The sequence below is a fragment of the Eschrichtius robustus genome, chromosome 2 (genome assembly GCF_028021215.1).
Source record: "Eschrichtius robustus isolate mEscRob2 chromosome 2, mEscRob2.pri, whole genome shotgun sequence".
NCBI classification, from domain to species: Eukaryota; Metazoa; Chordata; class Mammalia; order Artiodactyla; family Eschrichtiidae; genus Eschrichtius; species Eschrichtius robustus.
Window position 1 is genome coordinate 169,868,361 of NC_090825.1, and position 288,358 is coordinate 170,156,718.

Genomic DNA, 288,358 nt, shown 5'->3' on the forward strand with positions numbered 1-288,358 from the left:
TGTTTTTACAACCCCATCTCCAGCCCCGACTCCCCATTCCTCCCTGGAGGCTGGGAGTGGGCCTGAAAGTTCCCATCCTTTAATCACTTGGTTTCTCCAGTGATCAGCCCCCATCCTGAAGCCACCTACCATCCTAAGTCACCTTGTAGCATAAACTCAGGTGTGACCCAAAGGGGCTCCTTGTGAATAACAAAAGCCATGAGCCCTCGGGCCGGGCATTGTCACCCATCCAAACCCCCCCACCCCAGTCCCTTGACGCCAGATGAAGGGGATCAGGATATGTCACCCTAAATACGCTGCTTTGGCATAAGGGTTATTCTGAGCTGAAGGCAATTGAGAAACAACAGGTGCAGGAAGAGTTCTCTGCCCTCCTCTTTTCTGCCTAAAAGCAGGGCATGAATTTCCCCTGGAGAAGGTGACATAAATTTCTCTTTGTGAAGGTGTCCCCCCTTCCCCTGTACCAGGAAGAGGAGAGTGACTCTTTTTTTAATTAATTAATTAATTAATTATTAATTAATTAATTAATTAGAGAGTGACTCTTATCGCTGGAGACAGAGAGTCAGCACTGAGATGAGTCTGAATAAATGAATCTTACTAAAAATAACCCTGAGTTTCCCTCATATATTTCCTAGTTACTCCCCCACAATTTATTGTCCCTTGAAGCTCAAACCCTTTTTCCTTTGTTAAAATGATAGATAAGTCCCTGAGTCTAATCGCTCTTTGAGTTTCACTACTTTTCTGTGAACTTCCATGCATGTAAATATTAATAAAAATTGTGTACTTTTTCTTCCATTAATCTGTCATTTGTTGGTTTAATTCACAGACCCTAGTCACTGAATCTAAGGAGGCAGAGGAAAAGTTTTGCCTCCTTGACACAGTAGTGGGTCCCCATTTTACAGACAGGACTTGAGGCTCAGGTAGCAATTGGAGGCTGTGGATTGTAGGGAAGGGGCAGTGATTCCTTGAAGCCCCAAGGACACATCTGAAATGGAGCCTGGATTTTTTGGATCTCTATGCCCCATGAAGGGAGCTGCCCAGGGCATTTGTACGGCATACCTTGCTCTCAGAGTTTCTGTTTCCTTGCCCCTTCTTCAGCCTTCCATAGGATGCAGCTCAGATCAGGGACGAAAAGGATGTGAGACCACAGCCTAAGCCCCACTCTGCCTCTTCATCCTCTAATTCCCCCACTTTGTGTCTCCTGGGCAACTTACACTCGCTCCAGCCTAAATGTGTGGGCTGTGGACGCCTGAGGTTCAGCCTCCCAGCACTCAGCCAGAGTCTTGCCCTTTGGGTCCAGAGCTGTGGGGGGCTCGGGCAGTGGGTCTTATTCCCTGGTGTTCAGGTGGCTGCAGCTTCCCTGGCTCCTGAGGGAATTGCATGCATCTACATGTTCCTGAATTGCCCCAGCACCACAGGAGGGGGACCTTTGCCAGAGGCCAGCCTGGCCTTGGGCAGGCAGCTGGTCTAGAAGTCTGTGGGAGTTGTGACTGGGCAAGCTGCCTGGTTAGGAAGCTAAAACCCTCTTTAGTTTCTTATTCCACTGGTCTCTTCTTAGGTGCCATTATCATAGGGGGAGCTCTGCCTGTCCTGCCATTTGGAGTCCCTCAGCCTCCTCTACCCGAGTTCAGCTCAAGGCTTGGGGTCTGGAGCAAGTCCTTTTGGAACTTTCTGCTTTGATGCTATGGTAATAATGGCCATAGCAAAAAATCACTTACTATGGGCCAGATATCATTTGTTCTGAGAACAGCAGTTCTCAAAGGGGTCCAGAAACTTGGGGGTTACTGAGACCCTTCCAGGGGGGCCCATCAGGCTGAATTATTATTATTTTTGGCTGTGCCCCACAGCATGCGGGATCTTAGTTCCCCGACCAGGGATCAAACCCATGCCCCCTGCAGTGGAAGTGTGGAGTCGTAATCAGTGGACTGCCAGGGAATTCCCATGAACTGTTTTTATAATATTAAGATGTCCTTTGCCTCTATCACTTTCATTCTCTCACATGTGTATGGTGGAGTTTTCAGGGGAGACTGGCTATTGCAACAGGTGGAATGCAGAATCAGATATGAGAATCCAGCTGCTTTCTGTTCAGCCGACATTAATGCGAGGCAAACATGTAAAACAATGCCTCTCTTTTTATGGAATGTTTTTGTTTTGAATGTGATTATTTTTCATTAAAAATGTTATTCGTTATCATTAGTAGGTTTATTGTTGATTGTAATTTAAAAGCTAATAAATAAGATGAATGGATAAAGAAGATGTGGCACATATATACAATGGAATATTACTCAGCCATAAAAAGGAATGAAATTGATTTATTTGTAATGAGGTGGATGGACCTAGAGTCTGTCATACAGAGTGAAGTAAGTCAGAAAGAGAAAAACAAATATCATATGTTAACGCATACATATGGAATCTAAAAAAAACGGTACTGATGAACACAGTGGCAGGGCAGGAATAAAGACGCAGGCGTAGAGAACGGACTTGAGGACACTGGGGGGAAGGGGAAGCTGGGATGAAGTGAGAGAGTTGCATTGACATATATACACTACCAAATGTAAAATGGATTGCTAGTGGGAAGCAGCAGCATAGCACAGGGAGATCAGCTCGATGCTTTGTGACGACCTAAGGGGGTGAGATAGGGAGGGTGGGAGAGAGGCTCAGGAGGGAGGGGATATGGGGATATATGTATACATATAGCTGATTCACTTTGTTGTACAGCAGAAACTAACACAACATTGTAAAGCAATTATACTCTAATAAAGATGTAAAAAAAAAAAAGCTAATAAATAGTTTAAAAAGTCTCAGTTTTAATTTCTAAATGGCAAATATCAGTAGCTATAACCCATATAAACAGATGCGCTTTGGGATCCTCAATATAGTTTTTAAAGAATGGAAAGGGGTGCTGGACTTTCCTGGTGGCACAGTGCTTAAGGATCTGCCTGCCAATGCAGGGGACCTGGGTTCGATCCCTGGTCTGGGAAGATCCCACATGCCGCGGAGCAACTAGGCCCGTTCACCGCAACTACTGAAACCCGCGCTCTAGGGCCCCGTGCTCCACAACAAGAGAAGCCACCGCAATGAGAAGCCCGTGCACGCCAACAAAGAGTAGCCCCCGCTTGCAGCAACTAGAGAAAGCCCACACGCAGCAACGAAGAACGCAGCCAAAAAAGAAAAAAAAAAAAAAAGGAAGAAGAAAAGAAAGGGGTGCTGAGACCGAAACATTTGAGAACTGCTGATGCAGAAGAGTGGTCCAATCCAGCCCTATGCCTGTTTTTATAAATAAAGTTTTATTGGAACACAGCCACACCCACTCATTAACATAAGGCTGCTTTCCTGGTGCAACGTCAGAGTTGAAGAGTTGAGACAGAGGCCATTTGGGCAACAAAGTTGAAAATATTTACTCTCTGTTCCTTCAAAATAAAAAGTTTGCTGATGACTGATGTAGAATAATGCAGTTAATCGTCACAAACTGTTCTATTACTAGTTCCCGCTTACAGATGGGAAAAACAGAGGCACAGAGAGGTTAAGTCATATTCTTAAGGTCACACAGCCAGCGGCTTTGTACCCCTTCTTCTGGTACCCCAATGTTCCTTGAGAACGATCCCTCTCTCCTTATCTGCAGGTTTTCCGGGATTCTCTGAAGCCCTTTCTTGGGAGAAGCGGGAGCTGCCTTTTCAGACCAAAGAAAGGCCTTTCACCTCAACTTGAACACGGGGTATAACTGGCCTTTTGCTCACCTGAATCAGCACAGCTCTCTGACCTCCTAGTTTTACTAACTACAGTTCTGTGGCTATCGACTATATTCACAGAAGCATTCACAGAACAGGCAGGGATGTGAGGCCCTGGGGGTGGGGGCAGCGGGGTGGGGTGGGGGTCCTCTACCACCTTCATCTTTGGGGCCAGCTTCTGGAAGCCTGGAGTGGGACTGTCCCAGCAGGTGCATTGTGGCCCGATGGAAAGACATGTTGGGTGGGGCTGAAGGTGGAGGGAGGGCAGACTGTCAATCCCCTCGTAAGAAGCCCATCCCCACCTGTACCTCTGATATGCTGCCTTCACTTTGAACTGGCCATGACCATCTTCTGCCACCTATGGGCTGCTCTGAACTCTGATCTCTAGGATTCCCCAATGACTGCAGGTAACTTAGGGGCATCTCAAGAAAGTCTGTGAAATGGGATACAGCTTGGGGTGGAGCCCATCAGAAGCAGCTTCTTGGGTGCAGGTAGGTGGGGTGGGAGTGCCAGAGGCCTCAGGAAGGGCTCACCTCCCACTGGGGGAAAACTCTCTGGGCACAGGGTGTCTGAGCTGGGTTTCCAGGTACCTCCTCCAGGGTGCTTCCAATAGGAGTTTTGCTAATATGTTGGGTCTCACACATACTCCCTGGGGCCTCACTTGCCAGATCGTGTAGGATGGTCATCCAGGAAGGTTTATCATTCAGGATGGTTGCTTTAGGTACAACCTGGCCTGCAGAAGCAGCAGCAGGCAGACTGTGGAACCCCCGGAGGGCTGCGGGTAGAGGCATGGGCTGGTCAGTGTCTTTGGCTTTAACTTTCTTGCAAAGAGTGCTGGCTGGAGAGTTACAGCTTTCTCATCCTTAGCCATTTTCAAAGCGCCTCCTTCCATAGTTTCCCCAAAGAGACCTGGGGAGTACTTTGCAGAGGATATAAAGACCATTCCAATCCAAAAGCCCTTTGATTCAACTTTTTTTTATTATTTTTTTTTCTTTTTGAATGTCATGCAATAATTCACAGTCCCAAGCCCACAGTTTTCAAACAAGGTAGGAAAAAGGAAAAAAGAAGCAAAGGAAATCGGTGGTGTTTTTTTTTTTTTTTCTTTTTTCTTTTGTTATTTCAAGCAGGACCAAATGTCAGAAAAAAATGCTTCTTTTCTCAATCATTAATTTTTTTGTCCTTTTAAAATTATTTTTTTAAATTGATTTCTGCAGGCAGTTATAGTAGGGTTTGGTATAACCAGCAAGCACTCCTGTGTGTGTCTGAGAACGTGTGTGGGGTATGAGTGTGTCTGGTGGAGGTCTGTGTGGGACGCTGGGTTTCCTCTTCGCTTCCGGCTTCTCGCCACACACGGGCCACCAGCTCGCGTTCACCAGGGAAAGGAAAGATTCAGTTGAGATGATAAAACTCATCAATAGAAGCAATTTTTTTCTCCCCGTTTTTCTTTTAAAAATGTTTTTTTTTTTTTTTTTTTGAAATTTCCATTTTCCCCAAGGTTCTCCAAAAATGGCTGAGTTAATTCGAATCCCTTGGCTGTGTGGTTTGTCTGCCCCCGAGGGACCCCCTCGTGGGGGGTCGGGGCTGGGTGGGGGGCGCAGTAGCTGCCCAGGAGCGGCTTGTCCGGCTGAGGGTCTTTGCGGGACACCCTGGTGTGTCCCGGCCCTGGGGACTCCCTCCAGAGGCCGGGGCCGTCCAGCTGGTCCTCTCCTGGGCCCTCCCGGGCCTCCCCCGTGTGCTGGGCAGGTGGCAGCGAGGTGGCCCCGCGGCCGGTGCGGCTCCTCCCCGGGGGGGCGTGTGCGTGGGGTGCGTGGGAGGGGGCCGGGCGGGCGCGGGTGCCACCTCGCCCGGGCTTAGCACCAGTCGTCGTCGTCGGTCTCGCTGTAGGTTTCGTGCAGGCCTTTCCGGGAGCCCGGCCCGCGGGGCCTGGCCAGTCCGTGGGCCGGGTAGTAGCCGTTGGGAAGTCGCCGGCCGTGCCTGGAAGGCGAGGCGCAGGCCGGGCCAGCGGCCCGGGGAGTCCTGGGCGAGCACGCGTGGCGCGCGGGGTGCGGCGCGTCGTAGGCGGCGGCCCGGGGCTCCTCCCCGCCGCCGCCGCCGCCGCCGCCGCCGCCGGCGCCCAGGCCGTCGGGCTCGTCGTAGTCGGAGCCCCGGTAGTAACCGTGGTGCCGGGGGACCGGGGGCCCCTCGGCCGCGTGCGCGCCGGACGCCGGCCACCGCACCCCGCCGTGGCGACACGCCCTGGGGGACTCGCTCCTGGCCATGCCCGGGACCCGCCGCTCCATCGTGGGCGAGCGGCTGCTGCCGTGGCCCCCCGTGGGCGGCCGCTCCCCGGCCAGGGGCTCGGCCGTGGGGCCCGGGTACCTCCGCGGGCCGCTGGGGGCCGCCCGGCCTGGCCGCACCGCCGGCTGCTGCTGCTGCTGCTGCTGCTGCGGGGGACCCGAGCCGCCGGCCTTACGGATCACGGGGGAATAGGACACGTGTGGCCGGGGGGTGGAGGGGGTCTGGGGGAGCTGGCGGCGTCCCCGCCGCGGAGTGCTGGTACCAGATGTTGAGGGGGCTGGGCTTCCACTTACGGAACTACTGCCCTACACGAAAATTGAAACAAAGGAAATCAAAAAAAAAGATACACCAAAATCAACCAGGAGATGGGAGGAGACACAGAGGACGGGAGGGTGAGGACCGAAGGAAAACCAAAGGACAGGAGAGGGACCGGGAGGAGGAGGAGGAGAGGGGGACACAGGACATTCGAATGGAAAAAAAAGGAGAAAAGCAACAGCCACAGGGAGGATGAGGGCAGGAAGAGGAGGAGGAGGAGGAGGAGGAGGAGGAGGGGGAGTGGGAGAGACAAGGAGGGAGGGGGAAGTCGAAAACCAACACAACAAAGTGAAAAGAGAAATGAGAAATGGAGTTTTGTAAGTTTGGGGGTTAAAATAGCAGAAGTTTAAAAAATTACTCACAGGCGTCCAGAGGACAGAAATCATAATCGAAACCAAAAAAAAAAAAAAAAACGGAAGCCGGGTTAAAGGAAAGCAAAAAGGCAGCGGGGCAGCCAGCCTGGCCATGAGTTGTAAAGACTACGCTGGCCAGAAACTCAAAACGTGATCCACAACCAAAGAGGAAGCAGCTGCGGGCAGGGAGCGGGTGGCAGGCGGGCAGGGAGGCTGGGGTGCAGAGTCGGGAGCCAGAGTGGCAGGGGGCAGTGTTCACCCCTGCCCGAGCCCAACCCCCTGGCTTGGGGAGCCCACTCCATGGTGGACAGGGTCAGAGGTCACAGCAGCAGTGGGGGACCCTGCCCAGAGTGGCTGTGGGGTGTAGGCCCCCTCCTCTCCCGGGCCCCAGGGGCTCGGCTCAGGGGTACCTCCTGCCACACCCACCTGCCGGTGTGTCATGTGCTCTCGGCCCTCACTGGGTGAGCGGGACCAGCGCTGGTCCCGGGCCCGGGTCCGGCCGTGGTCAGGCCGCTCCTGGGCGTAGCGCTCCTTGTCTGGGGGCGGAGGGTGGTGGTGGTGGTGGTGGTGATGGTGCTGCCGGTGCTTCCGGTCCTTGGGCCGACCCCGCTCCTGGTCTCGGTCCTTTGATGGCAGGTCCCCAGACTGGGTGGTCATGCTCAGGTCTGTCCCCAAGCCTGGGCCAGACGGGGTCAGACAGATAGACAGATGGCTGTGAGGGAGGGGTGGCATGGTCTGTGCACATGGGAGGCCACCAAGGGGGTCTGTGGGCCCTAGAGAGGGGCACCTTCCCCTGGACCACCCTGGACCAAGGATGGCCTGGTGGGTGTTGGGAGGGGGGTCGGGCCCCAGGTTCTGAGCAGCAGCTGTCACAGCTTGGTCCCTTTGGTCTTGTCCAGGCCTTTCTGTCTTTTCTCCTTCAGTGTCTACCCCACTCTGCCTTCTGTCCTACCTCCCCTCCTCTGTCCCCTCATACAGCCTCCGGTCCCTGGGCCGTGCAGGGCGACCCACCTGTGTCCACGTCCGTGTAGCGGCCCAGGGAGCGCTCGGAGGCGCGATGGCTGCGCTCTCTGCGCCGCGGGTGGTGCCGCTGGTTCTCTTCGGGTGGCACCCTCTCCAGGGAGTAGTCGTCCAGGCGCCGGGCCTTGGGGCCCAGCACGGAGGCCGAGCGCTTCATGGGGCTGGTGTCTGAGATGGTCTGGGGGGGACAGGCCGGCAGACCGGGGTCAGCGGCTGGCACCAAGCAGTCCCGGTCTGTCCTGCCCCATCGGCCATCAGTGACTGCGGTGTGACCGTCCAGGGGCGGGGTCCCGGGGGTGGGGGGGGGCCATGGGCCTCGGGTCCTGATCAACCAGAGCTCCAGGACTCCTCTGTCACCCCCCCAGGCTCATCCTGGGTTCCGGCCAGGAGGCCCCATTCTATCCACCTCCTGCTGGGACAGGCAGGCCGACCGAAGGGCAGAGCTTCCCCCATTCCAAGGGCACACCTGGGAGCCCCGGGGCCCTGGGCAGCACGGGCCGGCACTCGCCCTGCCTGCTCGCCAGGGCGGGTGAGCAGCCTCTGCCTCTCCTCGCTGTTGGGCCTCCAGGCCCAGGGCCAGGCACCCAGCTCACTGTCCTCCTTGGCCAACTGGGCCTGGACTTCTCTGACCACCTGAGTCTGGCTTCCGTAAGGAGCCCTTGAGGGGCTGCCCTGGCATTTGAGGCCCCGAGGGACCTGCTCTCCTCATCCTTGGCCTGCAGCCTGGGGGCCTGCATGTGCTGCACCCACTGGGTCCAGCTGGGTTCTCTGTGGCTGGGAGAGGAGAGGAGGAAGACGGGGCAGACATTGCCCAGGGCCCGGCCCAGCTAAGGGGGCAGTGGTACTGCCCGAGGAAGGAGTTTTAAGGAACACAGGGCTGCGGGACCAGAGGTTCAGGGGTGGTGTTAGGGGAAAGAACCCCTGAGAAAGAGTGGGCCAGGCAGGGCTGCAGGTCAGACTTCTTGGAACGATGGACCCCCTGGCTTGGGGGCTCTGAAGAGAAGGGGGTGGTGGGGGGGGAGGGAGGAGGGGGGCGGGGCAGGGTCACTCCTCCAGGGCACACGTGGGGCACACAGAGAACACAACACATGAGGATGGGGCTCCACAGGGGGGGAAGGGGGAGGGGGTGCAGTCTGCAAAGAAAGGGTGGGGTCCGAGGACAGGGAGAGATGACAGGACTCCCACGAGGGGGGGTGGGCGGGAAGAGGGGGCCGGAGCCCAGCTGGGCGGCGGGCGGGCGCGGTACATACACTGAGGTTATTCCCACGTGGCCGGCCCCTTCTCCTCTGTCACAGCCCCACGGGATGGTGCACACAGAAAAAACAGAAAGAAGGAAATAAATATAAAAGCTGAGAGGGAGAGTGGAGAGGTGGTAGATGGAAGAGATGCCAGGGTTGGGGAGAGGAACCTGAGGGGGAGGAGAAGGGGGAGGGAGTGAGAGGTTAAAGTCCCCGGTGGTGTGTGGGCGACCCCAGGCCCAGCCGGCAGTCCTCCCATGAGCACAGAGGAGACAGACAGGAGACACCACAGACAGATGGCAAAGGCACGAGACCGACAGATGGGACGGCGTGGCTGCAGGCCCCTGGCCCTGAGCTTTGCCTCATGCGATGCGCCCCAGCCTTGGTTCTGCTGACACTCAAAGCTTTGGGGAGGGGTGGCCGTCGGCTGGCTTGTCCCACCCGTCTCCTGGGGCCCAGCAGCTCAGTCCTGGTGGGTGGGGGGGTGGGGGCCCGTCAGGATGGGGCTGGGTAGCCACATGCAGGCTGAGTGTCTCCCGCCCAAGTTCCCAGCAGCCAGAGGCCAGGCCCCTGGGTGACCCTGGCCCAGCCAGGCACAGCACAGCCCACCCCGTGCAGATGTCACGGCACAGCACACGGGCAGCCCGCCACAGTCAGACATGCCGCCCCACCTCTCAGGCTGGGTGGGCAGCCAGCCATGCTTCTGGCTCTGGCCCCTCTGTCCCCGTGGGCCTGGGGTAGTGGGACCCCCCCTCCCTCCAACCACCCGCCCACCCGAGCCCTGCAGCTGGGTAAAGCAGCCACACACAGGCACACGTCAGGCACACACACCTGTTCCTCCCCAGCGGCCCCCACAGAGACCAGACAGAGAGACGAACCCCAGCTGCCCCCAGGCCCACCCCAGACTCCGCTACCAGGTCCTAGGACCTGCCAAGTTCCCCAGAGCGTGCATGTATATGAGCACACGCATCCGTGTATGTGCGAGCACGTGTGCGCATGTGTGCGTGTGCATGAGTGTATATTCTTGATTGCAGCTCTCACCTGGGCCAGACACATCACCTCCCATACCCCCTCTGCAACCTCCACCTCCTCCTGCCTCAAGTACCCCCAAACGGGGCAGAGACAAACCACTTGGCGGTGGCCACGGTACCCTGCCCCAGGGCAACCTCGCCCCCTCTCAGCCCTCTGTCAAGGAGGAGCTAAGAGGACCAGGGCCTCCAGGGGCTCCAGGTGTGGCCTGTAGGGGCAGTGGGGCCTGCACACTGCTGCCGAGGGTGCAGGAGGCCCGCCCAGCCCTGGGTCCCTGGGCTCCGTGGGGAAGCAGAGACTCCAGAGGCCAAGTCCAGCCCCCAGGGCGGTGGGTGAAAGCCCTCACCTGGTTCTCGGCGGGGAGGCGGGGCATGGAGGCGGCCCGGGCCTGGCCCTCCATGGGGAGGTAGTGCTCACTGTCCGAGTAGCCGTCTCTGCCCATCTCTCGCATCTCCACAGACTGTGGGGCAGATGGCGAGGCCGGGTGAGCCCCAGGGCCTGACACGTGGACCCCGGGGGTGGCCCGGTGTGTGCGGAGCTGCAGGTGGGGGGGCCCAGACCCCTCCTTCTTGTCCTGCCCGGGCCTGGGAGCCATGGGGGGCGTGGGGGGTTATGGAGGCACCTGAGAGTTGGGCTGGCTATTGGGCATGTCCGTGGGGGGTCCTCGCTCCGGGCTCCACGTGCCCGTCTTCTGGAACATCTCCTGGGCCCGCTGGGTCACCCAGGATGGGCTTTCCTTCATGCCGCTTTCGTGAGCCATCCTGTGTGGGGCACAGAGACCAGGGTGGTGGTGGGCACTCCGGGGGCTTTCACACCCGACCGGCACCCCCGTTCCCCCGCCTCCTGGCCAGAGGGACACTCACAGGCCTCCTCCTGGGTCCAGCTGGGTGGAGGGGAGGGCATTCTGGCCGGGCCCCCCCTCCTGCGTTGGAGACGGGGGCTCCATGCGCTGGAACATGAGAGGTGTCCGGTTCTGGGGAAGCAGAGAGCAGTGTGTGTGCACAGGGTAAGGGGGGACAGGGGACAGGTGGAGGAGGGCGCCCCAGGCTCAGGCTCTGGTCAAGGCTGCAGCGGGGAGGCTATGGATGGTATGCTTAGCCCACCCCTGGGGTGAAATCCCAGGAGTCATTCTTGACATGCCCCCCCACCCCAAAACGCACACACACTCAAGTCTGATCCATCAGCTAGTCCTCAAGACTCTTCCTTCCAAATCCATCCATAACTGGATCACTTCTTACCACTCCACAGCCCACATCCTGGTCCGGCCTCATCAGTTCCGGCCTGGACCAGTGCAGTTGCCTCACCTCAGGTCTCCCAGCTCCAGCCCTTACCCCCCATGGCCACTAGAGGGCACCTGTTAACACCTGCATGAAGTCACTTCCCTCCTCTACTGAGGAGCCCCCATGGCTCCCACATCACTCTGAGCAAAAGTCAAAGGCCCACTAGGCCCTGCATAATCTGTCCTGTTACCTCCCCACCCTTGTCTCCTCCCACTGCCCCTCTTGCACACTCTGTTCCACCATATCGACTTCCTTGCTGTTCCCCGAAATCAGACTCATGGTCCTGCCTCAGGGCCTTTGCACTGGCTGTTCCCTCTGCCTGAAACACTCTCCCCCTAGGTATCTGCTTGGCTCCCTCTCCTCTTCCTTCAAGTCTTTCCTCAGATGTCACTTCCTCAGAGAGGCCTCCCCTGACTACCCCTTTCAAATCACATTCCCTCCCCTGCCCCCGATTTTTCCCATGGCACTTAGCATTTTCTGCAATGCTATGTAATTTAATCATCTGTCATTGTTGGCATTCCCCCAACTGGAAAGTCTGCTCCACAGGGATTCTGGTCTGCTTTGCTCACAGACGCACCCCCGGAGCTGAGAACCATGCCTGGCACACAGTAGGTGCCTGATAAATGTTGACGGAGCAGATGAGTTAATCCAGGCTATGTCTCCTTGGCACTGTCCTACTTTTCAGTGACCTGCCTTGGAGCCTGGCCTCATCCCACTGTTCTGGTTGGTCCTCATGGTGACAAGGAAGCCACTGTCTCCCAGCCTGGATGTCCCTGGAGCGATGGACATAGCAGGGCAGGGCCCTCAGGGCTGGGGCCGTACCTGCTCCTCGCGCATGGCCTGCAGCTTCTTGGCCTTGCTCTGTCGGTAGTACTCCATGATCATCATGGCTGCATAGATCTTCCCCACCGTCAGGTCCGTGGCTGGGGGCACAGGGTGAGCTCACTGTGGGTGGGGGCCCCTGTGTGCACCAGCCCTGCCATCCCTGGACCTCCTCTTTCCCTCCCCCTCCGTCCTGGTGGGACAGAGCCCGAGGCCAGGCCGGGCCTGGCTCTTACACTTGTGAGGGGTGACCAGCAGGTCCAGCGTCTTCTGGGACAGATTGGGCCAGATGGCCATCATCTCCTTCCGCAGCTCAGCGTCCATCTGTTGTTTGTCGGCTCCGCCTGTGGGTGGGCACAGAGAGGCATCAGCCGGCCTCTGGGGCAGCCGCAAAGCCAGAGGCTCCTGTTGACCCAGGCTCTGGGGTCCTGGTTCCCAGCAGGTCACCAGTGCCCTATGGGCCTGACCCAGAGGAGTCTAGTCCTCAGCAGGGCCAGGGCCTTCGAAAGACATGTGGGGGACAGTCCAGCTTCCTGAGGGGCCAACCTGGTTCCCACTTACCAGCTGCGTGACCTGGGTGTTAGTCTACTGTGCGGTGCCTCTGTTTCCCCATCTTCAAAATGGAGATGATGGCAATACTACCTGCCTCACTGCATTGTCTGAAGATCAAAGTAGTTAATGTACAGCCTTAGGACGGTGTCTGCTGTAGGGTGCCTGGGTTAAGCCTCAGGGAGCACTCCTGACAGAGGACGTTCTCCCTCAACCAAGTATCCCCTCCTGTGAATGTTGACCTTGGACAGAGCCAAGCCCTGGTCCCTCACTCCAGCCATGGTGGTCATTTAGGTTCTTTGGCAGCAATTCCTGGTCCCTCCTGCCCGAGTGCACGGGAGTGTGGCCCTTCCTGGCCCCTGGGGTTGACCAGGGCCATGGGACGAGTTCTTGCCAATGAGGTGTGAGCAGAGTGAGGTCCCACTTTGGGCATTAAATGGCCAGTGCAGGACCCTCCTGAGTTCTCATTCCCTCTGTCACAGTGGCTGGTAATGTTGGGGACAGTGGTTGCCCCCCTCAGGCCTGGTCCCTAAGTGACTGATGAACAGAAGCCCCTGCTGACCCCAGAAGTTCCCACATAATGGAAGTGGGAAGCAAATCTTTGTTAGTTCAGGACCTTGGGGCTGTTTGTTACAGTAGTACATTCTCATCCATCCTAACTGATACACCAGCTTGGTCCCTGCTTCTACTCCTGTTTCACAGCCCCAAACAGGGGCTATTCTAAACATTTACCAGCTGGTAGGGAAGGGACACTGATGACAGAGCTAGAGCAAGGGCCTGAAGGCTCCCTGCTGGACCAAATATTAACCCTGTGGTTGCTGGATTATGGGAGGAGATCTAGGGGAAAGGCAGGAGCCGGCTGCCAGCCAGTAGAGAACTATTGCAGTGTTTAACAACCATCCACGGGGGCCTGTGGCTGAATAGCTGGACCGCCCAGACAGCCTCAACATCCCCCTTTGCCTCCATTCCCTGCCCACCTGTCATTGCCCAGCATCGGCCCTCTTTGTCCCTCCTTCTCCCACTCCTCCATTTCCCGGGCCCAGCCCGGAGCTCCCTCTGGAACCCCTGCCCAGCTTCTCCTTCTCAGCAGATGTGGGTCAAAGCACAGACATCTGCCAGGCACTCCGTGGAGCTTTCACTCGTCTTCCCCCGTGTGACTCTGGAGATGGATGCCTTTATTCTGAGAAAAATCCTTCAGAAGGGCTTTTTTGCAAGTCAAGCTCAGATCCTGTTCCAGAGTGAGGATATGGAGGCGGTGGGGAGCTGAACTGCCTGGACCAGTGTAATCGCTTCTGCCCAGGTCGCCTTGCTCCTCCCACAGCCACCAGAGGGCGCCCGTGAACACCTGAGTGCAGTTGCCTCTGCCCGGGTCCGCCTCGTCCTCCCATAGCCACCAGAGGGCGCCCACGAACACCTGCATCAGTCACCTGCCTCCTCTGCTCAGAGCCCTTCAAGGCTCTCACCTCACCCAGGGTGATCCCCCAAGTCCACAAGGCCCTGCACGATCCGCCCTCATCTCCTCTACTTTCCCCCTTGCTCACTCTGTTCCAGCCACACCAACCTCCTCGTTGCTCAGCAAACACGCCAAGCACCATCCTGCCTCAGGGTCTTTGCATGGTTTGTTTCCTCTGCCAGGATGGTTCTTTCTACAAATATCTATGTGGTTCCCTCCCTCACCTCCTTCAGGTCCCTGCCCAAACCCTTTATCAAAGAGGTCTTCTAGCTGCCTCCCAACCTAAAACAGCCGCCCCCCCTTCTATGCTTTTTTCCTGCTTTATTTCTCTGCTCTTTATCATCTCCTGCTATTGTTCACCACCTCACCACTAGGGGGCACGGTCCACGGTCTGGTCTCTCTTTTCGCTGCTGGTGGTTGCAGGGTCTAATGACACAAGGGACTGTGGTCACTGGGGCCGAACTGCATGGGTGTAGGGATGATTGGCGGGCCTGGACACAGGTTGGGAGGTTGTGGGAGATCCTTGGGAAAATCATCTGTGTAGCTGGGTTCTCAACATACTTGACACCAACCTATGACAGTTTTTTTTTTTTTTTTTCCTCTAGGGAAGCAGTTGGAATTAATAGCTAAGTCTCTTGCCCACTGTAGCTAAGTGAGGTGCCTGGGTTCTCTGTGGCTCCTTCTCAGAGACATGGGAAGGGAAAGAAGAGAACATGACATTCTTGTGAAAAGTCACTTTCTCCTGACAGCTTACATATTTCCTGTTTCTAGTGGAGAAAAGGAAGATACCTATTGTTATGGACTGAATTGTGTCCCCCCCCTTCCAAATTCATGTTGAAGCCCCAACCCCCAGTGGAACGGCATTTGGAGATGGGGCCTTTAAGGAAGAAATTAAAGTTACATGAGGTCATAACGGTGGTCCCTAATTCAATAGGACTGGTGTCCTTATAAGAAGAGACAGATAGACACCAGGGGTGCACATGCACAAAGGGAAGGCCATGTGAGGACACAGCAAGAAGGCGGCCATCTGCAAGCCGAGGAGAGAGGCCTCAGGAGAAACCAAACCTGCTGGCACCTGGATCTTGGATATCCAGTCTCCAGAACTGTGAGGAAATAAATTTCTGTTGTTTATGCACTCAGTCTCTGATATTTTGTTACGGTGGCCAGAGCTGATTAAGATACCTGCTCTTGGCGTCTGAATTGGGTAAGGTCAAGGTTTCTCCCCCTGTCAGCACTGTCGACACTTGAGGCTCGATCCTTCTTGGTTGTGGGGCCGTCCTGTGCATTGCAGGATGTTGAGCAGCGCCCTTGGCCTCCACCCACTAGTTACCAGTAGCACTCCCTTACCCCAGTCCTGACAACGAAGCCTGTCCCCGGACATTCCCAGGTGTCCCCTGGTGGATAAAACTGCCTCCAGTTGAGAACCACCTTAGACTCTTCCTGCTTTACTTCACTGGGAAATCTTGCATTCAGGATTGTCCTTCACATTTAAATAAAGGCAAAATCCTTAGGGGATTTCAAGGTGGCCCTCCCCTGGGGTCACGAGATCTGCTCAAGGCCGCATCTCAGGTTTACTCCTCCTCCAGGTACGGAATTGTTAACACCGGGGTTCCCAGGGACAGAGGGCTCCCTGCTATTCAGGCATCAGTCCCTCACAAACCAGTTGTGTCCCAGAGTTTGTCGCCCGAAGGGTCCTCCCCTCTCCCACATCACTGTGCACACCTCTGGTGAACCTCCTCTGTTGCAGGGTCTGTCCCGTGCATTCTGAGACATTCAAGCAGCATCCCTGGCCCCTACACACCAGATACCGTGAGCACCAGCCCTCTCCCAGTTGCGACGACCCAAGCTGTCTCCAGACGTTGCCAATGTCCTCTGGGGGCAGAATTACGCCTGGCTGAGAACCCCCGACTTAGGGTTTAACCCCTGACCTGGGTCCACAACCTCTGACCCTGCTCTTTCTTTTCCATAACATTTCTCGCTTTTGAACACGTGACATATCTACTTATTTATCGCTGCCTGTTTGTTTGTTGCCTCTTTCCCCGCAGCCCCACAAGGGCCGGAGGTTCGTCTGTCTTTCACTGCCACATCCCACGTGCCGAGGACAGGGCCAGGCACGCAGCAGGTGCCCCATGGATGTTCTCATTCAATGAGCTGATAATGCAGGCAGGTCAAAGCCCTTCAGCTCCCACCAGGCCACCCCAGAACCTTCCAGGCCATTGCAGAACCCACCTCCAGACAGAGCCTGGTCTTTGAGGGTATTAAAGGATGAGACAGTGGCCTTTTGGCTGGTCAGCCACGTGGAGTCCTGAAGGAGAATCCAGGCTGGCCCGGACTCAGGGAATGCTGGACAGCTGTGGAGATTCTGTTACTGGCTGGCTGAGGCCTCGTCTCTTCTGCACACAACCCTCCACTGCTGTCCACAGCTGTTAGCGTGCAGGCGGCACAGTGTTTATAAAGCTCTCCCTGCAGGCTCTCAGCAGAAGCCAGAACGTTAGCTTGAGGCTGGGGATTTTTAAAAAAACTTTTATTTTATATTGCAGTATGTTTTTTTTTGGGCCGTGCCAAGTGGCTTGTGGGATCTTAGTTCCCCAACCAGGGATCAAACCCCGGGGCCCTGGCAGTGAGAGCGCCAAGTCCTAACCACTGGACCAACAGAGAATTCCCCGGAGTAGTTGATTAACAATGTTGTGTTAGTTTCAGATGTACAGCAAAGTGATTCAGTTATACATATACATGTATCTATTCTTTTTCAAGTTCTTTTCCCATTTAGGTTATTACAGAATATTGAGCAGAGTTCCCTGTGCTATATTGTTGGTTATCAATTTTTAATATAGCAGTGTGTGTATGTCAATGAGGCTGGGGATTTTGGATTTTGATGTGTTAACTGGGTTTACATTCATTCAGGCAGGTGGCTGGCTCTGCCCTCATCACCTTCTGGTTGAGGTGGGGAACAGGAGGGCAGTGGGGGATGAAGGGACATGGCCCAAGCCCCTTGGCGGAGGTTTCAGGGATCCAGACACAACGTCTAGAAGAAAGAGAAACATGAAGACAGAGGATTTTTCCCCAGACAAGAATGAGATTCTTCTGGGAGGAGAGAACAGAGGGGTGGGTGGGAAGGAGAGACAGACAGAGAAGAGGAAGGACAGACACAGAAGAGACACAGACAGATAAGCAGAGGGACCTGCCCTCTTTCTCTCCCAGCTAAGATGGGCCTCACAATTTTTGAAGAATCTGAAGAATCACTGAGGTTAATCCACTCCCCCATGTTACCCCCTGCCTGCTGGAAAGGAACTCAGTGTGTTTAGAAGCAAATTCAGTGTCGAAAAAAAGTGTGTTGTACTCTCAGCTGGACTGAGACGCAATTCTGTTGAAATGGCTGTGACTGCCATCACTGTTAGAAATGTTGTCTCCTTGGGGCTTCCCTGGTGGCGCAGCGGTTGAGAATCTGCCTGCCAATGCAGGGGACATGGGTTCAAGCCGTGGTCTGGGAAGATCCCATATGCCGCGGAGCAACTGGGCCCGTGAGCCACAATTACTGAGCCTGCGCGCCTGGAGCCTGTGCTCCGCAACAAGAGAGGCCGCGATAGTGAGAGGCCCGCGCACTGCGATGAAGAGTGGCCCCCGCTTGCCGCAACTAGAGAAAGCCCTCGCACAGAAACGAAGACCCAACACAGCCATAAATAAATAAATAAAAATTAAAAAAAAATGAATATAAAATTTATGAAAAAAAAAAAAAAGAAATGTTGTCCCCAAGCTCTCGGTTGAACTTCCTTGACTCCAGAGCTGTGCCCCATGGAACTTTGGGAGGAGACAGGACGGGGAGGGGTCCCTGGCTCAGAGATGCCGGGGGCATGACCCTCTGGGAGCTGAGTAGGGTCCGGGGTATGAGTGACAATGACAGCCAAATGGCAGGCACATCCCCGGAGTCCTTGAAATCCTCATGTGGGGAATCTGGTGAGTGTCCTAAAGGCTGGACTTGCTAGAGTCCCACAGAAGGGGTTCTTTTTTTAAATATATATATTTATTTTATTTTTGGCTGTGTTGGGTCTTCGTTGCTGCGCGCAGGCTTTCTCTAGTTGTGGTGAGCGGGGGCTATTCTTTGTTGTGGTGCACGTGCTTCTCATTGTGGTGGCTTCTCTTGTTGCGGAGCACGGGCTCTAGAGCACAGGCTCAGTAGTTGTGGCGCACGGGCTTAGTTGCTCCACGGCATGTGGGATCTTCCCGGACCAGGGCTCGAACCCCTGTCCCCTGCATTGGCAGGCGGATTCTTAACCACTGCGCCACCAGGGAAGTCCCACAGAAGAGGTTCTGTGCCGTAAAAGACAACTCAGCAGGCCTGGGTTGTCCAAACCCTGCATATTCCAAAGGAATGACTGGTTCTTGACCAGCTCCTGGAAGATAATGTCTAAGTCCTTAGAGTGTCCTGCCTGATAAGAGTGTTTTTGTTTACCTGGGGGCCTTGGGCCAGGCCAGATAGTTTGTCCTAGCAATGTGATTTATGCTGGGGGCCTTGAGCCACGTGGTATCAGTGTGACCTATAGAGGGGCTGGAGGCTGAGCAGCTAAGGTCAGCCAGGCTTACACGACCAACTCCCAATAAACACGCTAGACACCAAAGTTCAGGTGGGCTTGGGTGGCTGGCAATACTGCATACATGTTGTCACACATCATTGCTGGGAGAAGTAAGCAGTGTGCATGTGACTCCACTGGAAGGGAGTGGAAGCTCCCTCTTGGTCTCTCCCAGACCCTGCTTCATGTGCCTGTTACCTTTGCAGATTTTAATCTGTATCCTTTTGCTGTAATAAACCATAACTGTTAGTAAAACAGTTCTGAGTCCCTCTAGCGAATCACTGAACTCAAGTCTTGGGTTATCTTCAGACCCCTGAACACAGGTCCCCAGAGGGAAACAGCAGCTGGGATACAAAGGCATTAGGTACCAAGAGTAGGTGCACTGTTAGACCCATTTTACGGAACTGTGGCAGGCAGAAATCTAAAGTTGCCCCTTCTTTCCCAGCAAAATTCTGGTTATTCAGTCAAATGCTTGGGACTTCCCTGGTGGTGCAGTGGTTAAGAATCTGCCTGCCAATGCAGGGGACACTGGTTCAGTCCCTGGTCCGGGAAGATCCCACATGCCACGGAGCAACTAAGCTACAACTACTGAGCCTGCGCTCTAGAGCCTGCAAACCACAATTACTGAGCCTGCGTGCTACGACTACTGAAGCTTGCATGCCCTAGAACCTGCATGCCGAAACTACTGAGCCCACATGCTGCAACTACTGAGCCTCCGTGCTGCAACTACTGAAGCCCGTGTGCCTACAGCCCATGCTCCGCAACAAGAGAAGCCGCCACAATGAGAAGCCCACGCACTGCAATGAAGAGTAGCCCCCACTCGCCGCAACTAGAGAAAGCCCACAGGCAGCAACGAAGACCCAATGCAGCCAAAAAAAAAAAAAAATTAAATCAAATGCTAGTCTAGGGACTGCTATGAAAGGACTCTGCAAATGTAATTAAAGTCCCAAGTCAGCTGACTGTAATCAGGTGCTCCCTCTAAAAGCAGACCATTTTCTTGGCAGCAGAAGAAGTTAGAGCGATTTGGAGCACATAAAGAATTAGATGCATCCCTGGGAGCTAAGTGCAACCTCTGGCTAAAAGCCAGAAATGAAACAGGGACCTCAGTCCTACAGCCACAAGGAACTGAATTCTGCTAACGTCTAAATGAGCTTCGGAGTAAATTTTTCCTCGGAGCTTCTACAGAAGCTCTAGAGAAGGTGGCCTTGCCACCTTGATTTTGGCCTTGTGAGACCCTGAACGGAGAGCCCAGTTGAGTCTACCTGGACTTCTGACCTACATAACTGTGAGCTAATAAGCAGGTGTGTTTTAAGCTGTTAAATCTGTGGTCATTTGTTACATGGCATAGCTAGCTAATACATGTGCTGAGGCTCAGAGAGGGTGAAGTCTTCTGCCAAGGTTTACAGTTGAGGACAGGGAAGGTAGGTGGGCAAGGTGAGTCCACTTTCCCGCGTGATTACAAGAAAGCTGCTGCCCACGCTTCTGCTTCCTCACCTCCCTGGGTTGGAACCTCCACCAGCTTCAACCATGCTGATGAGCAAACAGTCTGGGGCAGGCAGTGCCACAACACAGACAGAACCTGGGCCCCCACTGGTCATGTGCACCGAGATGCTTGGCAAGTCTGGACCACTTGCCTCTGACTTGTTGCACGAGAAAGAAACTTACACTTGTGTGCCAGACAAGTGACACTTATGCTGTCCCCTGAGTCTCGGCCTCACTCCTGATTTTTTCTCACTCTATTTGGGGGCACCTCCTGCTCTCTCTACCTTCATCTGCATGTTTCCTGCCTCTAATAATGTCTGTCCTCAATGTGCCCCGCCCCTTCACTGGGCACTGTCCCACTGGAAGCTGCTGGTCTCCTTCCCTGAAATGTCCCCACTCCGAGCAACTTCCAGTTTTGGCTCCTCCTCCCCCTCTTCTCCCCAGGACCCTGGAAAGAACATGTGTCCCTAAAGTGCAGTCTTCCTTCCTCATAACCTCCCAGGGGCTTCAGCTGGGTGGAGTCATGGCCTCTCTCTTCAGCCCCTGATTCCCAACCCTCTGCTGGACGATGGACACAGCCCTCCACCAGCTACTCTCCCAACTTCCTTCTCTCTGGTGATCCATGTGTTGCTCTCTCTGCCCTGCTGTCCCATCAGCTGCCAAGTCACATCCAGTCTACCGCCAGGCCTCAGAAACCCACTCCAGGCAGGAGGGCCATGACCCCTCCACCAGAGCTGCCCTGGTCAAAGTGACCAGTGGTGACCTGGCACAAGATCCGCCGGTCACTCTTGGTCCTCATCTTCCTTGGCTGCTGGGCAGCACCTGACACACTGGAGATGCCTTTTAGGAGCCTGAGTTGCCTTGGTCTCCACCCACCTCCCTGGCCGCCTTTAATGCTGGGGTGGCCCCAAGCTCAGTCTTCCGGGGTCTCTCGATCCACTCATCCCCTTGGAGAGCTCGTCCAGCCTCCTGGCTTAAAATCTGCCAGCGTCTGACGCCTCCTGACTCTACATCTTCAACCCAGCCAGGAAGACTCATCCCCTCACTTCCTTCAGAACCTTCTGGGGGGGCCTCCACCAGAAGTGTAAGTTGGAGAGCCCCCTGCCTAACCATCTTCATGTGCCACCTCCGACACCAACCTCCCGCCCTCCCTTTGCCCCAAACCTGCCCCTGCCATCTCTTCTGTCTCAGGGCACGGCAGCTCCATCCTTCAGGCACTGGGGCCCCAACCCCTGGGGGTGGCCTTGTTGCCTCTTTCCCTCACACCCCACATTCCATGCATCAGCATCTGGTCCTCTTGACTCCCAGGAAATATCCAGAATCTGAATATTCCATATATCCCCTCCTTCCGAGCCGCCATCCTGTGTTCACATGAGTTATGTCAGGCCTCCTCCTAGCTTCTCCCCACTTCTCCCCACTGTGCTTAGAGGGAGTAGGTGCCTCCTCTGCTCTCGAGGCTGCTTGGTGCCCCCACGCGCAGAGCGCAAGTCAGTTCAACACAGCCCCAGGTGTGGGGAGGGGCTCTGCACCCCCTGGTCCCTCTGTCTGGAGCGCTTTCTCCCCAGGTATCCACGTGACTCCTTCACAACCTCGCTGGGGAGGCCTCCCCCCGCTGGAAGTGTAACCTGCCTGCATCCTTCAGGCTTAGAGCGGTGTCCGGCACACGGGAGGGAAGCCAGCTCTCAATATTTGCTGAGCAGGTGGATGGGTGAGTCCTCCGAAGCCCTGGCTCCATCCACCCTGCCCCACCTCTCTGCTCCTGTTCCTGCCCTTACCCTTGGCGATCTTGATATCCAGGGCTGTGCGGATCAGAGCCATGAGGGTAGAATTGAAGTGGACGGTGTTGTCATCGGCAACAGGCAGATCCATCCGCAGGAGCCTCTACAGAAAACCAAAGGCAAGGGCAGTCATTCCCAGGCACCCCTCCCCGATCCCGTGAGCCACACACACCCTACCCAGGGAGCCCCAGGAAGAACTCTGAAGGCAGCGGCTAGGGTGCCCCCCCACCCTCAGGTTACCTGTCCCGGTGTTCCATTTCCTGATTGCCCTCGGTGGCTCATAGGGAGGGCACCGGGGGCTCTCCTATGCTGCGGAGCCCCTGCCCGTTCCTCGCCCGCCTGCTGGACCCTAGGGCTGGCATTTCCAGGGTTGGCCCACATCCTTGCCCTGCCCCAGAGTTCTTCTGGACAGCTCCGTTCCATTCTGACCCCAAAGAAGAAGAGCACAAGCCAGATCGCAGCAGACATGCAGCAGCCAGGCAGAGGGGTCCATTGCCACAGCCGCTGGGGGCGCCGCTGGCTCTCCACCCCCAACCCCTGGCTCGGCCCAGACCAGACCAGATGGGCACAGACCACATCATTCCTCCGAGAAGCGGCAGGCAGGCGACTCCCCCTGCTGATGGGGCGGGCCCCTCGCGCAGCACATGCAGCGAGGCCATGACACACAGAACAGCGGACAGGGGCGCATGCAGACGGAATCTCGAGACTCATTCATAGCTCCGTGGAAAGTGTATCTCAGGGGCATTTCCGGATCTTGGCTCTTTGTGCAATGGCAGGGGGAAGGGGTGAGGGAGGTGTTCCCGTGGCCCAGGGAAGAAAAGATTCCCTGTGTCCCAGGCAGGGGCTCTGTCCCCCATGCTTGGTGGCGTGGGAGGGGATGCTGGGCTGGTGTGCACCAGCCCAGGCTGAGGTGGCATGGAGATGGAGATTGATGTTCACCAGAGGATTCAGACACAGGTCAGCAGGAAACACAGAGTTGGAGATGGCGAAGGGGATGGCAAACTCAGAGCTGAACACAAGAGATGAGTTGAGGCAGGGTGGGGAGGGAGATGGTAGACAGAGAAACACATACACACTGGGCCACTGTGCACAGCTGTTCAGGTTGTGCACTGCACAAAGGGCTCCCCATCTTAGAAATCATGGATTTGTGTATTTAAATGACAACTTCCCAGCTGATAGTGGAAAAGTGTCTTGCTCTCCCCACATTGGTGGATTCCAATTGTTTTCCCACAGACAAAGTGTTCTGTGCAAAGGATGTTCATTTCAAATATGCACAAAGGTGCCTTATGGACCTGTGGCGGCCCTGCACAGAGACCAGGAAGGGAAGGGCACTCTCTCCCTCTCTCTCGCACACGCTCACACACACACCCACACTCAGCCAAGGAGAGACCAAGAGAAGGACAAAAGAAAATTAGAGAAGCGACAGGTACATGGTAAGCCTGGTGGGGCCATCTCCTGGTCTTGCCTGGGAAGGAGGAGTTCATGGAGGGAGGAGGAGGAGGAGGAGGAATGAGGTTGTGGGGAGGCGGTTACACGAGGCAGGAAGAAATGGGATGGACAGAGGGGAGGGAGGACTCTCGTAGACAGAGTAGGCCAAGGTGGGTGGGTGAATGGAATGATGGGACCATTTTTTTTTTTGGAGGGGCTGACTGTAAAGGTCATCTCTGAACTTCTAGTGGATGAATTAGGGGGAACAGAGCATCTGTCCTTGGGTGCCAAGGGAGATTCCGGGACGTGGTCTAGAGGGGTGGCCCGGCCCAGCCGCCTGGCGGCTACTTCAGCCAGCATGCACCACCCCCCCGGTCGGCCATGGTGCCTGCCCGCCCCAGGCCCCCGCCAAGGCAGCGTGCATGGCCTGCGTCAGGGTGCCACGGTCCAGGGGTCCAGCTGCGGCCCGCCTGCCCACTCTGGAACAATGGAGAGGCATGTTGGGGTGTCTTGGAGGGAGATGGGTGGCTTAGGGACAGGAAGATTGGAGAAGCAACTCCAGGGGGGAGGGTGGGGAGGAGGGGCTCTGGGTGCTCCCCGGGAAGTCTTGGATCCCCCAAGGCCCTAGGTCAGAGATCAGCTTCAGGTGTGTGCGGGGGACCATGAGACCTGGGGGCTCAAGATACAAAAGATGGGGTCCAAGCCCCTCCCTGCAAGGCACCTGCCCAGGTCTGGGCATGGGGGCCGCTCTGGGCTCATTGGCGACCCCCACCTCCCAAAGGGTGTTTGTGTCCAATTTGGCTCCTGGGGGACCAGGTGCGAGGGGACCTGGGGGCTCCCCTCACCCTCCCTCCGGCGTGTCGGCCATAAGAGAGTCTCAAAACACCAAGACACACTGATCAGAAAGGACGGACACAGTAATACTGCTTAGAATCAAGGGATGGTCATGATCCATTTACTCAAGGAGGAAAGGGGAAAAAAAGGAAAAAAGAAAAAGAAAAAAAAGAACAGTAACGCTGGAAAAAGAGACTCGGCTGGTTGTTCCTGGTCAGCACTGAAAAATCCCCAGTGCCCGGACATTGGTGGTCGGCAAGGGTTAGACTACCTTGTAAGCCACTCTGGCCGGACACTTCTTCCCCAGACCCAGGGGCGGAGACATGTGTCTCAGCATCTGATACATGTCCGGGTAAGGCATGCGGCCCCTGGCAGCACCGAAAACAAAAAACGGGGGTGGGAACGGAGAACCAAAGGAAGGGTGGGTGGAGGGAGGGGAAGAAAAGGAAGGAAAAAAAAAAAAACCAAACCAAAAAAAACACCAAAAAACCAAAACAAAAAAATCACACGAGCCGAAAAAATAGAGAGAGAAAGATGCAGAGAACGATAAAATAGGTATTTCAAACAAATGGAAAAGAGGAGGAAAAAAATGGAAGAGGTAATTAAAAAAAGATTATTTCACTGCTTACAAGCAGGGAGAGGGAGAGAGAAAAGAGAAAAGTCAGATTCACTTTTGACTCTGAGCTATGGTTCTGGTGGAACGTGGACGGAAGTGGGGGCTTCTCACTTGGAAGCAATGCTTGGGTTCCGTGTCATTTAAAAAACTGGGTCAAGTTCTCTGGTTTGGCTGAGGCTGGTCTCTGAGGGGGCCTAGATGGGGAAGAGGGGCCAGGGCAGTGGAAGAAGGGCTGGGGACTTTGGGAGGCGAAGGGTGGAGGAGGGGAGAGTGGAGGAGGTGGTGGGGGGGGTCAATGCAAAGTTACAATCCCCCCGGATGTGTCTGATTTGGGGTGCCGTTGAGACCCCGGGATGGGCAGCTTCAGCTAAGAGCAAGCAGAAATGGCTGAAGGGAACGGAGAGATATATGTTCCATGCTTCATCAAGTCTATGTGACTGCATTCTGTTGGCTAAGTTTTCTAGTTTAGTGCAAAAGAGAGAGATGGCTCTGTTTTTTAGATTATATATATATATATATATATATATGAAATATATATATTGAAGAACCCCAAGCCACACTCATTCCATGGATGCTAGCAGGTTTTAGTGGAAATCAAACCTTGCAAGCAACCCTATGAGGACATTTCTTGCCTAAGCCGAGAGGGGGAGATATTACACGCAATAAACTGTACATATCCTTATAATGAATCCGACCGCTGAAAGGAGAAGAGAGGGGATTAGTGCAGGCACGGGGTTAAGCTGCGTTCACACTGGCTCCCCGTGCACACAGTGAGGTCATGATGCCAGGGGCTGGGGACCCCCTGGCTTGGAGTAGGGGAGATGTGGGATGAGTGAAGGTCCCTGAGATGTTCCCAGACACTCACAGACCCTGGGGCAGAGGGTTTCATTTGGAGTGGGTTGGGAGCTCTGGGCTGGGGGAACCTCCCCCAGGGCTCTCTGTGTCTCCCGCCTCCACAATCTACATGGGCTACACTGGGGGCTGGGGGGGGTGCTCGTGGAATAGAGGACAGGGGGACAGCATCCAACTGCTGTGACCTAAAATCAAAAGAGGAAGAGTTAGGAACCAGCTGAAAGTCAAGCCCCAGCCCCGCAGCTCACCCCAGCCTCTTGGTCTCATGGAGCGTTTGTCCGGGGCTGAAAGAATGGCAATGATCGACTCCATCCAGCCTTCTTCATGAGGCTCCCCTCTAGTGTCCAGGCTGCTGAGGGCCCCCATTTAATGCTTTCTCAGGCCCCAAGCTCAGCCTGAACTGGAAGCCTCAGTTTGTGGTTGGTGGGCTCTAAGCATCCTGCAAGGGCTTGGTGTTGAGCAGGCACTCAATACACTTGAGCAGGGTGGAGACCACCCTTGGAAACCATCACCTGTCAACCAGGAGGGGGCACTCTTGTGCCTACGGAGATGGGAGAGCTCACTTCCTTCATGACCATGAAGATGCAAGGACCACCAAGGCTCTGTGTCCTCTCCCCTGGCCTTGTGTGACCACCTGCTCCAGGGTCCTGGGATCCCAGTGGGAGCTGGGTTCCACCACTCTGATCTTGCAGCCAATTCTGTCTGCCAAGGGTACTAAACCAGCCCTTCTCCCCATACCCTCAGGAGAAATGAGGCTGAGAGGCCTCTGGCTTCCTTCCCGGGGCCTGGATAACTTGTCCTCACCATCTGGAAGCCTCACCGTGGTGGGGGCAGGAGAGACTCATAGGAGGTGAACTCATGGTGGATTCCCTCCCTCGTCTCCCAGAAAACCTGGGGTTTGAGCAGCAGTGGTACCCAAATCATTTAATCCAGGATGTGTGAGGGTGCTGATTCTCATCTCTTTTTTCTAGACTGATCTTCCTGAAATCCCTGCTAGCTCCCCAGGGAGCCAACACCCCAAGGTCTGGATCCTGACCTAGACTGTGCTCCAGTGCCAGAGAAAGGTGGGTGATGTGGCTGGAGGATTCGGGGTGACTGCTTACCACGCTGCGGGGTCGTACTCGGCCCAGACACGCACGTACTCATCCAGGTGGTGGGGACCCAGGATGGAGGAATCTCGGGTGAGGTACTCAAAGTTGTCCATGATGACAGCAACAAAAAGGTTCAGCATCTGTGGGGACCCCAGGGGCCAAGACGGGGTGGGGGAGAGCGAGACACATCCAAACACATATACACAGAGGCCCAGAGGGAGACAGGGAGGGAGATAAAAATGGGAAAAGGTAGTCAGAGAAAGAGATGGGGGAGATAGAGGAAAGACACATGCTCACAGGAGGAGCCCAGAGACAGAGAGATGGAGAAATGGAGATGGGGGAGAGAGACAGAGACAGAGATAAAGATGGAGACAGAGAAAGATACAAAGAGATAAAGACCAACATTGATGGACAGAGACAATCGGAGAGAGAGGTAGAGAGGCTATGTTAAATAGAGGCCAACACCAAGGGGACCGCCATGACCCCAAGTCCTCCCACAACTGACCCCCAACAAGACCAAAGTGAATACTCCATGGGCCAGAACTCTGTCATGTTTCCATCCCCAGCATAAAGTAAGCACTCAGCAAATATTTCTTTGATGGATGGATGGATGGATGAATTTTCCTGCATTTGTCTACATCTTGTAGCACCTTGTCATGTGCTCGTCTAGCCTTTAGCACATGGGGTGCTTGCATCAGTCTTGCCTCCAGGCCTTAGTAAATGTTGCTCCCTCAGTGGACATCATTTTTCTCCCTTTGGATAATGGCATCTGGGGAAACCCCCGCCCTTATACTTAGATGCTGTTGTTGGGTGTGGCTGGCTTCACAGGTGGTGGTCACATGACCTTGTGATTGGTTAGGGAGGGGCACATTACCCAAGGTGGCCAATGAGAGCCTTCCTTGGGATTTTTGCTGGCACTCTGGCAGCCATCTTCCCTTTATAGGGAGAAAGTTTGAGAATAAAGCCAGTGTGAAGGAGAACAGCAAAGAGGACAGGGTCTGCTATTGCCTGGATCCAGCCTCATTTGGACTTTTCAGTTATGTAAGTTAGTGAACTGCATATTTCACTTGTCAGTTTCAGTTGAATTTCTGTTACTTGCAACCAATTTGATCAATACATGGTCTAAGCCCTGTCCACAATCCCTGAGGGCCACTCTTTGAAATCTTCCTTCCCTGTCTGAGTCTCCCCTATCAAAGCACATATCAGATTGTATTGCTACTGTCTCCTGACTTGTCTGCCCAACACCCCTGCAAACTGAGAGAAATATGTTCTCTCCTTATCTCCCCAGTGCCTAGTATAAGGCCTGGCACATCGTAGGTATTAAGCAAATGTGTAGATGTAAACATAGTAGGTGCTTAATAAATGACCTGTCATTCTAGGTGTCCCTAACTTTAGTGACTCTATTTTTTTTTTTTTTTAAACACTATTTTATTTATTTATGGCTGTGTTGGGTCTTCGTTTCTGTGCGAGGGCTTTCTCTAGTTGTGGCAAGTGGGGGCCACTCTTCATCGCGGTGCGCGGGGCCTCTCACTATCGCGGCCTCTCTTGTTGCGGAGCACAGGCTCCAGACGCGCAGGCTCAGTAATTGTGGCTCACGGGCCTAGTTGCTCCGCGGCATGTGGGATCTTCCCAGACCAGGGTTCGAACCCGTGTCCCCTGCATTGGCAGGCAGATTCTCAACCACTGCGCCACCAGGGAAGCCCTCTATTTTTTTTTATATACATCGTTACTGGAGTATAATTGCTTCACAGTGCTGTGCTAGTTTCTGTTGTACAACAAAGTGAATCAGCCATATGCATACATATATCCCCATATCCCCTCCCTCTTGAGCTTCTCTCCCACCCTCCCTATCCCACCCTTCTAGGTGGTCACAAAGCACCGAGCTGATCTCCTGTGCTATGCGGCTGCTTCCCACTAGCTATCTATTTTACATTTGGTAGTGTATATATGTCAATGCTACTCTCACTTCGCCCCAGCTTCCCCTCCCTGCCGTGTCCTCAAGCCCATTCTCTATGTCTGCTAGTGACTCTATTTTTAATTCATCATTTCATGATATTGATTGAGCACCTACTGTGGGCCAGTCACTGTGCTAGGTGTTGGGGATGCAGCAGTGAACTAAACAAAAATTCCTGCCTATGAAGGGCTGATGATCAAGTGTTGTAGATGTCTTCTAGGGTGCCTGCCCTTCCCAGATGGGATGTAATATAAGACTGTGTCTCCATATGCACCCAAAGCTACTAAGACAAGGGTGGTCATTTGACCAGGAGCTAGGATGGCCCATTCAGACTCTCTTCTGGGAATTTGGAACTGGGCAAGGGACCGTCTAGGTCAATGGCTGTTGACATTGGACTTGGAGGGTGTGTTGCTGTGAGACTTAGGCTGCAAGTCTCTCAGTGTGAGACCGACCGCTGGTCTGAAGAGGGTGGATGTGTTGGGCTTTTGCTGACAGACACTGGTCCTTGGGTTGAGTTCTGAAAATAGCATCTTCCACACTCCCTGGGCAGCTTACATCCTGCCCGTAGGAGCCATGGTTAGGGGGCCAGCCTGGGGAGGAGAGAGAAGGAGGAGAGGAGCTTCCTTCGGCTTCCCACGTGGGTCTGTGTCGTGGGTTGAACTGTGTCCCCCAAAAAGATATGTTCAAATCCTGGCCCCCTGTGCCTGTGAATGTGACCTTATTTGAAAAAAGGGTCTTTGTGCACGTCATCAAGTTAAGATGAGATCATACTGGGTTAAGGTCCGCTAAATTCAATATGACTGCTGTCCTCGTAAGAGGGAAATCTGGACACAGACACACACGGAGAAGACCATGTGATGACAGAGGCAGTGGTTGGAGTGATGCTGTCACAAACCAAGGAACACCACCTGTGGCCACCAGAAGCTGGAAGAGGCCGGGAAGGATCCTATCCTAGAGGCTCTGGAGGGAGCATGGCCCTGCCAACACTGTGGTCAGACTTCCAGCCTCCAGAACTGGGAGAGGATACATTTTTGTTGTTTTAAGCCACCAAGTTTGTGGTTCTTTGTGACAGCAGCCACAGGAAACTGTCTTCAGTTGTCCAGGGGCAGCAGACAACTAGGGTGCCAGCACTCCCTCAGGGGTGCCAGGGGCAGCTGGGTTGGTTGGTAACACCTTCTTTTCCTTTTAATACCCCAGCCCTGGCCTTCCTGCAGTTGTTAATCCCTGGTGACTTCAGTGTTCTCTGTTTGCTCTTTCAAGCCTGTGTAGCCAGTCCCTATATTAAATCCCCTCTGCTTGAAATACCCAGATAGTTTCAGTTCTTCCGACTGTGCTCAAACTGCTCCAGGAAGAGTGGAGAACAAAAAAAGATTTGCCGAGATGAGGCCCCAGAGAGAGTGAGAGAAAGAGAGAGCAGGATGGAGGTTCCTGATATATATTTTCATTCCTCCTGGTTTCAATCTTGCAGTGCTTTATATTCTCTGGTCCTAGGAGAGTCCTCCTCTTGGCAAACATATCTTTTACTAGTAAAAACCCATTCAATATTTTGCAAAGCCCCACAGCTCCCAGAGAATGTTCACGTGGCTGACTTTTTCCTGCCTCCTGATCGTACAGAGGAAGGCACCCACCTTTCAGAGGGCAGACGGGAGTCTCCCACAGCTCAACTAGATGGGTCCTGGGGCCAGCTCTGAGCTCCATTAGTTTTTCCCTCAGCACACCCAGTGGGTCTCAAATGGGGGAGATTCTGCTCCCTCCCCCAGGGGACACTTGATAATGGCTGGAGACATTTTTGGTTGTCACAACTGGGAGGGTGGTGGGGCATGTGCTACTGGCATCTAGTGGATCAAGGCCAGGGATGCTGTCAAACATCCTAGCACGCACAGAACAACCTCCATCAGAGAATGACGCAGCTCCCGATGTCAACAGTGCCGAGGGTGAGGAACCCTGGTTAACCTAATCCTGGGCTGGCCCAGAGAAGGCTTGGAGGGAGAAAGTGTGCAACACAGCCACGTTCTATAGTATCCACACCCCTAGAGGGAGCCAGGTCTAGGGAGCCCACCCACACATGTCCACAGACTCACCAGAAATGAGCAGAGGAAGATGAAGGAAACGAAGTAAAAATAGGCAAATTCATTGCCGCACTCATGAGTCAGGATGCCAGAGTTCTTATCACAGGGTTTACCGCTGAGGCAGGAAAGCATGATGTTGTGCCAAGCCTCCCCAGTGGCACTCCTGAGGACAGAGAGGGGGCATCAGGGACCTGGGTACCCAGCTCTGGACACCAGCACCCCCCCCCCCACCCCCGCCAGGGAGGCAGAGCATTGAGGTTAAACACTTAAGCTCTGGAGCTGGACAGGTGTTAGTTCAAGTTCCAGGTAAATCACTTTTTTCCTCTTGGAGATCAGAGAGGGGGATTCTCATCCTTGGCTGTGCATTAAAGCCCAAGGAGAATGTTTTTTGAAAATGCTGATGCCAATGTCCCACTCCCACAGACTTGGATTGAACTGGTCTGGGATGTGGCCCGGAGACATAGGTATGTTTCAAAAGCTTCCCTCTCTCTAGGTGATTGTCATTTCTTATTTCTTTCTCCTTAGGTTACTCTGCTCCAGGCACACTGGTCTCCCTGCTGTCCTCCCACATGAGAGCTATGCTCCTGCCTCAGGGCCTTTGCACTTGCTGTACCCTCTACCTGGACTGCCCTTCCCCAGATATCCACATGGCTCCCTCTCTCAACTATTTCTCTCAAATATCACCCTCCTCAAGGAAGGAGTGACCTATCAGACTTCCTTTTTTTTCTTTCCAGTTGTTACTTGAGAAAAAAATTTAGTGTGACAAAAATATACATAAATTTTATAATTTGAAGCATTTAAGTGTATAATTCAATGGCAATAAGCACATTTACAGTGCCATGCAACCATCACCACTATCTACCTCCAAAACCTTTTTATCATCCCAAACTGAAAAATTGTACCCCATTAAACAATAACTCCCTCTATTCCCCTCTCCCAGCCCCTGACAATATTGATTCTAGTTTTTTCCCCCAAGAATTTGCCCATTTTGGGTACCTCATGTAAGTGGAATCACACATTATTTGTTCTTTTGTGCCTCCATGTCCCTCTTAATCTTGAATTTTATCTCCTTCTAGTATCCGCTATAATTTGAGGATTGATTGTCCGCCTCCCCCATGGGAATATAAGCACCCAGAGGGCAGAGAATGTTGTCTCTGCTTTGTTCCCAGTATTTACAGCAGTGCCTGGCACACAATAGGTGCTCAATAAAACTCTGATGAATGAATGAAGGAACCCTAAGTGCAGCCAGGATTAAGGATCAAGCCTCAGAGTCTATTCAGAGTCTATAAGCCTTTTTCCTCATCTGTCAGGTGTGGTTGCCAAGAATCCCTCGACAGGACGCTCAGGAGGATTCAGTGAGATAATGCCTGAAAATGCCTTCACGTTTACGTCCCAGGGCCTTCAGCTCCTGCCCTGCCAGGGTCCCTTGGCCCCCCCCACGCCCACTCCAAACCTCAGTGGAACAGAAGGTTGAGGACACGCCCCCCCCACCAGAAGAGAAGGATGAAAGTGTGCCCCCCTCTCACCGGAAGAGCAGCATGAGGGCCTGGAAGAAGGTCCGGAAGTTATTGTGCTCAGTGATTTGGAATTCATCCTCATCACTATCCTCGTCCTCTACGTCGATGCCAATGTTGCCAAACACCTGGGGAATTAGATGGTGATGACTAGGGGTGGCCACGCCCCCTAGTGGCTCCAGGAAATCTCCACTCAACCTTCAGGGGCTGCCTCTCTGAACTGGGCTCCCTTAACCCACCCCCACCTAAGGGCGGTGGCCCTCCTTGGGAGCGCTCTGGGAACATTAGGGGGGCTGGCACTCACCTGCATCCCAATGATGGCGTAGATGAAGAAAAGCATGGCAATCAGCAGACAGACATAGGGCAGGGCCTGGTGGGAAGGAAGGCAATTAAGAATAGTGCTGGGACGCGATGAAGAGTGGCCCCCACTTGCCGCAACTAGAGAAAGCCCTCGCACAGAAACGAAGACTCAACACAGCCATCAATAAATTAAAAAAAAAAAACTGCCTTTAGACAGACCTATGATTCCTGTTTTTTAAGGTTCTTCATAGTAAAAAAAAAAAAAAAAAAAAAAAAAATAGGATAGTGCTGGGGGCCCCTTATCCACACTGTTTCCTTCATTTGTCCCACTGCTCCACCCCCATGGGGTGGCCGCATGCTGTGCCAGAGTGGTGCCAGGGTTGGTGGGTCTCTTTGGTGGCTCTGGGAGATTCCCCTTGGAGCTCTCAAGACACACCAGGGCAGGAAGTTAGACAAGAGCCCTGCATATAACACGTTCTCAGCAAGGTGTATCATAGAGGCATTTCCCCCTGATTTCTAGATTCAGCCAGAGCAGGTCGGGGTGGGGGGGATCCTGATTTTTCTTCTCAGCCCTGGGCTGGGGCCAGGGGCAGGGGCTCACCTTGAAGGACTGCACAAAGGTCCAGAGAAGAATTCGGATGGTGTAACCCTGACGGAGGAGTTTGATGAGCCGGGCCGCTCGGAAAAGGCGCAGGAAGCTCAGGTTGATGAAGTTATTCTGGGGAGACGGAGAAAGAGGGGTGACCATCCACCCACCCCCACGGGCTCAGAGCTGTCACCACTCACAGAGGCCCCTACATGAAGCCAACCAACAGGAAAAAGCAAGCCAGACCCCAAATAAGGAGGGAGAGGAGAGAAAGCACTATTAATGCAATGGTGCGGAGGAAAAAACTCGAAAAAACGAAGTGGGGTGTGGGGAGGAGAAAGGGTGAGAGGGAGGAAAAGGCATCAACTCAAAGGCATAAACCCTCCCTGCCAGCCCCACCCTCAATGGGGAAAGGAAAGAAAAAGGAAGGAAGAGAAAGGAATGTGGGTGGGTCGGGTCGTGGAAGAAATAACAAAAGAACAAGGAAAAGAAAACATATCCGAATCATCCAATCAGGAAAAAAATCGAGATGGTTTTTGTTTCTCCCAACAACCAAATGCACTGAGACAATAGGACACAAGCGGGTCAAGTTGCCGAATCCATCACACGTGTACGATGCACAAACACCAGGGCGGGGTGGGGGCAGCCAGCACACTCAGGCCTGGTGGACGTGTGCGGGTTCCGAGGGCATGTTACGCTCCGGGCCAGAAATGCATCTGTCATGGGACTCACCGGGCACCCTGCCCTGCCCTGCTGAGCTGCCCACCCTCTCCTGCCCGCCCTGACCTCACCCCCACGGCCAAGAGGAGCAGTGGCTGAAGCCAATTGGAGAAGCGGAAGAGCATCTTTTCTTACCCCCTTGGCGAGCGGGAATGGGGAGGACGGGAGGGAGCTGGGGCTGTTCGGCTGCAGGGTGAGTCCTCGCTGCCCGCTGAGTCGGAGAAGATGCATTTGGGGCCCTTTCCCCCCTCTCAGGGATGGCTTCTCAGCTTCTGGGATTGGGTGGAGTGGCACGGGACCAGGCCTGCAGGAAGCAGGAAGTACGCAGCGCCCGTGGGTGGGTGAGCTCGCCGTCAGCCCAGGCCCACCGAGGGGCCGGTGCTGGGGGCCGGGAGGTGGGGCTGTCCCTGCCCCCAGGACCTCCCTGGGTGGACCCTGCCTCTGCTCAAAGGCCCCCTGTCTAGTCACTGCCTCTACCTCCTCCCTCCCAAGCCAGAAGAACCCCAGGTCGGGGTAGGGGTGGGGAGACAGCTGTGGAGATGGTGAGTCTTACGTGACTGTCCAGGGGCTTGTCTGCTGGGGCCTCTGGTGGGGTACTGGAGGCCAGAAGTCACGAATGGACCAAATCTGGCCAACAAAACTATTTTGTTGGGCCTGAGCAGTTTTCCTTTAGAAATTAAAAATAGCTGCTAGTGTTTCAGATTTTGCCCCCAAATCTGGCTTTCAGGCAACCATGAGGCTGCTTCCACGGGTAGCAGTTACTTGAGGCTCAGATGTGACCGCCCGCCGTGAAGCAGGCCATATTTCCTCCAGTTTGCCAAGGTTCCCACGTACTAGAAATGGAACCGGTTTCCTGGCTTACGGCATCTGCTTGGTCCCCAGAGGCATTTGAGTTTGAGACCCCTGCTTCAGGTAGGCATGGAAACCACCACTGATCAGTGGGTTGGAGGCAAAGGGGCCTTAAGGGGACTTGGAGGAGCGCTAGATACAGGCCACGTAGCAACGTTTAAACTGGCCTAGCTCTCACCCTGCAAATGGCACAGGGGTGATCATACAGGTTCCCCCAACAGTCATAGCATGCCTTTCGGTCTCAAAAGTTTGGACAGTGAATTATATGGGCATCCTATTTGGTGGTTCCTGAGGGCTTCCCAGCCACTGGATCTAGCTAGCTCTGCTGGCCTGGGAGCTGAGAGGCAGGGAGAGGGGTTTCAAGGAATTTCTGAGGTTGGCAAGAGGCCTCTGGGTTTTCTGGAAAAGTCTAGGATGCTCTCTGGGACACATCAGTTGACCCTTAGGCCTCTAGGATGGGGGAGGGGTGTGGGGATCCTACCCTGACCACATTTGGGGCCTAACCACTGTGAGAATCTCTCAAGTGCCTCGAATAAACCCCCAACCTCAGCTTGGCTGACGGTCACCCTCCGTGCCCTGTTGACCTGACTCCCAGCCCTGCCTGGCCACCCAGCTCCATCTGGGGACAGGGCCGATGGCCCAGGTGTCCCCAGTCCCCTCCCGTCCATCCCCAGAGTACAAGCCATCCCTTCACGGGGCGGGGCATAACATGTGGACCCATGCAAAGTCAGGCGGGCCCTGGAAGCAGCCTCTGGGGGTCTCGGGGCAGAGCGGGGCCGTAGGGACTGCCACCATGCAGGAGAAAGAAGGGGGGTTTGCAGGGAGACGCGTGCAGAGAGCATGCTGCGCTTCTTGGGGCCAGGGACACAGGAGACACACGGGGGAAGTAGGGGTGGAAATGAAAGAGGTCCAGGTGACAGGGCAGGGGAAGGTTCTAGTCTGCCCTCATCCACCCCTCCATCTCCTCCTGGGTTTGCATAGAGTCCTTCAAGTGCTCCCAGAACTTCTGACTTTCTTCTTCCTAGCTTCCATCCTTTTGTCCGCAGCCAGGAAGGAACAGCTGTCCTCTCCTCCAACCCTGCCCAGTGCTTCCTGGTTCTAGGCTGAAGGGGAGTGATGTGGGCCCTGGAAGGCTTGCTGTGTTCAGGGGTGCGAGCACTCAGAAGGACATGGAGACCACCTTCCTGAGGGTTCCAGAGAAGTCCTGCACTCGCAGACCCCACCTCCAGCCCAGATCTTGCCTCTGCACTCCAGACCCACTAACCCACTGCCTACCTGACTTCTTCTGGGGTGCCCTTCAGGGCACTTCAAGCCCACTGTGCCCACCCTTGTGCTATTCCCCTAACCTGGCCCTCTCCTGGCATTCCCTAACTTCCATCTCCCAGTTCAAGCCAGACTCAAGTCCTCCAGGCACCTCTCTCCCCCAAGCCCAGACCCAGCCCATCTCCAGGTCCTGGAGAGATCCCTGCTCAGACGGCCAGTCCTCCCACGGCTCCTGCTTCCCCTGCTGTCATCTCTCCTTGGGATTCCTGGTGCTCACTTCCAGCCCAGCCCGCTGCCTACCCACTCCCTGCTCTGCAGCTGCAGGGTCTGGTCTAACCGCACTTCCGATCATGCCTCCCCTGCTCCAAATCCTCCCAGGCTCCCACAACAAGGCCCCAAGGTCCTGTCCCCTTCTGCCCTCTTTACTTTCTCTGGGTCAGCCTTCCTCTGCTCTTTGCTCCAGCCACACCCTCTCACTCGCAGACCCTGACCCCTGTGTGCTCCGACCTGCCACAGGACTTTTGCACATGCTATCCTGGGCCTCAAATGCCCTTTTCTCCCCCTCTCCACGTTGTTAACGCTGCTCATCCTTCAGCTTGCAGCACAGTTACAATTTCAAGTGGGTTTCAGGGGTTATTTGACCAATGCCTGCCTCCTCCCACCTGACTGTAGGTGACACAGGGGGTGGGGGCAGCGATGGTGTCCCCTTCTGCCCAACCCTCCATCTGTGGCACCGAATTGGGGCTCATTAAATGTTTGGTGGATGAGTGCCTGTGTATGGCTAGCAGGGGAGGGATCCCGGTGCAAAGATGCCATTGCGGGTCCTTCAAAGGGGCTCAGAGGATGGTGGGGGAGGGGCAGAGGCAGGTGGGATTTAACAGAGTAAGGAGTGTGCAAGTGTGCAGAGAGCCGAATAAGTGAGGCGAGGGAGAGATGGACACGGTGCATCCAGGGTGTGGGTGTGGGTTTGCAGGGTGGATGGATATAACAGAAGGGAGGGATAGTGTGTGCATGTGTGTGTGTGTGTCAGGGGGTGGGGGAGGATCAAGAGAGGGAGATTGCAAGAGCAAAAAACGAGAAAGGGAGAGAGAGAGACAGAGACAGAGAGAAAGAGGGAACGAGAGTCAGAGACTGAACAGGAGAGAGGAGAGAGCACATGTGTTTAGTGACCGTGTCTGGGTGGGGGGAGGGGAACAGAAGTACATGCAGATCAGGGCTCCAGGAGAGGGCGTCAGCTGGCCGTTCCATCTGGAAGCAGCCAGACCTGAGTCCTGGCCGTTTAGCCAGAACTGGTTCTGGCCATTCTGAGTCTCCCTCATTTGAGCGTCTTTGCCTGCACATTGCAAGGCCCTCAGACCTCCTCCATCATACTTGGAGATTTACATCGCTGCTGGTCAAGCCCGAAGAGATCGTGGGCTTGGAATGGGGTGAGGACTGTTGGAGCTTTCCTGGGAGCCCGGGATCCATGGAGTTAACCAGGGACAGGAGTGGTGTGAGAGAGTGCCTGATGGCTCTGCGTACAGGGCTGTGTGTAAGGAATGGGGTGGGAGACTCAGCCAGCCAACCCGCCCTGTTGGAGGTGTTGCATGGGGCAAACCCATCCTTTTCTCTGCAGAAGACACAAGCCAACCCAAACAGAAAACCCTAATTCAGAACCCAATACCAACCAGAGGAAGAGAGGCTGCAGGAACAAGGCGGGAGGGGCGGGTCGGGAGGGTTTGGAGAGATGGACAGACATATGGGGGTGGGGATAGGGGGGGTGCATCAGGCAATCCAAGTTTAGAAAGCCCAGGGCGTGACGTGCAATGCTGATGCGAGAAGATGCGTTCACAGTTAATGTAAGGCATTTAGACTTCAGAAAGAAGTAAGACCAACCGGATTCTAGATGCAGATGTTGAAGATGGAGGGGAAGCAGGCGGGCGGGGGCAGTTGGGGAGGCGTGTTCAGCGTTTTTTTAGGTTGATTTGTAACCAGTGCCAAAAAAACCAATGGGTTTCGGTTCCCGGGCGGGGAGTGGGGGTGGTGGTGGTGGGTTGGGAGATAGTCATTGGTGTATGAACACACAGACCACGTCATGGATGAACAAATGAATTTCATAGTGCATTTTGATTGGATGAGTTTTTCAGACGGCGTTGTGCCAATATACAGTTTAAGGAGCAGGCATGAAAAGAGACAAGACAAGAAACACAGTCATTATGCATCGCACGCAGGGCAAACCCACGTCACCCCAGCCACTTGTGGGTGGCAGCTGAGGCCCGGTGGGCCTCACACCCTCTCCCCCTCCCCCCAAACCCTGGGGGCCTTGCCCTCCCAATGGTCTGGCTCCCCTTGCCTCAGCCTGGCTGAGCTCTGTCTGGCCTCAGACTTAAGTGGGCTTACCTGGGAGGCACAAAGGGGCTGCTGAGGGCTCCTTGCCTAGCAGGGCAAACCTTCCCCACCTCCAGGTCGGGCGTTTATCCTCCTAAAGGGGTCCAAATGCCCACCCTCTAGCTTTCCCGCCAAATGATTATAATTCAGGGCTAAGGGGCTGCCTAACAAACCGCAATCCAAGTATGTTCACAGGAATAACGGCAATAGCAATAATAATAACCACCATTCGTGAACTAATTCCTGGCAGGTTCTGTGCCAAGCGCTTTACGTCAATCGCTCTGATTTGTTCAAAGTTGCCATCTCTTGCCCTAGAATGTCAGCCCTCTGGGGGCAGGCATTCTTGTCTGTTTTGCTCTGTTTCTGGCACCTGTAACAATGCCTGGCATACAGCAGGTGCTTAATGCATGCTTCTATGAATGCATGAATGAATGTGAGGCTTGCAAGGGTCTGATGAGGTTGGTTATGAAGGTTAGTCCCAAATACAGGACGAGAAGAGGTAGTACAAGTTACCCAGGGTCAAACAGCTCATAGGGGAGGGCTGTTTGACTACCGCAATAGTCCTGATATCCCTGAATTGGATTCCGTGCCCCATTCTCCTGCCCCATCCTCCTGCCCTCCCATATCTTGCAGCCAGGAGAACAAGCCGTTGGGGTCCAGTCCTACAGATCTCTTACTGGCAACTAGAGCTTCAATCAACTTCCTCTACCTGCCCTACTGGGGTGGTGGGTCACCCCTTCTAACCTCTTGACCCAGAGGGATATTGGTTCAAGGCTGTCTTGTCTTCAGCTGGATGGCAAGATATTTTGCCAGGAGAAGCTCCAGATCTCTTAGAAACTTAGGACAGAAGATGAGGTCTAAGCTCTGGCCCTCTGCCAGGGGACAGTGGCCAGGTGGGGGCACCCCAATGGGGATAGCCCACAGCTGGGCATGACCTCTCTAGAGGAAGGTGTCAGGGGTGAGACGGGGGAAGGGGGAACTTCTGGTTCACTGAAGCTGAAGGCAAAGAATTGTGACCAGGATACCACTTGGGTGGGGGTATGGGGGATGCGTCAGAGAATGGCCCCTCTTCTGTGTAGCTTCCCAATCCTATCAGGCTTCCAGGATAGAAGAGTGGGCCAATTGATCCCTTTGTTGCTGGTGGCTCAGTTAGGGACGCCCCAGGGAACACCAGTGTGCCCTCAGGAGTCAGCAGGTCTGGCTGCATGACTTTAAGTAGGTCCCTCATTCTCCTCAGCATTGAGCATCAGTTTCCTCATCTGTGAAATGGGACAACACCCTCTTCCTCGGGCCCCACCCCACCCAGATCTATTCTCTGCTCTCCTCTGCCTGTTCTCAGCATCACCCTGGCTCTCTGGCCTTCTGGCTCCTTTCTGGCTGGGCTTGGCCAATGCAAGTGGCTGGCAGGAGATAGAGGGTGGCAGGAGAGAAAGGTAGGGGTATTTCTTCCCCGATGCTCTGTGCCTGCTTTGGCCCTGTCTCTGGCAGGAGCTCTGTCCCTGCACGTTCACAGCTCCCACCAGGCGGCCCCCTCTCTGACTTCAGCACCTGCGCAGGTAACAGCTCCCCACGGTGGTTGGGTGCTGGGCCCCTTCCCCTCCGCTCTGTGAGCAGTCTCTGCTTTTGGATCCCTTCAGTTGAACCCTCTAAAGGAATTCTTTTATATGCTGAGCCCCCGACCTGTACCACGAGCTAATCCATGTAAAACGCTTGGCACAGTGCCTGGCCGTCCCTGTCAGCTTTTATTATTGTTATTATGACAAGGTTGTTACCACCCCCGGCCCTCGGCTCTGCCACTCTTTGCCCTTTTGCTTCACCTGTGGGGAACTCCTATCCTCCCACAGCCTCCCCAGGGCCCTCAAGCCTAGGCTCACTGGCAAATGGCCAGGGAGGGGGTGTGGGGCAGGAGCTCTGGGACCTGCGTCTTCCAGACGATGTGGTCCTGTGAGGGACCACCACAGCGAGGTCCAGAGACCCCCCCCCCATGTTGGGAACCTCCCAGGCCTGGGGATAGAGGAAGACACATGTCCCAGGGACCCTCCTAAGGTCCTGGGAATGGTGTCCCCCCGTTAACCCAAGGGCCATGGCACCCTCCTCCCCGTGAGCCAGAAGATGCTTAGTTCAAGCAGAATGAACTTGAAGCTGGTTCCCTCTGGGCCCCCAACACTGTGTGGTGTTTGGGGGAGTGGGGCTCAGCCTTGGGATCCTTTAAGTGTCTCAGTTTTCTCAATGAGCTCATCCACATGATTTAATCATAAGTCGGTAGCCAAGAGGCAGGGAAGTTCACGTTGCAGCGCTAGCCCCACGGCCATGGCTTCGGACACCCCCGTCTCCCCGCATCACCCTCTTAAGGGGCTGCCCTTGCTCCCAGGGACCCCACCTCTCCCTCTTTGGTCATGGTCCAGCGCTGGCTTGAGCCAGCTGTGGCTGCCGGGACCCACTGCTTCTTGATGACCTCTTCCTCGCCCCTCCCAGCCCAGCCAGGAACTGCCCAGAGAGAAGCCGGCGGGAAACTTACCCCAAACTCGGTCACCAGGATGTCGGTGATGCTGCCCAGAACAGTCACGAAGTCGAAGATGTTCCAGGCATCGCGGAAATAATTCTAGAACGGGGACCCACACGATAGAGATGCCGACATAGGGCTCCACGGCCGGCCCCCACATCCAGCCCAGGGGGCCCGTTCGGGGCACAGCTGCAGAGCAGTCAAGTGCCCGGGACAGTTACAGTCATTCAATCAGCAAAATGTTGCTGGGTGGGCTGCTCAGTGTCATCTGTTCCGAGTCCCCCCTCCCTGGGACCCCCCCCAGCCCTCCCACAGCTTGCTTGGCCCCAGAGGGGGGTCTCCGGGTGCCACTGCAGCTCCGTTGTGGGGGAGCGCTGCCTTTCTGGGCTGTGCCCTGTTTCTCCAACAGTTCCAAGGGCTCTCTGAGACCTCAGATGCTTCATAAATGACGTCACTGGGATCCTCATGAAGGCCCTCGGAAGGAAGGTTTATCACCCATTTTATATAAGGCGACTGGGGCTCAGAGAGCAAAGATGGTCACCTCAGGCAGCATAGAGGTGAAGAGTCAGGATTTGAACCCAGGTCTGGGCCAGCCCAGAGTCTATGGACAGGACCCTGCTGAATCAAGACCGTGCTTATAGTACACTTGCTAAGACAGCAGCCTCTGGGTTCACATGCCAGCTCTGCTACCATCCAGCTGTGTGGCTGTGGGTCAGTGACTTAACCTCTCTGTGCCTCCATTTCCTAATCTGGAGAAGGGGGATAGGAACAAGGGTGCAGAGGCCTTCTGGGCATACACGAGGCTACACTTCCTGGCCCCCTTGTGGTTAGATAAGGTTGTGTGTCTAGTTACAGCCGATGGGTCGTGAACAGAGGCAGCGTGAGTCACTTTCTGGCCAGTGCAGGACTCGCCGGAACTCTCTTAACCCTGGACCTGGTGACCAGTAATGTTCCAGATGACGGCTGCTCAGTGAGCCTGGGTCTCTGAGTAAACGCTTTGTTGATTGGAGAAACTGAGATGTGGGGGAGAGCAAACCCTTTGTTGATTGGAGCAACAAAGCTGTGTTTGTTACCACAGCTTAACTTGAGCTATCCTGACTGGTATATCCCTGGGCTGGGTTCTGGCTCAAGTGGGACACACAGGTATAGTATGCTGTTGTTAAAATACTGAAATATTGGGACTTCCTGGTGGCACAGTGGTTAAGACTCCACACTCCCAATGCAGGGGGCCTGGGTTCAATTCCTGGTCAGGGAATTAGATCCCACATGCATGCTGCAACTAAGAGTTTGCATGCCACAACTAAGGAGCCCGCCTGCCACAACTAAGACCCGGTGCAACCAAATAAATAAATAAATACTAAAAAAAAAATACTGAAATATTTCACACTGTTTGAGCCCACAACGAGTAGCACCTCTGCCTGGATGTAAGGGTCTGGCTCAAATAGACGGCCCTTCCCTCAAGGCTTGGTGGGACCCATGCTAAACACAGGCTTTCCCAGCAACCTCACAAAAGCAGAGGCCAGGTTGGGGCTTGGGCCCCATTCTGAGCAGTCATCTTCTCCCCTGAGCATCCGACCCAGCGGCAGCCCCTCTGCCTCACAGAGAAGGACACAGGCTTTGGATCTGTGCTTCCCAGGATCAAATTCTTTTAGCATGTACGAATCAAATGTCCTCGGAGTTGGACTGCTTGGGCCTCAGGGCCCTCTTCTGGAAGATAAAGGTATAACAACAATCTGATAATGAATGTGAGTCACTGAGTGTGGGGTTTGGTATATAGTAGGTGCTCAATAGATGGATGTTGTTTTATGATTGTCTAAAAGGAGTGCAGGTTCCACTGGCACTTTTTGGTATTTTCGCAGGTGCTGCTGGGGCCTTACCCATATCCCCTCATATTTTGACTGTGTACCCTTGTTACTCTGCCCAGGGGCTTTCTCTAGCTGCACAGGGGAGTTAACAGCTCCTGTGGGAGCAGCCCTTGACTATGACTGATGGGCACTGGAGAATAAATACTCCAGCTCCCCCGCCATGGGTGACATGACCTGAGTATGTGCTCTCTGCTGCACCCCAGAGGTCCTCCATGGAACTGCATCCCAGTTACACCCATAGGGAACCTGCTCACCTACACACCCTGTACCGGCTGCCTTCCTTTCCCTGTCTCACTCCCTCTTTCCCCTACGGGGCTTCCCGGAGTCACCTCCCAGATAAATTGCTTGCATTCAAGTTTGTCTCAGGCTCTACCTCTAGGGGAGCACAAACGAGGACAACTTTATAGGTGTTTGGCTACAGGCCTCAAGCCCCTGGATAGCCCCTCTATCATTTAAACTCCACACTCCCACCCAACCAAATGAATAAGGATCTCTTGAGGTGGGTCTGGGGCATCATTCAACTTTAAGTGCTTCTGATGGGTTGCAGGCTTGGTAGCCACTGCTTTGGTGGAGAAAGGTCAGGTGATGAGCTTTATTGTAACACTTTCTGGTATTTATTGAGCGCTCGCAACATGTCAGGCTTGGACCCTCAGTCTCCAGACACACATTATTTGCATTTGGGGTTTGCAAGAGCTCTTTCGAAGGAGAGGCAGAGGACGGGCCTTTCTTGCAATGGAGGAGAGAGAGGTGAGGTGACACAGCCTGGATACGACTGGACTCGAGGTCTCTCTGGTGCCAAAGCCGACAGCTTTTACCACCTTGGGAAGCCGAGGTATGACCCCAGCCTGGGTCTGCTGACACCACGGGCTGTAGGTCATTCTCTTCAGAGAGGTGGGCTAAGCATATCCTCAAGTCCTTTACAGTCAGGCCTCTGTATCCGCGGGTCCCACATCTGTGGATTCAACCAATTGCCAATCGAATTGGTTGACTCCGTGGATGCAGAACCTGTGGATATGGAGGGCTGACTTACCTGCAACCTCTGGGATGCGATATGAGAACATCTGATTTTTATCAGTGACACAGATCATATTGGTAATCCTGCGGGGGTTTGCTGTCTACTTTCAGGATGGAAGGAAAAGCAAAAGTCCAGTTAGCAGCTGGTGAAAAATAAAGATGTAATTTTTTTCACCTCTTATTTCCTGGGCTCCCTCATCCCACCCTACATCCATAGATCCCTTAGGGGGTCAATGGGCCTCAGGTTAAGACCACTTGCATTAGTGGGAGATGAAATCAAGTTAGTAGGTCAGGAACTGCATTAAAAAAGGAGGGGCATGGGCTTCCCTGGTGGCGCGGTGGTTGAGAGTCTGCCTGCCAATGCAGGGGACACGGGTTCGAGCCCTGGTCTGGGAGGATCCCACATGCCGCGGAGCAACTGGGCCCGTGAGCCACAATTACTGAGCCTGCGCGTCTGGAGCCTGTGCTCCGCAACAAGAGAGGCCGCGATAGTGAGAGGCCCGCGCACCGCGATGAAGAGTGGCCCCCGCTTGCCGCAACTAGAGAAAGCCCTCGCACAGAAATGAAGACCCAACACAGCCATAAATAAATAAATAAGTAAATAAATAAATTAAAAAAAAAAAAAAAAGGAGGGGCGTGACTTCCCTGGCGGTCCAGTGGTTAAGACTGCGTTTCCACTGCAGGGGGCGTGGGTTTGATCCCTGGTCGGGGGAACTAAGATCCCAAGTGCCATGCCGTGCGGCCGGGGGGAAAAAAAAGTGGGAGCGGGGTGGGGGGGACACGGAATCAAGGAGATAGACAACTTCAGAGTATAGGGCACGTGCTAAGGGGAGATACAGATTCTGTGAATATTTCATTTTGGTTGTCTGTTTGTACGTCTGAGTACTGGGCTCCATTGCAAAGTGTATTTCTTACTGCGATTGTGGCTAGAACAGTTTGAACGCTGTGGACTTGGCCTGTCTGGATCTCAGTTTCCTTATCTCCAGAATGAATCATTACCCCTCTCATCGCATCATTTAATAATAGATATGTGCCTGACACAGAGTTTGGTGTTACTTGGTAAGTACAAGAACGCCTAAGTAGAATCTGTGCACATTGGAGAGATGCTCAAGTCACCATTGGGGCTGGGGGCAGAGGGGCCAGGTGGGGAGACCACCACCCAACACCCAGTGCCCCTCTGGGCTTTCCCTTAACCCACAGCTCTAGCTCCGAGGCTGGACTTACCAGAATCCCAAAAGCCATGACTTTGAGAAGACATTCCAGAGAGAAGAGGGAAGTGAAGACAATGTTGAATACCCTCAGGGCATTTTCATAAGCGACAGAGGCCCCGTAGAACTAGAGAAGGAAGGAGGGAGAGCAGTGGGGTCAGTGGGCACAGTGTCGAGGACCGGGGCTGAGGTGGCTTCGTGGCTGCCCTTTCCCCGGGGGCAGGCAGGACTCGGACACTTGGTTTCCCTACTGATGTCCTGTGGAGCCAGCCCGGGCCCCAGGCAAGCTCTTCGCTGGCTGGGCTACTCTTTTCAGGTCAAAACAAAAATTCCTTTCTTGAGTCCTATCTTAGCAGCCGAGATCCCGGGAGAGCCTGGCCCTATCGATGGGTCTCCTGATGGGATGCAGGATGTCTACAGCATCCTCTTTGCAGTCATTTCTTCTTTTTTTTTTCCTTCCGATGTCTTTTTTAATTCTTACCTGTACACTCCTATGGGACCACTTCCCAGACCAAGATTTAGAACATTTCCAGCACCCCTCCCCAAAGTTTTCTTGCACCCCTTCCCAGTTGATAACCCACCCACCCCAGAGGTAACCGCTATTCTGACCGCTTATGACTCTTGCCCAAACGAATCAGATTTGAACCGATAACCTTTAAATCTAACTACCAGGTTACAGGAAATCCAGCAGATGGAGTAAACCAATGCACCCAGAGGTGGGACAGTTTTCATTCAACTCATCTGGTTTCCTCAAAAAGTTAACAGCGCGGGGTGGTGGGGGGTCGGGGGGTGGGGCAGAGGACGGAGATTTAAAAACAAAAAACTGGAGACCATGTGTAGCCATTTAGATCTTGGCTCAAAAAACAACTTACTGTAAAAGACGTTTTGGGGACACTTCAATATGGATCTTATGGTGTTATCACTAATCTTGTCAAGCATAAGAACATGTAGGAAAATGTTCTGATTACTTCGGAAAGCACGCTGAAGAATTTAAGCGTGAAACAGTGTGGTGTCTATCATTTAAAACACTTTAAAAAATAGATGAAATGTCCAGAGTAGGTACATGCATAGCACACAGATTAGTGGTTGCCAGGGGCTGGGGGAAGGGGGATAGGGAGTCACTGGTAACGGGGATGGGTTTCCTTTTGGGGTGATGGAAATAGATAGGGGTGGTGGTTGCACAACATCGTGAATGGACCAAATGCCACTGAATTGTACACTTTAAAATGGTTAACTGTAGGTTATGTGAATTTCACCTCAATTTTTAAAAAAATGAGAAAAAAATAGATGAAGCAAACACAGCAGAATGTTCCCAATGGGTAACTCTGGGTGATGGAGACTGGGTATTCACAAGCGCCTGGATGCTCAGGATGTGGTCCAGGGACCTACAGCATCTGCACCACCGGGATGCTGGTTAGAATTGTGGAGTCCCAGACCCACCCGGACCTGCTGAACCAGAATCTGCAGATTCACAAGATGCCCAGCTGATCTGTGAGCAGTTTGAGAAGGGCTGTGCTGTTCTATCTCTCTCTCTTCTGTTTGTTTGAAACTGTTATGTTCCTAACAATGAAAAGACAAAGCACTCGCTTATGGAGATGAATTTTCAGGTGAATACAGGCACTGCTTTTTTACCAGTTCAAAAAAATCAACAGCTAAATTTGTTGAGTGTTTTTAAGAATTGAGAAATGTGCTAACGTCTTTGCAGGAAATTTCTTATTCAATCCTAATCCCCACTGGGGGGCAAGGAACGTGCTATTATTATCCTTCCCATTTTATTGACAGGGAAACTGAGGCCCTGAGATGCCACTGGTCACTAGTGCAAGGTTAAATGGTGAATCAAATGGTAGAGCTGGGCTCAAATTCAGGCTTTTGGTCTCCAAAGCACAGGGTGAAAGGTTTTGACTTTTCACCCTGAAGAGGCTCCAGGGCCCCGAGGCTCGCAGGGTCTTTACCTGCCCTTCCCTCCTCATTTCTTTCATCAAACATTTATCAAGGGGCTCTTGTCCCCTCCGAGTTAGGCCCTCTCTGAACCCCTGAAATTCAGGGGTGATCAGTACTTGTCTGGCCCCTCGGAGCTCACAGGCAGGTGGCAGACTATCAGGCAACCCAACACTGGTATCGTGGCATGTGAGATAACAGACAGGATGCTTGCAAACACCTCATGCGGTCCTGGGAGGTCAGGGAAGGCTTCCTAGAGGAAGGGCTCTGCAGGGGCAGCTGGAAGAGGCTGGCCAGACAAAGCGGTGGGAACCGTGTGTCAGGCAGAGGGAAGAGCAGGAGCAGGGGCCTGGCGGTGACACAGAGTGTGGTCTGCCTGGGAAACTCGTAGCCGGTTCTGTTTTGCGTGGGGCAGGGGTGCGGTGGGGATTAAGCAGTGCCTGGGGGGAGGGGGGACTCACCTTCATCATGAGCACGATGGTGTTGAGGGCGATCATGGCCATGATGGTGTACTCGAAAGGCGGGGACACCACGAACTGCCACATGCGGTACTGGAAACTCTGCTTGTTCTGGGGCATGTGTCGGGTCAGGGGTTTAGCGCTGATGGCGAAGTCAATGCAGGCCCTCTGCAGGAGAGAGCGCAGCAGTGTGAGGGCCTGAGGTAGGAGAGAGGCGGCTGGACACCCAGCAACCCCCCATCTCATTCGATGCAGCTCTTCTGCACGTCTGCCTGGATGTCTGCCTCTCTTGCCCACCCCACACCCCCCATAAGCTCCTCGCCATGAATGTTTTCTTCTCCCGACAGCTACAGCTCCTTGAGAAATTACCATCGGCCAAACCTTGTGCTGACACTCTCCCGTTACCTCATTGAATCCCCTTAGCAAACATGATCGATGGGTACTATCAGTAGCCCCCACTTTGCAGATGAGGAAAATAAAGGCTCAGAGAGGTTAAGCCTGACGTGGCACGGCTGCCTAGTGGGCGAACCTTGAATTTCAACCAGAGTCTGACACTGAAGCCTAACCATTCTTTTTTTAAATTTTATTGAAGTATAGTTGATTTAAAATGCTGTGTTAATTTCTGCTGTACAGCAAAGCAATTCAGTTGCTTTTTTCATATTTTTTTCTATTATGGTTTATCACAGGATATTCAATATAGTTCTCTGTGCTCTACAGGAGGACCTTGTTGTTTATCCATCCTATATATAATAGTTTTCCTCTGCTAATCCCAAACTCCCAATCCTTCCCTCCCCCGCCCCCGCCCTTGGCAACTACGAGTCTGTTCTCTATGTCAATGAGTCTGTTTCTGTTTCATAGGTACGTTCATTTGTGTCATATTTTAGATTCCACATAAAGTGATACCACATGGTATTTGTCTTTCTCTTTCTGACTTGCTTCGCTTAGTATGATAATCTCTAGGTCCATCCATGTTGTGAAGCCTAACCATTCTTTCTTACCGACTATTTTGCTTCTCCTTCTCTTTGAGGGAAGGAGACAGGGAGGAATAATAGTTATTTAGTCTTAGAGGCCAACAAAGCAGAGGAAGAATGCATTCTAGGTCCTCCACCTAGCTTGGATGATTCTAGAGAAGCAAAGGGTCATGCCTATACTCTCTGGTGGACTGGATTTTCATTCGTAAATATTCACCACCCCTCCCTGGGGGAGATTATACTTCCCTGCCCCACTGACATCAGACATGTGACTAGCTCTGGCTAATGAAATGTGAGAAGTGACACATGTCACTTCTGGGCACAAGCCACAAGAGGTGGACCATGGTTTGCCATTCTCTCTTTTTTATCTGAAGCATCTTAGAGGGGAACCAGAATAAAGATGACACGGAGCAGAGCCATCTGGACATGCAGTCCAATTCCTTTGTGGATATCTGGCATTGAGATGTGAGGGCTGCTTGTTACCGCATCATAACCTAGTCCAAACTGACTGATACATACACAACTTCTCTCTGATGTGTTTTCTTCTGGAAACCCCGTGAAGGGCTGCCCTTCATGCAGACTTGATTCTGCTTGGAGAATGCTGCTGTTCCCTCCCCAGATGCCCCCAGAAGCTGGTTCCTTTGTGTGTGTGTGTGTGTGTGTGTGTGTGCATGTGTGATGGGGGGGTGTCAGTTTTTAAGCGGGGATATAAGTGGGAAGTGGTACCTCATTTTTCTCCAGGCTGTATTCCTCCATCATTTTGTCCCCCTGCTCCTGGAAGGTGATGATGATCAAGGCCACAAAGATATTGACAAAGAAGAAGGGGAACACCACAAAGTAGACGACGTAGAAGATGGACATCTCCATGCGGTACCCAGGGCTGGGACCCTGGTTCTCAAAGGTGGCATCCACGGAGTGCTTGAGGACCCTGTGAGGACCCGGGTGGGGAGAGGGGGAAAGTGAGACAGGGGAACAGGAATGGAGGAAAATATTAAGAGGAAACAGAAAAGAAATGAAGAGTCATCCCTGTTTTCTGACTGCAGTCACTGTGGTTACTTTATGAAGCCGTAACCTTCCCACCTCTTTTGCCTGTGGGGAGTGTTGACAGCAATGTCAGTTACTTCTACTGCCCTGTATTGAGGGCCTATTACGTGCCAGAAATGATGTTCAACATTTTATTCATTTTCCCAGCAACCCTCTCAGGGAGGTTATTACTGGCTCCGTTTTGCACACAAGGAAACTGAGGTTCGGCTGTAGATCACCCACTCAGGTGCGGCCAAGGTGGGATTTGAAACTAGGTTTGTGGTGATGAATGGGAGTGAGTAGGGGGTCACGGAGGCAGGCGTATGTGTGTGCGTGTGTGTGTGTGAATATTTAAGCACAGGTGGTCGTGGGAGCCAAGGAGGGGTAATGAGGATGCACATGGAAGTGAGTGTATGCGCGGCTGCCCTGTACATCTGCACAGATCACGCACTGCTCAAGTGCTCTGCATCTAAGGGGCACCATTCATACTGTAGACCTGATAGATCTGTGTATTAATGGTGACAACTTTTTGGCAGGTGGCCATAAAGTGCCTTTTTTTGAGCAAGATCATTAAGTATATTGCAACGCTTTTCTGACAGATGGAAGTAAAGTCTGTTGAGGAATGGGTGTCTTTAAAAATTCGCTCAAAGGTGCCTGAAGGGCTAGCACTGGCCCTGTGTGTGTGGATCCTGGGTGTGCGCATGGGTGATCAGACAGGCATGTGTGGGTTGGGGGTGTTTGCTGAGCGAGGGAGGGAGGTGAGCATGTTGAAGGCACACGCTGGAATCTACCAAACCTTCAGCCTGCATTCAGCCGACACCTCTGGGAGCAGGACCGGGACTAAGGGGAGGCGAGAGAGGCACTTGCCATGGGCACAAATTCAGGGGGTGTCAAACCCCTCAGTAATCGAGATAAATAACATTTCATTGTAATATTTAGTATTTCCTGCAATATTTTAAAAACTCAGAAGAAATGCCCCAAAGCCCCTGATGAACAAAATCTCAAAAATTTATATCGTGAGGACTTCCCTAGCAATCCAGTGGTTGAGACTCGTGCTTCCAATTCAGGGGGCGCAGGTTTGATTCCTGGTTGGGGAACTAAGATCCCACATGCCACGCACCGTGGCCAAACCACCCCCCCCCAAAAAAAACACCCCCAAAACAAAAAAAAACTTAAAAAAGAATTAAAGTTTGGACTTGCACAAGTCAGTCTCACCCATGTCACCGCAGCCTTAGCCCTGTCTGGGACAGATGGGTCCTGTGGTCAAACCGACTTGGAAAATGCCAGGTTCACACCCCCCTGGCTTGGAGGTTTTTGTTCACCAGCACCGGAAGGGTTAAGAGGATGTGACCGCATGTGTACGTACACGCGGCCTTTCTGTAAATTAGAAACGGTGCCTGTTCTGGGAGCACACAGCCCCGTACACTCAAGGGGTTGGCAAGCCAAGCGACCGCTGGATTTCTGCCCCGAGAAGCCCAACCACACATGGGGGATGCTGTTCTGCTGACGTCTTGCATCTTGCGTTGTCCCCACTTGCATCTGACATCTGGTGCCTCTTGCATTGTCCCCACTTCTGGAAGCCAGGAGCAAACCCCTCCCTCCCTCAGACCTTTCTCAGCACTGGGCTCTTGGACCCTTTCCTCTCCTGCTCCCTGGAGGCCCCCGAGCTCCTCCTGTGGGGCTTTCTGACTGGACCACTTACTGTGGCCAGCCTTCTCCCGTGGACACGGTGAAGAGGGTCAGCAGAGCCCATAGCACGTTGTCATAATGGAACTCATACTTCTTCCACTCTCGGTCCCGCGCCTTCACCTCGTTCTTCTCATAGAGGAGGTACTTGCCGCTGCCACAGAAAGTGGGGACCATTAGTAAATGGAGGGACACCCGTATTTGGCCACCAGAGAGACGGAGGAGGAGGAAGAGGGGCTCACCAGCCCACGCTGCTTCCCACAGCCCAAGAAGCCCGTTTCTCCCTGGAGCTTATGTGCATCCATTTGGAGATAAATCCACAGATGATGCCACAGCCCTGTGTCCAGTGGGAGAGCCAACTCAGAATCTTGTATCCTTTTCCAACTTGAACACTTCTAGACCCAAGGGTGGGAGCCTCAGGCTTGGGGGGCAGTTGAGAGCAGGGAGGGAGACAGGCACATTTCTGGGTTCATCAGGCCAAGGGGGGCAGCCGCTCGCTGCCCCTTCTCAGGGTAGGAGACAAAGGTTAGCCCCCAGACTCCTAGCCCAATGCCTGGGATCCTTCCAAATCCAGGAACCCGCCACCAAAATAACCACCGGCTGCCCTTTGGTGCATAGTAACCGTTTATACTAGTGACAAAAGCAATATTGACTGAGCGCTTGGTTAGTGAGAGGCGCAGCACTTTCCTGGACTGAGTCCAGAACTTTCCGTCATGAGGATGACCCAAAGATGGGGGGATTTCAGGTCCACAGTCCCTTAGCCACAATTCCAAAATCCAGAAAGCTCTGAAAACCAAACATTTTTTCCTAATCCGGCAGTTGGCAAGTTCCAGCCTGCAGACCAAATCTGGATCTGCCTCTGGGTGGCCCGCAAGCTAAGCAATGGTTGTTTACAGTTTTAAATGGCTGAAACTAAAAGAATTCATTCATGACAGATAAAAATGATAAGAAATTCAAGTTTTAGTTTCCAGAAAGAAAGTCTGATTGGAACACAGCCATGCCTATTCTTTTACCTATTGTCTGCGGCTGCTTTGGAGTTGCACTAGGTGCAATGGAAAGTGTTTGCAAAGTCAAAGATAGTTACTATCTGGCCCCTGACAGACAAAGTCTGCCCATCTCTGATCTAACGCGTTTGGCAACAAAACCTGACCCAATTGGATGTGAGGCTCTTTCGACTTGTTATTTATCCCATTTGGTGCAAATAGTTGTATGTTCCCAGGCAGAAACATTGCATTTGATCACAGGGCTGCCTTAATTTAACTGTGTTATGTGCTACGTGGGACATGCACCCCACAGTTTTTCTAAAAATCTCAAAGTATTCTGAATTTTGAAACACATCTGCCTATAAAGGTTTCATACAAGGGAACCGAGATGTGTATTAATATCCCCTACTTGACAAAGGTGGCAACTCAAAAGTTAAGCAACCAGCTTATGGCTCATCCAGAAGCCATGGGTCAGAGACTCCTATTCCAAACCTGTCTCTCTTTCTACTTACAGATCCAAGCTGGTTGTAATCGGGTCACCCCCAACGCCCAACACCTCAGTTTCCAAGCCCAGGATGAAATGGAGAAGGACCCTATGGTCCTTCCCCCGCCATGTCCTCAGCCTGCCTTTTGTCTGTGCAAGCACTTTAGCCAAAGAATGAGTTTAATCAGAAAAGTGAGAAAATGCAGAAGCAAAGGAAAACAGTCAAAGGAGATCAAATAATAATAGTTTAGTCATTAAGCATAGTCAAGGACCTTTAGTTCCTTCTCAAGGGTTACAGATAATATTCTGAGCCATATCCTTTGATCTGTCTCATAGATACTGAAACCCCAGCAGGTGGAAGAAGTCAACTACATGATGACCAGACTGTAGCCATTACATAAGCTGCCACAATTCTGAGAATTGGCCTCAAGGAAACGGGAAAAAACTGACCCTGGAACTGAAGATTGACTGTACTTAAAACAATCAAGATGACGCTGATCAGACCACCACATGATCAATATCAAGATGACTGTCAGGGCTTCCCTGGTGGCACAGTGGTTAAGGATCCGCCTGCCAATGCAGGGGATACAGGTTCGAGCCCTGGTCCGGGAAGATCCCACAGGCCGCGGAGCAACTAAGCCTGTGCACCACAACTACTGAGCCTGCACTCTAGAGCTCACGTGCCACAACAACTGAAGCCCGCGTGCCTAGAGCCCGTGCTCTGCAACAAGAGAAGTCACGGCAATGAGAAGCCCGTGCACCGCAACGAAGAGTAGCCCCTGCTCGCCGCAACTAGGGAAAGCCACGCACAGCAACGAAGACCCAACGCAGCCAAAGATAAATGAATAAAATAAATAAATAAATTAAAAAAAAAAGTTGACTGTCACAGCTGACCGTGCTGTTTCTACATGTAGCTCCCTCTCTCCATCTATAAAAACTTTTGTCCACTGGTTGTCAGTGCCGGGGGAGGAGTTGGCCTTTGGACAAGAGTCTACCCTCCTTGCACCAACCCCTCCCCGCCCGCAGTTGCCAGCATCCAAAATAAAGCAAACGTTCCTTTCTACCAACTTTGCCTCTTTATTGGCTTTTGAGTGGCGAGCAGCCGGACCCCACTTTCGGTTACAAAGAGACTGGCGCATCTGGCCGCCCCCCACCTGCCAGCCCCGATGGGGAGGCCTAGGAGGGTCAAGACTCACCGGCAATCTTTCTCAAACTCCTTGGACTCGTCGGTGCAGTGGAAGAACTTGCCCTTGAAGAGCTGCACGGCCACCACGGCAAAGATGAACATGAAGAGCATGTAGACGATGAGGATGTTGAAGACATTCTTGAGTGAGTTCACAACGCAGTCAAACACGGCCTGGTGGGTGGGGTGGAAGGGACAGCGTGAGGGGCTGGGAAGCAGCCCGGCCTCCACCTCCAGCAGCTCATAATACCCAAGTATTGTCATTATTCCTATTTTCCAGGCAAGGACATGATCCAAGTCACTCGGTTAAGGCCACGCAGTTCTGAGAAATGTTGGGGCTCGACCCAATTCTGAGTTTTTATGCATCGAAAACCCCCAATTTTAACCCCTGGGAAATGGGGCCGCTTCTTCTCCAAGGTAAGCTCATGGCTCTTCAGGGCAAGAGGAAAGGTCCTCGATGGAGACGTCATTTCCTGTTCATTCTGCATCCCTGCTTCACGTCACTCCCTTCCCCATAATCTGGAGTTGTGGTCCCCTCCCTTTTGCCCACTGATCACTCGGGGGCACTCTGGATTTGCGAGCTGACTTCACGTGCCCTGGAGATTCTGCCCTGCGTAAGATGGAATCCTTCCATCCTCCTCCAGAGAAGGCGGGGGGTCCCAGCCTGGAATGTCCCCCACTGCATTCTGCTATTAATCACAGCGGGTCCTAACTACAAGTAAGCATCGAGGATCGTCAACCTACTGGAATCACACGTTAGCTCCGCCGGCTTCCCCTGGGGGAGAGAGTGCACAGCTTTCATGGGGCTTTCAAAGGGGGCTGTGACCCAGAAAATGGGAAAGAGCCACTGAACCGACTACTCCTGGATTCCACGAGTCTCAGTGCAAGCAAGCTTTCCCGTTCAGAAGGCAGCCACATTTCCTCTTTGAATATTCATCAACAAAAAGGGGGCATTCGAATCATGATTTCCCAAATCATGGGGGAGGGGCACACCACCGGTGATATCAGACGTACTTTTCGGTCCTATAGGAGCCCAAGACCAAGTAACACTGAATCACATGGTAGCAAAGTTATTCTCTCTCTAATTCTTTCAATCCTTTTGAGTGAAGGAGAAAGTCTTCCTTAGTTGTTACTGTGTTAACACCTAACATTTATACTTTTCCTTCTTTTTTTGGCCGCGCCATGCGGCATGCAGGATCTTAGGTGCCTGACCAGGGATCGACCCTGTGCCCCCTGCATTGGGAACACAGAGTCTTAACCACTGGACCGCCAGGGAAGTCCCTGTACTTTTCCTTTTTAACCAAGAAAGAGCAAGTATCCACGCTCTAAGTCTTTGTCAGGCAATTATTTTGGGCTAGGTTTTAGTAACAGTTATCTTATATTTTGAACAGATATTTAGTTTTACCTTCTATTAACAGTGGGTTTTGGTTTTCCAACTTAAGAAACTTGACAAGCATTTCCTTTTAAAATAAATCCACTGAAGTAAAAACTAAAGTGACTTGACTTAAAGAAACATATTAAGAAAGAGATAATACAGGTGAGCCTCAGGTGCTTCATAAATTGAAAAGGGGTGTTTGAATGACTAGGTTTCATTTCCTTCCTTCCTTCTTTTTTTTTTTTTTTTTAAACAACAAGCTTTTGGGAAATGCTGGTTCATGCTATTTTTTTCAAGTTTCATTTATTTATTTTTTTTATTGAAGTATAGTTGCTTTACACTGTTGTGTTAGTTCCTGCTGTACAGCAAAGTGAATCAGCCATACGTATACATATATCCCCTCTTTTTTGGATTTCCTTCCCATTTAGGTCATCACAGAGCACCGAGTAGAGTTCCCTGTGCTCTACAGTAGGTTCTTATTAGTTATCTATTTTATACATAGTAGTGTATATATGTCAATCCCAATCTCCCAATTCATCCCACCCCCCCTTTTCCCCTTGGTATCCATATGTTTGTTCTCTATATGTCTGTGTCTCTATTTCTGCTTTGCAAATAGTTCATCTATACTATTTTTTCTAGATACCACATATATGTGTTAATATACAATATTTGTTTTTCTCTTTCTGACTTACTTCACTTTGTTGGTTCATGCTATTTTGGAACAGGAGATATTGGACCCTAGAATAGGCAGGTGAAAAGTTAAAGCTTATGTGGGACCAGAAACCTAGTTTCCTGCTTCCCAGATTAGGGTTATGCCCTGTTTTATCCACATGATGCCTTCGTGGGAATTAAGAAAAGGGATCTCAACTTTGCAAGAGACATTTCATCTATTGGAAAATTACCATGATATACAGATTTTGTTCCATTAACTCACTTTACTGCCATCTACTGGAGAGTTGTAGTAATAAGTATATCCATATATAATGGCTGTGATGTTAGCAGCACCCCTTTCAACGTAGTGTCCTTGAGCAGTGTGCAACCTGCTCAACTGTACGTGGCAACCCTGATAGATCTTCCACATACCCCAATCTCACCTTGAGCTTTGGCAACCGCTTGATGGTTTTAAGAGGTCGTAGCACCCGAAGGACTCGGAGGGATTTAATCGTGTTGATGTCCTTTCCTTTGCTATTGCCACTGTGGAGGGATGTTAGAATGGGGAGAAGGGAAGAGAGGGAGCCAAGGTCAGGCTGGGTGGTGGGTGGTCCACAGCCCCAAGTGGCCCCACCCTCCCAGGCTTAGGAGTCTGGGGTGGGCCTGGCATAGCCATGTCCTTCCCGGAGAAGAGTAGTCAGCTCCCCTGCTACATCTGGGCTCAAGAGCTAGCGAGTAGATGGCCTTTTGTGGTTTTGGTCTCAGCGTTTGTTGAGGGCCCTGGCTGAGCCTGAGCAGCTGCATGGGGTGGCTCTTAGATCCAGCACGAGGAAGTTGGCTGCCCTCTGTGTGTTCTCTTTGGCGGTGGTCTTAGTGAGCTTTTAGAAATGGGATTCCTCCCTCTTCCAACAGGATCCAGGAAATGCTTAAAGTGGCCTTTAAACCAGAACTCCCTTCCCCCACCCCCTGCCCCAATATTCCCTGAGCCCACAGGAGTGGAAGGAACCAGAACATCAGATGTTGAATCACTGCCTCATTCTTTCAGGGTATCTGATCTCATCTTTGTCAGATTGCTGCATAGAGGTTCAGTCCAGGGTCTACTGGGCCTGAGTCTTAGCATTGCAGATGTCATGACACCCTTAGCCAACCATGATTCAAGCGCCCCCAAAAGGAGGGCATTGGGTGTGGCCATCAAAGGCTTGTGATTAATGGAACTCACCACCCACCCAGCTGCCCAAGCCAGAAACCCAGCACTTGTGTTCAGCTCCTGCCCTCCATCCTCATCCCCAAAGGGTCACCCTCCTACACATGGCACCATCCTAGGTCAGACCCCCATTATCCACATCCCAACTTTCCCCCCACTCCCTGTCTCTCTCTTCTTGCATCTTTTCTGCACACAGTGGCCAAAACCAATGACCATGTCACTCTCCTGCTCCGACTCCTTCTGGAGCAACTGAATTCCTAGAAGTGCAAACTCCTAGCTTGGCATTCAAGGCTTTTCGGAATCTAGTCCAACTTACCTTTCTGTTTGCATTCCCATTGATTACTACACACCCCAAGCCCCAGCCACACTCTTTTGCTTCTCTTCCCTCTGCTAGAAATGCCCTTCCTCCACTTCTCCATTCACAGAACTATGCAGCCCTCAAAGCCCAAGGTAAATGTCCCATCATCTGACAGCCTCCACTGGCTGCCTCTGGGCTCTGCCAGACCCCAGTGCTGTTTCAGAATCACCTTTGCTCCTGTCATTGGCTTCTGGCTTTAGACAGAAAACTCTTCAAAGGTGAAACTGTGATTTCTTCTTCTATGTGTTCACTTTCCCTTTAATCTTGGTTCTTGTCTCTGCCCCCAGCACGTGCCTGGTGTGTAGTTTCAGGACACATGTGAATGGATCCAGATCAGAGTTCTTTGGGGGACAGTTAGCAAACATCTCCCTACAGCTACCTCTTGGGTCATGAGTAGAGCTGCCCCAGAAACACCCACCGTGGTGTGCCCGGGTATCCAGGTGCAAAAACATTCTTCGTGACATTTGCTTTTTTTAGGGTCCCTTTTTCTCATCTTTCAGAGAAAAAAGAGAATTGGACTTTAACCTGCCAGGCACAGCCGTGCTCCAGGATTCAGCAGTCTGAACATGGTTTTTTCTTTTTTAAACCAAAGTCATCATTATTATCTCAAGGCTGTGCCCCCAAAGTATGAGACACACATCAGGAGAGTCACTGAGATATTTTCAGGCAGATCACAAACACAATTAAGTAACGGGATCACACAGGGAAACAGCTATGTTTTCTTCAAGTTATCTTTCAGGCCTCCTGTTTTGGTCAGAGATGAAGTCTCTGCTATGTGTTCATAGGTCTTTAATGCCTCCCTAACGCTCACTAATTTCCCTTTTAACAAAGAACCCAGCTTGAATGTAACAACTTGCTACACAACTGTTTCATTCTTGTTGGGTTCACTTTTGCGGTTGCCTGTTCTATCTGAGGTTAACAATACTGGTTGTAAGGGGATGGCATAAAGTGTTCTAGCAAAACTAAAATGAAGTTTAGACTATGTGTTGGTGGAAAAAAACGTCAAGCAAGTGGACATCTAGATTGTATGTGGAACTGCCTAAAATCTTGATGGGCCAAACTGCTGACATTTGGGAACACACCTCCTGGGGCACATCTACTCATGTAAAAATGACTCCATGGGCATTCTGGGGGTCTCTCTCCTAGGAGGCACTTCTCCGTTGGGAGAGGCTGAGAACAATCCTGTTTGTTGAGACACCGAGGAGAGTGTTCCTGGCAGTTTGGCTCCTGAGCATGCAGGAATGGCTTGATCAAGGTGTTCTTACAGAAAACAAGCAGATTTTCAAATCACTTTGCTGAGAGTGTAGATGCTCCTGTTGGGGGGGTTACTTACTCCTCTTAAAGCCCAAGCCCTGGTTGTTTGGACTGTCCACCCTTCTCCCATCTGGGAAGCTGGACATTCACGCCCCTGATAACCACCCATCTGGCTTGTCTGCACTATTGAAATAAGGCCATGGGGAGACCCCCTTCCACGCCCTTTATGTTCTCTTCCAAGAACTGGGCTAAATGGTGGGTCCTGATGAGAGGCAGTGGCCAAGACCCCTCCAGGCTCCTGCTCCTTGGGGAGCAGGCTGAGGGGGCTCTGGTCACTGCAAGCGACAGGACGGTGGCAATGACACAAGGCTACAGAAACAGGCCCAGAACCAGTATGGCTGCATCAGGGCACAGAGAACGAGACAGAACGAGAGAGAGAGAGAGAGAGAGAGAGAGAGAGAGAGAGAGAGAGGCACTTTACCGTGTACTGCTCCTGGTGACGTGGCGTCGGAGGGAGAGACAGATCGTAAGCGGCCTCAGAAGAAAGAACACAGAACACACACATACATGCACGCACACCTGAGCACTCCCCTGCCCTGCCTGGGCACCAGGAGGGGCCGCCTCAGGCTCGTGGCTCTGGATGGTGTCCATTCTTCCATCTGGAAGACGCTTGTTCCGTCCCCTGCCTTTGGCTGGCCCCCGGCACTGCCCAACAGCACCAAGAAAGCCGAATTTCCAAGTAGCAGGACAGCCCGAAAGTTATCAACTACCAAAGGCGAATTCGCCACTGAAGGTCCCTGCCAAGAGCTGGAGGAAAACCCCTTTTCTCCAGAGGTTCTGGGACTGGAAATTTTTAGAATGTCTTTTTTTTTTTTTTTTTTTTTTTGGCCACGCCTCGCAGTATGCGGGATCTTAGTTCCCCGACCAGGGATCAAACCCGCGGCCCCTGCATCAGAAGCATGGAGTCTTAACCACTGGACTGCCAGGGAAGTCCTTTAGAATGTCTTGAAGGGGGTGAGCTTTGGAGTTAGGGGGACCTGGGTTTGACTCCCAGCACTGACCTTAATTATTGTCCTCATCTGTAAAATAGACCTTTGGGGTGCTGATGCGTGATACACAGTAACTATGGCCTTGGCTTTACCCCCTAAGTTATGAAGGAGAAGGGGGGCAGCTAAGAGTTCCAATTTGGGATGAAATTAAGGGGCAACTCTCAAGAGCCTTCTGGGAAAATGTGGGCCTGGGGGAAGCTCTCTGCATCTGGCAGTGGCCCCTTGCACAACTCATCTTTGGAATCAAGGCTCAGTCTCATTATGACCCTCCAACCATGACTGGAGATCAAGGTGCAAGAAAGTTGATTGCCATTAGAACAGTGGAAGCCCTACTGCCAAGCAGGTACTCTACAGAATATCCCACCTGCCACCCCCTTTTGAAGTTAGTGACATTTCTAAAAACATAATGGGTTAAAAGCTTACAAATATTCCCACTGGATTTTTCTTCTCCCTGCTACCTTTCACTTTACCTCAGTGGCTTTCAAAGCTTAACATATCTAGGAATTATTGCACAGATAGAATTGTATAGATTCTCCTTTTTGGATTATTGAGGAATTTTTCAGTGACAGTGATTTCTGCCCAACCTGATGGATGATGTTAGGTGTAATATGTGAGTCTTCTGAATATCACTGCATCTGTCTGTGGCAAGGTGGTACCATTATACCCATTTTCCAGATGAGGAAGCTGAGGCTCAGAGAGGGAAAGTGACTTGTCCAAGGTCACACAGCCGGGAAGTGGCAGACTGAGATTCAAACCCAGGTTTGTGTGTCTTGCATGCTAATCTCCTTTCCATTTCATTACACACACACAAAAGAATGCCTTCAAGGGTAGGGGCTGTTTTCAGGATGGGGATAAAAAAAAAAGGCAGCCCGGGGGCTCCTTCTTTGGCTTCCTGGCAGTTGGGTTCCTGAGCACGCAGGAGTGGCTTGATCAAGGTGCTCTGCCAGCTGTGCTGGCCTGCTTTGAGGGAGGAGTGGCAGCCCCAGATGGACTCTTGGCAGTGAGGGCAGGACCATGATTTGCCAGCTGCTGAGAAATGTCAGTTGGCTACCCCGTTGCATGGGCACAGAGCGTGACGTTAAGTGTGGTGACTCATGAAATGGTGTGTTAATGGTGGTCGCATGGATACAGCACACAGTCAGTAGATGGAGCAGGACACACACACACAGATATTTGGGGGAGGTGCAGGAGGGGTGGAAACCGTCGGGAGAGCTTCGACACATCCCTTGGAGGACCACAGGGATCATTTTCCCATATCCGAGATGGGGCCACAATCACAGCACTGCAGAATCCTTGCCTCCACCCCAACAGGTGAGAACAGCAAGATTCCTTTCGACAAAGAAGGGAACAGTCTCATGCCCTCTTCCCCTGGACTTCTAGGCCCTGCTGGGGCCTTGAGGAAGCCAGGCTGGCTGGGCTGTCAAGTCTCATTCTGCTGACTTGTGAAAGTCTCCATGTTCAGTGCTGGGAGATGGGCAGCAACCCTCAATCTGACAGCTGACTTCCCTCCACAATCTCTCTGGTCGTCAGTTTCCTCATGTACAAAAAAGGAATAATAAGAGAACTTCCTCCGTGGGGTTGTAAAGATTAAGTAAATGGAGGCTGTTACTATCATTATTACCCAGTCAAGTTTGTCAAAGTTATGGGGAAACTGAGGCACAGAGAGGTTCAGGGACTTGCACATCTAGAGAGAAACCGGACAGACTTGCTGGAACCTTTTTCTAAAACCATCAGGTTGATTTAACACTTGTCGGGGTTCTCAACCTTGTCTGCGAGGAGACAGGCACACAGGACAGATAATGTGAGTTAAAAGAACAGAAAGAAAAGAAGCAAAGGACTCTGGGATTGGACACTCAAGTGGAGACTCTCAGAGCAACCCCTACTCCTGCCAATGTGACATCCATCTGGTAACAAGGAAAGACAATAAGCAAAGTCCTTGTAGGGCGAGAGACCTTCTCAGGTAAGAGAGGCCAGAAACCTGAAGGCAGAGGGAGGATTCTGAAACTTTTCTGGGGAAAAAAGTAGCAGCCTGGGTGGGGGGTCCCTTCTCTGGTTTTCCGGCAGATTGGCCTAAGGCATGCAGGAGCAGCTTGATCAAGGTGCTTGCCAGCTGTGCCTGGCCTGTGGCCCTGCCCTGGAGGAGGAGTGGCAGTGACAGATGGATTCTTGGCAGTGAGGTGGGGAGGGTGTGGCAGGGGTGGGGTCTCAGGGTCTACCTCTTCCATCCCTATGACCATCACATAACGGTGCTCCCCGGGTTGTCAGCTCTTCTAAAATCCCAAGAGAGTCCCTAACACTTGTCAGGACCCCACTGGCAAAATCTTACACACCCCAGTTCCTGCAAGATCCACGAGCGCACTGAGACTCATAGGGATGACCTTAAATCCCTGTCCAGACCCTTTCCTCACATAGGAATTAAAAAAACAATTGGAAACAGGGATTTTCAATGGCATTAACTGGCTGGCTTCATGCCTGTAGCAACTTCATAAAACCAGTTTCAAAGGTTGACTCTACAAATATGCTGCTAAATTTCTCTGAGCTGTAGGCTCATTTTGAATGCCCTTGTATAACTTTATATTTAAAACGAAAACTCAAAAATTAAAAAACAAAATCAGCTCCCTGTGGCATATTCTTCTGCAGACACAAAGAATCATTTTGCTTGATTCTGGGTGGAAAAATAATTTTGTTTTCGCAGATTAGGTTTGCTTAAAGTTGAGCTTAATTGTAGCTCCAGGGAAACTATGGCCCATCATGGCAAAAGCTCTACGGTTTGAAAGGCTTGTTCCCAGGTCTTTCGAAGGCCACACTTTCCCCAAATTGAGAGGCCAAATGAGGGATGGAGATGGGACAGGGCAATAGTGGGGGCCCCCTCTTCAGCACTGAAGCTTGTTGGCTCTCACAGAGGTCTGGAAGGCAAGTGTCAAGGATGAACTGATGGGCAGCAGACACTACCTCTATTGTACTACACCCAGTGGTGGCCACGGAGGGCAAAACCCACCACCCAGGGCACAGCTGGCAAAGGGGGTTGGTGTGTGTGGACAGATGGATGTGATCTCTTTCTGAGCTCTGGGGGACCTGGGGGCTGCTGGGCAGACGTCATCCTGGAGGGCTGGAGGAAGTGTGGGAGGGGTGCTTGCCTGCACTTGCCTTCCCTGGACGTGAAGACCACCCCAGGTCAGAACATGGTGGGGACTGGGTTTCTGATGCCAGAGCAAATGGCAGAGTGTCTGCCTTCTCCAGGCCATGGGGCCCAGGTTAGGCAGAAGGTCAAGGCGAAGGACAGGATGGAAGGGAGAGAGAGAGAAAGAGTCTGGAGGAGAGGGAGAGGGAGAAGGAGAGGGGAAGGGGGAGGGGAGAGGGGAGGAGGGAGGGGAAGGGGAGGTGAAGAGAGAGAGAGAGAGACAGAGAGAGTAGGAGAGGGAGTCAGAGAGAGGGAAGGAGAGAGAAAAGGGGAAGGATAAAGAAGGAGAAAGACAGAAACTAGAGCAAGGGAGGGAAGGGGATTTGAGATGGATTCACTCCAGGATGAGGGCAGTCAAATGTTCTGGCTTTTCAGAATCGAAACTTTCTCAGGACCTAGCATGGTGCCTGACTGACACCTTGTAGAAGTCGCTCAAATAACTGATGGACAGAGGGAGAAGCATATTTCATTACATTCTCATATACACCTTTTAGAATCTTTTTTGGGGGAAGAAATCTGTGCTAGCTTGATAAGAAACAAATTGTATCTTGTTTGTATTTTATACACCTCCTAATTCCAATGAGGTAGGTTTTTTATTTCCTTTCATTTTTTTAGTCAGCATTCTGTGAAATTTCTGTGTTAAATCCTGTGCTCACTTACCTATTGAGGTTCAGTGTTTCTTATTGATTTGTAATTGCTTTTTATATATGAAGGCCATGGATACCTTGTCTTATTTGTGGTAATCTTTCTCCTCTAATTTGCTGTGCACTTTGCTTTGATTATTATTATTATTAAACCTACAGGACATCTTAATGAAAATGTAGCCAAACTTCTTTAATTTTTAAGATAATCTCTTCCATTGTTCTAATGATCAAATACTCAATTACTTAAAAAAGTGGGAGAGAGAGAAGGAGGAGTGGAAGAGGGACAGAGGAAGAAAGAGAGAAAAGGAGAGGGGGTGGAAAAGAGCAGACACAGAAAGAGGAGGAGAAAGTAGAAGACAAAGAGAAAGGGGGTGAGAAGTCTGGCCAGAGTCAGAAATACATTCAGCTTCCTGACCTTCATGGTACATCTCCACCAGCTCAGAGGCGTCCAGAAACTCTGGAGATTTCTTGCTCTTCTGACACAACTTGATCTCATTGTGTTCCCAGGGAAGGATCTGAGAATGGCCCAGTTTAGCCCTTAAATTGGAAATGGGCCACCACACTGGCCTCCTGAAAAACCAAGTCCTCATTGTTTGGTCAGGTGGGTGGGCCATTCAAGGGCTCTTCCAGGTCTGCTGAGAAGAGGCCCAGGAGGCAGAGGCAAAGGGGAAGCCCCTGATTTCTCCTTATGTAGGTGAGGTGGATCCGAATCCCTTTGAGACTTTCCTTTCTGGGAATGATCCACTGTGATGGGCACAGACAGGGTCCCTAAGAAGATTTGTTTCTGGATTAGGGGCTGATTAGGTTTTTCCATCCTGCCCCAAGCATCTACAACTTGAGGAATGTGCTGCTAAGTTTGCTACCAGGGCCCTAAGAGCTAATGGCTACTCAGCCCTTGGATGCCGTCTTGGAATCGCATCTTGGAATGGCTACTAAGCCTTTGGGTGCCATCTTGGAATGACTACTGAGCCCTCAGGTGCCATCTTAAAATGGCTGCCCAGAATTCGGGTGCCATCTTGGAATGGCTGTCCAGAACTCATCTGCCATCATGGAATGGCTGCCCAGAATTTGGGCACCATCTTGGAATGGTTACTAAGCTTTTGGGTGCCATCTTGGAATGGCTGCCCAGAATGTGGGCACCATCTTGGAGCTGCATGATGAGGCATGACCTTTCAGAGTGTCCTAGGACTGCCAGGAGAAGTTCAAGACACACAAAGGGAGTCATCAGGTCTATAACTACAGGGCCTTCGGGCACAGGGTGGGGATCCAAATTCTCATGCACATTCGTTTCCTGATTGTCTTTTTAGGGGCTCCCCAAAGAGACAGTGGCTTGGGCAGAGCTTGTAGAGAAGAAGGAAGATGAGATGTCCCGGTGGGGCTAGTCTACGGAAAGCAGCACAGCAAGGGGTCAGTGGCATGGCTGTGTAAGGAGGTAGAAGGTGGGAGGCCTTCTCCTTCCTCCGTGGTGGGCATCATGCAAAAGCCAATCGAAGCTCTTCCTGGTGGCATGCGGATGCCTCCCACCACCCTGGAGCCCAGTCTCCCCTTCTCTGCACCCCGAGAGCATGTCCCCCGATTCAATGGGCTGGGGACGGAGGGACGAAGGGGCAGGTGGAGTCCTCGAGAGGACACTTACGTGAAGGCAAAGGCCACCAGGGCCCCACTGACCACTATGAAGTCGAGAATGTTCCAGAGGTCACGGAAGTAGGCACCCTGGTGCAGGACGAGCCCCAGGTCGATCATCTATGGGAGGAGAAGAGACAGCGCTCTGATCCCTCATCCCCGCCCTGGGGAGCAGCAACCACCCTTTAGCCTCAGGAGGAGGGACAACAGGAGGGGGCATGGTAGCCAATGGGACCACCCACCTCATCCTGAAGGGCTGGGACAGTGGCCAGAGGACCTGGGGGAGGAGTGAGAGCCCCTGACCAAGGCACCTTCCCACCTTGTGAAAGGTAGTTCTGACTTGCTGGTTCTTAGGTCAAAACCTTGGGATCCCCCTGGGCTCCTCACCTCCCATCAGATCCATTAGCAAACCTCGTTGGTTCTGCCTTCCAAACCTTCCAAGAATCTGCCCACTTTTCACCACCTTCTCTGCCACCACCCTGGGCCTGGTCCCCATCATCTCCTGCCTGGACCAGTGCAATCGCCTGCTCCCAGTTCTCTTGGGTCCCACCCACCCTGCTCCCCCTCCCAAGCCTGTCCCCCCAGAGAGGCTAGAGGGTGACTGTGAACACCTGAGTCCAATCATGTCCCTCTGCTCAGAACCTTCCATGGCTCCCACCTCACTTGGGATAAAAGCCTAAGTCCTCCCTGCGGCCCCCAAGTTCCTGCATGATTCGTCCCTCCCTGCTCATCTCCCTGCCCTGGTTTCCCCACCCTCCTCTCTCACTCCTTCGGCTGCACCAGCTCCCTTGATGTTCCTCAAACACACCAAGCATTTCTAATCTCTGGGGTGAGCCTCCCACACCAGGGTGGTATTCTGGAGGGTGCAGAATCCTGTGGAGCCCTGGCACTCACCTTGATCACCATCTCAAAGGTAAAGACGCCTGTAAAAACGTAGTCAAAATATCGCAGCACCTGCAGGGGATAAAAGCAAGGGGGCAGCGGATCATTGGCTTGCTCCAGCAGAGCCCCCGTGCACCTAGCCTTGGTCCACTGGGGTGTGTGGCCTCCAACAAAGTCCCCAGGGAGCAGAATCTCCATCCACATGAGGAAATGCTGCATCCATGTACAGTTGGGCAGGTCGTGCACTACCCAAGGGCCTCCTCCCACTGTCTCAGGGCAGATTTGTATGTTGTGAATGAAACTGTCCAGCAGATGGCAGCAAAGTCCTAGCAAAAAAATCACTCTACCAGGCTGGTCTGCTTACCAACGGAAAGGGTGCATTTTTTTATTTGCCCAAAGCACTATATAGACTAGAGGTGGCCCCAGGGAAGTTCAGGGAGGACTGCATCTCTGTGGGCGACAGGTCTGATCCCCCAGTGCCTCTGACCTGCTGGGTCTCCTGGGTGAGTAACTGTTCCCACACAGGGTTTCCTAAACATGATTAGCCGTCCAGGACAGACACTGGGGACAAACCTCACTGTGGCGCCCATCTCCCTCCCCACTCCGGGGCCACACACTCAGCAGGGTGGGTTGATTCTCCCTCTCTCCACCACTTTACACAACACCAGGCATTAGTGGTTTCTCTCTGGACGGGCAACATCCTGCACTCTGGCCCCTTTCCTGGCCATGCCATAGCACATCCCTGGTGTGACCCTGGCGTGAGGATGTTGAGTGTGCTGGCACAGTGCCCAGCACATGGTAAGCGCAGGGGGCTGACTTAATCAGATTTGCCTTGGAGAAGTAAGGGCTGGTAATTACTAAGGATGGCCACCAGAGGGCACCTGTGAGCACTCAAGTCAGGTCACCCGCCACCCTCTTCTCTGCTCAAGAACCCTCCGTGGCTCACACCTCACTCGGGTAAAAGCCAAAGTCCTCCTCGTGGCCTCCAAGGCCCTGCACAATCTGCCTGGCCACCTCCTTGCCCTCATCTTGTCCTACCCTCCCCCTTGCTCACTCTTGATTCTGCCACCCTGGATGTTCTCACCTCAGGGCCTTTGCACAGGCTGTTCCCTCTGCCTGGAATGCTCTTCCCCATGTTCCAACTGATTCCCTCTCTCTCCTCCTTTATGACTTGGCTCAAATATCACTTTCTCAGTGAGGCCTTCCCTGACTGCCTGTTTAAAATTCCACCAAGTCTGCCCCTTCCCCCATATCCCTCATCCCTAGCACGTATCACATCCTGACACACTATTTCTTATAGTTATTAATAATCTCACTGTCCACCTCCCCAACCTGAAAGTCAACCTCACAAGGGCAGGGATGTTTGTCTGTCCCTGTGGCATCTCCAGCTTATAGTACAGGGCCAGGCATACTCAAGAAATGTTTGCTGAATGAATGCATGACTAGCTGTGGCTGCACTGGGTCCTGCAGGAGCTGGGATCTGTGATCTGTGTGGTCACGACTCACATTCTCATTATGTGTGGTGCTTGAAGGGCCATTGGAGACCAGAGCGGCCAGGATGGCCAACTTCCTGGGATGTGCAGCAGGTGCAAGGGGCTGGAAGGTTGTGGGAAGGCTGAGGGGATGGTGGTGGGAGAGCATTTCAGGTGTACTGGGCAGAGAGCACAGCATGGATAAAGGCCTGGTGCTCTGTGAGCTCTGAGATGGCAGGGACTGTCTCATACCCTGTCAATCCTTGATGTTTAGCTCAGCACGTGGCACACAGTAGCTGCTCATTAAATAATTACTAAATAAAGCAATGAATGGAAGGAAAGGAGGAAAGAAGGAAGGAAAGGAGGTGGGGGGAAAGGCAGGCCAGGTGGTAAGCTGAATCAAATCCTGGAGAGCTTAATAAGTGGAGCAAGAGGAAATCAAAAGACCAATAAATTAGGTTCAACCATATCTAATATGTAGATCTTTTGGACCTCTACAAAAGGAAATTTTCTGTAGCTCACTGGAATCCAAAAAGGTTTTCAGTCTCATTTATCACAGGGAAATGCAAATCAAATTCCCAATGAGATTCCACACCCACCAGGTTGGCTCAATGAAAGAGCTGACAGCACCAAGTGTGGGCAAGACTGTGGAGCAGTGGGAGCCTTGTACGTTGCTGGTGCGAGTAAACATTCTGGCTGCATCTTTGGGGCCAACCACATGTAAATTCTATGTATGATCCAGAAACTCCATTACTGGTTTTAGACCCTGGAGAAAGTCAAGCCCAGGGGCCCCATGTTGGGGGTAGGGGATGTCGTGACAGCATTCTAAACTGCAGACAATCCAAATGTGTGTCAAATGGAAGATGCATAAACAAATCATGGCATGGAGTGAAATATTAAACAGCAACGGAAAAGAATGACTGTCACTACCAGCATCAATACATGCTCATGTCATGGTGGACACGATTTTGGGTGACAGAGAGATGCACAGAATTTATCCCATCTGTTTAGTGTTAGAAACAGGCAAAAAACTTCTAGTGTTTAAGGATGCATGTACAGGTGGGAAAATCAGAGCAGCTAAGAAGCGCTCCTTCCAGAAGTGGGGATTTTGATACCTCTAAGGTAAGGGTTTTTCAAGCACTGTTGACAACAGGGGTCAGGTCATTCTCTGTGGTGAGGCTGCCCTCTGCGCTGCAGGGTGATGAACAGTGTCCCTGGTCCCCACCCTCTTGATGCCAGTAGCAACCCTCCACCTGTCCCAACTCACAACACCCAAACATGTCTGAAGACCTTGTTCCCACTTGTGAACCCAGCTCCAGAGGGAAGGGATGGGGGCGATCAAAGAGGTGCCTGTGGTCACGCTCAGTTTTGTTTTACTTCTTGGCTTGGGTGGTGCTTACATGGGGGAGTGCACTCGATAAATGAATGGATCATACGTGTTCTGGGCACTTTTCTGAGGCCGGTTCTAGATCAGCTAATAAAAAGAACTCGGGAGGGGGCCCAGGGTATCAGCTGCCTTACCATGCTCTTGAAGAGAGACGGCTTTTAAAAAAAAATTTATTATTATTTTTTTGGCCGTGCGGCATGTGGGATCTCAGTTCCCCCAACCAGGGATCAAACCCGTGCCCCCTGCAGTGGAAGTGTGGAGTCTTAACCACTGGACAGCCAGGGAAGTCCAGAAGAGGGAGGGCTTTGAGGAGAGATGTTTCAACTGTGAGATGGAGCAGTGGGGATGGGGCAGGGGAACCAGAGCTCTGCAAACGCTCCATGGGGGCTGGTCTGAGCCCTGCCAGGGTTCTCTACAGCCCCAGGAGCTGCAGCGGTCCCCCTGGAGCCCCCATGCCCATCCCCTCCCTGCCAGAGACAAAGCCTGCTCCAGTCTCCTAGAGTCAGCAGGGGGTTTGCTGACCCCTCTTGGGACGCCCCTTCCCCAAGCCTGGCTCCCTGGGTCCCTAGTTGAAACCAGGCAGCAGGAGATAACAGATTGCAGCCTCAGCCCTGCCCTGGTACCAGTTTCCTCCAGGAGGCTTGTTCTAATTATTTCCTTCCATCTCCCCCATCGGGTCCCCAGGGGGCCTGCCAGGCCTGTGAAGGAAGGGAAAGTGCAACGTAAGCTGAGGACGGGCTTGATTTATGGGACTTGCCAGCCTCGCCAAGGCTCCTAACCTACTTAGCGAGGGCGGCAGGGCCCCACTCCCAGAGGAAGGTGGCTCGTGTAGGGGGTGATGGGGGTCGAGGAAGGAGCTGGGGAAGAAGGCGCTGCCACCAGTCCAGCCTCTGTCATGCCCTGGCCTGCTGGTGCCTTGGTTTCCCCTCTCAACCACGGCACACACTCATTCCTGCATGGCAGGACTTAATCGGGGACATGCGCACAGTAGGTGTTTGATAAATGGAGACAGTTGAGGGAAGCAGCGGGAGATCTAGTGGGGGCAGAATTGGAATTCTGCTGTGTGACCCTGGACAGGTCACTAAACCTCCCTGAGCCTCAGTTTCCTCATCTGTCCAATGGGGATACCCCAAGCACCTGGGGTTGTGCCTGGGACACAGCAAGTGCTCAACTGACAGGGGCTGTTAGCAGACCTTGGGCCCCCAAACGGAGAGCTTTTAAGCTCTCCCAAAAGCTCAAAGTTTAGGAGGTGCCTCTGAGTCAAAATAATCCTTTCTTTCAAAGCTTCGCATCAAAACCAAAAATTCCATTTGGTGAGACCTGACTGCAGAGGAGATGCCTCTGGAACACCCCCTGTCTCAGTAACCCCCCCACACTCCACGCAGAGCTTGTGCACCTCCACATCCTGCCAGACTCACTCCCCCCACCAGGGATTCCGGCAATTTTCAGCCCCCTCTTGGCCACCTCTTCCCCACCAGGCACACGGAACCACAGTCGCAAGGAACATCCTTCCTCAAGAAGAGAATCAGAGCTTCCCCTCCCAACCAGTGGCCACAAGGGCTGCGCCCAGGGGTGCCCCCAACAGTTATTCCACCCTAGCTATCAGCTTTCACGATGCAGGAGAAAGCGGCTGGTGACAGAGTAGCTGGGCTGGAGGGAACCTGCTGGGTGGGACTCACATTGTTCCGCGGTGCGTTGGGCTGCACGGGGTCCTCAGCCGCCAGGGCGATGCTGCTCATGGCGATGACCATGAGGATGCACATCTCAAAGTAGCGCAGGTTCAGGATGTAATGGCACAGGCGGCGAAGGCTGGGGACAGGTAGGCGTGCAGAGGTCCACTCAGACCGCAGGCTATCGAGCCCCTTCCTCTGTAATCTCCTTCTGTCACCTACCACTATCTGAGATGATCTCTAACTCCCAAGGTCCCACACCCAACAGAGTAACAAGCTCCTTCATCTGGGGACCCTCTTGGGGCAGGGGAGCCCTCAGTGAGGGAAGAGATCCACGTCTCTGTTTATAAGTTCCCATCACTTCCAAACCACCCTCTTGGAACATCTTAACTCACAGGCTGAGTTGAAGACATATTGTCCTTGATGCTGTAGGAGATGAAAAGCTTTTTATGCATAAAATGTCACATGGTCAAACAAAATTGGGAAATTCTGGGTTAGGTAGATTTCCTTTTTGTGTTTTCAATTAGTTGGGTGACCTGAGGCAAGCTATTGTACCTCAGTGCCCTCATCGGTGAAATGACCATAACAATAGTGTCTAACGCACAAGAACGTGAGGATCAAAGGAGTTAATATATGCCTGGTACATGGTAGGGGCTCCAAAAAGTTAGTTACTTAAATTATGAATTGCAGGCCTTATCAGAGCCTTCAATATGCTAATGAGATAATAATGAAATAATTAGCCTCAAGTGGAGCTAATAATGATAAATATGTCATGAGATTGTATGAATGGCTGCAGGGCTGAGTGGCTAAGAGCAAGGATGCTGGAGTCAGTCTGTCTGGGCTCTCCCACTTGCTTGCTGTTTGACTTTGGGCAGGTGACTTCATCTCTCTGGACCTCAGTTTCTTCATCTGTCCAATGGGGATAAGCAAAGTACCAACCCCTATAGGGTTATTATGAGAAAATTTTTTTATTTGTAAAGTATTCAGAATAGTGCCTGGTGCTAAGTGCCACATAAGAATTTCTTTATTAAAATAGATAATGTCAACCACATAAAAAAGTAAATGCACAGGGTGAGTCTCCAAGAAGCAGGTTAGAGAAAGCAGTTTCCCCTGAAGCTTATTTGACATGATTCTTCTTTGCCAAGGAGCATTTTGAGGGACCAGGGTTTCAAAAAACACCCTTTGGAAAAATGCAATTCTAAAACAACCTCTGAGCCACCAAGACATACATGCGATAAATTTCTCCCCTAAATAATCCAGCCTCCTCAAGGATGCCCAAGACAGAGGGCCATGAACTCAGAGACCATCTACCCAGAATCCAAATCCTTGTAGAGCAGAGCTCAGGGACCTGGGCTGCCATGTACAATTGTACAGGTTGTGCACTGCACAAGGCAGCCATTTCTAAGGGACACCTCTCACATCACAGACAGTGTAGATGTGGATATTTATGACAGTGGTTTTTAGTTGGTGGCAGGAGGGGGTCTTTTCCAACAAAATCAGTACTTTATGATAAGTTTCTATCTTCTATGACTTAAGAAAGGGACATCATTTTTTAATTTGCTCAAAGGTCTCCTATGGACTAATGGTCTTAGAGGCAACTCTCCCCCACTACCCTTTGTCTGGCTCTGCCCTCTGTCCTGACTTCCACTGCCCCAGTGGGAGCCCTGGGCCCCCTGCCCTGGCCATGGGCCATACTCACGGGTTGGTTGTAGAGAGGATAAACATGGAGCTGTAGGGGGGCATGGGCTTGGGGCCGTCTTCCCCGGGGTCGTCTTCCTCCTCCTCTTTCTTCTCTTCCTCCTTTTTTGGCAGTGGGTCTGGGTTGGCGTTTTTGTTCACTGTTGGGAAAAGAAGCAACACAGGGCTCCCTCCACGATTTCCCGCAAACCTCTGGTCTCCTGCCTACTCTCCAGAGCAGGCAATAAGCAGCTGACACAAAGTGCCTACTATGAGCCAAGCACCCTATTATGCCATTTAATCCTCACCTGACCCTATGAGGTTGGTACTTTATGATGCCCACTTTACAGATGAGGAAACTGAGGCACAGAGAGGTGAAGTGGCTTGCCTAAGGTCACATGGCTGGGATGTGGCAAAGCTGGGATTTGAACCCGGGTAGCCTGGCCCCAGAGTGCTTGCTCTCAACCACTCTACAGCCTTGAGTCTGCTGGGACCCTCATGGGAAACTAACATAGACCTACCCCCCAGCCTATGATGACCTTTATATTGTCACTTGGAGACAGGCAGGGTGGCCAAGAGCCCCACTTTACAGATGAGAATACTGAGCCCCTCCCATAGTCAAACTGCAGGGTTTTCCCCCATTAACACCCCTCTCCTGAGTGGGGTGAGGCACCATCCTCCTGAGCATTGATCCTGCAGCCTAGCCACTCTATGGGTCCGTGGACAGGCTGAGCCTTGCTGAGCCTCAGTTTTTTCATCTGTGAAATGGGCACAATGACAAGATCCGCCTTGTAGGACTGTGGCAAGCATTTATAGAGCAAACTCATGGACAGCTTTTGCATAGAACTGGGCTACCATTATCATCTTAAAAATAATAAGCTCGGGGTAATTTCCAAATTCCTGGTGCTTCTCAGATCGTAATCTTACAAGGGGGAGTTTGGGGGGGTGGGGGGCAAAAACAGCCAATCCCTCAAGGTCCTAGACCTGCACCGTCCAGCATTTGAAACGTGGCTAGTCCAAACTGCGGCATGCAGTGTAAAAACACGCCAGATTTCCAAGACTGAGTACGAGAAAAAGAATGTAAGGTAGCTCATTAATAATTTAAAAGGTATTGATGACACATTGACATGTTAACATTTTGGATACAGATCAATAGTATTTTGGGTTAAATACGATTTAACTATTAAAGTTCAATTCACCTATTTCTTCCTTATTTTTAAAATCACTCCTTCCTTCCTTCCTTCCTCCCTCTTCCCTCCCTCCTTTTCTCCTTTCGTCCCTTCTTTCTTTCTTTTAACATGGCTACTAGAAAGTTTAATAAATAAATAGATAAATTAATTAATTATTTTGGCTGCACCACTCGGCTTGCAGGATCTTAGTTCCCCAACCAGGGATCGAATCCGTGCCCCCTGCAGTGGAAGCATGTAGTCCTAACCGCTGGACCACCAGCGGATTCCCCTAGAAAGTTTAAAATTACATAGGTGGCCTGTGTCACATTTCTTTTGGACAGCGCTGTCCTAAAGAATCATCTGACTCCCCCAGATTTCCATCAGAGGAATCCGTTGACTCCTCAAATATGGTGGCTCCCTGGCTCTCCTGTGGGAATTTGGGATGCAGGAAATGTTGCTAACCTATTGTGTACTTGCCAGGCATCGTATGCATATTATCTCATTTAATTCTCCCAGCAGCCCTGTGGGGGCAGGAACTATGTCTCTATCCATTTTCCAGATGAAGCAACTGAGGCCAGAGAGGTGGAGCCACTGTCCAGAGTCACCCAACTGAGCCTCTGGGGATTGAGCCCAGGAGGCCGGCTCATGTGTGAGATTGGAGCTCATACCTTGGACGACGGTGTGGTTGAGGGGGCGCGGGCAGGCTGGGGGGATGTCCACCGTGGTGTGGTCGGGTTTCCTGGCAGTCTTAGCTGAGGTGGTCTGGGTGCTGCTGGGGTTGGTGACGATAAGGCTGTTCTCGGGGGTCTTGGGGGGGCCGGGGTTGGACGGGTTCCCCGGGTTGTTGGGTGTCCGGCGGCTGGAAGCATGCTGGGGGTTGGTGGCCATGGCAGGTGGGGCAGGCGTGGGGCTGGGGTCGGTGCTGTTCACCATCTTGGCCGGGCTCTGGGGCAGGCCGGCATGGCCGAGGCTGTCGTGGGGACTTGCTGACTCCGCGGTGGCCAGCTTGTTGTTCTTCATGTTGTCAATATCCTCGGCCAGGGGTGGGTCTTGGCGGCCCAGGTCCTGCTGGATCGGCCGGGTGGTTGACAGGTTGGGGCCCGACACGGGGACCCCGGAGCCCTGGTTCTCTCTGTGGCAGGCAGGCCAATGAAAAAGAACCCATAAGTGAGTTAGAACATAGAGGGAATGTCTCCAGATCCTGCCTAAGATTCCACCATTCGAGGTACAAGTTGGCGGTCGAGGGGCCGTGTCCTGAAACTGTCCGGTGCCTGGTCCATTCTTGTTAGGGATCAAGACCCCGTGGGAGTGTAAGTGCCCACCCTCCCAGGTTTCAGTGTGGTGCTTCTCCTGCCAGGAGGGCTGCTCCCTAAGAGATGAGGCTACTCCTTCATGGAGAAATCAGAAGGGAAAAGAACTTTCTGCCAGAGTCCGCATGTCTCCAACCCAAACCTTCCTGACCCTGCCTATGTGTCTCCCATTAGCTCTGAGGCAGGACGGGGACACACAGTGTTTCCAGAAGTGGCTAAAGCAGACACAGGGACACCATCTCTTTAGGGGTGGAATTGCCTCATGGATTTATCTTTTTGTTTTGTTTTTTGGCCACGCCATGTGGCTTGTGGGATCTTAGTTCCCTGACCAGGGATTGAACCCCGGCCCTCGGCAGTGAAAGCGTGGAGTCCTAACCACTGGAATGCCACGCAATTCCCTGCCTCATGGCTTTAAATGCTTGTAGTAAGAATGCCCCTTCCCAATATTCCAGTTAGGGAAAGCAGGTAATATATGTACATTAACATAATAAAAAATAACAATAGAAATAATAACAGCAAACATTTCAGTAACACACTTGCCTTGTAATAACCCCTTCGTCCTTAGCCCTAAGAGGGATAATTACTAGCACCATTTTACAGATGAGAAAACTGAAGCTCAGAGAGGTTAAGTCTCTTGCCAAGGCTACACAACCAGTAAATGAACAAGGTAATTTCTCACAGGGATACAAGTGTGGTGGGCAAAGCATTCCAGGCGGGGGGAACAGCCAGTGCAAAGGCCATGAGGTGGGGATAAGCTTGTTGAGTTTCAGGAGGCTGGTATGGCTGAAGGTGGAGAGTGGGAGAGATGAGGTGGGTAGGGGTTTGGTGCCTCAGTGACTCAAATAATTAACACCACGCAGATGGACATGAGAAGAAAAGAGTCTGAGTGCTCAGTGCATTTGGAGAAGGAGAGGAAAAAGTTAAGGGTCCTTGCTTAGCTTTTCCGACCTCAATGCCCACTGAGACATCAGCTCCGCAAGGCAAGGGGTTTATTTTTGTCTGTCTTGTTCACAGCTGTGGTTTCAGTGCCCAGAACAGGGCCTGGCACATGGCAAATGCCTGGTCACTTCTTGTCAAATGATAAATGAGTGTCCCCATTTTTCAGATAAGGACACTGAGGCCCAGGAGAAGTCCCACAGGCCTAGACTTGCCATCAACCCCTGCCTTCTCCCATCTGCACACTCACCGCCAGCTTGTCAGAGACCCCCAGGAGCCCTGGCTTTGGTGAGGGTGGCTACAGGCCCTGCTCACTCTATGTCTTCGGCTGGTCCCAGCTCTGCCTGCCTGTGCATGGATCTGTGTGGACCTGACGCCCAGTTTGTTCTGTTTGCCTTCAGACACCTCTTCTGGACCCTCGATCCTCAGATAAGAGGCCCCATCATTCTTCCCCCATCCCTGGGCACTGGCCCTGGCAAAGTCTGTTTCCCGGAAACCCCAGGACACCTGTAGTATATAATCTCAACGACTCCTCTCTCCAGAGGGCTCTGCAGTCCAAGACTTATCCCTCTGGCTCTTCTTAAAGGCACCTCCCAATTCTGTATCCCGTGCCCTCCACACCTCCTCATAAGAGCTCACACATATTGAGTACTTGCTGTGTGCCAGCCTTGACATGTCAGCTCATCTAATCCTTAGAATAACCACAGGGAGTGGGTAGTACTGTTATCCCCTTTTTACAGAAGAGGAAACCAAGGCCCAGAAACACGAAGGGCCTTGCCCAAGGCCACACAGTCAGTTGCTGGCAGAGGCAGTTTGGACCCAGACCACATGGCTCCAGCACCCATACTAACCCCCACCTGACACTGCAGCTCTCTTACTAAGCAGTTTGAGATCTCCCAGGAGGCTCAGCCCACAGCTGCTGGGTGCAGGGAATCCTTGGCACTCACTGCAACCTCCAATAGTGTGAGCGAGCCTCTCTTCTATTTTGACTCATTAACTTCTGGGACAATCTTATGATGCCTGAATTGTTAATGCTCCCATTACACAGTTGAGGAAACTGAGGCCCGGAGAGGGTGAGTTAGGCATACTAGAAAATGGTTTTGTGGGACTTTCCTGGTGGCGCAGTGGATAAGACTCCGTACTCCCAATGCAGGGGGCCTGGGTTCAATCCCTGGTCAGGGAACTAGATCCCACACGCATGCTGCAACTAAGAGTTCGCATGCCATAAATAAGGAACCCGCGAGCCGCAACTAAGGAGCCCACCTGCCACAACTAAGGAGCCCATGTGCCACAACTAAGGAGCCTCCCTGCTGCAACCAAATAAATAAATAAATATATAAAAATTAAAAAAAGAAAATGGCTTTGTCAGGCTGTCGCCATCACACACTCACTCAAGAGACCAGATGTGAGCAAAAGACAGCCCTCAGATTGTATCCATTCATCGAACACCCAGGAGATTAGGTACAATCGCAGGAACCAAAGCCCCTGGACAGCATAGGCCTGCTTCCTGAGGCCCAATCTGTAACCCTAAATCTACCTAACACTTAAAAATTTAAAATAAGCTGGGCTCTGTAAATCAACTATACTTCAAATAAAAAATAATAATAATTAAAAAAAAAAGAAAAAGCTGGCCTCCCCTGGAGGCCCTTCCACTGGCTAAGCCACCAGTACCCTCTTTCTTGTTTTATTTTTGCATTTTAACTTGCAAAAAGTCCATGGTGTTTTTAGCAAGCAGAAGAGAGATGAGGTAATTTATTTTCAGGCTTGTGTCCCTGAGGCCGCAGAGGGAGAAGGGCAGGTCCAGGCAAATTCCTCACTTCTCAGTCATGTGAGCAGGTCCTAGATTGACAGACTGACCTGGGTTTGAGTCTCACCAATGCCACTTACTAGCTGTGGGATCCTCTGTAGCTTGATTAGCCTCCCTGAGCCTCAGTTTCCTCATCTTTATTTATTTTTTAAATCTTAGCAGAGTTTGTTCAATTTTTAAAAAAATATTTATTTATTTATTTGGTTGCACCTGGTCTTAGTTGCAGCAGACAGGCTCCTTAGTTGTGGCATGCGAACTCTTAGTTGCAGCATGCATGTGGGCATCTAGCTCTTTGAACAGGGATTGAACCCAGGCCCCCTGCATTGGGAATGTGGAGTCTTATCCACTGCGCCACCAGGGAAGTCCCGGTTTCCTCATCTTTAAATTGGGGATAATAGTAGTAGAACCTTCTCTATAACATGGAGACTAAAGTGAAGATCCTGGAACTTATTTGCTATGTGACCACCGGTGATTTACTCAGCCTGTTTCTCACCCATAACATGGGGATGATAATCTCGCTGAGTTCCTGTGAAGAATAAATGTGTGAATGAGCTGAGAGCTACAGCATTGCTCGCAGGCCTGGAAACCTAATGGAATTTGCTCTGTTGGATTTAGAACTTGCTGGGGACCAGAGACGTTTTATTCCTTCCAATTTCCCCCTTTTGGAATAGGAATGTCTATTTTTGTGCTTGTCCCACCTTTGTGTTTTGGAAGCAGATAATTGGTTTTCTAGTTTTCAGGTCCACAGATGGAAGAAAATTTTGCCCCCAAATGGATCATACCTAGAGTCTTACCAATACTGGAGTTAGATGATGAGATTTGGAATTTTTGAGCTGATGATGGGGTAAGACTTTTGGGGATGTTGAGATGGGGTGAACGTATTTTGCACATGTACATCAGATGAAAAGCTGGCTGGGAATATTTTCTCATCATTCTGTATATTCTTTTAAGTAGAGCTCTACCAAAAAGCAGGCTCCGTGAAGTTATCATTTCAAAGAGAATCTGAATCTTTTGGTCACCATCTAGAGAGACTGTACTAAATAACACAGCAGTTGAGATCACGGCGTACGTTTTGTTAGAGGGACAGCCTCACACATGGACCAAGAGCCCCTTGTTCGGATGGAAAGGGGATCTGAGGGTCTTTGTTTTGTCTTGCTTTTGTTTCTTCTGCTGGCTCTGTTTGCAGTGGAGTTTTAACAAGCTCAGCCTGCAGAGGCCTAGTGTCAATCTCCAGGAAGTTTTATTTCCAAGTGTCTCCAAGGAGAACTCAAAAGCGGCAGAAAACTTTGAAGTCAGGCCCCTTCCCCCTTCCCTCTTGGGGATCTGCCATCATCTGCCCGGAATAGGCAGCTGATTGCGTAATGCCTGTCCTGCACTGCATCCCTTCGCCAGCTAATCACTTCAGCATCCCTCTGCCAAGGGCAATGGACATCTTGCCTGGGGCATGCTCAGGTCCCTAAATTCAGAGGATGGTGCTTGTGTCCCCACTATCCTTAGGACCTGCACATATTAACTCATTTAGTCCCCACAACAATCACCATCTGAGGTGCTACTAGGATCAGGCCCATTTTACAGATGAGGAAGATGATGCCCAGAGAGGCAAAGGCACTTGCCCGCTGTTATCCAGCTGGGAAAGGGCTGAGGTGGACTCTGGCCCTAGAGATCTTAAGCTACAGCACCACTCAGTGAAGAAAATGGGGCAGTGGATGACTTGGTGTGCGTGGAATGGAGGTGCTGAGACTGGCTAAGGCAAATTGGGGGTGCTGTTAAGAATCAGGGTATTAAGGGATGAAGTCTCTCCTCTCCACCCCATGCTGGATAAACTGTGAGGCTCGGAAGTCCAGTATCTCTCTTATTGCTCCTTTTGGGGAGTAGGTTGTCTTGGTGATGAGAGCAGGTGGAACTAGTATGCAAATAGCCGAGATATTAATTCTAGGGTGGTGCAGGTCTTGCAAAAGGTCCCGTTGCTCAGTCAAATCTAGCAGGAGGCACTGCCCAGCTATCAGGGAGTGGTGGATACCCTGCAATCCACAGATTTTTTTACTGGGAGTCAGAGAAAGCTCCATCCTCACTTTGGTGCCCCTGGGGTGACACTGGGTTCAGCCACCTGGTGTGGGAGGTCAGGGGTTAGCGACTGTTTAATGATACAAAACGGAGCGTGCTCTACCCCCTTTTTACTGGGGTGAGCCAGTGAAAGCTTCGGGGATGGGGGTCATGTAAACCTGGGAAAACTGAAGTGGAAGAGATTAAGGGAGAAATGGTGGGGGAAGACAGGGGAAATAGAAAGAAAACAATTCTATTTATTATCAATGCTCTGGAGAATCAAAACACAGAGTGTGTCTGGGGAGAGGCTTAAGGAAGGACAAGAAGAGAAATGTGTGAGGCAGGCCTGTTAAGGGCCACTGGCTTTGTCATAATACAGAACTGAAATGTCTTTTTAGTATGTTACGTTCTTGAATAAAATTTTATCTTCGCCATTCTTATTTTATTTTTTTGGCTGCGCCACACGGCGCACGTTTGTCTTGGATTTTTTTCTCTAAAAGTGCCCGAATCTTCATGAAGTTTTATTTCCAATGAGAACCTTTTTATCAGACAAATGAATAATGCCTCTCCTGGCCAGGGCGTTCGACACATCTATTAATAAAGGAGTGGGCAGTACCCTCCTGGTGCAGATTTGGGGGTGAAAGTGGGGGAGGTACTTTGTTCCTCTGGAGAGGAGGGGGAGCAGGGGCCACCTGTGGAATTCAGGAAAGCTGGGCTCTTATCACACTACTGCTATCAGCTGGCTGGCTGCCCTTGGGGAAATCCCTTTCCCTCTCTGGGCCTCAGTTTCCCCATCTGTAGAAAGAAGGAGTTTGAGTGGACAAACAAAAGGCTACGCATCTAAAGTTTTGTTTTTTAGTCTATGATGCAAGTGTCTTAATAGTAATAATGATAATAATAACAGTAATAGCTAAAACTTATCGAATGCTTATTACTACTGCTACTGTGAAAAATAGTTAACATTTACTGAGTACTGAATAATAATAATATTCATACTAATAATAGCTAATACTTACTGCATACTTATTATAAGGCAGGCACCATTTAAAGCATTTTGCATGTATTAACTCATTTGAACCTTACACCTACCCTAGGAGGTAGGTAGCATTCTTATTCCCACTTTACAGGTGGGGAAACGGAGGCCCAGAGAGAGGAAGTGACAGGCGGCAAGTCACACAGCTGGGAAGTAATGGGGCAGCAGTGTGACCTCTGGCTCCAGAAGCCTTGCCCTTCACAACCAGGCTGTGCTGCCCTTCTGTCCCTGTCATCCTTCCTCCTTCAACGATAGGAGTAGATATAATACAAGGATGATAACAGTAATATTAGTAGTATTAAAATAATAGCACCAGGAGACTTGCCTGGTGGTCCAGTGGTTAGGATTCCTCACTTCCACTGAGAGGGGTTGGATCCCTGGTCGGGGAACTAAGATCCAGCATGCCACGTGGCATGGCCAAAAAAAAAAAAAAATAGCACCATTGATCCACTGGTTCTTAATTATGGAGTCCTGTGCTAAACACTCTATTCCACGTAAAATCCCTTCAGTGGCCTCCCATTTCCCTGGGAGGACTCAAGGCTCTGCTGACCTATTACACTCCCTGCAACTTCTTTGTCTGCCACTCTCTCCTCACCCTCCAAATGGCAAACTGGCCTCCTGCTGTTCTACCTTAGGGCCTTTACACATGCTGTTCTTAGCCTAGAACACTATTCCCTTCTCAGAAACAGTGGTTTTCAGGGGGCTGTTGCGGAGCTATGTGGAGACCTAATGCCATAGTAATGGGGGGCATTGTGGGCATTTAGGAAATGGGAGGCAGGTATATAAGTATCTTAACCACGTGCAGGGCAGTCCCACCGAGGAAGAATTATCCTTTCTCCTTCATGACTCTCTAATGTCCCTCACACAGGTGAAAACTCTGCTTGTAATGATCTGAGTCTTTTGTTTCAACCTAACTCTGCTTTATGTATCAGCATAAAGTATTTTTTGCATGTTTTAAATATACATCACATCTTCCCAGAATGCAAGTACTGGACAAATTAAAGGAAGAGTAGACTCTATTTCGTGCGGAACTTCACCATTTTGGAACATCTCAACACTGACGGTAACTCCCTCATGTTATTCGAGTAGCCTGCATCCTGAGTCAGCTGGCATTTGTACCTGTCTCATTCATGGTGATTTTGTGTACAGGTGTCTGCATCAGAATTGCTTCACTCTGTCTTCTAGGGTCTCATTACTCAAAGTGTGGTCCCTGGACCAGCACTGGCTCCTTAGAAATGCAGAACCTCAGGCTGCACCTGAGACCTACTGAATTAGAATCTGTATTTTCACAAGATCCCTGGGGATTCGTGCACCCCCCCATTCAATTTTGAGAAGTGCTAGCTTAGTGCATATGGCATGTAACAGAAGCATTTAAACACATCATTAAAAATTAATATGGTGCTGATGTATGTAAATGAAATCATTATGTTGTACACCTTACACTTATACTGTGCTGCCCGTCAATTATACCTCAATAAAAGTGGAAGAAAAAAAAAGAATACCCAATGCCGAAAAAAAAAAACACAAAGAACTTACAAGAGGGTTTTTTTAAAAAAAGAAAAAAAAATCAAAAGGACGCCCTAGTGGCGGGTGATATATAATAAAAGAAGAATAAGAGATCAACTATACTCCAATAAAAATTAAAAAAAAAAAAAGAAGACTAAGAGGACGTTAATTAATGAAAGAACACATGTAAGTTGTTTGGGCTCCTAAATGTACAATCACCGTAGGATTTTCTAAGGAGTGTTACAAAATATTGTTATGAAAAACAGGGTGTCGTTTCTGACTGGGTGAGGTGTTGGCCTGGAGATGCCGCCAAAAGCCTTGAACCCTGCTCTTCATTCAATTCTGAGGGCCCAGAGTGGTTTTTCCAACCCCCCAGGAATAGCATCAGGTGAAAAATGATTGACTCAATAACAGCTAAAAAGGGTCTAAATTTCCCAAGCACTTATTATGTGTCAGCTGCTCTTTCAGGCCCTTTGCATATATTACATCATTTAATTCGAGCAATGACCAAATTAGACCCCACTATCTCCATTTTACAGATTGTGAAAACTGAGGCCCAGAGACATGAAGTCCCTGCCGAAGGCCACACAGCAAGCACATGGAAGAGCTGTATAATTCTGGGGGAAAGTTCTCGTAGAGTTTCCCTGAGACGTCCAAGGGCTTGATAGTTTGCAGCTTCTGGCACCAGATGACCTGGGTTCAAGGCCACTTATTAGATGTGTTACCTTGGGCAAGTCAGCTCTCAGTTTCCCCATCTGTGAAACGGGGCCATGACGAGGGGGCTGTCAAGAAGCTGAAATGAGTGGCTCAGGAGAGTACCAGGTATCCAGCAGGTGCCACTTTGCCTCATCTTATCATTTCTACTATGGTCATCGCTTCCACTTACTTCCTCCTCCGGTGCCTGCGCTCCTTGTCCTCCCTGCGTGCGTCCCCGTCGTAGGCGGGCGGAGGGCCAAGCCGGTGCCGCCTCCTCCGCTCGCCGCCGTCTGGGCCCTCGCCTTCGCCGCCCCGCGCCGGCCGGCTGCCCTCGCGGTGCCGGGACCTCCGATCGGCCTTGTCCTCTGGGCCCTCGTCGCCCGGCCTGCGGTGCGCCCGGTGCCTGCGGGGCTCCCCGTCGGCCCCCGTGCGCGGGGACCCGCTGCGGCTTTCCCGGCTGCACCCCTGCCGGTGGGCGTGCCTCCGGTGCGGGTCGCAGACTTTGCCCCGCTCCGCCTCGCCCTCCCAGAACCCCGGCTGCTCCAGGCCGCCCTCCCGGGCGTGGTGGTCCGACTCGCGGCCGTAAGGCCCCTCCCGGCTCAGCTCGGCCTCCTGGCTGCCCGCCCAGGGCCTCCGGGTGTCCGGGCCCACGGAGCCGCAGGGGTCCCGGGCCCGGTCGTGGTAGCGGGCCTGTTTTCTCAGGAAGTCCTCGGCTCGCTGCTGCCCGAGGCGCTGGTCCACCGTGGGCTCGGCCGCCCGGCTCTTATTGGTGTTGTTGTTGCGGTTCTCCTGGGGATCGACCACCAGCGGCCGGTCCAGGTGGGTCTTCATGTCGGGCCGCAGGTGCCGGGCGTAGGAGGCCTTCCAGCGCTCGTCCGGGTCCATCTCGTTGTACAGCGCCTCCCGGCTGGCCAGCAGGTTCTGCTTCCGCATCTCGCTTGTCCGCTGCTCCCACACGGACTTGGCGGGCTTCTGGTTCTTCTGTTGTTCCTTCCTGCAACGGAAGGGCGCAGGGGTTAGGGCACTGCTGGGCATTGTGGCCTGCATGGACCTCTCGGGCTAACAGGCGTCTCAGCCCAGGTGGGCATCTCCACCCTGGTGGGTGTCTTGCCCCAGGTGGGCATTTCCGCCCAGGTGGGTACCTTGGCCCAGATGGGCATCTTGACCAAAGTGGGCATCTCTGTCAAGGTGGGTATCATGGCCTGGCTGGGTATCCCTGCCTAACTAGGTGTTTCAACCTGTGTGGAAAACTCAACCTGGCCAGATGTCTCGTCCTTACAGGCGTCTTGGCCCAGATGGGCATCTTGTTCCAGTAAGGTATCCTGGCCTGGTTGGGCATTTCGGTCTAATGGGGGTCTCAGCCCAGGCGTATGTCCCCACTGACCTCTCTATTCCTCTTCAAATTTTAGCACATGGCCTCTGGGGGCTGTCCTGATGTTCAAAATATTTTAACCTCTGAGACAGCCAATCATAATGGACACTGACCTGGGGCAGGTTCTGGAAGCCCTGACATGGGCGCTTGGGAGTCTTGGGACAGTACCTATCTATCCACTGGTGCAAAACACCAGTGGGGTCATGGCTGGGAGTGCTGGCTGGGCTGAAGCCCTGCCTGGAGCACACAGATTTTTCCAGGGGTTCTATGTGTATTGATAGTTTTATACAGACCATCAACTTCTATAGGCTTGCCTGCCTGAGCATGTACTTTCCTGGGCTCCCCTTCCACAGCCATCTCCTTGCACTTTGAGAAAGAAAGCCCCCTCCCCATTGTCCCATTATGCACCGCCCCACAGTACGCAAAATCCCAGGACTACCCAACAAAGGTGCAATTCAGAATATCTGTGTTAATGAATCTTTAATCAAGACACCTTAACTCTTACCACCTTAACACCTCTGATCCACCAGCAAATTCTGTCCACTCTGCCTTCATGATCTGTCTAGAATTCAGCTACATCCATGACCTGTTCAGTCACCACCCTGATCCAGCCCCCACTATCTCTTTTGCAGGGAACAATGCAGTCTTCTCCAACCTGGTCTCCTGGCTCCTGCCCTTGCTCCCCTGATAGCATCCAAAGGGTACCTGTGAGCACCTGAGTCCCTCCCTATCCCTCCTCAGCTCAAGAACCCTCCATGTCTCCCACCTGGCTCAGAGCAAAATTCTAAGTCCTCCCTACAGCCCACAAGGCCCTGCCTGATCTGCTCATCACCTCTCTGCCCTCACCTCCCCCCACTCGCCCCCCTCACTCACTCTACTTCAGTCACACTGGCCTCCTTCGTGTTCCCTAAACACACCAGGCATGTTCCTGCCTTAGGGCCTTCGTACATGCTGTTCCCATTGCCTGCGATGCTCTTCACTCAGACCCCCACAGAGCTCCTCCCTCACCTTCTTCAGGCTTTGTCACCTTCTCAGTGAGACCTTCCCTGACAACTTTACTTAAAATCATAACTCTCACCACCCCTAGCCCTCCCTATAAACCTCAACCTCTTGTTAACGCTGTATTCCCAGCAGCTAGAACAGTGCCTGGCACATAGTACCTGCTTATTAATTATTTCTTGAGTGAAAGTGGGTGGGAGGGCAGAAGCACCTCTTCCTAAAGCTCAACCCAGTCAGGGACTGCTCCCTGCCCCCCAAATCCTTGACTGGGAGGGTGCAGAGCGTGAGGAGCCCGGAGAGCATACCAGAGTTGGGGGCACTTACACAGCTATGGACATGTTGGCTGCAGACAGAGGGCTCACTTCTGCCACCTCCTTGGCTTTCTGGAGGGCGAGTTTCTGGTTGGCTGCCTCTTCTTCTTCTTGTTCATCCTAAAAGTCACATGTGATCCCTGTTCACAAAACATGAACTGGGCCTTGGGGCCTCACCTCTGACCCTACTGTTAACCAGGGGCAACATTTCAGATATTTACAAACAGGTGTGGCCTGGGTGTCAGCCAAACAGAGCCGAGGCCCAGTGACTGGAAAGGACGCCCGTCAGTTGAGTATACTGCTATCCCCTTTATGTACAGGCTCAATATCTAGCTCATTATTAACCCTATTTTAACACACAGTCAGAAGAAAAGGAGAAAGACTCCCTTCCCTTCCCACAATGGAAATTTTTCTGTACCCTGTCTCAATGAGCTGGAAATTAATGCAAAGATTTTCCTCTCACTCTACTTCCTGGGCCATTTAAGCTCTCTGAACCAAGACTTTTAAAGAACACTGACAAGCCCCCACGTGCAGAAAAATCTGGCATCCCACAGCCCATCCCATGCACTGCCAACAGCCTCCAGAAGGGGAATCAGGAGAGGAACTTATATTCTCAGCCAGTTAGGTTCAGAGAGGAGGAGGATGGGGGAAGATGTTTTAAAAATACACACAGAAAAAGACGTTTTGGGGCTTTAAGTCCTTCTTCAGCCTTCATGCAGGGCCTCATTCGTAAAACAGAAAAGCCAACAAAGAAAAAGCAAAGAAAAAGCAACAAGAAAGAAATGGCCAGAGATGAACCCGCCAATAAAAAAGGTCATGCGGTGGCAGGGCACCTCTCCCACTGTGCTGAGCTGTCTGGGGCAAGAAGCAACCTTACCACCTCAGAAATGGTCAGATCAGGACACTCTCTGTCAGTGACAACACAGGGGTGGGACCCGGCTGGCCACCCTGCTCTCCCAAGGCCTCCCCTCCTCCTGGCATCACACCCAGTATTTCTCAGAGCTGAGTCCCTGGACCACCTGCCTAAGAAACACTGCAAATGCAGATTCCCAGGTCTCCTGAAGAACCTGGGCTGGGCCCTGGAATCTGCATTTTCAATACGCTCCCAGTTGAGTCTGAAACACGCTCAAGTTTAACCAATGTTGCATGTGGTTAGAAGCACAAGTTCTGGACCCATCTGGATTCAAATCTCAGCTCCTTTACTTTCTGCTTACCTTGGATGAGTCTCTTAACTTCTCTGTGCCTCACAATCTTCATCTAAAATTTCAACTCTCCTCGATTTTCCCCACTTCGTTTTTCTCTTTAGCACTTATCACCATCTGACAAGTTTCCTTCTCATCTATCTCTCCCCCTAGAATATCAACGAGGGCAGGGATTTGTCTGTTTTGTTCCCTGCCATGTCCCTGGCTCCTAGACCCCGTTCACAGTAGATGCTCAATAAAGGCTTTTCCTTTTTAATTTCAATTTTAATTGATTAATTTATTTTTGGCCACGCTGTGGCTTGTGGGATCTTAGTTCCGTGACCAGGGACCGAACCCAGGGCCCTGGCAGCGGGAGTGCCGAGTCCTAACCACTGGACCACCAGGGAATTCCCAAATGCTTTTCAATGAATGCCAAAATCTGTAAAATGGGGTTCAGAGAATTTGCCTCCTAGGTTTTCTGTGAGGGTTAACTGAGATGAAAACCTATTACTACTATATATAAAATAGATAAACAATAAGGTCCCACTGTATAGCACAGGGAACTATAGTCAATATCTAGTAATAAATTATAATGGAAAAAATATGAAAAAGAATTATATATATGTATAACTGAATCACTTTGCTGTACACCAGAAACGAATACAACATTATAAATCAACTATACTTCAATAAAAAAATTTAAAAAAAACCCAACCACATAAGGGGCTTAGTGGGGTCCCTGCCACATATTAAATGCCTGAGAAATGCTTGTGGCATAAATGAAGGAAAGAATGAGGGTCTGGAAGACACATCACAGGAGATGAGCTTTCTCCTTCCCCTTCTCCCACCCTCCTGAGGTATCTCCTCCCCCATGATGGCCCTTGAGGATGAGGTCTTGGAACCTGGATGAGATCATGGCTGGAACAGCCCCTGAAGCACTGACGCCAGCCAGCTCCATGGTGGCCAGGACTGTGGCTGTGTGCTTGGGGTGGTGGAGACTTCCGTTTCCCCCAGTCAGAGCTGGGCCCAGGAAAGTCTCTCTCCCTCCTGCCAAGGCTGGCAGATGGAGGGTTGGCAAAGTCTGCTCAGTTCAGTTCAGTTCCCTGAACATGGCCTGAACACCTCGAGGCACTGGGGATGGGGCTGTGAAGCTGAGGCAGGTCCCAGGCCTGAACATCCTAGGCTGAATGATTCTGCACACGTTTTTTTAATGTGATGAGGCTGCTGGCGAGAGGCTTAGGTCAGACGACCGCTAGCTCCTAAGATGCCTTTGTTCCTGACACCCTCCCCTCAAATTGCAAAAAGGTGCCCAGCTTCCTTCGTGCAGTGCACAACCTGTACAACCGTTCCCAGCCGCTCTGCTTGTGGGCTATCCCAGGGGTGTGAGCTGTGTTGCTGAAAGCAATATTGCCTCCTCTATGACTAGCTGCGGTGGACCTGAGTCCCAGGGACTCCAAGGCTGCCCTACGGGGCATCTGGAACCAGGTTTTGTCCAGATAATCCAATATCACTGACCATGAATGAAAACTGGACTTCTCCTCACATGGATGGTTCTCACCACCCATCCCCCCAATTCCCTTCTGATCTCATTTCCTGTACTCTTCTCTCTTTTCTGTTCTTTGGGGGGTCACACCTCTGCTCTTTCAGTTCTTAGATATGTGGTGAGGTCACAACCTCTCCAGGCCCCAGTTTTCCCATCTGTGAAATGAGCATAACAGTAACTCCCTACCTCTTATGCTTTCTGGTGTCTGGCATACAAGAGGGGCAATCACATTTTCCTTGGTTGTTGTTATTTTTATTTTTATCATTACCTGCTCAGCTGGGGCTCAAATGAAAGCTGGCAGGGTGTGTGGGTAGACAACTTAGGTTCTGGAACTTGCCAAGTCTGGGTTCGAATCCTAGCCTTCCCTTTACCAGCTCTGTAAAATGTGAGCTCTAGGTCCAGGTGACTGCTCATGCCAAGTGACTTACAAAGGCTCCCTTTATTGAGCACTTCCTGTGTGTCAAGAACAGTGCTGTGCACCTGACATGTATAGCATGATGCTCTAAATAGTAGTGGATATTATCATCCCATCTGGGGCCAGTGATTTTGCCTTTCTGAGCCTCAGTTCCCCCTTCTGCAAAAGGGAGAAAACAGCAATGCCTGGAACCATGAGCGCATATAATTCTTTACTGCTACCACTCAGTGATGAAATCCAGCCAGCTCCCAAGCTCACAGGGACACACACACTGAGCCTCAGGACCTTGTCTGGGTTATTCTCCATCTGTCCCGTCCTTTCGGGTTTAGGGTGGTGACAGTGCCTGCTATCCTAGAGGCTGCCGCATTCCTTGGAAGTCCCTTGACACTGCCCACTCCTTATAAATGGGCACTCTGGTGGAGTTTGCCATCTGTTTCCTGTAGAAACCCTGCTGCCTTAGCCCCCCTCTATTGCTGTAGAATCCACTTGATTATGGACAGTCTATTTTGGGGGTGGGGGAGGAGGCACTTTCTCCCTGGTACAGTGCATCCAGGGCAAAAGCTCTGACCCTAGCCCCTACCCCCACCTGGCACGGTCCTGATCTGCCATGAGCAGGTGGTAACTTTGCCACAGCAACATTCTCCCACCAACTCCACCTTGGTGAGCTCCTGGGCGTTGGCCAAATTATCCACTGCGATGGCCAAGAACACGTTCAGGAGGGTGTCTGCAAACGTGGGAGTCAGGGAAAGCATCGCCACTTGGACGTTGATATCTGGGACTCCTGAATCCCCCACCTTGTGCCCCCCAATCTGCTCTCCCTGAGGCCCGGGCACGTCCCCATTTCCCCACACAGAGGATACAGTTCCCAAAGAGCGTCAGCACGATGAAGTAGATGGAGAACACCATGCCGCCCTGCACACCCCCCTGAGACTTGATGCCGTCGTACATGACCTCATTCCAGTCTTCGCCCGTCAGGATCTGAAAGGGGAGGGAGAAACACACAGCCAACCCCCCTCTCAACCTTGGGCCCCTCGGAGATGCAGCTGTGGAGCCGGAACCTGCCGTGTGGGCCCCTCCTCGGCCCTTGTCTCTGGGTGGGGAGGGTCTCATCTGTTTGCAAGAGGAAAGGGCTGTCCCTGCATTGAGGGGCTCTCAGCCTGTTCTAGGAAAAAGTGACCCTGCAGGAGTCACAATCTTTCTGTAACTCCATCTTCCCTGATGTGATAAGGGGATTTTGCTATAGGCTGAGTTGTACTCCCTAAATTCGTATGTTGAAGCTCTAAACCCTTGTGTGATGGTATTTGGAGATGGGAGGGAATTAGGATTAGATGAAGACATGACAGCGGGGCCCTCATGAGGGGATTAGTGCCTTTATAAGAAAAGACACCAGAGAACTTGGTCTCTCTCTCTCTCTCTCCCTGCCACGTGAGAGAGAAGTGAGAAGGCTGCCGTCTGCAAGCCAGGAAGAGAGTCCTCACCAGGAACCAACCCTGCATGCACCCTGATTGTGGACCTCCACAGCCTCCAGAACTGTGAGAAATAAATTTCTCTTGCCGTATATTCACTGGTACTTCTGGACTGCTGTGTCTGGGGGTGGTGATGGTGGTGGTACTGGTGACCAGAGGAAGCCTCAGGTAAAGGGACACAGGTGCTGGCAAATAGAAGTTGTGCAGATGCGTATGGGAAGGGCTAAAGGGATATGTACGTAGCATCCACACAGTTGTTAAAAAATATCCAACTTCCCTCCTTTGTTTTATTTCCATGAGGCTAAAGTAAATGTGAAAGAACTCCCAAAACATTAATCTGTTAATGCAGGGTTTTTTAGCCTTGGTACTACTGACATTTGGGACTTCCTCCCGTCCTGTGCAATGTAGGGTGTTGACCGGCATCCTTGGCCTCTACCCATTAGATGCCAGTAACATCCCCCCACACCCCCAGTTGTGACAACCCAAAATGTTTTCAGATACTTCTAGGTGACCTTGGGGGACAGACTCCCTCTTGGGCAAGAACCCTTGTGCTGAAGATATATGGATGGCGATTACTAATATTAATAATCATTTATGTGAGGGCTCAGAACTTCATGGATGGTTTCCCTTTCCAAGCCCCTGTCTAGGGGTCTCATTTAGAAATTACCTCTCCCCCAGGAGAAGAGAGGAGTGAAGTCACATTTTCCATAAACTCTCTGTCCCCTAAAGAGACAGAACCCACAGGGAAAGGCTCTGGAAGTCCCAGCTAGGCCAGTTCCAAACCTCAGGGCATGTGCCTACCTGGGTACAGAGGTTGGTTTGGGGAGACCACCCAGGGTCAATCTGTTTGCCTTGGAATATGGGACTGGGGTGTCTTCCAATCTGGGGGAGGATGGTGTATTATCCATGTTTATTATTTTCTATATTCTGATGCTTTGACACATGTGGGAGGCCTTGTTGACCCTGGAGGGAGTCAAGACTAGCTAATTCTTAGAGATAGTAACCAACTTGCCTGTGAATGTGCTTTTCAAATGCAAACCAACCAATCCAGAGCCCACACTCCCAACCATCTCCACTATTGGGCTCTTACAATCAGGGCCAACCTTCTCCTGCCAGAATCAGCCCAGGGTCAGGTACCAGACAACTCAGGACAGCTCCAGGGCCTGCTGAAATTATTTAAACTAGCCAATCCTAAGCCTGCTTAATGTGCCTTGCCCATTTCTTCCTGTGGAAACCACAATAAAGGCTCCTGCCCACGTTCCCCGCTCCCTCTGCCTCCTGACGAACTCTGGTGCTTCCCTGTATGGCCCTGCATTCATGGGGCTGGGTGAAGGTTGTACCTGAAATACCGTCATTATTGCTGCTGGAAAGGTGTCGAAGTTGGTAGGAGGAGTCCCTTCATCGAAATTAAACCTGCAGAGAGGACACAGACATTTCACGTGGGTCCCACCTCAGGTGTTCTGAGGGCTTGGCTCAGTATCTTGTTTCCAGGGCAGTATCTCCGTCCCCTAAAAGGACACCCTGCGTGGTACCCCGGGCCCCACCCATCTGGGTGAGTGCACTGGGCATCCAGGCCACGAGGAGGGCAGACTGTGTGATGCAGGTGGGCCTGGGTCTCTGGAGGCACTGAGCGAGGTGCCTGGGGGTGGGAGGCCCCGGGCTGGGCCCCAGGGAAGCAGAAGTCAGAGGATCTGCCGAGCACTTACTGGCCACCAAAGAGCTGCATTCCCAGAAGGGCAAAGACGACGATGAACAGGAAAAGGAGGAACAACAGGCTGATGATGGATTTCATGGAGTTGAGAAGAGACACGACCAGGTTCCTGAGAGATGCCCAGTACCTGCCAACAGAGGCCAGGGGTGGGGGGTGGGGGTCAGGCTGGGCCAGGGTGGCAGCAGCTAAGCCCACCTTCCCAACATGGTGGAGGTGGCCCCACCCTGGCCCCCGTCCCCATTCCCATCGGGATGCCAGGCAACCCCAAAGACTTACTTTGTGACTTTGAAAATACGCAATAACCTGAGGGCTCGTAACACACTGATTCCAAAGGATGTGCCGGGTTTTATGACGGCCCAGATGACCTCAAAGATGCTCCCGATGATGACCTAGAACAGAGGACCCGGTCTTATGTCCAGGCTCCTTGCAAACGTGCCCTGGGTCTGAACCTTGCAGGAACCCAATCCACGTCCCACCCTCAAATAGAATCAGCGTGAGGGTCTCAGACCCCTCTCATCCCTTCTCTTTTTTAACTTATTAAGAGCTGATGAGCACAAAGAATTCATGAAACACATGATTACAAAGCAAATGCCCACGAAACCACCACCTATGTCGAGAAATAAGACACGTCAGCAGCCTGAAAGCCTCCAGGGACCCCTAGACATAGCCATCACCTTGAATTTTATGCTAACCATTTCCTTTAACCATTTGCATTGAACAAATTGAGGTGGAATTCACATAACATAAAATTAACCAGAATGGTTAACTTAAAATACTGCACAATTCAGTGGCCTTTAGTACATTCACCATGTTGTATAACCATCACCCCCCTCTAGTTCCGAAACATTTCCATCACCCCCCCAAGAAGACCCCGGACCCATTAGCAGCCACGCTCCATCCCCTTCTTCCCGGCCGCTGGCAACCACTAATCTACTTTCTGTCACTGGAGATTTGCCTGTTCTGGATATTTCATATAAATGGAAATATGTAATATGTGACCTTTTATTTTATGTCTGGCTTCTTTCGCTTATCATAATGTTTTCGAGGTCTTTGCCTTTTTAAAGCATTCAAGGATCCTCCGTAATCCATATAGCTTAGTTTTACCCGTCTGAACGTTCATCAGCAGAATCATGCTGTATAGACTGGTTTTGTCAGTGTCTTGCTTCCTTTTGTGCAGTATTATGTGGCTGATGGGTGTGGCTGTTTTTGGTTGCCTCTCGTTGGTGCAGAGAATTCCATTATGTGGCTAGGCCACAACTTTATCCACTCTATTGCAAAGGAATATTTGGGTCGTTTGGTCTGGGACTAGCAAGGCTGCTCAGGACATTCTTGTATGTGTCTCCTGGGCATCTGTGTGAGCTTCTCTAGGGTGAATCCCTAGCAGTGGAATCGCCAGGTCAATCCTACTTTCCAAAAAAGGGTCCACAAATTTCCCCTCCCACTAGCAGTGGTTGAGGAGGGTTCTAGGGGCTCTGTATCCTTGCTGAAGTTGGGATTGTCCTTTCGTTCCTTTTGCATTCAGCAGAGTCTCTCATATCCAGGGGTGATCCTACTCTTCTCTTTTGGATGTCCCCAGGTGTCAGCCATTCTAAGCTAGAGCTGGAGAACTGAAATCCTTAGAAACCAGACCACTTACCCCACAATCAAAACAGTTGAAGGAAGAGTGGAAGTAAGGCCGCGTCCCAAGCCCGTACATTTTTATAAACATTTCGGACATAAAGAGTCCTAAGAAAATGAATTCTGCATAGTCTAGAAGGGAGAGGGGGGGAAAACAGAGGAGGTTAGATCTGTGGGGGGAGGTTCCAGGTGGCTCTGACATTCCTGTTAATTGCAACCCTGGCTGGTGGGTTCCTGGGTGCTTACTATATTTTTTTAAAAAAAAGTTAATTAATTAATCTAAAAAAATTTAAATTGAAGTACAGTTGATTTATAATGTTTCAGGTATACAGCAAAGTGATTTAGTTTTATATATATTCTTTTTCAGATCCTTTTCCCTTATGGGTTATTACAAGATATTGAATATAGTTCCCTATGTTATACAGTAGGTCCTTGTTGTTTATTTTATACATCTTACTATGTTTTTAAAACGAACAAATGAATGAATTAACTAACTGACTAACAGCTAACTGGCTAATTGGATAACTAACAAAATAAAGTGGTTCCATAATGCCAGCATGTCATAATCTAAGAATTATGACTAAACCACTTTTATATGTCTGAGTTCCAAAGGAATAATAGAAATAGAAATCATGACAGTGTTCTATTTGTAATCCTTGTGTTGGGGACTTAGTTGGAGCACCACAGGCAACTAATCTAAGGCACGGCTTTTCTCCGAACTTCACGTCCCTTGGAAATCCTGTCTTGCTGATGTCTGAAAGTCGTGATGCAAGATAAAGCCTTTTGTTTTTTGGTGAGAAAGCATAATGGCGCAAATACCTTGGGGAGAGGTAACTCATGGTTATTTGTTTGCTCCAGCAAAGAAATGTTTAATAGCAGTCCCTTTTCTGAGATGGCTTTCTTGGTGGGGTAGGAAGTTGAGGGGTCAGGAAGGGCATGAGTAGTCACCTACTGGAGGGGAAGGAGAGGTAAGGAGGAATTCTGAGGGGAAGAAAGCATACAGAAAGGGAAGACAGAGGACCCAAACCTCCAAGAATTCCATTTTGCTCACATAGCTAACTCTGTTTGAAGGTCAAGGGTATTTGTTATATCATTCTTTTTTTTAATGGTGTAAGATTTTTTTCTAGTTCTTTGTGATTTTACTTTCTTTTTCTTTTTTTTGGCTGTACCACGCAGCTTGTGGGATCTTAGTTCCCCAATCAGGGGTTGAACCCGGGCCCTCGGCAGTGAAAGCGCAGAGTCCTAACCACTGGACCACCAGGGAATTCCCTGTTATATCATTCTTTTAAGAGGTGGTTTGAACTGACTCTTAAGGTCTTTCCCACTCATTCCTGATTGAAACTTTCCCTTAGTTTTAGGACTCCAGGGAGCTCCTAGTGTCTGAGGGAAACTCTGGGGTCTCCAGGGCCCCTGGGACCAAAATGTCAGCAAGGGAAATCTGTCCATAACATCTGGTGTATTCCAAGAACCACCAGAAGAAACTCTGGGGGAACTTAAGAGTTTCCAAGATACTTGTTCCCCGGTTACCATGGAAATATGATAGCTGGTGATGCACAAGACCTGAGAGAATTACTTATCTGTAGCACTAGTGGGTCTGGAAGAACTTTCAGGATCATCAAATCCAATTTCCACCAAGTACAGAAGAGGAATTTGAGACCCAGAGAAACGACTACACTTCATTGATTCCAAGACACATATTATTGTTCACATTTTGACATCTCCGAACCTGGGGTGATCTTAAAACTGGCATGTCCTAGTTTAGATGGCAGCATTGTTTTATTTCTTAGTGGCACATAAAATAAAAATAAAAGAGTGCCTTATAATTGAAGATGTGTTTGATTGATGGACAATGGTAAGAGCTTGTCCAAGGTCACACGGAGAGTTAGGGACAGGGCAGGCATCAAGACCCCAGGTTACCTGGTAATCAGGGCAGGGATGTACCATCAGATACAGCTTGGACTCTGGGTTCAAATCCTGGCTACATCACTAACTAGTTGTGTGACTCTGGGCAAGTTGCTTAACCTCTCTGTGTTGCAGTTTTCTCAACTGGAAATTGATAATTAAAGGACGTTTACAGACACAGAGGCCCCAGGCAGGAAGTCCCAACCCCCTGTTCCTGAACCAGGACAGATAGAGCAAGGTGATTAGTGGGGAGAATATGGGAGATTAAAAATAGGCTATGAGAGGAGGTTAAGACAAAAAGTAAATAGTCCTCATTTATAAGTGACTCCAGGGGGACTAAATGCAATTACTAAGGTTGGAACTAGGTCAGGGCTCTCGGAAGGAGAACTGGCCCCTGGGGAGTGTCCTGGCGGGGGGGGGGTCAGCCAACGTGACTGGGAACAATGAGGGTTACAAGGAGACAATGACCTGGACCAGGCTCCCAGGCCTCTCTAGGCTGAAGACTCAACTTCTCCAATGGTTGTCTGGGTTAATTCTGAACCAGGTCAGAAGGGCAGAGAATCTACAGAGCTAAGTCAGACAAGCCAGTAGATGTAGGAGGGGGGCAGCCAGCAGGAAAAAAGGTTTTGGGGAGCCCTCACTTGGGGCCCATAAGCCAGAGCCAAGGTATCCACTTGCCTTCCTCACTGTCCAGCCATTACTCTTGTTGATTCCTCAGAGCTCTTTACTTTTTAAATCCTGCTCAGAGGTCTCCCCACCTTTCACTGCTTCTTTTCCCCCAACCTGGTCATCAGTTTTGATACTATCTCATATTAATTCCTGAAATCTGGGAATAGGCCCAGAAGGGCAAAGCCTTGGAAATCCTGGTACCCACTGAGGGAGCAAGATGTTTTCACACTTGTTAGAGGGTATCTTCTAGGAATGAATCCCAGACATAAGGAAGACAAAAAGGACAGGAGAGGAAAGGGGAAAGAAGCAGAAGGTTTGAAAGAAAAGGGAAGAAGCAGAGAGTCAGAAATGAGGATAGAAAATGGGTACAACATACGGGTCACTTTTTTATCTCTAATGTGCCCCCATCTCTCAACCATAAATTATTTGATTCCCAGAGATGCACCTAGAAATCACATGTATGTTTCTGTCTCTATCTGGCTGTCTTGCAGTCTCTGACTCTCTCTGTCTCTCTTCCAATGCACCCCTATGTGCCTTTCTTAGAAAGTGATCATGGAAGTCTCTGGTGGCCTAAATTCCAGCTTCCAGCTCAGGCCCAAAGAAATTGGGTTCTGTCACTGTGGCAGCAGCAACATCAGCCCCAAGTTGAGTTGTAGACATGGCCAAATGAAAGGGCAAAGTCAATGAGGACCAAAGAAGGAACACATACCATCAGAGAAAGAGAACTGGAAAAAGGGTGTGAGGAAGGGATCAGGGAACTGGTGGGGGCGGGGCCAGGAGGTACTCACAGAGGAAGTCGGAGAGCCACTCGGGCTGGTTGTAATGAACGATAGCGACACACAGCGTGTTGAGGGCTACCAGACTGAGCACAGTCCAGTAGAAGGCCTGAGTTTTGACCATGCGGCGGATGTAGAAACGCATCCTCCTCTCCTTTTTGTGAAAAAAAGTTGAGTTCTCCAGCTTGGCACTTTTAATGCTGGCTCGGGCGAAGGGAGACCCTGCCAGGGAAAGGATGGAGAATGTCAAGGTGTACCTGCAGAGGAAATTAACCGATGCATGGCCCAGGCATGGATTGTGGCCAGGGAATTCATTAGCCTCCCAAGCAAGGCAGCCCCTGGGAACCATCATGACCTATGGGCTTAGCTTTCCAGAGATGGAGCTTATGAGAAGGTGATGTCCCTGAAAATAATAGTATTGGAAATAACCAATGAGCGCTCAGGATGTCAACGGGGAGGCTGATGGCTCTTCATTGGTGGAGCCAACTTTCTGTATCTTCCTCTCCTGGCCATGTCTGATGACTCTGGGGGGTCATGCTACAGGGTGGGATAATGCAGGAGCCTCTGCTCAGGACTCCCAGTGCAGAGGCAGGCAGCAGAACTGCATGGACCATACCTGGAAAGCCTCCAGGAGGAGGTGTGGATAGGATCCTAGTTTTCCATGGACATTTCACTTTAGAAATAATCACCAAAGAATGAGCCAGCTGTGCCCTCTGCCTACGTATATGTTTGCTCCTAAGCATTTACAAGGTACCTACTGTGCCAGGCTCTGTCCCAGGTGTTCCAGATACACGTTAACAGAGTCCTGCACTCCTGGGACTGATACTCCAGCGGGGGAGACAGAGAGCAAACATAATATAATAAATAGTAAGTTAAGAGTGTGATGGGGGACTTCCCTGGTGGTCCAGTGGCTAAGGCTCCACACTCCCAATGCAGGGGACCCGGCTTTGATCCCTGATCAGGGAACCAGATCCCACATGCTGCAACTAAGAGTTCACATGCCACAACTAAAGATCCTGCGTGCCGCAACTAAGCCCTGGCACAGCCAAATAAATAAATAAATAAGTAAATATTAAAAAAAAAATAGTGTGATGGAAGGTGAAAAGTGCTTTGGAAAAAAGAGAAAGTAGAGCAAAATAAGGGGACTGGGACCCCCCAGGAGGGACTACTGGGCAGGCTGCAGTATTAAATCAAGTGGTTAAGGTGAAGGGGTTGGCCTGAGTTACCTTAGTATCTTAGGTACCTTATGCAGAGGAAATAGCAAGTGCAAAGGCCCTGAGGCAGGAATGTGCCTGCCTGACATATTTGTGGGAACAGCATAAAGGGAACAGTGTGGCTGGAGTGGAGTGGTTCAGGTGGGAAAAGGGAAGAGGTGAGGACAGGGAGGAGACTGGGCAGGTTGTGAAGGGCCTTGGGGGCTGTGGGGAGAACTTGGGCTTTTGTTTTGAGTGAGGTGGGAGCCATGGAGGGTTTGAGCAGAGGAGGAACGTGACCTGACTGGGGTTCACAGGTGCCCCCTGGCTGCTGTGGGGGGAACAGACTGTGGAAGGCAAGGGCAGGAGCAGGGAGGAGGTGACTGCTCTAGTCCAGGCAAATGATAATGGGGCCACCACTCCATAGTGGCTGAGAAGGAAGAAGAGTGGGCAGATTTGGGATGCATTGTTTAAGGTAGATTTCGACATTTGCTGATGGACCAAGTGTGGGTGGAAGAGAGAGGGAGAAGTCAAGGTTTTTGGCCTGAGCCCCGGGAGGGATGGGGGGGAGGTTCAGAGCTCAGTTTTGGATAGACTGATTTTACCTTCTAAAATACCTCCTCTTGAAAAATCTTCCATTGCATTCATTTGTTTATTGTTCCTCATTGGTTCATTCATTCTTTCATTTATTCATTAGTGTGCTCATTCGTTCATTTATTTGTGCATTCATTCATTTGTTCGCTCACTGGTATGTCATTCATTCATTCTTTCTTTCTTTCATCATTTGTTCATTCATTAGTGCATTCATTAATTCACCAATTTGTTTCTTCATTCATCATTTATTCAAACATTCATTCATCCATCCACCCATCCATTATTCATTTGTTCATCCATCCATCCATCCATTCATTCATTTGTTCATTTATACGTTCATCCATCAAGCACTTCATCAACCTCATCACACCAGCCAGGCACGGGACACGGAAAACATCTCTCAGGATGCCACTTCCTATTAGCAAAATTCTAAACAGAGGTTGTGAGTTGGCACCCCAGGGGCCATACTGGTTCATCCTGGGTTTGTGAAAGTTAAAATTATTGGTCTACATTTAAAAACTGGGAGATTTTCCATAAAAATATGGATTTCAGCTTCTCATGAATGAAAATAACAGCTGACATTTTTTGAACATTTAGAAGGCACTGCGGGGGATGCATTTTACACAGTAAGCTCCTCATCACAACCTTAGGAAGTAGGGACCGTCATTAACACCATTTTACACCCTGAGCAAACAGAGACTGAGGGGATTCCAGTAACTGGCTAAGAAGTGTCGAGTTAGTTCAGAGCCTGTGCTCTCGGCCACCATGCCGCACTCACTCCTGGAACATGTGGCCGTGAGGAAGGGACCACATTCCTGCCCAGCAGCAGTTGGCCAGGTCCAGTGGCTGGATCCTCCGCTCATGTCCATCACTTGCCTGACCCCACGGGCATTGGGAACCCTAGGGTGGATCTTCACACCCCTTCCCCCTTGGGACATTTCTTGTCCTTATGGCTCCCAAAGATGTGCCCAGACCCACAGGCATCCACAAGGCTTGGCAATCACACCAGGCAGAAGGCCCCTTACCCCAGCTCCTGCTGGAGCCACATGGAAACCGGGCTCCATCACCAACCGGTGAGTGACCTTGGGCAGATGACCTCGGACAAGTCACCTTGCATCCTGGGACTCCAGCGCCTTCCACCTCACAGGGCCGTTGGGAGAAATCAATGAGTTAATACCCCCTAGCATGATGCTGGCACATCATGCTTATTGGTAAGATTAAAATCTCTTACTACAACCTTAAGAGCTGAAATCAAGACCTGTTCACATACCAACGGCTGGAGGAAGTCTCTCCTGATCACAGGGCCTGGAGACACATCCCATAATAGGCATCTCACTCATCAGGAATGGAGAGGAAAGTGAATATTAACTAAACACCGCATGCCAGGCCGTGTGCCAGCTCTGTACTGTCTCCTCTATTTATTGCATTTCGTACTCACTCTGACCCATGCTCCCTTTTTCTGTACACTCTTGTCTATACTTTTCCTCTGTGGTCTGGAACTGTAATTGCTGGCAATCCTTAGATTTTAAAAATAATTTTAATAAGCTATTTTATGAAACCCCATATATCTAAGATATCAATTTCAATGTGGAATCGATATAGAAATACATTAAAGAGATATTTTACACTCTTTCTTTTTTTTGGTACTATGTATTCCAAATCTAACGTGTTAGTATGAAGCACATTTCAGTTCAGATCAGCTACATTCAAGGAGTCAAGAGCCAGAGGCGACCAGTCCTAGTCAGGAATGTTCCACAGTGAGGACAGCAGTATGGCACCACCAAGGCTGAATCTTGGGATTTGGGGCAATTTATATGCTCTTCAAATTCACTGTAAATTGAAATAGGTGCTTCCCAAATTGTGGGTTGAACTGCCCTTCAAAGAGATGTCCCTAACCCCTGGTACCCGTGAATATGACTTTATTTGGAAATAGGGTCTTTGGAGATGACATCAAGTTAAGATGAGGTCAGACTCCATTAGACTGAGCCCTAAATCCAATGACTAGTATCCTTATAAGAGGAGAAGAGACATGGAGACACACAGGAAAAGACCATGTGATGACAGAGGCAGAAATTGGAGTGAGGCAAGTAAAAGCCAAAGAGAGGGCTTCCCTGGTGGCGCAGTGGTTGAGAATCTGCCTGCCAATGCAGGGGACACAGGTTCGAGCCCTGGTCTGGGAAGATCCCACATGCCGCGGAGCAACTGGGCCCGTGAGCCACAATTACTGAGCCTGCGCGTCTGGAGCCCGTGCTCCGCAACAAGAGAGGCCGGGATAGTGAGAGGCCCGCGCACCGCGATGAAGAGTGGTCCCCACTTGCCACAACTAGAGAAAGCCCTCGCGCAGAAACGAAGACCCAACACAGCCATAAATTAAAAAAAAAAAAAAAAAAAAGATGTTAAAAAAAACCAAAAAAACAAAGCCAAAGAGAGCCCAGGATTGCCGACAACACCAGAAGCTAAGAGAAAAGCGTGGGGGCAGATCCTCCCCTAAAGTCTTCAGAGGCAGCAAGGCCCTGCCAACATCTTGATCTCCGTTTGGACTTCTGGCCTCCAGAGCTGTGAGAGAATACACTTCTGTTGTTTTAAGCCACCCAGGTCGTGGTACTTTGTGACAGCAGCCCTGGCAAACGAATACAGCCCACACTGAGCTTATACCCTTAAAACCATCTAAATGGAATCTGATTTTCCTAAAGAACCTGTGTTGTGATGGCAGATTCCATTCATGGCTCAAGTTTTCCTAACAATGACTCAAGGTCCATATTTCAGCAGTCAGTTGATCAACTCTACATGAGACTGTTTTGTAATGTGTTTATCAAATGAGCTGACAGCACAGTAGATCATCAGTTACATAAAGCTGCACTTACTAGGGTACAACATGAGGGCAAATGCCACACAGTTCCTGCCTGACTTTGAAACACATTATTATTATTATTATTTTACATAAATAAATAAAGGTAAAGGCATTTCCTTGTCAGAACCCTGGAATTTCAGAGGTCTCTTTCAGGATTGTTTAGGAAGCCCCTGTTAGCATAGGGGCCCCTTCCTGTGGGTTTTTGATCTATCAGGCAAGGGAACTGGCTTTAGGTGGGTTTGCCTGTAGCAAACCTGTCCTGGGAGAACAAGCCACTGGTCTGTGTTTTGGACCCATCTACAAAGTTGAAAGTCACTTGCTTTCTTAACAGAGGTGCTGTGGGACAGCGCTGGCACTTATTCAGTGTGACAGCTTTCAACTTCGGTTTCTCATCTTCCTTTTATCACACATTTATCAAATGCCAGCCTTGAATCTGGGTTCTCCAAGTAGCAAGTTTTCTTATGTCAGCCACAAATTCGAGCCCCGGGGTCTCCCACAGACAAACCCTCTGTGAATCTATCATGGCTTCCTTGATCATCCCCACTCCCCCCTCATTAGGAGCTGAACCATAACCTCCCACAAATTCATATGTTGAAGTTCTAACCAACCCCCACCCTGCCCCCCGGGATCTCAGAATGTGACTGTATTTGGAGAGAGGGCCTTTCAAGAGGTAATTAAATTAAAATGAGATCATTAGGGTGGGCCTTAATCCTCTATGACTGGCGTCCTTATAAGAAGAGGAGATTAGGACACAGACACACATGGAGGAAAGACCACGTGAAGACACAGAGGAAGACAACCATCTATGAACCAAGGAGGAAGGCCACACCAGAAACCAACCCTGCCAACACCTTGACCTTGGACTTCCAGCCTCCAGGACTGTGAGAAAGTAAGTTTCTGTTTTAAAAAAATAAGTCACCCAGTCTGTGCTATTTTATTATGGTGACCCCAGTGAACTTATAACACTCTCCCTATTGCACGTGAAGCCCAGTTAAAAAACGCCTCCTTCACGAAGCTTTCTTTGCTTTTCCACCAGACAAATTCCTTCCTGCCTTGTATAGCTCTTAGACTCCTTATAATTAGTCTCTGTTGCTTTTAAGTAGCTTTAAACTTGCCTAATTACTTTTCTGATTTCAAAAGTAATGCCTGTCACTAATCCATCCATTGCAGGAACATGTCATGGGGAAAGTGAAAATCCTTTGCAATCCCTCCAATTTCCACATCTTTAAGTACCTCTCACACTTCTTAATATTGTTTTAAAAATAGGACCACATATTTTACATTTTGTTGTACAACTAGCTTTTTTTCACCAAAAAATATATTTCAGACATCTTTCCATGCCATAGCAACTCCATTCTTTTTCCTGGCAGCAGAGTATTCAATTGTATATAAATACTATAATTTCTTTAATCATCTCCCTATTTGGGGGCACATGGGTGGTTTCTGGTTTTTACTCTTTTGAATACCAGAAACAGTGCTGCTGAGAAGAGGCTGGTACATAGATCTTTTGCATACGTGAAGAAATGTTTTGAAGCAGAAATTCTAGGTCAAAGAATATAAACATCAATAATTAACTAATGCCAAACCATACATCAGAAACACTGCAACCTACATTCCTGACAAAGGCATATGGCTATGCCCATTTCTCCTCATCGTTGCCAACACTGGGTGGTATCACTTTTTCATCTTTTTTAGAAGGACTGATGAAAAATAATATCTCCCTGTTAATTAAGAACAGGTACCCAATCTTATCCATAGAGGAGATCTTGGGTACCCTGTTTTTTTCAGTGCCTGACATTTAATAAATGTGGTATAGACAAAAAATATTTGCCTATCAAAATATAACAAAACAGATTAGAAAAATGGAAGCAACCTAAATGGGAAAAGATGTGGGACAGATGTAATGGATCAAATTCACAGAGCATTGATGGAGCATTCCAATTCCTGAATTTGCTGGAAGGAGAGAAACAGATGTATCCACAAGTGGAAACAGGACTTGTTCATCATTACGAGGAAAAGAGTGTTTTGGCTAGAAATTAAAAATGCAAATGAAAACAAGCTTTAAGGTATCATTACAAACCGACTTATCTGGGAAAGGAAATTAAACGGGTAATAGGCAATGGCCGGTGTGGGAGAATCCCTGAGTGTCTGCATACTTGGCAGGTTTATAAATGGGGTCAATGTTTTTGAAACTCAGAATGGCTCTGTGAATAATGAGTTAAAAACCTGTTAATATCTTTGATCCTATAATTATCCCCAAGGAAATCCGCCCAAAGGGTGGGGGGAGTCATTGTACGTAAATGTTCCCAGCAGTGCTCCTCCTAAGGGCAAAAATTGGAAACAACTCAAACACCATATAATAAAGCCACGCTGAGCAAATCATAGTGTAGCCACCCTCTGGAGTGTGGGACAGTGACGGAAATCATTTTGAAACTCAGCAGTAAGCTTATAAACTAGGGGTGAATGAAAAAAGCAGAGTATGAAGTAGTTGGTTCCTGGGGATTAGAAACACGTATATATTTTTATTTTTTATTTTTTTGGCCGCGCCTCAAGGCTTGTGGGATCTTAGTTCCCTGACCGGAGATCGAACCCGTGCACCCTGCAGTGGAAGCGCCGAGTCCTAACCACTGCACTGCCAGGGAAGTCCCAGAAACACGTATATATTTTGAATTCCCTCCATCTCTCATCCTTGCCTCTATGCTCCATACACCCCATCAGCCTTAATGCCTTCTCCCCTCAGAGTCTTGTCTTATTTCCTCTGCCTGGAAGCTCCCCCACCCACTCTTCATAACTGGAATTTTTATTTTTATTTATTTTTATTTTAATTTTGCTGTACTCGTGCAGCTTTCGGGATCTTCGTTCCTGCACCAAGGATTGAACCCACACCCTGGGCAGTGAAAGCACAGAGTCCTAATCACTGGACTGCCAGGGAATTCCCTTCATAATCGGAATTTTAAAAAACCCATTTCAAAAGATAGTAGAGTCTCCTTGGAAAAGATCGAAAGCAACACAGTCTCAATCAAGAGGGGTGAGAAGGAAAGAAGTCAATGTCCTCTCCCACCTCAAACACTGCCCTTGGAGATAACCAACAGCAACAGCCTGAGCACAGCCTTCTCTCTGCTCTTACTGCCTTGGTGAACTCCTACCCACCCGTCAGTTCTCAGTGTCAATGTCACCTCCTCTGAGAAGCCCTCCCTGACCACACTCCACTCTTCCAGAGCAGGCTGAGCGCGGGGCGTCTCCTCTGCAGTGCTGTTATCATTACAGGTTTATTTGTGTAATGACCTGTTTAATATCTATTTTCTGCACTGGACGGCAAGCTCCACATGGGTGGGGATTTGGTCTCTGTCTTGTTCACAATTGGGCACCTAATAAATGTAGCCCCTCAATGAGAACTAATGAACAATAATAATCTTATTCATAAATAATTAATGAATAATAATATTAGCCAATATCATGGGGACCTTATTCTCTGCCACATGTTGTTCTAAATGCTCAATGTGGATTATTATTCTTATTCTTTTGGCCGCGCCATGCGGCACGTGGGATCTTAGTTCCCCAACCAGGGATGGAACCTGTGCTCCCTGCAGTGGAAGCGCGGAGTCTTACCCACTGGACTGCCAGGGGAGTCCCTATATGTAGACTATTTAGTTTTATTTCTCCTCCCAATAATATGAAGAGACACGCTCTGTTGTTATTCTCATAATCATGTCATCTGCCCCAGGACACACAGGTGGGAAGGAGCAGAATCAAGACCCAAATCTAGGCAGCCTGGTCCCCCAAGCTCTCACACTCTCATCTCGAGGGCGATCAGTAATACACGACTGCCAGGCGGCGGCGGGGACTTACCCACGGAGGCAATATCGGCCAGCTGATCTTCAGCCTCCTCGGGGTTGAGCAGGTCTGTCTTGCTTTTCTTTATGGTGGCTCTCCGCAGAGCTCCAACAATGGAAACATGGCAAGAGAAAAAGACGTTACCCTTTTTGCTACAAACACGACATCGACGGAGTGTGTCCTGGGGTGCTGGGCGCTCTACCAGGGACTTTCTATGTGTTGTTGGATTTTACCCACGTGGTGGTCTGGTTTGATGGAAAGTAAGAGCATGCGCATTTCACAGATGTGGAGACAGAGGCTTAGGGAGGTTACATGACTTTGCCCAAGGGGTAAAGATGAGAACCAAGTCCCGTTCAGTCTGACTCTAAGTCTGGGCTCTCAGCCGTCATTTTCCCTCTAGGAGCCCTAGGATTGGATATGTAGTGACTCCTATGAAAACAGCCCACCCCTTAACCTTTAGCACACTTGCTAGGCGGGCTGGGACTGTGGAAGCCCTTCCTCAGTATTTAGGTTCTCCACCCCCAAGAGCTCGCCGGGGGACAGTGAGTGCAGGCATATACTTCCAATAAAGTGATTTAGACACCCCCAAGGGTAATCTCTTTCCCTCCCCCCAAAATCCATTTTGTAACCTACTGGGATAGGGCCCCAGCTCCTTTCCTTCCTTCTCACTCCTGGTCTCTTCAATCCAAAGTCATTGCTCTGTCTAGACAACTTTCTAACATGTGAGACAACTGTCCTTAATAGTAAGCTGGATTCTTGGTGAAATTATTTTTTTAAAATTTAATTCATTCTATTTTTGGCTGTGCTGTGTGGCTTGTGGGATCCTAGTTCCCCGACCACGGATTGAACCCGGGCCACTGCAGTGAAAGCGCCAAGTCCTAACCACTGGACTGCCAGGGAATTCCCATTGGTGAAATTATTATTATTTATTTTACTTAGTGAACACAAATGGGGCTGACCCCGAGCCAGACACTGTTCTATGCATTCTATTTGCAATAATTAATATAATCCTCATAAACAATCAACTAAGGCAGGTATGATTATTATCGTGCCCATTTGACAGATGGGGAAAATGGAGGCACAAAGCAGAAGAAGCTGGGCACGTGGTCAAAGCAGAAAGGGCAGGCAAGAAACGGAAACCCTGTGTCAAGGTCCTGAAATTCCTCAAGGAAGCAGATTCCCACCATTCCCTTTATCTTCCTGAGCCTGACCTGATCTTGTGCTTGTTCTTGGCATCACCTGGGCCCTGAACATCCATTCCCTGGAAGCCCCCTCAGAATGGAGTAGCCTGTCCCCCCAGCCCCGGCTCCTCCTGTGTCCCCTGGGACCCACCCCCACCCCTGGAGCCAGGTTCAGAGCAGTTACCATCAAAGGGATGTCTCTGCTCCCCGTCGGTTTCATCCTCGGCGAGGATCACCTCTTCTGAAGAGGAAGAGCACATAGTTAAGCTCCAGTGTCTGGAGGACTCTCCTGGGGATGGGTTCCCTTGGACCAAGAAGGAGAAGGGTCCTCCTGGCCACTCTACTCTCCCCTTGCTGAGTGACAACGCAATCAGCCAGAAATGTGCTGCTCACTTGCTTCTGACTCCCAGCCCCACTTCAACAATGGTCCTAAAGCCAACATCATCCCTACCTCCTTCAAAATAAAAACAGACCTCCTTACCATAGCCTATAAGATCTTGCCTGATTTGGCCCCCGTCACCTCCCTGTCCTCCTTTTCTCCCACTCTCCCCCTCACGCTGCTCCAGCCACACACAGCTTCCTTTCTATGACTCAACTCTACTCCTACCCCTGGGCCTTTGCACTTGCTGTTCCCTCTGCCTGGAAAGCCCTTCCCCTAGACATCCACATGGCTTCCTTTTTCACTTCCTTCAGGTCTCGGCTCAGAGGTCACCTCCTCAGAGAGACCCTCTCTGATCACCCTGCCTTCTCCGACTGTTTTCTGCCTCCTACTCTGTTTTATTTTTCCTCTCAGCATTTGGCAACATCCAACATTATATGTATTTGGTTATTTTCTGCTCTCTCACTAGACTATCAGAATCCTGCCGGCAGAGACCAAATCTCAGTGCCTAGAACAGTGCCTGGCACACAGCAGGTGTCCCATAAGTGTTTAAATAGCTGAACAAATAAACATGTACCTACTGTATGTGAGGCACTGCTCTTCTTAGGTGACTTAGCTTGGATTACCTTAGAGACTCCTCAAACAGCCTTATGAGGTAGGTACTATCATTATCTCTGTTTAACAGGCAGGGAAACTGAGGCACAGGGAGGTGAGGTGCATTGCTAGGAGGTGGCAGAGTTGGGATCTAAACCAATGTCTGATTTTGAAGCTCTTAAGTGTTATGTATATCATATCCTGGCTTCATCCCGCTGGATTCTTGTTGCTAAAAACTGGAACTACCAGTGCAGATCCTCTTTCTCCTCCCATCATGACCCTTCCCTCATCCATCTCCAAACTGCATGCATGACCCTCTGTGTGCTCCATGGCCTGGGATTTCAATTCCTGAGCCCCAGGATGAAAGGGCCTCACCTGCTTTCGAGATCCACTCCATGTACCCATTGAGTTCTCGTTCAATCTGTTGCTGCCGCCTCAGCTTCAAAAAAGCCCGCCGGTTCTCTACCCGCTCCCTTTCTTTGGCAAACTCCCTGAAGAAGCACAGAAGAGTCAGGTCTGGCTGTTTTAGAAATTTTAGGGAGTCTGTGTGTGTGTATGTTTGGGGATTCAGAATCCCTGGAAGGTAGTGCATTTCAACAAGAGGAATCAGGTCTTCTGAGAGAAGATCAGAATATTACAGGAGTGGGTATTTCTGCCAGCTTCCCACATTTCCCAACAACTGCACCCAGTTAGAGGAAAAGAAACAAAACCATAAACCATGCCATGCCAACCACTGCTGGCTGCATACCCCATTCTCATTCTCTGTACTCCTGGGTAAAGAATAGTTTCACCCCTCTTTTAAGTTAAGTTAATGACACATGAGCTGAAGATTTCTGCAGCAGCCTCTCTTCTGTGATATAGGACTTTTCTAGTTTCCCTTCTTCCTCTTCCTGTTTGGAATGTGAGATGGCTATCTTGTGAGCATGAAGCATCCATGAGACTGAAAGCCTCCAATAAGGATGTCAGAGTGGAAAGCTAGAAGACGCTGGGGTCCATCATGGCACCATGGAGCCACCAAATGAGAACGACTGACACTGGTGGCCCCAGACTTCTTGTAGTGAGAAAAATGAAACTCACTTATGATTAAGCCAGAAAAACAATCTTGGGGGTAGGGGACAATGTGTGTCATGAAAATGCATGGTTGATTGTATGCTACGATTTTATATTTGGAAAATAGGGGAGGGGGGAAACCCAACCAATTGTTTCTTTAAAAAAATGTAAATTATAGAAATTAAAGCTCTATAGACTTTTCTTGTGTTTTGGGTAGTGGGCCTGAAAATTTTGAGAAAACCTTCCAAGTGAGAGGTCTAAATTACAAAGAGGCTTCCCGCCCTCTGGGTGGAGGTAGCTCAGTGCCAGCGGCACAGCTTGGTGAGTGAAGGCTGGGCTGGATTTCACCTCCCATGAGTCCCTTCACTGGGTGCCTCCAGCAGTGCACAACTTATGCACCTGTGCATGGCTTGCTGATAACTGTCTAATAACCCAAAGCAAGAGAAGAGGCCTATTCTCTGCCTGGAGAATGATGGCCTCTTCCTGGGAAAAAGATGGTGAGGGGGAGTGGGATGGGGGGAGTAGCAGAGACTTACCCAGACAGCACACCCAGCACGAGGTTCAGCATAAAAAAGGAGCCGATGATGATGAGGGGGATGAAGTACAACCAGTTCCAAGTGTTCCCTGAGGCATCGTTGCTCTATGGGGGGGTGAGGAAGGAAAGCAGGTGAGCACTGAGTGGGACTCAGGTATGACCTGACAGGTGAAGGAAGGGGGAGCTCTTGTTCTTCTGGGACTCTGTCCTCGAATGTCCTTGGCCTGTGGAGTCCTAGAGCTCTGGTAGCCCAGAGAGGGAAAGAGAGCACAGGATCAACCAGTGGGGGAGACTCCAGAGGTACCACTAGAAGGACAAAGCCCCTTCCTAATCATGTAGTCCTCACAAGACCAGAAACCAGCATGAAACTCAGGAGGACTCCACAGATCAAACTCCAGGAGGAGAAGGAAAAAAAGCTCATTGAAATGTAGAAATGAACCCCCAGTTCCCTCCCTTCTCCCCCAAACAGTCATGATGGCAGGGTCTGATAATCAGGTTAAATCACCAAGCCAGATGGCAGGGCCGTGAACCTTTTCCTTAAGTGTCTCCCTCCTCTATTGCCTGCAGCCTCAATGTCAACCACAGAAAAATCCCCAGAAATGCCCAGATCAATTTTCAAGGGGAGGAAGTCCACAAATAGAACATTCTTCTCTGGGAGAACAGAACACTGTGCCAATAAGTGAGAGGAGGGGAAGAAAATCAAGAATAGAGAAAGAAAGAAAGAAAAAAACCCCCCAGCACTTAAAGAGTACTTATTTGTGCCAGACATTCCTCTAAGCATATTACCTACATTGGCTTATTTACTCGTTTAATTCCCATGATGTCCCTATGTTATTGTCATGCACTGAGGAAACTAAGGCCCAGAAAGACAAAATTGCCAGCATGAGGTCACAGAGCTAGACAGTGGTGGACATGGGATTTGAACCAGGTGGCCAGGACCCAGAGCCTGTGGACTTAATCTCTGTGCTGGGGAAGCCTTCTGGTGGTTCATCAGCTCTATGGCATCTGAGAATGTGGGGCCCCCAAATGTGGCTTTAAAAGCTCACCTTTAAAAGCACTTTCCGTGCTACTGCTGCCCTGCAGAAAGGCTAAAATGAGAACGACTGACACTGGTGCTGTGAATCTGTGGAGGAACTGGAACTGTCGCATGCTGCCAATGGGAGGGTAACATGGTGTATGAGTTTCTTTTGGCTGCTGTAATAAGGAACCACCAAGTGGGTGGTTTAAAACAACAGAAATTTATTGGTTCACAGTTCTGGAGGCTAGAACTCCAAGATCAGGGTAGCAGCAGTGTTGGTTCCTTCCGGAGGCTCTGAGGGAGAATACGCCTCTCCCCTGGTATCTGGGGGTTTGCTGACAATCTTTGGTGGTTCTTTGGCTTGTGGATGCATCACCCTGATTTCTGCCTTCATCAACACATGACTTTCTTCCTGAGTGCATGTCTGTCTCTGTGTCCAAATTTCCCCTTTCTATAGGGACACCAGTCATATTGGATTAGGGCCCATCCTAATGACCTTATCTTAACTAATTACTCCTGCAATGACCCCATTTCCAAATAAAGTCACATTCTGAGGTACTAGGAGTTAGGGCTTCAACATGTGCATTTTGGAAGGGACACAATTCAATCCATAATACATGGTACAACCACTTTGAAAAATGGGTTGGGAATTTCTACTAAAATTAAATCATGCACCTTCACTATGTCATGAACATTCCATTCCTGGGATGTTATCCAACAGAAATGTGAACCTGTGTATGCCAAAGACACATGCAAGAATGTTCATAGTGGTGATCTTCGTAACAGCTCCAAACTGGAACAAACTGAATCCTTCTCAACAGGAGGGAAGATAAATAAATGGAATATTGTGCAATGAATGACTGCTATCCACCACATGAAACTTTACAGACTTGGCATCAAGCAAAAGAAGCCAGACAGAAAAGACCATATATGTAAGATTCCATTCATGCAAAATACAAAAACAGGTAAATGAGTTGATGATGTTTGAGGTCCAGATGGAGTATCCTTTGGGGAGGGTAGTGACTCTGGAGGGAACACGAGGGGGACCTTCTGGGGCTGAGAAGGTTCTGTTTCCTCATCTGGGTGCTGGTTACACATGTATGTTCAGTTTGTAAAAATTCATCAAATGTGATCTGTGAAGTGTCCTGTATGTGTATTTTACTTGAACCAAAAAAAAGTTGTTTTTTTTTTTTTTTTAAAGAAAGTCAACTTTACCTTAAAAAGCAAGGAAATTCTTTTTTTTTTAATGTATATATATTTCCTGCATTTGCTTTATTTGTTTATTTATTATCGTATGTGTTGGGTCTTCGTTGCTGCGCGGGCTTTCTCTAGTTGCAGAGAGCGGGCTTCTCTTGTTGCGGGCTCTAGGCATGCGGGCTTAGTTGCTCTGTGGCATGTGGGATCTTCCCAGACCAGGGCTCAAACCTGCGTCCCCTTCATTGGCAGGCGGATTCTTAACCACTGCGCCACCAGGGAAGCCCAGCAAGGAAATTCTGACACATACTACAACATGGATGAACCTTGAGGACATTATGCTAAATGAAATAAGCCAAACACAAAAGGACGAAAACTGTATGATTCCACTTATATGAGGTTCCCAGAGTTGTCAAGTTCACAGAGACAGAAAGTAGAATGGTGGGCAGGGGCTGGGGGAGGGGGATGGAGGGTTAGTGTTTAACAGGGACAGAGTTACAGTTTTGCAAGATGAAAAAGTTCTGGAGACGGATGGTGGTGACAGCTGCACATCAAAGTGAATGCACTTAATGCCAATGAACTGGACAGCTAAAAATGGTTTAGATGGTAAGTGTTAGGTTATGTTTATTTTACCACAATAATTAAAAAAAAAAGAAAAGAAAACAAACAAACCAAAAAAGCCAACTTCCATGATGGACACAGACAGGTTCAGGGGACAAAGAATATGCCAGTCCCCTGCTCACACCCTTGTTCTAACAGAGTTCCAATGCTTTGCTTCTTTTTTTTTTTTTTTCCAATGCTTTGCTTCTTGAAGGTTCTGGAAGAAAGAAAAGGGTCAGCAGAACAGGGGTGGAGAGAAGGCAGGACTGGCTTTGTGCTTCCCCCTCTGCTGCTGCTGCCGTGGCTGAGGTCTTTTCGTCACCATTTCTTAGGGGTTAACTATAGCCCAGGGAGAGACAGCCTGCACCGGCCAACAGAAGAAAAAAGTCTGGCTATCTCAGGAAGCAGGTTTGGGATGGAGACAGAGCAGTGGGTGGGTGGGGGGAGAGGGGCAGGACTGAACGGGGAGAAATGGCTGAGGCCCTTGGTACCAAGGCAGCCCCTCCACCCCAGGATCTGCCCACACCCCAGCTCCCTGATATGCTTAGAACCACCTGGCCCCATGATGCTGCCCGGCATAAAAGACACTCACAGTGCCAGGTCCTCAGCCTACTTGAGCTCATTTAATCCTCTCACAAAAGGTGGTATGTAATCCTCCCCATCTTCCCGGGTGAGGAAACTAAGGCACATAGAGGTAAAGTCCCGTGCCCAAGGTCCCTGTCGTGGGCTGCATTGTATCCCCCTAAAAGATATGTTGAGGGACTTCGCTGGAGGTCCAGTGGTTAAGACTCCGTGCTCTCAATGCAGGGGGCACAGGTTCAATCCCTGGTCAGGGAACTATGATCCCACATGCCGCATGGCACACCGGCTCCCCCCCCCCCCCAAAAAAAGATATGTTGAAATCCTAACCTCCAGTACCTTTCAATGTGACCCTATTTGGAAACAGGGTCTTTGCAGCTGCCATCAAGTTAAGAAGAGGTCATGATCGTGGGCCCTAGTCCACTATGACTGGTGTCCTTTTAAGAAGAAGAAATAACAGGTGAAGACAGGGACACACAGGGGAGAGGACAGCCATGTGACAACGGAGGCAGAGACTGGAGGGACACAGCTGCAAGTCAAGGAATGCTGAGGGCTGACAGTCACCACCAGAAGTCAGGAAGAGGCAAGAAAGAATTCCACCCAGAGTCTCAGAGGGAGTAGAGCCCTGCTGACACCTTGATTTTGGATTCTGGCCTCCAGAACTGTGAGAGAATACATTTTTGTTGTTTTAAGCCATCAGCTGTGGTACTTGGTGATGTCAGCCACAGACAAAGAACACAGTAACTGAGCTACTAAATGGCAGAGGTGCCACCTCCCGACCCCATCACTTCCAGGCCCTGCTCTCCTGTCATTCTCCCCCTGGATCACTCCAGCCACATGGCCTTCCTGTAGCTCCTCAAATGCACCAACTACAGTCCCACCTCAGGGCCTTTGCACCTATTGCTTCCTCTGCCTGGAATGCTCTTCCCCCAATTTCCTACATGGCTCCCCTCACCTCCTTCAGATCTCTGCTCAAAGGCCACTTTCTCGGGCAGGGTTTCCCTGATGGCCTTTTACAGTTGCACCTTCATTTCTAATCTCATTTCCTGCTCTATTTTTCCCTTAGTGCATCTCCTCCTCTATACTTATTTCTCCTGCTCATTGTCTGTCTCCCCACTGTCAATTCCATATGGGGCAGGAACATTGTGCTTTTTTCCCACTGCTGTATTCCCTATCACAATGCCAGGCATGCATGCAGTGTCCAATAAATGTTTGTTGAATGACTGAATGAGAGGTGCCTCCCCACACAGCCCACATCCTCCACCCCAAGCTGTGCTCCCTTCTCCCTCCTCTCTCCTTCTTCCTCCCTTGTCTTGCTTTTCCCTCCCTGGGGACTGGGGTTCTGCTGCCTGATTTTAGAGATGCTTGTTCTCTTTCCAATCTAGCCCAGATGACTCAATTCCATGCTGTGGATCCAACAACTCACAGAGAAGAAGCTGGCAGAGGGTTGGGTGTAGTTTTTGATTAGTAGGTGGGCTTTCCTGGGGTTTGCTCAGGAGAAAAATGGGAAATATATTTCCCAAGCCGAAAGACTGGAGCTTCCTTGGCCGTTCTGTGATAGCACAGAATGTGGGGGACACAAACCTCCTATCCCGGGTCTTACCTCCTTTGGCAGTTCAGGTTAAGCGTGAGTGTGCTCATGAGTCTGGGTATGGGGAGGAGGGAAATTGCTTGCTTCTCAAAGTCATTAACACCAGAAAGATACACTCGCAAGATCGCCTTGTCTTTCTTCCCAAGGCTCAAAGAGTTCCACTGCCTGAAACGCTATTCTTCATTAGTGCTGTCACTAAATATGTCCTGAGATACGGCAAGATGGCCCGTCCCTGTCTCCCTGTGGTTGGCTGAGGGCCATATGATGAGTGCTGGCCAATGAGGAGTGAGTGGAAATACCTAAGTCACTTTTGGACCAGAGCATTGAACTGCCAGTGTGGGACCCTCCAGGGCTCTCTTTCCTTTTGGAATACCAACTGGTAATGCTCTAGGTGCTGGTTGCTCCATTAGCTAGGTCCCAAGTGACTCTGCTGAGTATAGCTCCCTTCTTCCTCACTGCCAACCTGCACTGGACATGTACCAGAAAAGACATTTGTTCTTAAAATCACAGTGATGTTGGAGAATGTCTGTTACTGCAGCATAACCTAGATTTCCTGACTGATACACCCTGATATTTCCTTGGTTCACTCCTTTATCTCCTTTAGACTTCTCTCAAATATCACTTTCTCATTGACTTTTATATGGCTCTCAGGAGGCAGATGGGGGAAAAGAATGTTTCCTGTATGTCTGACAGAGAAATTAATGTTCAAGATTACAATGAGCTGGTTGTCCTCTGAGCCTCTGCCTGGAGACAGTTTCTCCTAGATCTTGACTTGGTTGATTCCCTCTCATCACTCAGCCTTTCATTCTACTGTGCCCCCTCTCAGAGAAGCCTTCCAGCCAAAAGGGCTTGCCCCTCGTCACAGCACAGACAGAACTCTCATTCACTTCCAAGCATGTTTTGCTTTCTGAATCATTTTGTCAATATATGCATTTGCATTTGAAGTCCCTGTGGGCGGATTGTTTAAATAATAACAATGACAGGGAAATGTATTTATCCCAAGTCCCAATGATCAGGCTGTTTCCCTGGGAAAGGAAGAGGCAGGTGGGACAACAACGGTCACTTTAGTAGAGCCTGTTTGAGCTGACAAAACACCCCTTGATTCCTAGAATCTCCAGTGGATGGGGAAACTGAGGCTGAGGGAGATGATTTGCCTGGCTCACACAGGGTGCAGATGGCACAGCTGGGGCTAGACCCACCATTCTGGCTTGTATCCGACAGATTTTTTTTTTCTACCTCACTTCTTCACTGCACTTACATAGTATTTTCTGTTTATAACAATTGGCCCATGAAAGCCTTAAAGGAGAGGGAAAATACTGATTCACCCCCTCACTGTTGGTACCTAGCATGATGCCTGGCGCTTAGCAAGCGCTTAATACTCATCAAACAAATGAATGGCTGAGTCCCAGTAAAATCCTTAAGTGCCTTCTGTTTTATGGCTTATTTTCCTCTAATTTTTCGAGCATGGTTCAGTCAGAAAAAGTATAGATGATGTAAAAAAAACAACAAACCTCAGCTCCAGAGAACACCCAACTCCCCAGCATAAGGTATAAAAATGGGGTGGATTTGACTGTGAAAGAGCCAAAGCCCCACAGTGGCCATGAGGGAGGTCGTATGTCTGTCCCAGTTTGTACCTGTTATTAAATTATGCGACGCCTGTTAATTCTTTTTTGAGTTCTCCTTTCCCCATTCACTCTCAAAATTGTCCTGGTTTGGGCAGCGAATTATATGGTCTTTCTGCCTCTGAGGTCTCCTGTCACCTCCCCTGGCCTCTTCAGCTCCCTTGCTCACCCTCACTTCCAGCCACATGGGCTGCCTGGCTGCTCCTCACAAATGCCAGAACCACTCCTGCCTCAGGGCCTTTGCACTGGCTGTCCTGTCCACCTGGGTCTCTCTTCCCTGACATACCTACATGGCTCTCCCTCACCTCTTTCAGGTCTTATTAGAAGAACTTCAACCTCTCACCTTGAGGATCCACAACCCCTCTAACTGCTTTATTTTTCACCTGAGCTTTCATCACCCTCTTACACAGGAGTTGACAAACCACCACCCATGCGTGCCACCTGTTTTTGTAAATTAATGTTTATCGGCACACAGCCATGCCCATTCATTATGTATCTCCCCTGTGGCTGCTTTTGTGCTACGAAAGCAGATTGAGTAGTTGTGACAGAGACTGCATGGCCCACAAAGCCTAAAATATTTAAGATTCTGCCAGATATATAAAATTTTCTTAATTATCCTGTTGGCTGCCTGCTTCTCCCACCAAAATGTCAACTCCCCCCAAACAGGGATTTTTTTGTCTCTTCCATTTGCTGCATATACTTGGTGCCTAGAACGTTGCCTGCGTGCAGTACACATTCAATGAATGTTTGTTGAATGAATGCGTGATCTAAAGTCCCCCAGATCTGATGCTTTGATGTTGGCCAAAATAAACATCTATGAATTATACAAGAGCTTAGGTCAAAGATCAGTTTCAACCAATAGTGACCATTTGTCAAGGGACTTGCATTTATAATCATCAACTAAGCACAGTTTTACCACTTTCTTAATTGACATTAAGTGAGGAATAGAAATAGAGAGTAAGAGAAACACACAGAGAAAAGCACAGAGAGGTGGGGGAGAGAGAGGAATAAAGAGGCGAAGAAAGGAAAGGAGGAGAGAGAAAGACAGAGAGACAGGAAGAAACAGAGAGAGACAGAGAGACCAAGAATTAAGACAGACAAAGACAGAGAGGGGGAAAAAAAAGAGAAGGTGAGAGTCATAGAGAGAGGGAGGGAGTGTAACAGTTAGTGCCCAGTGCTGGGTTCAAATCCTGACTTCACTACCCTTGACTAGGGGATCTTGGCAGGTCACTGGATCCCTGTGAGCCTCAGTTTCCTCATCTGGAAGATGGACCTAAAAATATTTCCCCTCATGAGGTTGTTTTATGGATCAGTTGATGATACAAGGGAGATGTAGGGATGCAGCAGGCTCTCAGCGAATGGTGAAAAGTTAACTCAAGATGTACAGGTCCTGCCAGGGCCCCAGACTCTTCCTCTCCCCACCCTGGTAGCAACTAAGAGAGGGCAAGTCCCATCGCCCACACTGCACCCCCAGGCTGCTTTGGCTCATTCGGTGAGAAGCATGTTGGGTATGTCCTCTGTGCGGGGTGGAGGTGATTTCTGATTTTTTTTTTGTTTTTGAGTCACGCATGCACATATGGTGAGGGGGTCCCTGTGAAATAAGGCTGCCTGTTGCTCAAGCAATACACAGAGCCACCAACTTTTGTCTCCAGCAAATGGCTCCAGTGCAGCCCTCCTGGGCTTCCCCATGACGCCCCCTTGAGCTCAGAGAGCCAGTCCTCCATCCTGTTTGCCATGGGAGGTAGCAAATAGCAGATTCTGAGGGAACCGGTGTTGAGTCAGAGCTGGATTCCAACCTTAACTCCTTGTGTGTGGCCTTGGCCCTCAGTTTCCTCATCTGTAAAATGGGACTATTTAAGGCTCTACCTTAGAGGGTTACCATCAAGGAGTCAACGGGCTGGTGCACAGAGAAACACCCAGAATAGTGCGGTACAGAGGAAATAGCCGATAGCCCATTAGGATTCCAGAAGGCTGCCCAGATCCAACGTGGGCCCCAGGAAGGTCCAGGGATGGGCACAGGAGCCCTCTGGGTCCTTCAGAGGTCCAGGACAAGGGCAGAGCTCGGCTATGTTGACTGAGGTTCATTTTATAGCAGTTAGACGTGACTCGGACCACATTTTTGGCACAGAATTTCAATATACTTGCCTTTGTGGCCTTTGGGCTTGGATAAGCACTCACCCCACTACAAAATCCTAATGTGGGCAGGTCCACCATGCCCAGGGATGCCTCAATGCCCCATCTTCAAGGATCCCTGGTCTTCTAGAGCAGGGTTTCTCCACAGTGGCACTCTTGACATTTTGGATGGGGTAACTTGTGGTGGGGGCTGAGCCAGCACGGACAGCAAGAATTTCAGTTACTTGCTAAGCTATCACCTCCTCGGAGGGTTTTCCTAGCCAAGCAACCACAGAAGTCACTGCGAGATTCCCTCAGGCTCAACTGGGGTGGGAATCCTTGGGGAGTCTGTGAATTTGCATGGAAAAAAGTTAATCCTTCACTTCCCCTAATTTCCACCAGAAAGTGGGGCATTTTCTTCCATTATGAGGGGAGGCAGCAAACTGCAACAGTGTGGGCAGAACCGGTGATGCCCCTCACCCACAGAAATCACACGTAGTTCACAGATACCCCACAAAATCTTTTAGCTTCAACACTCCCATGAAATTATGGGGGTTATCTGACTCATTGCCAGGTCCTGTTGGCAATGTGTTATAAACACTAAAACGACGTTACCAATCTGTTTTTAAACAGTATTTTATAACAATTTCAGTACGTTTGGCTTCCTTCATCATCTCCAGTCTTTTAATTTATTAGACTTTAAAAATCATTACACTGACAAAGGGATCTGTGGCTCAACAAGGTTTAAAATTCTTTCAGGTGGATTCTCTTTGCTCCCAATCTTCCATCTTTCTGCCCCAGACTTAGTGAGAGTTTTAAGAAATTCCTCCTTTGAAAGTTAACTGCCCTCCTTCCCTCCCACCCTTCCTCTCTCCCTCCCTCCTTTGCCCTCTCTCAACCCCCCACCTCTCTCCCCTTCCCCCCCAATATCTATTTCTCTGGGTTCAGCTCAGAGCACAGGGAAGAGGAATGCAGAGCTCGCAGGCTGGTACTGCCATTTCCTGTCTGGCAACCTCCGGCAACTTTCTCAACCAGAGTCTTATTTGTAAAATGGGTGACAGTAATCTCTCCTTCACCAGTTATTTATAGACTTTATTTGGGTTTGCCCCCTTTTCAGGATCCCATCCAGGATCCACCATTTCATTTAGTCCTCACGCCTCTTTAGGTTCCTCTGGTCTGGGTCAGTTTCTCAGTCTTTCCTTGTTTGTCACAACCTTGACAGTCTTGAAGAGAACTGCTCAGATATCCTGCAGAACGCCCTCCAATCTGGGTTTGTCTCATGTTTTGCCTACGATTATGGGGTTATGAGTCTTTGAGAAGAAAACCCCGGAGGTGAGGTTCCCTCCTCATCATATCAAATCAAAGATCCTATGATCACACATCCACTGGGATGTCAAAATTTGTCACTTGGTTAAGGTGGTGTCTTCTAGGTTTCTCCACTGTGAAATGATATATGTCCTTTCCTTACGCTATTCTTTAGAAGCGAGTCACTAAGTCCAGCCCATCCTCAAATTGGGGGTGGGGGAAAGATTAAACTCCATTCCTGGAGGGGGACTGTCTATATATATTAAATGGAATTCTTTTGTAAGGAAGATTTGTCTCTTCTTCACTTATTTTGTTTATTTAATAATAAAGCAATAAAATGACCATTTATTATTGTTATGTCAATCAATAAGTCATTTATTTATTTTGACGTGGACTCTCTCTGGACAGGTAATATAAGATAAAAACACCCGGCATACAATGGGCACCCAGAAAATGCTCTTTTCCCTGTCCTTCCTCCCCATCTCCTGGTCTACGAGTAACCAAAAATCTTTTTCCTCCTAAACTCTTAGCAAGACAAGTTTAAATGCACTCCCTGATCATAAAAGTAAATTATGAAACTACTATACATAAAATAGATAAGCAACAAGGATTTACTGTATAGCACAGGGAATTGTATTCAATAGTTTGTAATAACCTAAAATGGAATATAATCTGCAAAAAAATAACTGAATTACTATGCTATACATCTGAAACTAATGCAATATTGTAAATCAACTATCCTTCAATTTCAAAAAAGAGGATAGAAGTAAACTGCTCATTGTAGAAAATTTTGACAATATAGAGAAGTATCAAGAAAATAAAGATTCCCAAATCCCACTACCTAAAGGCCATCTTGGTATAGCAGACTCCAGTCTTTTTTCCTTATATTTTCAAAATTACACACTTGAGATTATAAGGTTCTATGGACTGAATTGTGTCCCTTCTCCAACCCAATTCATATGTTGAAGCCCTAATCCCCAGTGTAATGGCATTTGGAGATGGGGCCTTTGGGAGGTGATTAGGGTTACAGGAGGTCATGAGAGTGGGGCCCGCATGATGAGATTACTGTCCTTGTAAAAGTCACTAATCCCAGAGAGCTTGCTCTCTCTCTCTCTGCCCTCACCATGTGAGGACACAGTGAGAAGGCAGCCATCTGCAAGCCAGGAAGAGAGCCCTCACCAGAACCGGACCATGCTGGCACCCTGATCTCAGACTTCCAGCCTCCAGAACTGTGAGAAAGTACATTTCTGCTGTCTAAGCTGCCCAGTCTATGGTGTTTTGTACTGTCAGCCTGAGCTGACTAAGACATAAGGCTTATCTCACCTTGATTCTTTTTTTAAAATCAGTTCCCCCCCCCCCCAACTTGTCATTATATGGTGAGCATTTCCCCGCATCCTTAAATATTCTCCCAACAGATGATTTTTAATGACATGATACTCCATCATATGGAGGGACCATACGGTATTTAACCAGTTGCTTCCAGTTTTGTTCTATTTTTACAAATAACGCTGGGGTGCACATCCCGATATAAATCTTCGACAGGGGTGCTGATTAGTTAAGGTTAGGCTTTTTCTAAAAGGCACTTTAACCAGGAAGCCAAGTGGGAAAGAAAAGAGACAAATTGAAAAGGGAAAAACCTGGACGGGGCCCCAGCACACCGTGTAGGCGAGCTGCTGTTCCCTTTGCCAAGAACATTCTTCCCCCAAACATCTGCCTGGCTCTCTCAGTCTCTGTGGGAATGTCACCTCCTCTGAGGAGCATTCCCTCATTGCCTGACCTAAACTAGCCCCCACACCCCAACACCTGTCCTTTTATGCTGCTGTTGTCCTCATAGGATGACACAGGTCATGTCACCACGTCCAACATTATGTATTTGCTTAATGTCTATCTTCCACCTTCTGAGTAGTTTATTATTTATAATGTTTATTGGTCACATCTGTCTCCCCTACAAGGATGGGGATTTTTGTCTGTCGTCTTCATTGTGTTGTCCCTGATCACCTGATCATTTCCTGGCACACAGCAGGCACTCAATAAGTAATTATGGAATAAACAAATGGATTTCAATGATACTGAGAAAAGAAATGAGATGTTGGGATCATAAAGCACTGCCCACCCAGGTGGACGACATCCATCTGGCATCTGTGCCTGTGGATTCTAAGATGCTTGGAGCAGGTGCTTCTGGACTCTTCCCATGGATCTCACCTGATAGCGGATGGTGAGGTCATGCCCACGGGCTTGGCTCTAGCACAAGCATAAAGGACAGATAGTCCAGACACTGTGCCTGCCTGTGGCTGGATGGAGCTAAGGGAGTCCTAGGGCAGGCCTGGCAAATGGCAGAGCACAAGGGCAGGACCCAAATGAGTCTGGAAAAGCAATAGCTCTGTCCTCGTCAGCAGAAACTCAAAGATGCCACTTAGCCCCTGCCCTTAGCAATGAGTTGTCCTAGTGGTTGCGTTTCAGGGTGGGGGGAGGTTGTCTTAATTTAGGAAGCCCCAGACAAGGGTTCAGGTGCAAGCACTTCATTTGGGAGATGTTATGAATTGAATTATGTCCCCACCACCTCTGCCCCACCACGATCTGTTGAAGTCCTAACTTCCAGGACCTCAGAATGTGACCTTATTTAGAAATGGGGTTGTTGCAGATGTAATTAGTTAAGATGACTTTGTACTGGAGTAAGGTGGGCCCTAAGCCAATACGACCAGTGTCCTTATAAGAAGATTGCCATGTGAAGATGGGGTATTCGAGTGGACAACAGAGAATCTATAAGCCAAAGAATGCCCAGGATTGCTGGCGGCCACCAGAAGCTGGAAGAGGCAAGGAAGTATCCTCCCCGAGAGCCTTTGGAGGGAGCCTGGCCCTGCTGACACCTTCTGGCCTCCATACTGTGAGGTAATAAATGTCTGTTGTTTTAAGCCACCCGGTTTGTGGTACTTTATCACTGCTCTAGGCTCACATCAGGCTCAAATCCCTGCTCCCTGGGTTTCCACCCAAAGCATGACTGTGGGATGTAAGTGCATGGAAAGTTCTAGAAGGCTACTCTGAGTTAGTGGCAGTTACCAGTGGGGTGAGAGTGGCAAATAAAGTGGGACCCAATGGCTCACTCCACTTCTTCAGGTGCTGCTGGAGTTTTCACAATGAAAAATTCATTTACATTTTTAAAAGGAGTGCCCTTTGGGGTGGAAAATTTGGCCTACAAATTTGGACCATGCACTGTTCTAAATGCTTCACATATATTCACCTCCCTCAGTCCTTGTGCCCTATGAGGTAGGACTGTGCTTCTCCTCATTTTGCACACATGGAAATGGAGGCACAGAGAGCCCAAGTGACTTGTCCAAGGTTGCACAGCAAGGAAGTGGTGGAGTCGGGAGGGCAACCCAAGCAGCCTGATGCCTGACTCTGTTCTCTCAACTGTTTCCCCCGAGTTTGCTTCCCCCAAGGTGATTCAGCTCTAGGCTTCCAGGGCAAATATCCCCTAAGATGATGGTGCTTACAACTATAGAACCCTCTGGAAATTCATGTCCCTGCTCACACTTCCTCATCCACCACTGAGCTCATCTCCATTGTCTTCCTATGAACCTCGGACCCTTTTTCTGGATGTCCAACCCCATGATATAACCTGTTTCCATGTTCACACTTTTCTTAGCTCCTGTTCTCCACCCCCACTCTCTGCCTAAATTCCCTTACCTTCCTATCTCCCAGCTCTGTTTCACTCCCAGGAGGGTTCATTTCCCTCTGAAGCCTCCTCTTGCAACAGCCTGGTAAAGAAAAAAAACCTAGGGACTTCCCGGGTGGCGCAGTGCTTAAGAATCTGCCTGCCAATGCAGGGGACGTGGGTTCGAGCCCTGGTCTGGGAAGATCCCACATGCCGTGGAGCAACTAAGCCCGTGCGCCACAACTACTGAGCCTGCGCTCTAGAGCCCGCTAGCCACAACTACTGAAGCCCGCATGCCTAGAGCCCATGCTCCGCAACGAGGGAAGCCACCGCAATGAGAAGCCCGCGCGCAGCAACGAAGACCCAACGCAGCCAAAAATAAACAAGCAAACAAACAAACAAACAGAATTAAAAAAAAAAGAAACGAAACAAACCTAGAGCCCAAGCAAGCTTTGGCCAATTGGGTGTAACCTTTAGCCCAAGCTCTTTGCAGTTCAGGGCCAAGAAAGAGCCTGAGCACCTCAAACCTGCTGTCTGTTCCTAGATATGCTATGCAGAACGGAAGCGGGGGGGGGGGGCAGGTAGGCGTGCACATCTCTTCTGACCTGAACTTAACATTTTCAAGACCTAGGACAAGAGTACCAACCGAGGCCCACGTATATATGTAAATATTTAAAAGCCACTGAATAAAACATGCTGTATGCGTCTCCTTTACAAACACACCTTCATAAGCACTTGGAAGGTCAGTCTGGAATTTAGAATCTGGATGTCTGCACTGGATTATGGGGCGGGGACAGCCTTCCCTGCCCCTTGACCATGGCCTGCCACCTGGAGGCAGGGGAGGGGGTGCTCCACACACACACATGCATGGACACACCAACTTGCACGTCCAAACTCCAGCCACATCTGTGCCAAGAGCCACCCCAAGGACACCCTTGGCCCTCAGGGGATACAAATGGGTGGTGTAGTCAGAGAACAGACCCATGGAAGAATCTCATGCAAGTCCATGGGATCTGGGCTTGGGGAGGGAATTCTAGGATCTAAGATGACCCAAAATGTGATCTAGAAAGCGGAGTAGTGGCGGCACTAGCTCCTGGTAGACATTTCCTGTCAGCCCCATAGGGAGGGGCATGGCTGGAGGAGGGCCAGTGAGGGCTCCAGCGCAGAGCCCCTTTGCATAGGTGCTCAAGGACATTTCTCTATCTCTCATCTATGTTGGTTTTTAACTTACACAACCTTTACATATTCAAAAATCTAAAATTATATTTAAAAACTTGTGCAATTAAAAATTATTCAGCATCTGTGTGTCCTCTAGATCTCCATCTCCCGAGGGCCCTTCTCTACTTAGAGTTCTGAGGACAACACTCCCATATCCTCAAAGGACTGAGCCTCAGGCCAGCTCTCCTGGGGCCGTGTTGAGTTGTCCTTCGGCGGCCTCCCCGGCTCAGGGTCCCTCCACTGCAGCCTCAGGAGTTGGCTGGTCCTGGCTCTCCATGACCCCTTATCACTTACGTTGTAGAGGAGGTCAGTCCACCCTTCCATGGTGATGCACTGGAAAACAGTCAGCACTGCAAATAGGATGTTGTCGAACTGAGTGATCCCATTGTTGGGCCCTTCCCAGTAGGGCTGACATTTGGTCCCATTGGGGCAGGTGCGGGCAGGTTCCTCTGTCCCACACGGAGCTGGAGACTCACCCTGAATGTCATCTATGAAAGGGAAGGGGAGAAAAATCAGGGGCAAGGGCCAGCAAAACCAGCTCTGAGAAACAGGAGCCAGCGAAGATTCAATGCTGTTGAAGAAAAATGGCTATTGAGATGAATTTATCAGTCTTTTTCCAAAAAGCCCAATGTTTGGCTTTGTTGACCTATTCATGGTTTTCCATTTCATTAATTTCTTCTCTAAGCATTGTTCCTTTTTTGTTCTTTTGCTAAACTTTTGGGATGAATTAACGTTCCTTAAGGCTATAAACTACTCTTTAGGTGCAGCTTTAACTGCATCTCACAAATTCTGTCATGCATTAGTATCATTATTGTTCAAGTAAAATATTTAGCAATTTCCATTATTATTTCTCCTTTGACTCATGGATAGCCAGGAAGCATTAAAAATTTGTCACTTATCTACAAAAATAGGATAATATAATGAATTCCCCTGTACCTATCATCAATTTCAACATTTATCAACTCAGGGCTAATCTTGTTTCATCCACATCCCCTCCCCATACTAAAATATTTTGCCTTGCCACTAAAATATTCTTAAAGCAAATCTCAGACATCCTACCATTTCATCCACAAATAAGAAGCATGTCTCCTAATTTCCAAAAACTTTGATTTCCAGCTTAATTGCACTGTGGTCAGAGGATATGTTTTGTATTACTCTGTCCTTTGAAATCTGTCGACATGCACTTTAAGGTCCCAAATACAGTCAGTTTTGGTAACTGTGCTGTGTGCCTTTTGAGGTGGTTGGGGGCAGTGTTCTCTAGACTTCCATCAGCACAAATTTGTCAATTGGGTTGTGTTATTCTTCTGTAGCCTGACTGATTTTTTTTTTGAGATGTACTGGGCTCAGGGAGCTGTTCTGGGGGTGAGGGAGGCCAGTACACACAGTACTCACCCTTAGGCACAGTAGCTAAGCTTTCTCCCCAGACAGCAAGAGGCAGATTGTGAAAATGCCACAAGGAAAGAGACACATGTCAATGGATGTCCCTTTTGCTGGAAACCCAAAACAGCTTCCTGGCAAAGTTGGGCTGGGCCATAAAGGTCGGGTCCGAATTCTAAGGTGTTGATGGGGAGACCGAGGAGAGATGCCTTCATGAGAACACGGAGTTAGGGGAGCACAGAATATCCCAGGCTTTTCCCCATTGGACCAGAGCCGCGGATATGAGGGGATTCTATTCAGTGAACGATACTTTTGAAGGTTTTCAGAGAGTGAGTGACACTGTCCGACAAGAAATCAAACAGCTGAGTGTGTAAACTCAAGCTCCCACTAAACAAAAATATATCTCAATGTGATATATTTATATATAGGTTATATATAGCCTACATACAGGCTTTGAAGCCCATTCTTAACCTCCACTTAGTAAGCAACAGAGTGAAATAAACCAACATAGAATGCATGAATCTTATTGGCCTTTGAAACTCTGGTTAAGTAGAAACTCTAGGTCATGCAAAATGACATTTACCGTCACAGAAGGGACACCCACTACTCAAGAAGCAATGACACATCGGCCACTATTTTAAGTTGTGGGAAACCCCGTCCCCACTCACGCCAGATTTGGTACAGGGGCTATTATCTAATGAATACAGATGGGAAGGCAAAATCTTTTAAACATAAGGCTCAGGGCAAGGGGGAAAATTCCATGGGCTCCTGTAATGAATGAGAACCATTGTCTGTCGGGAAGGTCACCTCTGTCCAAAACCTTCTCCATTTCCACCTTGTGTCCAAGTCTGGCTCAATACCTATCCACCAATGTGCGCCACCCACCCCCCCCCCGCCCCGCCCACCCAGCCCCCGGGTTAGCCCAGTGAACACAGGTCCCTTTCTTTCCTCGGGGCTACAATAGCTCCCGAATATTCACATTTGGTGAGGAGACAAAAGCAGCATCAACCTGCATTGCTATGGACTAGTTGCAGACAAGGGGGTCTTGTTTCCTCAGACTGTTTTGGAAGCTCTTAGAAAGCAGGGCGCTTCCACTTTTCCTTGGCATTTCTCTGGGTGTTTAGCGCGGTGCTGGGCACACAGGAACCGTGTTCCTGATGATAAGGAGAACCTGTCTGCAAGAGAAAACCTGTCTGTCTTTAGCAGCTTTGCCTAGTGGTGTTCTTGATTGCGACCCGCTCCCCCCAACCCCCCACCTGCCCCCTCATCACAAAACACTCTGAGGGCTGCTTCTAGAAAAGCAACCATCCAGAGAGTCTGAGGAATTTGATTATAAATATATTTTAAAATTAACCTGCTGCCTGGGTGTCTGTTTATATCTGTCTCTTACTCACATGCCTTATATTTTTAATTGCGAGCTTTTCAGTCATCCTTCCTAAATCAAGGCCTCCTACCCTCCGGTTGCCTCACCCACATCTGTCCCCTTAAAACCTCAATTCAGACTCAAGCCAGTCCTCTGTCCCCTTTGCTGGAGAGAGAGAGAGAGAGAGAGAGAGAGAGAAAACAACAACAACAACAAAAAACCCTAGGATCCAGGAATCCTGGTTTCTCTACCTTCGGCTGATTTTTCCGAGGGGCCCTGCCCTGTGTCTCTCCCTCCAGCATTTCCGCCTGGGTGACGAGGCCAGGAGCAGAAATAGCTCTGCCTCAATTAACACCTTCTTCATCGGGGAAAGAAATAATTAGGACATCCCATATTGAGCAAACTTCACAAGCCCAGGAGAGAAGGAGACGGGGGTGGGGGGAGCAAGAAAAAGGAGGCAATAAAAGCATCTCGAATAAACCTTCCTTACTGGGTTTTGCTGCCCTCTGGGAGGTCTGGGGAGAGGGCTCTGCCACCCGGGGGTCATTGGGAAGAGAAGGTGGATGGGAAACCACTCCAGGACAGAATCTTCTTCCTAATAAGACAGGCCTGAAATCTCTTTCCCTTCCCAACGGGCTCCCCTTTGGGCTTTACTGTCTCAATTCACAGTTTCTTTGACGCATGACTAGCGCTGTCATTCAGCCGGCCCACACTGAGGCGGCCCGTGGTCCAAATATTGAAACACAGACTTCCCTCCGATTTGATTTGATTTGGTTCTTGGTCAGAGAGCAAGCAGCTAGGTTTGGATAGCAGGGGATTTAATCAAAGATGTATCTGGAAGCTATTGGGTCCTTGAGTGTGTGGATAGCGTGGGACACTATCCCCAGCAGTTGCCCCGCTGCTGATTCAGAGATGAGCACCAGGGCTGTGCCTGGCCCTCCTGGATTTTCTCCTGCGCCCACCCTGCTTTCTCGATCCAGCAGCTAAGGGGTTGACACTGGCATAGTGCCGGGAGCTCATGAGCCAAGATCCTTCTTGCGCTCTGGTTCTGACTGGCTGGTGCCAGGACTCCCAGCGGGATGGCTTTAAGGCACATTCTGGGGGAGACCAGGAGGAGCCATCCTCGACTCTCCCTTTCCTCCAGGGTAAGGAGGCTTTAGAACTCAGCATGCGCTAGGGTCTGGGGTCACTGCAAGGTAACTAGGCAGAGGCTGTGGGCACTGCGCCTATATTCTGCAGTCATTTGCCCCTACATGCTCCCACCGAAAACACCTTTGATACGTGCTCCAGCCCAGTGTCAGGGCAGCCAGCTGTGCCAGGGCCTTAATGCCCTCCCAGGGGGCAGTCCTTGCCAATGTCAGACAGAATTTGGTGGATAAGTAGCCAGCTCCCTCGCCCCATGTGTGGGATGGCTCTGAGTGTGACCTACACTGTTTCCCCGAGGTGCCCAATGGAACTGAGGTCTGGTTGCCCAAGATGGTAACCTACTTGATAACACCCCCCTTTACTAGATGTTTTCCCTTCCCTGTCTCACTTCTCCACTCCTCTGATGGTGCTTCCTGGGATCACTTCCCAAATAAACCACTCACCCCGGGACAGCTTCTCGGGGACCCCAATGCAATGCCCCGGCAACAACCAAGATCTCGGGGACTGTTTCACCCCCCTGCCTTGCCTGCAGTGCTTTCGGGAGGAGGTTCTCCCAGCTTCCAGGAGAAAGAAGCAAACCCCTGTAGATCCCTTCCAGGAGCTTATCCCTAAGGGAGAAAAGAAAGGGGAGGAAGGTTGGGAAAAAAATACGCTGCTGCTCGGACCTACCTGTGCCCTCTTCAAAGCAGGTGGTATGAAATTTTCCCATATAAAATTCTAACCCTATGATTGCAAAAATAAGGATTGCAAAAAAGAGGAGGAGGCCGATCTGCAGCAAGGGGATCATTGCCTTCATGATCGACTTCAGGACGACTTGTAAACCTGGGGAGACACAGAGAGAGAGGCCCCATAGGCCCGTGAGAAGGCACGCCAAAACCCCACCCCCAAGATGCCTCCTGAGGGAACCCAGAGCACGCAGGAGGCTGGGGACCGGGCGACAGTGAGGGAAGATAGATGGAAGACACAGAGGCTGCTCGTTATAATAATAGGAACCATTCCTCCTAATATTTTAGAGCACTTTTTTTTTTTTTGGTTTTGTTTTGGCCGCGCCGTTTGGCTTGTGGGATCTTAGTTCCCCAAGCAGGGACTGAACCCGGGACCACGGCAGTGAAAGCTCGGAGTCCTAACCACTGGACCGCCAGGGAATTCCCCACTTTTTATCTTTAAAATATTTTTAAAAGTATTGGACATAGGCTGTCCCATTTGATGACCTTTTGGGCAAGAAAGAGGTGGAAATTCATGGCTTTCTGAGCCCCGTTCTTGGGTGTTGGGTGGCTTTCACCCAGAGCGGGGTGACTTTTTCTCACTTCTTTCCACCAAGAGAGGGCGTCTTTTCCTAATTCATACAAAGGCGCCATATACGCTAGTTGCAGCTCTGTCTGGGAAAGCAGTCAATGTCCTAGTTCCAACCCTGAGAAACCGGACATTATTTCATTGGCTTTTAGTAACAACCCCATGAGGCAGGCGCACGTGTAAAATTATCCCCATTTTACAGAGGTGGGAAGCAAACCTCAGCGGATGTCATGATTCACCTTAGGGCATGATAAATAACAGGGCCAGGATTTGCATCCAGGTCGGAATGATGTCAAATCCTCTGTTTGTAACCACTGTTCTCTATGTTTAGGAAAGTCTATGGTTAAAATGAGGATTCAAACATATAGCTTGGGTCTTGCTTCTTGATGAGAAGAACTTCCCATGGCCCACGATTAGCACCTCCTGATGGGTGGAGACCACAGGGAGACTATGTTACTCCAAGAGGTCCAAAATGTAAGGCTGATGCATGTGGCAGAGTGGCTAAGGCTCTGGACACTGGCTGAAGTTGATGCCCAGGCCAGATCTCCTTTGCTGTTGGTGGACCCTCCCTCCAGCTGCTGTGGGCATTTGCTGCTAACGGCTCCCAGATGCTCCTCTTTTCATAGAATTGCCCTTGGTTATCAAAAGCTCCCCACCTGGGAGGCTATCGCTTCCCCACCTCCCACCCCCAATAACTGACCACAGAAGTGCAAAAGACCAGCCTGTTGCCTCAAGTAGGAGACAACTCTGACGCTATTCACACCCCAGAGCTCCCTGCAGGATCCGGCTGAGACTGCATCTTTGTTCAGATCCTTCCACTACCCCGTCCTGCTGCCCTCATTCTCTCTCTCCTGACGGCACTCCCCCAATAAAGCAAGTGCATCTGAACACCTATCTAAATCTGCTTCTAGGGGACCTGACTTAGTCAACTCCTGACTAGCAAAGTGATCTTGAGCAAGTCACGTTCCCGTTCTGAACCTTGGTTTCTTCGTCTGTAAATGGGGATTAGAATAGCACCTCCCTCTCAGGATTAAATGAGAGGGTTCATACCTAGCAAAGTCCCTGGCACATCATAGGTGGTCGTTAAACAAAAATTCTTATTAGTATTAGCTTTGGGATGGCCCTTGATTTAATATGACATAGGCACCCACTGGAATCTTGCAGACACCTGAGTAGAAGTGCCTTCTTTCTAACAAAAAGATCCTGCTGGTGGTTATCTGGAAAATCTTACTCTTTAAATCTGGATGGCAATGAACTTGAAGAATGAAGCTAATGAAATGTAAAATGGTGGTAATAACAGAACCTACTTCACAGGCTTGTTGTGAGGATTAATGAGTTAAAAAAATGGCAAATACTTAGAACAGCGCCTGGTACATAGTAAGTGCTTATAAATAAAAAATAATAGAACAGGGAGATCAGCTCGGTGCTTTGTGACCACCTAGAGGGGGAGGATAGGGAGGGTGGGACGCAGGAGGGAGGGGATATAGGGATATATGTATGCATATAGCTGATTCACTTTGTTATACAGCAGAAACTAACACAACATTGTAAGGCGATTATACTCCAATAACGATGTTAAAAAAAATAGGAATTATTGTTATTATTATTACTACTACTACTACTGAGGCAGTAGGACAGAAAAAGTTTAGCCCTGTTTTGTTTTGTTTTTCTTTTGTTTTTTCCAGCTGAACCTAATCCTGACCCTGTATAGTGCAGCCACCCACAGAGGATCTGGAGGAGAAGCATCCCTGGAGGATGAGAAAATAGCATGGAACGAGTATAGACTTTGGAGCTCATCGCTGTCAAGCTGTAAGAACTCAGGTGAGTCATTTAACCTTTCTGAGCCTCCACCTTTTCATCTGTAAAATGGGTTCACTGGGTGATCGTGAGGATGAACTAAGATAATACACAAAAAGCTCTTTCTGCTGTGCCCGGTACACAGCAGGCACTCAATGAATGGTAACGGTCATTGCCACCAGTATTACCAGCCTTGGGGTCAGACTGGCTAACTCCTAATTCTGCCATTCTCAGCCACGTGACTTTGCTCAAGTTATTCAGCCGCCCTGAGCTTCAGTTTCCCCATCTGTAAAACGGAGATAGCAGCATTACCGACTTCACAGGGTTGTGAGTGTGAGGACCTGGGTGGCGCTTACCATGGCTCCTGATGGAGAAATGCTCAGTAAATGGGTGCGGCTCCTGGCTGGCTTTCAGGCGCTCACCCAGACCTGCAGCCAGATGCCTGGTGGGGAGTCCCCTGAGGGACTTCCCCAAAGTGGAGGCTGCCCTGACCCAGGCTGGGGACGCACCCAAGGGTTCCTGTGACACGCTATGCAGAGGGGAAACCAAGGGCTCGCGGGACCCCCTGAGCAGACCCCTGGTCACGGTTGGAAACTCACGCACTTGGGATTCCAGACACCAGCTTGAGCGGCCGCAGCACTCGAACTGCCCTCAGCGTTCTTAGGTCAAACTCCGTCCCAACTGTTGCCAAGATGCTGGAAGAAAGAAGCCAGAACAGAAAGCAGAAGGTGGGTTTCAGGGTCAGACCGGTGGGCGGGGGTTCGATGTTGTGGTGTATTGGCTGGGTGACCACAGGCAGGTGATTTTACATTGCTGGGCCTCAGTTTCGTCACCTGTAAAACAGTGTTAATAGTACCTGCTTCACAGGATAACAGATGATTTACAAAGACCCCACATAGGTGTATGGTTGATGATACTCGATAAACATTAGGCTGAGAAGAACAGAAGACTCCTGTGGCACCTGGTTGGGGTGACTTTCAGTGTATTTTGCAACTCACAATCAGGATGGATCCTGGGGAGGCTGGGAGGCCCTGGGGGAAGGACCAAGGGGAGTGGCAGATCCTTCGGGGCTCAGGTCTCTTTACCAACTGGCAAGAAAGCAGTTTAGTGTTAAGATCCCAGCCAGCATGGGTTCAAATCTCAGCTCTGCCACTTCCCAGCTGGGTGACCTTGGGCAAGTTACTTCCCCTCTCCATGCCTCAGTTCCCCCTTTTGTATAACAGGGATCACAACAGTACCTACACCTCAAAGGGGTGTGAGGATTAAATGAATCGATACACGTGAAGTGGTTGGCATTGTGGCCAGAACACAGGAAGTGTACTAAGCTACTCAAACAACCCAAACAATGGGTGTAGCCCTGCGGGGGTGGACCAGCTGACATCAGCTCCAGAAGGGGACTACAGACCCCGAACCTCAGGGCAAAAAGTCACTCCTGTAAATACAGGTGAGTAAGAATCACGGTGATAGGTGAGAGGACCCTCCCGTAGAAAGCCCCCCCGTAAAGACCCCATCCTAAGACCTCATTTGTAAAAAGTATTGCTGGTGAGAAAAAGGGTCCCAGAGACCCTCCTCAACCCAAGGAACCCCCAGACCCGTTTCCTGAATAAGAAATGTAGTAGGAACCACCATGGAACTATGCCACAGAAGAGGTTGTTGTTGGAGCCTCACATGATAGGCAAGAAATGCTGAAAAACAGAGGGCTCTGTGGTTAAGAGGAGGGAGACCACGCAAATAATTTGGGGGTGTCTTCAGTTTTGTCCAGGGATCTGGACCTTATGACTTTTACTTTGAACAACCATATCTGCATCTGTGAATACCCAGTATCTACATCTCTTTGTCTTTTTAAAAAATAAATGTATTTATTTATTTATTTTTGGCTGTGTTGGGTCTTCATTGCCGCGCTCGGGCTTTCTCTAGTTGCAGTGACCAGGGGCTACTCTTTGTTGCGGTGCGCGGGCTTCTCCTTGCGGTGGCTTCTCTTGTTGTGGAGCGTGGGCTCTAGGCGTGAGGGCTTCAGTAGTTGTGGCACATGGGCTCAGTAGTTGTGGCACACGGGCTCAGTAGTTGTGGCTCACGGGCTCTAGAGTGCAGGCTCAGTAGTTGTGGCGCACAGGCTTAGTTGCTCCGTGGCATGTGGGATCTTCCCGGACCAGGGCTTGAACCTGTGTCCCCTGCATTGGCAGGTGGATTCTTAACCACTGAGCCACCAGGGAAGTCCCATCTTTGTCTTTTTTTAAATTTAATTTTTATTTTGTATTGGAGTATAGTTGAGTTTCAATGTTGTGTTAGTTTTAGGTGTACAGCAAAGTGATTCAGTTATACATATACATACATCCATTCTTTTTCAGATTCTTTTCCCATATAGATTATTATAGAATATTGAGTAGAGTTCCCTGTGCTATACAGTAGGTCCTTGGTGATTATCTATTTTATATATAGTATATCTCTTTGTCTTTGAGACAACCAGTATCTGCATCTGTAAATAACCAATATTGGCACGCCTTTGTCTCAGGACTTTCTTTGAAGCTGAGACAGGCCCAGGGAGTGAATTCCCCTGTGGGAGCAGCCCTCCACCAAAGATTGCTGGGAGTAGGTGGATGAATTCCCCAGCTCCCCTGCCCCCTCCTCCCAGATCCTCTGAGGTGTGAGTTCTACACAGGCTCCCAGAGAGGCTGAGCCCAGCTGCCCGCAGCGGGTAACCTGCTTGACCCTTCATTCTTCCTTGTCTCCCCACCCTTGTCCCCCACCCACACTTCCTGGAGTCACTTCCCAGATGAACTACTTGCACCTGAATCCTTGTTTCAGGGTCAATATGGAGGCACACCAAACTAAGACCCAACTCTTTTTCCAACTATTCCTAGAGCAGAGACGGGTCTATTAGGTTGGGCTGACCTCCTTTTCCACCATCAACAAATGCATATCTGAACACGTCCTGTGTGTGCTGGGCAAAGCAATACCTGAGGTCCTCCTTGCCCCACGGAGCTGATGTGGGAGAAGAATGTTTAACCAAAAAAGGCACACAGAGAATGAATCCGTCACAGGTGTCATGCATTCTTAGAGAGAGCAGGGGAAAACAACAGCTCTGAGGGCACACAGCAGGTAGTGTTAACTCGTCTGGGACCCAGGGAGGACCCCGTCTCAAGCTGAGGGCTCACGGAAGAGGAGGAGGGATCTGGTCCATGGGGGAAGAACTTTCCAGGCTGACGGAATGGCAGAGACAGAGAGCCTGGGGTGGGAAGGAGCTTGGCAAATTCAAAGAATGAGATGGTGCATGGTGGGGATTTGGATGGTGCCATGAAGCTGAAGTATAGGTGGGGGCCATGCCATGCAACCCCAAAGAACTTTTCATTCATTTAATTCTATTTTTCTTTTCCTCTCCCAACTTTCCGATATTCACTGGCATTCCTCAAACTCCATCATCCTATAGATCACCAGTCTATTTCACTTTCTTCCTTCTTGGCAGATAAAAGCCATGGGTGAGGGCATGCACAGTAAATGACAAGCATTTGTTGAGTTTTCATTCACTCACTTCACAAACATGAACTGGGCACCTACAATGTGCCAGGCTCTGTCTAGGTCCTGGGGACAGGAGTCATAGGAATCCCTGTTTGCATGGGGGAGGCTGAGAATAAACGCAGTAAATATGCCAGATGTCAGGGTGATGAGTACAAGGGAGAAAAGCAGTGCAGAGAAGGGGGTGCATTGGTAACGTGGGGCAGGGTGAGGGGAGTGATGACACACATATCAATTGGTAAAGGCCAACTGCTCTTTCCTGCCTGGCAGGGAAGTAGTTCAGAGTTAAGGATGTTCAGACCAGCACTGCCCAGTAGAACCTTAAGAAGAGCCATGTGTTGGACATAGAGAACAGACTGGTGGCTGCCAAGGGGGAGGGGGTTGAGGGAGGGATGGAGTGGGAGGCTGGGGTTAGCAGATGTAAGCTTTTATATATAGAATGGATGAACAACGAGGTCCTGCTGTACAGCACGGAGAACTATATTCAATATCCTATGATAAACCATAATGGAAAAGAATATAAAAAAAGAGAATGTATATATATGTATAAGTGAATCATTCTGCTGTATAGCAGAAATTAACACAACGTTGTAAATCAACTATACTTCAATTAAAAAAAAGAAAAGAAAAAAGGAAAAAACAAGAAGAGCCATGTGTGAAATTTAAAATTTTCCAGTAGCCACATTGAGAGTCAAAAGAAACAGGTAAAATTAATTTTAATAAATATAGTTTCTTTAACCTGGTGTGTCCGAAGCATTATCATTTCAACAGGCAATCAATATGAAAGATTATTCTCAAGACATTTTATACATTCTTTCCTTTGGAGTACGTCTTTGAAATCTTGGTGCAGATTCTACACCTATGGCACATCTAAACTCAGGTGCTCAATGGCCACACGTGGCCAGTGGTGAATGGACCACACAGCTCAGGTACGGAGAGTCAGTGGGATAAAGATGTGAAGTGAGCCACAGGAATATGTCAGAGGAAAACTCTAGGCAGAGGGACAGTCAGTGCAAAGGTACATGTGAGGAACAGCAAGGAGGCTAGTGAGGCTGGAACCGAGTAAGCCAGGGTGACAGTGGGAGGAGATGAGGCCTGGGGGGTGATGGGGCCAATGGTGCAGGGCCTTGTGGGCCACGGTGAGGACTTCGGCTTTTGCTCCGAGTGAAGTAGGAGCCGTGGAGGGTTCTGAGCACTGAAGAGACATGATCTGACTTGTATTAAAATAAGACCCCCCTGGGGGTCAAGGCCAGAAGCTGGGAGACTAGGGGGGGAGGTGACTGCCCTGGTCCAGGTGAGAGATGATGGGTTTAGACCCATCGTCGTACTGAACACAAGGATAAAGCTGAGCTGAACTCAGCCCTGCCCTTAGATGACCATACAAGTAAGTGGGTGAGAGATTCAAGTCCTTTTGGCTCCAGGGCTGTAGGAGGCAGGAACGAGGAGGAAATGAGTACAGACAGGAAGGCTGGGGACAGCATGATTGTGCAGCCCAAGTCTGAAGAGGCAGCACAGCACAAAATGTTACAAAATCTTAGAGACTTGGAGTTAAACCCTGACCCTGAATTTTCTCATTACGTGGCCTTTGCCCTAACTTCTCTGAGCCTCTGAAATGCAGACAATCCAACCTCCCTCCTGCCCAGTGCAATCTTAGCTCGCACCCAAGGTGTACTATCTCCAGACTCCCTCCCTGGATGGATGACAGAGTTAGGAGAAGAACAGGAGGAGGGGGAAGGCTTCTCAGGCCGAGAATGTCCTACAGAGGCAGAAGGCTTCCCTCAGGATACGTGGTCGGGGGAAACCGGAGGCAGAGAAGGTGGGTCTTGTTGTCTGGACAGTGAGAGTCATGTAAGGTTTTGGAGCAAGGGAGGGATGTGATTAGGGTTGGCGTTAGGAAGACAAGCCTGACAGCTGAAAGGACAGATTGGTGGTGATGGAGGGAGGAATTAGGAGGCAGCCACAAGAGCCGACCGGCGTAATGAGGGCTAGAACTAGGACAAAGGCAGTGGGAGTACAAAGGAGGCCCCAATTTATATATAACTGCCATTGACTGCTGTGCACCGGGAAACTTGCCTGGGCTCATCAAGTCCTCCCTGCATCCCAGCAGCCAGCAGGATGAGTCCCATTTTACAGAGGAGGAAACTGAAGCCCAGATAAGTTACTAATGCATGGAGGTCCACACCGCCAAGTAAGAATGTGAACCCAGGACCCCAGGACTCCTGAACCCTAGTTTTCTACCTCACGTGGCTTGTTGGATGGGGTGGGGGCAATGGTGGGAAAGAAAGGGAAGGGAAGAATGGCTTTCTGATTATGATTGGAACACCAAGTGGTCCATTTATTCAACCAGGGTTTATTGAGCACCTGCTATGCACCAGACACTCAGGTAGGACCTGAGGATGCCACCATGAACAAAGTGTCAATGGGAAAATATACGGTATGTCAGATGGTGTGACGCACTATGGAGAACAATACGGCAGCCGCCAGGGCTTCCAATGGAAGGATGGAGCATGTGGTGGGAGAGAGGGGTTAAGACTGGGTTACCTGAAGGATGGAGTTGTCAACTGAGATGGGGACGATGGAGGAAGGGGGTGGTTTGGAGGAAGATCAAGAGCTGGATTGTGGACACGTTAAGTTTGGGAAGCCAGTTTTCTGTAATTCCCTCACTAAAACCTTCCAATGGCTTCTATCATGCTTAGAATAAAATCCAAACGGTAGCGTGACCATAAGACCTTGTGTGACTTTACTCCCACTGACTGCTCTGTGCTATACTCCAGGCACTTTGGCTTTCTGTTCTTCCAATGGGAAAATCTCCTTTCCACCATGGGAATGCTATGTTGGCCATCTCTTCTACTTCAAACACTTGCCCCATCCCGTCAACTCTCTCCCTCTTTTCTTAGCTGGCCCTCTTCAAATCCTTCAGATTGCAGCTCAAATTTTTCTTCTCAGAGAGGATTTCCATGTCCCCTCCGGATAAAGAGAACCTTCACTCTCTGAAATTATACTGTTTATTAAGTTGTATATATTATTCACCTCCTCTTCTAGAATATCAGCTCCAGGAGGTCAGAGACTTTTTTTTTTTATTGGGGTATAGTTGTTTTACAATGTTGTGTTAGTTTCTACTGTACAGCAAAGTGGAATTCCCTGTGCTATACAGCAGGTCCTCATTAGTTATCTATTTTATACATATTAGTGTATATACGTCAATCTCAATCTCCCAATTCATCCCACTCCCTTGGTGTCCATACGTTTGTTCTCTACGACTGTGCAGAGACTTTTTTTTGGTAGTACCTGCAGCACCTTTCCTGACGCAGCAGGTACTCAATGCATATTTGGTGAATGCATCAGGAGCGGTCAAGGGTAGGGTTATGGTAGACCAGATATCCCAGGGTAGATAGCTAAAATGAAAAAAGCCAAGAATCCCCAATGGAATGTTGGGGAAGGGAAAAAAAAAAAAAAAGACAAGTAGAGGAAAGATATTGGTGAAAAAGAGGGAGAAGTCACAGAGGCAGGAGGAGACCTGGCAGAAGAGTGTCATCCCTAAGGGTCAAGTTCAAAAGCGTTTCGAGAAAGGAGAGGTCATTGGTCTCCAGGGCAGCACAGAAATGAGTAAGATGCAAGGGATGAAAAGCATCCATTACACAACACTGGGGAGTCTCGCCATGGTTGATGGCTGGAGAGAACAAGAGGAGAGGAACTGGAAACAAGAGCCTGGGTATGAGAAGAGAGTCTTTTTAGGGTGGAAGAGAACTGAGTATGTTTATGTGTCGAGAGAGAAAAGTCGATGATGTATCCCTTGGCCTTTAGAGCCATGCTGCCTGATACAGTAAACATTAGCTACACATAGTTGTTTAAATATACATTTATAACTAAATTAGACATTCAGTTCCTCAGTCACATTAGTCGCACTTACACATAACTATTTAAATATGTAATTAATTTAATTTAAATTAAATGAGAACTTCAGTTCCTCAGTCGACTTTTAAGTGCTCCACAGCCACATGTGGACAGTCGCATACAAATAACATTTCCATCATTGTAGAAAGTTCCATTGGATGGTGTTGCTCTAGCATGTACCCCCACTAGGGCAGGAATTTTCATCTGTTTTGCTCACAGCTGTATCCCCAGGACCTAAAACTGTGCCTGGCATAGAGTAGGTGCTCAATAAATGTTTGTTGAATGAATGAATGAATAAATAATGAAGTGAAATGTAGGAAAGCATAGTGATAACTAATAGACTATATTCCAGAAGAGATGGAAGTCTGTGTAGACGGCAGGACTTGTCTTTTTTTTTAAATTAATTTATTTATTTTTGGCTGTGTTGGGTCTTCATTTCTGTGCGAGGGCTTTCTCTAGTTGCGGCAAGCGGGGGCCACTCTTCATCGCGGTGCACGGGCCTCTCACTATCGCGGCCTCTCTTGTTGCGGAGCACAGGCTCCAGACGCGCAGGCTCAGTAGTTGTGGCTCACGGGCCTAGTTGCTCCGCGGCATGTGGGATCTTCCCAGATCAGGGCTCGAACCCGTGTCCCCTGCACTGGCAGGCAGATTCTCAACCACTGCGCCACCAGGGAAGCCCAGGACTTGTCTTAAACTAGGAAAAAATCAGGGAAGACACAGATGGTTGTCTACTCGATAGCCAATCCCACCCCCTCCCTTGCTAATGGAGCCCACCTTCCATCAAAGAGGCAGAAAATACCCAATAGTCTCTTTCTCCCAGGATTCCTTGCAATGGGAGCACTGGTCACATGACCCAGTCTTGCGCTTAACAGGATCTGAGTGAAAGTCCGCTGGGTGCTTCTGGGAAAGTTTCCCTTCTTTGAGAAGAGTCACAGGGCAGGAGACAGCCCTTCCTCTTCTTTGGCCAGATGCTTTTGCGCCTACACAGGATGGCTGGGTAGACATCTTGGAACCGTGAGTAGTAAAGGTTACCAAGAAAAGTCCTTACACTGAAGATGGCAGAGTGGAAAGATGGAAAGGATTCCTTGGAGACATTGCTGAGCTGCAGAACCAACACTGCAACCAAGCTCCCAGCCTGCAGACTTCTTGTAATGTGGATAACAAACACTCTTCCTAGCAGTTAAGAGCCAGAGAGCCCTGGTTCAAATCCCAGTTCTGCCAATCACTAGCTGTGTGGCCTTGGGCAAGATACTCAACTTCTCTGTGCCTCAGTTTCCTGAGCTATAGAATGGGGATGATCATAGTACTTCCCTTTATAGGTGTGGGAATTTAGGTGATATGCTTAGCACTGTGCTTGGAATTTAGTCAGTTCTATATAAATGTTTGCTATCATCATCATCATCACCATTTAAATTTTTATTTTGTTACTTGCCCCTAAGTTATACCAGAACTGACTGATCAAGGAACCAAATTCATTGAGTTTATTCTCTTTGCCAGGTTATATGCTAATGGCCTTACATACTGAGGTCCCATTTTATGCCTCAGCATATTTACCAGGTGAATGCTCTACACTCAGTTCATTGACAGGGGTACCGAGACACTGAGGGGTTAACTACTTGCCCACAGTCACACAGCTAACATGTGGTGCCTGTATCCTGAGTCTGGCTTTGCTGCACCTAGGGAGCCTAGGGCCCAGCGAGAGCCCCAGACTGCTGCCCCTGGTTAACTTCACCACACCCACTTACCCTCTCCTGGGACCTCAGCCAATTTTACACCTCCACTAACCTAAGTGTAAGAAGGAGCTAGATTTTTCTCTAGCTGGCTGGAAGTCAGAATGTCAATAAATATTTGCAGAGGAGCAACTACTATGTGCCAGGTGGGTGAGGAGGGGAACATGTGCAAAGGCCCTGGAGCTGGAGAGACCTTATGGTGAAGAGTGAAGTTACCAGATGAGAGGGAGGGGCAGGGGTCAGGAGAATGAGAAGGAGATGTTAGCGTGGTTGGAAAGCAGGGGAGAGGAGGGGGGATGTCGTCAAACCCCTGACCTCTGGTTAGAAGAAGCACCTGCCCACACTATTTACAATAGCCAAGACATGGAAGCAACCTAAATGTCCATCGACAGATGCATGGATTAAGATGTGGAACATATACACAACGGAATATTACTCAGCCATAAAAAAAGAATGAAATAATGCCATTTGCAGCAACATGGATGGACCCAGAGATTATCACACTAACTGAAGTAAGCCAGACAGAGAAAGACAAATATCATACGACATAATATAATATCACTTATATGTGGAATCTAAAAAATGATACAAATAAACTTATTTACAAAGCAGAAATAGATCCACAGACATAGAAAACAAATTTACGGTTACCAAAGGGGAAAGGAAGGAGAAGGATAAATTAGGAGTTTGGGATTAACATATACACACTATATATATAAAATAGATAAACAACAAGGACCTACAGTATAGCACAGGGAACTATACTCAATATTTTATAATAACCTATAAGGGAAAAGAATCTGAAAAAGAATACATATATGTGTGTGTGTGTGTATGTGTGTATATATATATATATATATATATATATATATATATATATGTAAGAATGTATATACATACATATATATGTATAACTGATTCACTTTACTGTACACCTGAAACTAACACAACACTGTAAATCAACTATACTTCTATAAAAAAAATTTTTTTTAATTAAAAAAAGAAGCACCTGCCCTCATAGATCTGGGTCCAATCTTCCTGAGATGAGTATTTAGGAGCATAACTACTTCCCGTACAGTCTATATTCTTGCCATTCATAGATTTTGCAAATCTTCTTCAAGTTCATTCTTATATCACCTAGATTTCAGCTTCTCTTGGGAAAACTATTTCTAAAATTCCTTTTTTAAACCCTCAAATGCAGAGAGTTGAGACAATCACTTTTTCAGTTCACGGCATAGCTTCGCCTTTGGTCTGTGCAATGCCCCTCTCTTGTTCGTTCGTTCGTTCATTCATCATTCATTCCTTTTTATCTCCATATTCTACTTTCATTCTTTTTCCCCGAGACAACTGATATGTCTAATTTGGTCTTATTGGAGTGCATTCTTGTAAAACGTGTTTTATTTTGAGTGCATATATTTTAAATTTACACGAATGGCATGAAGTTAGGAATATTCTGTTGTTCTCTGTTTTCAGCCAATGAAAACAGAACAGCAGACGTGCATTCCGGGGCTCTCGCTGGTCCCCAGGCTCCCTAGGTGAAGCCGCCACATCCCACCTCCCCATCCCCCAGGGACAGACACCAGGCGGCCTCCAGATCCTCTTCCACAGATGGCGATGGAGTGAATATGCCCATACTCAGTCCTTACAGACCCAGTGAAAGTCTCCCTGAGATGGGTGGCTGGGAGCATCTGGACTTAATCGGACTAGGCACTGCCCATGACCCTCCAGAGGGGCCACCCAGGCCACGCCCCCATGAGTGGGGAGGATCTTCCTCTGTCCCCACATCCCACTGACCCTTGACTTAACCACCTTTCTAATTTTTTCCAGTCTAAGAGGCATGCAGAGATACTCACTGTTTTCATTTTCATCTTTCTGATTACAAATGATTTTGAGTACCATGTCATCTACTGATTAGCTTTTCAGACTTCTCTTCCCTAACCTGTCTGATCACATTTTTTGCCTGCTTTCCTCTTGGGGTTGCTGTGTTATTTTTGGTTTTGGTTATTATTATTATTTTTATTGAAGTATAGTTGATTTACAATGTTGTGTTAATTTCTGCTGTACAGCAAAGTGATTCAGTTTTATATATATATGCACATTTTTTTTCATATTTTTTTCCATTACGGTTTATTAGAGGACATTGAATATAGTTCCCTGTGCTATACAGTAGGACCTTGTTGTTTACCCAGTCTATGTATAATAGTTCGCATCTTCTAGTCCCAAACTCCCAATCCAACCCTCCCCCGATCCCCCCACTTGGCGGGGTTACTGTTTTATTGTTGTTGACTATTCCCCCCATAGCCTTTTTTTTTTTTAAGAGTAACATATATATTTTTAAAAATTAATTAATTAATTTATATTTATTTTTGGCTGCGTTGGGTCTTCGTTTCTGTGCGAGGGCTTCCTCTAGTTGTGGTAAGCGGGGGCCACTCTTCATCGTGGTGCGCGGACCTCTCACTATCGTGGCCTCTCTTGTTGTGGAGCACAGGCCCCAGACGCGCAGGCTCAGTAGTTGTGGCTCACGGGCTTAGTCGCTCCGTGGCATGTGGGATCTTCCCAGACCAGGGCTCGAACCCGTGTCCCCTGCATTGGCAGGCAGATTCTTAACCACTGCGCCACCAGGGAAGCCCCCCCCACCCCGTAATCTTGATCAGTGCTGCCCAATATGGTAGCCATCGGCTGCATGTGGCTATTGAGCTCTCGAAATATGGCCAGTGTGAGTGAGAAGCTGAGTTTTAAATTGTATTTACTTTTAATTCATTTCCATTAAAAATAGTCACATGTCATAGAGAACACGTTTGTGGCTGCCAAGGGAGAGAGGGGGTAGGAGAGGGATGGATTAGGAGTTTGGGACTAGCAGGTGCCAATTATTATATATAGAATGGATAAACAACAGGGTCCTACTGTATAGCACAGGGAACTATATTCAATATCCTCTAATAAACCATAATGGAAAAGAAAAAAAAAAAGTCACATGTGCCTAGGGGCTCCCATAATGAACAGCTGTGAGCTATTAATCCCTGGTCACTTTTTTTTCTACCATCCATCCTATGCACTGTTTACAAACACTACTTTAGTTCTTACCACATGTCAGGTGTTATTTTAAATGATTATAAATATTAACTCATTTCAAACTCCTAACAGCCCATAGGTAGATGCTATTCTCTCCATTTTTATCGATTAGAAAACTGAGGCACAGAGAGGTGGAGTAACTTGCTCAAGGATTCGTAGGACATTGTACAGCTAGGATCTGGATCTGGGAACCAAAGTGTCCCCATTATGTTCTTATTTAAACAGAACATCTTAGTTTTCATATAATCAAGTTTTTTGTTTTGTTTTGTTTTGTTTTTTTGCTTTAGAGTTTGTGCTTTTAAATTTGAGAAGTCCTTCCCCCTCCCTGGGTGGCACAGATATTCTCCTGCCTTTTCTCCCTTAATGTGAAGTTCTTACCACTCACACAATGTCCTCTCAAGCGCCTTAACATTTGCATGGAACAGTTCTTCCTCTTATTTGTCTTTTAAAGTAGAGGATGGCACAAAAGGGCACGTTTCTATTTTGGGTGATTCCTGAAGCTGTGTTAAAGTGCAGTGTTTTCTTAAATAAAAAGGAGCAGAAGCAGATGCAAAAGCCCCAGAAGGTGCTAGGTAAGTGATTCTAGAAAAGACGAGAGCCACAGAGGGGTGAGTTTGCTGGGGACGAAAAGGGGATGGATGTTGAGTGAAGGTCTGTGGATCTGGAGATGAGCAGGTCGTGGTGGGCCTCCTGAAGGGCCTTATTGCATTGCCTTGCTGATTGCAAGGCTGAAGGAGGTAGCAGAAGAGAAACCTCTCCTTGAGAGAGACTGGGATGAGAAGAGGGGGGAAGAGAATGTGGCAACTTGAGGGAGGTGGGGGAAGAGTGTCTTCCAAATAGAGGAGATCTGTCCAAGTTTGCAAGCAAAGAGCCTTGTGTCCCCGGAGAAGGAGAGCCTGAAGATCCAAATGAGATATTTGATGGAGTAAAGCTCTCAAGGAAATGGATAACTACATTCTCAATTTAATTCCCAGACATTTAGTGGGCACCTCCTACAGGAGAGGCACTTGTGGAGCAAAATAAAAACAAGAGCTAAACTCTCGCCCGCAGCTGGTGGGAGTTGCAATTGGTTCCACCACTTGGGAAAATTGTTAGGCAGTTTCTGCCAAAGCTAAACAGGTACCACCCCATGACCCAGAAATTCCACCCAGAAATACCTCCCAGAGAAATGGGAGCTGTGGTCACTGAATGACAAGTAGGAGTGTCAACAGCACTTTTTTCTGTAATAGCCCCAGAGTGGAAAGTATCCAAATGCCTACCACCAGCACAGTAGATAAACAGCCATGAGAATGAATGACCTACAGCTACAGCTACAACATGGACGGATCCCACACATACAATGTCAAGGGAAAGAAGCCAACGAGAGCACACCTTATGATCCCATGTGTTTACAATTCAAGAATAAGCAAGATCACCCGCCAGGGCAGGTGGGGGCTGGGAGCTGAGGCTCGGGCTTCGGAGGTCGGATCCCAGGGAGAGACTGGGGTTGGCTGCGTGAACACAGCCTGAAGGGGGCTAGTGTGCCACAGCTAGCCGGGAGGGAGTCCGGGAAAAAGTCTGGAACTGCCTAAGAGGCAAGAGACCATTGTTTCGGGGTGCGTGAGGAGAGGGGATTCAGAGCACCACCTAAATGAGCGCCACAGACGGGCGCCAGCTGTGGCTATCAGCACGAACCCCAGAGATGGGCATGAAACGCTAAGGCTGCTGCTGCCGCCACCAAGAAGCCTGTGTGCAAGCACAGGTCACTATCCACAACTCCCCTCCTGGGAGCCTGTGCAGCCTGCCACTGCCAGGGTTCTGTGATCCAGGGACAACTTCCCCAGGAGAACACACGGCGCGCCTCAGGCTGTTGCAACGTCACACAGGCCTCTGCCACCAAAGGCTCACCCTGCATTACGTACCCCTCCCTCCCCCCGGCCTGAGTGAGCCAGAGCCCCTGAATCAGCTGCTACTTTAACCCCGTCCTGTCTGGGCAGGGAACAGATGTCCTCTGTAGCAGGGCAGAAAATAGCAGAAAAACTGAGGCAGAAGAACGGATAAGTGACCTGGAAGATAAAATAGTGGAAATAACTACTGCAGAGCAGAATAAAGAAAAAAGAATGAAAAGAATTGAGGACAGTCTCAGACACCTCTGAGACAACATTAAACATACCAACATTCGAATTATAGGGGTCACAGAAGAAGAAGAGAAAAAAAAAAAGGGACTGAGAAAATATTTGAAGAGATTACAGTTGAAAACTTCCCTAATATGGGAAAGGAAATAGTCAACCAAGTCCAGGAAGCGCAGAGTCCCATACAGGATAAATCCAAGGAGAAACAGGCCAAGACACATATTAATCAAACTATCAAAAATTAAATACAAAGAAAAAATATTAAAAGCAGCAAGGGAAAAGCAACAAATGACATACAAGGGAATCCCCATAAGGTTAACAGCTGATCTTTCAGCAGAAACTCTGCAAGCCAGAAGGGAGTGGCAGGACATATTTAAAGTGATGAAAAGGGAAAATCTACAACCAAGATTACTCTACCCAGCAAGGATCTCATTCAGATTCGACGGAGAAATTAAAACCTTTACAGACAAGCAAAAGCTAAGAGAATTCATCACCACCAAACCAGCTCTATAACAAATGCTAAAGGAACTTCTCTAGGCAGGAAACACAAGAGAAGGAAAAGACCTACAATAACAAACCCAAAACAATTAAGAAAATGGTAATAGGAATATACATATCGATAACTACCTTAAATGTAAATGGATTAAATGCTCCAACCAAAAGACGTAGACTGGCTGAATGGATACAAAAACAAGATCCATATATACGCTGTCTACAAGAGACCCACTTCAGACCTAGGGACACATACAGACTGAAAGTGAGGGGACAGAAAAAGATATTCCATGCAAATGGAAATCAAAAGAAAGCTGGAGTAGCAATTCTCATATCAGACAAAATAGACTTTAAAATAAAGATTATTACAAGAGACAAAGAAGGACACTACATAATGATCAAGGGATCAAGCCAAGAAGAAGATATAACAATTGTAAATATTTATGCACCCAACATAGGAGTACCTCCATACATAAGGCAAATGCTAACAGCCACAAAAGGGGAAACTGACAGTAACACAATCATAGTAGGGGACTTTAACACCCCACTTTCACCAATGGACAGATCATCCAAAATGAAAATAAATAAGGAAACTTATTAAAAGCAACTATATGCCAAAAAAATGGACAACCTGGAAGAAATGGACAAATTCTTAGAAAAGCACAACCTTCCGAGACTGAACCAGGAAGAAATAGAAAATATAAACAGACCATTCACAAGCACTGAAATTGAGACTGTGATTAAAACTCTTCCAACAAACAAAAGCCCAGGACCAGATGGCTTCCCAGGCAAATTCTATCAAACATTTAGAGAAGAGCTAACACCTATCCTTCTCACATTCTTCCAAAATATAGCAGAGGGAGGAACACTCCCAAACTCATTCTACGAGTCCACCATCACCCTGATACCAAAACCAGACAAAGATGTCACAAAGAAAGAAAACTACAGGCCAATATCACTGATGAACATAGATGCAAAAATCCTCAACAAAATACTAGCAAACAGAATCCAACAACACATTAAAAGGATCATACACCACGATCAAGTGGGATTTATCCCAGGGATGCAAGGATTCTTCAATATACGCAAATCAATCAATGTGATACACCATATTAACAAACTGAAGGATAAAACCATATGATAATTTCAATAGATGCAGAAAAAGCTTTCAACAAAATTCAACACACATTTATGATAAAAACTCTCCAGAAAGTAGGCATAGAGGGAACCTACCTCAACATAATAAAGGCCATATATGACAAACCCATAGCAAACATCGTTCTCAATGGTGAAAAACTGAAACCATTTCCACTAAGATCAGGAACAAGACAAGGTTGCCCACTCTCACCACTATTATTCAACATAGTTTTGGAAGTTTTAGGCACAGCAATCAGAGAAGAAAAAGAAAAAAAAAAGGAATCCAAATCAGAAAAGAAGAAGTAAAGCTGTCACTGTTTGCAGATGACATGATACTAAACATAGAGAATCCTAAAGATGCTACCAGAAAATTACTAGAGCTAATCAATGAATCTGGTAAAGTAGCAGGATACAAAATTAATGCACAGAAATCTATTGCATTCCTATACACTAATGATGAAAAATCTGAAAGAGAAATTAAGGAAACACTCCCATTTACCATTGCAACAAAAAGAATAAAATACCTAGGAATAAACCTACCTAAGGAGACAAAAGACCTGTATGCAGAAAACTATAAGACACTGATGAAAGAAATTAAAGATGATACAAACCGATGGAGAGATAGACTATGCTCTTGGATTGGAAGAATCAACATTGTGAAAATGACTATACTACCCAAAGCAATCTACAGATTCAGTGCAATCCCTATCAAACTACCAATGGCATTTTTCACAGAACTCGAACAAAAAATTCCACAATTTGTATGGAAACACAAAAAACCCCGAATAGCCAAAGCAACCTTGAGAAAGAAAAATGGAGCTGGAGGAATCAGGCTCCCAGACTTCAGACTACACTACAAAGCTACAGTAATCAAGACAGTATGGTACTGGCACAAAAACAGAAATATAGATCATTGGAACAGGATAGAAAGCCCAGAGATAAACCCACGCACAGATGGTCACCTTGTTTTTGATAAAGGAGGCAAGAATATACAATGGAGAAAAGACAGCCCCTTCAATAAGTGGTGCTGGGAAACCCGGACAGCTACACGTAAAAGAATGAAATTAGAACACTCCCTAACACCATACACAAAAATAAACTCAAAATGGATTAAAGACCTAAATGTAAGGCCAGACACTATCAAACTCTTAGAGGAAAACATAGGCAGAACACTCTATGACATAAATCACAGCAAGATCCTTTTTGACCCACCTCCTAGAGAAATGGAAATAAAAACAAAAATAAACAAATGAGACCTAATGAAACTTAAAAGCTTTTGCACAGCAAAGGAAACCATAAACAAGACGAAGAGACAACCCACAGAATGGGAGAAAATATTTGCCAACGAAGCAACTGACAAAGGATTAATCTCCAAAATTTAGAAGCAGCTCATGCAGCTCAATATCAAAAGAACAAACAACCCAATCCAAAAATGGGCAGAAGACCTAAATAGACATTTCTCCAAAGAAGATATACAGATTGCCAACAAACACATGAAAGAATGCTCAACATCACTAATCATTAGAGAAATGCAAATCAAAACTACAATGAGGTATCAGGTCACATCAGTCAGAATGGCCATCATTAAAAAATCTACAAACAATAAATGCTGGAGAGGGTGTGGAGAAAAGGAAACCCTCTTGCACTGTTGGTGGGAATGTATATTGATACAGCCACTATGGAGAACAGTATGGAGGTTCCTTAAAAACTAAAAATAGAACTACCATACGACCCAGCAATCCCACTACTGGCCATATACCCTGAGAAAACCATAATTCAAGAAGAGTCATGTACCACAATGTTCATTGCAGCTCTATTGACAATAGCCAGGACATGGAAGCAACCTAAGTGTCCATCGACAGATGAATAGATAAAGAAGATGTGGCACATATATACAATGGAATATTACTCAGCCATAAAAAGAAACGAAATTGAGTTATTTGTAGTGAGGTGGGTGGACCTGGAGACTGTCATACAGAGTGAAGTAAGTCAGAAAGAGAAAAAGAAATACCGTATGCTAACACCTATATATGGAATCTAAAAAAAAAAAAAAAAAAGAATGGTCATGAAGAATCTAGGGGCAAGACAGGAATAAAGACGCAGACCTACTAGAGAATGGACTTGAGGATACAGGGAGGGGGAAGGGTAAGCTGGGACAAAGGGAGAGAGTGGTATGGACATATACACACTACCAAATGTAAAATAGCTAGCTAGTGGGAAGCAGCTGCATAGCACAGGGAGATCAGCTCGATGCTTTGTGTCCATCTAGAGGGGTGGGATAGGGTGGGTGGCAGGGAGACCCAAGAGGGAGGAGATATGGGGATATATGTATACACATAGCTGATTTGCTTTGTTATACAGCAGCAACTAACACAACATTGTAAGCAATTATACTGCAATAAAGGTGTTAAAAAAAAAAAAGAATAAGCAAGAATAATCTGTGCTGTACCATAGCAGGATGGGGTTACTGGCAACTGGAGGTGAACGAGAGGGTTTCTGGAGCTTAAGGATGTTCTGTTTCTTGAATTATGTGCTGGTTACATGAGTACGTTCAGTTGTTGAAAATTATTCAAACTGTATTCATATACATGTGATTTTCTCTTTGTAAGTCCTACTTCTAAATATAAAGCTAAAACCCACAGATTTAGAAAGGAGCTAACATTTATTCAGTGCTTGCTGTGGGTCAGGTGGTGTGCATTATTTTATCCAATCCTCATGACGACCCTATGAGGTAGGGTAGAAAGTATCTGGTATACTTTTCAGATCAGAGAGGTTAAGTCACTGCTCCAAGCTCACACAGCTAGTACATGGCTGAGCTGGGTTTTGATCCCCTGTTCCATTCACTTCTAACTACTCTGCCATACTTCCCAGGCTTGGGAAAGTGATGGGACATGGACATCTCTGAGACAGAGGAGAAAAAGGAAACAAAAAAGAGATGATGATCCCAGGAAAATTGAAAGGAAGGGAGTTTATAAAAGTGACTACCAACCACTCAAGAAAAAGTTGGCAAGATCCTAAGGAATCATGGAAAGGTGGGAAGCAGATGTGGGGTGAATTTAATAAGGCATTGACTAATGATGAAGAAGCACTGAGGGATACTGAAGATCCAGCGAAAGGGATACCGTGCAGGAAAGAAAGGTTTTCTTGTGCCATTCTGGCCTACACATTGGTTTTCTTGTGCCATTCTGGCCTCAGTGGTCATTTCCCAATATGGCAACAATGAACACTTTATACAGTCTTACTTTTCCATAGCCCCGTTCATGGGCATGGTCATCATGGAAAATGAGCTGACACCCACATCGATGATGAGCAAGCTGGGGTTCCAAGAGGCCAAGTGTCTTGTCTGAGATCACACACTGGTTACGTTTCAGAGCTGACCCTGAACTGAAGCTTTCTGACTCTACTCCGCCCCAAGGGCTAAAGCCTCTAACCCAGCAAAGCTGCTCATTCAACCTCCCTGCTTCTCCCTCCGCTCCTTTATCCAGAGAATCTCCTCCCCACCAATCTACACTCTGCCCCGCTTCAAAACTGCCTCTTTGGGCTTCCCTGGTGGCGCAGTGGTTGAGAATCCGCCTGCCAATGCAGGGGACACGGGTTCGAGCCCTGGTCTGGGAGGATCCCACACGCCGCAGAGCAACTAGGCCCGTGAGCCACAACTACTGAGCCTGCGCGCCTGGAGCCTGTGCTCCGCAACAAGAGAGGCCACGATAGTGAGAGGCCCGCGCACCGCGATGAAGAGTGGCCCCCGCTTACCACAACTAGAGGAAGCCCTCACACAGAAACGAAGACGCAACACAGCCATAAATAAATTGAAAAAAAAAATGTGGAGCTTGACTGTCATGAAGACCCACAGCAGAGACTGCTTTTTGTTTCTTCTTCCTGGGCACTTAGCTAGATTACATTTCCCAGCCTTGCAGGTAGGTGTGGCCATGTGCCTAAGCTCTGGCCAGTGGAATGTGAGGAGAAGTGATGTGGCCTGGCCCAGAAACATTTCCCTTGTGCTCTCCTCCATACTGTTTTCCCTTCTGGGGCTTCATGTCAAGGAGCCCAGAGACCTTGGAAGCCATGGGTTGAAGATGAGGAGCCATAATACGGAAGGAGCCTAGGCTTTTTGCCTCTCTACTTGGAAGAAACCTGCGCACTGCTCAAGAAAACTCACTTTGGATTTTGTGTGTGCAAGAACTAAACTTCCATTGTGTTTGAGCCCTTAAACATTTGGGGCGTTTTTTGTTACAGCAATAAGGAGTATCTAATACACTTCCTAGTATCTCTTTTTTTTTAAAAATTTTATTTATTTATTTATTTATTTATTTAAATTTATTTATTTATTTATTTATGGCTGTGTTGGGTCTTCGTTTCTGTGCGAGGGCTTTCTCTAGTTGCGGCAAGCGGGGGCCACTCTTCATCGCGGTGCACGGGCCTCTCACTATCGCGGCCTCTCTTGCTGCGGAGCACAGGCTCCAGACGCGCAGGCTCAGTAGTTGTGGCTCACGGGCCTAGCCGCTCCGCGGCATGTGGGATCTTCCCAGACCAGGGCTCGAACCCGTGTCCCCTGCATTGGCAGGCAGATTCTCAACCACTGCACCACCAGGGAAGCCCTCTTTTTTTTTTTTTTGGCCACACCGTGCAGCGAGTGGGATCTTAGTTCCCTGACCAGGGATTGAACCCAGGCCCACGGCAGTGAAAGCGCAGAGTCCTAACCACTGGGCCACAGGGAATTCCCACACACTTCCTAGTATCTTAACTTATTTAATACACAGTGACTAATACACTTGTGCATCTAAAATGTCAGCTTCATGAGGCCGTGCAGACTATCATCTGTCTCTTGTTCACTGATGGACCCCCAGTGCCTAGAACAGGGCCACTCAGTACATGCTGGGCCTCAATAAGTATCTGTTGAATGAGCCAAGAGCTTCGATGTTTCTTTCCAGCTGAGTGAAATGCAGAAAAGCTAGCAGATGTGAGCTCTGGCTCTGAGGTGGGAAGGGGCTGGGTTTATAGCCTGCCCAATTATTTACTAATTTTTTACACTGGGAAAAGTTCCAAGCCTCAGTTTCCTCACAGGGAGAATGGAGAATTATATAAAAGCTTTTTCTTCTTACGGACAGTGGCAGGATTAAATGTGACCATTCATGAAAAGTGCTGAGCACACCGCCTGATGCATAGTAAGCCCTCAGGAAGTAGCGGTCACGATGATCTGAACTTCTCTCCTTCCCCCGGCAAACCAAAAGCTCTGAAATCGCCTGTGCAATTGACCCTGACAAATTTCAGGCCCCAAGGTATTGGGAGTGGGGGAGGGGAGAATCAGGGCTTGAGCCTGGGATTATAGCCAAAGACCAACTCAGGAAATGCTATTACATTCCCATGACCCTTTTGCTGTCCCAGGAGGGCTCGACACCCCGTTTCTCATTCTGACGTCAGACTAACTCTGCAGGAATTAGCCCTGCTGCTTTGGGGCTCAGATCAGCTGCTTCTGCATCAGGGAGTTCCACTGGGGACCCGGAATTTGGAGGGCCTGGTGGAGTCCTCAGGAGTAACAGAGAGAACAAGCTGTTGTTTAATTAAGGGCATGCCACATTTTGTGGGGGGTATTCTTATTAATATAACCAGCCTGGAGGTATGGGTGATTGGACACATGCCTTAGAACTGATTGGGTTTTTCTCCTTCATTAATTAAAATGTGAATCATAGCTGAGTCACTGAAGAAGGAAAACGGTCAATGAACAATTCCGACTTCCTCCCTCCTTCCTTGCTTGGAGAGATGAGTCAGCAGAAGTCCGGATCCAAAAATGAGAAGGAAAAAAAATAAAGCAGAAGAGACGCAGGGCTTGGAGAGCAAGCAGCAAAATGAACCTGAGTCAGTTTATTCTTTGTCTTGGAAGAATGTCCCCAAATTCCCGTCCCAAGGCCAATCAGCCAAACCCTCTAGTGAGCATGCCTCTGTTTCTCATTTTTACACAGACCTACAGGCACCCTGAGTTCTAAACAAGCCCTGACAATCTCCTTTCTTGCTTTCTTCAGGCAAAGGCAGGCTCCTCCCCATGCCAAGACCACCTCACATCTCCATTCTTCTGCTTCATTTTGCCCACAAAGCCCAAGCTCCCCTTTGAATTCGTACATCATGATCACGTTTCATAAACTAATGGAAGACTGGGGAGCCATGTTGCCCCTGGTCAATAGGAGAGGGCCATGGGGAGCAAGATTAGAAGATTCCAGAAGTGGAGGTACATTTCAGGATCAGGGCAGCCATGGAGGCTAATGGCTAAACACATGGCACCCGGAGCCCAGCAGGGTCTAAATCCTGGCTCTGCATAGCCCTGGGAGAGTTAGTCCATTTTTCTAAGCCTCAGTTTCCTCATCTATGAAATGGGGATAGTAAGGAAACCTACTCACAGTAGAATATTAAGTAAGCACCCACTAGAAGTTAGCAATGATAATATTCATTAGAAAAAAAAATAATCCAGCAATTCCTGCTTTACCCGGAAGGTCAGTAGGATGCATAGTGCCTGGCACACATACTCAAGCAGGTGTGTGTGTGTGTGTGCGTGCAATTTCCCCAGCAAAACTGCCTGATCACACATAACATCCCACACTTCACTTTTGATTTCTGCTTCATGAATTTTCAAGAGGATTATTTTCATTTTCAAATTCCCAGGGGTTTCACCAATTACCCCTGTCTTGATACTCTGATATTCAAACTACTCTCTTAATTTTAAAGAGCTTATGGTGTCTTTGTCCTTGTCAATTTTCAACGAGATGAACAATGTTCGGGTCCCATCTGTTAAATGTCTCCCATCCAAGTACTAACCAGGCCCGACCCTGCTTAGCTTCCGAGATCTGGTGCGTTCAGGGTGGTGCGGTCGTAGATCATCAGTTAATGTCTTAGGGTGTGATTTCAGCGGTTTGCTACCATCATGCTCACGGACTTTATGAAATCCTGCGTTTTTAAAATAAGGTTGGGGATTTCAAAGTCACTCTGCCTTGGACTTGCACTATATTGTAGGATAATATTTAACAATCTAGAACAGTGGTTCTCAATCAGGGGCAATTTCAGCTCCCTGGGGACGTTTGGAAATATCTGGAGACATTTTGATGATACACCTGGGGGGTGCTACTACTGGGGTCTAGTGGGTGGTGGTCAGGGATGGTGCTACACATCCTACAATGAACAAGACAGAAAGAATGATATGGTCCTAAATGTCAACTGTGTTGCTGCTGAGAAAACTCTGATCTAGAACCTTATTAATAAGAATGAGGACCCAATGGACCCTAGTTGCTCTGGGGTGAGATATTTGAATCGGGACTCATTTTTACAAGTGGCCAGTTCCTTCCTGACCAAAAAGTGGATTATGCCAATTTTTGGACTTCTCTGCCTCCAACTAGCATAATGAATTAGTGCTAAGCTTGGGGCTTTGCAGCCAGACTGCCTGGATTCCAATTCCAGCTCTGCCACTTCCTAGCTGTGTGACCTTGGGCAAGTTACTTAACTACTCTGGGCTTCAGTTTTATTGTCTATAAAGGATGGCTAATAATAGTGACCACTGAACAGTAATGTGACATGAGATGAGTTGATACTTAGTACAGTGCGTGGTATACAGTGAGTTGGAGGATGGGTGGGAAGTGAACTAAATCCCTGGTACAAACGTGGTACCAATCTGCCCAATTAAGATTTACATTCCCCTTCCATAGGGTGGCTGGGAAATGGCTGCCTAGTCAGAAACTACATTTCCCAGCCTTCTTTGAATCTAGGTGGGGCCATGTGACTAAATTCTGGCCAATGGAATGTGAGCGGAAGTGAGGTTCACCACTTCCTGGCCTAGCCTTTAAATACCTCCCACTGCACTCTCCCTTTCCCCCACTTGCTGGCTGGATGTGGACTCTTAGGGTAATCTTAGAAGCCACATGTTGAAGAAGGCAGAGACTCCATCAGCCTTGATGGAGTCTGCATGGAGCAGAACCATACTTGCACCTCCTACCCTTCCACCCCATCCTATCCCTCACAAGTTGTACTTTAGAAGTTTATTTCTCACTCACGTATACTCTTAAGCCACAGATTTTTGGTTTTATTTGTTATAGCAGCTGGTGTTAACTAACACAGCCTCTTCCCTCATCACTGCCTCTTCTCTACCTACCAGCAAATATCGTCATCTCCCCACCATCTGACCAGCTTCAAGATGACTCTGGAATCCTTTCCTTCATACCTTCCCTATGACCTGGCAGGTAAGCTGGAGAGAAAGCCCCTACTCCCAGTGGAGGTGGAGAAGGGGGATGGGTTCCCCAGGCTAGGATCTTAGTAAATATATTATATGAGATACAGGAACAACAAGGAACCCAAGGGTCCTGCTTCCTCAACCAAGTTTTGGATCTCAGGCCAATTCATGGGAGCAAGTGAAACTTCCCCCAAATGAAATTCAAACTTATATTAGTACCACCGAATGGCAGTAATAGATGCCAACACCCCGGTAGTCTGCTCAAATGACCTTCCCTATGAAGCCTACCCTGACCATCCCATTGAATACTGCACCCCGTACCCCTACTCAACATTCTTAACTTTCTTTACCCAATTTTACTGTTTTTCCCATGGCAACCCCTCCTTTTAGCACACCATTGTTATAGTATATGCCCCCCCCCCCCCCCGCCAAGATCATAAGAGTGATGAGGTCTCCCCATCACCTAAAACAGTGCCTGGGCACATAATAGGTGTTCAATAAATCAAATGATAGATGATAGATAGATAGATAATAGATAGATAGATGTTGATGTAAGTGCTTGCCCTGTGCCTGGAACATTCTAGGTGCTTCACACATATGAACTCATTTTAAGGCTCATAACAGTTTGACAAAGTGTAGATTATAATCATCCCCATTTTACAGATGAAAAAACAGGTTCAGAGAAGGCACTCAGCCAGGAAGTGAGAGAGCCAGAATCTGAACCCAGATCATTTCAGTCTAGATCTTCTGTAATTTGCTTTGCTTAGCCCGTGTCACAGAGTCAGCTAATCCTGGATGAGCATAAGGGGAACCTAAAGCAGAGCTGTTTATTTATTTTAGTTTGAAAAATATATGATGTGTGAACATGGCTAGGCTCACAAAATTGTAATTGGGGACCATTATAAGGGTGGAGAAGTACGTGTGATCAATCTTGGCCCCTCCACTCACCAGCTGTGTGACCTTAGGGCAGTAACTTAACCTCTCTGTGCCTCAGTCTTATCATCTATGAAATGGGTTGTTGGGAGGACAAAAATACGTTAATATTTGTAAAGTGCACAGAACAGGTTCATAGTCACACGCACACATGGACACACAAATGTGCACATATTCACACACAAACATAGAAAGGTTCATAGTAAGTTTCAAGTAAGCTATACAAGTGTCCATTAAAGAAAGAATTATCACAGTTCCCACCTGAGGCTCGGAGAAGTGGGGCAGGCCACCTGAGAGCAGAGCCAATCTCTGCCCTGTGTTCAGCTGCATGCCACCTGGGGAAATGTATGGAATCAAAAGAGCTAAGTAGTGGTGGCCCTCTGATGACTCCTGCTAATTTTAAGGACAAGCTTCTCCGTGCTGACTCTTGAGCTAATTGTTGCCTTTTAAATAACAGCACCAGGTGTGTGCTTACAGGCCTTCCACTGGGAAGATGTCCTCTCTCGAGAAAGCTGAAAGTGGCAAGCAGTCCAGGCTGCCCCAAACAGGACAGAAAATGGCCCAGAGCAGAGCAGAGGTGGGCAGGGAGAGAACACATGAGGGACCTATCTTTTGTGTCCTTCAGTTCCTTCAGGCCAAAGGAACTGGTGTTGGCTTAGATATCGTCCAAGCCCAGCGATGTTTCCAGCCTGCAAAGCACATGCAGCTCCAAAGTGCTTTCAAGAAATGAGCCAATGAATCCCCAGGGATGTGTCATTGACGCTGAACGTGGTCACCTTGATGGGAAATGTGTGGAGTTCCATTCCAAGATAATTGGCAAAATGGTGAGGCAGGGAATGAGAGGCCCTCAGTAACAGTGATGATGATAAAGATGAAGATGATAAAAAAAGATAATGAGGAGGATGATATAATCATTATTAATGGTCTCTAATATTTATTGAGCATTTACAGGGAGCCAGGAGCTGTTCTAAGAGCTATACATGGATTATTTCAATTAATTATCTACATAATTCTAGGAAGTAGGAGTATTATTATCCCCATTGAATAGATGAAACAAATTAGGCTCAGAGAGGTTCAGGAACCTGTTCCAAGTCACATAGCTTGCAAGAGGGGGAACTGGTTGGAACCTAGGTGGTGGTCTGGTAACGTAGCATCCTCATGGTCCTCACCATGATAATGATGTTCTGTATATTTTACAACCCCCTGAGGTTGGCTATTATGGACCTCATTTTACAGATGAGGAAATTGAGGCACAGAGAGGCTGGCTGACTTGCTCAGGGTCACACAGCCAGGAGGTGACAGAGTCAGGATTCATCTACGCTGCCTTTCTGTTTCAATGCCCACATTAGCACCACTGGATGGATGTTCTTTCCTCAAGCCAGCTTTATGAAGCAGAGAACCTTACCCCCCACATTAGTGGGACAGCTTCAATTGAGGATTTGAGCGGGACAAGAAGCTGATACACTTGATACCCACTGCCTGACTTCAGAGTGGGGCTGCTCAGCTTCGCCAGAGGCCTCCACATCCATTCTGCTCTTTGATACTGTGCTGGGTGGAGAGGGTGGGCAGGCATCCTCATACCAAGGCAGGGGGAGTCCTTCACATACACTTGTATCCTGGCCACACACTTCAGCCAGAGTGATCCTAAATAAAAATCTGATCACATCCACCCCTTGTCTAAATCCTTACGTGGTTCCCTTGTACTTTCACGATAAATGCCCAAACCCTCAAAACGTGGCTTGACCTTCTGTAGATTCTTCTCTGGCCACTTTCCTCTCCCACAACACAAGCATGAGTACACGCACCCACATACATGCTCACACACACGTGCACATACAATCACATGCAAATGCCCACGTGCGAGCTTGTATGTGCACGCATGCATGCACACACACACACACACGTGCACATGCACAGAGCTTCTGTTACACTGTTTTCTTTTTCTGCATAAATCCTGCATCCAGACTGTCTGGTTTTGAATCCCAGCTCTGCCACTTGGGCAAGTCACTTAAATTCTCTGTGCCTCATTTTCCTCAACAGTAAAATATTTTGCTCAACCATGTTTTTCTAGAATCTAGGAGCATCTGGCACACAGTACAACTTAATAACTGCCATGGACTGAATGTTTGTGTCCCTCCAAAATTTGTATGTTAAATCCTAATGCCCAATGTGATGGTATGTGGAGGTGGGGGCCCTTGGGAGCTGATTAGGTCATGAAGGTGGGGCCCTCATGAATGGGATTAGTGCCCTTATAAGAGACCTCAGAGAGCTCACTTGCCCTGTGTGAGGATACAGTGAAAAGACAGTCATTTATGAGCCAGGAAATGGGTTCTCACCAGACACTAAATCTGCTGTCACCTTGATCTTGGACTTCCCAGCCTCCCAAACTATGAGAAATAAATGTCTGTTGTTTATAAGCCACCCTGTCTATGGTATTCTGTTATAGACTGAACAGACTAGGGCAATGGCTATTTTCTGTTTGGTTTTGTGGCAGATTATAAACATATGTGGTCTGTGATTCAGAAAAGCAGAGAGCATTTACTGTGGAAAGTAAGTTTTCTCTGGACACCCACTTCCAAGTCACTCAGGGTCCCTCTACAGAGGCAAACACAATTATTAGTTTCTTATGGAATCTTCCAGAAATAGTTCATGCATTTACAAGCAAATTGTAACTGCTATATGTACCACGAGGAAACTTTTCACTCAACAATATAACTTGGATACAGAGATTCCTATTTCCCCATCTGTAAACTGGGAATATGACAAGATCTACCTTACAAGCTTATTATAGAATTAAGGAGTTGATAGGCATTTTAGAACAGTATTTAGAATGGTGCCTTTTACATAGTAGGTGCTCTGTAAGTGCTAAGCTCTTAATGGTACCCAGAGATCTGTTTCTTCCTTTTTTAATGCCTTCATAGAATCCCGTGGGATGGATGTACCATAATTTATTTAATAGTTCCCTACTGAGTTATTGGATACTTGAGTTATTTCTAGCCCTTTGCTATAACAATAAATACGGTTGAACAAGGAAAAGAACCAATGAATGAAGAGATAAATGAAGAAATGCACTTCGAGTAGGATGAAAAGATCTTGGGTGAGCTTCAGCGACTCAAAGCTCTTCAAAGGTATCTTCCTAGGCACTGAATCCTGGGCTTTTACAAATTGCTTCCAAGTGGTACTGAGGGTATACGTTCAGCATCACCAGTGTGATCAGATGATGCCACTGTGCATGTGGTATTAATGTCAGTTCCTTGATGGAGAACTGGTCTACCCACTGCGAGAACCCTTATATGTGTAAGCTAAGCTGGTCCAGTTTATCAACTGTTCTTGCCCCAAAGAATGTAGTTAGTGTCTTCTCCATCAACTTATGGCTTTTGAGGATATTGTTGGTTCCTAAAGAGAAGATAGTAGTTGGTCAAAGGAGGACCAGTTTGGCCCAGGGAGGGAGTCATGTGGTGAGGGAACAGCCCCAACCTGGGGTATCCTTGAGGGATTTGAAGGAGACCTGGTGAGCTTGGATTGAATTGCAGGATGAAGGGTGAAGAAGAGGTGGGAGGGAGAGGGGAGGAATGAGGTGGATCGTGAGCTTTATTAAAATGTATTTTTGTAACTCCGAGTTGAAAATAGGCACACTGACTTCATGCTGACTGATCCATCTTGATGACATATCCCTACTAGTGGGGGCCTTTCCATTCAGCACATCTCCGTGGCAACAGACCACTTCTTCACGCTATCACCAGGGTTACCTTGCTTGGCTCATTCATGATTGTTGCCATGGAGACGGACCCATTGATACAATCTTGATTCTTTGGAACTTTGCTTTCTTGAAAGAGAGAGTGTTGGCTTTGGGAGTATGGATGGGACCATGATAGGAAGTGGGGTGAAGAGGGTTCTAAGATGTGTTGGGGGGAGGGCAAAAGACTTAAAATCCAGCAAGAGGAAGATGAGGTGGTGGGAGACGGGGGGAGAGGAATAGATAAGCATCCTTCCTGATTTTGACTTGCTGGTCCTAACAATCTCACGTGTGTATGTCCGATGTCTTCTACTGGACAGGAAATAGAAATACCGCAGGTGCTTAGCTGTGCCTTTGTTGGCAGCTATACCCCAATCCCCAGCACAGTGCCTGATACAGAGTAAACATCCTACAAATAATTCCTGAACATAGTTGAATTTGTTGCTCACGAACCTGTCCTTGATAAATCGTAAGAAAATAGAGCATTAGAATAGAACTTCCGCAAGCACCCACCACTACATTTACTCCCCACCTCCCAACCCATATAGTGCCTTCCCTTATATTTCTATAGATTGACTTGTATTTGCTTCCACCTAAAACAAAACATTCCACTTGTACACCAAATGCCATCCCCTCCCAGCGGCTGAGAGATGTGCCTCCTGCCAACCCTCTCCTTTTTCTCCGGCATCATCATGTTTTTCCTCCCTACTGGGTTATTCCCATCAGCATAAGATCTGCTGTTAGCGCTCCAATCTTAAAAAAGAAATCTTTCAATTCCACTTTCCCCACCAGCTAACACCCTTTTTCCCCACTCCACCCTTCACAGCAAAAACCCTTTTTAAAAGAACTGATAACAACAAGGTCCTATTGTAGAGCACAGGGAACTATATTCAATATCCTGTAATAAACTATAATGGAAAAGAATATGAAAAAGAATATATATATATATATATATATGTATAACTGAATCACTTTGCTGTATACCAGAAGCTAAAACAACATTGTAAATCAACTATACTTCAAAAAAAAAAAACTGTTAGTAATCCCTCCAATAGCTTTTTGCCTCAACCTCTCCTCAAAGCAACAGTGGCTAGGACCACCAAAGACCTCCATGCTGCTAAATCTAACAGCTGATTCTCATTCCTCTTTGGAGTAAACCCACTGGCATCAGTGACACTATCAATCATTCACTCCTGGACTTCCCTGGCAGTCCATTGGTTAGGATTAGGTGCTTCCACTGCAGGGGGCAGGGGTTCAATCCCTGGTCGGGGAACGAAGATCCCACATGCCGCATGGCTCGGCCAAAAAAAAAAAAAATCATTCCCTCCTACTGTACTAATGCCTTCACACACAGCGTCCAGGTCGCACACTCCTTTCATTTGCTCCATCTCAGTCTCCTTTGCTAGATCCTCCTCGTCTTCCCCCCTCTTTAATGATGGAGAGCCAACCCCAGGCTCAGTCCTTGGTGCCCTTTTACATCCACTCCCTTATCCACTTTCGTGGCTATAAATAACCTCCAAAGGCTGATGACTTCCACATTTGTACTTTCAGCCCTGTCTTTTCTTCTTAACTTCAGACTCCGAATACTCAATGGCCAACACAACATCTCTACTCAGGCATGTAAAACTTAGCATGTCCAACGCTGAGCTCCTAACCTACCCCCGACCCCGTCCCCTTCCCATCTTAGTCGATAGTAAATCCATTCTTCCAGTCACCTCCCAAATAATGTCTCTGCTTCCACACACCCTTCAGTCTATCCTTTTTTTAAATTGAAGTATAGCTGATTTATAATGTTGGGTTAATTTCAGGTTTTACAGCAAAGTGATTCAGTTATACATACATATATATCTATTCTTTTTCAGATTCTTTTTCCTTATAGGCTATTACAAAATACTGAGTATTGTTCTCCCTTCAGTCTATTCTTGACACTGAAGCAGGCAGTATAATCCTTTTACTTCCTCAGTCAGGCCTTCCATGACCATCCTGTTTATTTTTTCTTTTTTGGCTGTGCCACGCAGCTTGTGGGATCTTAGTTCCCTAACCAGGGACTGAACCCGGGCCCTCAGGAGTGAGAGCACAGAGTTCTAACCACTGGACCACCGGGGAACTCCCATGACCATCTTGTTTAAAATCGCACCCCCGCCCCAGCATTCCCTCCGCTCCTTCCTGGCTTTAGTTTTCTCTATCGCACTCACCACGATTTATTTACTATGTATTTTATTTATTAAGTTTATTGTCTGTGGTCTGTCTCCCCTCTTTTAGACTATCAGCTTCATGAGTTCTGGAAATTTGTCTGTACTGTGTTCCTGGTACCTAGAAAATTGCCTTGCACATAGCAGATGCTCAATAAACGTTTGCTGACTGACGGAATGAAGGAGGATAATGAGAAGGAAGGCTAGTGAGCTGGGCCAGGGCCAGACAAGGTGGCCACAACAAAGAGTTTGTCTTTTGTCCTAAGGTTAGTGAGTTCAAACTGGTTTCTGCGGAGGCGCCTTAGGGGTTAACTCATGGCAAGGGGGAGTGGGCTGTGGACCAGCAGGTGGAACTTTCTGGAAAGTCCTTTTCTGCTTCAAAGGTTCATTTTTATTGCTTTACGTATTGGGATTCAAATAATATTACAGAAGTTTAGTTAATAGTAATGTACTTATGTCAATTTATTAGTTTTGACAAGAGTACTGTGGTCATATAAGCTTGGTAACATTAGGGGAAATTGGGTGAGGGGTATATGGGAACTTTATTATCTTTGCAAGCTTTCTGTAAGTCTAAAATTGTTCTAAAATTAAAAAGTTTATTTCAAGGTAAGATTTATTTGGTAGAAAGGGTTCCATTGCTTTAAAATGGTTTGAAGACAACTGTTTAGATGTCTAAAGTGGGAAGTGACATGATTTGACTTAAATATTAGATGAGGATGGTTTAGTTAGAACTTCAGAAAGCGGGTTAGAAGGAGTGGATGCTGGAGGTGAAAGCCCAACGGGATGATGACCACAGGTTCAGGTGGTCCAGGTGAAGGATGATAAACCCTGAACGAAGGAAGGGCAGGGGATGGAGAAAAATAGATACATGCCTCTGAGAGACATTCAGGAGGCGGGCTCAACAGATGTAGTGATTATGTGGATAGGAGGAGGGAGGGATAGAAAGAAGGCAATGATGGCTTCTAAGGTCCTGGTTTGGGTGAGTGAGGCAGACATGGTGTCATTGAGTAGGAGGGGGTTGGAGAACAGGCTTGAGTTTTCACTGATTTGGGGTTGCTTAGATATCTAGCCATGGAGCTCCTAGAGAAAATTGAGCACGGGCTTGGTGGTGAGAGGCTCAGCGTCGACTGGATGTTCTCCAATTTCCATGTTCTTGTCGGTCCAGGCACACTGCTAGATTATATTTTCCAGCACCCCTTGCATCAAAACAGGGTCATGAGACTAAATCTGGCCAGTGGGATGGGAGAGGAAGTGATGTAAGCCACACCCAGGCCAGGTTCCTGAAACTAGCTGCAAGATCCTCCATGCTCTCTCTCTTCTCCTGTCCGGTGTCCAATTGTAGATGATCTAGTGGAGGACTCGAGGATGGCAGAACCACAAGAAGGATGGAGCCTGGGTCCCTGCATGACTGTGTGAAGCAGAGCCCAACCTCCCACTTCTAATCAAACTGTGACGTGCAAGGAATAATCCTTCAAGCCAGTGAGATTTGGGAGTGGTTTGTTACAGCAATTAGCCTATCCTAATACAGCATCTTAAGCACACAGGTGATAGCTCAGTTTAGTTCAGTTAATTGAGCACCTACTATGTGTCAGCCATTTTTCTCAGTATCAGGGATACAGATATAAATAGAAATGTGACATGCTCCCTTTCCTTTCAAAATACTGTATTAAAGGTTATACTAATAATAGCTAACACTATTCCATTAATTGTTTCATTTAATCTTTCAAAGAACTTTATGAGGAAACTACTATTATTTATTTCCACTCTACAGATGAGGAAACTGAGGTGCAAAGAGGCTTGTAACATGCCCAAGGACACACAGGTAGTAAACGGCAGAGCTGGGATTTGAACCCAGGCAGCCTAGTTTCAGAATATGGGCTCTTAACTTCTGCTCTATGTATGTACGTACCACTTGCTTTGGGAGCATGATGAAGGGAACAGAGCTCAGCTTGGGGGAGTGGAGATGACTCCAAGATGAACAAGTGGGAAGGGTGATTTAGGAGGCTGACTCAGCATGAGCAAAGGCTTGGAAGTATAAGAAGGCTGCATGTGTGGTTCCACTGGAACTGGGATAATGCAAGGAGTGAGGAGTGGGATTTCTCAGGGTATATACCTCGAGAAAACCATGATTCAAAAAGAGTCATGTACCACAATGTTCATTGCAGCTCTATTTACAATAGCCAGGACATGGAAGCAACCTAAGTGTCCGTCGACAGATGAATGGATAAAGAAGATGTGGCACATATATACAATGGAATATTACTCAGCCATGAAAAGAAACGAAATTGAGTTATTTGTAGTGAGGTGGATGGACCTAGAGTCTGTCATACAGAGTGAAGTAAATCAAAAAGAGAAAAACAAATACTGTATGCTAACGCATATATATGGAATCTAAAAAAAAAAAAGAAAAGAAAATGGTCAGAAGAACCTAGGGACAAGACGGGAATAAATTTGCAGACCTACTAGAGAATGGACTTGAGGATACGCGGAGGGGGAAGGGTAAGCTGGGACAAAGTGAGAGAGTGGCATGGACATATATACACTACCAAATGTAAAATAGCTAGCTAGTGGGAAGCAGCCACATATCACAGGGAGATCAGCTTGGTGCTTTGTGTCCACCTAGAGGGGTGGGTTAGGGAGGGTGGGAGGGAGACGCAAGAGGGAGGAGATATGGGGATATATATATATATATATATATATATATATATATGTATAGCTGATTCACTTTGTTATACAGCAGAAACTAACACACCATTGTAAAGCAATTATACTCCAATTAAGATGTTAAAAAAAAAAGACATATACTGTATGATTCCACTTATATGAAGTCCATAGGGTCGTCACATGAATAGAGACATAACGTAGAATGGTAAGTGCCGGGGGCTGGAGGAGGTGACATGGGAGTATTTGTTTAATAGGGACAATTTCAATTTGGGAAGATGAAAAAGTTCTAGAGATGGTTGCTGGTGATGGCTGCAAAGTAATATGAATGTATTTAATGCCACTGAACTGTACACTTAAAAATGGTTAATATGTTAAATTTTATGTCTTACATATTTTGCTGCAATTTGAAAAAAGCAAAAGAAAATTTTAATTCACACACGGCTAGCAGAGACCGAGACCAAATTGGACACGTGCAACTCTAAGAATGTTTCCAAGGATGGCTTTGATGACCACCTCAAGGCTCCAGTCTTTTGAAAGAGACCACCATCCCTTCCTTGAGGCAGCCCGATGTTCCAGGAGGTGGCAGCCAGGTGTCCAGGTGAGAAAGCAACTGCCAAGAACTTGCTGGACTTTGGCAGTCGGCCAGTTGCCAATCTGTCAGCTTGTATCCGGAGGGCTGGAGGAGAAGTGTTGCATTTGCTGTGCAGCTCTCTGCTGCCACACACGCTTGGTGTCCAGGTGCCAGAGGGTTTCCACTCCACTGGACAGAAACAGGGAGGAAAAGCTGTCACGCCTGAGTTTCTGCATGCCCAGCAGCTGTGGTGACAGCAGGAGAGAGTGGCCAAGGGCTGAGAGTGGGAGTGCCTGGCTCCCCAAATGGAACAGTCTACCCGAGTCCACTGTAGAAGCAGCAAGGCAGGTTTCAATCAACCAGCAGCAGAGTCTCTGCTCCTGTTTAGCTCTGCACGCAAGTGCCTGGCTTTCTAGGGGTGAACTGGTGAGGGTTTCTCTGATAAAACCAGCACAAGAAGTTAAATGAGATCCGGGCCATCTTAGATCAAGATGCAGATCCCCATCCCCAGCTCTGTCATGGGCTCTCCTGGCCGCATGTTCTTTTTCTTCCTGGCTCTTAGCATAGCAGAAGCTCAAAAAGTATTTGGGACCACACTTATAAGGTGGTTTGAGCACACATCTATAGTCAGATCATACAGGTTTGAATCTTGGCTCTGCCACTTACTGTGTGTCCTTGGGGGAGTTACTTAACCCCTCTGTGCCTCGATTTCTCTGTGGTTTTATACACAGAGACAGTGAAATCAGTTGATGCACGTAAAGTCTGTCGAAGAGATTGGCATGTCACAAGGGGAATGAAGCCCCCAGGCTGGGGCAGGATGCTCCAGGTATTAAATACAAGATGGGTCCTCAGAGGTCTGAAGTCGAATTCTAAAGTGCACTGTGGGTGTGCTGGGCTGAATAGTGAACCCCCCTCCCAAAAAGTAGGTCCACGTCCTAATCCCTGGAATCTGCGAATGTAAACTTATTTGGAAAAAGGGTCTTTTCAGATGTGATTAAATTAAGGATTTGAGAGGAGGAGCTTATTTCCGGGTTATAGGGGTGGGTCCTAAATGCAGTCACATGCATCTTTTTAAAAAAATATATTTGGGCTTCCCTGGTGGCGCAGTGGTTGAGAATCTGCCTGCCAATGCAGGGGACACAGGTTCGAGCCCTGGTCTGGGAAGATCCCACATGCCGCGGAGCAACTAGGCCCGTGAGCCACAGTTACTGAGCCTGCGCATCTGGAGCCCGTGCTCCGCAACAAGAGAGGTCACGACAGTGAGAGGCCCGCGCATCGCGATGAAGAGCAGCCCCCGCTTGCCGCAACTAGAGAAAGCCCGCGCGCAGCAACGAAGACCCAACACAGCCATAAATAAATAAACAAATAAACCCAAAGTTTAAAAAAAAGAAAAAAAAATTATATTAAAAAAATTTATTTATTTATTTATTTATTTGGCTGCATTGGGTCTTAGCTGCGGGATCGTTGAGGCACGTGGGATCTTTCTTTGCGGCGCACGGGCTCTTCATTGCAGCGTGCGGGCTACTCTCGGTTGTGGCGTGCAGGTTTTTCATTTTCCTCTTCTCTAGTTGTGGTGCGCAGCCTCCAGGGCGCATGGGTTCTGTAGTTGTGGTGTGCGAGTTCCAGAGCGTGTGGGCACTGTTGTTTGTGGCACGTGGGCTCTCCAGTTGAGGCGCATGAGCTCAGTAGTTGTGGCGCATGGGTTTAGTTGCCCCACAGCACGTGGGATCTTTGTTCCCTGACCAGGGATCAAACCCACATCCCCTGCATTGGCAGGCGGGTTCTTTACCACTGGACCACCAGGGAAGTCCCACATGCATCCTTATAAGAGGGAGGAAAAGGGAGTTTTGAGAGAGAAGAGGAGGAGGACATGTGACCACAAAGATTGGACTATGTGGCTACAAGCCAAGCAACACTTAGAGCTACCAGAAGCTGGATGAGACAAGGAATGGACTCTCCCCTAGAGCCTTCAGAGGAAGCAGAGCCCTGCCAAAACCTTGGTTTCAGACTCCTAGCCTCCAGAACTGAGAAAATAAATTTTTGTTGTTTTAAGCCACCAAGTTTGTGGTACTTTGTAACACAGCCCTAGGAAACCAATACAAGCAGAGAAAGATGAGGCGACATGCCCCCAATTCTATCAGTTTATTTTGAAGCAGCTTCGTATCAGATAGATCCTGTTTGACAATTTGATTCAATAAATATGGTGTTAACCACTGGATGCCCACCAAAATCCACCCTTCCCCTTGCTATCTTCTACAGCTATGGAATTTTAGCCAGGCCCTTGGCTTCCCAGCAAAACCACATTTCCCAGCATCCCTGGCAGCTAGGTGTGATCACACGACTAAGTTTCCACCAATAGTATGTGAGCAGAAGTACAGCGCCACTTCCTGGTCTGAGACTTAAAGAGACTGGGATATCCCCTCCATCCCCTCTTCTGCCTTCATAAGGCCAGTCAGTTTTGATTGTGCGAATGATGCTAAGCCCCTTGGCAGCAAGAAGAGGGTAGGAACCTGGATGCCTGAATGACTTTGTGGAACAGAGCTCCCCTGTCAACCCGCATGGCTCATCTTGGAGCTATTATGGGAGGGAGAAATAAAATTCTTTATTGTTTTAAGCCACTGATTTTTTGAGGTCTCTTATTATAGTAACTAGCTTTACCACATAATATAACAAATATTGATTATATACCTAAGATGTTCCAGGCACTGGAGATGTGACAATGGACTGAACAGGGAGGGTTCTGCTGTCATGGAGCTCGCAGTCTAGTGAGAGGAAAGCAGATTGTGAAAATCTCAATGATAATATAACAGAACAAGGGCACTCTCAGAGCATAAGGAAGTTTCTTAATCCAGATTTGGAGGGTCAGTGAAAGATTTTTGGAGGAAATGGTGCCTATTCTGAGACCTGAAGGCAAAGAGAGAAAGAGTATTTCAAGAAAAAGGATGAATACTGCTGAGGCTGCCCAGTGGGAGAAAGCACAGAATGCTAGAGGATCTTAAAGAAGGTAGATGTAGCTAGAGAGGAGAGATGACCCTGGTGAGGTGGGCAAAGGCCAGATGATGCAGGATTTCAAATGCCCCGCTAAGAGCAATGGATCAACTTGGGAGGACTTTACGAGAAGAATGACTTGGTTAGATTTCTATTTTATGCAGTGAAGGGTTAACTCAGCAGGGCTGGGGGTGTCTGAACCATGCAGATTCCAAAGAAAGGACTGCCTCTTGAGTGGATCCTAGGAAATAACCTCTGGAATATCCTGCCTGGTAAGAGTGTCTCTGTATACCTGGGGTCTTGGGGCCTGCCAGGTAGTTTACACTAATAATGCGATTTACGGTGAACGCCTATTTGTGTTCACCTGGGCCCTGGGCCATGCTGTATGTGTTTGATCTCTGGAAGTGCTGGCGACTAAGCAGTTAAAGTCAGTCACATGGGTGTTCCGTGCCTATGTGATCGAACGCCAGTAGCACCTCTGGATACCAAGGATGGCACCAGATACTGCCCTTGGTTGACAATACATCATGCCTGTTGTTACATGGTGTCGCTGGGAGAACTGAGCACTGCACAACACAACTGGAAGCTTGTGCCTGGTCTCTCCTAGATTCTGCCCTAAGCACCTTTTGCTTTGCACATTTTCATCTGTATCCTTTCCCTGTAATAAACTGTAACCATGATTATCACAGCTTTCCTTTGTCCTGTGAGTCCTTCTAACAGATCATCAAACCTGAAGGTGGTCTTGGGGACCCATCACACATGGTCTTACAATCTTAAAGACGCTTCAGACCAATGAGATTCCTGTTCTAGCTGCATCTCAAGAGAAGGCAATGCCAGTTGACACATTTTAGAAGCCCTGCCTGTTTGCCTGGCACAGAGCTTTAGTGAATTCAGAAATAGACAAAACTGGTCCCTGCCTGCAAGTAGCTCAGAAGATAGAGGGAAAGACAGAAAGGATGTTGAGTTCTTTCATGGCAGAATATGTGATGGAGGGCTAGTGGGTTTATTTCTTCTTTAACTTCTAGCCAGGAATGGGAAAAGTAGCAGCTCCCAGCTCATGGATTAAGTTGATGGAGCTGGGTGTGTGTGTGTGTGTGTGTGTGTGTGTGTGTGTGTGTGTGTGTGTGTGTGTGCGCGTGTGCGTGCGTGTGTGCTGTGTATCTCAGGGTGAGGAGGAGGTAAAATGGAGCAGCCAATGCTGCCTGAGCCAGGATTGAGCCCCAGAGAGAATTTTCTTTCAGAAACTCCACCAGGAGCAATGCAGCATTCTGGGTACTCAGAGCTACTCCAAGAAACAAATGAGGCTTCTGCCCAATGTTGGCTAAAATCTGAAATACCATCCAAGGGAATCTGCATCACACCCTCTGACTCTACCACCCCGCAGCACCCTTGCCCTGGCATCCAGGGAATGCCCCTAACCAAGACCTGTTCTCCATTCCCTTTCACACCATCCTCAGAAACAATTAAAGTAGCCAACACACGTCAAGCACTGCACTAGATGCCCTCCTATTTTATATAATCCACATGACAGACCTCCATTTCTGGTAATACGGCAACCTGGGCAATCAGACTGACCCTTTTGCCGAAAACAATCATAAATCCTGCATAAAATCCTAAGACCCTCTTGTCGAAGAACTCAAGTCTGGACAGTTTAGTAGGTAATTATCAGTCCTACGTTTAAGTGAAATCAGGGACCTCCAGGAGGTCATCAAAGCCACACTTGCTCTGAGGGCATCTGCTTAACTCAGAGAACTGCTACTTGAATTTTCATAGCTTCCTGGGGAGCAGGGATATAAGGTAAAGCCCAGGGCCCATCTAAGACAGACAGCCTTAAAAGGAGCACCCCCCGAATTAGGACAGGAAAGAAACCTGGAGTAAATTTACTGCATCCTCCCATCCCACAAGAATTTGAGGAAAGTTACTTTGGCACTTAGCTGAGAAGGAGAAAAATAAAAGCCTTTAAAAATGATCACAAGCTGGCCCTTGCAAACACTGGCATCCTAAATTCTCAACACACAGGTGGTCCAAAAGTTTAAGGTGACCCTGGGATATGAGTGCCCCAGGCACCTGGATAAAGTAAGTGCAATTCTTCCAGGGAAGATACACCTTCATTTCAGGCCTCAAAGAATTCCCTCCAACAATGTCCCAAAGAAAATGAGCGTTTCACAATCAAGAATAATAAAACACTCAAGGAAGCAAGAGACAGCAGGAAAAAAGGCAAAAGGAATTTAAATACTTAAGTTATCAGACACTGATTATAAGATAATTCTTTGCATATTATGTTTAAGGAAATATAAGATGTGCTTGAAAATACCTATACAGCAATTCTCAAGTGGCAATGAGTCTGTCCCCCCACAGGACACTTAGCAATATCTGAAGACATTTTTGGTTGTCACTGCTGGGGAGGGGGTGCTACTGGCATTTACCGGGTGGAGGCTAGGGAAGTCGCTCAACACCCTACAGCGCACAGGACGGCCCCTTAGAGTATGATCTAGCCCAAAACGTCAATAGTGCCAAAGTTGAGAAACCCTGCCATAGGGACAGAATAAATGCTGGAGAGGGTGTGGAGAAAAGGGAACCCTCTTGCACTGCTGGTGGGAATGTAAATTGATACAGCCACTATGGAGAACCGTATGGAGGTTCCTTAAAAAACTAAAAATAGAACTACCATATGACCCAGCAATCCCACTACTGGGCATATACCCTGAGAAAACCATAATTCAAGAAGAGTCATGTACCAAAATGTTCATTGCAGCTCTATTTACAATAGCCAGGACATGGAAGCAACCTAAGTGTCCACTGACAGATGAATGGATAAAGAAGATGTGGCACATATATACAATGGAATGTTACTCAGCCATAAAAAGAAACGAAATTGAGTCATTTGTAGTGAGGTGGATGGACCTAGAGTCTGTCATACAGAGTGAAGTAAGTCAGAAAGAGAAAAGCAAATACCATATGCTAACACATATATATGGAATCTAAAAAAAAAAAAAAAGGTCATGAAGAATCTAGGGGCAAGACGGGAAAAAAGACGCAGACCTACTAGAGAATGGAGTTGAGGAGATGGGGAGGTGGAAGGGTAAGCTGGGACAAAGTGAGAGAGTGGCATGGACATATATACACTACCGAATGTAAAATAGATAGCTAGTGGGAAGCAGCCGCATAGCACAGGGAGATCAGCTCAATGCTTTTTGACCACCTAGAGGGGTGGGATAGGGAGGGTGGGAGGGAGGGAGACGCAAGAGGGAAGAGATATGGGGATATATGTATACGTATAACTGATTCACTTTGTTATAAAGCAGAAACTAACACACCATTGTAAAGCAATTATACTCCAATAAAGATGTTAAAAAAAAAAAAGAGAAACAAATTTACTACAAAATATGAGGCAGGTTGAAAAGGACCAGATGGAACTCATAGAAATGAAAATTTTAATACTCGGAATTAAAAAACTTAATGGGCATGGTTAACAGCAGATTAGACACAGCTAGAGAGGGAATCGGTAAACCGGTGAGAGGCAGGTCCAGTTATCCTCCTCACTGGACAAATGGGTAGACTGAGGCACACAGAGAACCAGCATCTTGCTTGCTGGGAGGAAGTAAGCTGAAAATTGGCATCTGCCTAACTCGAGATCCATGCTCTTAGCTACTCAGCTGTTCTATTTAAACCCAAAAGAATGGTTTCCTCTCCCTGCCTGTGTCTCTGAGTTTCTTTCCCATTTGCTATTTTCTCTGGCAAAATATTTTGAGGAAAATAGAATTTGTCTAAAATGCCTGACAGAAGAAAGACACATTGTGTTGCATTAGTATGCAGGCAACAATGCCTGCACAGCAATTTCCATCTCTAAAGCATTTACCTTCCGTTAAATAATTATGTCCCACAGTTTACAGCAAAGGGACTTGGTGTGTTTATCTTTACACAGAAGCAGAGAAAATGGAATAAATGAACCTATAAAAGCCTCCCCACTAAGAGCCACTGGAGCCTCAGTTGCAGGGTCCAAGGCCACCCCAAATTTGCGACTCCAGAGTCCTCAGCTGCAAGATCTTGAGCAAACTATTTAAGCTCTCTGGGCTTCAGTTTCTCTCTCCATAAAATGGGGATCATTGAGAACAAGCCACATCGGATTGCTGCCAGGGTCCAATGAGATGTGTGTGAATGGCACAGCACATAGCAATAGCTCAATGTGACTAAAGATTATTTTTATCAGAGGGGCAGGAAAGCACAGTGGTAAAGAACACAGACTCTGCGACCACCCTCCCGGGTTTGGGTCACTAGCTGTGTGACCTTGGGCAAGTTACTTAATCTCTCTGTGCCTCACATTCCTCACATATAAAATATGGATAATAACAACTCTTACTTTATAGGACCTTCGTGAAGATTGAATGAGCTAATATTCGAAAAGGGCTCAGAACAGCGCCTGGCTCATAGTAAGTGCTAGTTGTTGTTATTCTTACCACAGTTTAAGAGAATTATTAGGCTGATGAGTGCAGTGTAGCTAGGCTGAAGTTCACTAGGGCAGGAAAGATATCTGTCTTATTGACCACTGTACTCTCAGGGCCTGGCACATAATAGGAACTCAGTAAGCAATTTTTGAATTAATAGAAAATTTCCCCTTTACCTGCCAATATCATCCCAAAACATAACAAAACCACCACTACCATTTACTGAGAATTTCCCTTGGAGCTTCTTATGGAGGAAGTTATTTAGTTCAGTGCCTCAGTTTCCCTGCTCATAAATGGAAGATAATAATGGTGTCTTTCTCGGAGAATGACCATCAAGATAATGTGGGTGAAGTGCCTCACACGGCCAAGTCTCCATAAATGCGATCATCTCTATTCCACTTGTCGACTAACACCGACCGTCGCCATGATCCTGGGGTTCACACCTTGGGACTTACTTACCACCCCCCTGTGTTGGGTCTTGGTCCCCTTCCCGTTAGCTTTACCTTCCCTAAGCTAACTTATTCAGCATCTCCTCCCCCACGAGGCCTCCGACACTGTGTGTGTGCATGCCACGCCTGCGCATGCGCACGAGCACACGCGCACTCCCCCCCCCCCCCTTTCTCTCAGCCTCTTCAGCCCCTAAAATTAGCTCCATCTCCAGCCCGTGTCCCCAGCGCGTCTGTCCTGGTTTCTCTCTGGGCTCCCAGCCACTTGTGATATTGTGTCTCAGATGCCACACGCTGCCTTCCTGATACCACAGCCATTTCCTGAAGCAGGGGGGTATTTTGAGATACTGGAGCGGGTGGGGTGGGGAGGGAGGGATTTCACACATCTTCCTCCTGGTTTGTTTAAAAAAAGCTGACACAAGAGCTGTCGTCCCCCCCCCCCACCGCCTGCAACCCCCGCACTGTACCCCTCACCCCTATTTCTAGTTTCAAAATGTCCCAGGAAAGCTTTAGCTAATGAGACCTCCAGGGCCCCAGTGAGTAGAAAATCTTGATTTTTTCAAAAAATGGAAGAACAATGATCTAGCAATTTTACTTCTGGGTATATACCCAAAAGAATTGAAAGCAGGGACTTAAATAGATCCTTGCACAACCAATGTTCATTGCAGCATTATTTGTAATAACCGAAAGGTGGAAGCAACCCAAGTGTCCATTAATGGATGACTGAATAAACAAAATGTGGTCCATCCAGACAATGGAATATTATTCCGCCTTAAAAAGGAAAGACATTCTGACACGTGGTACAACATGGATGAATTGAGGACATTACCCTCAGTGAAATAAGCCAGTCAAAAAAAGGACAAATATTGTACGATTCCACTCATATGAGGTCCCTAGAGGAGTCAAATTCATGAGACAGAAAGTAGAATGGGGGTTGCCAGGGGCTGGGGGAGGGGGAATGGGGAGTTAGTGTTTAATGGGGACAGAGTTTCAGTTTGGGAAGATGACAAAGTTCTGGGGATGGATGGTGGTGATGGTCGCATGACAATGTGAACGTCCTTAATGCCACTGAACAGTACACTTAAAAATGGTTAAAATGGGATTATCATACTAAGTGAAGTAAGCCGGACAGAGAAAGACAAATATCATATGATATCACATATATGAGGAATCTAAAAAAATGATACAAATGAACTTGTTTACAAAACAGAAAGAGGCTCACAGACTTAGAAAACAAACAAACTTATGGTTACCGAAGGGGAAAGGGGGTGGGGGAGGGATAAATTAGGAGTTTGGAATTAACATACACACACTACTACACATAAAATAGATAAGCAACAAGGACCTACTGTATAGCACAGGGAACTCTACTCAATATTTTGTAATAACCTATAATGGAAAATAATTTGAAAAAGAATATATATATATATATATATATATATATATGTATAATCGAAATCACTGCTGTACACCTGAAAGTAACACAATATTGTAAATCAACTATATTTCAATAAGAAAAACTTTTAAATAGTTAAAATGGTAAATTTTGTTATATGTATTTTACCACAATGAAAATTTTTAAAGAAAGGAAGAACAGTGAGGCAAGCTGGTCAGGAGGAGACAGAACAGGCTGTGTAGGCGGAGGAGGGCAAGTGCCTTGGATGATCGGGCAGGGCTGGGCACCCTGCCACCTAATCAGGGCAGGGACTCAATGACCCCTGGAGCATTTCACTGGGACAATTCACTGCACAAATTATTTATTGAGCACCTATTATGTTGCAGGCCCTGTTCTAGGCTCTGGAACATAGCAGTGAAACAAACAGACAAAAGTCCCCATTCTCGTGGGTCTGATAGTCTTGTGGTAGAGATGAATGATAACCAAGATAAAAAATAAATGTGTTCTGGCAGCTGCCCATCAGAGGTGTGGAGGGAAATAAAATGGAGAAGGGAGAGTGTGAGTTATCAGGAGAGGGGTGGGGCAATGACAGTGTTGAAGGACATTTAAGCAAAGACCCAAAGCAAATGAGGAGTCATATGGAGACCTGATGGAGGGAACAGCTCATGCAAAGGCCCTGAGGCTGGATGGTGACTGGTGTGTTTAAGGAACAATGAGGAGGCCCACATGGCTGGAGCTGAGTGAGCGAGGGAGGAGAGTGGGGAAAGGTGAAGGCTGGGAGAGGATGGGACAGAGGATGCAGGGCCTTGTGGGCCATGGGGAGGACTTGGGTTTTTTCTCTGAGGGAGGAGACAGCCACAGAGGGTTCTGAGCAGAGGAGGGACATGGCCTGACTCAGGCACTCAGAGGCACCCTCAGGCTTCTATGTGGGGGGGGGGAAACAGTCTATGGAGGAAAGGGCAAGGGGGAACATTAAGAGACCAGGATATGGGGGCACGGCCAGAGTAGGACTGTGAAGGTGGTGAGAAGCCGGTGGATTTCTGGGTAGTTGCTGAAGGAGAAGCCAACAAGATTTGCTAATAGATTGGATGTAGGGGTTGAGATAAAGGGGAATAGAGAAAGACCCTGAGGTTTGGGGCCCCAGCACCTGGAATGATGAAGCTGTCTTAATTAAGATGGAGAAGATGGCAGGTTTGGGCAACAATGATCAGAGTTCTTTTGTCGGAGTCATACTAAGTTCAGTACCTTCTATGTCAGCTGAAGAAGATGGACCCCTAGAGATGTGGAAACCGGCTTGTACACAACCTTGGATCGGGGCCTGAGTTGGGCTAAGGCTGACCTCGATCTGGTTGAGGGGTGCAGGTCAGATCATTGACCTCATTCCCGGGGTCTCATGCACAAGCAGGGGTGCTAACGGCCCCAATTGCAGAGTCACTGTGAGGCACCAACGAGTGGATCTATGCAAAGGGTTTAGACAAGCCCCTGGCGCACAACAAGCACACTGTAAAAGAGAGCAATTATTATTATTAACAAGAGAACGGTTGCCAGTTGCCGTGTATCCAGCTAAACTCTCTCGGACAGCACTGCATCCACCCGCCACTGCCCCTTTGGAGCCAAGTTAAGCAGCGGATGTCTGGAAGCAGGGTCTTTACATCCCTGATTCCCGCATCAGATAATCACCGAATCAAACACCTTCTCTCCAGGTACTGAGTGTGGCTATTAAGAGCTTCGATCCCAGGGCCAAGCTTCCTCATGTAAATCCCAATTCCGCAACTTCCTAGCTGTGTGGCTTGGGTCAAGTCCTCTAGCTTTTCTGAGCCTCAGTCTTCTCATCTATAAAATGGGAATGATGACAGTTCACACCCCATGGGGAGACAGGGGCTGAATGCGCTGATCCTTGTAAAGTCCTTAAAGCAGAGAGCCTGGCCACAGCATGCATTGTATCTGTGGTCACCATTATTACGAATATCTTTATTCACCCTGCAAAATAGGTATAACCCCCATTCCTCAGATGAGGAAACTGAGGCTCAGAGAGACAAGAAAGTACACCAGAGGTCAGCAGAGGGGTGGAGGCGAGTGGGCAGCACCCAAATGCCTGGGTCCCTGCCCTGGCCCTTCCCTTCACTCTTCTCAGGGGGCCCCTCAGCCATTCTGTCCTTGTTTTCCCAGCTGTGAAATGGGGACAATGACAGCACCTACCAAGAGGGATATTCTTGGAGGATTAAATGAGATAATTTACTCCAAGGGTTGAGAACAGCACCGGCCACAATGGTAAATTCTCAATGAATGTCAGTGTTGATTGTAACTGCCGCAGGTCCCACAGCTGGATGCTGGGAAGCCCACGTCTGTCTAACTCCGGGATCTGGCTCTTGATCAGTGGGCTTTGCTGTTGAACCTACCGTTTAAAAACATGCTAACCTTTGCCCACTCCTTTAGCAAGGACTAGAGAATGGGAAATTAGGGGCTTTCCCCCAGCCCCCTGTGTTCTCCAGGTCCCCACTGCTCTTGGTGCCCACGGCTTCCCAGGATGCCCCCCTGGGTGGCACAGCCCCTGGCACAAGGCCAGATTGAGAGGGGAACCTTGGCAGCTCCTGTGTCTCTGTTGCTTCACTCCCACTTCAGAGCACAAGACTAAAATCAAGGATAACCCGCTTTTCCCACTGTCTACCCTTCAGCAACGTCTATGCAAACCTACCAAAAGGCATGATTCTCTCTACCACCAGCTATTCATTCATTCATTCACTTATTCTTTCAATAGATGTTTACTGAGCCCCATTCTCAGGCTCTGTACTAGGTTCTGGGTTCAGTCTTTGCCCTCCAGAGGAAGAAGATAGATGATTAACCCAGTAAACAATGGTGAAAGGTTTCACACAGATGCCACCAGATGCCCACAAAGAAGACATCTAAGCTGGCCTCATGGTGGGCATTAGGTGGGGAGGCCAGGAAGGCATTCTGGAGGAAGAGACTATTTATATCAGTAAATATGTACTTCCTTGAGCCCCATGAGTGCCCCTCGGCACCTCAGCCCCCTTCCAAGTCTCCTGGACCTCCCCATGAAGGGTCCACACTTGGCACAAAAAAAGGGAGCCTCCTTTCTAATTGGTCAGGGCCCATGCCACCCTGGATGTTAAACACTTTAAGTATCATGTCTGAGTAAGAAGTAACCAGACACAGAGAAGAGAGCATGTTGCAGACACAAGCAGTAGCATGTGCAAAGGTCCTGAGGTGAGTGGGCAGGTACTGCTGATATAGGAGGCTGGCGTCCCTTTTCTTATTTTCTCCCTCTAACATGCAATAGTGGACAGAAGGAAGCCTGGCTCTGCCGTGGGGTGGATCTGCATCCAAAATCCTGGCTCCAGACCTCCTATTTGTGTGACTTTGGACATGCAGCTTTGCCTCTCTGAGTCTAGTTTTCCTCATCTGTGATAATATTCATGGAGCTGAGGGGAGGTTTGAAGGTGATAAGGTATGTAAGGGGCCTGGCACATAGGAAGTGCTCAATTAATGCCAATTTCCTTTCTTTGAGGCTGACCTCCCCCACTGGTCTGGGTTCTCATAAAGCTAGAATTCCAGGAGGGAAGACAGGTGGGAGTAGCCACAAAAAAGAAGGCAGAAACCAAAAGAAAGAGTTAGGGTGTGAAGGGGAAGGGATGAACAAAAAGGTCTCCACACAGATGCCCACCAGCCTGGCCTCTGTCCCTTTGAGCCGACAGAATCAGAATGAGGTTTCCATCCAGCTATAATCAGGAGTGAGTGACGTTTAAAAGGAAAAATGAAATCAAAAGCTCCCGTTGACATAGGGAGCTGGGATGCATCACTGTGAACTATGCCAGTTCAACACGGCAGGCAAGGGACTTCCCTGGTGGTCCAGTGGTAAAGAATCTGCCTTCCAATGCAGGGGATGTGGGATAGCTCCCTGGCCGGGGAACTAAGATCCCACATGCCGCGGGGCAACTAAGTCCGCACGCCACAACTACTGAGCTCGCGTGCCTCAACGAGAGAGCTCGTGCACTTCAATGAGGGAGCCCGTGTGCTGCAAACTACAGAGCCCAAGTGCTCTGGAGCCGGCCCGCCACAACTACAGAGCCCACATGCCCTGGCACCTGCACGTCCCAACTAGAGAGAGAAAACCTGCACGCCGCACCTAAAGAGAAGCTCATGCACTGCAACTAGAGAGAAGCCCGCGTGCCGCCACGAAGAGACGCCGCCAAAAACAAACAAACAAACAAACGTGGCAGGCAAGAAGTCTTTTCTCTTGCTTCAAACACCCATGAGGGCTCAGAACTCAGATATCAAGTCGAGATTTGATAAAAGTGGAAGGAATCTGAGGAGGCTGTGTAATCTTCCTCACCTTTAACTCCCAGGTGGCTGTATGACCAGCCCAGGGCTCTCAGCAGAGACTTTGTTCGCATTTTCTCTCCTTTTCACTGTGTGAGTGACATGGTAATAATAACACATCATCCCCATTTCTTGCTAAGAGTCAGGAATGGAAAGGAATGGGACAGATGGCCTCAGAGGATAGGAATTGGGGACACAATGGTCCCAATGAATAACTTCTTGGATATACACCCTTTGCAATGTGATGTATTGCTCTCCCACTAAGAGTTGGGTTGGGGGGTCTATTGCCCCACCCCTTGAATATGGACTAGGCTTACTGCTTGCTTTGGCCAACAGTGGCCAAATTGAGGGTGTCCATTCCTAGGACTAGCCCTCCAGAGACCTGTGTGCTTCCTCTTTCTCCTAGAACCCTGCTTCTTCCATGTGAACAAGCTCAAGCTATCCTGTTGGAGGACAAGACTATGTGGAGCAGAGCACAGTGGGCCCAGCCAAGGCCACCTTAGACCAGCCTACAGCCAGCCAACACCCAAACAGGAGAGCCACCCAACTGCCCCACAGCTGACCACAGATGCTTGAATGAGCTCAACTGAGACCAGGTAAAGCACACAGCTGAGTCTCACCAAAACTGCCAACCTGCTTCTTCCCTGCCTTGAATGTGGACGTGATGTTAGGAGCTCTAGCAACCATTCTGCAACCATGAGGTAAAGGCCAGGAATATTGCAGAGATGTCAGCCAATGCCAACCAGTACCCACTCCAGACATTTTGTAACATGAGAATGAATAAGCCCCTATTTGTTTAAGCCACCATGAGTTGGATTTTCTGTTACGTGCCACTGAATGCATCCTAATACGTCCTTCAAATATTTCCCTGTTTCTGGGCTACATAAGACTCCACAATAGGAATAGAGGACCCACACTTATTCCTTTTTCAGGAGTGAACACATGGGCTGCTGTGCCATCTCCAATGGAGAGGCTACCCTGCTGATGCAATTCTCACCTCCCAGTGAGAGAAGCCCAGTTTGCTCATTTCTCCCTTCCTGGAACAAATTCTACTCAATTGTTGCCAGCCAAAGACAATAAAAAATGTTGCTAACTCATCCCTAATCCTGGGTCCTGGATCCCACCTGGACCCTGTTTGGCTCTTCTGCTTCAAATTTCCATGCCTTTAATGCACGCTGACCTCTGCTCTTCTCTGCACAGAAATCCTGTGACCCACTAGGCCAGGAAGGAGAGGGAGTGCCTTGTCTCAGGAATATCGACGGAGCCAAAACTCCCCAAAGGACAAGGGTCAGGCTTTCAGCCGCCCTTCATTTATCCCTTCCCTATGCAGCAACTGTCCTCACTTCCTACTTGGGGCCAACAGGGTGAGCCTTAGAGATGAACCGATTCTCCAAATGCTTCACTAGGAAACCTAAGCAGTTGAATGACAATTCACGGCAGAACTAGGTAAGTGTGGCCAGCAAGGCAGATACTGTGGGCGCCATGCCTGTGTCCCACACTTCACTGTGACCATCTATGATTTCCTGGCCACAGAAGCGTGTTCAACCCAAATGTAGGGCCAGCCAGGAGACCCAGGGAGCTCAGAGCCCAGAAGGATTCCCCCATCCCAGCTCCCTTGCTTCTTTGGTGTGCTAACTCTGAGGGGCATGTTCTACTTGGCCTCCCAAAGTTCTCCAGAGAGATTAGGCAAGTGCTAGTCGCCCACAGCACAAACTTGTTTGCTAATCCAACATTTTTTCCTGTTTATTTTTCTTTTCTTTTTTTTAAAAAATTTTTTATTGGAGTATAGTTGACTTACAGTGTTGTGTTAGTTTCAGGTATACAGCAAAGTGAATCAGTTATATATATGTATATACAAATATATATACACACAGTAAGTCCCCTACATACGAACGAGTTCCGTTCCGAGAGTGCGTTCGTTAAGTCCAATTTGTTCATAAGTCCAACAAAGTTAGCCTAGGTACCCAACTTTTACAGATAACGCCAGGCACGTGAACTAACTTATGTGACTGGACATGTGAACACACGTTCGCATCTTTGAAAGTTAGCAACTTGAAGGTTTGTATGCAGGGGGCTTAATGGGTGTGTATGTGTGTGTTTATATATGTATATATGTGCATATATATATCCATTCTTTTTCAGATTCTTTTCCCATATAGGTTATTAGGTTATTACAGAGTATTGAGTAGAGTTCCCTGTGCTCTACAGTAGGTCCATATTAGTTACCTATTTTATATATAGTAGTGTGGATATGTTAATCCCAATCTCCTGCTCCCCACGTTTCCCCTTTGGTAACCATACGTTTGATTTTGAGATGTGAGTCTGTTTTACTGGCTGCCTCCTCTTCACTATCTGAGCCCTCTATTCCCCTATGTTTCCCGGGATCTCCAAACAAACCACTGGCCCAGGGCTGGCTTAGGTTCTGGGTTGTAAAACCCAGAAACTGACCGGCTGGCTTCGGCATAAAAGGGATTTTTAGGAAGCTCAGATAAACAACAAGAGGCCCGAGGAGGGGGCTTGGAAAATGGGCAGGGACAATGCCGCGAGACAAACCCCATTGCAGCAGGCTGCCATGAAGGAATCCGGAGCCATACTTCATGGTTGAGTCACTTCCTCCATTTTCAGATTCTTGGGTGAGGAAACACAGGACTGGTTGAGTTTAACTCACATGCCCTGACTACCAAGGGGTGGACAGAGGAAGAATCCCCCCCTTCAACTTTCAACTTGTGAGTATGGGGTCCCATGGTCCAGCAGTATGATACACAAAGGGGGGTTCTCCCCAAATTGGAAGAAGAGGTTGGAATTTGGGTCCCCAACTAATAAGAGCAAATGTTCTCTACAGTTAACTTGCCGGTCTATGGAACTGGGCCTGGAGAAGTAGTAATAATTATTATCATCATTATAATTATAGTTATTAGTCTTACAATAGCTAATATCATTGAGTACCTACTCTCTGCCAGTTTCTAAGTGTTTTACATATATTATCTCATTGAATCCTACCTTATGAGGTAGGTACAATTATTATTCCCATTTCACAGATGAGGAAGCTGAGGTCCAAAGAAGTGCCATATCCCTTCCTCTTTCTTCAGACCATCCATTGGTAAATACCATTCATAAACCCAGTGTACCATGTGTCAGACACTAACTCATTAAACAACTCTACATGGGAGGGAGTATCATTATCCTGTTTTCCAGTTGAAGAAGCTAACATTCGGAGAGGTACAATCACTTGCCCAAGGTCACACAGCTTGGAAACAGTGGAGCTGGGTTTTAAATCTGTTCCAACTCCAAAGTCCATTGTCTTAATCATTGTGTGTGTATACAGGCTGCCCTCTCATTTAGAGTTGCCTGAACAAGAAAAAGCTGTGTTGCAGGGCAGTGTTGCAACTTGAAGACTCTACTACCCAATTACCTTTCAATGTAGGGCTCAGATTTGAAACCATAGACATATCGCTCCCAAGAAGAGGCCAACCAGAGTTGTACCTCAATTTCTGCTGCCCTAGTGGATCTCAAGCGAATTTCCTGTACATCATTGAGTAAAACCATCCCAAATGTACCCTCCACATTTCATGAAAATCTGTCCAGATGTTTTGGTATGATATAACCAGAACTTTATTTATGAAGAGATACATGATATTTTGTGATGCCCATTTTCTTCATCTTTCTAAACATGCCCATAATCTTACACTTCTGATGTAAAATTTTGTTAAGGAGAGGAAAAAGGCCCAGGAAACTGAGCTCTTCCCCAATGAGACCACCTAACCCATCATATCTTTGGCATAGATGGTAGGAAAGACCAAATGTTTCCCTCCTTCCTTTCTTTGCCAAACTTCCTGAATGGGTGAGACTTATTGTTTACTTTTCTTTTCAATCAGAATTCCACTGCCAAGATTTCATGCATCCCCAACTTCCCTACAAACAACTCTCTTTTTCTCCCATTTTCAGGCATACCTCATTTTATTGTGCTTTGGAGATACTGCATTTTTTACAAATTGAAGGTTTGTAGGAACCCTGCATTCAGCAAGTCTATTGGTGCCCTTTTTCCAATAGCATTTGCTCACTTCATGAGCAAATTCACATTTTGGTAATTCTCCCAATATTTCAAACTTTCATTATTAATAATAACATATATATTATTATTAATATATTTGGTATAGGGATCTGTGATCAGTGATCTTTGTTGTTACTACTACAACTCTCTAAAGGCTCAGATGATGGTTAGCATGTTTTAGCAATTAAATATTATTAAATTAAGGCATGCACATTTTTTAGATATAATGTATTGCACATTTAATAGACTATAGGATAGTGTAAACATAACTTTTACATGCACTGGGAAACCAAAAAATTCGTGTGACTCGCTTTATTGTGCTATTCACTTTATTGTGGTGACCTGGAACCGAACCCACAATATCTTTGTGGCATGCCTGTACAAAGCCCCAAAGCCCCAGAGATTTTCTTTTCTCTTCTGTTGCCATCAACATAGCTGACTATGGCATGTCTCTCTTCCTAACTACCTGTCTACCACATCTTCTGTTTGCTACTCTGCTCTTCTTTCTCCCTCTGGTCCCTAAGTGTGGGTGCCTCTTTGACCCCGTGTTCCTGTTCTGTTACATCATCATGCCTACAGGGCTCAGTCACTCTCAGATTTAACCAACTTTTTGTGGATGACTCAAATCTGGATAGGCCAGTCAAGCTTTAACTATATCTACATCTGTCTGCAAAGCAATATTTCTGCTTTAATGTCTTGCAGGGACCTCAACATGATTGAAGTAAGTTCTTCCCACTAGAAGCACCCTGTGATCCTGCAATGGCACCACCATTACACCAGCCAATAGTCAGTGATTGTCATGTTCCGGAATGTTCTCTTTCTTGGTGAAAGAGACCTTAAATCCATCTTTTCCTTCCTATTTCCATTATCCTAAGTGAGTCCCAAATCATCCCAGACTTAGAATCATCTCAATTCTAGGACTTACTCCATCACAATCAGGAATCTTCCTCCTTTACCCCTTTTTTTCCTCCTCCCCCCTCCCCCATCCTGTTGACTATATTTTATTGAGCCCCTACTATGTACCAATTATCCCATCTAATCTTCACCTCAGCCCAATGAGGTATTAATATGAGCCTCATTTAACAAATGAGTAAAACAAGGACTAGGTCGAATAAATCATTTCCCAAAGTCACACATCTTACTGGCAGAGCCAGGATTTGAACTCACCTCTCCAAACTGATGTTTTATCTTACATGGGAGAGTTAAGTTATGGTTCTGAAGTCAGTGCACAAGGGAAAAATTGTATATACTCAAAAATGCCCTTGAAAAACTCTTAAATCATCCATAAGGGACAGTACACATGGTTTTGTGTGTTTAAGCCTGGGCAGTAATAGGTGTGTATAATATGTGATATAAAAGAATGAGAGTAGTATGGCACATGTGACAGACACTGCTAACTATCACAGCCATTTCCTTCTCCCATCTTTCCTACAGGCAGAGCTAGTCTCCCATAAAATAGCAAAAATGGTAGGTATTCATGTTTCCGGTCTTTCCTGAAGCTAGAAATGGTCATGTGACCCAGGTATGGCCAATAAGATGTAGGGGGAAGCCTGCTGGAAACTTATAAGAAAGATTTTTCTTCCTAGATTAAAAAGAGAAAAGCCTCCAATGAAAGTTTTCTCTTTCTGCCATTATTTTCCTGATTTTGGATGAGGCTGTGAGAGGAGGAGACGTGACAGCCATTTCGCAACCTTGAGGCAAGAAAGCATGAAGTAAAAATTCAACACACTGAGGAAGGTGGAGTGGAGGATAGAAGGACATCACTGAGCTAATCCTGGTCCACTGATTTGTGGATTTCTAAGTCCGGTGACAAAAGCCTTTAATGTGAAAGCCCCCTTTTAGTTGTCTCTTCTGTTACTTGCAGAAAAAAGCATTCCTAACTGATGTACTGGGATCTATGAAGAACATGTATCATGCTGGTTCCTTGGAAAAAGTTCACTAAATGGAACGACAGGTAGAAATGACCTCACTATTCAATTATTATATTCTTCCTTTTTCTTCTTATATGTGTGCCAATTACATATCAATGATTTTGTGTAAGTGAAATTTGCATAGGATGGGATTCTGCTACACACTTCCCAGTTCTGTTTTGAAAATATCCAGGGCTATTTCCTACCAGTATAAACTCCTCAGTCTAGTTTATGAAGACCTCCCAGTCTGATCCCTTCTGTCCATTCAATATTAATAATCCTGTAATCCCTGGAATACCAACATGAAGCAAAAGAGACAGCACCAGCCACATTTCAGTGCCCAGAGCAGGACTTAAGAGCCTTAGGTTTCCTTCCTGCCTCTGTCCCTGATGCCAGAGTTTCATATCTTGAAATTCTGTGGGTGGTCTCCAAATGTGCCTGTGAGCAGTGAAAACAAAACAACCCATGGCCTGTGTCTCTACAGTACCACCTAAAAAGCCTGACTCCTGAAATCAAAGCTTCTTAGGGCTAAAGGGACTCTTGGGAGTAAAGTATTCAATACTCTTTAGCCCACGATGTTCTCCAAAAGAGGTTTACACGTAGGTGAGTTACACACTTAGAGAATGTACTCCAGCTGCCTGGTTCTGTGTGCAACCACACACAGCAGGCCCGAGAACACACCCCTGCTCAGGCCCTTCCCCTTCTGCACAAACTTGTTCATCTTTGTGCCACTTTATTCATGCAAAGTAGCCAACAAAGCTGATTTTGAAGGAGTTTTAGTCCGTTCAGAGCTATGACACAAAAGATACACCACAACTCCTGGAGTAGGACCAAAACCACGTGTACGCATATCCCAGCCCCAGTACGTGCGATAGTTAAGGCAACACTCCCAAATGCCCTCCAAAACTGCACCATCTCACCTAGACCAGCTGTCATGCATGAGCACTCAGGCAGAGACTTCTCTGCCTTCAGATCAGTTTATTTCTCAGTGAAACTTCCCGCCACATTGGGAGGTCATAAGTACCACTGATTCATTCATTCAGTCAAAAACATTTATTGAGCACTTACTTACTGTGTGCCAGGTGCTATTCTAGGCACTGAGGAATACAACCTTGGGCAGAAGAAATGAAATCCCTGCCCTCATGGTACTTGACCTAGTGGAGAAGATGGGCAAAAAATAAATAGGTAAAATATCCAGTTTGTCAGAAAGTGCTAAGTGCGTGGAAAAAATCTAAATAGAAGAAAGAAGACAGGAAGCGTTGGGAGAGTGTTGAAATTGTAGACAAGGGGTCAGGGGACCCTGAAGTAAAGTCTTGAAGATAAGAGAATGGATGGAGCAGATATTTGGGGAAAGAACCTAACAGGCAGAAGAACCCGAAGTGCAAAGGCCCTGAGTTTTCAAACTTGTCTGAAGTGTTCAAAAAAATAGACAGCAGGAGCCTGGTAAAGCTGAAGCCCAGTGAGTGAGGAGGAGGGTAGGGGGTGATGAGGGTGGGAGGTGATGTGGGCAGATTGTGCAGGTAGGTCCTTGTGGGCCATGCTGAGGACTCTGGATTCTCCACTGAGCAAGACAGAAACCGCAGGAGGGATGTGAACAGAAAAGTGATTTGATCTAATTTAGGTGCTAAAAGGATCCTTCTGGCTGCTTGTGTTGATAACAGGCTGTGGGAAAGGAGGGCAGAAGCAGAGAGCCCTGGGCAGAGGCTGCTCTAACAAACCAGCCGAGAGATGATGATGGCTCAGCCCAGGGTGGTGGCAGTGGAGGTGGGATAAGTAGTGAATGCATATTAAAGATGGAACCTGTAGAATTTGCAGAAGGATTGGCCATGGGGTGTGTGAGAAATGGAGGAGGCATCAAGATTTCTGACCAGAGCTCCTGGAAGGACAGAGCTGCCATTCACTGACAGGGGAAGACAGGGAGGGGCAATATTGGATATCAGGAGTTTAGTTTTGGACATCTTGAGTGTGAGATGCCGGTGAACTCCTCCCTCAAAGTGGGTACTTTGAGAGAGGTCCAGGCTGGAGATGTTAAGTTTGGGAAACATCAACATAGAAGGAGTACTTAAACCCCTGAGGTTGGATGAGATCACCAAAGGGCTGAATATAACCAGAGAAGTCATGAAAATGGGTTCTTTCTTTTTCCTAAACGAACCCCCCCCCACTTCCCCCTCCCCCCGGTTCTCAGCTTTACCCTTCTACTACACAACCCCACTAAAGGTGAGGGGCTTTTGTCTCTGGGTCAGGCCCAGGTTCCCAGAGAGAGGAGACATTGTCCAGCTTCTGCAACCTCTGTCACAACACAGCATCTGCAGGTCCTATACTTCCTCCCTGCATAAATCAAAGCACAGCGCCTTCTCGGTTGGCAGCCTCTGCCTTGGCCCCAGGCACCCACTTGCTTCCCGTTCCATTGAGATTTCCTCTGCCCGCCAGGCAGCTACCTCCCTGCCTTGGTGAGAAGAGAGAAGTCATTAGTCCTGAAAACTGTAGAAGCAGTGGCCAGATGCCTCTCTAGAGGCAGGCTGGCATTTGTCACAGCAATTCAAGAGGACGAGACCGTGATCAGCCCCCAAACCTGTGGAGAGATAGATGGCAAAGCCTTCTCCAGCCACATAGGGAAAATGGCCAAGAAGCTCAGTACAGAACAATATTACCTGGCCATCTGGCCCTCACTCAATCTTTCCCCACCCCAGTCGGGGGCAGAGGGAGAAAGGAGGACACCTTTTGATAATCAAGTGTGCTGGGCATTGAGCAGGGTGCTGCAATCTCTAGCCCACTAGGCTTCTGATTATTGCTGCTTGCATTGATTTGGGATCCTCTGAAAGCAGATCCAAGACAAAGACTCTTGGGAGGTTATCCATGGAGCTACAGGGGGTGAACTAGAAAGCAAAAAGTTGGTAAATGGTGTATAATGAACGGCTTCATTGTGAGCAACTGGGATTCAATCCTGTGGAGGACCCTCTGAGAGGCTGTAGAACACACCTCTGAGTTTTCTCACTGAACAATGGGAAAACCAGGGTATTTATACACTGACTCCCTTGCTCATTGGTTAAGGGCTTCTCCTGGGGGTGCTCAGTGTCTGTCACGTGGGCTAAACAAATCGCCTTCTCCTGAGATTCTGGAGAAGGCTCTCCAACACATATGCAGAAAGATGGGAGAATTGGAGGTGCAAAGAGGTGAGCTTGCATAGGAACTGCCCACCACAGTTGCAGGTAAACCCAAAGGTGAGCTGTACAAATACGGAGTGGGGCACGTGAAGCATCAACCGCACTCCTCCAAAAGAATCTGTTTTAACTTTCCCTTCAGTTCACCAACTCCCATTTCTGAAGCACCCAGAAAGCTCCAGGGGCTCAGGTCACAGTATCTGCCACATATATTGCCTTCTTTATTCTCTACCACATCTCTAAGAGGTAGACACTCTCATTACTCTCCTCTTCCAGGTGAGAAAACCAAGATTCAGAGAGATTAACTCACATTCTTGAGTTCATCACTGGCAGAGAGTCCCCTGACTTTGAAGCCCAGGTCTTAGCCATCAGTCTATGCCAATCTACCATTTCTGGAAATCTGCCCAATTTTTTTCCTGCCACAATGGAGCCCAAGATGGGGGAGAAAAGGAAGGATCCCCCTGACTTCCCTGAAAAACTTGACTTTAGGGAAATAGGACTCAAGAAAATGGATTCTGGATCCAGATCTACCTGAGTTCAAATCCTGGATCTACTATTTATGAGGTGGGTGACTCTGGGCAAGTTTTTAAAGTTCTTTGAGCCTCAGTTTCTTCTTCTGTGAAATGGGGATAATAATGGTACTTAACTCAGAGGGTTGTAAGAATTGACTGAGCATATAAACATGTACAGTATATCATGTTATAACTGCCTTGTAAGTTCTAGTTTGTCAATGTTGCCACTGTTGTTAATAACAGGTATTATCTTCATAAGGATACTGGGGTGGATATAGCTCTTTGCCTGAATTTAAGTTGGGCCCAGGGTTATCCTAGATTTAGGGATGTGTCCTAGCACAGCAGCTGAGATCCTGATCTGCCCTTTACTAACTGCGGGACCCTTTGTAAGTAGCTTGATCTCTCTGAGCCCCAGATTCATCTCTAAAAAAAGCCTTATGCAACTGAAATGTGATAATGCACATAAAATTGTTAATATAGTGCTGGCACATAGTAAGTGCTCAATAAATGATAAGAATAACAATCATGGCAGCCAGCATCATTATTATCACTGTCGCTGTTGTTACAAGATGGAGAAACAAGCTCCTGCTGCTAGGAAGTGAGGTGGTTCCTGATGGAACATGGTTCAGCAAATATCATGACAACCAAATGCTCTGAACAATAAAAAGATCGATGCTCTCTCAACGATAAAACTCTCTGAATGATAAAAAGCATTTGTGCCACAGTGGGGGATCCTTTTGGTACCAAGAGTGACTGATCCTCTGCTTGGGGAGGGGAGGGATTAATGCAAAGAGACATTAAAATAAAAATGCAGCTGGCATTTATAGGAGCCGTTCATTGGTCTCATGAGTTAGAATGCTACTTGTGTTTTATTGTTGTTGTTTGGAATGCTGTTTTTATTTGCAGGCAACTCAGAACAGCTGTGTAGGAGGTAAAGGAAAGAGGAGAAGCTGAGGAATGACTACAAGTGCTGTTCAATTAATCAAAAAGGGAAGAGAGAGCGAGCGGTGGGTGACTTTGGCCAAGTCATTTTGACCCTTCTGGTCATCAGTTTCTTCAACTATCTAAGAAAAAAGGGGGAATTGGAATTACTCTCTGAGGCACCCTATTTCTCTATAAAGGGACCACAGGCTGGGTACTTGGGGGGACAAGAGAAAGAAAGAGAAGGCAAAGTTCTGATGGCAGAACCCAAGGGGTGGCAGTACTTATCTATACCACCCCTACTGCCCCCCAAACTGGGATCCAAGGCTCCCTGACATGAACATACCTTCTGATTCTGGAAGATTCCTAATTATCCATCATCTCGACGTGACCTTGGACAAATTACTTAGCCTTTCTGTGTCTTAACTCCCTGTGAGTAAAATAAAGGAGTTGGACCTGCCAGAGTCCACTGAGCCCTTACATTCAATGATGCTATGAAAACAAAGCCAACATCCCTTCCCTGATGGTCTCCAAGTACTTGGGTCTTTTCCTCATTTCTGTCCTCAACACAAAACTGCCCAAAACCTGGGGTGGTACAGAGGACCTTCCAAAAAGGAACCTTTGTTTTTTACAGTCACAAAATGTCAGGGTAGATAAAGACCCAGAGCTCATCTGCCCCTTGCCTGCCTTATCTGATGTCAGGGTATCTGTCATAGGCTCCTGGACTGTTTGACTATTTCTATCAATGCAATGGTCCGCATCTCCTTAAACAGCTTAGAAAATTTCCCAGAACACTCTGATTATCAGAAGTGTTACCACCTTCCAGTTTAGCAAGCATTTATTTTACTGAGCACCTACTATATGCCAGGTATGGTGCTAAGCCCATGAATAAAAAAAAAATCATCTTCATTCCTACCCTGGTAGTGTTTGCAGTCACTTTTCTTAACACGTACAAGTGTATTATCTGACCTCTTTGATGTTTACATGTATTTGAACATTACAGTAAAAGCTCTGTTATCTCAGAAATATAGCCAAGCTTCTGAAATCTTCCTCTTACACATTTTTAGTTTAATGATCAGAACTTCAAATACAAGGGGAGGATGCTTTAAAAGGGGTTGATCAATTACAAAGTTAGAATTTCTCTGGGGCCTTGAGCTACACAGAGCACACAAAAATCCACGGGTAAGATCTTTTCCACCAAATGTCACACAAAAGAAGGCCAAAACCTTGGTAATCCATGAAAAATGAATAGTGTTTTAATGCTGCGGTTTGCTTCAAAATGTGAGAACACAATGAGTTAATCAGAAAGTGCACATTCAAGTCATCTTTGTCTCAATGTCAAATTAATACACTTGAGTCCCCTCCCCCAAGAACACGAAATTAAGAGTTTACTGCATTTCCCCACCGCTGACATTGAACAGAAGGCTAGGTTTGCAGGGCTTTTATTCTTCTCTCCCTGTTCCTAGCTTATAACCCAACAGGAGACTAAACCGCCCCTTGCAGTTTGAAGTAATAACATTTGAGCTATGTGCCTCTGATTTGAAGGAGATAGAACCACCAGACAGTAAGGAAGAAGGGTTGATTACTGGAGAAGTAAGAGTAAAGAAAGAGAAAGAAATGCGGGGAAAAATAAAGAAGGAAAGGAGAGGAGGTTAAGAAATGAATAGAATCTACAGTAGTGGCTCCTTGTGGCTTTTGACCCCCTGAGACTAATGAAAACTACAGACCAGAAAAATATACAAACACACAATTTTGGCATGCAATTTCAGAGGGTTCATGAATCCCATTACTTCCAACTCTGAAGCTATCTGTCTCAAATGAAGAATTTCTCCTCTAGAGGCCCAGCAGATATCAGGAAACTAGAAAAGAAAAGACCACCTTGTTGTAATCAAGGAGCAGATACAAACATCCAAGTAGCAGACTGACTGACCTATTAAATGGCCGCCTTTCAACTTACTGAGCACTTATTGAGACTTACTATATGCTCAGCAGAATGTGAGCTTTCCTAGGTGTTTCAAGAACCATGTTATAAAAAGCCAGGTTTTCTTTAAAATTTAATTTAATTGTTTTTTATTGGGGTATAGTTGTTTTACAATGTTGTGTTAGTTTCTACTGTACAGCGAAGTGGAGTTCCCTGTGCTATATAGCAGGGTCTCATTAGTTATCTATTTTATACATAGTAGTGTACATATGTCAATCCCAATCTCCCAATTCATCCCACCCCCTCCTTCCCCCCTTGGTGTCCATATGTTTGTTCTCTACATCTGTGTCTCTATTTCTGCCTTGCAGACTGGTTCATCTGTACCATTTTTTCTAGATTCCACATATATGCGTTAATATACCTTATTTGTTTTTCTCTTTCTGACTTACTTCACTCTGTATGACAGTCTCTAGGTCCATCCACATCTCTACAAATGACCTAATTTCATTCCTTTTTATGGCTGAGTAATATTCCATTATATATATACATGTACCACATCTTCTTTATCCATTCGTCTGTCGATGGGCATTTAGGTTGCTTCCATGACCTGGCTATTGTAAATAGTGCTGCAATGAACACTGGGGTGCACGTGTCTTTAAAAAGCCAGGGGTTTTGGGACTTCCCTGGTGGCACAGTGGTTAAGAATCCACCTGCCAATGCAAGGGACACGGGTTCGAGCCCTGGTCTGGGAGGATCCCACATGCCGCAGAGCAACTAAGCCCGCGCGCCACAACTACTGGGCCTGTGCTCTAGAACCCACGAGCCACAACTACTGAGCCCACGTGCCACACTACTGAAGCCCACGCACCTAGAACCCTGTGCTCTGCAACAAGAGAAGCCCCCGCAATGAGAAGCCCGTGCACCGCAATGAATAGTCCCTGTTCACCACAACTAGAGAAAGCCCACGCGCAGCAGCGAAGACCCAACACAGCCAAAAATTAATTAATTAAAAAAAACAAAAAAACAGGGGTTTTTAAGGCTCCTTCCCACCAGCAAGGTCAAGCCAGCTCCTGGCAGCAAAAGTCAGCCCCAGGAAGCATAAATTGGTACAACCACTTTGCAGAGCAATTTGGCAATATCTAGCGAAGCTGGGGATACACACAGTACACAACTCAGCAATTCCACTCCTGGGTATATGCCCTAGAGAAATCCACAGGCAAGACTGAGGAGACAGCTTGGTTCAAAATGGCACAAAACTGGAAACAACCCAAATGGACAAATACATGGTAGACTATTCATACCACAGAATACCATGGAGCAGTAAAAATGGATGAATGGGAACTATTCTTGTCAATCAGATTGACCTCATGTTGAATGCTAAAGGCAGTTTGTAGAAGAAAACATTTATAGAGAAACTCAAGGCATGCATAACAACACATATATACTTCTTATATACTTCTGTAGTCAAAATGTAAAATAGGTACCATGTATGTCTTATATTCTTACATAAAAGTGTAAATACACAAATGGAAATGATAAACACAAAATTCAGGAAAGCGTTTCTGGATGGAGAGAGAAAGGAGTGGGGCCAGGGAAGGGAATGCAGGGACTTACACTGTATTATAAAGGTTTCATTTTTAAAAAAATTCTTATTGGAGTATAGTTGATTTACAATGTTGTGTTAGTTTCAGGTGTACAGCAAAGTGAATCAGCTATACATATACGTATATCCACTCTTTTTTAGATTCTTTTCCCATATAGGTCATTACAGAGTATTGAGTAGAGTTCCCTGTGCTATATATAAAGGTTTCATTTTGATGGCAGTTTGCCATCTCACCTCCCTGTCCTCACCTCCTCCACTCTTTCCCTCACCCACTCTGCTCCAGGCACGCTGGCCTCCTCACTGTTCATCAAACACACCAGACACAGTTCAGCCTCAGGGCCTTTGCACTTGCTGTTCTCTCTGCCTGGCACTCTCCTCCTTCAGCCATCCTCATGGCTTTTTCACTCACCTCCTCTAGGTTTTCATTCAAATATCACCTTCCTAATGCAAGTCTTCCCTGGCTTCTAGCCCTCCTGCCCATAATACATCCCATCCCTTCTCTGCTTTATTTTTTTCTCTGTAGTTCTCATCAACATCTAACACACTAGATATTCCATTCATTCATGCATTTTGTCTTTCTTCACCACTAGAATGTCAGTTCCACAACAGGAGGGGCTTTTGTCTGTTTTGTTCACTGCCATGTCCCAGAGCCTGGCACATAGTAGTTGCCCAATAAATACTCATTGAATGAATATTTGCATACACAGGCATTTGTTATATTATTCTCTACTTATTTTTGAATGTCTGATTATTTTTATTATACATTTTTTAAACAACAACAACAAAGTCAACCACTGGGCTCTTGCACAGATGAGTTTCCTAGAGAGTGACAAGTGCCCAATGCCATAATATGTCCCAGGAACCTTCCAAGGTCCCAAGCCAAAGAAGTGTGGGCCCAGCAAACAGAACTCCCTCAGTAAACACCCAAGCCTGCTAGAGCTAGCCCACAGTGCTCACAACAGACCACTCAGATCTGAATGCCTCTACTGAAACAGCCCAATATGATACAGCTCCTTCTGTGAGAAGCAACATTGTTCTGAAACAACAGATACGTTCAAAACTTTAATTGTGAGAGCCCAGCCAACACAGCATGGGTACTAAGACCCGTGACATCTGCCAAGAGAGACAGGACCTGGAGCAGCAACAAACCCTAGAGGAGAAATACGATCCCCTAGAACAGAACTATGACCCCATGCAGGATAACTGTGAGGAAGGTCTCCCAATGAACAGGGGTCTTGGAAGAGAAGAAACAGACTTAGCTTGGGAGAGAGGAGTAGGTAAACAAAGGAGCCAGAAATCATCACAAAATAGTAATGTCTATATTGGGACCTGATAAAGGGCTTTGGGGTCTGTGACAAAGATTGGCTTGCTCTCCACCAAATCCATTTCCGTTTCCTTCTAAACACAGTCTGATGTTTCCCAGCTTCCCTGCAGCGATGTGTGGGCATGTGACTGAATTTTGGCCAAAGGCATATGAGTGAAAGAGGTAACATGCAGGGTCTCAGCCAGGCCCATACAACCTCCCAAATATCACCATCCATGCTCATTTCTCTTCCATGGTTTGATGCAGACAAGCAGACCTGATCTGTGGGTCAACAATAAGGAACCACAATGTAGCAAGGGCCCGGGTCCCTCAAACACTGTGTGGAGGAAAGAAGCCTGCCAATAAGGAACAGCTGTTTTGGTCTTTCAATGAGTGAGAAATAGACTGCTGTTGTGTTTAAATCATTACCTAGTTTTGGAATTTTTGTTGTTGTTGTTATAGCAGCTAGCGTTACCTTATACAGGGTCCTTGGTGGAAAGTGCATACACATTCCCCTTTCAACTATGGTTCATTGTATCAGATCTGAAAACTCCTCAAAACTGCAGTAACTGCACCTTTCTTAGACTGGTTTTCGCCATAATCCCACCTCAATCTCTTGCACCCAGAAGTCCTCAAAAAACATTTACCAACTTAAAATAAAGGCAGGATATCCCCAAGCAAAGCAAAAGAACCACGCATGCCCAACAGTTAAAAACTTGAGCTCTGGAATCACATAATCTCAGGTTCAAATCCCAGCTTCATCACTTACTAGCTGGGTGATCTCAGATAAGGTCCCTCTGTGCTTCAGGTTCCTCAATGGTCACATGGGAATATTAATATTTCCTAATTCATTGGGTTGTTGTGAGGATTAAATGAGAGAATGCACATAAAGCACTTTGGAAGCAGTCAATTCTAATAAGCTATTATTCTAATTGTAACAGAAAGCATCCGCTCTGATATGCAGCTGAGATGAGGCCACTGGGGGGGAAGAAGGCATATGCACATTGAAGAAGAACATGGGGGCTCAGCCTTCCCGAACCCAGCCTGGACCACATCAACCCTTAGGTTTCCAAAGTCCTCGTAATTCAAGATAATTCTAAGAAACACAGCACAGGCCACTTACCCTGTTAGCACCACCACGAAGTCCATCACATTCCAACCATTCCTCAAGTAAGAGCCTTTATGGAAGGCAAACCCAAGGGCAATGATTTTAATTCCAGCCTCAAAACAAAAAATTCCAATGAAGTATGGTTCTGTGTCATCCTGGAAGGGAGAAAAGGTAAGGTCAGTGTCTTTGGCTTGGCAGAGGGTGGCATGAACAGGGAACCAGCCCACTCAGGTAAGCGTACCCACTTCCCCTCACCTCTCCTGACCTTCCAGCACTCACCGCCCTCCACTGCATCCTGCCTGGAGTTACCCTGTCCAAAGGCTTTTGCAAGAAAAACAGAAACATGGAGAAGACACCTCCTTCTTTCCTTTTGGCCAACTTTACACACTACTTGGCCAAACAGAATTGTTTGTTTGGATGTGAGCTGTTCAGTAGGGCGGCCACATGTGGCTACTTAAATTTAAATGAATTTAGATGAAATAAAATGAAATATTCAGTTCTGCAGTCACACTAGCCACATTTCCAGCGGCTACCATATTGGACAGTGCAGACGTAGGACATTTCTATCACTGCAGAAAGTTCTACAAGAAAGCACTTGTTTAGAACGTTTACTTGTCACCTATATCATTCAGGCCCTTGTGCTTGGCCCCTGTGCACTGACCTCACCCCCAAATCTGACACTTGCGATGGTTCGAAGCTGGTATGCACCAGTACAGCTGTTCAGGTTGCTAAAATACTGGAATCAATGCTTCGGCACTGGCTCGCAAATGGCCAACGTCCCAACTCCCAGCCCCCTGCCAGACGTCCTGCCAGATCTGGCTTCCAGCTGATAGTCTATAGTACTTGGAATTAAGCTATAAGCTCCGCTCCATCAGAGAGCCCCTACATGGATGTTTCCCCACGTGTTATGGCAATGTTTCTCAAGCTTCAGTCATTTGCATTCTGCTTTCATAAGTCTTTCCATGCCAGCTTGCCACCAGTACTACCATTTGTTTACTATTCTTTCAAGGGACTCTTTTTACATAGCTTGATTGTAAGCAAAAACAAACAAAAAAGTCCTGAAATCATAGTTTTTCTGGGCTAGTTATCTATTTTTAGGATATACATTATAATATGTAACTATTAAAATTTAAAAGCCTTGAGATCATTGATGCTTTGTGGATTAGGAATGAGTGGATTCTAACATCTCTCTCTCCCTACACTTGAGTTATGACAGCTGGCTTTGAAATGGTGATGGAAAGGAGAGAGGTCTCCTTCTTGGCACTGTCAGAATGCCAGGAGGGGAACCAGGGAGCTGGGGGATGGCTAGGGGCATCGAGAAAGAGCTTAGTACTAGTTTACAGCTCTGCAGAGTTTCACCAAATCATCAGCTGGATTTTGAATGTCCCTCCAGAGCTGATATTCATATATAGGAAACACTGGGGATAGAAGAACGAGCTAAATGACATCCCAAGCAAGCAACCAGGCAAAAGTCAGAACGTGGGACATTCCTTAGAGCAACTGGACTGGTTTCTGCAGAGTCAATGGCAGAAGGTAAAATAACTGCTTTAAATTAAAAGTCTTAAGCAACATAAAATCTAGACCATGTTTGGGTCTTGGTTCAAATGTCCTGTAAAATGCCATTTCTGAAACAATCACGGATATTTGATTAGTGGCTGGGTCTTCGATGATTCCCAGGAACCACTGTTGTGTTGGGTGTAAACATCTCACTGGGGTGATGTAAGAAAGTGCCCATATTTATTTTTTGGCCGTGCCGCACGGCTTGCAGGATCTTAGTTCCCCAACCGGGAATTGAACACAGGTCACAGCAGTGAAAGCACCAAGTCCTAACCACTGGACCGCCAGGGAATCCCCAGAAAGTGCCCATGTTTTTAGCAATGCAGACTTAAGCATATGGCAGTGAACTGACATTTTATCTGGGATTTGCCTTAAAATACTTTGGCCAAGAAAGACAAACCAAGGAAATAAAAAAGGGACAGAAAATATGAAATGAGGCAAAATCTTGACAGTTGTTGAATCTGAATGATGGGTTCATGAGGGGTTCACAGTACTGTTCTCTGTGTATTTGTGTATGGTCAACATTTTTCACAAGAATTTTGTTTTGTTTTTATTTTGTAAATTTTATTTATTTATTTATATTTTAATTTTAATTTTTTTGGATGCGCCTTGGGGTGTTCAAGATCTTAGTTCCCCGACCAGGGATTGAACCCGAGCCCTGGCAGTGAAAGTGCCGAGTCCTAACCACTGGACGGCTAGGGAATTCCTAAGAATTTTGTTTTGAGTGTGACTTTTCATGGACGAGGCGACCACTCTCACCCACCCCCCTCCAGATTGACATGAGGGCTGCTGGGGGGTGAGAGTGGAGGATGGGCAGTGAGGGCATCTCTCTCCCCAGATGACTGTGTTCGTGAAATTTAGGCTCCCCAGGTAGAGGGCCCACGATCCGGTTCTTGGTGCCAAGACGGAGAGCCCACTCTGCCCTCGGCTCCCAGGGCCACACCAGTTTGCCACCAAAGCAAGGAAGAGACCTCCCCTAGAGAGACCTCACTCACCAGTCGTTCAGACATCGGGGTCTTGTCGTCATCAGGTAGGTGTTGCTCCAGGGCGAGGACAATGCAGTTTGCTATGATGGTGGCTAAAATCATATATTCAAAGGGAGTATCACAGAATTAAGGAAAATCTTTCCAGCTTTGTTTAGGTTCAAAGCACAGTTGAGTGGAAGGTACAGAGATGTCCCATGTGCTCCTGTCCCCCACATAGGCACAGCCTCCCCCGTTATCAACATCCCCCACCAGAGTGGCACATTTGCTACAATCGATGAACCTACATTGACACATCATGATCACCCAAAGTCCACAGCTTACATGACGGTTCATTCTTGGTGTTGTACACTCCATGAGCCTGAGCAAACGTTTAATGACATGGATCTACCATTATAGCCTGATACAGAGTAGTTTCACTGCCCTGAAAACCTGGCAGATGACTTTGTAAGGAAAATGTGGATAGGCTTCCTCCGTTTCACCTCCAACCTTCATTGGACAAATACTAATTCAGCACCTACTGTGTGTCAGGTCCTGTTCTGGGCACTAGGGACACAGCTGCCATTGTGAAGGAGAAGTGAGTAAGTGAGATAACCACATTATACAGTACATTAAAAGATGGTGAATGCTATAGACAGAAAAATCAGGAAAGGAGATCGGTGGTTGCAATTTAAAATACAGTAATCATACCAAATGTAAAATAGATAGCTAGTGGGAAGCAGCCGCATAGCACAGGGAGATCAGCTCAGTGCTTTGTGACCACCTAGAGGGGTGAGATAGGGAGGGTGGGAGAGAGACGCAAGAGGGAGGAGATAATGGGGATATATGTATATGTATAGCTGATTCACTTTGTTATAAAGCAGAAACGAACACAGCATTGTAAAGCACTTATACTCCAATAAAGATGTTTAAAAAATTATATTCTAAAGCTAAAAACAAAATACAGTAATCAGATCTGATATGAAAAGCATGAGCGGGCTTCCCTGGTGGCGCAGTGGTTGAGAATCTGCCTGCCAATGCAGGGGACACGGGTTCGAGACCTGGTCTGGGAGGATCCCACGTGCCGCGGAGCAACTGGGCCCGTGAGCCACAACTACTGAGCCTGCGCGTCTGGAGCCTGTGCTCCGCAACAAGAGAGGCCGCGATAGTGAGAGGCCCGCGCACCGCGATGAGGAGTGGCCCCCGCTCGCCACAACTAGAGAAGGCCCTCGCACAGAAACGAAGACCCAACACAGCCAAAAATAGAAAAATAAATAAATAAATTAAAAAAAAATAAAAGCATGAGCAACAAAAGAAAAAATAGATAAATTGAACTTGGCCAAAATTTAAAATTCTGTGAGCCAAAAGGCATTGTCAGTAAAGTGAAAAAACAAAAGCAAAAAACCAACCAACAGAATGAGAGAAAGTACTTGCAAATCAGATATCTGGTAAGGGTCTGGTATCAAAATATATAAAGAACACTTACAACTCAACAACAAAACGATAACCCAATTAAATAATAGGCAAAGGGCTTGAAGAGACATTTCTCCAAAGAGGATTAGGAAAATGCAAATCAAAACCACAATGAGATGCCACTTCACATCCACTAGGATGACGAGAATGAAAAAAACAGAAAACAATAAGTGTTGGTGAGAATGTGACAAATTGGAACCACTGTGCGTTGCTGGTGGGAATGTAAAAACAGTGCTGCCACTGAGGAAAGTAGTTTGATGGCTCCTCAAAAAGTTAAAACACAGAATTACCATACGATCCAGCAATTCCACTCCTAGCTATACACCCAAAGAACTGGAAAACCGGTACTCAGATACATGTTCACAGCATCAATATTCACAATAGCCAAAAGGTGGAAAGAGCCCAAATGTCCATCAATGAATGAATAGTTAAACAACATGTGGTATATCCATAGAATGGAATATTATTCAGCCATAAAAATGAAGCACTAACACATGCTATGATGTGGATGAACCTTGAAAACATTATGCTAAGTCAAAGAAGCCATACACAAAAGACCACATATTGTATGAATTCCATTGATATGAAATGTCCATAACAGGAAAATACACAATCAGAGAGCAGATTGGTGGTTGCCCAGGGCTGGGGGAGGGGAAAACGGTGAGTAGCTGCTTAATGTTTTGGAACTAGATAAAGGTGATAGCTGAACAACCTTCTGAATGTACTGAATGCTACTGAATTAGTCACTTAAAAATGGTTAGTATTGTTCTGTGAATTTCACCTCAGTAAAATATAATATGGTGGTCAGGGCAAGTCTCCGAGAAGCAGACCTTTCAAGATCTGAGGGAGGGAAGGGATGGTCGGTCCATATGGCTATTTCCAGATGTACATTCCCTCTCTCTCTAGGCACAAACTCCTCCCTGCATCCTGGGAACCCTCCTCCGGGTTGACGAGGCTACCAGATAGACCCACTGGAGGGTCTGCCCTTGGGCGGGGGGTCTGTCCTGCTCACTTCATATTAGGGCCTGATCTGCTGATCAGTCGGTAAACCAGAATATCCCTGTCCCCCTGCCAGATCTGCAGAAGCACCCTCAGGCCTATAGCCTTAGTAAACAAAGCTGGCAACTTCTTTTCTTTTCTTTTTTGAATTTAATTTTTGATTTTATATTAGAAGAGAACAAAAGAGGAAGAGAAGAAAAATGACCTACAAAAGCAAATCCGAAACAATTAACAAAACGGCAGTAAGAACATACATATCAATAATTCCCTTAAATGGAAAGGAAACTAACATAACAAAGCTGGCAATTTCTGAGAAGGAGGTTTAGGTGTGGAGAAATGGATGTTAGAGGGAGAAAGCCATAGGGTATTGGTTACTCTGGAGCAGGAGTTTCCAACTTCTGCACTACTGACATTTGCGGGTGATCATTCTGTGTGTGTGTGGGGGGGGGGGGCTGTCCTGTATGTAGTAGGATGTTAAGCAGCATATCCGACCGCCACCCACCAGATGCCAGTACCATCCTCCTCTCCAGTTATGACAGCCAAAACTTACGACGACCAAAAGTCATCTCCAGATATTGCCAAGTATCCCCTGGGAACACTGAAATCCACTGTTTTGCAGAAAGATCAAAGAGCATGTCTTGAACTTGGCCATGTTAAACTACTGCCCTCCTCCCAGCTTTCTCTCTTACAAACTTAACTAGCCTCAGTCTCCTGTTTGGCCCTAGAGTTACATTTGGCATTTTGGAAGCTCTGTAAAAACCAAGGGATCTTACAGGCTGGAGGAGGAGTTGGAGCGTCTACCCACTTTCCAGGTGTGAAAACAAAGTCTAGAATAGACGACCTGGCAGTAAGAGTCTTAAGTAAGATGGGAAAGCCAGGTCTTCTTTGTCACCAGCTTCAGCCTTTGCCTCCAGCTGAAAGCAGCTGAGCCACGCTCCACGCACACTTTGAAAAGCAAATCCAAGACTCAGGGCAATTTGGGGAGTCAACAAAAACCATTCCTGCTGACGATCCTCTCTGATTGGCTTCCTGCCTCCGAGCTGACAGTCATTAGAAGCACAGAGAACAAAGCTGGGCTGTGTTGCACAAATACTCCGTTCTGTCTCACCCTGCAGCCCAGAAAATAAGAGACAATATTTGTACACAAAGAAGCAATGCCAAGCCCTTCCCTGGCCTCCCCTCGCCGAGGCTTCTGAAGCCATGATTTGAATCTGATGATTTCACTTCCCTTCCCTGCCAACTACCTCCCTGTTAGCTTCTGCGTGAAGCTAACCGCCTCACTTCTCAGGGCCCCCTGTCCTCCTGCCCTTAAACAGCTGGGATGTGACTTCCTTTGCATCAGATTCGAGCTGACGTTCCAGGAAGAGTCCCAGAAGGCCAGGAGCAAGCTGCACTCTTATGGGCTGCATTCTCAGGCTTTCAGTTGGCCGCTGTCACCTGGATTTCAGACCCAGAGCTCTTGGGTACGACAATGAAGCCTTAGTCAGCATGCGGGCCAACAGAAAGCAGCTGCCCACTCCCACCTTATTTCTTTTTCTTATTTTTTGTCAGACATGGGCACACTGGTTATCAAATGTCATCCCCCTCTCTCTGCACACACCCATGCACCCCGACAATGTCCACAGACACACGCCAGATGGGTGCCTGCAACACTGACCTTACACCCTTGCTACTCAATGTGTGATCCATGAACCAACAGCATAGGCAACACCCATTAGAAAAAAAGCAGAATGTCAGGCCCCACGGTGACCTGCTGAGTCAGAACATGCATTTTAGCAAGATCTCCAGGGGCTCTGTGTGCACACTGAAGTTTGGGAAGTGCTGCCTTAGATCTATTTCAGGGGGAGGAGAAGCCCAGGTAATTGTGGCTTTGAGTCATCCAGAAAGAAGGTGGGGGCTCGCCTTTTCCCTACAAGCCTTCTCCTCCATGTTCTGAGCCCAGGAGGAGAATTCAGGAGGCCTGGACCAGTCTTCTGCCTCCACTGAAGGGGGCTGAAAAGAAACCCAAGATCTTGATGGAACAAGAGTAATGTTGAAATGAGACGAATAAGCAGCAAAGAAAATTCTGGCTTACTGCACGTGGAAATATGCACGGCCCTCCCATGGCTACCATCTCACTCAGAAGAAAAGTCAAAGTCCTCCCAGCAGCCAGCAAGGTCCTGCGTGACCGGCCCCCATCACCTCCCTGCCCTCATCTCCTCCATTCTCCCCCTCGTTCACTCAGCTGCAGCCCCACTGGCCTCCTCCATCTTTCTCAAACACACGAGGCACATTCTACCGCCAGGGCCTTTGCACCTGCAGTTCTCTCCCCTAGAATGCTCTTCCCTCCACCCCCCCAGAGACCCGCATGGTTCCCTCCCTCCCTTCTTTTAGGTCTTTTCTCAAAGGTCGTATCCTCAGTGAGGCTTTTACCCCCTTTCCCTACTTCTTTTTTTTCCTTGGCCCTTGTCCCCAAACGTCTGCTATGTTTTTCTCCTTTATCTGGTTCACTGTTTCTCTCACCTATTAGACTATAAGCTCTGTGCAAGCAGGGATTTTTGTCTGCTTTGTTCTCAGCACCTAAGAGGAGATCTGTTACAGAGTAGGTGCTCAGTAAACACCTGTGGAAGGAAGGAAGGGTGAGTGGGTCTTGCTTTCCACATCTCTCCCCTCACCTCATCATGTGCCAAGTCTCCGTGGGCACACCAAGGATACAACCGGCTCCTTGAAATAGGCAATGTTGTGGTTGGTGCACAGACGCAAAGGTGGGGTACTGAGTTCTTGGCACAGGAGTTTCTCTCCCCAAGCAGAAGTCAAAGGTAGTCCAGGCAGGGGGAGGTGAGGCTTTCTCAGCCCAACCCTGAGTCGTGCCTGATCCTCCCAATTTAGAAAGCCTGGGTTCTAACTCACAGCTGCGGTGAGCAATGCCTCTGCTAGCTGAGCTGAGCCTTCCCGCTCCCTGATTGGTTCAGGGAGAAAGCACCTGTGTCAGTGGTATCCAGAATACTCAGCCAGCCAAAGAGGCCAAGGAAGGGGTGGGGGGGGGGCGTGGTGGATGAAAGGAGAGAAGCATCCCTGGTGGGAGGAAAAGCTGGCTCCTGAAATGGCTCACGGAAGTCAGGCTAGCAAACAGCCCTGCAGGCAAGTGCAGATACACAAAGCTTCTCCCACAATTAGATTGATCAGGACCCACAGAGGCCCCAGAGAGGGGCTGTGTGTGACACTGGAAACGACCAAGTGATTTCTCTGCAGGGAAGAACGGCTGCACCTGTGAACAGGAGCTGCTCAGAACATCAAGGAAAATCAGCTTGTAAAGCTGGCGTGGCTGATGGTTCCAGCCCCTTAGCAAGACCTTGCAGAATGTCCAAATAATTCATCCTTCTCTTTGTGGTACCCCCCATTCCCATCTCATTTCCAGCCTCTTGTGGTTGGTGTGAAAAATCAGATCAGGTTTGTTAACTCATCAAGGTCTTGACACTACCATGGGGGCTGCCTGATGGGTGTGCTCTGAGGAAACACATACTTCAATGAGTCAACCAAGCAGTTGAGCTTATGGGGAGAAGCCCAGTAGGTCTTATTTTCATGTTAGTTCCATGCTCGTCACAACTACCAGGAAAAGAGTAGGGGGTACCAGGGTCCTGAATGTATGGGTGTAGGACATATTCCTTGCTCCACTAAACATGCCACAATTTAACTCGGCAATAAGATCAACTATTATGGGGCCATAACAGGCACAGCAACATAATTACAGCTGCCATTTACTGAGTGCTTCGTTGGGCAGACACCAAGCTAAGCACTCGTTGTTTCAGTTAATTGCTTGCAACAATTCTACAAGGTAGGTTCTATTGCAAGCCCCATTTTCCAGATAAGGAAATTAAGGGTCAGAGAGAATAAACAAATTGCTCAAGGTCATACGTGCAGTAGGGCTCGCTCCAAGATCCATGCTGGTGGTCCCCACCACAGACCACTCAACAGCTTACCCTTACTTGTTAGAAGGTGGATGTTTTTGCCTTTATTTAAAAATTGGAGTTGGGGTACACCTGGAGTGTTAACCATGGATGAGGCCAACTGGATCAGCCCTCACCTGAGTTCCAACCACTGCCACAATTTAATGCAGTAATTATCAACCACTGCATGCTGGTCCACACCTTCATAAGCCCATCCTGAATGGGTCATATTAACGAATATTTCCACTTCGAACAATACAGATAGTCTCCCTCGAGTTCTCAGACATTGGCTTCGAACTCTCCAACACACAGGACTAACCAAAATCAAGCTAGAAAAGAGCTCTCCTCCAGCAGATCAGCTTGAGACTGATGGGTGACGACGCGCTAACAAGGGCCACTCTGGAGCGGCCCGGGATATTTTCAGCACCACGGCCAGCGGCAAGAGGCGCAAGTTTAAATTACACATCCTCCCAGACAAGGCAAGCTGGGGCAGGGCAAGTAAACCCAGTGTCAAGTATTAACACTCTCCGAGACAATTGCAAAGGCCTACATTTAACGTACACAGTAGAGGCATACACATGCAAAAAGATTCATTACGTCAGCAGGAAAATCGAATGAAGAGAAAATGAAAATCCCAACACTAAATAGATTTGATGTGCTGTTTGTTTTTTTAATATTAGCCAAGGATTTTCAACACTTTGGTTCTGAAAAGAGAAGTCTATCCAGGGCAGCTAAATCATGCTTCAGCTCAGAAAATTGGAAATATCTGCATGAGAAATTATACAGCAAAGTAGTTGAAAGGGTTTGGGGGTCAGACATGGTTTTGGACTTGGGCAAAGGAGTTTCCTTCCCCAAGCCTCAGCTTCCTCATATATATAATGTGAAAAGTAGCACCTACCTCATAGGGCTGCGTGAGAATGGAATGAGTGAATACACACGGTAATACACGCAGAACAGAGCGTGGCATATAGTATGTACTCAGTAAATGTGAGTGCTTTGTTATGGTTTACTCTGGTTCCTGTGAGATTGGGAAGCTTTATATGCTCACGAAAGCATAATACAGGGTTCATCTCATTGTAATCATGCAATCAACGTTCATTATTTTTATTTCAATTGCTGCCACCAGTATTATTAACTTTTCCTGTTTCTTTTTTTACCCATGTACGTCTCATTCCCCTCCCGTCATTGGAGAGCGTAAACACCTAGTCTCATCATGGCTGAGGAGGCTGCCTCTCAAATCTGAAGTGTTTCCAGGAACAAAACACAGTGAATGTGTGTGGTCCACTCTCTGAATATCAGGCTTAAAATAAATGTTGCAAAAATATCCATCAGATATTTCATACAAATGGGATCTTACAATACGTGACCTTTTGTGTCTGGCTTCTTTCACTTAGCATAATGTTCTTGCGGTTCATCCACATTGTGGCATGTATCCATACTTCACTCATTCTTAAGGCTGAATAATATTCCATTGTACGGATATACCACAATTTGTTTAACCATTCACCCACTTTGGGGCTGTTTTGACATTTTGTTTATCTAGAATAGATGACTCCATAGAAACAGAATGCTGATTTGTGTTTGCCAGGAGCCTGGAGGCAGCAGGAAATGCATAATGGGCACAGGGTTTCCTTTTGGGGTGATGATGATATTTTAGAACTAGATAGAGGTGGTGGGTGCACAACACTGTGAATGTACTAAATGCCACTGAACTGTTCACTTTATTTTTTATTGAAGTATAGTTGATTTGCTGAACTGTTCACTTTAAAATGGGTAATTATGATATGCGAATCTCACCTCTATTTTTAAAAAATCCCTGTTGTTTATCCTTCTCCTTTTTCCCCCCTTGATTCTCAGAGTTCACCTCATATGCTTTTATTCACTGACTTCTGCAGGTAACTTTTTCCTCAGACAGCCCTCAAGATCCCTTTTTAAAAAATAAATGGTTTTAATTATAATAGGAATATGTGCTTATTGTATTTTTTTAGTTTTTATAATGTATAATATATCATTTAAAAAATGAAAAGTCCTTACACCACCCCGCTTCCCAGAGATAATCAATGTTAGCAGTTTGGTGTTTCTCTCTCAGATTTTCCCCTACACACATTCTTCGCACTGGCTGCTCTCTCTTCTACTTTCCCCCTAGTTAGGAGCAGGGCTTACTCTCTCACCTCCTTCAGGTTGTACTAAAACACCTCCTACACTGTTGGTGGGAATGTAAATGTAAATTGGTACAGCCACTATGGAAAACAGTATGGAGGTTCCTTAAGAAACGAAAAATAGAGCTACCATATGATCCAGCAATCCCACTCCTGGGCATATATCCAGAAAAGATGAAAACTCTAATTCGAAAAGATACATGCACCCCAATGTTCATGGCAGCACTATTTACAATAGCCAAGGCATGGAAGCAGCCTAAATGCCCACCAACAGATGAATAAAGATGTGGTATATACATACAATGGAATACTACATAGCCATAAAAAATAATGAAATATTGCCATTTGCAGCTACATGGATGGACCTAGAGATTATCATACTAAGTGAAATAAGTTAGACAGACAAATATTACTATGTTATCACTTATATGTGGAATCTAAAAAACAATACAAATGAACTTATTTACAAAACTCACATAGACTCACGTAGAAAACAAACTTATGGTTACCAAAGGGGAAAGCGGGGTGGGGGAAGGGATAAATTAGGAGTATGGGATTAACAAATACATGCCACTATATATAAAATAGATAAACAACAGAATTTACTGTACAGCACAGGGAACTATATTCAATGTCTTGTAATAACTATAGTGGAAAAGAATCTGAAAAAGAATATGCATATATATATCTGAATCACTTTACTGTATACCTGAAACTAACACAATATTGTAAATCAACTATAGTTCAATTAAAAAAAAACATTGTCTTCCCACTGAGGCCTTCCCTGGCTACCAGATTTAAAATCCCAACCCTGTCAACATCTCCACCTCTCTGCCCTGCTTGTTTGTTAGTTTTTAGCAACTTTTCACATTAAACAAATTAGGTGATTTATTTATCTTATTTATGTTGGTCTCCCTCACTGGAATGTCCACCCTAATCGGAGGGAGGTGGGGGGCTAAGGATTTGTCTGACTTGTTCTTGATTGTATGCCCAGCAGCTAGGACAGTACTAACACATAATAGGTGCTCAATAAATACTATCAAATGCATGAAAACAAGCATTCCAAATCGTGTTTTCCCTTTACAAAATTGGGATCGTGATACATAACGTTCTGTGATTTGCTGTGCCCCTCACCACACTGGACACATTTTCCATATCAGTACATTGGACTTCCCCCTTTTAAAAGGCTGTGCAGTATTATTGTGAATGGATGCAACATCATTTATTTACTGTTCTCCTAAATGCTTCCAGTTTGTCTCTATTACAAGCAAAGCTGTGATGAATAATCTGACCGCACATCCTTGTGTATCTGTGAGGACTTTTTCTGTGGGATAAATTCCAAGACATGGAATTGCTGGGTTAGAGGGGGTGCAGGGTGCACGCTTGACATTCTCATAGATACTGCCAAATCAACCCTGCGATTCACAGGGCTATATTTTACAGTGTTTTAGAAAGTGGGGTGAGTATGTGTGTTCATTCTGAAATTAAATCCCTGATTTAAATGTAAAAATTGCTCTGTAACAAAAAGTTTAAATGTGGAAGAATTAACATGACTCATGGAAAACACACATACGTACACACACATGCATGCACACATACACACAGCAAAATGCAGTTCCCTTAATGAAAAAGAGAAAGGAAAGAACTACCAAAACAAGTTTTGAGCAGGAGGTGTTGATTAATTTTAAACTCTTGGGGTCTGAGGCTCCAAATAAGGACTGAATACTTCTCTTTGTTTCTCTCTCTCTCTTTTTTCAGGACAGTAAAGTTCCCTGGAGACATCTGAGTGATGTGAGATCTCTGTCTCCTGGTCAGAGAGACATTTACAACCATGTTCCCTGGCATATTCACTCTACTGAGGGGAAGTCATTCTCCTGTCTCGTTGTACTGTCACCCCTGTGCAGTGGTCAGCGAAACCCTCCATTTCCTCAGCATCTTCTCGATATATTTCATCTACCCCTTGGCTTAAATTCAAACCTGAAAATTCCCTGAAGACCATCAACTCCAAGGCCAAGGGGGCCACTGGCAGCTTCAGATTAGTTTTCCCAAACAACAGGCAAATCCAGCCCAGGGAGACATCTGCCACGATAGCCCCAAGTAAACAGTGAAGCCAAGGAGAAGAGCCCCAAGAAAGCAAGAGAGACAAAGAAGGACCCTCCCAATCCAGGTGAGGTGAAAAAGGTATGTAAGAACCCAGAGGAGGTGAGTAAGGCCCCCTCAAACCCAGCTGCAGCCAAGGAGAAGGTCCCCAAGAAAGGCAGGAAGGCCAAGAAATTCCCTCTCCCAAACCACACAAGGCCACACAGGTCTCTCCCAGTGCCACTGGGCTCAGCAGGAAGTCGTCCAAGGTCCAAGCCTCAGCAGCCAAGATGCTGAGGTCCACAGGAAAACAAAAAGCTGGGAGTAAGACTTCGGTAGAGCCTGTAACTATGATCTTCAATTTCCATGTGGCGAGACCACGGTCCGTGCTGGCCCCTTCCATCCCTGATCATTGGAGGACATCCTTACATCCTCATCAATGACCAATGTCAACTCCAAGCCACACACACCCAGAAGTGACAGCAGCTACCTCCAGAATGCCCCTTCCCATCATCTTTCTCTTTAAGTACGACTCTCCTCCTCCCAGCTAACTAACTTTTTAAATGCAAACCAACATCCGTCCTATGAAGCTCCGCAACCTGCTGACCCCACCATTTCTCAGCACTCTCTCCTGCCTTCATCTCCTTCCTTGTCAACCTTACGTAGGTTTGTTATATATCACTCCCTTGCCTCTCCTTCCATCCTGGAAAAAGCCTATCCTTGGATGAACCCAACCAGTTGCTTTCCCGGGGTCTGTACAGAGTAACATTCCTGAACGAGATCAACGATCTGGGAGGATGACATTGAATTCATGATCCTAAACCTTGAATGGCCATTCAAGAATTAGAGCATCCTAGGTGGAAAAGATACCAGCACCTATTGGTACACTGCTGGGAATAACCCAATTTAGAGAAATAAATATCCTCCCATCATTAGAAACCCCACCCTTGACTTCAAATCTCCCTCCAGCCACCAAACCATTTCACTACCTCCCTTCGTAAAGAAGGAGTTGACTACACATGTTGCCTCCACTTCCTCACCTTAAATTCTTCTTCTACCCTCTCCAGGCTGGCTTCTAGCCCTGTCATGTAACCAAAACTCTTATAGTGAGGATCGTCAAAGACCTCCAGGCTGCCAAATCCCAGGACCACTTTTCTGTGCTCAGATTAATTGGTCATGCCCTCCTTTTGTGTTTTCCTACTATCCTTCTTGTCACTATTTCTCTGTTTCCCCATCTCACTCCGCCGTTTCTACTAAATCTCTAAATGTTGGTCTTCCTTGGGGCTCAATCCTAGGCAGTCTTCCATTCTCTACATCTACTTTCTAGGGAGTCTCATGCATTTTGATGTGTTTTGTCATCTCTTGCTGCCCTTGCCTCCCAAATATCTACTCATTGCTCTGCTCTGTGTCCTGGGAAAAGCAGGACTGACTCTGGTAAACGGCATTACCCAGCCTTCCTCATCTCCTGCCTTCTGGGCGGGTTTGGCCAATGAGAAGCACCAGTAAGAGATTGAAGGAAAAGAGGGGGAGTTGGGATATTTCTTCATCCCATTTCCTCCCTGCTCCAGAGTGAGGTTCTGGCTAGGGATGTGTCCTTTTGCACCTTCTCAGAGACATCTCAAACTTCATAGGCAAATCTGTATTCATTTCCTACAGCTGCTATAATGAATTACCACAAACTGGGTGGCTTAAAGCCCACCCATAAAAACCCATAAAAGAAATCTATTCCCTAACAGTTATACAGGCCAGGAACCCACAATTAAGGTATCGGCAAGACCAAGCTCCCTCCAAAGGGTTCTAGGGGAGGATCCTTTCCTGCTTCTTCCAGCTTCTGGTGGCTCTAGGTGTTTCTTGGCTTGTGGCAACATCACTCCAACCTCTACCCCCATATTCACATGACCTTCTCCTGGGTCTTCTCTCCTCCTCATCTCTTCTAAAAACACTTGTCATAGAATTTGCTCACCATGACATCCTCAGCACCCATCCCGGTGCTGAGCAAGTAGCAGGATCCAATAAATGTTTGTCAAGTGAGCGAATGAATCCCTATCTATCTCATTTCTCTCTAGATCTCAACAGCAGTCCTTTCTAAATCTTCCAACGCTCCCAGCTGTTGCACTGGCAACCCGAGTTAAACAGATTTTCTGGAAAGCCCCAAGTCCCGGATGAAAGCTCCTTCATTTGCTCCCCTGTAACACTTCTTCAAATATTTGGGTCTGCCCAGCCTTTTCCTCTGCTGGCCCTGCCATCCATGAGGATTCTCCTTGAGGCTTTATCATTAAAAAATAAACCAATATATTCTCTGCCTCCAAAAGAAGCTTTTACTTTTGCAAACTCTATTGATTTAATCCTAGAGGCTGCTGGCAGCAGAGTCCCAGGAACTTCATCAATATGACAACACCCGGCGCAGCCGGAACAGCGAGGAACAGCTCAGCCAAGATCTTCTGCTTGGGTCTTCACTGATCCTGACTGAATCTCTCACAGTGATGAAGAAGGATTTACAGTAGGGGACAGGATACTTGCAATTGCTCCAGGATCCTGCTTAGGTGAGCAAAAGGAAACGTCTTCAAGCTCGAGGCGCTTCAGAGTTATCTGTTAATTTGCTACTATAGCTGATTCCCAGGGGGGTGCTAAGCCAGCAAGAAACCAAAGATAATGGAGGAACACTACAGGTTCTAGAACTTGAGTATAAACTCCCTGGTGGGGTGAGCAGCAGGAGAACAGGCAAAGGGGAGGCGGGGAAGAGGAAGCCGAAGATGGCAAGAGTTAAAACTGAATGAGTTAAAACAGGGGTTCCTTCATCCCTCAGCAGATACTAAGTGATCCGGGAAGGAGAGAAAAAAAAAGTCATAGGAAGAAGGAGGTTGAGGGTGTCTGAATCAATGGCCAGGGGTTTAGAAACCATTCATCTCCCCAAAGGAAAAGTCAAACCATTCTTTCTCTATTTTTATTCAAGATTGAAAAACAGGGAAAGGAAATAGAGTCTCCATAGGAAGAAAGCAAAAGGGAAATAATCTTTGTTAGCTGGAAATTTAAATGAGTATACATACCCCTCATCAGAAAATTGTGCTTAGATATTAGCCCCAGTGCACAGATGACGAATATACGTTCTGAATAGTCTACATCCTGCTGCAGTAACAAAAAAACCTCCAAATCTTCGTGACTGAAAACATCACAGGTCTATTTTCTTGCTCATGCTATATGTCCACTGCAGATGAGATGGGGACTTTGTTCTATGCAATCCTCTCTCCAGCACCTAGTCTGAGGGAGGCTCCCTCTCTGTGCATGTGTGATGGTGGAGGCAAGAAAAAGGGAACATGGTGAATCATACACTGGCTCTTAAAGCTTCTACCCAGAAGTGACACCTGTCACTTCCCCTCACATTCCACTGGCTAAAGCAAGTTACATGACCACGCCTATCTTCCAGGAGGTGGCGAAGAGACACTCTACTGTGTAACCAGAGAAGAACCACAGCTGAGCAAGGTGAAGGATTTCCACTCAGGAAGATTAAATGACTTGCCCAAAGTCAAAACAGCTTCAAAGGTGGCAGAAGTGGGATCAGAATTCACAACCATATGGGCCATGTTCTGCACATGACAAGACTTGAGAATAAAGTCTAGATAACTGTGAGGATAAATATCAATGCGGGCAGGGGGGAGAAGGGACAAGGGAAAATAATGCATTGAGTGAGGGAGAGATGGAAGGAGACAGAAAGCTAACACCAGAGCATAAGTAAAGAGGTCTCATCTTTAGAAACCAAAACACATCACAAACATCAAGAAAGGGATGAAAGGCTTCCCTGGTGGGGCAGTGGTTGAGAATCTGCCTGCCAACGCAGGGGACACAGGTTTGAGCCCTGGTCTGGGAAGATCCCACATGCCGCGGAGCAACTAGGCCCGTGAGCCACAACTACCGAGCCTGCGCGTCTGGAGCCTGTGCTCCGCAACGAGAGAAGCCGCGGTTGAGAGGCCCGCGCACTGCGATAAAGAGTGACCCCCCGCTTGCCGCAACTAGAGAAAGCCCTCGCACAGAAACGAAGAGCCAACACAGCCATAAATAAATAAATAAATAAATAAATTTATTAAAAAAAAAAAAAAAGAAAGGGATGAAGAGCCTCACACTTAGAGAGAGAGGTCAACAGCAACAGAGAATGGAGTAGGGATTTGTATGAAGCCACAAGGAAGTGGGGGCACAACCATGAAAAGACCGAGTATGCTTCTTGCTCTTGCCCTGAAAGCTGCCATCTTGGTTGAAGCTCTAAACACTAGTTTGTGTAACAGCCTCAGGAAGCCAAGGCCAGGGCTTGCCAGAACTCCCATCAGCTGCATTGTCCCTCCCTGGACATTTTCCTGCACGGTTCTGGGAAATCTGCACCAGAGTTGGATGGTGTTCCAGAACGGATGGTGCTGGCTTGGCCCTTCTGAGTACTCCTCCCCCACCCATACCCAAGCCAGACTGGAGGTGTCAAAGATCTGGCTCTACTGTACACCCAGCCAGCAAGTGGCAATTCTAAATAGATGGGTAGGCCAGTTTAGCATTAGAGCAAGGCTTCTGGAAAGCACTCACCATCACTGCCAACACATCATAGCCATTTCAGCTGTGAGCACCTAGTATGTGCTACCTATGTGCTTTCTGCACGTTAATTCATTGAGCCCTCACCACCTATCTGTCCAAAAATCCTACAGATCAACCTTCAAATTATATCCAGAACTGGCGGTTGCCAGGAACTGGGGGGTAGCAGGGGAGAGAGAATGGGAAGTGACTAGTAACGGGTATAAGATTTCTTTTTGGGGTGATCAAGTGTTGTGAAACTAAAAGAGGTGATGGTTGCACAACATTTTGAATGTACTAACGGCGACTGAATTGTACACCTCAAAATAATAAATGTTATGTTATACATGTTTTACCACAAAAGATATTTTCTAAATTGTTGCCAGAATCCAACCACTCATTATCTCCACAGCTAATAGCCTAGTCCCGCCCCCACTTGCCTGAACCAGCACTGTCACTTCCTCCCTAATCCCCAGTTTCTGCCCTTCCCCCCACCATGGTCTGCTCCCCGCACAGTGGCCAGAGGAGCCTGTGAACATCTGAGCCAGGTCGCGTCCCTCCCCTGCTCAGGACTCTCCATGGCTCCCACCTTACTCACAGCAGAAGCCAAAGTCCTCCCTATAGCCCACAAGGCCCTGCACCACCTGCCCTGTCATCTCCCTGCCCTTACCTCCTCCCACTCTCCCCTTTGCTCATTCCCTTCAGCCACACCAGCCTCCTTGCTATTCCTCCAACATGCCAAGCATGACCTTACCTCAGGGCCTTTGCACCTGCTGTTCCCTTTTCCCCCAGACATCCTCATGGCTTCCTCCTCACTTCTTTTGAGACTTGGATCAAATGCTACCTCCGCAGTGAGGCCTTATCTAATATAGAAACTGGTCTCCCCACACCTTTTCCTTGTTTTCCTTCATTGCCCTTATAATCTTCTAGAGTACAAGGCAATTTACTTATTATTTTGTTTGTTGCTTATCCTATGTCTCTCCCACTGAGGATGTAAGCCCATGTGGGCAAGGACTTTTGCCTGCTTCTTGTGTCTAGAACAATGCCTTGCCCACTGTATACATTTGATCAGTATTCACAAAAGGAATATACAGCCCTATGAGGTGGAGACTATTTTCCATCCAATTTACAGAGCAGTAAAACTGAGGCTCATTACCAAACTCAGTCTGAGTTCACAGCTCAGGTTCTCAACCACAGTGATTGACTTTTATTATTAAACATGCAGCAAGGATCAATTGAGCACCTACTATATGCCAGGTGGTGTCCTAAGTGCTGGGGATACGACAGAGGACAAAAAGACAAAGCTCATCTCTCGTGGAGGCGACCCAGAACCCAGCTTAGCGCTTTCCTGCCCAAACTCTCACCTGCCTTCACGTTTGGCTCCAACAGCGGCCCCTGCACCACACGGTTAGAGATGCCCTAAGAAATAGACTGTCCGTGTGATCTACACCAGCTCTCCACAGTGCTTCTGTGTCGGCTTTTATGACAATTTGTCATTGTATGACATCACATGATATTTTATAACACTGTATGACAGTGATTTGTCAACCCCGCCAACTTCACGATCAACTGCGAACTCCGTGAGCTCAGAGACCTCAAGACAATTTTCTTTTCATCCCATGTTTGCTGATTTATGGATGAATGGAGCGCGGAGAGCTGCCTCCTTCAAGAAGCAGCCCTTGGTTTTTCCTCTTCATCTCTCTGTCCTTGGAAACCTAACTAAGCACGTCCCTGGAGCGGTTTTACAAATATTTGTGTTGTTGTGGGTTTTTTCCTTCCATTTTCCTGGGAGTAGAGAGTCCTGGCCAGAATGCCACCTGCACCCCTACAAAATAACATACATTGTGATAAGTGCTCTAAGGAATGATGAGGGGGAGACCTGATTTAGACTTGGGGGTGGTGGCGGCTGGTTCAGGAAAGGCTCTCTGAAGATGTACCATTTAATGGGAGACCTAAAGGATTTATACGGATTCTCCAAGTGAAGAGTTGGGGGAAGGTACAAGAATTTCACAGTGGCTTTATTCATAATGGACAAAACAAGAATAAACCCAAATGTCCATCACCAGATGAATGGATAAGCAAACTGAGATATTTCTATATGATGAAATAGTACTCAGCAATAAAAATGAATGAAGCTGTAGTGCTCACTCATCCAGCACACATTTATTGGCCACCTATGATGTGCCAGGTGCTGTTCTAGAAGGTTCCAGTCCACACTGGTGGACAAAACCAATAAAACTGCCTGCCGTTGTGGAGGTCACGGTAAAGTGGCGAGACAGACAACTAGAGCATGCCAAAGGGAGAAATAAAGCAGGGGAGTGGGTGGGAAGTGCTGGGTGGGCAATTTAAAATCGTGTGGATGCTGAGAAGGTGGGCTTTGGACAAAGACCTGGAGGGGGTGAGGGAGAAGCCATGAGGTTGTCTGGGGGAAGGAGGATCCAGGCAGAGGGAAGAGGCCAGTGTGGCAGGAGCTGGTGAGTGTGGCGGTGGAGGGGGAGGGGTTGCTGTGTGGAAAGGAGCTTGGAGATCCTCATGGGTTTCCCTGAGGCAGACAAACTCAGTAATGGGCAAGGAGCATGGTGGCTTCTAGACCTTGGGAATGGGGGACAGAAGAGAGGCCTGAGCTTGGAGTTCCTGCTACCCTCACTCTGCATGTCTTATCAGACAAACCAGCCTGGTGTTAGGAGAGAGTATACATTCCTTGGCCTGACACGCTTTCCTAAAAGACCAGAACAAAGAAGAAAAAGAAAGTCTGGCCTTGTGAGAAAGGAAGGGAAAAGAAGGATCTAAACAGAGGAACACAGAAAAGAAATTGCTGACATATATTAATACTTACTATATCAGGTCTTGGCAAACTACGGCCCATGGTGTGCTTTTATAAATAAAGTTTTATTGGAAAAAGCCACAGCTGTTTGTTTACATATTGTTCATGGGTGTCTCTGCTCCACCAGCAGAGCTGCATGGCCCCGACAGAGATTTATAGCCCACAAAGCTTCTTTGTGATCTTTACTATCTGGCCTGTTGCAGAAAAAGTTTGCGGGCCCCTGTACTATAACAATAACACAGAACTACATATTAATACGTTAAGTATTTACAGCATGTGTTTATATCTTAATATATAACTCTATAATATAAAATGATATAATTACAATTATAATTAACATCTATATTAAGTGCTTATTATGTGCTGGGCACTGGATGAAGCTCTTCTGCCTACATTACTGCATTAAATCTGTTCAATAGCACATTGAATTAGGACATTATCATTACTGCTGTTATTAAGAAGAGCACAGACTCTGGAGCCAAGACAGCCTGGATTCAAACCCCACCTGCGCTGCTCGTGGAGTGGGAGGCCTCAGACAAGCTACTGAACCTCCCTCTGTCCTGGTTTTCTCTTTTGCTACATGGGATGATGCCAATGGTACCCACGCCTTAAGGCATTGAGAGGATGAATTTAATCGATACAAGTGAAGTGCTTACCCTATTGTCCAGGACTCTTGTTACTAAGATTGTCTTTATTGACAGATGAGGAAACTGGAGCACAGGGAAGGGAAGTCACCCGCCCAAGCCAGCCAGTGGTCCAGTCGAGATTTGAATCTGTGCTGCCATTACTGTCAGAAGCAGGGATGCGGCAAAGTTGGGAAGAAGGTGATGAAAACCAGGAACCATGGAGCTCATGAGAGGTGGACCCCACACACCGCCCTGGAGGAGTTGGGTCTGACCACCTCTCTTCTCATTGTTGTCCTGGATCTCGGAGTGATTGGAGGAAGGAGGGGACCTGGCCGGCTGGCTGCCAGAGGCGATGAGGGGCTGCTCTTCTGCTCTCCGTGGAGGGGAGGAGAGGCCAGTTCAGCTTGAATGGAGGAAGTCAAGACAGAGCTGCCCTCATCGTCACAGAGCCTTGGGGGATTCAAAGAAGTAGGTGAGGCTGGGAGGGGACAGGCCATTGTTACAGTCGCTGGGCTGACCTTGCAGGAGGCTGGAGATGGGGATCCACTGCTAACACAGCCGGACCAGATTGGGGTAGGGTTGGCGCGAGCCATTGTTAGCACATCCCGGCTGCAATTTCACTTGTGCACCTACTTCTGGCGGCCAAAGAGAGGAGGGAGCAGATGTGGGGTTGGAGAGTTGCTTCCTGCCGGTAGGACCAGAGTCTACCTTCCTGGGCTCAGCCTGAAGGACCTCTCCTAGGTTTCACCTCCAGCAAGATAGTCACTTTCTTTGGGCAGGAAGCTGCCCTCTCTGACCCCATCCACGCACCTTCCCCCACCACAGCCTTGGTTTAAGCCAAGGGCCTCGCCAGGGGCACAGATTGCCTGCTGACACCCAAACGATCCGCTGTCTGAGCAGAGGGCCCCACACTCAAGCCTGGCATAAAACTGAACAACTTTCAAGGACACCAAAAAATTTCCTCTGTAAGGGAAAGAACTCTCAGGGCGAGGAAAGAGTAAAGGAGGTATTAGCATGCAGAGAGAACCAACAATCACACCACCACCAGCAACAATAATAATAGCAGAAGAGTAGATTTTTTGTTTTGCCATCTGGGAACCTGATTTCTCCTTGTGTAAAAGACAATGTAATGTGTCCACCAAACCTCCTCCTCCTGGATGCACACATGGACTCAATGTCCAGGTACGCTCTGCAGTTAGGTGAGCCATGGTACGGGCTGTCTTCTGTTACCCAGAATCCACTCCTCTTCCTTCTCTACTCTGCTATGCCCAGGGAGGCTGACCTGTGCAGACAGCCTCATTGAGCTCCTTATCCTCTGGCTTCCAGTTGGGTTTGGACAATGGGGATCCCTGGTGGGATATGGGGGGAGGGCATGAAGTTGGGGCATTTATTCTGTTGGCTTCCTCAGGTTACAGCTCCAGTGGGGCAGCTGTTCCTCCCTCTCTCTCCCTTCCTCCCTCCCTCTCTGCTTTGGTAACTGCCCGCCCACATCTCTTAATTCAATTCTTGATGTGTCTTCTGTTTCCTACTGAAGTCCTCTCTGGTACACACCATGGGACAAAATTTTGGTCGATTAGCATGCTGGCAGAAATGAGGTTCACTACTTCTAGATGTGACCCACCAAAACCTCCTGTGTGAGCCTTTCTAATCTCCCTACAGGCTAGAAGCAAGACTTTCAAGTGCTTACGGGATAGTAGAGCCACGAGATGGAAAGATCCTGGGCCCTGGAATCACAATGTGGAAGGCCACCTGCTGATTATCCGACTGCGCTTTAGGTGAGTGAGAAGTACATTCTTGCTGTACTAAGCCACTGCAGATGTGAGGGCTGTTTCTTACACCAGCTAGTGCACCCTAATACACCTTTAAAAGGACCATTCCTCTTCCCCATTCCCATGGAGTTGGCTCCACCCCCCAATGCCAGAGACCCGATGATGTGACTCAAGCCTAAGCCAATCAGAGCACCCCTTCCCCTACAGTGATTGGTTCAGGCATGAGCAGATCACCCCAGCACAGCCAATCAAAATCAATAAATCATTTGATGAGAAGGCTGGGAGGATGGCTGGGAAAGAGAATCACTTTGGAGAGGACCAAAGGTCTGGATCTTCAGGCATGTCCTGTCCACATGGAGAATGGAGCCAATTTCAAAAAGCAGAGCCCAGAAACCAAAGCCTAATGATGTCATCTGATTTGTGGATCCAGACAAGCCAGAAGTGGGTCACTTTCTACACTCTTCTGTCTCATAGGCTTGTCAACTCCTCTATTCTTGCTTAAGTCCCTTTGGGTTTTCTGCTCCTTGCAGCTGAAGGGCACTAACGAATTCATGTAGGTAAATGTAATGAGTCTTCACTATGTGTCAGGCACAAAGTTTAGAGATAGGTATTTTATTTTAATTCCCATTTTACAGTCAAGGAACCTGAAGCCCTGTATATTACCCAGGAGCACTCTAGTAGGAAATGGTTTGCAAAAGAGTATTTTGTGATCTTATAAAAACAGAATTGGGCCAGAAGTCAAGGTACTGAATTCCAATCCCAAAACCAACATTTTTTGGTGAGATCTCAAGTATACCCTAATGCAAAGTAAAACACATAAAAACCCTTGTCTCTCTCCCTCACTCATCTCATTAGGGTTAGTTGGGGTGACACATGATGCAACAGCTAATCAGTGTTTTGAAGGAAAAACTATCAACTCATTGTTCATAAATAACATATTGTTATTAACAAGTGGCCATTGTTGAATTAAATCCAGAAAACCCTGGGGGCCAGGGGCTGTCCAGTGACTCTCTCGGCTAGATTTCCAAAGACCATCTGTGGCAAATATATCCTTCAGAGCAAATATCCTTGGCAGGAACACAAACTGCTTTCCTCACCCAGAAAACTCAACCAGAAAAGGAACAGAGATAAAGAGAGGGGAGAGGGAGGGGGGGGGGAAATTATGCCAGCTCAAAATATCTTTCAATCTGACCAGTGAATTCTATTTCCACAGCCACCATCCCAGTCTAAGGCACACTGTCTCTTCCTTGAAGGACTACAGTGATATCCTCACAGGTCTCATGGCTTTCTTTCTTGCTCCCATAGAATTCACCCTCCACACAGCAGCCAGTGGGGCTGTTCACAGATATAATCTCATTGCATTGCTGCTCCAGTGACCAGACAGTGCCTTTAGGATAAATACCAAATTTTTAATCATCCGCCACAGGACCTTGGCACATGCTGTTCCCTCCGGGAAGAACATCTTTCCCACCACTCCTGCCCTCTCTGTATCAGAGTTCCACTAAAGACTCGCCACTGGTGAGTCTTATCACCACTTATCACCACAGTGGGGGTTTATCACCACTTCCTTGGGGGAGGTTTTCTTTTTCAATGTTTATTTATTTGGCTGTGCCAGGTCATAGTTGCAGCGTGCAGGATCTTTAGTTGCGGCATGCGGGATCTTTTAGCTGCGGCATGCAGGATCTAGTTCCCTGACCAGGGATCAAACCTGGGCCGCCTGAATTGGGAGCGCAGAGTCTTAACCACTGGACCACCAAGGAAGTCCCGGGGGAGGTTGTTTTATGTGTTCCTCTCAGAGCAAGCTGGATTTGTCCTTCCTAAAACCTTACGGCATTTACAATTGTAACTTAAGTGGCCATAGCTATTTACCTGTCATCCTTGCCACACTGTAAGCTCCACGAAAGCACTGACTGCATCTGCCATGTTCATCATTGTAACCCAGTACCTTGTATATAGTTGGCACTCAGTAAATATGTGTGGTTTGACTGGCTGAGCATGAAAACAGACAAGACCAAAAGAGGTAAAAGTTAAATAGTCAGAGAGGTCGTCTTGCAGATCATTGAGGCAAGGATGGACTTTTTAATAAATGGTGCTGGGACAACTCTTATGGAATAAAAAGGAAATCAGACCCCTACCTCACACTATACACAAAAATCAATTTCATGCTGATCAAAGACATACAATGAGCAAAACTGTTGAAGTTTTAGAAATAATATGACCTCAGGGTAGAAACAATTTTACTAAATAAGATACAAAACCCACAAACTGTAAAGGAAAAGATTTCTAAATTCAACCACAATAAAATTAAGAACTGCTATTGATCAAAAGATGTCATAAAAAAGATCAAAAGACAAGCTAAGAGAAGATATTGCACAGCATATAATGATGAAGGACCAGTTTCCAGAATACATAAGGATCACCTACAGATCAATAGGAAGAAAAAAAAAAATCAAACAACCCAATAAAAAAAAAGTGAACCAGGCATGAAGAGGCATTTCATGAAAGAAGAAACTTGAATAGCCAATAAATGTATTAAAATATGTTTACCCATTTTTGCAGTCAGGTAACACAAACTCAAATCACCATGAGAAATTGCCACACATCCACCAGAAAGGTTGCAGTTAAAAAGCCACCAAGTGTTGGTAAGGATGTGGAGCAACTTGAATGCTCAGCTACTGTTGGCAGGAGTGTAAATTAGCACAAACACTTTGCAAGAACAGTTTGGCAGTATTTAGTCAAATTGAAGACGCACTAATCTTAATATCCAGCACTTTTGCATCGAGGCATGTACCTTTAAGAGACTCTTGCACACGTGCAGCAAAACCCATAACAACTAGCAACGTTGCTTATTTTCAGCAACCAAAAGAGAACAGACTCACATGTTCATCATCAGTGAACAAATATGACCACAAAGGAGCCGCGGTGACCACAATAAGAATGGATCTTACCAATGTAATTGTGAGCCAATGAGGCAAAATACAAAACAATTCGTATCACATAATTTTAAATTTATAAAGTTCAAAACCACGAAACATTTAACTATATTGCATACTTAGGTGGTAAAACCACAAAGAAAAGCAAGCTAAGGATTCCCATAAAATCCTCAATAGTGGTTCATCCGGGAGGGGTTGTGATGGGGGATTATGATGGGAGTTGCGATGGGGGATGGACATATGGGAGAATCTGAGGAGATGGCCGTGTTCTGGCCCTTGACCTGGATGAAAGGTTTTTTTTTTTTTTTTAATTGAAGTATAGTTGGTTTACAATGTTGTGTTAGTTTCAGGTATACAGCAAATTGATCCTGTTATACATATAAATATATATCTATTCTTTCTCAGATTCTTTTCCACTTTTTATTCTTTCAAATATAAAATTCTTTTATATTTAATAGGTTATATTAAATATAGTTCCCTGTGCTATACAGTAGGACCTTGTTGTTTATCTCTTTATATACAGTAGTGTGTATCTGTTAACCCCAAATGCCTAATTTATCCCCCCCTTCCCCTTTGGTAACCATAAATTTGCTCTCTATGTCTGTGAGTTTACTTCTGTTTTGTAAATAAGTTCATTTGTATCATAACATGGTTTTTAAAATGTTCATCTATGTTCCTACACTCTTTTCTAGGTTTGTTTTCTCCCTCACTCCCCCCAATACATACACACACACACACACACACACACACACACACACACACACACACACAGTCTTAGGCTAAAGACTGACTAGGAAAGAATAAGGCACATACGCCAAGGGATGGTTTATGAAGAGAAAGAGAAAAGGGACAAACATTGAGACAGAAAATTAAAAGATAACAGAGACACAGGAAATGAAAAGGGATGAGGGGCTGGCAAGAAGGCGTGAGTAAGGAAATGAGAAGTGGAGAGACAGAGGGAAAAGGGGGGGAAAAGATTGTCAAGGATAATGAGCAGGGGAAAAGATACTTGAAATGATATTCTCTTTCTTCTTTCTGTTCCTCTTTTTTCTTTCTCTGTATTTTCCCTCTTTCTCTTCCTCTTCCTCTCTCCCTCCATCTCTCTCCCTCTTCATCTTTCTCTGTGTCTCTCTCCCTCCCCCATCATTGTCTTCCTTGCCTCCCTCCAGATCCTTCCAGATATTTTTCTTTCCCCTTCCACCTCTCCCTCCCTCTCTCTCTCTCCATTTTCTTTCTCCCTCATCTCTCCATCTCCTGCCTTTTTCTCATCCATCTCCTCTACACATACACACAAACACACACACAATCTCGCTTTTAACATATATGTATCATGTGGTTACTCTGTGCCAGACACAGCGCTAGAGAGGGAGGCCACAGCCAGGGGACACAGGATGGCATGGCCCAGCGCAGTGACCCAGATGCCTGCCCAGGTCTGTGCCTCCAGGGTGCCCATGGCCAGGCTCAGGCATGGATGGACCTGTGGGCTGCCTGTGACTCTCTCCCCCTCATTAATTTCACTATCAAACACTCTCAGCATCACAAGTTGTAGGTCTTATTTATTAAATATTTAACTAGGAGAAACCCAGCTGAGATGAAACCTCTCATTTGTGGCAGCCTCAGGAGAGCAGAACACGGGGCCTGCTGCTGGGATTAACTGTGGCTGACAGGTGAAGCCCAGGGTGCCGGAGGGGGACACCGGTGGGGGCAGCCCTCATCCCAGAGGTGGAAAGACCCAGAGAGAAAAAGAGCTGGGCCTTTTCCTAGTCTCTCTCGGGATGCCGAGAGGTGATGGCGCCAGGGGCAGGACACTTAAAAAAGTCTAAAACCAGAATAGGTAAATCTACAAAGACAGAATGCAGACTAGCAACCAGGGGAAGGAAGGAGATGATGGGGAGTGACTGCTTAATGGTATGGGGTTTCCTTTTGGGGTGATGAAAATGGGGTGTTAGAACTAGACAGAGGTGACAGATGTACAACACTGTGAATGTACTAAATGCCACTGAACTGTACACTTTAAAATGGTTGATGTAGACCATTTGAAAAAGAACAGATACATATATATGTATAACTGAATTACTTTGCTGTACACCTGAAACTAACACAACATTGTTAATCAACTATACTCCAACATAAAATAAAAATTTTTAAGATAAAATGGTTGATGGTTAACTTTATGCTAAATGAATTTTACCTCAATCTTTTTAAAAAAGAAAAAAATCCATTAAAAAATAGAGTTTTGTTTCCTCTACTCCAGCTGTTAGCTCTAAGGCTGCTGATTTCATTTCTTAAAAGTAACATTTATGTAGGAAGGGCTTACTATCCACATCCCAGGCCCCCTGCTTAGCACGCTGAACTGTCACATCATTTACACCCACAGTCCTGGGAGGGAGGTGCCATCAGGTTCCTGGTTTTACAGAGAGGGAATTTGCGGCTCAGAGAGGGTAAGTGGCTTGTCCTAGGTCACACAGTTCCAACTCCAGTTCACCTGCTTTCCGAGTGTTCTTAACTACTCGGTGCTCTCTTGCCAATTCTAGCTGAATCTTAGGATTGAATTTTGAAAACTGGGGAGTTTTCAGAAGTCCCCGTGCCCACGGACAGCCCTGGACCAATCTCACCAGCATCTGTGGGGTGAGGCTTGGGGCATCAGCATTTTGTTTTGCTCTTTGGCCACACTGCGTAGCTTGTGGGATCTCAGTTCCCTGACCTAGGATTGAACCCTGGCCATGGCAGTGAAAGCCTGGAATCTTAACCACTATGCCACCAGGGAACTCTAGGGGCATCAGCATTTTTAAAACTTTCAGGTAGATTCTAAGTACAGCCAACCTTACCTGGGGGGCGGGGGTGTTGTTGAAATACAGATTTGGTACTGGGCAGGTCTGGGATGAGGGATGGAGATTCTGCGTTTCCAACAAGCTCCCTCCAGGAGATGATGTTGCTGCTGGAAGGTTCTGCAGCAGCAAGTCCCATAGAACCTGCCGTGATGGAATGTACTCATCTGTATGGTCCAGTATAATGGTCACTAGTCACATGTGGCAACTGAGCATCTGGAATGTGGCTGCTGCAACTAAGGGAGTGACTTGTTCAGTTTATTTAATTTTAGCGTATTCTTAAGTGGAAATAGCCATGTGTGGTTAGTGGCTACCTTACTGGGGCATAGCAGGTCTAGATAACCTCCCAGGGAAGAAAGGCACAAGACATCCAACAGGTTAGAAAAAAATGATATCCTCGAACTTTAATAAATAACCTAGAGTCTTGAAAATAACCCTGAGCTCAGTCCCTTTGCTTATGTCTTTAAGGGACCCAAAGGGATAAAGGATGAGAAGACATCTTGAGGAGCAAGGAAGTTGGCTCTTCTCCATTCTTCCTTTTTTTTTTTCCTTTTAGCATCGCTAACCTGCTTGGAAACTTCACCGATTCCCTTCAGCAGCCCTACCTTGGGTCTCCCCAACCTACCCCTTTCACTCTCTAGACAAGAGTCCTCTATGAAAGAGACCTCCATCCTCACTACAGCTGCCCCTCACTTCTGTGCTCTTCAGAGTGACCCAACTCAAGCCCACACCTCTCCTCAGATCTCCTCCTAGCTCAGCTTCTCAGCACCAATACCCTCTGTCTTCACCACCCTGTTGTATCTCCTATCCCTGCTTTATTTTTGCACCACAGCACTTAACCAACCACACAAACTGTAACCTTTAACTGGTCCCTGGTCTGTCTCCCCAGCTAGAATGTTAGCCACACCAGGGCAGGGGTTTGTGTCTGTCTGTGTGTGTTTGTGTCCCAGTGCCTGTACTAAGGAGAAAACAGAGAGCTTCAGCTACCTGTCGAGCATTTACTCTGTGCCGAGCATGATGTTTGTCATTCACCACTGATTTCATCCTTACAGCATCTCTGGGTGGAAAATATTATTCTGCCCATTGTAAAGATGAAGAAATTGAGGATCACTGAAGTTAAGTAACTTCCCAAAGGCAGCATCACTGTCAGAGAGGAACCTAGTACTGGCTGACCTCAATGTCCCTTCACTCTGTCCCTTAACTATTCCTTTGTACCATCTCGTCCCATAGGCATGCCAACCTGTCTGGAGCACAGATGTTTTCCCAGGCAGGACCTGAGCACCTGCCCCTCTGGGTCTTTGTTCCTGCCATGCCATTACCTGTTCCATGAAGTTTCCCCATATGATAGATGTGTGACCTTGGCAAGTGACTTTACTCTCTGAGCCTCAGTGTGAACATCTGTCAAATGGGGGCAAAAATAAACCCACTGAGCCCTTGGGACTGATATTAAATCAGTCAAAGGGTCTGAGGGCTCATAAGCTCTCCATAAAGAGGAGCTACTAACTAGATTTGAAAAGGCAGTCAGTTTCCATTTTCTCCTGGGATATGACACTTCGTCTTTACTGGAGGTCTAGTGAAATCCCAGACATGAACAAGCACAGGGGCCAAGGAAAGGAAACCCATCGTGAATGTGAAAAATGGTCCAGTTGCTTTTTTTGGGGGGGAAGCGCGGGAGATCCTGTTTGGTCAGTTAAAAGAGCCATGGCTGGCACTAATTCTTGGAGAGCTTGCTCTTAATCACGTGGTGGCTATTGCACCCTGAAATAAAAGGTGCACCAACAAAGGCACACAGAAACACGCACACTATTGTATGGAGGAGAGAGGAAGCTAATGCCTGGTCCATAACAATAATGAGGGCAAATTCTTATTCATGACCCACTGTGTGCCAGGCACTGTTCTAAGTGCTGCTTGAGCCTTATAACAACCCCACGAGGCAGGAACTCATTTTATGCCCATTTTACAGATGAGGAAACCGAGGACCAGGAGGTGAAGTGACTTGCCCAAGATGATGCAGCTGGAAAGAAACAGAGCTGGGATTTGAACCCAGGTAGCCTGGTTCTACAGCCCTCCCTCTTAACCACTATACTGCTTCGAACACCAAACAGAGCCACAGAACCCCTCAGTGTCTATAGAACCTGGTGCAACCTCCCCGAAAGATATCTATGAAGAATGGCCCTAGAGAAAACAGAGCCAAGGGTGTGACCAGGGACATCATGAAGGAAATACAGACAGCCCGTATGGATTTGAAAAATGCTCTGCATCTTTGGGAACTGAAGAGATGCACATTGCACCGCAAATAGATCCCACTTTTCACTTACCTGATTGGTGAAGATATAAAATCAAGGGCAATCTAGTTGGGCCACATAATCAGGGAAATGGGACCTCGGAGTCTGAAAAGGCACAGACTAACTGTTCCTTGCAGCCTGGCCCCAAAGCCTGACATATGACCCAGCTGTCCCAACTCCAGGAATCTGTCCTAAGGAAACAGTCACAGACGTGTGTAAAGACATCAACACAGCGGAGTTCACTGCAGTGTAGCTAGTACTGGAGGAAAAACAGCAGCCCTCAAAACATTGTGTAGACACAAAGGGCCCTATTTTCTTATGGAAAACAAAGTATAGCTGTGCCAGGTGGAAAATGGGAATGATGATGCCATTTCCTTTGGCATAAAAATCTTCACTGTGGCCCACACAATCTACCCTTGTCACCTGCCTGCCCTCATCTCCCCTCACTCACCTGGCACATAGTAGGTGCTCAGTTAACATTTATGAATGAATGAATTTATCAGAATGCACTCCTTTCCCCCTTCACATCTCTAAGCTAATCTGTCTCAGTGGTGTCCTGGACATGCCCAAGGCCAACCTTGGGTGTGGGGACTAAAGGAACAGAGAACCACTGTCTCCACCAGCAGTACTCACCATGCCAGGAGCCCAAAGAAAGTGAGACACGATTTAAAAACTGGGCAACAGAAGGAGAAGGAGGGAGAAAGGGAGGTTGCAGCAGCTTTCATTCCAACATTTTCCAGCTGAGATTTCCTTCTATATACTCATCTATATTTACATCAACGAATCTGTCAGTAGCAAGCCTGTTGCTGATAGTGTGGGATCTAAAGTTCAGAGAAAGCTGGCTTAGACACCCAGATAGGAAGAGAAACTGTAAGTAAAATTTAAGTAACCCCCAAACTCTAAATCCACCCACTCTCCTCCAAGGAATCCGTGATATCTTTTACATCAGGGTTTCTCATTTCAGCAATATTGACATCTTGGGTTGGATAATTGTTTATTGGGGGTGGGATGAGGGTGCTGTCCTGTGCATTTTAGAATGCTTAGCACATCCGTGGCTTCTGCCTGCTAAGTACCAGTAGCACCCCACCCTCCACATTCGTGACAACCAAAAGTATCTCCAGACATTACCAAAAGTCCCCTGGAAGGCAAAAATCACCCCCAGTTCAAAAGCACTGTTTTACATGCAGCCTAAGAAAAATTCCAAACCAATCAACTGTTCTTTCCATACTCCTCCTCAGCTTCCTAAATTTCAAGTCACTTGGTCTCAAAATCTCTTTTACATATTCAAGGAAAGTGGTGGCAACAGTTTTAAGATTTGAGTGACATCTCTAGACCAGAATTTTATTTTGAAAATAATCAGCACCTTGGACAGAGATTTATGCACAAAGATGTTTGTAGCACTGTTGTTTACAAGCAAAACAAACGACTGGGGAGGATTACAAGAAGTATGATATATCCATAAAGTGGAATGTCATCAGATATTAACAACAGTCTTTTCTGGGGTTGCTGCCAACCTATACAACACCACTGTGTGAATTTAAATGACTCCCCTTTTTCAAGTTGTTAGGTCCATCTGTCAAAAAATTGTCATAATATCTTCATTTTGCTAGAACAAGATACTGAAGTTTTCATCATCTGAGAAATTGAAATAATAAATGTACAGCTCTATGATGCCTATGATATGAGATACAATACCCTTGTGCAGTGTGAACTCTGTACAACTATACATGGTAGCCCTGATGTTGTTGTCCAAGGATATCTAGCGGCATGGAAATGTGTTCAGAAAAGTTTATATCCATAAAAATGTACGGAATGTAATGATAAAATGTCACCAGGGGGGCTTCCCTGATGGCGCAGTGGTTGAGAATCTGCCTGCCAATGCAGGGGACACGGGTTCGAGCCCTGGTCTGGGAAGATCCCACATGCCGAGGAGCAACTGGGCCCGTGAGCCACAACTACTGAGCCTGCGCGTCTGGAGCCTGTGCTCCGCAACAAGAGAGTCCGCGATAGTGAGAGGCCCGTGCACCGCGATGAAGAGCGGCCCCCGCTTGCCACAACTAGGGAAAGCCCTCGCACAGAAACGAAGACCCGACACAGCCAAATAAATAAATAAATAAATAAAAATGTCACCAGGGACTTCCCTGGTGACGCAGTGGTTAAGAATCTGCCTGCCAATGCAGGGGGACACGGGTTCAATCCCTGGTCTGGGAAGATTCCACATGCCGTGGAGCAACTAAGCCCTGTGTGCCACAACTACTGAGCCCGCGGGCCACAACTATTGAAGCCCACACACCTAGAGCCCATGCTCCGCAACAAGAGGAGCCACCGCAATGAGAAGCCTGTGCACCGCAAAGAAGAGTAGCCCACTTGCCGCAACTAGAGAAAGCTGTGTGCAGCAACGAAGACCCACCGCAGCCAAAAATAAACAAAATTTAAAAAATAAAAAAAAATGTCACCAGAGATTCTCTCCAGACAGGAGAGTATACATATATTTTATGTTCTTCTTTGTATTTCAGGTGTTCAACAAATGAAGAGGATAGGCCTCTTGGAGGATGTGACTTTTGGGCTGAGACCTAAATGAAGAGAAGGAATCAGCCATGGGGAGACCTGGAGAAACAGTGATGCAAGTAGAGGGAAGAGCCAGCACAGATGCCTACAGATGCAAATAAGCTAGCTGTGGGCAAAAAGGGCCAGTGGGGCTGAGACAGAGTGGAAGGGGTAGAGAATGGAAGAGCTGAGATCAAAGACAAAACAGGGGCTAGATCATGAGGGGCCTTGTAGAACCTAGTACATCTGTAATCTGCAATCTCTGGCAGTGAGTAAGCATCTGGGACGTTTACCCAACCTACTTGGAAGAGAGATATTCCACTAGCCCAACACTCTTCACCAATGAAGCAAAATCCAAGGAATTCCACTTTTAGTCCCAGTGTTGAAATAAACAAAACCAGAGTGTTTCCAGAATTTTAATAGTCTTTGTAAAGAACACTGTTTATTTTCCTCATCACTACTCAATTAACAAACACTCATGCATGATATAGGCTGGGAACTGGTGGGGGATGTGAGGAAGGTAAATCACTGTTCCCTACCCTCAAGGAGCTTTCTAAGTAGAGAGTAAGACATAAGCATACCATCTTATTGCTTTTCACAAAGCATGCAAGATTCACTTGACACTGAGGGTGGTAAGTGGAGGGACTTGGTCATTCCCAAGCCAATAAGAACAACAAATATCAGAGAGACCCAGAAATGGACACCCACCCTTCCATACACCCTTATATCTAACATCCATCCATCCGTCCATCCATCCATTCATCCACCCAGCCATCTTTTTACCTGTCAATCCAGTCTAGTCAGTCATCTGCCATCTACTCATCCACTCATGTGTTCACCCATCCATCCTTTCTTTCTTTCATCATCCATCCGTCCACCACTTATCTAGCCACCCACCAATCAATACTTATCCACCCACCTATAACCCACCCAATCACCCATCCATCCAATATGTCCATCTTTTCTTTCTCTCATCTATCCATCCTGCCTTCCTTCATCCCACCTAGCCTATTCACCTATTTGTCCATCTGTCAAACCATCCACAGATCTTTCCATCCACCCACGCATTCAACACTAACTACAGGAGATACTTCTCTTCTCTAAACCACAAATATCCATTGATGATCCTTAACTTAAAAGACTCCACTGCGATTAGGAACAGGCCAAACTTTTAAAATTTTACATCCTAACAACTCTTCCAAAAATAACTCAAATCCACAAACATTTCTGACTATTCCAATTTGTGCAAGACCCAAACGCTCCAAGTCCTTGTTAGAACTGCACAGAAGCCGGCCTATTCTCACTGGTTTGAAGTCTTTGATGTCTTCAAAGATGGTGCTCTTAAAGCAAGGCTAGAAAGTAGGGTATGGTTAGAGGAAGGGGGAGCTGTGGGCAGACTGGAGAGTCTGGCACTGGAGAGAACCTGGCAGCGGGATGTAGAGAATGGAAGAGGAATTGATTAGAAATATAGACAAGGATTTCTGAGATGAGGAAAATTTTGCCTGGGCCTTGGAATCATGGAATTCTAGTATCTACAATCAACACGACCCTGTGATTGTTTTCCCCTTGGATTATACATTGGAGCGATGGTCGTTTAGTTAATCATCCAGGAGAATGGGTTAACAAGATAGATGCCAGAGAATAACAGAGATCAAGGGAGTTGAGAGCCTTGGCAAGAAAAGGCAGAATAATAATAACTAATACTATATAGAACCTACTATGTGTCACACACTATTCCAAGCACTGGGTCAGAGAGGTCACCCAAATAAACCCATCCTTTCTTCTTTCCTCCTATTGATCCATCCATGAATCCGTTGATACATCAATCCATCCACTCACATGTAGACACATATAGTGCTAAGTTCCAGGCACTATTTTCTAAGCATAACATGTATTAACTAATTTAATCTTCCAAGATAGGTGCTATTAGAATCCCCAGTGGACAAACTGGGAAACTGAGGCACAGAACACTTCAATGACTTGAGCAAGGTCACACGGCTAGTGACCAACAGAGTTGGGATTTGAACCCCAGCCCCCTGGCTCCAGAATCCATGCTCTCAACTCAGCCCTGCTGCTTCTCTACTACTGTAGCAATTGCCAATGCCTAAAACACAGGCTGACTTTCAGAAGACAAGGAAGAACAGGGGCTGCCTGGCTGACCCAGCCCTTAGAGAGAATAATGGGTAGACTGTGAAATGGCTTAGCCAGTGCCTGTCAGATGGCTGGTGTTCCAGAAATGCTGATGAATCTCAGCTGATTCTAGCTGAAGCGACATTCCCAAGTACACAGACTAAAATTAACACCTTGAATTCATTCATTCAAAAATTATTTATTCAGTACTGCAGCACCGTTCATAACAGCAAAAAACAAGAAACCTGGAAACATCCCAAATGTCCATCACTCAGGAAAGTGGATAAATTGTTGCATCATCACAGAATACAATATTATACAGAGAAAAATAAATAACCTACAGCTATACTCAAATAAGAGAGATGAATTTTAGAAATATACAGTTGAGTGAAAAAAAGCCAGTGCAAGTTCCAGAAGGCTAAAAATCTCAGAAACCACGAAAGTGAAACTTACAGAGTTAAGGCATATATAAATATGTGATAAAGCTTTTTTTAAGAAGAAAGAAAGAAAGAGAATAAGACACACACAATCCAAGCGTGAGGGGTTGCCTTTGGGGGAGTGGAGTGGGGGAGGGGCAGGAAGCAAAGGCAGGGTCAGAGGTAAAATAAATAAGGAAAAATAAGTAAAAGGAGAGACGATATTGAGAGTGTGTTGTAAACTCAGAACAGGATTAAAGCAACTGGCTGTTAACCTGAGGTGAAAGAAAACGCCCCACAATGATATATTCAGCCACTGTAGGTGCCAAGCACGGCGCCAGAGTGGTGACCACAACCGACCCAGCCCTTGCCGCATGGGAGTATACAGTCTGTCCATTCTGATACTTTTTTTTCCCCCATTCTTATACTTTTTACAGAGTGATCATATACACCACATGCTTTCAGTATCTTTTCATCCTCCAATTCCCTGGATGGAGGACTACTACGCCCATTTTACAGATGAAGAGACTGAGGCACAGCCACTGGGAGCTACAGCTGAGATTTGCAACCAGGGTCACCTGTCCCCCAAGCCTTTTGCTTCATCTCCACCCTATATTACTTCCCCTCCCCACCTCTTCTCCTCCTTTTAGCCTCCACCCCTGGTGCTATTGCTCAGACAAGCACATCCCTCCATGGACGCCACAAACATTTCATAGCAGAAAGTGAAGGTCAGCAGAGGTGCCCATGCCCATCATTCTTAATAAAGGAAGTAATAAAGGTCAATGACATAAAAGAATATGGCAGGTCAGAAACTGTGTAACCCCACACAGAGCAAGTTCTAGGTCTATACCAATGTCTCATTTAAGACGAATATGTCCATTTATTCTTAAGATCAGACTTAGCCCTCCTGCAAATGCCGCTTTATAAAATTACTCTTAAAATCGGTTTAAAACTATATAATATTTTACGCACAGGCCTAAAATGAGAACAGAACTTAACAGTGTGATTATTATTTACTGGCAGGTGGGTGACGAAACTGAGTTTCCCTCACTGCTCCCAGGAGGTGGGGTGCGGGCCTCCTAAATAGTGTTATGGGGGGAGGGCTGCTAATCCCAAGTTCCAGGTCCAACCTGAGCAGGGAACACCTTAAAGGAAGACCCAAAAATACTCCCAGGCTGAAAAGAAGATAAAGCCGCTTCTGACCCAAGAGAGACGACAAAACTTGATCCGTATTTAACTCTGGAATTTCGCGCTTCAGAGCCGGGATCTCTCTCGCATTAGCTGCCTTAAATAAGCAGCTTCCAAAAGCACAATTCATTCCAAGATAAAGTCTCAGCTTTTCAGAGGGAAAAAGCTACCTATCTTCTCCTTTCCTGGGCATTGGCACCATCTCTGGCTCCCTTCCTCTCTGGACTGTTAAGAACTCACCAGTAGGGTCACCAACTTCCTTGTTTGCCCAGAACTGCTGGAGTTTTCAAGATGCTAAAACCAGGACAGTCCCAGGCAAACTGGGACATCTGGTCACCCTACCCAGACAAGGACTAAAGCCCAGTGGTTTTTGAAACATAAGTTGCTGAGCCCACCCACCTGGATCCCTCTCCTGGAATGTTCCTTGCCTTCTCTATTCTCCCAGGAAGTGAGGGAGAGGGGAGAAGGAAGAAAGACAGAAACTGGGGGAAGAGGGGGATGCATTCTAACCCCAAAGCTGAGCAGGGTTCTATTGTTAAACTCCCAGGAGTCACCTGGGGCGGCCACAGCAGCTGTCCTAGGCCTGCAGCCTCCATCCTGGGCTGGACCCTTTGGCTCAGAAGAAGGAGGGGGGTGGGGTGGCGGTGGGCAGGGAAGCTAATTATACTTTCTAAAACTCCTTTACCTAGTCACCCACAGAGGAAGGGATCAAGGGAGAGGAAGACAATTTTATCTCAGACCGAAGAGAACAGAAAAATAGGTCAAGTGGGCATACATTTTTCCTCCCTTAAAGCTTCCAGAGAGAAAAGAGAATGCAAATGGGTTACCAAAGGGGAAAGAGGGGGAGGGATAAATTAAGAGGTTGGGATTAACATAAAACACACTACTATATATAAAATAGATAAACAACAAGGACCTACTGTATAGCACAGGGAACTCTACTCAATATTTTATAACAACCTGTAAGGGAAAAGACTCTGAAAAAAAGCATATATATGTGTATATGTATAACTGAATCACTTTGCTGTACACCTGAAACTAAGATAACATTGTAAATCAAATATTTCAATTTAAAAAAAAAAGAGTGCCACGCTCAGATTAATAAATCCAAACTGGCCAGTCAACAGAGGGGCCCTTTGCTCCCACTCCTACCCAGAGAGCCTGGTTTCTAGTCAAAAAGTTTCCAAAATAGACCATAAGGAGCAAAAAGTACTCTCCAATATTATGGTTCATGCATTTTGGAGCTTTCTCCATGCTGGACACTGTGCTGGGCATTTCTCACGCATGACCCCACGTGACCTCCTCCAGAGTCCTCCAAGGAACATGCTATCAGAAGCAACATCTTCATCATGTACATGAGGAAACAGGCTCTGATGCCCAAGGCAGCCTGGCTAGTGTGAGCCATTCGAACCTTCCTGGTGGTGTCTTCCATTGTTGAAGGAGTGCATGTTGTGTGCTTGCTACTGGGGAGGCAATGGAGGGGGGGTGTACATAATCCCCCCAGATGTACCCAACAGATGTCCCCCCAAAATCCCCTGAAGGAAGACTCCACTCTCAAGGAGCCACTGCTCCCCAATTTCTCAAGCACTAACATTTCAGAGACTTCCTTTGGTCTGATACCCTCATGCACACACAGCCCTCCTATCACTCCAAGATCCACACCTAAAACCCACTGAAAAGCTAAAACATGGGTACATAGGGGAATCAGATCTCGAAGATTTGGCAACTGGGTGAGGAGAAGCACTTTTGTCACTCAGTGGACAAACATTAATGGAGTGCCTACTGTATGCCAGGCGTGATGGGGTGGCAGTGGTGAGTAGCATGATGGGTATAGGTCTTATGGCCTCGGGGAGCTTGCTTTTTACTGCCGAGTGGCAGGACCAAAGCACCCCCCCAACCAGAGACCCCCTTCTCCCACACTAGAGACCCCCCTCCCTTGCTAGACCTCAAATCAGGGCAGCAACAGAGCTACAAATGACATCCTCACCCTTTCTCATTTCTCTGACTGGCACTTAAGGCTACCACTTCCTCTACTTTCTACACATCCACAATCCTTTACGCTAAACCCTCGAGGCCAGACATGCTCTGGAGCTTAGAACTTGGTGTTTTTAAAGGGAATCACAGGGATGGGAATGTTAAATGGCACAACCATTTTGGAAAACAGTTTGGCGGTCTCTTATAAGCACATACTTACCACATAACCCAGCAATCCTACTCCTGGGTATTTATTTCCCCAAGAGACATAAAACGTACGTTCCCAAAGTTCCCACGAAAATCCATCCACCAATGTTTACAGCAGCTCTATTCATAAATCGCCCAACCTGGAAACACCCCAAATCTCCTGGGAAATGGATGAACAGTCCAGGCATCCCATAGAATATTACTCAGCACTCAAAAGAATGAGCTACTGATACACACAGCAACATGAATGGATCGCAAAGGCTGCATGAAAGAAGCCAGAATCCAAAGACTACATACGATATGATTCTATTTATACGACCTCCTAGAAAAGGCAAAACTGTAAGGATGGAGAACAGATCAGTGCTTGCAAGGCACTTGGGTAGGGGGCTGCTGACTCAAAGGGTCACTAGGGGATATTGTGGGGTAATGGAACTGTTCCACATTTTGACTTGGGTGGTGCCTACATGCCTGCACGCACCTGTCAAACTCTGAGAACTTTACGCCTAAAAGGGTGAATTTTGCTGGAAGTAACGTATACCGCGATAAACCCGGTCTTTGAGAAAAAGAAAAAAAAAGATAACAGGATGCATCTATGATGTGACCTGGATACTGCAGGTGTAACTAGGGGCTTGTTGGAAAAGCAGAATCCCAGACCCCACCCCAAATCTGCTGCACCAGAATCATCATTTTAACAAGGCAAGCCTCACACTCAGGAAAGTCTGGAAAGTGCTACAATGTATACATAACACTCCCACTGGGTCTCCGGGAGCAGCACCCCATAATCAAGCATATCTACTGTTTCTTCAGTGAAATATACCAAAATGCACACCAAGTGGGATAAATTTAAGACTGTAAATTAAGCTTATAAATTTGGGTCAGTTCAAGGTAGGTTTTTAACCCCTAAATGAGCTGATCTTTTGGTTTTCAGAGCTTTGTAGACTTGGCGATTGCGGAGGAGGAATCGCACCTTTGCAGGGGGAAGAAAATACCCCAAGGGAAAAAAAAACATGCTAATTCCTACTTCCCAGAGTTTTGCCCTTCTGGAAGTACCTGCCACGCTGATCTAGTAGAAGAATTATACAGTCATTCCTTCCTGCCCTTCTAGCACAAGCTACTTTTCAGGGTGGGCCAAGCCTCTGATAATATGCTCCAACTTCTCCCAGGGCTCCCTCTGCTTCCCATGCAGAATGTTCCTCTTTAGAGAGTCTTTGATTTAAAAAACAACAACAACAAGGGGGTGAGTGCCAATCAGCCAGTGTCCGTGGGTTACCTGATGTGATGAGACTCTTGGTTTCTTGTTAAGAGTCCCGAAAACAAGGGTATGTAAGCCCGGAATCCTGCAAGCACTTCAGGAGAAGGAGCGTTATAACACAGACCTGAGTCCGTGGCCCAAATTCCTACACCATGCTCAGCGCAAGATCTGCTGGCATCAGCAGGACTGGGGAAAGATGACATTCACATTGGCGCTTGGTAGCGCGTCAGAAGGAGCAAGCGGCGTTAAGTGGGGGCTCTAGGAAGGTTGACAGATGCGCCTTATCGAGCTGACAGATTTGAGCTCTTTAGAAGCCATCATCAGAGCCCGTCACAGCCATATTTAAATCAGACTTCCAATCGAGGAGAACACGGAACCAAGGTGTGTGATCCAGACAGCTCTGCTGCCTGGAATCCTCCAAGAGTGAAAAGCACCAATGGAAATCTGAACATCAAAGATTTCCATTTGGGTTTTCTGACTTAGAGAAAAATGAAATTCATGAGAACCCCTTAATTCTCACTGACGGCTTCAAGCTTGAGCTGCCGAGGGAAGTGGGGTGCAGAAGGGGAAGGAATCACAGTGGCAAAGTGCCCGTGACCATGGGGAACGCAAGGTTGCACCCTCCCTCCACCAGCGTACCATGCTGGAATCTGCATTTGGAAGTAACACTCTTAGGCCCTCGGAGCACACAGCCGAGTTCATGGAACAGCCACTGACTGACTTCTCCACGTGACGGTGAAGAACCTGCTTTGCCCACTCACCTGCAACCCTCAGTAAATGCCATTTCCAAATACATGTTCCGCGACATGCACATCAAAGAACGGCAGTGGCAATTCCACTCCTAGGTATAAACTCAAGAGAAACGCCTCCCCAAAAAGTTCAACCAAAGACATGCACAATCTGGAAATGACTCAAATGGCCCTCAGCTGTAGAACGGAGAAGTACGTTGTGGGAGAGTCAAACAATAAAACATCACACAGCGATGAGAAGGAACAACCAACAAAGACCCACAGTGACATGGACGCATCTCACAGACAGATTGTTGAGAAAAAGAAAAAAAAAAAGCCCGGCACAAAAGAACACAGCCTCTGACTCCATTTACAGGAGGCTCAAAAGGAGGCCAAATGAACCCATGGGGTCAGAAGTCAGGGTAGCGGTAACCCTTATCGGGGGAGTAACCGGGAGGGGGCAGGAGGGGACTTTCTGGGGAGCTGGTTACATTCTTTTCCTTGACCTGGGTGCCAGTGGCATGAATGTTCACTTACTAATCTGGACTTGACTTGTGTACTTTCCCATGTGTGTATATATATATATATACATCAGACTTTATTTTAAAAGTTCTAAATAAGTACTTAAACACTTTTTTTTTTAATGGCAGAAATATTTAGATACTCAAGTCCATGTTCTGCCCTGGTACCCTGACTCCGTGGTGTTTCCACAGTCCATTTCTTTGCACTGGCCCCAATGCCCTTATCCAGCCCCCCATCTCTCTGTCCCCTCCCCTCTCATCACCTCCCCCCCCCCCCACCCAGAGAAAGCTCAGTCCTGGATGTCTCTGGTTGGTGACAGCTTGGGGGATGGAGAGCTTTCCCTTTGAGAGTCGGGCTGTAGAATGTGTTTGCTGCCTCAGGCCAAAGAGAGAACACAAACTGGCTGCAAAAAGCAAAATGCACAAACTCATCACAAAGCTCCCAAGAGCAAGAAAGCCAAAGAAAACCTCCAAAGGACTCCCAGTTCACCTGCATCCCTCTCTTAAGATCCCTCCTTCCGAGGGACTGTTGCCATCCCTTCCCTCCCCAACAGCCCTCTGATCTGCAGGATTCAGGCCGGACCGGGGTGAGCTAAGGACACATTAGGATTCCCACCTTCTTCCTTTCCTCCTAGTAGACTCCAAATCCAGGCTCCAGAAAGCGATCCAAAGCCATTTTCAACACGGAAACCTGTCAGCCCAGTGAATCGCTCCCGGACACCCCCGAGCTATCTGATCTTGCACACATTGACACAGTGCCATTCTCCATGCCTCCCCCCACTCCTCCAGGGATTGGGGGGAGACAGGCAGAGTGATTACAAGACCCCTGAGCATTTCAACAGATCATCACAAGGTTGAAACTTAGGAGGCAAAGACTTGGCTCCTGCCTTGGGCACCAGTCAAAATGCCATCGTGATTAGGGATACACCCCTCCAAAAAGACAGCAGCTGAACCTCTTAATTTTCACCACCCTAGAAGCAGACTGCTCACACACACTCCAAAACCTCAGAGCCCTCTGTTACAGTTTCCGCACCCAGTAGGCAAAATTTCGCTCAATTCTGATCCCCCCTAAAAGTGAATCCACCAGCCAACGTGTTCCTCAAATAAGCAACCCCAGGACCACCTGGGGCTCAGCCCTGTTGAGTATCTAACTGTCAAAACCATACACAAAAAGGATGGGGGCACATCAATGAAGCCCATGGGCCCAACCAGCCCCATTCGTTTTCACTCCGAGGGCAGCCAGTTGGAACCGAGCCGAGGAGAGGCACATTTGGGCATGGCACCCTGGCCAGTCAGCCTGGGAAGCAGGGTTCGTCACCCTACTTGGAATCTGGGTCATGCTTAGATAACTGCTAGAAAGCCCAACTAATTACCCATCCTTGCCTCCCTACATCTCAACAGATGTTAAGCCCTCCTCAAGGTTTATTTCAAGCAGGCATGAATTTAAAGAAACACAAGGGGATCTGGATTTTGATAGCATCTCAACAGAGGAAAATGTGTACTCCACTTTCTTCCTCTGGATCTTTAATTTAAAAAAAAAAAAAGGCATTTACCTGCCCAAGATGTCCACACGGATGCTGTCTCTCCTGGTGTCCCCTCCCGGGTCTCTAGGGTGGAAGAAGCAGATTCCAACCCAAGGCCTAACACGGCACCCTAGGAAGGACCCAGCACCTCATTTTCTCTTGTCCTATCTTTCTTATTGAAGTAGCTCATCCTGGGTCTTCCAGGTCAGGGCCCCAGATGGGGCAAACGGGATGTTTTCTACACCTCAAAAGACGATGATGGTCCCTAATCAGTGGGTGGAAGGAAATGGAACCTGCAGACATGGGGAGTCATAAAATGCCCCCTATCCCTTCCTGGCCAGCGGCCCATCCAGGGATATTAATTCTGGTCAGTGCTGGCCCCTCAGTGTGAACACCACATGCTCTCCCACCGGCTCTTGGCCCTGGGAACCCCTAGGCACCCTCCTTGAGAGGGGAGCCCCCAACCTCGGGCAAGCAGGGGTGGAGAGGCCTGAGAGCCGGGACTGAGCTCCAGCTCTGGAGGCAACCGTGGATTCCGGCGAGGGGCGGCTAAGGAAACCCAGCCAAGGACCCCATGCTTCCCCTGCCCTGGTCAGAGTGCTCAGGCCCCGGCCTGGTCTACGCTCATTGGGGGAGAACTCTGACCCATCCGGAACTGGCTCTAAAGGCCCCCGTACGACCCCAGGGCCCAGCCCTCATTCTGAAATCCGTCCTTGGGAGGAATCCACTCCCCCGGCGCCCACAACCCCAAGCCTCCACGGTACCTCAACCCAGCTCGGGCTGGAGAGATACTCCACACTCCTCCCCGGTGCCCCCTCTCCCAGCCCCTGGAAGACCCCCCCCCCCTCCGCCTCCCATCAACCCCCGGGTCTCTCCCAGCCTGGAAGAGGGGAAGCGAAGGAGGAGGGGGAGGCGCAGTTGCCGGGGTTTGGGCAAAGGATATGGCCATTCGGTGATCTTTTTGGCGTATTTTCTCACCACGTTGTCCTCGCTGAAGAGGAATAGAGACCGGTTGACCGTGAGGCAGTTCTGTCGGACGGGGATGGGGTTGTACAGGGCCATGGTCCGCGCTCTCTGCGCCATTGACTGCTTGTACATCCTTTGCGCCCCGGGCTGCCCGCCCTGCCGGCTGCCCCCGGCTCCTCGCCCGCCTCCGGCGCCCACGACCACCCCGGCGGCTGCCCCGGAGCCTCCTCCCCCGTAGCGGGCCGGCATCTCGTCTCCGAAGCGGGCCATTCTGCAAAGAGCAAAGGGCTCCGGGTTACGCTGCGGCGAACGATGCGGAAGACGCCGCCGCCGCCGCCGCCGATGTCGATGCCGATGCTGCCGGGGCTGTGAAGACGGCGGCTGGAGCTGCGACTGCGGAGACGCTCCACGGCCCAGCCCATCGGGCGGCGGCGGCTCGGCGCCTCGGGTCGGGGGCTCACACGGCGGCTGCCCGGCCCCAGCCGGGGATAGCAGCTCGGGACATCTTCCTGGCTGACCCCAGAGAAGGAGGGGCTGGAGGAGGGTGCGGGGGCGGGGCGCGGGGGCCGGGGAGTGGGGGGAGGGGAGAGGGAAGCAAGGCAAAAAATAACCGAGGAAGGAATCCAGGCAATCCCCAGTCCACCCACTCCGGAAGGAAAAACAAAAAACAACAACAACAAAAAAACCAGTTAAAAAAAAAAAAAACAAAAACGCACACCCCTTTAAGACTCGAACGGTTTGCCAAGGACGCCCCCCGGGACGCAGTGGAAGCTTCAAATTCCTCCGAGGTCCGGGTCAGGCTGGCATCTTGCAAAAGGAGTGCGCCCGGCTCATTAAAAACATTTTTTGTTAAAAAAATACAAATAAAAACCAAGTCTTTGCTGGGGTGTGGGGGGAAGGCAGCCCCCCAAATTAAAAAAATCCCCCTTTCTGTTTTGCTTGAGTTCCTAGACCTTAAAAATGCTGGAAGATCTGTAGCCAAAAAAATTAAATTAAAATTAAGAGTATTAAGGAAAGAAGGGGAGGGGGGAGGGAAACGCTCCGAAGGGCTCTTAAGGAGTCTTGAAGCCGCAGGGTCCGGGTGTTTTTTGTTTTTTTTTTTTCTTCCTGAATCACCAGCGGCTGCCTCTTCTGCTCACGAAGGAGTGTGAGTGTGCGTGTGCGCGCAGCGTTTCGCTCAACCGTGCCTCATCTTAGGGTTAAATTGCAGCAATGAAATCCTGAAAATTCCCAACAGGAGGGGAAAAAAAACGAGAGAGAGAGGGAGAGAGGTATGCGCCGTTCCCTTAGCCACTCAATAGCTGCTCCCGGATGCTGCAATGCCTAGCGTCCATCGCCCCCCCCCCCCCGCCCCCCAATGCCTCCTCTTCCTTCTCCTCTAGATTTTGCTAAAATAAGACTGATGTGGAGGGGTGGGGGGAAGAGGAAGTAAGCGGGGGTGGGCGGGTGGGGGTGGGGGAAATGGGCGCAAAGGTCTGAACCACTGGCCAGCGAAGCTCCAAAGAGGGGCGATTGATGAGTTTAACGGGAGAAAGACCCACCCAAAGTGTCGGCACATGATGGCCCGCGACCAATCGCGGAGGCGCGAAGGGACCTGTCTCAGCGGAGTTTTGTGGGGGAGAGAGGGGAGAGCCGGATGGTCGGGAGGCAAGGGGGAAGTTGGGACGACAGATTCCTCCTCCCTTGGGAGGAAACCTTGCTTTTCAGCGGGTTCCATTTCGGTTGCAGGCAGCCGGACGCTCCCAGCACCTTGCAAGGAGAAGGAGGGAGGAAGAGAGGAAGAAACTTAAAGGTAGAAAAGGAAGGAGATTCAAATCTAGAGGTGCAGTGAGTCCTCTGCACAAATTTGCTCTATTTAGCAAAAGACAAATTTTAAAAACTAGGAGAATGGTTTGGTGGTACTTCTGTGAAAGTTTCAAATCGGCCCTGCAAGCTGGAATGAAAGATTGACCCCCCATCGTCGGAAAAACGCCAGAGGTGGCAAATCTTAACTGCCAGGAGCGGATAACTAACCAGGTCCTACTTGGCTGGATAAAGCTTCTGGCTTATATATGTTGCATGGTGTTCGCTTCTCTCCAGAGCCACTACAGTTTTATTTCCCACTCCCCTTTTTATATTGTGAAAGTGAAAACACACAGAAAAATACCCAAAGCATAAATGTACAGTGTAAGAATTTGCTGTGAAACTGGCACTCATGGAACTAACACCCAAGTCCAGAGCTGGCTCCCCGGAAACACACATATGCCCATTTCCCTCAGCAATAATCACATCCTGACTTTATGGTATTAATAGCCTTGCTATTCTTTATACTTTTACTACTTTATTATGCATTCCTAAAGAATACAGTTCCACTTTGCATCTTTTTGGATTTTACATGAATATAAGCATCAGTATATATTCTATGATGTTTGGTTTCTTTGGTTCAACATTATGTCTTTAACAGAGAACAGACTTGTGGTTGCCAAGGTGGCGGGGGAGGGGTGGGAGAGGGATGGATTGGGAGTTTGGGATTAGCAGATGCAAACAATTACATATAGAATGGATAAACAACAAGGTATCCCTGTTGTTTGTCCAAGGAATATAGCACAGGGAGCTATATTCAATATCCTGTGATAAACCATAATGGAAAATAATATGAAAAAGAATGTATATATGTGTATAACTGAATCATTTTGCTGTACAGCAGAAATTAACACAACATTGTAAACCAACTGTACTTCAATAAAATAAAATTGAAAAAACCATTATGTCTTTAAGATTCATCTGCTGTTGTCACATGTCCCTGCGATTGATTCACTTTCACTGCTGTATGGTATTTCAATAAACGAGTAAGCCACAATCTGTTTATCCATTATCTTGTTGATGGACATCTAAGTTGTTTCCAGTTGAGGCTCTTAAACATTCCTGCCTTGAATAATCCTGGCACCTATAAATATGCATTTCTGTAGGAATAGCCTTAAGTGTGAAATTTCTGGGTCACAAGGTAGCATATCTAAGGTTTGTAAGATGTCACCGAACTGTCTTCCAAAGTGGATGTACCAAGAAACTGTTGAATTTTTACAAAAGCAATATATTGACTAGAAGGCAGGGGGGATGGAGAGGAAGGGGAAGAGGATGAAGAAGGCAAATATTTTTTCAAGGCTTAGCTGGTTGAATCCTATTTAATGCCCTCCCCCATCAGTATATGTGTTCATTTGAAACATACTAGAAAAGATGATATGTCTTTACATATATTCCCCATTCTGTGCCTGTGGGTAAGCCTTTACAGGTTACCTATAGCACTTTTGAGATTTCCTAACTTGTCAAGGTATGGACAAAATGATCAAACCAAGAGTGATCAGAGTTGCAAGGAAATGGGACGTGTAGGATTCTCAATCAATATTAATGATTTTTGTACTTGATGTTTCAGATTTCAAAGGCAAATGACAGTTAATATGAATCAAGAAGTAATCCCATGTTCATGGCTACAAACAGCCAGTCATATAAGAAGGCTGCATTGTGCAAAGTGAACTTACACGTAACTTGCTATGATGGACTTCCCCAAGAAGACAGTTGAGTTTCATATAGCATAAGCATCACCTACAGAGATTCCTAAAGACCCAAAGCTTTTCAGAAAAGAGTAACCTCTCACTGAGAAAGTCCTTACCAAGATAAAGCATCTACAAGTTTTCATAGATGCCCCACTTTACAAGTGAAAACATTGAGGCTGAGAGAGATTTTAAAACATGCCCAGGTCACTGACATGGGTCTGGAACTACTTCTGACTCTGTTGGGTGGAGGTAATTGGATACAAACACTTTGGAAAACTGGCCATTTCTTCCAATGCCGGACGCTGTGAATACCCTGTGACCCAGCATCAGCGCTCCTTGGTATAAACCCAGGAGGAATGAGTACATAGGTCCACTAAAAGACACTCCCTGGAATGTGAACAGGATCATATTCATACTAGTTAAAAATTGGAAACCTCCCAAATATCTATCAATAGCAGAATAGATCAATACTCTGCGGAGCATTTGCACAAAGAGCCTTCTGCAGCAATGAGAATGGACGATCAGAAGCTACACACAAGTGCATGGATGAACCTCACAAACACGATTCTGTACCAAAGAAGCCAGGCATACAATAGAACATGGTGTGTAATTTTTGCTATATAAACTTCAAAATGGGCAAAATGAATCTATGCTTTAGAAGTTGAAGTAGCCATCACCCTTGAGGGTAGAGGAGTAATTGGCACAAAGTGGGGGGGCTTCTGGAATCTTCTCGATTTAAGTGGTAATTTTACAGGTGAGTTCACTTTGTAGAAGTTGTGCATTTTGAAAGTTTTCATTGAGCTGTGCACCTATAAGTTGTGCAGTTTTCTGGGTGTTCTCTACTTCAACAGAAAATGTTTGTAATGCTTCTGAATGTAGATCCCAGGTAGCCCCACTTGTCATAGTGATCTGTGATAATTCTCCTTGCGGACTTTAACCATGAAGTCTCTACAACAAACTCTGGCCGCCTTTTTACCAGAAGACAAAGAAAATCTTCCAAGACACCCTAACCCAAGCCTAGACAGCAGACAAGCTGGCTGTATATCAGAAACGCCTGCAAAGTGTTGTAAAAATTCTGATTCCTGGGCCCTCCCTCTCCCCTGATTTTCATTCAGCAAGTCAGTGAGGGGTACATCCAGGTTTGCTAATCACTGCTCTGGAAGGGACAAACTTATTATCCGTATCTTGGCATTCTCTAAAGTTATCAATGGTGGTGGTGTTGGCATTTTTGGTGGAACAGTTTTGCTGTTTGAGCCTGTCTGGTGCATTGTGGGCTGTTGAGCACCCCTGGCATATGCCCACTGGGGGTCAGGAGCACTCCCAGTCTTGTGAAAAGCAAAGATACCCACACATATTTCCAAATGCCCCCTGTCAGGGTGGCAGAAGAATCTATGCTTTCTTCTCACCAAATGCCATTCCCAAAGCTTGCTTAACCCTGAAGTTTGACATGTTGGAGTTCCTCTCTCTTTCCTCAGAATCTTCCAAAGTCTTCCAACCCTCTCAATTGCTCTACTTCCCTTTTCTGGAAAGAACTCAACTCGTGTACCCTAAAGTGTGTCAGGGACCCAGGTGCATTATCCTAATGGATTCACTTTACAGAGAATGAAAATTTTATATAGCCAAAGGAATGAATCTCTAATATTGGAATCTTACATATCACCTAGCAGATGGAAATGGATGGGCAAGAAATCTTCATAGGCTCCTCAAATGACTGCAGTAGGTAGTTCCTTGCCCTCTTTCCACCATTAATCCAAATTAGTAATGTTGACCAGGTAGAAAGATTTAGAATCTCATTAACATTGCAGACAGAAGCAGTTTAACAAGAGGCCTCCAGAAATCAGCCTCAGCCATTGGTTCTAATCTTTAACACATCTGCCAGCTGGAGACTTAATTTATCAATCAGCAGCAGCACTACCATACTGGCTCTGAGAATTATATTCAGTTGAACAGGGCTAGCAACTCTGAAATAAATGCCCCAACTAAATAGCTGCAAATCACATTCATTTGGTTGCTAAAACAATTAACAACTAATCCAGTCATTTTGAGTTGCAAGAATGGATCAGCCAAAAGACATTTGGTCTCTGCCTTCTAGTCTGGATACTCATTGAGAATGAGTGCCAAGATCTTTGGGAGATGGAGGGTATAAACAACAAAAACCAAATCTGATAAGCCAGATATTTGCAGATCATGATGTAGGCACTTAAGAGTGAATCCAGAGATGGACTGTGGCTGTCCCTCCAGGCGTAATATTGCACAGCAGTGTGTGCCCTGCAAATTTCCAAAACCAAATGAGACAGAGTCAAATTCTGGATGCAGACCTGGGGACAAATCCTAGCTCTAATACCTCCTAGCTGTGTGCTCTTGGAGAAGTGCTTAGCCTCTCTGAGCCTCCGTTTTTTTATGTAAAATAGAGACATGACTCCTTACCCCACAGACTGCTGTAAGGATTAATTAAGATCAAGCAGGTAAGCACGCACAATGACTAGTATATAATAAGCAAACAAGAATGACAGGAGGGGGACTTCCCTGGTGGCGCAGTGGTTAGGAATCCGCCTGCCAAAGCAGGGGACATGGGTTCCAGCCGTGGTCTGGGAAGATTCCACATGCCATGGAGCAACTAGGCCCGTGTGCCACAACTGCTGAGCCTGCGCTCTAGAGCCCGCGAGCCACAACTACTGAAGCCCACATGCCTAGAGCCCGTGCTCTGCAGCAAGAGAAGCCACTGCAATGAGAAGCCTGTGCACCACAAAGAAGAGTAGCCCCTGCTCGATGCAACTAGAGAAAGCCTGAGCACAGCAATGAAGACCTGGCGCGACAACAAAAACAATTTTTTTTAAATATGATGGTAAATAGATTTTTTTTAAATCACCAGAGTCTGGAGAGATATTTCATGTTCATGGATAGGAAGACTCAATATTGATAAAGGACTGTTATCCAAAATATAAAAAGAACTCTTAAAACTCAATAATAAGAACAAACCTGATAATTAAATGAGCCAAAGACCTTAACAGACACCTTGCCAAAGAAAATATACAGATGGCAAATAAGCATATGAAAAAGATTCTCTACATGATATGTCATTAAGGAAATGCAAACTAAAACAACAATGAGATACCACTACACACCTATTAGAATGGCCAAAATACAAAACACTGACACCACCAAATGCTGGTGAGGCTGTGGAGCAACAGGAACTCTCATTCATTGCTGGTGGGAATGCAAAATGGTACAGCCACTTTGCAAGACTGTTTACTGGTTTCTTACAAAACTAAACTTACTCTTATCATAAGATCCAGCAATAGCGCTACTTGGTATTTACCCAAAGGAGGTGAAAACTATGTCCTCACAAAAACCTGCACACAGTTGTTTATAACAGCGTCATTCGTAACTGCCAAAACTTGGAAGTAACCAAGATGTCCTTCAGTAAATGAATGGATAAACTCTGGTACATCCAGACAAAGGAATATTATTCAGCACTAAAAGACATGAGCTATCCAAGCCCTGAAAAGATATGGATGAAACTTAAATGCAAATTACTAAGAGAAAGAAGCCCATCTGAAAAAGCTTATGTTTGTTCTGCATGATTCCAACTATATGACATTCTGGAAAAGGCAAAACTATGGAGACAGTAAAAAGATCAGTGGTTGTCAGGGGTTAGGGTAGAGGGAGGGATGAGTAGGCAGAGCACAGGGGGTTTTTAGGGCAGTAAAATTACTCTGTATGAGACTGTAATGGTGGATACATGTCATTATACATTTGTCCAAATCATAGAATGTACAACACCAAGAGTGAACCCTAATGTAAACTATGGACTTTGGTTGTAATGTGTCCATGTAGTTTCATCAGTTGTAACCAATTCACCACTCTGAAAGGGATGTTGACAATGGAGAGGCTATGCATGTGTTGGGACAGGTACACTTGTTAAAACTGAGAAACCAACATTGGTACAATGAACTAAACTGCACACTTTTTTCAGATTTCACTGGTTTTCCCACTAATATCCTTTTGTTTCAGGATCCCATCCAGGATACTACATTCTTTTGAGTCATCTTTTCTCCGTAGTCCCTCTGGTCTATGACAGTTTCTTGTCTTGTTTCTCACAATTTTGATAATTTTTAGGAATACTGGTCAGGTATTTTTTAGAATGTTTCTCAATTTCGGTTTGCCTGCTGTATTCTCATGATTAGAATATGATGATGGATTTGGGGGAAGAAGACCACAGAGGTGAAATGCCATCCTCATTGCATCATATCAGCAAGCCATGACATCCATATGACTTATCACTATGATGTTGACCTTGATCACTTGGTTAAAACAATGCCTACCAGCTTTCTCCACTGTCGAGTTACTATTTTTCCCTTTGTCTACTCTACTTTTTGGAAATGAGTCACTAAGCCCACCCCACACTAGTTAGGAGAGGGGAGAAGATTAAGCTCCATCTCCTGGAAGGAAGAGTATCTACATATATTCTTTTTGTTGTTGAAGTATAGTTGATTTACAGTATCGTATTAGTGTCAGGTGTACAGCACAGTGATTCAGTTATAGATATATAACTGAATATATATATATATATATATGTTTCTTATATAAAAGAAGCATATATATATATATATATATATATATATTCTTCTTCAGATTCTTTTCCCTTACAGGTTATTACAAAATATTGAGTGCAGTTCCCTGTGCTACGCAATAGGTCCTTGTTGATTATCTATTTTATATATAGTAATGTGTATATGTTAATCCCAACCTCCTAATTTATCCCTCCCTCCTACCTTCCTTTCCCCTTTGGTAACCATAATTTTGTTTTCTATGTCTGTGAGTCTGTTTCTGTTTTGGAAATAAATTCATTTGTATCTTTTCTTTAGATTCCACATATAAGTGATATCAAATGATATTTGTCTTTCTCTGTCTGACTTACTTCACTTCATATGATAACCTCTAGGTTCATCCATGTTGCTGCAAATGGCACTATGTCATTATTTTATATGACTGAGTAATATCCCACTGTATATACACACCACATCTTCTTTAGCCATTCATCTGTCAATGGGCATTTAGGTTGCTTCCATGTCTTGCCTATTGTAAATAGCGCTGCAATGAAAATTGGGGTGCATGTATCTTTTCGAATTATGGTTTTCTCTGGATATATGACCAGGAGTGGGATCACAGGATCATGTGGTAGCTCTATATTCTTTAGAATACTTTGTAAGGGAAATTTGTCTCTTCTCCCTTATTCATTTATTCATTTATTTAATCTTTTATTTATAACAGTACAGACTCATATATTTATTTTATTCTTTGGATTGCCCACGCAAACTGTATTATTTATTTTGTTGCTTGAAATGTTCCCTTTGGCCATTGGGAGCTCCTTCAGACTGGTTCTTGTGTTCCTTTGATAAGCTCCCATTTTTTTTAAGCTTCCTTACTTTCTGCCACCGCAAGAGGCTCCAGGATCATCCTTCACTGCCCTGCCCTAGAATTAGCCATTTCTCCAAGGATTCCTGGTTGCTTTCATTGGAGAATGGTATTTAATGATCTCAGGACTGGGTGCAATATTGCATTTTTAGTTTTTATTTTGGTGGAAGTTGTATATGCAGGCAATTTGGCAATCACCATAAAACTTACAAGAACTCTTATGGATAAAAGTGCAAGGAGTAACAGATTTATATAGTTACTCCCCACGCACAATTGTTCATTTTAATGGTAAATATAGTAACTGTAGAGTGGAGTGCCCTGGTAGATAAGCAAGTGATCAAAAATAGCACACCAGTAATGGGGCAAATTGACATCACATGCCTCTTGGTATGATGTACCAAGAAGGATACAACATGACTTCGTGCCATGATTGTATCATTTGAATAAATTGAATTCCATAATGTTCAAAATAAGGGGCATTCTACGAAACAACTTGCCTATATTCTTTGAAAGTGTTAATGTCAGGAAGTTCAAATAAAGACTGAGAAACTTCTCCAGATTAAGGGAGACATGGCGACAGAACCCAACAAGGGAGCCGGAATCTTCTTTTGCCATAAAGGATGTTATTGGGACAGTTGGTGACATCTGAGTAAGGTGTGTAGATTAGATAATAATAGGTACCAATGCTAATTTCCTGATTTTGACCGTTGTGCTGTGTTATATAAGAAAATGCCCTTCAGAAAACATTAAAGTATATAAGGTTAAAGGGCCATCATATCTATAAGTTATTGTCAATGGTTCAAGGGTGGTGGGTAGACAGAGAATAAAGTGGAAGTAGTAAATGTTAACATTTGGAGAACCTGGATGAAGAATATACAGGAACTCTTAGTTCTGTTCTTACAACACTTTGGTAAGTCTGAAATTTTGTCAAAATAAAAAGTTAGAATATCACCTCACACCGGTCAGAATGGCCATCATCAAAAAACCTACAAACAATAAATGCTGGAGAGGGTGTGGAGAAAAGGGAACACTCTTGCACTGTTGGTGGGAATGTAAATTGATACAGCCACTATGGAGAACAGTATGGAGGTTCCTTAAAAAACTAAAAATAGAACTACCATACCACCCAGCAATCCCACTACTGGGCATATACCCTGAGAAAACCACAATTCAAAAAGAGTCATGTACCACAATGTTCATTGCAGCTCTATTTACAATAGCCAGGACATGGAAGCAACCTAAGCGTCCATCATCGGATGAATGGATAAAGAAGATGTGGCACATATATACAATGGAATATTACTCAGCCATAAAAAGAAACGAAATTGAGTTATTTGTAGTGAGGTGGATGGAGTTAGAGTCTGTCATACAGAGTGAAGTAAGTCAGAAAGAGAAAAACAAATACAGTATGCTAACACATATATATGGAATCTAAGGGGGAAAAAAAAAATGGTCATGAAGAACCTAGTGGCAAGACGGGAATAAAGACACAGACCTACTAGAGAATGGACTTGAGGATATGGGGAGGGGGAAGGGTAAGATGTGACAAAGAGAGAGTGGCATGGACATATATACACTACCAAATGTAAAATAGATAGCTAGTGGGAAGCAACTGCATAGCACAGGGAGATCAGCTCTGTGCTTTGTGACCACCTAGAGGGGTGGGATACGGAGGGTGGGAGGGAGAGAGATGCAAGAGGGAAGAGATATGGGAACATATGTATATGTATAACTGATTCACTTTGTTATAAAGCAGAAGCTAACACACCATTGTAAAGCAATTATACTCCAATAAAGATGTTAAAAAAAAATTAAAAAAAAATACTAAATGTAAAAAAAAAATGTTAAAATAAATAAACAAGTGGCTACAAAAAGTTACATATATACAAGTTTCACTCATTCCTTCATTTTGTTGAGCACCTGCTATATGCCAAGTGATTTTTCCGAGCACAGAACAAGACAGACAAAAATTCCTACTGTTGTGGAGCTGGGTGGAAACAGGAAAAAAATGGAATGCAGACGGAAATGCATAGTTTGTCAGATGGTGTTAAGTGCTAAGGAGAAGAACAAAGCAGGAGAGGGGAATAGAGAGTGCAACCACTAGGAATTAAGAGTCAAATAGATCTTTGGGGCGTGTTATACAAAGCAGTGCAGACAATACACACTATTAGCTTTCAATAAAAACGTGTCAATTAAATATCACTTAAATTCTGATCTCTAAATGTAGAAGGCAGCTTCTGACAAGGCCTCCAATGATTCTTGCCTTTTGGTGTTCACACCCTTGTGTAATGCCCTCCCCTTGAAAGTGGGTGAGACCCAGTAACTCACCTTTTATAAATCTTTGCCTTTTTAAAAATTTAAAAAAATTTTAATACAATTTTTAAATGTTACTTTCCATTTACAGTTATTACAAAATAGTGGCTATTTTCCCCGTGTTGTACAATACATCCTTGAGCCTATCTTACACCCAATAGTTTGTACCTCTCACTCCCCCACCCCTATATTGCCCCTCCCTCCTCCCAACTGGTAACCACTAGTTTGTTCCACTATATCTGTGAACCTAGTGACTCACTTTTTAAAAAAATTGTATTGAAGTATAGTTGATTTAAATTTATTTATTTATTTATTTGGCTGCATTGGGTCTTCGTTGCTGCATGCAGGCTTTCTCTAGTTGCTGCGAGTGGGGGGCTACTCTTCGTTGTGGTGCATGGGCTTCCCACTGCAGTAGCTTCTCTTGCTGTGGAGCACGGGCTCTAGGCACACAGGCTTCAGTAGTTGTGGCACACGGGCCCAGTGGTTGTGGCTCTCAGTCTAGAGTGCAGGCTGAGTAGTTGTGGCGCATGGGCTTAGTTGCTCCACGGCATGTGGGATCTTCCCGGACCAGGGCTTGAACCCGTGTCCCCTGCATTGGCAGGTGGATTCTTAACCACTGTGCCACAAGGGAAGTCCATGACTCATTTTAATGAATAAAAGATGAAAGAGTGATGGGATGGCACTTTTGAGATCAAGTTACAAAAAGACTGGCTTGCACATTGCATGCCCTCTCTATCTCTCTCTTTATTGCTTACTCTGAGGAAAGCCAGGTTCCATGTTGTGAGCTGCCTTATGGAGAGTCCCACGTGGCAAAGAACCAAGAACAGCCTCCAAGAAACATCTAGTGAGGAACAGAGACCCTCAGCCCTACAGCCCATGAGAAACTGAATTCTTCCAACAGTTACATGTTTAAGCTTGGAAGGGAACTCTTCCACAGTTAAGCCTTCAGATGAGAATGAAGTCCCCATTGACACCTTGTTGGCAGCCTCATGAGAGACCCTGAAACAGAGGACCCAAGTAAGCTGCACCCTGGTTCCTGCCCCACAGAAACTGTAGGTAATAAATGATTGCTTTTAAAGCTGCTAAGTTTTGGGTAATTGGTTACACAGCAAGAGGTAACTATTACATGAAGGCTCCATATTTCTCCTCCTAAAACAAAATAGCCGTTTTTCTCCTTCTGGATCCCCCAAAAAGACTTATTCTCTGAGAGAGGCATTATAGATGTTCACCATATATTTCCCTTTCTCCATATTCAGGCACATGGTGAGATGGCATTCCCTGGTCCCCTTGTGTTTGCTGAGGCCATGTGACTAGTTCTGGCCAATGAGCTCTCAGTGGGTATGAAGTGTGTGCTTCCAAGTTGGAGCATTTAGTTGTCAGTGCAAATCTCTCGAGAGCTGCAGTGACTAGCCACATGTGACTATTATAATTAAACAAAATTGAAAACCTGGTCCATAGTTGTACAAGCCACATTTCTAGAACTCAAAAGCCACAGGAGTCTAGCGGCCACCTTATGAGACAGCACAAATCAAGAACATTTCCATCACCCTCCTACATTGTTGGTGGGAATGTAAATTGGTACAACCACTATGGAAAACACTATGGAGGTTCCTTTAAAAACTAAAAATAGAGCTACCATATGATCCAGCAACCCCACTCCTGGGCATATATGCAGAAAAGAGGAAAACTCTAATTTGAAAAGATACATGCACCCCAATGTTCATGGCAGCACTATTTACAATAGCTAAGACATGGAAACAACCAAAGTGCCCACCAACAAACAACTGGTTTAAGAAGATCTGGTGTATATACATACCATGGAATATTACTCAGCCATAAAAAGAGTGAAATATTGCCATTTCCAGCAACATGGATGGACCTAGAGATTATCATACTAAGTGAAGTAAGTCAGGCAGAAGAAGACAAGTACTGTATGATATCACCTGTATGTGGACTCTAAAAAATAATACAAATGAATCTATATACAAAACAGAAACAGACTCACAGACATAGAAAACAAACTGACGGTTACCAAAGGGGAAAGGGAGGCGGGGAGGGATAAATTAAGAGTTTGGGATTGACAGATACAAACTACTCCACATAAAATAGATAAGCAACAAGGATTTACTGTATGAACAGAGGGAACTATATTCAATAACTTGTAATAACCTAGAATGGAAAATAATCTGAAAAAAAAATATATATATATAAAACTGAATCATTTTGCTGTACACCTGAAACTAACACAATATTGTAAATTAACTACACTTCAATTAAAAAAGAACATTTGCATCTTCTGGAAAGTTCTATTGGACAGCTTTGCTCTGGAGCATTCTTTTGCACAGAAGCAAGCAGAGCTTCGGATGGTGACTACTCTTTAAGGTTGGGCCCCAGAGTGAGGATAACGTGGAGCACAGCCCCAGTTTGAGCTGTGAGGTTGTGCTGGGCGAGTAAGGAAGCAACATCTCTCATTTTAAAGCCACGGGACTTGGGGGTTGTAATCTGTAGCATGCCATTCACAGATTTCAGCAAATCTCTTTATTGGCATCTGCCTTAAAATGACTGTAGCTATAATTCTGATGCCCACTCCTTAACCCAATTACCCTTTCGAGGACTTCCGACCTCTAAAATGAAAAGAGAATAATTTTCTGTTGTTGTAAGCTACCTAGTTTGTAGTAATTTAAAAAAAATTTTTTATTGGAGTATAGTTGATTTACAATGTTGTGTTAGTTTCAGGTGTACAGAAAAGTGATTCAGATATATATATGTGTGTATGTTTATGTATATATGTATATATATACATACATATATATTCTTTTTCAGATTTTTTCCATTATAGCTTATTATAAGATATTGAGTAGAGTAACCTGTACTCTACTCAACAAGTAGGTCCTTGTTGTTTATCTATTTTATATATAGTAGTGTGTATATGTTAATCCCAAACTCTTACTTTATCCCTCTCCCCCTTTCCCTTTAGGCAACCATAAGTTCTACGTCTGTGAGCATTTGACAAGTGTTTATTGAGCGTCTATGCTCAATATGAGGCCTTACCCCAGGCACTGGGGATGGATACAGCCATGAATAGAACAAATAAGAAACTCATGTTTTAGGGCAGAGAAACCAGAAAAAAAGAGTGAACTTGGATAGATCTAGCATATGTCAGGTAGAGATAGTTTTTATAAGAAAAATGGAGCAGGCATTGGGCCAGCTAGAAGAGGATGGGGAGTTATTTTGGGAAGACCTCTCTGAGACGGTGACATTGATGGAGAGACTCAAGGAAAGAAAGGAACAGAGATGCAGATATCAGAGGGAGGAATGTTGCAGACTGAGGAAACATCAACAGCAAAGGCTTGTGAAGACAGTGACTGGTGTGTTCAAAGGCCAGCAAAGAGGCTCATGTGGCAGGAGTGAAGGGAGTGAGAGTGGATGAGATAAGGGAGGTTTCGGGGATGACAGGGCTGTCATCCCCTGTAAGGGCTTTATTGTTTTAAAATGTAGGTTTTATTATTTTTCAGGGGTGGTGAGGCCAACAGATCAAGAGACAACTGCCATTGAATAGATAGCTTGTTTTACTCAAAGACCCCAGGAGGAGGAGCACATCTTGCCATGCAGGGCCACCCAGGGAAGCACCAGGGTCAGTTGGTCAGGAAGCAGTGGGAGCAGGATGAGAAAGTGGGCAAGATCCTTTACTGTGGTTTCCTCAGAAAGGAAAAGATAAAGCAGGGTAAGCAGGCTTAGGATTGGCTGGCTTTAATAATTTTAGCAGGCTGTGGGGTGTAGGGGCTCTCCCTAGTTGGTACCTGGCCCTGGGGTGATCAGGGCAGTGGCAGAGCATATTTGCAATTAGAGCCTGGTAGAGGAGGTTGTGGAGATGCAGGCTCTGGATTGGTTGGTTTGTGTTTGAAATGTGTGCTCAAGGCTGAATCCTTTACTATCTCAAAGGATTGGCTAACCCTGGGAGAGGCAGTCCTTCAGGGTCACCCAGATGCCAAAGCATCCAACATACGTGGTTAATACATTTATCTTATGACACTTGCCAGAAAGACTTTTCCTCTTGTAAAGTCACATCATTGCCCCTAAGATGTTTTAAGCTCTGGGACCTCAAGGTCCTGCCTATCCTGTTCATTGCTCCAGCCTCAGCAACTGAGAAATGTCAAAATAGAAACCCACTGTCTTGATAAGTGAAAAGGGCGAGTTACAGAGAAGTACAGAACATGAACGATCTTTATGAAAGAGACAGAACGCATGAAAATATAAAAGTGTTCGTTCATGTCTTTAAGAAGAAACAAAAGATAAACCAGAGACCAATACAAATGACTTCCCAATAGGGAAAAAGAGGGAATGAAGCTGGAGGAAGAGCTGAGGGGAAATCTGATCCTAACACCTGGTTAGAATCAGAGCAGAATTATTTCCCTGGAAAATGTGGACTTAGTCCTTTTATTTTCTTCTGTTTTCCCCAATGACTAAAAAAGAGCAGGAAACACACAGACACACACACACACAACAGAGAATGTGGTAAGAGTTAAGCTTAGTGACAACACGAATGGAAACACACACACGTGTTCGCGAGGTTACACGTAAATATATGCATACATCTGTGATGGCCTTCCATAGCTGTTCTGCTTTTCTGTCACTGAGACGACAACAGCTAAATAATCTCATGTCCCATATGGCACCCCGACTGTCACAAAGTTAACGCACTTAAAGTTAAGGAGGGTTTGTGAAAAAAAAAAAAAACCTTTTGAATTATGAGAAGGTAGGTGTGTCATGGGTGTGCCTGGCACTGCCCAGCCTTGATCTGGCCACCTCAGTGCATACAGGACTGGCTTCCCACTGCCAGCCCTCAGGGGGCTTTCTCTAGCCACCAGAGTGTCGACTCGACAGGCTGGGATGCTAGGAAATGAGTGCTCCTGGGAACACTTCAACCTGTGATTGATGGAAGTTGGTGGATAAATACCCCAGCTCCCTTGGTCCTAGGGTGTGGGAACTCTGAACAATGTGCTCTCTGCTGCCCCCAGAGGTCTCCACCGGTACTGAATCCCAGTTGTTCACTATGGTAACTTGCCTGAGGGCACATCCATTACTGGTTGGTTCTTCCTTTCCCCGCTCCTCTGCCAGTGTGTCCTGGGATCTCCACCCCAAAACAATTGAATCCTTGCTTCCATATCTGCTTCTGGGGGAAACCCAAACTAAGACAATGGATTTGGACAGATTCTGTTAGCTATTTCAAAATCTTTAGGCAGAAAGAAGATCCTCCCTCCCTCCCTCCCTCCCTTCCTTCCTTCCTTCTTTCCTTCTCCTCCTCCTCCTCTCCTTCTCCTTCTGCTTTTCCTTCTCCTTTTCCTTCTTCTTCTTCCTTTCTCCTCCCTTCTCTTCTCTTCTCTCTCTCTCCTCTTCCTTCTTCAAAACAGAGTCTAAAGGGGCTTGTACAATAAAAGTTGAATATAAATCAGGTACCCCAAATATATGTGCTATCTCAGCCTCATTGTGTAATAGAAAAAAAACGCAGAACTACTTGTCAAAAGATTTGGACTCACACTCTTCAAATGTAGCCACAAGCCTCATGTGACCACTGAGTGCTTGCAATGTGACTGGTCCAAATTGAGATGTAAGTATTAAAATACACACCATATTTTGAAGACTTAGTACAAGAAAAATATGTGAAATATCCAACAATTTTTATATTCATTATAGGTAGAAATGATAGCATTTCCAGTATGTTAGGTTAAATAAAATACATTATTAAAACTAACTTTACCTGTTTCTTTTTACCTCTTCTGATGTGGCTGCTGGAATGTTTAAAATTACATATGGGACCATGTCGTATTTCTACTGGACAGAGCTGGTCTAGATGATTACCCAGTTCTGTACTTCCAAGCTCCATGAATTAGGGCAAGACATTTAATCCCATGGAGATGGTTTCCTCACTTAGGAACAACACAGCAACAGTAACAAAGAGTAATAATATCACCCCTCCACACTAATGTCCAAACAATGTTCTACTGTGAGCTTGACCCATCAGTGAATCTCTCCAAGCCTCAGTCTCCTCATCTGCAAAATGGGGATGAGGGCAGTATGCACCCTATGGGATCATAAAGGGATGACACACTGTATGTGATGGGCCAGGCACAGGATAGTAGAGAATGAGTGTTGGCTGCATTGATGATAATATTTTCTGTGTGCAGATGAAATTGCATCTTGTGTCCAAAGGAAGTATTCCCTGGAAGCATCTGATGCCCCAGAAACAAGGCAGGCAGCAGGGGAGGACCCACCAGATACACAGACAAATAAAGGGAATGGAAAAGAGATCCCAACAACATTCACTGGAAGGGAATAAAAGTTCCATCTAAGAATCACATGCAGAGAGAAACATGACTGTATTTGTGTTCAGGCTGCTGGAATGCATGTTGTCTCACAGAGAGACCTTAATGGATTGACTTGACAGAACATTAAGCCTCTTTTCTAGGTCTTTTTTATTCTCTTCTCCAGCATCATCCATGTCTTTTGTTGTGGAAAATGCTTTCATCCCATGCCAACAGAAATTACTTCACTCTCATACCTGAGACGCTTGCTTAAGAACATGTCTCAAAGTGTCTCGAGTTCTCAAATCAAGAAAAAACCCAAATCACCCTGTGGGGACCAGAAGCACGGAAAAGAAGTTTAATTGGGCTCACAGATGTGTTTCAAGGCAACGTGACTGGGGTGGAGTTGTGTGGCCTTGGGCAAGTTGCTCAACCTCTCTGGCTTCAGTGTGTTCATTTGTAAAACAGGGAAATTAGAATGTTCACTTAATTGGTGGTTGTGAGGATTAAATGAGATAATCCACAGATCGTGTTAGACAGACTCAGAGCCTGGGTGTTGGTGTTGCTACCTTTCCTTGCCTCCAACCTGGAGTCATTTTTTTGTTACTGAAGAGATTCCCATCCTCACAAATAAGTCTGAGGCTTTCTTTAAAGCTTTTGATGATTTGTTTTTAAATATTTTTCAAAAGTAAAATAATTTTCATATTAAAAAAATTTTAATCCTCTATCCCAGGACTACCCCAAACACAAACATTGTGAGAATTTTGTAGTATTTCTGTCTAGTTTCTCTCCCACCCCCGTGTTTTTATTTTACATATAGAGGAAATTATAGTGCAAAGATATTTTATATATAATCGTTCCTCAACATCCGAGTATTCCCTATATTTTTTATTACCCAGATATCCACACAGTTATGAGTTTAGAGAAGCAAAAGTTGTCCTAACATAAATATATTCACAAATGAACTTCAACTTCACAATTATCCATTCTGGAGTAATACAAACATCACTTTGGAGCCCATCAGATCAATATATTTGCCAATGTTTATCTCTCAATGTTGATGGATGTTTGAAATTTAACAATACAATTCTCAATGATGCGAATCGATTGCAACATGAAAACTGGAAATCTTTGCAGAGGACAGCAGGATTTCATGAAGTCAGTGAAAGTGATGTGGGAGAACCATTTGCAGCACAGAGGACTCCACTGACAAGTGAGGAACCTGAAGAGTTAGACTGGTTAACAATGGAAAAACAGGAAACAAGCAGATAACAGTAATGCTCAAAAGAGCAAAAACTGACGAGCAAAGGATTTTAAAAGCCCTGTGGGGAAATTGATGAAGATCTTGCAAACGTATGCAAAAAATGGCCCCCTGTAGGAATACATCACAAAAGCCAAAGATAAAACGAAAGATGTTCCATTCGTATAATTTTTCAGTAGGAAATTATATACATGCAAAATATCAACTTTTGACTCATTCTTTGTTAATTTGAAGAATTAGAGCATATTTGCAATTAGTACTTAAATATTGTTAAGTGGGATCTAAAAACAAACTTAGGTTTACGAAGTTGGGATTCCTTTTACCAGACAAAGTCCCAACTGGATTCCTACTTTCATTGGATTCACTCTAAGAAGATTTTTCCAGTAGTAAGTATTCTGGAATGGAGATTTCCTCTATCACTTTCTCACTTAATATCATATTACAACCATCATTTTAATGGTTACATTTACGTATTTACTTATTCCCCTTTTGCTAACTTTTAATAATGTTTCCAACTAGATGCTTTTAAAAGTAATAGGGCAGGTTCTTCTCCAGGGCCTTGGCGGCTTCCATGTCGCCCAGGGTTTCACCCCACTCATGATGGGACAGCGTCTGCTTGTCCTGGAAGAGGGCATGTCTGACACACTGGTTTTGCATCTTCAAGAGACGCCCGGCACCCTGGCGCTTCTCTTTTGCCAACTCAAAGAAGACGTGGCTCAGGCCCTCTATAGCCATATCTTCTCAGTGAAAATAGAACAGAAAGAGTCGTGTGGCTGACAGGGTCTTGGTGCTCCAGCCGGGTGTCAGGCCTGAGCCTCTGAGGTGGGAGAGCCAAGTTCAGGACATTGGTCCACCAGAGACCTCCTGGCTCCATGTAATATCAAATGGCAAAGCTCTCCCAGAGATCCCCATCTCAATGCTAAGACGCAGCTCCACTCAACGACCAGCAAGAGACAGTGCTGGACACCCTATGCCAAACAACTAGCAAGACAAGAACACAGCCCCACCCATTAGCAGGGAGGCTGCCTAAGGTCATAAATAAGGTCACAGACACCCAAAAACACACCAGTGGATGTGGTCCTGCCCACCAGAAAGACAAGATGCAGCTTCATCCACCAGAACACAGGCACCAGTCCCCTCCACCAGGAAGCCTACACAACCCACTGAACCAACCTTACCCACTGGGGGCAGACACCAAAAACAACAGGAGCTACGAACCTGCAGCCTGTGAAAAGGAGACCCCAAACACAGTAAGTTAAGCAAAATGAGAAGATAGAGAAACACACAGCAGATGAAGGAGCAAGGTAAAAACCCACCAGACCAAACAAATGACGAGGAAATAGGCAGTCTACCTGAAAAAGAATTCAGAGTAATGATAGTAAAGATGACCCAAAATCTTGGAAACAGAATGGAGAAAATACAAGAAACATTTAACAAGGACCTAGAAGAATGAAAGAGCAAACAAACAATGATGAACAACACAATAAATGAAATTAAAAATTCTCTAGAAGGAATCAATACCAGAATAACTGAGGCAGAAGAACGGATAAGTGACCTGGAAGATAAAATAGTGGAAATAACTACTGCAGAGCAGAATAAAGAAAAAGAATGAAAAGAATTGAGGACAGTCTCAGAGACCTCTGGGACAACATTAAATGCACCAACATTCGAATTATAGAGGTCCCAGAAGAAGAATAGAAAAAGAAAGGGACTGAGAAAATATTTGAAGAGATTATAGTTGAAAACTTCCCTAATATGGGAAAGGAAATCGTTAATCAAGTCCAGGAAGCGCAGAGAGTCCCATACAGGATAAGTCCAAGGAGAAACACGCCAAGACACATATTAGTCAAACTATCAAAAATTAAATACAAAGAAAAAATGTTAAAAGCAGCAAGGGAAAACAACAAATAACATACAAGGGAATCCCCATAAGGTTAACAGCTGATCGTTCAGCAGAGACTCTGCAAGCCAGAAGGGAGTGGCAGGACATATTTAAAGTGATGAAAGGGAAAAACCTACAACCAAGATTACTCTACCCAGCAAGGATCCCATTCAGATTTGACAGAGAAATTAAAACCTTTACAGACAAACAAAAGCTAAGAGAATTCAGCACCACCAAACCCGCTTTACAACAAATGCTAAAGGAACTTCTCTAGGCAGGAAACACAAGAGAAGGAAAAAACCTACAATAACAAACACAAAACAATTAAGAAAATGGTGATAGGAGCATACATATTGATAACTACCTTAAATGTAAATGGATTAAATGCTCCAACCAAAAGATATACACTGGCTGAATGGATACAAAAATAAGACCCATATATATGTGGTCTACAAGAGACCCACTTCAGACCCAGGGACGCATACAGACTGAAAGTGAGGGGATGGAAAAAAGATATTCCATGTAAATGGAAATCAAAAGAAAGCTGGAGTAGCAATTCTCATATCAGACAAAATAGACTTTAAAATAAAGACTATTACAAGAGACAAAGAAGGACACTACATGATGATCAAGGGATCAATCCAAGAAGAAGATATAACAATTGTAAATATTTATGCACCCAACATAGGAGCACCTCAGTACATAAGGCATATCCTAACAGCCATAAAAGGGGAAATCAACAGTAACACAATCATAGTAGGGGACTTTAGCACCCCGCTTTCACCAGTGGAGAGATCATCCAAAATGAAAATAAATAAGGAAACACAAGCTTTAAATGATACATTAAACAAGATGGACTTAATTGATATTTATAGGACATTCCATCCAAAAACTACAGAATACACTTTCTTCTCAAGTGCTCGTGGAACATTCTCCAGGATAGATCATATATTGGGTCACAAATCAAGCCTTGGTAAATTTAAGAAAATTGAAATCGTATCAAGTATCTTTTCCGACCACAACGCTATGAGACTAGATATCAATTACAGGGAAAAAATATGTAAAAAATACAAACACATGGAGGCTAAACAATATGCTACTAAATAACCAAGAGATCATGAAGAAATGAAAAAATACCTACAAACAAATGACAATGAAAATACGACGACCCAAAACCTATGGGACGCAGCAAAAGCAGTTCTAAGACGGAAGTTTATAGCAATACAATCCTACCTCAAGAAACAATAAAAATCTCAAATAAACAACCTAACCTTACACCTAAAGCAATTAGAGAGGGAAGAACAAAAATAAAACCCCAAAGTTAGCAGAAGGAAAGAAATCATAAAGATCAGATCAGAAATAAATGAAAAAGAAATGAAAGAAACAATAGCAAAGATCAATAAAACTAAAAGTTGGTTCTTTGAGAAGATAAACAAATTGATAAACCATTAGCCAGATTCATCAAGAAAAAAAGGGAGAAGATTCTATTCAAATCAATAGAATTAGAAATGAAAAAGGAGAAGTAACAACTGACACTGCAGAAATACAAAGGATCATGAGAGATTACTACAAGCAACCATATGCCAATAAAATGGACAACCTGGAAGAAATGGACAAATTCTTAGAAAAGCACAACCTTCCGAGACTGAACCAGGAAGAAATAGAAAATATAAACAGACCAATCACAAGCACTGAAATTGAGACTGTGATTAAAAATCTTCCAACAAACAAAAGCCCAGGACCAGATGGCTTCACAGGCGAATTCTATCAAATATTTAGAGAAGAGCTAACACCTATCCTTCTCAAACTCTTCCAAAATATAGCAGAGGGAGGAACACTCCCAAACTCATTCTACAAGGCCACCATCACCCTGATACCAAAACCAGACAAAGATGTCACAAAGGAAGAAAACTACAGGCCACTATCACTGATGAACATAGATGCAAAAATCCTCAATAAAACACTAGCAAACAGAATCCAACAGCACATTAAAAGGATTATACACCATGATCACATGGGGTTTATCCCAGGAATGCAAGGATTGTTCAATATACACAAATCAATCAATGTGATACACCATATTAACAAATTGAAGGATAAAACCATATGATCATCTCAATAGATGCAGAAAAAGCTTTCGACAAAATTCAACACCCATTTATGATAAAGACCCTCCAGAAAGCAGGCAGAGAGGGAACTTACCTCAACATAATAAAGGCCATATATGACAAACCCACAACAAACATCATTCTCAATGGTGAAAAACTGAAACCATTTCCACTAAGATCAGGAATAAGACAAGGTTGCCCACCTTGTGGGTGTCTCACCACTATTATTCAACATAGTTTTGGAAGTTTTAGCCACAGCAATCAGAGAAGAAAAAGAAAAAAAAAGGAATCCAAATCGGAAAAGAAGAAGTAAAGCTGTCACTGTTTGCAGACGACATGATACTAAACATAGAGAATCCTAAAGGTGCTACCAGAAAACTACTAGAGCTAATCAATGAATTTGGTAGAGTAGCAGGATACAAAATTAATGCACAGAAATCTCTTGCATTCCTATTCACTAATGATGAAAAACCTGAAAGAGAAATTAAGGAAACACTCCCATTTACCATTGCAACAAAAAGAATAAAATACCTAGGAATAAACCTACCTAAGGAGACAAAAGACCTGTATGCAGAAAACTATAAGACACTGATGAAAGAAATTAAAGATGATACAAACAGATGGAGAGATATACTATGTTCTTGGATTGGAAGAATCAACATTGTGAAAATGACTATACTACCCAAAGCAACAGATTCAATGCAATCCCTATCAAACTACCAATGGCGTTTTTCACAGAACTAGAACAAAAAATTTCACAATCTGTATGGAAACACAAAAGACCCCAAATAGACAAAGCAATCTTGTGAAAGAAAAACGGAGCTGGAGCAATCAGGCTCTGGGTTTCAGACTATACTACAAAGCTACAGTAATCAAGACAGTATGGTACTGGCACAAAAACAGAAATATAGATCAATGGAACAGGGTAGGAAGCCCAGAGATAAACCCATGTACATATGGTCACCTTGTTTTTGATAAAGGAGGCAAGAATATACAATGGAGAAAAGACAGCACTTTAAATAAGTGGTGCTGGGAAACCTGGACAGCTACACATAAAAGAATGAAATTAGAACACTCCCTAACACCATACACAAAAATAAACTCAGAATGGATTAAAGACCTAAATGTAAGGCCAGACACTATCAAACTCTTAGAGGAAAACATAGGCAGAACACTCTATGACATAAATCACAGTAAGATCCTTTTTGACCCACCTCCTAGAGAAATGGAAATAAAAACAAAAATAAACAAATGGGACCTAATGAAACTTAAAAGCTTTTGCACAGCAAAGGAAACCATAAACAAGACGAAAAGGCAACCCTCAGAATGGGAGAAAATATTTGCAAATGAAGCAACTGATAAAAGATTAATCTCCAAAATATATAAGCAGCTCATGCAGCTCAATATCAAAAGAACAAACAACCCAATCCAGAAATGGGCAGAAGACCTAAATAGACATTTCTCCAAAGAAGATATACAGATTGCCAACAAACACATGAAAGAATGCTCAACATCATTAATCATTAGAGAAATGCAAATCAAAACTACAATGCGATATTATCTCACACTAGTAGAATGGCCATCAGCAAAAAATCTACAAACAATAAATGCTGGAGAGGGTGTGAAGAAAAGCAAACCCTCATACACTGTTGGTGGGAATGTAAATTGATACAGCCACTATGGAGAACAGTATGGAGGTTCCTTAAAAAACTAAAAATAGAACTACCGTATGACCCAGCAATCCCACTACTGGGCATATACCCTGAGAAAACCATGATTCAAAAAGAGTCATGTACCACAATGTTCATTGCAGCTCTATTTACAATAGCCAGGACTTGGAAGCAACCTAAGTGTCCATAGACAGATGAATGGATAAAGAAGATGTGGCACATATATACAATGGAATATTACTCAGCCATAAAAAGAAACGAAATTGAGTTATTTGTAGTGAGGTGGATGGACCTAGAGTCTGTCATACAGAGTGAAGTAAGTCAGAAAGAGAAAAAGAAATACCGTATGCTAACACATATATATGGAATCTAAGAAAAAAGAAAAAAAAAAAAGGTCATGAAGAACCTAAGGGCAAGACGGGAATAAAGACACAGACCTACTAGAGAATGGACTTGAGAATATGGGGAGGGGGAAGGGTAAACTGTGACAAAGTGAGAGAGTGGCATGGACATATATACACTACCAAACGTAAAATAGATAGCTAGTGGGAAGCAGTCACATAGCACAGGGAGATCAGCTCGGTGCTTTGTGACCACCTAGAGGGGTGGGATAGGGAGGGTGGGAGGGAGGGAGATGCACGAGGGAAGAGATATGGGAACATATGGGTATGTATAACTGATTCACTTTGTTATAAAGCAGAAACTAACACACCATTGTAAAGCAATTATACTCCAATAAAGGTGTTAAAAAAATTCAATTATTAAAGGTTTATTTTAAAACAATGGCATTGTGATTGTAGTTTTTAATGGACTCTTTTTTTTTACCATGTGTTTTTATTTTTATTTATTTATTTTCTTGACGTACAGTTGATTTACAATGTTTCAGGTGTGCAGCAAAGTGATTCAGTCATATATATATAAAAAGAATATATATGTATAAATATATATATCTTTTTCAGAATATATATATTCTTCAGATTCATATATATATATAAGTATATTCTTTCAGATTCTTTTCCATTATAGGTTATTATAAGATATTGAATATAGTTCCCTGTGCTGTACAGTAGGTCCTTGTTGTTTATCTATTTTATATACAGTAGTGTGTATCTGTTCATCTCAAATTCCCAATTTATCCCTCCCCGCCTTTTCCCCTTTGATAACCATAAGCTTGTTTTTTATGTTTTAATGGACTCTATATCTCTTAGAGATATATGCTGTAAGATTAACAGGTACAATGATATGATGCCTAGACCTTGCTTTAAAATAATCCAGCAAAGTACAGACAGTAGGTGGGGTTATAGAGAAACCAGATTTACCTAATGTTGATAGTTACTGAAGTTAGGAAGTAAGTATATGAAGGTTGTTTTTATGATTCTTTCCAATTTTGGTAAGTTTGAACATTTTCATGATAAAAAGTTTTGTTTTGTTTTTAATACATTTATTTAGTTATTTATATTCTATTTTTGGCTGCGTTTGGTCTTCGTTGCTGTGCGCGGGCTTTCTCTAGTTGCAGCGAGCAGGGCTACTCTTCATTGTGGTGTGCGGGTTTCTCATTGAGGTGACTTCTCTTGTTGCGGAGCATGGGCTCTAGGCACGCAGGTTTCAGTAGTTGTGGCACGTGGACTCAGTAGTTGTGGCTTGTGGGCTCTAGAGCGCAGGCTCAGTAGTTGTGGCACACGGGCTTAGTTGCTCCGTGGCATGTGGGATCTTCCCAGACCAGGGCTCGAACCCATGTGCCCTGCATTGGCAGGTGGATTCTTAACCACTGCACCACCAGGGCAGTCCCTAAAAAGTTTTTTGAAAATTAAAGAAGTTGAACCTACATGCTCCTAAACATGCTCCCCAGAGTAGACTGTATCTGCCTGGAGGAAGGAGAACCTTCATGTCACCTGAAGTGCCACTCTCCACCAGCTAGACCATGTGTCCTGACCTGCAGGCTCCCCACTGCAGTCCAACAGGGTGCCTGGGCCTTGGCACACTTCTCCATGGAATGATGGGATGATGTAGGTGTCTGACCCCTGGGGCTGCTAAGTTCCCCCAACCCAACCTAGCTCCTAACCAACTCCATGTGATATCGTAGAATTTGCCTCAAGCCCTGTTGAATGATCAGCAGTGACCACAACTTGCCCCACACATGTTAATTTGGACAATAAAGCCCACAAGAAAATTTCCTGGGGACATCTGCAAGGAATCCTTGTCTCTTAAAAGACCTGTAGGAAACTACCCTCTTTCTTCCATTGGGCATAAACAGGGAAGCAGGTAGCCCCAATTGCAATGGCACCCACCCTAAGATCTTGGAACCTTGAGAGACAAAAGTAGTGCTGGATAGATCCCACCTTGAAGCCCACACCACTTCTGTATTTCCAGTCATGAAAGCCAGTACCTTCCCTTGCTGCTCAATCAGCCTGAGTTTGCTGTGACCTGCAACCCACCATCCTAACCTGGTCCAGCCACATAAAACTTTCTTCACGCAGGCTCCACGTGTATCAGTTTAAGCAAATCTGTACAGATTTGCCAGAAAGGTAGGCCAAGAGTGCAATAGTTCATTTGAAACTGTCAAACTCAGAATCCCAGTTTAGGCCCTGCTGGGAATCCTAGTCCAGATGATACAAGTTTTTACAAACATTAATAATAGAACTAAACAGATTCAAAGCCTTCTTTACCACCACTATTCAATTAATCAACCAGCCACTTGTCAAATACTCCTCTAGCCCATTACCACTCAGTTCAGGCCTGCAACATCAATTGCCTGGACCATTGCAGTATCCTCCCTATTAATTCCCTTCAGTCATCTCTCACATTGCCCCTAGAGGGCTCTTTCTAACTCATACGTCTGATCAAGGAACTCTCTGGTTCAAAAATTCTTCAATGACTCTCCTTTTTGTTAAATTGTGGTAAAATACACATAACATAAAATTTAACATTTTAATTTTTTTTAAGTGTACAGCTCAGTGGCATTAAGGACACTCATACTTTCTGTCTCTATGAATTTGACTAATCTAGAGACCTCATATAAGTAGACTCATACAGTATCTGTCCTTTTGTGACTGGCTTATTTCACTCAGCATAATGTCCTCAAGGTTCATCCATGTTGTGGCATGTGTCAGAATTTCCTTCCTTTCTAAGGCTGAATAATACTCCATTATATGTATATATCACATTTTGTTTGTTTGTTTTTCTGCTTATTTTTAGATAAATTTAAGTTTTTAGCACAGTTTTAGATTTTACGGAAAAATCTGAGTATAGCACAGAGAGTTCTCATATACTTCACACCAAATTATATCATATATCTCCACCCGTACTACCATCTCATATTAGTATTAGATGATACGTTTCATACAGCGAACCAATACTGATACAATATTATGAATGGAAGTCTGCACTTGATTTGGATTTTCTTAGTCTTTTCCTAATATTCATCTTCTGTTCGAGGATCCCATCCAGGACCCCACATTACATTTAGTCCTCTCTTCTTAGGCTGCTCTTGGCTGTGGCATTTCCTCAGACTTTCCTTATTTTTGGTGACCTTGCCAGTTTTAAAGAATATTGGTCAAGTATTTTGTAAATGTCCCTCCATTGGGATTTGTATAAGTTGTGCTGATAGTACATACCCTTGATGTGAATGGATAAGAAATGGCACTTTACCTCTGTGGTCTTCCTCCCCAAAACCCATAACCCCAGTCTCACCTTAACAAGGTCATGAATTTTTAAAATAAAATGTATGATAGATAATACACTCAATATGGTTCAAAATTCAAATGATGCCCAAAGATCCACAGTCAAAAGTCACCTGCGTGCCCCTTTCCCTCTCTGCCCAGCCTCCCCCCCTCAACACTCACAGGCTTTCACTTGTGTTAGTTTCTGGGGTATCCTTACAGAATCGGGGCAAATATAAACTCTTACAACCCTGCCACACACGCACACGTTTTACACAGCTCACTATTCTGCTCCTTGCTTTTTTTTTCTCAACAACACATCCCAAGATCTGCCCGCGTCATGCACACAGCACTTCTTCACTCTTCCACACCCGTTCCACTGTGCCAGGGCCATCGTTCACTGAATGAACTAGTCTCCGACTCACAGACACTTGATTTACATTTAGTCCTCTATATAGAGAGTCCATATAAATGCTCCTATACACATACCGTGAATAATCGTGTGCATTGTTCGTTTCACACAAATATCTGCAGGTACATCTCCAGGAAAAAGCATCCACACGTGAGGCTGCTGGGTCAAAGACCACTCGCATGTGCAGTTTGGATAAGGAACGCCAAAGTGGCCCCCGACGGGGCTGGACCAGCGCGATTCCCTCCGGCAACGCATGCACGCGGGGCTGCTTCTCGGCAGCTCTGTCCGCTATCCAGGACATGACCAACTTGTGCATTATGCGATCTTCATAGGAAAAAGTGGCATTTTTCATTGACATTTCCCTTTTTATGATGGGGTAGATGAGCTTATGCTCAGGTGCCATTCGATGAGATTCGCCTTCTGTGAACTGTCTTCAGATCCTGGGCTGCCCCTCGGCCACGGGCCAGGCTCTGTAGGTGCTACACATCACATGGGCTCAAGTTGTGGAACGCAGACTGAGGAAGCCCAGAGCGAGACTGCCAGGCTAAGAATCAGGACCGTTCCAGAAAGGAAAAGCTCAGCTGTGGCTAGAGTCGCCAGGGAAGGTTTCACACCTGGAAGGTGGGACGTGGCCAAGGCCTCCAAGTTTCTCCTGTTCTGGAAGGTGGATCCAACCGTGTCTCCGCAGGTCACCAGGGCCGCCAACAGCCTTTCGGCGTGGAAATCCACTCAGGGGGTTCCGGGCGCGTGCCGGGGCCCATCCTCGCTCGCGGCCCCTCGCTGGTCCTCCGGGTTCCGGCCGCCCGGAGTCCGCCCGGCCCGCGGGCCCATGTGCTCGGCGGCCGCACGCGCTCGGCCCGCTGGAGAGCGGGGCTGGAGGGCCTATATCACATTTTTTAATCCATTCACCCATTGATAAACACGTAGGTTGCTTCCACCTTTTGGCTATTGTGGATAATGCTGCTACGAACACGGTGTACAAATATCTCTTTAAGACCTTGCTTTCAATTCTTATGGGTATATACTCAGAAGTGGAATTGCTTGGTCATATGGTAATTCTTTCAATGACTCTCTTTTGCTTCTACATTAAACTCCTTTGCTCTAGGCCTCCATGCCTCCCACCCAGTATCTACACTGTTGCCAGAGGCTGCCCTTTGCCCACTGGATAAAGTCAAAAGCCTTGATTTTACTTCTGTCTACCAGATCCCTATCTTGCTGCTTCCTTCTTGAACCATAAATTCTAGCCCAGAGATGCTGGTTGCCCATTAGAATCCCCAGGGGGCTTTTTTTTTTTTTTTAATTTATTTATTTATTTTTGGCTGTGTTGGGTCTTCGTTTCTGTGCGAAGGCTTTCTCTAGTTGCGGCGAGCGGGGGCCACTCTTCATCGCGGTGCGCGGGCTTCTCACTGTTGCGGCCTCTCTTGTGGCGGGGCACAGGCTCCAGACATGCGGGCCGCGCAGGCTCAGTAGTTGTGGCTCGTGGGCCTAGTTGCTCCGTGGCATGTGAGATCTTCCCAGACCAGGGCTCGAACCCGTGTCCCCTGCATTGGCAGGCAGATTCTTAACCACTGCGCCACCAGGGAAGCCCCCCAGGGGGCTTTTAAAAATACCTACCCTCAGAGCATTTAAGTTCCCCAGAGCATCAGGTGAGCAGGCTTTTTGGAGAAGCACAGGTATCTATGCTCAATCACTTTCCATTCCTCTAGTACCTAAGATATTTTGTACCTCTAGGCCTTTGTGTACCAAGCTCTCTCTGGAAACCCTTTCACTCCCTGAGTGTTTGACACACACCAACCCACATCAAGAATCACACACTTTGTAAATTCTTTTCTAACATTTCTCAATAGAATCAACCAGTCCCCCCTAGAGTCCCTGTGTATCCCTATCTTACCAGGGTTGCCTACCCCATCTAGAACATAAGCCCTTTGAGAGGAGGGATTCCATCTTATCTCTGCCCCCCTTCCATCTAGAACAGTTGCTGGCAGACAGGAGCCCCTCAGCCAGAAGTCACCTCATTGGCATACCAAAGACACTCATCACTTCAGAGATTCCAAGGGTTTTAGGAGCTGAGTGCTGGGACCTAGGAACAAAGCCCAAATATTTTTTATTATACCACAGGCTGATGACCTGTTTCAGCCCCCAAATGCAGGCATTCCTAAAACCTAACTTTACTTCAGTCCCTGGACGCAACCATTCCTGAAGCCTGATTTTTAAAATTACTTGAGTCAATAAGTTCACCACTGCCACCCTTTTTTTTAACCTGACTCGGTTTGCGTTGCGTTTCCACCTCTTACACTAAAAGAATGTTGACTGATACCCCATCCATCGGGAATGCCCTCCTCAAGACCAACACATTTATCAGCCTGACAAACTTTGGCTCATCACTCACACCTTGATTCAATGCTTCCTCCACTGGGTAGGCTTCCATGATTCCCCAGAGCAAACCTAGGGGTTCCCAGTGCTCTCTGCATGTTCCCCCCCTGCAGCATTTGTCTAACACCGTGATGACTGTTGATCTGTGTTTCCGCTGCACTAGACCGTTTGTTCCTGGCGAGGAAGCACTAGGGCCTTTTTATGTTTGTGACCCCAGCGGCACCCGGTAAATAGCTGTTGTGTTGAATGAACGAGTAAGTGAATGATTAAATAGTAAAGTGTCACCTTCCTCTGACAATGGATTTATTTTTAAACAGGGAAAGAAAAGCAAAGGCTGTACTATTGATGGTGGCTTCAGGGCTCATGCGTGCTTTCTCTCCTCCGATTAAATAGCAGGCAAGGTGTGTGGGAAGGGAACGGAGGGACCTCGGAGACAGGCAGATAAAGGAGTGGGTGGCTCTTGCCAGCAGCCTGCCTTTCTTTCTTCTTCTGCTGTGTGTGTCCAGCCATGGCCCCCAGTGCCCACCTGCCATGACCAACTGCTCTGGATCCCCGGAAACAATGAGAAATAATTTGTCTGAGGAGGGGGCGGGGGAGATCGGATGGGAAAAGGGAGGAAGATGTGTCCGTTTCATTCCAGCCAGCTCCAGCTCTCCACCACTGCTCCCTGAGCTAGCCAAATGCATCTTCTAATTTAGGTCATTCTTCTTTTCCCAGCCCCTGGTAATGGACCCACACAAAACACTGTCGGAATTCAACCACACTTCCTCCCTATGAAAAGGAAAAGGGAGAAGGCATGCAAAAGAGAAATGGATGGAGGAAGAAAAGAAGGAAAAGATAAAAGAGAAACAATCATAGCAATAGCTAATAAGTATAGCTCTGACTCTATGCCAGGCACTTGGCTGACAAGTTGACATAGAGTAACTCAATTCATCCTTCTCAAAACTGCGTGAGGAAGGTCCTAGCATCATCCCCATTATACAGATGAGAAAGGGGAGCAAAAATAAAGCAGAAACAGGTCAGGGATTTTTTAAAAAAATATTTTCAAAGGAAGGCACTGATGGATCCCAAGCCCTGGAACACAGATTAGCACATAGTAGGTGCTCATTCAATAATGTGGAGTGAAGTTTTGGAAGAAATCCTAGCCCACAGCAAAAAGACAACATCATCATCCCTTATTAAGTGGAAAAGAACACATTCCAAAACAATAGGTATGTATTATGCTAATTTAGCTTTAGTACACAAATGGGAAAAGTTCTAAAGGACAATTGCCACCATTGATGGGAGTTACCTTGAGGTGGGGGTGGGGGATAAAGGATAAATTCAGTCATTTCAAAAGCACTGATTTTTTTTAAAAAATGAGAATTCTTTTATTTCATAGTAAAGCATATATTTGAGGGGGAAAAAAAGACAGCATGTGCAGTACTTCCTGCCACTCTAAGCACAAGACCATCACAGCCAGATTTTTAGCAATTTTGGATTGAGCCACTGGGGTTAAGGGTGGGATTGGACTTTTGTATTAGACTAGGCCTTGAAGCTTAAGCAGCTCTGGAATTTTTACACTGAAAAGGCTTAGGAGCATCGACTGGATTTGCATTTGGGACTGTGGTTGTGTCTTGAAGTCACATTTGCATAACAACCTCATGCTTTTATTTGGCTTATTTAGTTATTAAATGTTACATAACAAACTACCCCAAAAGTTAGTGTAAAACAGTGAACATTTATGATTTCATAGTTTCTGGCACAGCTGAGAGGGTGTTCTCTGCCTCAAGCTGTCTCATGAAACTGCCATCAAGATGGCATCATCTAGGGCTGAGGTCTCATCTGAAAGCTCAACTGAGGAAGGCTCCATTTCCAAGCTTACTCATGTGGTTGTTGATAGGATTCAGCTCCTCCCAGGCTGCTGGCCAAAGATCACTCTCAGTTCCTTGCCTCATGGGCCTCTCCATAGGGCAGCTCACAACAGCTTGCTTACTCAGAGCCAGCAAACCAGAGTGCACAAAAGTAAAGCAAGACAGAAGCCACCATCTTTTTGTAACCTGATGGGAAGTTATATCCCATCACTTTGCTGTATTCTAGTTGTTAGAAGTAAATCATTAGGTCAGTATACACTCAAGGGATGGGTGTTACACAAGGGCATGAAGACCAAGAGGTGGGATACTTGGGACCATCTCAAGGGCCACCACACCTAACTCGAGAGGCTGTAAGGCTTAATGGTTAATCCCAGAGCCAGACTGCCTGGGTTTGAACCCCAGCTCTGCCAAATTCAGCTGTGTGACCTTGAGCAAGTCACTTAACCTATATGTACTTCAGTTTCCTCATTGGGAAAGTGAGCATGATCTTAGTACCTACCTTGCAGGGTTGTGTGGGGATTAAAAGAGTTGATATATGCAAGACACTCAGACCTGTGTCTGGCACATAGTAAGCACTATGTAAAAGCTTGCTACTGTTGTCATAAGTCAATAAAAAGAGCAAAGTTTCCTAAAGATGTTTTTAGTCACAGTTACAACTGGGAAAATGGCAATTGTCTATGGCAAAGAATAAGAACATAGTGGGCGAGACTTCCCTGGTGGTCCAGTGGTTAAGACTCTGTACTTCCATCCCTGGTTGGGATGGTTGGGAGCAGGTTCCATCCCTGGTTGGGGAACTAAGATCCCACATACACGGTGCAAAAGAACACAGTGGGGGTTTCCATTTATCGGAAGTTCAAGAATAGGTAAACCTAATCAATAGTAATAGAATAATGGGGGGCACTGGGAAGGGACACTGAGGAACCTTGTCGGGGGCAGGGTTGTTCTACACCTGGATGTGAGTGATGTTGACATTGTTGTATACCTTGGTAAAAATTCAACCAGCCTCCCTGGTGGCGCAGTGGTTGAGAATCCGCCTGCCAATGCAGGCAACCTTGAAGTATATGTGCTTTGCACTTCTTGCCCAATGCATCTTACATTTCATTTTTTAAAGACTTTTTAATGCAATAAATAAATAAATAATAAAAGAGCATGATGTGTTAGCTGGTAGAGGGCTGCTGTTGGGAATTATGAGGGGCTAAAGCCCTAGGTTGAACCATGGTCCCAGGTTGCTAGTCCCCCTGAGGAGGAATGAGTTAGTACATCTTTGCCAGCTCCCTTGGCTGTGACAACAGGAGGGCAGAGCACTTAGAGACACTGGCCTCAGCACTTTTTTAATCTGAGACCTTTGGAAAAAGGCTCTGAGTCGGGGCAGGAAAAGAAGAGCATGGAAGAACTGGCTGGCAAGATGCTGCGGTGGTGGGGAAAAAATGCTTCCAAGGCAAAAAGGATGAAGAACCAGCTTTTCTGGGCTCTGGATGCATTGCCTGATAGGCTGGAGACATTCCCACCCATACCTGCTTCCTCTAGAGAAAAGAGGAGGTACAGTGTTTAAGCTTCACCAGCAACCTCCCCTCCCCCGAGAAAAAATGAAAATAGAGCTCACTTTAAAATATTTTTAAGCCTTTTAAAGAATATTTAGCCAGAAAGTGTTCCCAAGAAAATTGGGTACAAATACTAGGTCAACCTAACTTAAAAAACGCATACATATTTTGGGGCTCTGTGACTATCTGTCTGGTTGGCAGGCGTGGGTGGGAGCAGGTAATTTAAGGTCCAGACATTTAATCCATAGATGTATCATCTAATCAGAAAAAAAAAAGGCAGATTTCTCTGTGTTTCTCTGTTCAGGTGCTATAATACTAAGATTTCAGGGCTGGGAACTGGTTTTGCTCCTGGAAATGAGCCTAAAAAGGAACTTTTAGGTTAACCCAGGGAGGAAGACATGATTATGAACATGACATTATCCACAAGTGAATTCCGCCCTTTATGCATAAAGGTTGTCAAGTTTTCATCCTCGATCAATCACCTTTGCAGAAGAGATTAGTCATGTTCACCAATACCCTAGCATAAGGATGGACTACATTTCCCAGCTGCCCTTGTGGTTCAGTATGGTCATGTGAACAGTGAAATGCAAGCAGAACTTTTAGGTGCCTATTCTGGACCTTAAGGAAAGGGACATCTCTTCTCATTTGGCCGTAATCCTTGGTGAGCCAGAAAATGACAATACCTAGAGGATGGTATCTTGGCTTGGGTTCCCCAAAAGGAGACCCTGAGACAAGGATTCAAGTGTAAATATTTATTTGTGAAGTGATCCCAGAAAAAAAAAATATAGCAGGGGAGTGGGGAAGTAAGACAGAGTAGGGAAAGCAGCCAGTTACCACCATGGGTGCCTAGAATTCAATCCTGCTGGAGAGTTCTGGAAGGCAACATATAACACACACCTTAGAGCCACCCCATCCAAGGGGGAGGGAGTTGCATTTATCCACCAAGCCTCAGCAGTCATTGGTTGGAGCTGCTACCTGGAGAGGGTAAGCTCCCTAGCACTTCAGGCTTGCCTTGCTTGTACACACAGTGAGCTCCAGCTGCCAGGAAAGGCTCTCAGGCAAAGAGATACAGGTGCCGTCTGTTGAGAATGGGGCTGGCAGGTTCAGAAATGGTAAGTGCCAGGGGGGTATGGGAGAGCATCAATAACATCTGCTGCAATGGCAAAGCCACGGGACAGAAGGAACTGAGCCCCTGAATGACTGCCTAGAGCAGAGCCACACCATCAACCTGGTCTATAACAAATGAGAGGAATAAACTCCTAACCTCTTTATGGCATTGAATTAGTATTGGCCTCTTTGTTACAGCAGCCTTGCCTTACCCTAATGAATAGATCAGCCTTCTTTCCATTGAGCTTGGGAGCTACAGCTTCAGAGATAATAGCACCCAACACTGAGGACCTGTGGTTTTCATGCATTATTTCAATGAATTTTCATAAGACCCCTATGCCAGGTGCTACTGGTGTCCCACCCATGATATCCCCCCAGTGAGTTTTGAGGGAGGAAGGACAGCCAGAAGTGCTGGGTGGTTAACATCCTCAGAAGCAATTAATGTCCTCAGCCAACAACAGATGAGAACTGGTGGATAAATACCCCAGCTCCCTCTCCACTCAAGTGGGGTGACCCTGAAGAGTGTGCTCTCTGCTGCCTCCCAGAGGCCACTGGTGGAACAGAGCCCCCGTTGTCCACAGCGGTAACTGGCCTGATAACATACCATTCACCAGCTGCCTTCTCTCCCTCACCTCCCTCCCCCTTTCCCTCCTGGTGTTTCCTGGGATCACCTTCCAAATAATTATTTGCACTTGAATTCTTATCCCAGTATCTGCCTCCAGAGACCCCAAACTAAGACTGAGGAGGAACTATTATCACCTCCAACTTACAGACCAGCTAACATAAAAAGGTCAAAGCCATTCCAGGTGACACAGCAAGGAGGTAACGTGGCTGAGTGCAGGATTCCACCTCTTCACCACATCACATCCAATGAGCTGCACCCCTACAAAAGGGAGTACTCTCCTTGCAAGCTCATTATGGGGAAAACCAGCCTCACCATCTTTTTTTCCCCCAAACCTTGTTACTCTCCAGGCTTTAAATGTCAGCTTGACAAACATGTATTGAGCACCCATGGTACGGCCACGCATGCACTGGGGCCACATAGATAACTGATTCTGCTCTTAAATAGTTCAAGGTCTCATTGGGAAGCTAGTGTTTAAAAGAAGAAAACTCCAACTGGGAGGTTATAATCGCTGTTGCTGTTCACTCTCTGGGCTGTTACTGTGAAATATTTCTATTCCAGTTGATATATAGCCACTATTTCTAGTCTCCCTGAGGGCCCAGGGAGCACACTGGGTGCTTCCTCCAAGCCATCCTGGACCTCCCCTTGAACCAGCATCTAAAGGGGTGGTTTGGGCACCTAGAGAAGCCCCTGGATCCTACTCCAGGGTTATGGTCCCTGAACTCTGATTGGCTGACGCCTGTGCCCGATCTGGTTATCATGGAGGTGAGTCCTGCGTGAAGAGACCAAAGCAGGTGTCATCAGCTTTACCCGAGCTGGTCAGGTAAGGTCTGGCCTAAGTCATTTTGTTTTGTTTTATTTTGTTTTGAACCCAGAAGACTCTAGCCCAGAATGGGTATGGGATTCTTTGGGGGAATGATGAAAATGTTCTTGAATTTGATGTTGGTGATCATTGGACAACCTTATGAATATTCTAAAGGACAGTGAATTATGCGCCTTAAAGGGGTGAATTTCATGGATGGGAATTCTCTCTCAAGAAAGCTGTTATTTAAAGTGAGACTGAGACAGAATGGCTATCATCAAAAAATCCACAATCAATAAATGCTGGAGAGGGTGTGGAGAGAAGGGAACCCTCCTATACTGTTGGTGGGAATGTAAATTGGTGCAGCCACTGTGGAGAACAGTATGGAGGTTCCTCAAAAAACTAAAAATAGAGCTACCATATGATCCAGCAATCCCACTCCTGGGCATATATCTGGAGAAAACCATAATTCGAAAAGATGCATGTACCCCAACGTTCATTGCAGCACCATTTACAATAGCCAGGACATGGAAACAACCTAAATGTCCATCAACAGATGAATGGATAAAGAAGATGTGGTACACATATACAGTGGAATATTACTCAGCCATAGAAAAGAATGAAATAATGCCATTTGCAGCAACATGGATGGACCTAGAGATTGTCATACTGAGTGAAATAAGTCAGACAAAGAAAGAGAAATATTGTATGATATTGCTTACATGCAGAATTTTTTTAAATGATAAAAATGAACTTATTAACAAGAAAGAAACAGATTCACAGACTTAGAGAAGGAACTTTGGTTATGGGGGTGGGGGGGGAAGGGTGTGGGGGAAGGATAGATTGGGAGTTTCGGACTGACATGTACACACTGTTATAGTTAAAATGGATAAATAACAAAGACCTACTGTATAGCACAGGGAACCCTGCTCAATATTATGTAACAACCTAAATGGGTAAAGAATTTGAAAAAGAATAATTACATGTATATGTATAACTGAATCACTTTGCTGTACACCTGAACTAACACAACATTGTTAATCAGCTATACTCCAATATAAAATAAGAAGTTAAAAAAAAAAAGATTTAGTCATGCACATAAAAAAAAGAATGAGAAAGGCAAATACTGTAAGATATCATTTATATGTGAAATCTAAAAATTAATACAAATGAATGTATATACAAAACAGAAACAGACTCACAGATATAGAGAGCAAACTTGTGGTTACCCAAGGGGAGAGGGAAGCGGGGAGGGGCAAATGAGGGGCATGGGATTAACAGTACAAACTACTATGTATAAAATAGATAAACAACAAGAATATATTGTATAGCACAGGGAATAATAGCCATTATCTTGTACTAATTTATAATGGAATATAATCTGCAAAAATACTGAATCACTATGCTGTACACCTGAAACTAATACAATATTGTAAATCAACTGTACTTCTATTTAAAAAGCTGTTATTTAAAAGAAAGGAGGAGGGAAGGAAGGAACAGGTGGGAGGGAGCGAGGAAGGAAGGAAGAAAGGAAAGAATGGAGGGAGGAAAGAAGGAAGGAAGGGAAGGAAGGAAGACTACAGCCTAAATCCTATTTCCTAACACCTCTGGTATCAGGGCTTGAATAAGTGTAAGAAGAGTAAGGCACTCATTTGCAGCAACGTGGATGGACCTAGAGATTATCACACTAAGTGAAGCAAGTCAGAAAGAGAAAGACAAATACCATATGATACCGCTTATATGTGGAATCTAAAAAAATGAGACAAATGAACTTATTTACAAAGCAGAAATAGACTCACATAGAAAACAAACTTATGGTTACCAAAGGGAGAAGGGGGGGAGGAAAACAAACGTATGGTTACCAAAGGGAAAAGGGGGGACTGGAATTAACAGATACGCACTAGTATACATGAAATAGATAAACAACAAGGAGCTACTGTGTAGCACAGGGAACGATATTTAATGTCTTAAAATAACCTATAACGGAAAAGAATCTGAAAAAGAATATATATATATGTATAACTGAATCACTTTGCTGTACCCCTGAAATACTGAAACAACAAAGTGTAATTAAACAATGTTCAGTTAAAAAATTAAAATTAAAAAAAATTTTTTAAAGAGTAAGGTACTCACTGGGCACAAAATTTAACAGTTACATTGCCTGGCTATATAAGTTAGCTAGGCCTGCTAACAAACTGAGTGGCTTAAACAACAGAATTTATTGTCTTGCAGTTCAGAAAGCTGGAAGTCTGAGATCAAGGTGTCAGCAGAGCCAGGCTCCCTCTGAAACCCCTAAGGAAGACTCTATTCCAGGCTTCCTTCCTGGCTTCTGGTAGTTCTTTGACCTGTGGCAGCCTTACAAGCTTTATACAGCATTCTCCCCACGTGCACATGTCTCTGTGTCCAAATTTCCTCCTTTCCTAAGGACGTATTGGATGACGGCCCACCCTACTCCAGTCTGCCTCATCTTAACTAATTACATCTGCAACAAACCTATCTCCAAATAAGGTCACATTCTGAGGTCCTGGGAGTTAGGACTTCAACATAGGAATTTGGGTGGGGGGGACACAAGTCAACCTATAACACATGCCAAGCCATATTGGTGCCTGAGGCCAAAGGAAAAATCAGAAATCCTGATCTAGCCTTTATTTAAAATGGTGATATTTTGTTCATGAAGGTTTTTTGTTTTTTGTGTTTTTTTTGGCTGCGTTGGGTCTTTGTTGTTGTGCGCGGGCTTTCTCTAGTTGCGGCCAGCGAGGGCTACTCTTCTTTGTGGTGCTTGGGCTTCTCATTGAGGTGGCTTCTCTTCTTGTGGAGCATGGGCTCTAGGTGCACGGGCTTCAGTAGCTGTGGCGCCCAGGCTCGGTAGTTGTGGCGCCCGGGCTTAGCTGCTGTGCGGCATGTCGGATCTTCCCGGACCAGGGATCAAACCCGTGTCCCTTGCACTGGCAGGTGGATTCTTAACCACTGTGACACCAGGGAAGTCCTGTTCATGAAGGATTTTTGCATTGATTTTTTATATTTTCAAATATTGCGTTAAAGTATATATCTCGAAGGCTGAGTTTTTTTGGTGCCCCTTAAATTTTGCACCCAAAGCAAACACCTCACTTGCCTCATCCTTATCCGGGCAATCCTTGTCTGGGATTTTCCATGATTTAAAGTTTGTGGCCAGTAGTTTCCCCAACCACCTCTGCATATTCTCTCTCTGCCTTCCAAAGGGATGTGTTCAGGCTGAGGAAGTTTAAAGAAGCTGGGCTCTTTCTTATCTGCCCCTGCTGCCATCCTGGGCTTCACTTCTCCCTTCATCAAGGCTGTTCTTTCTGCCCCCCTGCCCCGAAGACGTTTCTTTTGAGAGAGAAGATGAAAGCAAAGCAAAATTGTTAGAGAAATGCAAATCAAAACTGGAATGAGGTACCACCTCATGCCGGTCAGAATGGCCATCACTAAAAAGTCTGCAAATAACAAATCCTGGAGAGGGTGTGGAGAAAAGGGGACCCTCCTACACTGTTGTTGGGGATGTAAATTGATGCAGCCACTATGGAGAACAGTATGGAGGTTCCTCAAAAAACTAAAAATAGAATTACCATATGATCCTGCAATCACAATCCTGGGCATATATCCAGACAGAACTATAATTTGAAAAGATACATGCACCCCTATGTTCATTCCAGCACTATTCACAATAGCCAAAACATGGAAGCAACCCAAATGTCCATTAACAGATGAATGGATAAAGAAGATGTGGTACATATATACAATGGAATATTACTCAGCCATAAAAAAGAATGAAATAATGCCATTTGCAGCAACATGGATGGACCTAGCGATTACCATACTAAGCAAAGTAAGTCAGAAAGAGAAAGACAAATACCATATGATATCACTTATACGTGGAATCTAAAATATGACACAAATGAACTTACCTACGAAACAGACTCACAGACATAGAGAACAGACTTGGTTGCCAAGGAGGAGGGGGACTGGGGAGGGATGGATTGGGAGTTTGCGGTTAGCAGATGCAAATGATTATATATAGAATGGATAAACAACAGGGTCCTATTGTATAGCACAGGAACTATATTCAATATCCTGTGATAAATCATTAAAAAAAAGAAAGCAGTGTAAGTGGCAAGCTTGGTGCTCTCTCTGTCATTTCTCAAGTTGACACTCTCAGCGAATCCAGCTCTGCCTTGTTCATCTACTTCTTACGTTTCCTTCTGGTGTATGGAGAAAACATTCTGAGGAAAGTCTTTATCCCTGGTCAATAATATGTGGGAACAATGGCATTGGGTGTCTTGAGATGCAATGCTTTGGTGACATTTACTTTGACCATTTCAAAACACACCAAAGTCCTCCTGGCATATCAGCTGTGTGAATGCAAACCTATTGAAGGCTGCACAGACTGAATCTCTCCCCCTCACCTTCCTCTGACCGTCAGCATCTTCTGAAGAACTGGGGGAGGGGGAGGGAGCCCTGGAGAGGAGGAGAGAGGAGGGAAAACATTCAGGGTTTTAGGCACCATCCAATGAGGCTATTCTGGAAATAGCTGTTTTAATGTATTACCCACTTTTCTGCACAAAGAAGATATCTCAAATTACGGGGAAGGTTCAAACTTGACAGATCTCATAGTAGTGACAAGACTAGGAATAAGAATAAATAGGAAATACTTTCCTAGCCTCATCTACATGCCAGGTACTTTACATGTATTAACTCACCTTACGAGGCAGATATGATCACTATCCCACCTTACAGATGAGGAAACCAAGGCGCAGAGGGGTGAAGTGACTTGCCCGAAGTCGCACAGCTAGTAAGTGGCGGAAGTAGGACTCGAACACAGCCATTTGGGCCAACTGTCCATTCTCTGAACTGCTATGCTACAGCTGCCCCTATTACTATTGTTGCTAAAACAGTCTTAATGATCATTCTAATGATAATAATATTAATCATCATGGACATTCATTACTAATAATTATTAGCTGATTGTAATAGCAACCCAACACTGCATCATTTGGAGAGAGTTTATTTACTGCGCATGAGACACTGGACCAAGAGTCTTTCCTAGGGTTCTTCTAACAAGTCTGGGAGGGAGACTCTCTTGTCCCCATTTTCCAGACACAGAAATGGGTTTACAAAGACCAGAGACCTTGCCCAAGGCACACAGCCAATCGTCCCCCCTGTAGCTGGGCTTAGAGCCACGAAGCCCTTGGGCCACATTGCGCTTGCCCATGAAACAAGAAAGATCATGTTCTATTTTTAACTCTCTGCTCCTCCTGGGCACACAGCAGCCTCACTCCCAGGACAGCTGACATTTCCTCTCCAATGAGGCATCTCTCGTTAGAATCTTAGTCTTGATAAGACACTGAATGCGCCAAGCTGGCTCCTTTGGTCGTACTTTTAGGTTTTCTCCCACTTGAAAATTCAGAATCTCTGGACCCCTTCTGGGTAGAATCCAATGCACGTTAATGAACTATTTGGATCACTCAATCAAAGCACCAGTCAGAGAGGCAACAAACGAGCACCTGCTGTATGTGAGATGCTGTTCTAGGCCTGGGGGTATAGCTGTGAACGAAACAAAGATCCCTGCCCTCAAGGAGCTGATATTCTAATGAGTTGAGAAGGGGCAACCAATAAGGCCTCAAATGTATAAAGATAACTTCAGATAAATTTACAAATTTATAAAAATATGGGAACATGTGATAGAGAATAACAAGGACCAGGGAAGGTCTCTTTGAGCAGGTGACTTCAGAGTTGATACTTAAAAGTGGTCACATTGTGGGGTTTCCGTGGTGGCGCAGTGGTTGAGAATCTGCCGGCCAATGCAGGGGACACGGGTTCAAGCCCTGGTCTGGGAAGATCCCACATGCCGCGGAGCAACTAGGCCCGTGAGCCACAACTACTGAGCCTGCGCGTCTGGAGCCTGTGCTCCGCAACAGGAGAGGCCGCGATAGTGAGAGGCCCGCGCACCGTGATGAAGAGTGGCCCCCGCTTGCCACAACTAGAGAAAGCCCTCGCACAGAAACGAAGACCCAACACAGCCATAAATAAATAAATAAATAAATTAGCTTAAAAAAAAAAAAAGTGGTCACATTGTGAACCTTGAGAGAAGGGGACTCAAGGCAGAATGAATGTCATGTGCAAAGGCCTTGGGGCAAATAAGCCTGTGGATTTTAGGGGCAAGAGGGAGGCTAGTGGGGCTGAGAGTGGAAAACGAGGAGGGTTGTGGGGAAGATGAGATCAGAGAAGTAGGAAGGGGCAGGAGTCCATGGGGAGCTTTGCTCAGTGACAGAAGAAGAGCTGAGTGATGCGGATTCCAAAGGGCTCACTAAAGACTTGCTGCCGTTCTTTTCAGATCTTTTCCACTTCAAAATCATAGGAAACCTTTAAGGAGAATTTCCTTGAGCCAGACGCCGCCCGCCCACATCATCTCCAGCAGTAAGTCCTGGCAGTGCCGGCACCCCAGTACAACCCAAATCCATCTTTCCATCTCTACTGCTGTACCCCTCAGCCAGGTCAGCATTATTGCTCACCCAGACTATGACAATGGCCTCCTTCCTGCCCTCCCAGCTCTGCCCTTGACTCCCAACAATCTTTTCTTCACACAGAAACCAGTGGTATCTTTTAAAAATGCAAAATCCACTCCTAGGGATATACCCAAAAGAACTGAAAACAGGTATTGAACCAAGTTCATGTACACGAAAGTTCACAACAGCACCAATAGCCAACAGGGGAAACAGCCCAGGCATCCATTAATGGATGAGTGTATAGATAAAGTCGGGTCTAGCCATACAATGGAATATTATTCAGCCATGAAAAGGAATGAGACTCTGATACATGCTAGCACATGAATAGACCTTGAAAACTGTATCCTAAGTGAAATAAACCAGACATACATTATATGAGTCCATTTGTCTGAAATATCCAGAAGAGATAAATCCATAGAGACAAGAAACAGATTAGTGGTTGCCAAGGGCTGGGGGTGATGGGAAAATGGGGAATAACGGCTTTATGAGTATGGGGTGAACTTTGGGGGTAATGAAAATGTTTCAGAACTTGATAAGGGTGGTGGTTGCACAACGTTCTAAATGTACTAAATGCCACTGAATTGTTCACTTTACTTTTTTTTTAATTTAAAGATTTTTTTTTTGATGTGGACCATTTTTTTTTTTAAGTCTTTATTGAATTTGTTACAATACTGCTTCTGTTGTATGTTTTGGTGTTTTGGCCACATGGCATGTGGGATCTTAGCTCCCTGACCAGGAATCGAACCCGCACCCCCTGCATTGGAAGGCAAAATCTTAACCACTGTACCGCCAGGGAAGTCCCAAATTGTTCACTTTAAAATGACTAATTTTATTTATTTGAACTTTACCTCTTTAAAAGGAAATTCTAAATCAAATCATGTTCCCCTCCTGCTTCAACCTTCAATGGCTCCCCATTGTACTGAGGAAAACTAGCCCAGCCTCTCCTGCTAGTCTGCAAGGATCTGCGTGATCTGACTCTTGCCAACCTGGTCTCCCACTGCTCACCGCACCCCCGCTCACCCAGCTCCATCCTCACCTGCCTCCTTTCTGCTCCCCAAACACACTAAGCTCATCGCTGCCTCAGGACCTTTGCACTTGCTGTTTTCTCAGCCTGGCACACTGATCCCCGCATCTTTAGTGGCTGCCTCCTTCTTTCCCTTCAGATCTCAGTGCCACCAACTCTGAGAGGCCTTCCTTGCCTGTGGTTGGGCATTGTCACTCCTCTCCCTGGTCCCACCTATAATTGCACCTGAAAGCATCTCTTTGTAGCGCTGATCTGAAATAACTTGCTGATGCTGGGCTCAACTGTTTATTATTTGTCTTTCCTATGAGAATGTAAATTTCATAAAGGGCTGGCCATGTTATGGGAACTCAATAAATGAATCAACTTCACCCCATTGGCACCTGCTGTTTTCTTTCTGCTCAGTAGCCAATGTCTTCCAGGATGAAAGGCATGAGATTCCAAAACAGAAATGGAAACCCTGGAATATCAGTGGTCCTGTATTATCAAACTTATTTTTATATCCTGAAAGGAGGCTGCTGGCACCTCTTTACCAGGCTTGGGGCACCCATCCCCAGGCTCCTGTGAGTTGGGCTGCTACTGGCTCCCAGCCCAGTAACCTAGCCCTGGGTGGGGTCAGTTCTATGGTGGTCCTCCCGCTCCAGAGCTCCCCCCACCCCAGCAGGCATAGGCTGACCTTGGGTTGAACCCACATCCTTAATCTGCTTCTTCCTCTGCCCTATCCTGCTTCCCTCATTTTCCATAGACCACTGGTTCTCAAACTGGAAATACCCCCAGATGTTCTGACTTAATTGGTAAGGAGTAAAGCCCAGCCATCAGGATTTTTTAAAGTCTCCCCAGGGAACCATAATGTGCAGCCAACTTTGAGAAGCACTGCCTTAGAGGTCTCTCCAGAGAATACCCCCTCAATAAATCTCTAGCTCAAGAATCCCCATCTTAGGCTCTGCTTTCAGGGAACCTGACCCAAGATATGTGCTTTCCATGGAATGTGCCCCTCCAGTGGCTAAGACCTGTCACTGGGGTCTGGTCACACAGATGGAGCAGCAAAAACAGGGGTGGGTGAAGGGGGTTATGAGAGAAAGTCTGTGCATGTGTGAGAGAGGGAGGGAGGGAGGGAGGGAGAGAGAGACTGAGAGAGAGATAGAGAGACTCAGAGAGCTTCCCAAAGGGTCCCCATAAGATCATGAGAGAGAGAGAAAGAGGGAGAAAGCTCTTCTAATCAGTTCTAGCTCCTCTGTAGGCAATAGATGATGGTCAGAGTATCTCTGACCCCCTCCCCACTTGGGACACCCAGAGACCTGACTCGGCTGGGGAGATAAAGAGGGGTGTCCAGGAAGGCTCCCAGAGCTCCCGGCTATCTTCTTCTTCTTTTTTTTTTTTTAATCTGATTTCTAGCTTCTCTTTATTTTTTTTTTAACATCTTTATTGGAGTCTAATTGCTTTACAATGGTGTGTTAGTTTCTGCTTTATAACAAAGTGAATCAGTTATACATATACATATGTTCCCATATCTCTTCCCTCTTGCGTCTCCCTCCCTCCCACCCTCCCTATCCCACCCCTCTAGGTGGTCACAAAGCACCGAGCTGATCTCCTTGTGCTATGCAGCTGCTTCCCACTAGCTAACTATTTTACGTTTGGTAGTGTATATATGTCCATGCTACTCTCTCACTTTGTCCCAGCTTACCCTTCCCCCTCCCCATATCCACAAGTCCATTCTCTAGTAGGTCTGTGTCTTTATTCCCGTCTTGCCCCTAGGTTCTTCATGACCTTTTTTTTTTTTTTTTTTTAGATTCCATATTTAGGTGTTAGCATATGGTATTTGTTTTTCTCTTTCTGACTTACTTCACTCTGTATGACAGACTCTAACTCCATCCACCTCACTACAAATAACTCCATTTCGTTTCGTTTTATGGCTGAGCAATATTCCATTGTATATATGTGCCACATCTTCTTTATCCATTCATCTGTCGATGGACACTTAGGTTGCTTCCATGTCCTGGCTATTGTAAATAGAGCTGCAATGAACATTGTGGTACATGACTCTTTTTGAATTATGGTTTTCTCAGGGTATATGCTCAGTAGTGGGATTGCTGGGTGGTATGGTAGTTCTATTTTTAGTTTTTTAAGGAACCTCCATACTGTTCTCCATAGTGGCTGTATCAATTTACATTCCCACCAACAGTGCAAGAGGGTTCGTTTTTCTCCACACCCTCTCCAGCATTTATTGTTTGTAGATTTCTTGATGATGGCCATTCTGACAGGTGTGAGGTGATACCTCATTGTAGTTTTGATTTGCATTTCTCTAATGATTAGGGATGTTGAGCATTCTTTCATGTGTTTGTTGGCAATCTGTATATCTTCTTTGGAGAAATGTCTATTTAGGTCTTCTGCCCATTTCTGGATTGGGTTGTTTGTTTTTTTGATATTGAGCTGCATGTGCTGCTTCTAAATTTTGGAGATTAATCCTCTGTCAGTTGCTTCATTTGCAAATATTTTCTCCCATTCTGAGGGTTGCCTTTTCATCTTGTTTATGGTTTCCTTTGCTGTGCAAAAGTTTTTAAGTTTCATTATGTCCCATTTGTTTATTTTTGTTTTTATTTCCATTTCTCTAGGAGGTGGGTCAAAAAGGATCTTGCTGTGATTTATGTCATAGAATGTTCTGCCTATGTTTTCCTCTAAGAGTTTGATAGTGTCTGGCCTTACATTTAGGTCTTTAATCCATTTTGAGTTTATTTTTGTGTATGGTGTTAGACTATACTAGCTTCTCTTTAAAAGGTATAAGATATGGTGTCACTAGGCTTATAGTGACACAAGGCAGCAACTGGCTCTGACAGTTGTTTCCTTTAAAAGCATAAAGTGTTCAATTCACCTGCTCTGCCATTCACAGAAGGCCTGCATGTGTACTTGAACCTATGCGACATTTAAGGGAGCGCTTGCTGGTTTGGAAGAAGCCTGAATCGACCACAAGGTGGTCAGGGACGGCCTGAGATGTTAACTTTTAAACTGAGATCTGTAAGAGATAGAGTGATCACAATCACCGAGCTTCAGTTTCCTTATCTGTAAAATGGGGCTGACAAGGCACGGTTGTGGGAGGGAGTGATGCAAAGGGTTTGGCCTGAACTCTGGAGGCCTGGGGGCATGACTATGATGCACGCTAATGTCCTGGGAGGCCCCCAACCCCAACACCGAGGGTTCTCCGAGGCACTGGGATGCCCCGGCTATCTTACCTGAAGCTGCCAAGGTAGCTCTTCCTCAGGGCTCCTGCAGTGGCTCACCAGCTGTAGTTGGTTAAATTTATCTTGGGTTCCTCTGCTCTGAGTAAATTGCCTCTTTGCACAAAAGCAGAAGAAGACTAAACCCATTTACAGTGTTTGAAACCCACTCACTAAAATATTTTGCAACCATCACCATAATGACTCGGATTTCCATCTCAGTCATCTCTCGGGAGCTCAGGTGGTTGCAGGGACCTTCGGTGCTGCCTGGCACAGGGGTTGAGAGTCTGCACACTGGGGCCAAGTAGACACGGGTTCAATGCCAGTTCCTGCAACTGACCTGCCGGGGACTACGGCATGGGGTTTCAGTGTACCTGTAAATCGTATTGATGATTTCTGCCTCATTGGAGTTCTGTAAAAGATGAAATGCTGGGAGCCGAGCACAAGAGCTGGCAAATACCAGAGACCAACAGCTCAGTGGTTACAAGGGAACAAAATCTGTAGTCAGGCTGCTTGGGTTCAAATGCCACTTGTGCCCTGTGTGACCCAGGGCAAGTGACCTAACCTCTCTGTGCCTCAGATTCCCCATGTGCAAAATGGGGACAATGATAGTACCTAAATCACGGAGTTTTTGTAAGGTTACTTAAATTAATTCTTGGAAAGCACTTTGGAAATCGGTCATGCTGTACAATTCCAGGGGGCGCCATTGCATATACAGCCTGTGTAAATGGTGATCCAGGAGTTGTGCAAAGCATCAGCCGATAGTTGCTATTTCAAAGGCCTTTATCTGCCAGGATGTTGATTGTGGGAAAAATTGTCAGCAACTGTGCTGGGTGTTTTATGTCTATCACTCACTTTATCCTCCTAAGAACTCTATGAACAGGTATCATTATGATCTCCATTTCACAGATGAGGAAACTGAAGCTCAGAGAGGTTGGGTCATTGGTACATAGTCACACAGCTGGGAGATGATGGATGAGGGATGCAAACTCATGCTTATCTCAGGCAGCGGGCCAGAACCAAGCCACCTAGCTAGTTAATTTAGGTGGATTATGGTCAACCTTAGCCTCATTGTTAGCAATTGGTTCGTGGATGGGTGGCAGAGGTCAAAAAGGATCAAAATGATCCAAGGAAAGATTTAAGGGGGGGCTTCTGGGAAGGAAGCTTCTTGCTCTAAAGAGGGCATCCCAGGAAGCCAGTCTTCCCCTCTTCCTAGATGTAAATGAGGACATTGTTAACTGGAGTAACAACCATCTTGCAAACCTGAGAGTAGTCAATCTGGAAACAAAACCAACCCCCAGGGAAGGTGAATGCTGAGAGAATAACAGACAAAGCTGGATCCTTGACCAAACTGTGCCT

General features: G+C 47.1%; 1 protein-coding gene across 3 annotated transcripts; it reads right to left on the bottom strand.

Moving 5' to 3' along the window:
• Positions 1-5,233: 5,233 nt before the first annotated feature.
• Positions 5,234-239,662, bottom strand: CACNA1A (calcium voltage-gated channel subunit alpha1 A). 3 transcript variants are annotated; one of them, XM_068534816.1, is made up of 48 exons: positions 239,370-239,662; positions 197,525-197,630; positions 194,988-195,127; positions 131,219-131,310; positions 128,195-128,347; positions 123,934-124,127; positions 108,750-108,853; positions 107,539-107,654; positions 106,375-106,431; positions 105,025-105,114; positions 96,550-96,759; positions 93,210-93,322; positions 91,850-91,962; positions 91,569-91,700; positions 91,203-91,275; positions 89,257-89,374; positions 89,044-89,120; positions 85,271-85,377; positions 82,766-83,569; positions 73,913-74,376; positions 72,098-72,236; positions 70,408-70,537; positions 65,882-65,941; positions 65,001-65,107; positions 56,118-56,217; positions 53,662-53,822; positions 51,015-51,152; positions 49,016-49,217; positions 47,322-47,486; positions 44,939-45,049; positions 40,851-40,934; positions 37,841-37,846; positions 33,149-33,265; positions 32,552-32,617; positions 32,260-32,375; positions 30,746-30,896; positions 26,723-26,850; positions 24,423-24,519; positions 21,887-21,992; positions 12,296-12,403; positions 12,060-12,160; positions 10,821-10,930; positions 10,580-10,718; positions 10,304-10,417; positions 8,941-8,976; positions 7,682-7,868; positions 7,097-7,347; positions 5,234-6,307 (listed from the first exon to the last, which is right to left on the bottom strand). In XM_068534816.1, the coding sequence occupies exons 1-48, from the start codon at positions 239,660-239,662 to the stop codon at positions 5,576-5,578; spliced, it is 7,518 nt and encodes a 2,505-aa protein (XP_068390917.1). In that variant the 3' UTR covers positions 5,234-5,575. The 3 variants fall into 3 exon arrangements, with proteins under 3 accessions (XP_068390917.1, XP_068390915.1, XP_068390916.1); XM_068534814.1 differs by lacking the exon at positions 37,841-37,846 and having other exon boundaries at positions 89,053-89,120; XM_068534815.1 differs by lacking the exons at positions 24,423-24,519; positions 37,841-37,846 and adding an exon at positions 25,368-25,464 and having other exon boundaries at positions 89,053-89,120.
• Between the last annotated feature and the right edge of the window lie 48,696 nt (positions 239,663-288,358).

What these genes read in the sequence shown, in the direction of transcription:
- CACNA1A (XM_068534816.1), bottom strand. Translation starts at nt 239,662, where the DNA reads ATGGCCCGCTTCGGAGACGAGATGCCGGCCCGCTACGGGGGAGGAGGC. An exon ending in GCCAACATGTCCATAGCTGT is followed by an intron (nt 83,570 to 85,270) that starts GTAAGTGCCCCC and finishes CTTCCGTTGCAG; the next exon opens with GAAGGAACAACAGAAGAACC. An exon ending in CACGTGGGAATAACCTCAGT is followed by an intron (nt 7,869 to 8,940) that starts GTATGTACCGCG and finishes TGTCCCCCCCAG; the next exon opens with ACCATCTCAGACACCAGCCC.